At 45.1% G+C, this 237209-nt stretch overlaps 1 protein-coding gene across 1 annotated transcript; it reads right to left on the bottom strand.

Moving 5' to 3' along the window:
* Positions 1 to 17045: 17045 nt before the first annotated feature.
* Positions 17046 to 233717, bottom strand: LOC143810019 (transient receptor potential cation channel subfamily V member 6-like). Its single transcript, XM_077292933.1, has 17 exons — positions 233509 to 233717; positions 233302 to 233394; positions 178451 to 178492; positions 175822 to 175916; positions 161718 to 161840; positions 157545 to 157685; positions 140369 to 140470; positions 139805 to 139977; positions 136971 to 137117; positions 58601 to 58807; positions 58398 to 58484; positions 58216 to 58292; positions 52750 to 52915; positions 49606 to 49672; positions 47460 to 47725; positions 47035 to 47144; positions 17046 to 18424 (listed from the first exon to the last, which is right to left on the bottom strand). Exons 3-17 carry the CDS (start codon positions 178483 to 178485, stop codon positions 18274 to 18276), a joined length of 1947 nt encoding a protein of 648 aa, XP_077149048.1. The 5' UTR covers positions 178486 to 178492; positions 233302 to 233394; positions 233509 to 233717; the 3' UTR covers positions 17046 to 18273.
* Positions 233718 to 237209: the final 3492 nt, after the last annotated feature.

The raw sequence follows: 237209 nt of genomic DNA, 5'->3' as shown, positions 1-237209 counted from the left end.
GTCGGACACTGCCGCTAATACAAAAGCCATAATGCCCTTCTCTAAGCCGTACCTGCCCGGAGCGGCCTGGCTCCCACGATACTCTGGGGAGTCGCATACATTCACTGACTTTAAGGAAGGGCTCTGCAGCCTGCTCGAGTTCTATCCCCTGACAGAGCCGCAGAAGGTTCATATGATAACTGGCCAACTCTTTGGGGCGGCTCTGAGAGAATTGAAGTCCTGGCCCGCCGAGGATAAGGGAACTGCACAGCAGATTTTTGCAAAGCTTAAAGCCACCTTCGATACTCGCACTGCTACAGAAATTAAACTGACTTTCTATGGATGCAAACAGAGACCGCAGGATAGCTTACGGGACTATGCCCTTAATCTCCAGGAGGCGATGCGGGCCATTAAGCAGAGTGACCCCGACAGCATGCAGGATGAGGATAAACTCCTGAAGGAGCGGTTCATTGAGGGGCTCCTGTGCAGTCACCAACGGGGCCAATTGCACTTCCTGGCCATGCAAAATCCAGACTTGACTTTTGCACAATTCAAAGATAAAGCTATCCAGGCATTGCAGGAGCAACAGCCCAGCCGCGCAGTACCACCCAGGCGCCCCGCTCTCACATACCACCAGGAGGTGGCATCGGAAAACCCAGTGGCCGCGGAGGCCGACGCCCAGAGCTTCGAGGACGACTCCCCTGCAGGACTCCGTCTTCAGATGCAGGAGCTGACCAAGAGCGTTGCTGCCCTAGCCCGGACGGTGCAGTCCCTACAGGAGGCACCCAAGGAAAAGATCCAGTTAGCCTCCAGACCAGAAGATGTCCCCTGGACGCGACAGAAGAGGACCCCACCGACCAGAGGCCGGGACAGCGATCGCTTCCATCAGGACGGACGACCCATCTGCCGCCGCTGTCACCAGGTGGGCCACCTTGCAAGGTACTGTCCTTTAAACGAGCAACCCCTGGGGCAAAGGGCCAACCCCCAGGAGTAGGACGGTCAGGCCCGCAGCATTGGAGAACCAAGTATATTGGAGGACGACCAGTTCTCCCTGTAGTGATTGATGGAATCCCCTTGAACGCTTTGCTGGACACCGGTTCTCAGGTGACGACTATACCTTACGTGCTTTATAAACGGTATTGGGAGGACGCTGATATTACTCGTGGCCCTGACGATGATTTCACCATAATAGCCAGTAATGGTCAGCCGTTGCCACAAGTGGGGTATAAGGAGGTCACCATCAAGGTGGGGCGGGTGGAATTGAAAGCCCAAGGGATTGTGATTGTTGATATTGATCGTCGAGAATGTAATCCCATGATGACTCTTGGTACTAATGTTATAGAAAATTGTCTTGCAGAAGTTATTGTTTTGTTGCAACAGGTGGCAGAAACCGCTGGCCACAGCGAGCAACGTGCCCTGCAGAAGGAAATCAGAGCTCTGATGCAGAGACAGCAGGTAGAGCTGACTGGTGGTGAGATTGGTCGTGTCACTGTGAGTGATTCAAACCCCATCGCGATACCCCCCAGGAGTGAGATGTTAATATGGTGTCGGGCAGCCATAGGCCTCAGGGGTAAGGACTACCAGGCCTTGGTAGAACCCGTATATTCAGACAATAGGCCTACTGTTCTGACAGCCTGGGGGGTGGTCGACGTCCGCCAGGGGAGAGTGCCCGTACGTGTCCTCAATTGTGGGGAGGAAGAGGTTCACCTCACCAAGTATACCACGCTCGCCAAACTGTTCACTGTCAATAATAATGTGATACAGACACCTGAACCCTTGGTCCCGTCAAACGTGGCGGAGAACAAAGGTTCTGCAGAGCACTCGAAAGACTGGTGTCGGGAATTGCATGTGGGCACTGACTCTACCCCATCCCATCAAAAACAGGGGGCCTACAGGGTGGTACACGAGTACGAGCAGGTATTCAGCAAACACCCCTTAGATTTTGGGCAGGTGAAAGGGATCCAACATCACATCCCCACGGGAGATCACCGACCCATAAAAGAGAGATATCGCCCTGTACCCCCAGCTCACTACCAGTGTGCCAAGGACATGCTGCGGGAAATGATGGAGGCTGGGGTGGTGAGAGACAGCTGTAACCCCTGGGCAGCTCCGTTAGTCCTTGTTAAAAAGAAAGATGGTACCATGAGGATGTGTGTTGATTACAGGCAGTTGAATCGCATTACACATAAGGACGCATACCCACTGCCCAGGATAGAGGAATCTCTGGCTGCCTTAAAATCTGCTAACTACTTCTCTACCTTAGATCTCACCAGTGGGTACTGGCAGGTTCCTGTAGCGGAGGCGGACAAAGAGAAGACGGCCTTCACGACACCAATGGGTCTCTGCGAGTTCAACTACATGCCCTTCGGATTGTGCAATGCTCCTGGGACGTTCCAGAGGATGATGGAGTGCTGCCTAGGACACATGAACTTTGAAACCGTGCTGCTGTATTTGGATGATGTCATTGTCTTCTCTAAGACCTACGAAGACCATCTGAAGCACCTGGCCGAGGTGTTTGAAGCCCTGTCCAACTTCGGCTTAAAGGTGAAACCGTCCAAGTGTCATCTGCTGAAACCTAAAGTGCAGTACCTGGGCCATGTGGTGAGCGCTGAAGGAGTGGCCCCAGACCCCGACAAGGTCACAGTGATCAAGGACTGGCCAAAGCCCAGTGACCTCCACGAAGTCCGGCAGTTCCTTGGGCTGGTAGGCTATTACCGAAGGTTCATCAAGGACTTCACCAAGAAGGCCGCACCCTTGCAAAACCTGTTGGTGGGCCAACCAAAGAAGACCAAGGGGAGGAACACCCCCTTTGATTGGAACAAGGAGCTGGAGGAATCCTTCACCTGTTTAAAGTCGGCACTGACGGGAGAAGAGGTACTGGCTTACCCCGAATATGACCAACCGTTTGTGCTGTACACAGATGCCAGCAATGTGGGGTTAGGAGCCGTGCTGTCTCAGGTCCAGAAAGGCAAAGAAAGGGTGATCGCTTACGCCAGCAGGAAACTCCGTCCCATGGAAAGGAACCCTGATAACTACAGTTCCTTTAAGCTGGAATTCCTTGCCATTGTCTGGGCAGTGACAGAGAGGTTCAAACACTACCTGGCCTCCGCGAAATTCACCATCTTCACGGACAACAATCCGCTAACGCATCTGGATACTGCCAAACTCGGGGCCTTGGAACAGCGATGGATGGCCCGGCTGTCCAACTACGATTACACCATCAAGTACCGGGCAGGACACGAGAATGCCAATGCCGATGCCTTGTCCCGAATGCCCAATTTGCCAGAAGCGGGAGAAGACCCGGAGGCACTTGAAGAGGTGGAGCTGCCTGCATTCCATCGCCCCAAAGCCACTCAGAACGCTCATCATGTGAAGAACAGGCACAAGAACCAACCGGATGCCACGCTGAATCCCCTGCCCCATCACGGGTGGGTGACCCCGCGGTCCGTCGGGTGAAAGAGCTCTTGACGCAGGCAGGGTCGCACCCTGGCCCAGATGACCCACAAGAGACCCAACAGCTGTGGAAGGGGAGAAGCAAACTGTTTATCCATGATGGCAAGTTGTGCAGGAGGAGCATCGACCCACGTACTCATGAATTGGTGTGGCAGATAGTGGTGCCAAGGCGAGATGCGCCCATGGTTCTGGGAGCCTACCATGATGGAGCCGGACACTTCGGATGGAGGAAGCTAGAAAGGCTACTCCGAGGGAGGTTCTATTGGATTGGCATGAAGAGAACCATTGAGAAGTGGTGTCGGGAGTGTGGTCCATGTAGTCTGCGCAGGAAGGACCGTGACAGTCAACGGGCTCCCCTGCGGCCTATCATCACCAAACGGCCGCTCGAGCTGGTCGCGCTGGATCATGTGAAGCTGACACCGAGCCGGTCAGGCTATATCTACGCCCTTACCATCGTGGACCACTACTCCAGGTTTTTGGTGGTTGTGCCTGTCAAGGATCTAACGGCCAGGACTGCCGCCAGGGCCTTCCAGCAGCACTTTTGTAGGCCCCATGGCTACCCAGAGAAGGTACTGACTGATCAGGGACCTGCATTCGAAGCGGAAGTGTTCCAAGAATTCTGTCAACTGTACGGGTGTAAGAAGATCAGAACCACACCGTACCATCCTCAAACCAACGGGATGTGTGAGAAGATGAACCAAGTGGTAATCGATTTATTGAAGACCTTGCCTGTGGAGGAACAGAACCTGTGGCCAATAAAGTTGCCTGACTTGGTGGATATGTACAATCACATCCCAGTAAATTCCACCAACTGTACTCCAGCGTACCTGATGCGAGGAAGATCTAGTCGGTTACCCGTTGATCTGGACATGGGGGTCCTAGTACCCGAAGATATCTCGCTGGATGCCGATTGGGATGCAGAAAGGCAGTGAAGATACCGCGAAGTACAGGAGTGTGTAGAAAGAAGTCTCGCCCAGGCTAGGCAGAAACAAGAAAGGGACTACAACCAACACGCTCCTGCGATTCCCCTGTCACCTGGTGAGCAAGTACTTAAACGAAAGAGGAGATTACACAAGCTCGATGACCAATGGGAAGCGGAACCGTATACCATCCTGCAATCCGATTTTGACAACACGAAGGTCTGTCTCATCAGCAAGGACAGAGGGGAGACCTCGACAGCGGTATCCAGGGATCACCTTAAGGTCTGCCCCGATAAGTGAGAGATGGGACACGGCCCCAGAAATCTCCCCGCTGGTGGAAAAGGAGAAGATGATCCATACCGTCCTTGGTGACTTCCCCCAGTCCTGGACTCCGATAAATCAAGCTACCGTGGTACCTGTTCTAATGTTTCAACAGCCGGACCCACCAGAAGCAATGGTGGTACCAGATCATCCGGTCCCGCAACCTCAACAAGCCCTACCTGAAGATGCCATGCCAACCGTTGAACCGGCAAATCCTCCCTCTGCTATCGGTGAATCTGCCATGCCCACTGTTGATAGCAGCAGCTCAGAGAGCCCCAACCTGCCAGTGCTACCCAGACTCACTAGAAGTGTAGCTAGAAGACAGTGCACTACACCAGCGGTAGCAAGCATAACGGGCCCTGTTAGGCCAATAGCAACCCCTGCGCTGCGAAGGTCCACACGCAGCACTCTGAACCAAACTCCCCTTCGCTACAAAACTTGGAGGTATTGATAAGGGCTGCTATCTAGTTGAAAATGTTTGTGTACATATCTTTTGTTACAGGTTGTAAAATGGACAATAGAGTAATGGACGGTGAATTGCTCAAAAACTTTCCAAAGGTGGGACCCCTTTGTTTACCCAGGGTCCCCGCTGTTTCAACCACTGAACTGAGAGTCATAGACTGTGCATGACCTAACTTTCGCAACGTTCAAGAGTTCTCACCTCCCATAAAGGGAAGCACTGTTATGTTTAATTGTTATGCTATTTCAAAAATTTTGTGCGTTTCCTGTTAACATGTATTGTTGTTCTTGTTTTCCCAGTCCGGGAGTACTGGATTTAACCGGGGGGGAGTGCAGCGCCCCAGAATCCTGGTCGTTGCAGTACTGTGGCTCCGCCACTATGGGGAGCTATGGTACGTCTGATTGCACTAAAGGAGTTTCTCTGACCAGGTAACACCTCACTACACTTCACACTCCGGCCACCAGGGGGGGTGGTCCTATCTAGTAGGCCACTCCTCACACTCTGGTAAAACTGGGGGTTGGACAGGAAGACAGTGAGAAGTAGCTGGGAAGAGCTGGTGAGAGGACCTGTCAGGGATGGGATCCTGGCAGACTTCTCAGAGCAGAACTAACCAGTGCACAACGGGAATACAGTAAAGAGGAATTAGGACCAGAAGGAGTCGTGCTGTTAGACCAAGGCAACATCCTTCTGAGGCGCAAACAGTCGGTGGCCGGAACGCCGAGCAAGTAAGAGACTTTAAGTACTACTGCAAACCACGGCCGGACAGTCAATTAAAGGTTGGCTGTCTCACTTAACACCTAAGCAGACAACGGAGGCAGCTGTGGGAGAGGGGCGACTCTAGGGTCCCGGAAGAACTCCAGGCCTACCCCGTCATACGGGTGCGTCCTACCATATCATCTGGGGGACGGAGAGAACGAACATCAGAGATAGACAGAAGCAGTTGTGAGGACTATTCCCGGGAGCTCAGCAGGGAAGAACTACAACACACAGCGCTAGAAGGTAGACACTGATTCCCACCTGTAAAGAGAGCTCCTGATGTGTCGTTGGACCGGCCGGTCTCAAACAGCCCTGTTGACAGCGCTCTGGACTCTGGACTCTAAAACCTTCAGTAAAGGGGTAAAGAGACTGCAACCTGGTGTCCTCGTTATTTACTGCACCGCACCACTACAGCATCACCACCATTATCCATATCATATCTATCACTGTACGCCCCTCGGCAGGGTCACGGACTGGGCCTAGCCACCGTGACAACCCCAGAGCAGAGACTCAGAGGCCCGGTACCGGGTACCCCTCGGCCCTGCGGCAGTGGGGGCGCTGCAGAAACATAAAGGTCCGATATCAGCTGGCAGTGCGGAAAAATATCAAATTTCACATCACCTGGTCATTTGGCAGATCAGACCAAACATGCTCTCTATATATGCATCTATTGTTAGCAATGACCGCTCAGGTGGTGTGTGAAAAAAGTGAACAGTTTCACCCTATTGTTACATATAACAGGTTAATGACCGTTTTTAACTGGTGTAAAGACTGGGGAGATGGCACATCATTATCCATACAAATACCCCATCATAGAATGTCACCAGTTTTTATATAGTGACCCCCAATATAAAGTAACGAAAAGGTATACTTCCCTACGCGTTTCGTTTTTCTCTACTCATCAGGGGAAGATTCCTGTAATTCTCCATTGAGATGGGAGGTTTATTCAGCAAGAGGGGGTGCTGTGACGGTCTAACGCGCCTCTTAGGCCACGTTCACATCAGCGCCGTGCGACGCAGCATGGGCGCCGCCGCGTCGCCGCATGCGCCTTGCACCCCCATATTCAACATGGGGGCGCATGGACATGCGTTGCATTTGCGTTCCGCGACGCACGCGTCGCTGCGGCGCACGCGTCGCTGCGGCGCACGCATCAGGGCGCACAGGACGCAGCAAGCTGCACCCTTTGTGCGTCCAAAATCAAGCAAAAAAAGGACGCACGCGTCACAAAACGCTGCGTTGTGCATGCGTCCACACCTGCGTTGTGCGCCGCGTCGTCGAACTTATAGACCTAGCATCCTGAGTAAGCCAGTTTGGCGAAACTAGTAGGGGAGGCTATGACTTTATTTTAATCAGCTTTATTGACTCTTGTATATACTACTAACTACACTTAACCTGATAGTGCTATACAAATCCATATAAATCCATGGACTGCAGCCATGGTTTAGGTAGAACAGCATAGCTCCTGCAATGTGTTTAGGATAATTAGCCAAATGGGTAGAGCTCTCTAAATTTAAGAATCCCATTTAATATAGAAATGACACAAGTTCACTTTGGTATTTTTAAATAATATAGACCACCTTTTAATTAAAATGAAGTAAGTCATGTTTTATTACATCTCTTATACAGGGTGTCACGGGGTTTCCGCGACAGTGTGAAGCCAGAAGACAGCAGCATCTGATTGCTTCTGCTCCGGCACTGAGAAGAAACACTTCTCCGCCATATTAAATGTGTTTATTTCTTCTGGCAGAACAAGGGTTAATTGGCCATGGTTGGAAATCCCTGTTCTCAGCTGTGCTGGGTTAGCCACTCATTTCCCCTTTATAATCTGGGCTAACTTATCAGAGTTAACTTTATTGCTGCATGGCTAACGGAGAGAAAGGAGTTGGTATGAGAAGGAGAGTTGAAGGAGTTATTAGTGACTGTTGGTTGGTTTGTATGCGTGGTAATTCCTTATCCTTCTCTATTATGTTTTTTTCCCTTTCCTGCACACCCCGGTGGAGTCCTTTGTATATATGAGTGAATATTTTGAATGTTAACCCTTATCTGTGTTGCCCTGTTTGTCGGGTTGGTGTACTGAGGTGCACAGTAGCGCCCCCTATTTCCTGGGTGGGGGAAGAGAACAGACAGAGGGCTAACTTAGGAGATAAGGCAAGGGTGGAGACCCCGGCATCTTCACCATCTGAAGTATTCCTGGGGGCAGGGTGAGCTAGGGCTCCCCCTAGTGTTAGGGACAGGAAAGGAGCCCCTGATCCCAGGTCACCTGACAGCTGTGTCGTGACACAAGGTTTATTTACCCCTTGGGTAATTATTAATAAGAATTTTCATACCTAAATGGCTGTTTACAGCTTAATTAGTCTATATTACGCAATCACTCCACCTTAGTTTATATATATGTGTATATATAAGAATCTTCTACTAGGCCACGTATGTAGTTAGGTAAGTCTCTCATTCATACTGTGCGCATCGTGGAGCATTGGGTTGGAGTTTCCATCTAAACCACCCTAAAACGGGATTCAGACAAAAATCCAACTAAACCATTCACTATAATAAAGACATACTGAGTCACTTTGTACGCCATCTGACCTCTGTATTAGCAGTGTATATATTTTTAAAGTGGATAGAAAACAGCTGTCTACCACCTTTTTTATTCTGCCAACAAATCGACTCTTTTAGAGTTGCCATTGGACTCGTGTTTTTCAAAGATTTAGACAGACTCCCAAACATTGTGCTGGGCAGTGGTGGGGTAAATGTCTCACAGAGATATGAAAGAAATGGGAGACATACCCACGATGCTGACTGGAAAACTCGCTGAGGCCTTTTAAGCACAACTGTCGAAGGGACTCGGTTTATAAGCTTCGCAGCTCTCAAGATATAGACATTAGGGTTGAGCGACTTTGACTTTTTTAGGGTCGAGTCGTGTTTCGCGAAACCCGACTATCTGAAAAGTCGAGTCAGGTGAAATCGGCCGATTACTGCGTAAACTCGGGGATCGGCCGGAACACGAAACCCAATGCACGTCAATGGGAAAAAGTATATAAAATAAAACATCTCTCTCTCTCTCTCCCCTCCGTCCCAGCACTGAAAATTTTGTTTTAAACATTACAAATCCCTACAGCGCACAAGCGATAAGATGGCGATGGGCGTACACGCCCCTTAGACCTATGTCATCACTCTGCCCACGCTCCTTCATTGGCTGAAAAAATGGCGCTAAACGCGTCATACAAAACGCGACTTTGGCACGAAGATCGCGTACCGCGTGGCCGACCCCACACAGGGATCGGGTCGGGTTTCATGAGACGCCGACTTTGCCAAAAGTCGGCGACTTATGAAAATGAACGATCCGTTTCGCTCAACCCTAATAGACATAATATTTAGTTGGAACATTCACCGACCTCTGGTTTTGTGTCTTTATGATGATACATTGGAGCCATCCCTCAGAGCTGTTGTGTCACACAACTAAGGGTACAAGGAGCTTCTCTCCTCGTTCTGGTGGGGAAAATATTTTTATGGGGGACAGTCTTGGTTAACTATAGACAATTTCCATTGATTGCTAAAAATCAATGTCAGGATTCTTTGTGAGCATTAAATCTTTGCTCTCCTATACACTGTGGATGATGTGTCTATGGCATATAATACAACAGATGCAACTATCTATATGTAATTGTGTCTGCTTTTCACTCAGCAAATTTGGAGAGTACCAACAAGTTTTATTTGACCACTAGTCCAGTTCATTCCTCTCTAGCATCCACAGTTTTGCTCCAATGGAGAATATGGCAGTCTCTCCTCACTGCTCATGTTTCCACTGTATCTAGCAAGGTATACTGCTCTGTATAATAGAGCAAAGCAAAGTCCAGCTCACCATGGTTGACATCTCTGGATACTCGGAGCACGGAACCGCTGTGTCAGGGCGTAGAAGGATCAAGGAAGAAGGAAACATCCAGCTCAACGAGATAGTGAAAAAACGTGTCGTTCCTTTATTCACTTCAATAATATATGTGGAGGATAAAAACATCAGCAACAACAGGAATAAAAACAGTATCAACGCGTTTCTGGTGACAGAGCACCCTTGCAGGAGGATCTGCCTCAGCTGCAGGAGAAACACCGGCCTGGAGACCGGAAGTAGCAATGGCATTGTTCCCAGTATAGTGCGCATGCGCAAGAACACCAAGTGGTGTCAGCGCAGAAGCTCGGCCGTATGGCCAGAAATGACATCGGCAAGGAAAAGAGCCATGACAACCAAATTAATATATATGCGAAACATCGTAAATTTTGTACAATTTACCTGCCTAGCCTTCTCAGGCGCCAAATTACATCTCAGTCTGTGGGATATGTTTTTCTCTTTTGTCATTGTGGGTATTTTCTTGCCTTTTAATTGTTTTTAATGTTGATGCTTGCTTATCTTTTTCCAATAAATATTTATATTTGGTAATTCATTATTGTCCCGTTGATCTCCAATACAACATGTCTTTTTCTATGTGATTCAGTTTGAGGTCTCTCATGTTGAGGTAGATTCGAAACATTTTCTGATTTGAAATATTAGTGGTGGTGCCCTCCATTCTTTGATAATGACAGCTCATGCAGTATATAACACAGCCCACGTAGTATACAGCACAGCAATGTAGTATATAGCACAGCCCACGTAGTATATAACACAGCCCACGCAGTATATAACACAGCCCACATAGTATATAGGAATGTGGGCACCGTATCCCTGTTAAAAAAAAGAATTATAATAAAAAAATAGTTATATACTCACCTTCTGTCGGCCCCCGGATCCAGGCGACGCAAAAAATCATCATGATGACTGTTATTTATGGTAAACACAGGTACAGGCACATCTTCACAATGAGGGACAGGCCTTCTTGCAGATTCCATGTTACTCCCATTTTCGTTTCTTATGCTTATTGAATCCTTGCACTTGCACTGCACAGAAATAACAGTCATCATGATGATTTTTTGGCTCTCTCCACACCATTGGAACACCAAATTTGAAGCTTTTTCTTTGTCCTTTGCTCCATTTTCGTAATAATTCGATACATGCTTTGCACACTATGTGTGGTGCCCAAAACTTGTCTTGGTCCCCAAGCATAACCCCAAAATAGGCAAAATACACTTTTTTTACGAAGTCTGTTATGTTTCTTCTATGTTTTGGCAGTGTGTATTCACCACAAATGTAACAGAATGAGTCTGGATCGTTAAGACAACTTCTTCTTGATGAGTTCATGCTTTTCACTGGAAAACAGACAACAACATAAAGTTAGTGCAAAAAGTGCAAGCTATGAACAAACTTTTAGAACACTAATTAACACAAAACTATATTGAGAACTGCTCAGTTCAAGTACTAATCCAAAGAAATTAATGAGATGATGCGTCGCATTTACCAACAAGTGCTATAAATAAGATACCAAAAATCTCAAAAACTTGAGCCAATCTGGCAAAACTGATAGCATATTCAGAATCAGCACCCCAAAAATACCCCAAATTCATTAAAATATTTTGGACACCAGAAAAAAAATATTTTTTTGTTGACCTGTGTTATAGCAAGGTCCAGACACTCCATCATCTCGAACTGGCCGTCTTCAGCTGCGTTCCTTACCGAGACTTAAAATAAGTTAATGTGTCTGATAAGTGCAGGGTCGTAAATAATAGAGAAATATTAGAGTCTCAACTAGTAAAATGAGTTAGAAAAAGTGTGCTGATATCTTATAATGGAATGAAGGGCAAAAATGGGTGGATATGTCATTCCTGCCAAAATCAATATAGTTTCATAAATGAAGCAAATTGTGGTGTCTGGTCTGCACGGTGCCACCAGATGAGTCTGGCTGATTAATACTCTTCAGAGCTTTAGTCTCATTTCTGCATTCCGCATTGACTTCAGCCTGCAAATGACTTACAAGAGCATCCCAGCACTGAGTACATTGCTGAAATCTAGCCTTGAGGTGATTAATGCATGTGCCACAGAAAACAGCTCATACATTGACAGGGCACTGCAGATGAAGAACTCGGACACGATAAAACCTACTCTTAAGTGCTGAGGACACCTAGAATGTTGTACTGACTACATATAAAACAACTCTACATTTCATTCAGTTTTGTCTCTGTGTACTATCTGGATACAAAAAGAAAAAGGAAACTGACTAATGAGTGGATAAGGGTCATTTATAAAATCACAAAAAGTCAAAGTGATCCTAAAGTCATTATGGAATGGATCGTGGCAGTATAACATTATATTGTTGCTATTTGGTACATAAATTCAATGTTGAACTAAACTGCATAAATAAATTGTCTATACTGTATAATGCTGTAAATTATGAAAGTACATTTTAGATTAAAGGATTATTTTGAAGTTGTCTCTTGAGCAGCTCACAGCTCTGCAATTTCCTTACTTCTTGGATGCTGGAGGGACACTCTTCCATGATTGACAATGCAGGACAGTTTTCTTCAGCAACTGTCACTGTTCTGAAGTCTACATTGTTATCACTATATTTACAGATATAGATAACAGGACATTTGAACAAGCATGTGGTAAGGAAAGTGAGGGCAGTGATTAAGAGAACTGCTCTGGAAACTTCTAATGATGAGGACCAAGGGAATAGGATTATGCTGGACTGATTAGAGTAGCTCAGTCAGGAACTGTGAGGGAGGCAGGAAATAGGCAGCAAACTGCTGTACAGAAATCAATGGGCTGGTGAGACATGACTGGGATCCTATGAGTTAACTCCTTGGCCTGGAATGTAGCTATAGCAAAGTTCTCTGGCAAGGTTCTGGTGGTCAATTTCCTTGGAAACAAGCTATATACTTTATAAGATAAAATCATAGCAAGAATGAATGAAAAAAGATATAAACAGCAAGTTTATTGCAAACTTGCTTACTTTCATGTTGTCTAACTAACGCAATTTAAAGGGAATCTGTCACCAGTTTTTTGGGCTACCAGGTAAAAATACCATTCAATTCAGTGCCCCCTATGCATTGCACAAGCATTTCTGATACCCCCTGACTCCCCACATATGATCCATAAATACCTTTTTTATTACTCCCACGGCTGTATGTTAATATGATTATTCCGGTCCGATGGGCGGACTTAGTTTCTGTCTCTCCCCCCTCCTCGCTTGCTTCTACGCATTCCTTGTGGTGAATTTCGGCACTTGCGTAGTTTTTGTGCTTGCGCATTCCAAAGGCATCTCGTGCATGCGCAGTATGCTTTGCCCAACAGTGGACAATGCAGGAAAGCTGTATTGCGCATGCGCCAGCATACGTGTATGCTTTCTATGTACCGGAAGTATTTAGTTGCCATTTCTGTGTTCCGGGCCATAGAAAGCAATCGCATATGCCGGCGTATGCTCAATACAGCTTTTCTGCTTTGCCCACTGCTGGGCAAAGCATACTACGCACGCGCGAGATGCCTTTGGAATGCGCACGCGCGAAAACTACGCAATCTCCAAAATTCACTGCAAGGAATGCATAGAAGCAAGCGAGGAGGGGGGAGAGACGGACACTAAGCCACGCCCATCGGACCCAACTGACCATATTAACATACAGCCGTGGGAGGAATAAAAAAGGTATTTATGGATCATACGTGGGGGTATCAGGGGGTATCAAAAGTACTTGTGTAATGCATAGGGGGCACTGAATTGAATGGTATTTCTACCTGGTAGCCCTAAAAACTGGTGACAGATTCCCTTTAATAAGATGAGAATACCCCTTTAATCAAATCTCCCTACCATCTGAGAGGTTCTCTTTAAGGAATGTTTCAGATGGACCCGATCCTTTACCCTAATGTATTGGTTACTTTAACTAAGGTGTTCCTCCAGCTTAAAAGGAAAAGTTTGCCCCGTTTTTAGCTATTAATCTGGCCCCAGTGTGGTGTTAGTGATGCAATGTGCATCACTAACATGTTTTTGTCAAAGGAAAGCTTCAACTGGTAAGTTTAAAGCACACTTTATATCATTAGGGGATTCCGGCACATACCCTTTCTTTCAGTCATAGGGGTGGAGATTTTATCTTTTCAGTCACAGATCCGTCAGTGTGGTTTTGAAATTATGCACGCCCACAGAAATGTAATTGATTGGTGTGACTGGACCGACGCCATTGCAACCACGCAGAAAATCCCGTGCTACATGGGTGCCATGATGTCAGGCCAGTCATGACAACCAAGCGCCATCCTGTGGGCATGCATAAGTTACTATTTATCAATGAGGTGACAGGCTCCCTGTAAATTAACACATCTCTCTGTGATTCTGTATATAGTTTTTTTTTTACAGCACAACTTTTATTCAACAAGAGCTTAAAACAATCCTAAATCTTCTTATTAATGTATAAGTTGCCGTGCAGCTAGCCATTCAAATGCCTCAGTAATTAGTCTGTATTTATCACATAGCAGGACATGATTAGTCTCATAGCATTTGCAAGGTGCCATCAAGCCCATCCTATGCGCTGAATACAGACTAATTAATGAGGCACTTGAGCGGCTAGCTGCAAGGTCCATATACAGTGGGGCAAAAAAGTATTTAGTCAGTCAGCAATAGTGCAAGTTCCACCACTTAAAAAGATGAGAGGCGTCTGTAATTTACATCATAGGTAGACCTCAACTATGGGAGACAAACTGAGAAAAAAAAATCCAGAAAATCACATTGTCTGTTTTTTTATCATTTTATTTGCATTTTATGGTGGAAAATAAGTATTTGGTCAGAAACAAACAATCAAGATTTCTGGCTCTCACAGACGTGTAACTTCTTCTTTAAGAGTCTCCTCTTTCCTCCACTCATTACCTGTAGTAATGGCACCTGTTTAAACTTGTTATCAGTATAAAAAGACACCTGTGCACACCCTCAAACAGTCTGACTCCAAACTCCACTATGGTGAAGACCAAAGAGCTGTCAAAGGACACCAGAAACAAAATTGTAGCCCTGCACCAGGCTGGGAAGACTGAATCTGCAATAGCCAACCAGCTTGGAGTGAAGAAATCAACAGTGGGAGCAATAATTAGAAAATGGAAGACATACAAGACCACTGATAATCTCCCTCGATCTGGGGCTCCACGCAAAATCCCACCCCGTGGGGTCAGAATGATCACAAGAACAGTGAGCAAAAATCCCAGAACCACGCGGGGGGACCTAGTGAATGAACTGCAGAGAGCTGGGACCAATGTAACAAGGCCTACCATAAGTAACACACTACGTTACCATGGACTCAGATCCTGCAGTGCCAGACGTGTCCCACTGCTTAAGCCAGTACATGTCCGGGCCCGTCTGAAGTTTGCTAGAGAGCATTTGGATGATCCAGAGGAGTTTTGGGAGAATGTCCTATGGTCTGATGAAACCAAACTGGAACTGTTTGGTAGAAACACAACTTGTCGTGTTTGGAGGAAAAAGAATACTGAGTTGCATCCATCAAATACCATACCTACTGTAAAGCATGGTGGTGGAAACATCATGATTTGGGGCTGTTTCTCAGCAAAGGGGCCAGGACGACTGATCCGGGTACATGAAAGAATGAATGGGGCCATGTATCGTGAGATTTTGAGTGCAAACCTCCTTCCATCAGCAAGGGCATTGAAGATGAAACGTGGCTGGGTCTTTCAACATGACAATGATCCAAAGCACACCGCCAGGGCAATGAAGGAGTGGCTTCGTAAGAAGCATTTCAAGGTCCTGGAGTGGCCTAGCCAGTCTCCAGATCTCAACCCTATAGAAAACCTTTGGAGGGAGTTGAAAGTCAGTGTTGTCAAGCGAAAAGCCAAAAACATCACTGCTCTAGAGGAGATCTGCATGGAGGAATGGGCCAACATACCAACAACAGTGTGTGGCAACCTTGTGAAGACTTACAGAAAACGTTTGACCTCTGTCATTGCCAACAAAGGACATATTACAAAGTATTGAGATGAAATTTTGTTTCTGACCAAATACTTATTTTCCACCATAAAATGCAAATAAAATGATAAAAAAACAGACAATGTGATTTTCTGGATTTTTTTTGCTCAGTTTGTCTCCCATAGTTGAGGTCTACCTATGATGTAAATTACAGACGCCTCTCATCTTTTTAAGTGGTGGAACTTGCACTATTGCTGACTGACTAAATACTTTTTTGCCCCACTGTACATTATTAATAATATTTAGGATTGTTTATTTTTAATTCTACTTTAAAGGTTACATTTTTTTCTTTCGTTTAAGTGGTTTTAACAAGTTAGTGTGTGTAATTTGATAGGAACAACAGAAATAGAACAAGTATCTTATCCCACTTACTAGAAGAAAGGAGGGTGAACAACAAGCACAATAGGGTCTTATATTAGATTAGTGTTTTATTATTAGATGAAACTAAAGAAGCACTCCTGCTCCCATCAAAGTTTTTATCATCTTAATATATTGCAGTCATATTATACAACACTGTGTACATACAATTGCCCGTTTTGCCTTTCTACCAGTTAATTCTGCTCTTTTTTATTAGGTCTATGACATCACGTGGTTAATAACTGACTATCTGAATCCTTCTAAGCTCTGTGTAGAAACAGGAGGTCAATTTTCTCTGCATAACTCATCAGTCACTGCAAAAGTCCCAGGCAGCGGGGAGGAGAGAGCAGCTGGGTCAGAAGTTGAAGAGGGGAATGATTTCTGCAGGGACAAAAAATTCCTGTGTCTACATACAGCAGAGAAAAGAGAATAATTAGATGGGTAGAAAGGCAAATGAGCATTTGTAAGTACACTGTGCTATGTAATATGATGGTTACAATATATAAAGATGATAAAAAGTTTGATGGGAGGAGGGCTTCTTTAAGGAACTGCTCACCTATGGGGGTTGTGTTAATCCACAAGGGAGGAATCAAGATGAATCCGCTGTTCCAGCACCCTCAGATCGTGAATCCCGCCGTGACAATCAATTAATAGGAGAATTACCACAGTAAGATTTTAATTTACTACTGTGGTTCTTCTGAGGAAGACGTTGGTTCAACTTCAAAACACGTAAAGAATAAACCGCCTGATCTTATCATTGCTGGTCCCTGTCTCTTGTTATCTATATCGGCAGCGCAGACTATCAGCCTCATTCTCCTACCATTTCTGGTAGCCTGACAACCATGTTACAAGACGAAAAAGGAAGGACAATGGGGTTGTTAAAAACACACACATTTTATTGTATAATCTGAGACACACAATGGAAAGTTTTTTTTATTTTAATTTCTGACAAAAGGAATTTTAAAACCAACAGCAAAACATTGCATCTTATGGAAGCTTTTCATTTGAGTGTGGAGTTTCCTACTACTTTGCAAGCAGTATGTATTCTATCGTATATTTCACAGTTGTTAAAGGGTGTGATGGAGGTGACTCGCAGACCTCGCCAGTGGCACTCTGCTCACCACGCGGTTTCTCCTCATGTCTGGCCGTCCCGCTGAGTCTGCTTCATACAGGACTGCTGCATCTGCATGTGACTTCCATCTAGCCTCAGTGGGCGTGGCCAGTCTCTGCAGGACACAGCAGGGTGAAATTACTGCAGAGACCATCCATGCCTCCCCAAGACTAGATTGAAGTCACATGCCGATGCAAAATATAAAAATCCACAAAAAACAGATGCAGCCATAAAAATCTGATGCCATACTCTGGCATTCGACTTTTTTCTTGCACCCATAAACTTGAATGGGTGAATGTAATCTGACTTCAGAGTCAAATCACTACATGTTGCTTTATTTTTTTTTCATAGGAAGGAAAATCAACCTTATTTTTAAAAGCTGATACTATGCAAGGTGATTTTATTGATTAGCATACATACATAAGGTGAATTAGATGGGGTACATAAGCGGTAAAAAAAGGACATTTTTTTCACAGACGGATTCTGTCATTGGTCATCACCACTGCCCCATGGAATAAAATGGGACGGTGTGCTATCTGATAAAAAATTGTATAACACTCGTCCGGTGTATACGCTGGTGGGCACGAGCCCCAATTCTGACTAATGTCTGAAATCTGCAGAGATAATACTAATACTTCCACCACCCATTTAGAGCGAATGAATTATTTGAACCCTCATAAATTCTTGATTTTGAATTCCTTGAATTTACTATAATATGGAAATATTTCCTGGTTAGGCACTGACATCAATAGGCAGAATGTCAATAAATGAAAAGCACAATTTCTTAAGACACGTAGAAAAACCTATATTTCCGTAGACCCACTAGTCCTATTGGTTGGTATTAGTGCTTTGCAATATGTCCCAATCCATCACATAGCACGAGCCACTCTCATAGACTTGGCGCATCTTCTGTCTGGTCTAGTTCTACGCTGTCTCAATTTAAGACAGTAAAAATCAATCTACACACTTTGCTCACACATATAATATGGAGAATAACATGTCACTTATATCTTACTCTTGTAATGTACAGGCTTGTAGGTAGGCGGCCTATAATACAGTTATTTCCGAGGTATCGTGCATGCTGATAATCAGAGAAATGTTTTTTCTAATCATGTCCCAGCATAACACAGACTTTTTGCATAGTACCACTGGAAGTTTCATTTTTTCAGTCTCATTCTCATTTAATATTTCTTCAACCCTAAAAGAAAAACAATAAAATATTCTGAACCAAACATTATGACAATACTGTATAGTACCGTAAACATACTTACATATTGTACCCATTATTTCAATTGATTTTTTTTTTATGCATTTTATATATCCCACTAAACGTGCTGAAGATTGATGAGGGTCTGGTTCCTGAAACCCCCATTGTTCTCTCAAAAAACTGCTGAGAAACTCTCTCTTCAACAAGCAGTTCCTTTATGGGTGTGCACACAGTGCTATGTATGGACACATAGACCTTAGTTTGAGCCCGTAGTGATGGAGGAGCCGGGTGTTCTGTTTGCATGGGCAGCGCACTTCTGGGCAGACTTTTGCACAAGCAGTGAGATTCTCAAGAACTGGACCAAACCAATTTACATTTAAGAGATTGTAAAATAGCAAAAATCATTGGTAGGTAAATAAGTTAAGCAACAGGCAATTTACATACAAGAAGGAGTACGGAAGACACAAAAGTTTAATGGTTCCCAACATTTCCAACACATACTAAGAAATCTACCAAAGAAGCCGTTTTAATAGCTTATTGGGGTTTAATAGGATTGTTACCTAGGCTCCGATTCATTAAGGTGTTACTGTCAGAATTCTGGTGTAGACCACCCTATAGGGAATTTATCAACAGGTTTTTGCTATCTCATCTAAGAGCAGCATAATGTAGGAAAAGAGACCCCAATTCTAATGATGTATCACCTAGTTTACTAGGTGAAGCAGTTGTGATACAAGTTTTTAAATGTAGCATGTAGCAGAGCTCAGAAAGCTAGCCCTGCACATGCTACAGCTTTCTATGTACATTGCATATTGACAGTAAACTGCTAATCAGTGTGGTTGGTGTGGTTGGACCAGGAGGCACGTGGGCAGCTAGTCTGGCAGTGATGATCTCCTGCTGATAATGCACTGATAGTATTGAAACTATAGTATGTAGCCTAGTAAGTGGCACACCACTGAAATCAGTGTCTCAGCCCCTACCTCATGCTATTCTCAGATTACATAGCAAAACACCTTCTGGTAAATTCCCTTTAATAAATAAAGCATGATAACATGGGAGGGAATAGGCATGAATACACCCATCAAATTCTTGAAAAGTTATCCCAGGTAAATGGCGTAACTATCTTCAGAAATGTACTCTAATTCCTGACTGTTGTACATTTCTGCCAGTGGCAGAGGCGTATCCAGGGGGGGCAGCCGGGGCATCTGCCCCAGGCACAGCTGACAGGGGGGGCACCATTGGGCTGCCTGATGCAGCGGTCCAAGGAGGAGGCTCCCCGTCGGCAGCATTCTGCCACCCCCACACTGAGATTCATGCTCTGGGGGCTAGGAAGGGATGGTTGGGGTCGGGGACACTATATGGAGTCAGTGCAAGGGAATGTGTGAGAAAACAGTAGGATTGGGGGATGGCTGCAGACACATGGATAGGGAGCAGGGGGAGTAAATTGAGGAGGAGCAAGGCCAGGGGGCTAGATGGGTGGGGGTGGGAGATTTATTCTGTTGGGGGGATTTATTCTGTGGGGTGATTTATTCTGTGAGGAGGATTTATTTTGTGGGGGGATTTATTCTGTGGGGGGGAGATTTATTGTGTGAGAAGGATTCTGTGGGGGAATATTTACTCTTTGGGGGGATTTATTTTGTGGGGCTTGGGGATTCATTCTGTGAGGAGGATTTATTCTGTGGGGGGATTTATTCTGTGGGGTGATTTATTCTGTGAGGAGGATATATTATGTGGGGGGATTTATTCTGTGAGGAGGATATATTCTGTGGGGGTGGGGATTTTTTCTGTTGGGGGGACTTATTCTTCAAGGGTAGGGGATTTTTCTGTGAGGAGGATTTATTTTGGGAGGGGATTTATTCTGTGAGGAGGATATATTCTCTGGTGGGGATTTATTCTGTGAGGAGGATATATTCTGTGGGGGTGGGGATTTTTTCTGTTGGGAGAATTTATTCTTTGGGGTGGGGGATTTATTCTGTGAGGAGGATTTATTATGTGGGGGATTTATTCTGTGAGGATATATTCTGGGGGGATTTATTCTGTGAGGAGGATATATTCTGTGGGGGATATATTCTGTGAGGGGGGTTTATTCTGTGAGGAGAATATTCTCTGGGGGGATTTATTCTGTGAGGAGAATATATTCTGTGGGGGTGGGGAATTTATTCTGTTGGGGGATTTATTCTTTGGGGTGGGGGATTTATTCTGTGAGGAGGATTTATTTTGTGGGGAATTTATTCTGTGGGGGGAGATTTATTGTGTGAGGAGGATTCTGTGGGGGAAGATTTACTCTTTGGGGGGGATTTATTTTGTGGGGGTTGGGGATTCATTCTGTGAGGAGGATTTATTATGTGGGGGATTTATTCTGTGAGGAGGATATATTCTGTGGGGGGATTTAGTCTGAGAGGATATATTCTGTGAGGGGGGTTTATTCTGTGAGAATATATTCTGTGGGGGGGATTTATTCTGTGAGGAGAATATATTCTGTGGGGGTGGGGATTTATTCTTTGGGGGTGGGGGATTTATTCTGTGAGCAGGATTTATTTTGTGGGGGATTTATTCTGTGGGGGGAGATTTATCGTGTGAGAAGGATTCTGTGGGGGAATATTTACTCTTTGGGGGGATTTATTTTGTGGGGGTTGGGGATTCATTCTGTGAGGAGGATTTATTCTGCGGGGGGATTTATTCTGTGAGGAGGATTCATTCTGTGAGGAGGATTTATTCTGTTGGGGGGATTTATTCTGTGAGGTGGATATATTCTGTGGGGGTGGGGATTTTTTCTGTTGGGGGATTTATTCTTTGGGGGTGGGGGATTTTTCTGTGAGGAGGATTTATTTTGTGAGGGGATTTATTCTGTGAGGAGGATATATTATCTGGTGGGGATTTATTCTGTGAGGAGGATATATTCTGTGGGGGATTTATTCTGTGAGGATATATTCTCGGGGGATTTATTCTGTGAGGAGGATATATTCTGTAGGGGATATATTCTGTGAGGGGGGTTTATTCTGTGAGGAGAATATATTCTGTGGAGGGATTTATTCTGTGAGGAGAATATATTCTGTGGGGGTGGGGGATTTATTCTGTTGGGGGGATTTATTCTTTGGGGGTGGGGGATTTATTTTGTGGGGGATTTATTCTGTGGGGGGAGATTTGTTGTGTGAGGAGGATTTTGTGGGGGGATTTATTTTGTGGGGGTTGGGGATTCATTTTGTGAGGAGGATTTATTCTGTGGGGGGATTTATTCTGTGAGGAGGATATATTCTGTGGGGGGATTTAGTCTGGGAGGATATATTCTGTGAGGGGGTTTATTCTGTGAGAATATGTTCTGTGGGGGGGATTTATTCTGTGAGGAGAATATATTCTGTGGGGGTGGGGGATTTATTCTTTGGGGGTGGGGGATTTATTCTGTGAGCAGGATTTATTTTTTGGGGGTATTTATTCTGTGGGGGGGAGATTTATTGTGCGAGAAGGATTCTGTGGGGAAATATTTACTCTTTGGGGGGATTTATTTTGTGAGGGTTGGGGATTCATTCTGTGAGGAGGATTTATTCTGTGGGGGGATTTATTCTGTGAGGATTTATTCTGTGAGGAGGATTTATTCTGTGGGAGGAAGATTTATTCTGTGCTGGAAAGATTTAGTGTAACGGGGGAGAGATTTGAGAACACAAGTTTGGGGAGCAAGGGAGGGAGGGACAGGTGCAGACACAATATGGAAAATGGGAAAGATTTGAAACCACAGTATGAGGGGCAAGTGGGGAGATGGGGGGCATGTATGAGAAAGCAGTTTGGGAGATGGGTGCATTCACAGTATGGTGATTGAGAGAGATAGGTGCAGACACAGTATGGGGAGTGGGAAATTGGTGCAGACACAGAAGGGGGTGATGGCTGCAGACATAATATGGGGAGCCAGAGGGATTTATGAGGTGACAGTATGGTTAGGAGGGGGATGTAAGAGAAGACAGCATGAGAAGGCAAGGGGAAATGTATGAGGAGGTAAAGGGTAATGTATGAGGAGACTATCGAGGGGAATAATGTGTGGAGACAGTATGGAGTGTGAGTGGGCACAGATTAAAGACTGAGTAGTGTGGTGAGGTAGCATGGGGAAAAAGTGCAAGGTCACAGCCATGGAGGGGAGTGTGGTGAGGGGGTCACAGCATAGAGGCTGGGCCCTATAGGGGTGACACAGAATTAAGAGGAACCCCAATATAGAAAGGAGAGGGCAGTGTGGCGGGCATGTACCATAAGAGGGACAGTGTGTGGGTCATATTTTGTGCAGAGAATATAGTGAGCAATTATTTATTCAGAGGCTCAGCATACACCAGATATTTTTATTCGGAATAATAACACTGGTATCATTAGGGGCGTTGTGTGGGGGTGTGCTGCACAAGACTGGAGAAGATAGAAGTCTGTGGAGACGAGCCCAGGGAGAGGAGTCATCATGGCGTCTGGACAAAATAAAGATAAAATGAAAGAGACGGTGTCTTTGGAGTCGTTCATCTAAAAAGGGCCCTGGATGTAAATTTTTTTTGGTGATACTAATTCTTATATTTTTATTTATGTTAGGAACATTAAAGGGGTTGTCCAGGTTTGTGATGAGTCTGCAGTCATTCTATGTGACTGCAGACTTCTGAATTCTCACACTGCACACTGTCAGGATTCTTTTGTGCCAGCGATTTACATACGTGCGGTCACATGCTGACAAGACATGCATAGCCTTAGTTAATGAAAATGAATTGAGCAAGGCCGGACAAATCTAGTTGGAATATGGCCAGAAGTATTCTAATCGCATACTTGTGCTGATGCAGCGCCCCAGAGTCCTGGTCGTTGCAGTACTGATGCTCCGCCGCTAAGGGGGGCTATGGTACGTCTGATGGCACTGAAGGAGTTCACCTGACCAGGTATCACAGACACCAATACACTTCACAGTCTGGCCTCCAGGGGGAGCTAAGGGCGCTATGTATTAGGCCACTCCTCACAGTCTGGTAAAACTGGGGGTTGGATAGGAAGTTAGAAAGGAAGCTGACTGGGTTGGGACCAGGCAACATCCTGTGGCAGAGGGTGTTGCAGGGGAAGATTCAGGGGGGTCCCTGTCAGGGGTGTAATCCTGGCCGAGGCCTAGCGAACAGAGAGAACGTTACGGGACCGCGCCTGCACCCGATCGCGGTGGTACCCTAAGAAAGGACAAGAAGCGAGGTTTATTGTGCTGAGTGAGAAACGAGATCAACGCAACAAGGAGAAACACCAGTAGGAGTCGTGCTGTAAGACTAGGCAACATCCTACTGAGGCGCGCAGCCGGTGGCCGGAACGCCGAGGAAGTATAGAGCTCCAGGCCTAACTTCAAACCTACGGCAGGACAGTCAGTTATAGGCGGGCTGTCTCACCCAAATCACCTAAGAAGACATAGGGGGCAACAACAGGAGAGGGGCAACACTAGGGTCCAGGAAGAGCTCCGAGCCTACCCGTCATACGGGTGCGTCCTAGCCATATCATCTGGGGGACGAAGAGGAACATCATAATCGAGTTGTGAGGGAACTTCAGAAACAGACACAACAGTTGTGGGGACTATCCCGTAAGCACAGCAGGGGAGGACCACAACACACAAGCGCTAGAAGGTAGGCACAGATTTCCACCTGCAAAGGGAACTCTGGAGGTGCCATCGGACCGGCCAGACTTGCGCAGCCCGGTTAACCGTATTCCGGACTGAGGATCCTGAAGCCTTCAGTAAAGAGGTAAAGAGACTGCAACCTGGTGTCCTCGTTATTTACTGCGACCTGCACCGCACCATAACATCATCACCACCCACACTTTTCATTGGGCACCCCTCAGCAGGGTCACGGACCGGGTCTAGCCACCGTGACAACCCCAGGACAGAGACTCAGAGGCCCGGTACCGGGTACCCCTCGGCCCTGCGGCAGTGGGGGCGCTACAACTTGGCGTCACGAACAGGATCTACTTAAGCCTGAAGAATCAGGTCATGTGTGCCTTGGAACTGTGATTTATTGTGCTTGGACTGTGACTTATTGCAAAGACTGTGTATTGCCACTTGCCGCCAGAAGTTCCAGCCAAAGCCGCCGCCATTACAGTGCTAAGGAGAGCGCGGGAGAAGAAGAAGGGCGTGGAGTGGGCGTAGACAAGCTGGAGAGCGCGAAAGACAATGGCCGCCCAGTCTAAATATTTCTGCCCCTTGAGGACGTGTCCGTCAGCAGCCGAGATCCGCCTACTGATCCTCAATGGGGGGCGGAGACAACGAAAGCAAAACCGCCCACGAAGGAGAGAGCGGGAAAAGGACCAGGAAGAAGAAGTCAGCAACATGGAGGACGCCATGGCAAGCCACCCGGAGCCGGAGCGTGGGGTAGGAGCAGAGGACTCCCCCAGCTACCTGGAGGGGCACCGCAACCAGGCCTCCACCGCTGATATTGACTTCCTGCAGGCCAGAGTGGATGAGCTCGGCGACCAACTCCAGCGGACGCAGCTGAGCACTGAGGCCGGGTGGAAGAAGACCTTCATCGGGAGCATCATCAGAAGTCTGTTGGCAGCCTCGTCTGGTCCGGAGCAAGAAAGAAGTTCCAGCGCTCCGAAGCCAGAAAGCAAGGCCCTGCCGGAAAGCGAGGTGCTGCAAACGGAGATGACAACGCCGCAGCGCAAGGCCCTGCAACTAGCGTTCCAGACCCCAGCGGAGATGGAGCAGATCGGCACCGGAGGGACCGCGGGAAGAAGACACTGGAGAGGAAGCAAAGATGGCGACGCCGGGAGTACCGCGTGGGGACGACCCGACCCAGCATGGGGCTGCACCTCCCGACACAGCCCCAGATGCGCCATCGTTGCAGGGACTGGCCCTTACAGAGTTACCGACGGGCAGACCCAACTGGCTGCCGTCTGAGGAGTGTGTGGCCGCAGCCGAGGCCCGGCAAATAGCACGCCGCCGGGAGGCCAATGCCCGTGTGACCGCTCGGCTGGGCCAGCCTACGGAAGTCCGCCTAACTCCGGTGTCCCCTGCTTCCTCCATCCCGGCCGCGGCAGAGTGCGAGCTACAGGCACAGGGCATGAGGATCCTGCCGGAGGCAGAACATCTGCGGCGCCTGATGACGGCGTGGAGGAATAGACCCCAACCTGCAGTCCAGATTGACCTGACGGATGCTGAGGAGGTTCCCCCCTCACACTGGGGTGTGGTGGTGTTCTTCAACTCCCGGGAAGGACAGGGAGTTATACAAGAAATTGGAGAGCCACTGCGGGTCCGTGTAATCGGGAAGAGGTGGAACCCTGCGGGGAAGGTACAGTCACGACCTGGAGCCCGGAGACGCGGTAACTTACACCCGGTGGAGGAGGGAGGTTGGCTGGATAGCTCGGGGTGTCCAGCGGTGCGTCACACTCCAGGCCGCTGCCGGGACGTCGGAGGACGAGCCTCCTGCAGGGAAGATGCCAGAACCTGCCCCCGCAGAACCCCAGGGAATCCAGGCCGACCGTGTAGCTACGGGTCGTGCTCACCCACGAGCGAGGAGGGTGTCCCGATGAGGAATCCTGTCGTTGCTGAATCCAGGACCTGTCCTTGTCACGCCACCACGACCTGTCTGCCAGGTGAGGCCCGGAAGGAGGCCGCCTCCTGCTCAGCCAAAAACTGAGTAAGCAAGAATGCTTCATCATTTGTATATAGTTAACGGTTTGTCCTTTTTTTGTGTTTTCTCTCCTGCTACAACCCGGCTAGGGTTAACTCTTAAAGGGATCCCTTTGTTTACCCGGGATCCCTTCTGCTGCTTTTGTTTTTGTTTCTCGTTTTATCATTGTTGAAAGAACTGCTGGATCATGAACACTGCATGATTACAAACTCATTGTAAATAGTTTGCACCTTCTTAAAGGTGCCCTCCACTGGTTTTACAAAAGAAAGGACTCTTTGCAAAGAAACTGTTCCTGGAAACAGCACCGGAGTCCTTACTGCATACGGACTTGCAGCTTGAGAAGTTGCACTACCTCATAGAGACTTGGTCCCTTCTTAAAGGGGACGTTCATCGATAGCACTTAGAGAATGATGATACTTTAACAGAAGAAGTAATAATGCTGTCATGTAGCAGTTATATGTAGTTAGTTAGTTAATTGTAAGGAATGTTTAATAATGTGTTAGAGAATGAGAACAGGAAGTGAACCCGTACGGGGTTAGTCGGTGAGTCCTCCTAGGAGCCATACAGAGATGGCTCGGTGATCCTGAACTGAGAGATGGATGATACATTCTATACTGTGTATAGTAGCAGAAAGGCAGAAGGCCCGGGCGGAAAGGGGCGGTCCTGCAACAGAACGAGAGGCAGTAGGCCTGGGGCAGATAGACAGGTGGTCCTGCAGATGTAAAAGATGGAAAATGAAGAAAAGTTGATTAGCCTTATAGTGTTTTATAAGAAGGTCTTTAGTGGATTCAGCGTGTACGTCCTTAAAGGCAACGTTAAATTATTGTTCAAAAGTTTGCACTTAGTAGACTACCCGGTTGGGTCAGAAAAGTTATTTATAGTATGTTATTTAAAGTATTTAACCATGTTTGTAACGTTCAAGTGCCCTCACCTCCCATAAAGGGAAGCTCTGTTCAAATTTGCTTATTGTTACTGCATTTCAAAATTGTATGTCTTTTTGCTGACATGTATTGTTGTTTTCTTCCCAGTCCAGGAGTACTGGATTTAACCGGGGGGGAGTGCAGCGCTGACAAGACATGCATAGCCTTAGTTAATGAAAATGAATTGAGCAAGGCCGGACAAATCTAGTTGGAATATGGCCAGAAGTATTCTAATCGCATACTTGTGCTGATGCAGCGCCCCAGAGTCCTGGTCGTTGCAGTACTGATGCTCCGCCGCTAAGGGGGGCTATGGTACGTCTGATGGCACTGAAGGAGTTCACCTGACCAGGTATCACAGACACCAATACACTTCACAGTCTGGCCTCCAGGGGGAGCTAAGGGCGCTATGTATTAGGCCACTCCTCACAGTCTGGTAAAACTGGGGGTTGGATAGGAAGTTAGAAAGGAAGCTGACTGGGTTGGGACCAGGCAACAGCCTGTGGCAGAGGGTGTTGCAGGGGAAGATTCAGGGGGGTCCCTGTCAGGGGTGGGATCCTGGCCGAGGCCTAGCGAACAGAGAGAACGTTACGGGACCACGCCTGCACCCGATCGCGGCGGTACCCTAAGAAAGGACAAGAAGCGAGGTTTATTGTGCTGAGTGAGAAACGAGATCAACGCAACAAGGAGAAACACCAGTAGGAGTCGTGCTGTAAGACTAGGCAACATCCTACTGAGGCGTGCAGCTGGTGGCCGGAACGCCGAGGAAGTATAGAGCTCCAGGCCTAACTTCAAACCTACGGCAGGACAGTCAGTTATAGGTGGGCTGTCTCACCCAAATCACCTAAGAAGACATAGGGGGCAACAACAGGAGAGGGGCGACACTAGGGTCCAGGAAGAGCTCCGAGCCTACCCGTCATATGGGTGCGTCCTAGCCATATCATCTAGGGGACGAAGAGGAACATCATAATCGAGTTGTGAGGGAACTTCAGAAACAGACACAACAGTTGTGGGGACTATCCCGTAAGCACAGCAGGGGAGGACCACAACACACAAGCGCTAGAAGGTAGGCACAGATTTCCACCTGCAAGGGAACTCTGGAGGTGCCATCATCGGACCGGCCGGACTTGCGCAGCCCGGTTAACCGTATTCCGGACTGAGGATCCTGAAGCCTTCAGTAAAGAGGTAAAGAGACTGCAACCTGGTGTCCTCGTTATTTACTGCGACCTGCACCGCACCATAACATCATCACCACCTACACTTTTCATTGGGCGCCCCTCAGCAGGGTCACAGACCGGGTCTAGCCACCGTGACAACCCCAGGACAGAGACTCAGAGGCCCGGTACCGGGTACCCCTCGGCCCTGCGGCAGAGGGGGCGCTACAGTGACATGACCATCCACTCTTGCCATCAGCAAGGGAGAATCCTAAAAGTGTGCAGTGCATGCCTTGTAAGAATTCAGAGGCCTGCAGTCACTTAGAGTGACTGCAGACTTTCGTCTCAAACCTCTTATTTATAAAATAAAGCCTTGTAGCCAATCCTAACAGCGTGTAAAATACTCACTGTCAGGATTTAGCTCTGTTCACTGGTTCCAGCCATTTCACTCATATGCGATTTTCATGCTTATGGTCATGTGACAATGAACTTCTCTTCCTGCTTCTTTCAGTTTTCCAGTGGACATTGAGAGAATTAGGGAGAGTAGCTAGTCGGCATGTGACTGTAAGTTAGGGCACTGGTTAGCACTGCAGCGTAGTAGCGCTGGGGTCTTGGGTTCAAATCCCACCAAGGACAACATCTGCAAGGAGTTTCCATGCTCTCCCCATGTTTTTGTGGGTTTAAGCCGGGTTCTCTGGTTTCCTCCCACACTCCAAAGACATACTGATAGGGAATCTATACTGTGAGCCCCATTGGGGACAGTGATGTCTGTAAAGCACTGCGAAATAAGATAGCACTATATAAGCAAAGCATAATAAATAAAGTGTGCAAATCGCCTATGATCTTCAGGAGGGGGCGTCAAATGGAATTCTTGTCATGCCAGTTAACAGAGGCACTCAATTCATTAGGCGTGTCATGCTCGCGCCCAGACTGGTTGGCGCGGGCGTGCGGGAGAGTGGCCCCACTGGACCACAGACCAAACTTCCCTGGAAGGGGCGTAACTAAGTAACTTCCTAGGTGTTCGCTGGAGCCTCTAATGGTAAGTTCAGAGTTGTGCAATAGGAAGCTACCAGGTACCACTCCAGGGTGGAGTCTGGTTGTGGCTGCTGATCCCACCGGGGAACGGAACATAGACAAGCAAGCGGGCACGGCTGGCACATAGGCAGGCAGACGGGTACAACAGGAACACTGTCAGGCAGGCGGGCACGGCTGGCTCTCAGGTAGGCAGGCACGGCTGGCTCTCTGGCAGGACTGGTGGACAAGACTGGCACACTGGAAGAACCGGTAGGGACCGGTCTGCAGGCAGGTATGTAGAACGGGTAAGAACCTGTTCAGACATGAGGACTTAGGAATAAGTAGATAAAGACCGCAAGAGCGGATGCAGAGCGAAAGCACAGGAGCTAGAGCCAAGAACAGAAATGCAGGAGGTGGAGCCAAGAGCAGGAGGCGGAGCCAAGAGCAGGAGGCGGAACCAAGAGCAGGAGGCGGAGCCAAGTGCAGACAGGCAGGAGGCGGAGCCAAGTGCAGGAGAAGTAGAACCGCAAGGAGCGGAGCCAGGTAGAACCGCAAGGAGCGGAGCCAGGTAGAACCGCAAGGAGCGGAGCCAGGTAGAACCGCAAGGAGCGGAGCAAGGTAGAACCGCAAGGAGCGGAGCAAGGTAGAACTGCAAGGAGCGGAGCAAGGTAGAACCGCAAGGAGCGGAGCAAGGTAGAACCGCAAGGAGCGGAGCCAGGTAGAACCGCAAGGAGCGGAGCCAGGTAGAACCGCAAGGAGCGGAGCCAGGTAGAACCGCAAGGAGCGGAGCCAGGTAGAACCGCAAGGAGCGGAGAGGAGCTGCGGGAGAGGTCTCTGCAGCAAAGCTGAGCAGAGCCACAAGGAAAGTGGAGAGAAGCTGCAGCAAGGGATAACTGCAACAGCAGAAGATAAGCTGAGTAGAAAGGAGCAGAAACGCAGAAGTGAGGAGCAGAGGTAAAGTCACAAAGGTTCAGAGCAGGCAGAGCTGCAAGAGTGCGGAGTGTAAGCAGACTGAGAATACAAGGAAAGACAACAGGGAAGGAAGCCAAAGACTAGGAGACCGAGGTAAGACTAAGTGCAGACAAGGCAATGGAACAAGACACAAGGACAAAGACACTGGGACCAGGATATACTGCCTCCTGGTGGGCGGACAAAGACCAAGGAAATAACACAGAGAATCCTCCAGAGAGGGAGTAACTCAGAGCAAGGCCAGGCAAACTCAGAAGCAAGACACTAACTGAGCTAACACATTGCACAGGCCCAGAACACTGGGTAGAGCTGCACTATATCCTGGAGGCCTCTTGGTAATTGGTCAGGAACAGATTGGACAGATGCACCTGATTGCTATAAGAACCAGAGAGTTCAGGCGCCGCCCCTCTATACACAGAACCATGAAGCATGCAGAGAGCAGAGACACAGAACATGGAGCTGGCAAGTAACAGAAACCACATCATGACCTGGAGCAGTGGGTAAGATAGTGTGAGAGATGCGAGGCCATGACGTGATGTCAGCAGAGTTGTTACAGTACCCCCCCCCCCCTTTACGGCCCCTCTTCTTCAAGCCCGCCAGAATAACTTGTAGAAGAAGGATGGGAGCACACATAGTCCAGGCCAACATGACATCTTCAGGGTAGAAGGCGGCAGGAGAGTCACCAGGTATCTCAGAAAACAAAGTCTCTTTGTGCTCTGCAGGGTTAGCTTCATCAGAAATCTCGGATAGCAAAGTCTCATTGTACCCAATAGGGTTAGCTTTCTCAAAGGACTGGACCATTTCCTCAGGGTAGACAAGAAGCAGGGACTTGGAAGATACCGATTTGTTATCTTCACCAGCCGGCCACATGGAAGCTGAAGGAATACTGACAGGATACACCTTCTGCCCGATATCCAGAGACAAACTTTCAGATAGCAGAGATGTTCTAGAGTACTGAACACAGGAAAAGTCACTAGAGATGAATGTGGAGAACAGCTCCACCGGGTCAGAGAAAAATTGAGGTAAACAAACTTCAGTTTTGAAATCTTCACCAGCCGGCCATAAGGACGCAGAAGGTATAAACATAGGAACAATCTTGTGCCCGTTATCCAGAAGAAATCGTCCAAGCGGCGGGGATGTTCCTAGGAACAGATTACAGGTATAGTCGTTGGAGATGTGTGGAGAGATAGTCACCGCTTCCCCATCTTCGGTGACATTAGCACACCTTGACTCGACGACTAAGTGTTTACTGGTATAGTCGCTGGAGATGTGTGGAGACATCGTCACCGTTTCCCCATCTTTGGTGACATCAGCACACCTTGACTCGTCGACTAGCAGACCAGCTGAAGAAGATGACACTGCTGAGTGTCTTTGACGCATGGGAACCAGACAGTTCTCAAGACTGGGTAAGTTCACACGAAGCACTTTACTGGAACCCTTGACCAGAGCGGGTGGTAGAGTCCTTGGCTCAGAAAGACCCATGGGCATAACAGACAGCATGTGGAAGACAAACTTCTTCATGTATAAGGCTCCAACTTGGAGCTGTAGTTGTCCTTGCAGGACTAGGCTGCTCTTTAGCAGGGTTCGGCCATTATCAGGCAACGCCCACACTGGGTTCTGGAGCTGAAGAACGGGGACCATACACCGACTCCGTATGACAGGCGGCTTAGACACACCAAAGCTCCCAGAAGGCAGAGAAACAGTCATTAACTTAGATGGAGAGGAAGTACTCTCGCCAGGGGCAGCCTCTCCAACTGGCCTGAGGTTTTGGAGCTTAACCCCTTCATGACCCAGCCTATTTTGGCCTTAATGACCTTGCCATTTTTTGCAATTCTGACCAGTGTCCCTTTATGAGGTAATAACTCAGGAACGCTTCAACGGATCCTTGCGGTTCTGAGATTGTTTTTTCGTGACATATTGGGCTTCATGTTAGTGGTAAATTTAGGTTGATAATTTCTGAGTTTATTTGTGAAAAAAACGGAAATTTGGCGAAAAATTTGAAAATTTTGCAATTTTCACATTTTGAATTTTTATTCTGTTAAACCAGAGAGTTATGTGACACAAAATAGTTAATAAATAACATTTCCCACATGTCTACTTTACATCAGCACAATTTTGGAAACAAATTTTTATTTTGCTAGGAAGTTATAAGGGTTAAAATTTGACTAGTGATTTCTCATTTTTACAACAAAATTTACAAAACCATTTTTTTTAGGGACCACCTCACATTTGAAGTCAGTTTGAGGGTTCTATATGGCTGAAAATACCCAAAAGTGACACCATTCTAAAAACTGCACCCCTCAAGGTGCTCAAAACCACATTCAAGAAGTTTATTAACCCTTCAGGTGTTTCACAGCAGCAGAAGCAACATGGAGGGGAAAAATTAACATTTAACTTTTCAGTCACAAAAATGATATTTTCGCAACAATTTTTTTATTTTCCCAAGGGTAAAAGGAGAAACTGGACCACGAATGTTGTTGTCCAATTTGTCCTGAGTACGCTGATACCTCATATGTGGGGGTAAACCACTGTTTGGGCGCACGGCAGGGCTCGGAAGGGAAGGAGCGCCATTTGACTTTTTGAATGAAAAATTGGCTCCAATCTTTAGCGGACACCATGTCGCGTTTGGAGAGCCCCCGTGTGCCTAAACATTGGAGCTCCCCCACAAGTGACCCCATTTTGGAAACTAGACCCCCCAAGGAACTTATCTAGATGCATAGTGAGCACTTTAAACCCTCAGGTGCTTCACAAATTGATCCGTAAAAATGAAAAAGTACTTTTTTTTCACACAAAATTTCTTTTAGCCTCAATTTTTTCATTTTCACATGGGCAACAGGATAAAATGGATCCTAAAATTTGTTGGGCAATTTCTCCTGAGTACGCTGATACCTCATATGTGGGGGTAAACTACTGTTTGGGCACATGGTAAGGCTCGGAAGGGAAGGAGCGCCATTTGACTTTTTGAATGAAAAATTATCTCCATAGTTAGCGGACACCATGTCAGGTTTGGAGAGGCCCTGTGTGCCTAAACATTGGAGCTCCCCCACAAGTGACCCCATTTTGGAAACTAGACCCCCCAAGGAACTTATCTAGATGCATAGTGAGCACTTTACACCCTCAGGTGCTTCACAAATTGATCCGTAAAAATTAAAAAGTACTTTTTTTTCACACAAAATTTCTTTTAGCCTCAATTTTTTCATTTTCACATGGGCAACAGGATAAAATGGATCCTAAAATTTGTTGGGCAATTTCTCCTGAGTACGCCGATACCTCATATGTGGGGGTAAACCACTGTTTGGGTGCACGGCAAGGCTCGGAAGGGAAGGCGCGCCATTTGACTTTTTGAATGGAAAATTAGCTCCAATCGTTAGTGGACACCATGTCGCGTTTGGAGAGCCCCTGTGTGCCTAAACATCGGAGCTCCCCTACAAGTGACCCCATTTTGGAAACTAGACCCCCCAAGAAACTAATCTAGATGCATAGTGAGCACTTAAAACCCCCAGGTGCTTCACAGAAGTTTATAACGCAGAGCCATGAAAATAAAAAAAAATATTTTTCTTTCCTCAAAAATGATTTTTAGCCCGGAGTTTTTTATTTTCCCAAGGATAATAGGAGAAATTGGACCCCAAATGTTGTTGTCCAGTTTGTCCTGAGTACGATGATACCCCATATGTGGGGGTAAACCACTGTTTGGGCGCACGGCAGGGCTCGGAAGGGAAGGCACGCCATTTGGCTTTTTGAATGGAAAATTAGCTTCAATCATTAGCGGACACCATGTCGCGTTTGGAGAGCCCCTGTGTGCCTAAACATTGGAGCTCCTGCACAAGTGACCCCATTTTGGAAACTAGACCTCCCAAGGAACTAATCTAGATGTGTGGTGAGCACTTTGAACCCCCAAGTGCTTCACAGAAGTTTATAACGCAGAGCCATGAAAATAAAAAATTATTTTTCTTTCCTCAAAAATGATTTTTTAACCCACAATTTTTTATTTTCCCAAGGGTAACAGGAGAAATTGGACCCCAAAAGTTGTTGTCCAGTTTCTCCTGAGTACGCTGATACCCCATATGTGGGGGTAAACCACTGTTTGGGCACATGCCGGGGCTCGGAAGGGAAGTAGTGACATTTGAAATGCAGATTTTGATGGAATGGTCTGCGGGCGTCACGTTGCATTTGCAGAGCCCCTGATGTGCCTAAACAGTAGAAACCCCCCCTAAGTGATGCCATTTTGGAAACTAGACCCCCCAAAGAACTTATCTAGATGTGTGGTGAGCACGTTCAACCCCCAAGTGCTTCACAGAAGTTTACAAAGCAGAGCCGTGAAAATAAAAAATCATTTTTCTGTCCTCAAAAAAGATGTTTTAGCAAGCAATTTTTTTTTCACAAGCGTAGCAGGAGAAATTGGACCCCAATATTTGTTGCCCAGTTTGTTGTGAGTATGCTGGTACCCCATATGTGGGGGTAAACCACTGTTTGGGTGCACGTCAGGGCTTGGAAGGGAAGTAGTGACATTTGAAATGCAGACTTTGATGGAATGGTCTGCGGGCGTCACGTTGCATTTGCAGAGCCCCTGATGTGCCTAAACAGTAGAAACACCCCACAAGTGACCCCATTTTGGAAACTAGACCCCAAAAGGATCTTATCTAGATGTGTGGTGAGCACTTTCAACCCCCAAGTGCTTCACATAAGTTTATAACGTAGAGCCATGAAAATAAAAAATAATTGTTCTTTCCTCAAAAATTATGATTTAGCAAGTAATTTTTTATTTTTGCAAGGGTAACAGGAGAAATTGGACCCCAATAGTTGTTGCCCAGTTTGTCCTGAGTACGCTGGTATCCCATATGTGGGGGTAAACCACTGTTTGGGCGCACGTCGGGGCTTGGAAGGGAGGGCGCACCATTTGACTTTTTGAACGCAAGATTGGCTGGAATAAATGGTGGCGCCATGTTGCGTTTGGAGACCCCTGATGTGCCTAAACAGTGGAAACCCCTCAATTCTAACTTCAACACTAACCCCAACACACCCCTAACCCTAATCCCAACTGTAGCCATAACCCTAATCACAACCCTAACCCCAACACACCCCTAACCACAACCCTAACTGTTATGACCCCAATGGCGAGGGTCTCAGAGATATCAGCAAGTCTGCGAAGTACAAAAATCCAGCTCATAGGGCAGTGGTAACTGGGTTGACCATATATCTACTCCTAACGCCAACACTAGAAGTAGCCGGGGAACATGCCTACGTTGGTCGCTAGATGTCTCGCGCCAGCCGGAGGACTAACTACCCCTAGAAGAGGAAAACAAAGACCTCTCTTGCCTCCAGAGAATAGACCCCAAAAGTAGGATACAAGCCCCCCACAAATAATAACGGTGAGGTAAGAGGAAATGACAAACACAGAGATGAACTAGGTTTAGCAAAGAGAGGCCCGCTTACTAATAGCAGAATGTAGTAAGATAACTTATATGGTCAACAAAAACCCTAACAAAATTCCACACTGGAGATTCAAGAACCCCCGAACCGTCTAACGGCCGGGGGGAGAACTCCAGCCTCCCTAGAGCTTCCAGCAAGGAAAGGATACAGATAATGAACAAGCTGGACAAAAATGCAAACAAAAACAAATAGCAAAAAGCAAGAAAGCGGACTTAGCTTAATCACGCAGGAACCAGGATCAGTAGACAAGAGCACTACAGATTAGCTCTGATATCAACGTTGCCAGGCATTGAACTGAAGGTCCAGGGAGCTTATATAGCAACACCCCTGACCTAACGACCCAGGTGAGCATACAAGGGATGATAGACATACCCAGAGTAAAATCACTAGTAGCCACTAGAGGGAGCCAAAAGGTAAATTCACAACAGTACCCCCCCCCTTAGTGAGGGGTCACCGAACCCTCACCAAGACCACCAGGGCGATCAGGATGAGCGGCGTGAAAGGCACGAACTAAATCGGCCGCATGCACATCAGAGGCGACCACCCAGGAATTATCCTCCTGACCATAGCCCTTCCACTTGACCAGGTACTGAACCCTCCGCCTGGAGAGACGAGAATCTAAGATCTTCTCCACCACGTACTCCAACTCGCCCTCAACCAACACCGGAGCAGGAGGCTCAGCAGAAGGAACCACAGGCACAACGTACCGCCGCAACAAGGACCTATGAAATACGTTGTGAATGGCAAACGACACCGGAAGATCCAGGCGAAAGGACACAGGATTAAGGATCTCCAATATCCTGTAAGGACCAATGAATCGAGGCTTAAATTTGGGAGAGGAGACCTTCATAGGAACAAATCGAGAAGACAGCCATACCAAATCCCCAACACGAAGTCGGGGACCCACACCGCGGCGGCGGTTGGCAAAACGCTGAGCCTTCTCCTGTGACAACTTCAAGTTGTCCACCACATGATTCCAGATCCGCTGCAACCTATCCACCACAGAATCCACTCCAGGACAGTCAGAAGGCTCCACATGTCCCGAGGAAAAACGAGGATGGAAACCGGAGTTGCAGAAAAATGGCGAAACCAAGGTGGCAGAACTAGCCCGATTATTAAGGGCAAATTCAGCCAACGGCAAGAAGGTCACCCAATCATCCTGATCAGAAGAGACAAAACACCTCAAATACGCCTCCAGAGTCTGATTAGTTCGTTCCGTTTGTCCGTTAGTCTGTGGATGAAAAGCGGAGGAAAACGACAAATCAATGCCCATCCTACCACAAAAGGATCGCCAGAACCTGGAAACAAACTGGGATCCTCTGTCCGACACAATATTCTCAGGAATGCCGTGCAAACGAACCACGTTCTGGAAGAACACAGGAACCAGATCAGCAGAGGAAGGCAGCTTAGGCAAAGGAACCAGATGGACCATCTTGGAGAAACGATCACATATCACCCAGATGACAGACATGCCCTTAGACACCGGAAGATCCGAAATGAAATCCATAGAGATGTGTGTCCAAGGTCTCTTCGGGACAGGCAAGGGCAAGAGCAACCCGCTGGCACGAGAACAGCAAGGCTTAGCTCGAGCACAAGTACCACAGGACTGAACAAATGACCGCACATCCCTTGACAAGGAAGGCCACCAAAAGGACCTGGCCACCAGATCTCTGGTGCCAAAAATTCCCGGGTGCCCTGCCAACACTGAGGAATGAACCTCGGAAATGACTCTGCTGGTCCATTTAGCAGGCACAAACAATCTGTCAGGTGGACAAGAGTCAGGCCTACCAGCCTGAAATCTCTGCAACACACGTCGCAGATCTGGAGAAATAGCTGACAAGATAACTCCTTCCTTAAGAATACCCTCAGGTTCAGCGACTCCAGGAGCATCAGGCACAAAGCTCCTAGACAGAGCATCGGCCTTCACATTCTTAGAACTTGGTAAATACGAGACCACAAAGTCAAAACGGGAGAAAAACAATGACCAGCGGGCCTGTCTAGGATTCAGGCGTTTAGCAGACTCGAGATACATCAAATTTTTGTGATCAGTCAAGACCACCACACGATGCTTAGCACCCTCGAGCCAATGACGCCACTCCTCAAATGCCCACTTCATGGCCAACAACTCCCGATTGCCCACATCATAATTTCGCTCTGCCGGCGAAAACTTCCTAGAGAAAAAGGCACAAGGTCTCATAGTAGAGCAACCAGGGCCTCTCTGCGACAAAACGGCCCCTGCCCCAATCTCCGAAGCATCCACCTCAACCTGAAAGGGAAGTGAGACGTCAGGCTGGCACAAAACAGGCGCCGAAGTAAACCGGCGTTTCAACTCCTGGAAAGCCTCCACGGCAGCAGGAGCCCAGTTAGCTACATCAGAGCCTTTCTTGGTCATATCCGTCAGCGGTTTAACAACGCTAGAGAAATTTGCGATAAAACGACGGTAGAAGTTAGCAAATCCCAAGAACTTCTGAAGACTCTTAACTGACGAGGGTTGAGTCCAATCATGAATAGCTCGGACCTTGACTGGATCCATCTCCACAGCAGAAGGGGAAAAAATGAACCCCAAAAAGGGAACCTTCTGTACACCAAAGAGACACTTTGAGCCTTTTACAAACAAAGAATTTTCACGCAGAATCTCAAAAACCATCCTGACCTGCTCCACATGCGAGTCCCAATCATCAGAAAAAACCAGAATATCATCCAGATAAACAATCAAAAATTTATCCAGATACTTCCGGAAAATGTCATGCATGAAGGACTGAAAAACTGAAGGTGCATTAGAGAGCCCAAATGGCATCACCAAGTACTCAAAATGACCTTCGGGCGTATTGAATGCGGTTTTCCATTCATCGCCCTGCCTAATGCGCACAAGGTTGTACGCACCACGAAGGTCTATCTTGGTGAACCACTTGGCACCTTTAATCCGGGCAAACAAATCTGACAACAGCGGCAAAGGATACTGAAATTTGACAGTGATCTTATTTAAAAGCCGATAGTCAATACAAGGCCTCAAAGATCCGTCCTTTTTGGCCACAAAAAAGAATCCCGCACCAAGAGGGGAAGAAGAAGGACGGATATGCCCCTTCTCAAGAGACTCCTTGATATATGAACGCATCGCGGTATGTTCAGGTACCGACAGATTAAACAGTCTCCCCTTAGGAAACTTACTGCCAGGAATCAAATCTATTGCACAGTCACATTCCCTATGAGGAGGCAGTGCACTGGACTTAGACTCGCTGAAGACATCCTGATAATCAGACAAATACGCCGGAACTTCCGAAGGCGTAGAAGATGCAATAGACAAGGGCAGGGAATCTCCGTGAATTCCATGGCAGCCCCAGCTTGACACTGACATAGCCTTCCAGTCCAAGACTGGATTATGGGTCTGTAACCATGGCAAACCCAAAACAACCAAATCATGCATTTTATGTAGAACAAGAAAACGTATTACCTCCCGATGTTCGGGAGTCATGCACATGGTAACCTGTGTCCAAAACTGCGGTTTATTTTTTGCCAATGGCGTAGAGTCAATACCCCTAAGAGGGATAGGATTTTCCAATGGCTCAAGCACAAATCCGCAGCGCTTGGCAAATGACAGATCCATAAGGCTCAGGGCAGCACCTGAGTCCACAAACGCCATGACAGGATACGATGACAGTGAGCAAATCAAAGTTACAGATAGAATAAATTTAGGTTGCAAATTACCAATGGCGACCGGACTAACAACCTTAGTAAGACGTTTAGAGCATGCTGAGATAACATGTGTAGAATCACCACAGTAGTAACACAAGCCATTCTGGCGTCTATGAATTTTCCGCTCATTTCTAGTCAGGATTCTATCACATTGCATTAAATCAGGTGCCTGTTCAGACAACACCATGAGAGGATTTGCGGTTTTGCGCTCCCGCAACCGCCGGTCGATTTGAATAGCCAGGGCCATAGAATCATTCAGACCTGTGGGAATGGGAAAACCCACCATCACATTCTTAATGGCTTCAGAAAGGCCATTTCTAAAATTTGCAGCCAATGCACACTCGTTCCACTGGGTCAGCACGGACCATTTCCGAAATTTTTGGCAATACACTTCGGCCTCGTCCTGGCCCTGAGACATCGCCAGCAAGGCTTTTTCTGCCTGAATCTCAAGATTGGGTTCCTCATAAAGCAAACCGAGCGCCAGAAAAAACGCATCAATGTCAGCCAATGCCGGATCTCCTGGCGCCAGCGAGAAGGCCCAATCCTGAGGGTCGCCCCGTAAAAAAGAAATAACAATTTTAACTTGCTGAGCGGAGTCTCCAGATGAACAGGGTCTCAGGGACAAAAACAATTTACAATTATTCCTGAAATTTCTAAATTTAAATCGGTCTCCGGAAAATGGTTCAGGAATCGGTATCTTAGGTTCTGACATAGGATTTCTGATAACATAATCTTGTATGCCCTGCACACGAGCAGCAAGCTGGTCCACACTTGTAATCAAGGTCTGGACATTCATGTCTGCAGCAAACACAAGCCACTCAGAGTTAAAGGGGAAAAGAAAAAAAAAATGAGAGAGATAAAAAAAAAACTCAGAACTTTCTTTCTTATAATCCCGCTTCTGCAATGCATTTAACATTTAATACGGGCCTGGCAAACTGTTATGACCCCAATGGCGAGGGTCTCAGAGATATCAGCAAGTCTGCGAAGTACAAAAATCCAGCTCATAGGGCAGTGGTAACTGGGTTGACCATATATCTACTCCTAACGCCAACACTAGAAGTAGCCGGGGAACATGCCTACGTTGGTCGCTAGATGTCTCGCGCCAGCCGGAGGACTAACTACCCCTAGAAGAGGAAAACAAAGACCTCTCTTGCCTCCAGAGAATAGACCCCAAAAGTAGGATACAAGCCCCCCACAAATAATAACGGTGAGGTAAGAGGAAATGACAAACACAGAGATGAACTAGGTTTAGCAAAGAGAGGCCCGCTTACTAATAGCAGAATGTAGTAAGATAACTTATATGGTCAACAAAAACCCTAACAAAATTCCACACTGGAGATTCAAGAACCCCCGAACCGTCTAACGGCCGGGGGGAGAACTCCAGCCTCCCTAGAGCTTCCAGCAAGGAAAGGATACAGATAATGAACAAGCTGGACAAAAATGCAAACAAAAACAAATAGCAAAAAGCAAGAAAGCGGACTTAGCTTAATCACGCAGGAACCAGGATCAGTAGACAAGAGCACTACAGATTAGCTCTGATATCAACGTTGCCAGGCATTGAACTGAAGGTCCAGGGAGCTTATATAGCAACACCCCTGACCTAACGACCCAGGTGAGCATACAAGGGATGATAGACATACCCAGAGTAAAATCACTAGTAGCCACTAGAGGGAGCCAAAAGGTAAATTCACAACACCTAACCCCAACACACCCGTAACCCTAAATCCAACCCTAACCCTAATCCTAACCCTAATCCCAACCCTACCCACAACTGTAACCCCAACACAACCCTAACCCTATCCTTAACCCTAACCACAAGCCTAATCTTAACCCTATTTCCAACCCTAGCCCTAATTCCAACCCTAAGGGTACCGTCTCACATAACGATTTACCAACGTTCACGACCAGCGATACGACCTGGCCGTGATCGTTGGAAAGTCGTTGTGTGGTCGCTGGGGAGCTGTCACACAGACCGCTCTCCAGTGACCAACGATGCCAAGGTCCCGGGTAACCAGGGTAAACATCGGGTTACTAAGCGCAGGGCCGCACTTAGTAACCCGATGTTTACCGTGGTTACCAGCGTAAAAGTAAAAAAAAAAAAACGTACATACTCACATTTCGGTGTCCTTCAGGTCCCTTGCCGTCTGCTTCCCGCTCTGACTGAGTGCCGCCGTACAGTGAGAGCAGAGCGCAGCGGTGACGTCACTGCTGTGCTGTGCTCTCACTTTCTGGCCGGCAGACAGTCAGAGCGGGAAGCAGACGGCAAGGGACCTGAAGGACACCGAAATGTGAGTATGTACGGTTTTATTTTTTTTACTTTTACGCTGGTAACCACGGTAAACATCGGGGTACTAAGCGCGGCCCTGCGCTTAGTAACCCGATGTTTACCCTGGTTACAAGCGAACGCATCGCTGGATCACTGTCACAACGATCCAGCGATGACAGCGGGAGATCCAGCGACGAAAGAAAGTTCCAAACGATCTGCTACGACGTACGATTCTCAGCAGGGTCCCTGATCGCTGCTGCGTGTCAGACACAGCGATATCGTATGGATATCGCTGGAACGTCACGGATCGTACCGTCGTAGCGATCAAAGTGCCACTGTGAGACGGTACCCTAACTCTAATTCCAACCCTAACCCTAAGGCTATGTGCCCACGTTGCGGATTCGTGTGAGATTTTTCCGCACGATTTTTGAAAAATCCGCAGGTAAAAGGCACTGCGTTTTACCTGCAGATTTACCGCAGATTTCCAGTGTTTTTTTGTGCAGATTTCACCTGCGGATTCCTATTGAGGAACAGGTGTAAAACGCTGCGGAATCCGCACAAAGAATTGACATGCTGCAGAAAATACAACGCAGCGTTTCTGCACGGAATTTTCCGCACCATGGGCACAGTGGATTTGGTTTTCCATAGGTGTACATGGTACTGTAAACCTGATGGAAAACTGCAACGAATTCGCAGCGGCCAATCCGCTGCGGATCCGCAGCCAAATCCGCTGCGGATCCGCAGCCAAATCCGCTGCGGATCCGCGGCCAATCCGCTGCGGATCCGCGGCCAATCCGCACATGCCATAACCCTAACCCTACCCCTAACCCTACCCGTAACCCTAACCCTACCCCTAACCCTACCCCTAGTTCTAACCCTAACCCTAGTGGAAAACGAAAAAAAAAAAAAATATATATTTTCTTTATTTTATTATTCTCCCTACCTATGGGGGTGATAAAGGGGGGGGGGTATTTATTATTTTTTTTATTTTGATCGCTGTGATAGAACCTACCACAGCGATCAAAATGTACTTGTAAGGAATCTGCCGGCTGGCAGATTTCGGCGGGCGCACTGAGCATGCGCCCGCCATATTGGAAGATGGCGGCGCCTAGCGAGGAGACGTACGGACACCGGGAGGATCGGTAAGTATGAAGGGGTGGTGGGGGGGTGGATTGGAGCACAGGGGGGGTGATCGGACCACAGGGGGGGTGAATTCAAACAAGGAGGGAGCGGACAGGAGGACGGGGGAGCCGGCAGGCGGACGGAGGGGACCGGACCCCATAACGGAGGACTGGGGGGGCGATCGGTGGGTGTGGGGGGGGTCACTTGAGTATTTCCAGCCATGGCCGATGTTATTGCAGCATCGGCCATGGCTGGATTGTAATATTTCACCATTTTTTTAGGTGAAATATTACAAATCGCTCTGATTGGCAGTTTCACTTTCAACAGCCAATCAGAGCGATCGTAGCCACGGGGGGGTGAAGCCACCCCCCCTGGGCTGAAGCACCACTCCCCCTGTCTCTGCAGATCGGGTAAAATGGGAGTTAACCCCTTCACCCGATCTGCAGGGACGCGATCATTCCATGACGCATACGCTGCGTCATAGGTCGGATTGGCACAGACTTTCATGACGCAGCGTATGCGTCAAAGGTCGGGAAGGGGTTAAGATCCCCTGGACAGAGGCCATCCAGGTGTTCCTCACAACAGCAGCGACATTGTATGCCCTTCTTATGGCTGATTTCAGGCTGCTGCTTTGCCAGCCTACTCTCATCAACCTTCTTAGGCTTCACACAGGTAGCTGCTTTAACGGGTAGAGGAACAGGAGGGTCACAGACGGTCATGGCTTGATGTGGGGGTTTCTTCACGGGTTTCGCCCGTCTGGAGCGCCTCTCGGATCTAGAGGGGGAAGACTTAACAGGAGCAGCAGGACAAGGCTTGTCAAATACTTTACGGAAGGCCACCAGAAAGGCCCCTAGGTTCATGACGATAGGATCCCCTGCTTCCCAGAGGGGAGTTATCCATATTAGAGCATCTTCGGCCAGGTAGGACATGATGTAACCCACCTTGACCCAGTCAGAGGGGAAACAAGCTGCATTCTGCAGGATGTAGCGCAAGCACTGTTTCAGGAACCCCTGACATTCTTCAGGATTCCCATAGAACATGGGGGGGTCAGCTGGGTAGTGCTCCTCCTCATAGGCCTGAAGTTGCTTGAAGAGAGCATTAGAGACAATAATTGGGTCAGAGGTCTCTTCAATCTGAACCACCCTTGGTGGAACAAATTTTTCAGGTTGCTCATACGGGCAGGGAAAAAGTTCATCATGCTCTGCGAGCGGTAGCACATGGGATGCAGCGGAGGCCATGGCCTGTGCAAACCGTCATGCTCGCGCCCAGACTGGTTGGCGCGGGCGTGCGGGAGAGTGGCCCCACTGGACCACAGACCAAACTTCCCTGGAAGGGGCGTAACTAAGTAACTTCCTAGGTGTTCGCTGGAGCCTCTAATGGTAAGTTCAGAGTTGTGCAATAGGAAGCTACCAGGTACCACTCCAGGGTGGAGTCTGGTTGTGGCTGCTGATCCCACCGGGGAACGGAACATAGACAAGCAAGCGGGCACGGCTGGCACATAGGCAGGCAGACGGGTACAACAGGAACACTGTCAGGCAGGCGGGCACGGCTGGCTCTCAGGTAGGCAGGCACGGCTGGCTCTCTGGCAGGACTGGTGGACAAGACTGGCACACTGTAAGAACCGGTAGGGACCGGTCTGCAGGCAGGTATGTAGAACGGGTAAGAACCTGTTCAGACACGAGGACTTAGGAATAAGTAGATAAAGACCGCAAGAGCGAATGCAGAGCGAAAGCACAGGAGCTAGAGCCAAGAACAGAAATGCAGGAGGCGTAGCCAAGAGCAGGAGGTGGAGCCAAGAGCAGGAGGCGGAGCCAAGAGCAGGAGGCGGAGCCAAGTGCAGACAGGCAGGAGGCGGAGCCAAGTGCAGGAGAAGTAGAACCGCAAGGAGCGGAGCCAGGTAGAACCGCAAGGAGCGGAGCCAGGTAGAACCGCAAGGAGCGGAGCCAGGTAGAACCGTAGGAGTGGAGCAAGGTAGAACCGCAAGGAGCGGAGCCAGGTAGAACCACAAGGAGCGGAGAGGAGCTGCGGGAGAGGTCTCTGCAGCAAAGCTGAGCAGAGCCACAAGGAAAGTGGAGAGAAGCTGCAGCAAGGGATAACTGCAACAGCAGAGGATAAGCTGAGTAGAAAGGAGCAGAAACGCAGAAGTGAGGAGCAGAGGTAAAGTCACAAAGGTTCAGAGCAGGCAGAGCTGCAAGAGTGCGGAGTGTAAGCAGACTGAGAATACAAGGAAAGACAACAGGGAAGGAAGCCAAAGACTAGGAGACCGAGGTAAGACTAAGTGCAGACAAGGCAATGGAACAAGACACAAGGACAAAGACACTGGGACCAGGATATACTGCCTCCTGGTGGGCGGACAAAGACCAAGGAAATAACACAGAGAATCCTCCAGAGAGGGAGTAACTCAGAGCAAGGCCAGGCAAACTCAGAAGCAAGACACTAACTGAGCTAACACATTGCACAGGCCCAGAACACTGGGTGGAGCTGCACTATATCCTGGAGGCCTCTTGGTAATTGGTCAGGAACAGATTGGACAGATGCACCTGATTGCTATAAGAACCAGAGAGTTCAGGCGCCGCCCCTCTATACACAGAACCATGAAGCATGCAGAGAGCAGAGACACAGAACATGGAGCTGGCAAGAAACAGAAACCACATCATGACCTGGAGCAGTGGGTAAGATAGTGTGAGAGATGCGAGGCCATGACGTGATGCCAGCAAAGTTGTTACAAGGCGGTGTGCACTGCTTAATGAATTAGATGCTTCATACGTCAGTGGGAATGTTCAGTAAGACTGGAGTGTGCAACACCAGTCTTAATTGATCAGGGCCTATCTGTAAAATGTTAGACAACTTTGAAATGTACACATTTGGTTGAAATCTTAGGAGACAAAAACTGGCTATTATACCATGTTCACACCACAGTATTTTGGTCAGTATTTCACATCAGTATTTGTAAGCCCAAACCAGGAGAGGATCAATCAGACAAAAAGTACAATAGGAACACGTCACCACTAGGGTTGAGCGACTTTTATTTTTATAGGATCGGGTCGAGCTTCACGAAACCCGACTTTCTCAAAAGTCGGGTCGAGCGAAATCGGCCGATCCTATAAAAAAGTCGGGGTCGGGGTCGGCCGAAACACGAAACCCAATGCAGTGCAATGGGATACTATGGTTCCCAGGGTCTGAAGGAGAGGAAACTCTCCTTCAGGCCCTGGGATCCATATTAATGTGTAAAATAAAGAATTAAAATAAAAAATATTGATATACTCACCCGTCCGGAGGCCCCTGGACATCACCGCTGGTAACCGGCAGCCTTCTTTGCTTAAAATGAGCGCGTTCAGGGCCTTCCATGACGTCACGGCTTCTGATTGGTCTCGTGCCGCTCATGTGACCGCCACGCGATCAATCACAAGCCGTGACGTAATTCTCAGGTCCTAAATTCCTAATTCTAGGAATTTAGGACCTGAGAATTACGTCACGGCTTGTGATTGGTCGCGTGGCGGTCACATGGGCGGCCGCGACCAATCACAAGCCGTGACGTCATCTAAGGCCCTGAACGCGCTCATTCTTAGGAAGGAAGGCTGCCGGAAAGAAGCCGAGGGTGAGTATATTCCTATTAGGTATATACTCACCCTCGGACACGCCCTGTTTCTTTCCGGCAGCCTTCCTTCTTAAGAATGAGCGCGTGAAGGGCCTTAGATGACGTCACGGCTTGTGATTGGTCGCGGCCGCCCATGTGACCGCTCACGCGACCAATCACAAGCCATGACGTAATTCTCAGGTCCTAAATTCCTAGAATGAGGAATTTAGGACCTGAGAATTACGTCACGGCTTGTGATTGGTCGCGTGGCGGTCACATGAGCGGCACGCGACCAATCAGAAGCCGTGACGTCATGGAAGGCCGTAAACGCGCTCATTTTAAGCAAACAAGGCTGCCGGTTACCAGCGGCGATGTCCAGGGGCCTCCAGAGAGGTGAGTATATCAATATTTTTTATTTTAATTCTTTATTTTACACTTAAATGTGGATTCCGATACCGATTTCCGATATCGCAAACATATTGGAACTCGGTATCGGAATTCCGATACCAGATTCAGAAGATCGCCGACCTCATGGCCGACCCCACACAGGGGTCGGGTCGGGTTTCATGAAACCCGACTTTGCCAAAAGTCGGCGACTTCTGAAAATGGTCGACCCATTTCGCTCAACCCTAGTCACCACTTGTGACCTTAGTATGAGCCATAGACATTGATCTTTGTGCATAAGTATATTCTAGTTGTCTATAGAGAGGTTTCTGGTACACTGCGCTGTTTAGCATTTAGCAGCTGGAACAGGAGATGAGGATATGTTAGAAAAATGCAGACAAATTAATTTAATAGGGATATTGTTAGGTAGAACTTCGAAACTTTGATGAGATTTGAAAAAAATCTACTCACCCAATGTACCATTTTTTGTCATCTAATCCCAAGGAACTCCCAGGTATTCCAGTCCGTACTTTGAGAATTCTTGGGACGTGACGTTCTATCAACAGAATGGTTGCAGCAACCTGAAATTAATAAAGACTTAGGCTGCAAATTTTGTTCCACTCAACATGTCTTTAGGGTTTCTATGAGAATTCTAGTTCCCCAGTGTCATGATAATTAGTGATTTATTGTAATTAGTGGCAAGTCAGCATGAACTCTTAAAGGCGTTAAAGCAATGTTACTACTGAGTGGTTAAATATATTCACTAATATATCTCTGATCAAGTCCAGATACGTTTTTACTTTGCAGTATTAATAGTTCCTTAGAAGCAACTTTTTTTTAGATATGATTGCAGGGGTTCGTGGCCACCACTGATCTGGAGAATGGGGTACAAATACCTGTATTTTCCATAATTCTTCTCTTTCTTGCGCTATTCGCCAGTATGTGTTGTCCATCATTGCAATGAGCATGTTTAGCAATAGAAGGTAGACAAAAACCATATACACTGAGTATGCAATGTATAACAGAGGGAAAGATGTGTCTGTAGGAATCTGCAAGTCAGTCAGTCCCATCATCATTTCAATGGTAGAATACAACATCATAGCAAAGTCATTCAGAAAAGGGTTATCTTCTGGGTCCAGTATCTGGTACATAATATAAAAAGCTGTGGAAAACAAGATTAGATTATATCTATGGATATTTAGTTGCAAAATTACAAATCATAGTGTATAACTCTGAGAACTTGCAATGCTCCATTGTTCTGATATTGGCAACAATTATGATAAATTCCAAAAATCGACATTAAATACTGAAAATGGAAAATACCATTAGGCATCAAATGCCAAAAATAAAAAACAACTTTACTCCCCTGATAAATCCTCTGCCCCCTGATACTCCATTCTGGTGCTCCCCAACAGTCTCTATCTACTTTCTTGCTGGAGTCATGTCTTATCTACCCACTGGACAGGAATAAGATTGCTGAGACCACTGATTAGCTGCAGCTGTCATGTGGATAAATTCCAAATTACTACCATTGGGAGTAACCGAAAACCATGAGGAAGAAACAATAGTCAGAGCTGGAGTGGCAGGGGACTTATTGTATTAGATAAGTAATAGTTTATGGGTTATTTAGCCTAATTTTTGTTGATCCTGGAAAACTACATTCAACAGATCCATACTTCTGAAATGCTCAGAAGGCCAAATCAAAAATGCATGCAAAAACTATACACAGTTCTGTTAAGGGTTCCTCGGAGGTACATTATAATTTGATTATATTTGTATGAAACAGTAAAATATTTTAAGAAATGTAACTTTCTAACTTATTTTACTATGAAAGTTTGAATACTCCTCATTTTTATGCCAGCAGGCATTCTGCAGATATCTGGTATAATAATAGTTTAATAGTTTTAATGGTAAGAGACAACACAAATCCATCCAGTGCTACCTATAACCTAACTAGAGTTGAGCAAATATGTGCGGAATCGGTCACCGAATCTGAATTTGCCATATTCATACCATAATGTTATCCTATTCGTGCCGAATTTATGTTTGATGATCGATTCTGAACATATTTGGTCATTTCTACTCCCATTGACTCCAATGACATACGGCTGTGTTTGGTCGAATATTGCAAAAACAATATTCGCCGCTGATCATAATCGGCACCGAATTTTCAAAAATTCGCTCAACTCTAAACCTAACATCTTGATCTAGAAAAAGGTAAAAACCTCATGAGACACATGCTAATTGCCATATGTGGACAAATTCTCTCCATCCCATCATGGAATCTAGGACCTATAACTTGTTAAAAAAAAATCCAGACTTTCCTTGTGCTTTTTTACTTTTTTAGTGAATCGAACATTACAATATCATGTGGCAGAGAGTTCCATAGTCTCACTGCTCGGGCAGAAAAGAATCACTGTTTTCTGTATTTTGCTTAAAGTATAGAAAGTATAATCCTTCAATATAAGGGCTTTTGTGCATATGTATGCTGTCATAGTTTCATATGTAGTCAGTGGTAGACCGTAGATTTCATTATTCTAACATCCAATTGTCGGAAATGTTTGCTGATCTCCCATTAGGCCATAATACCTTGAGCTTCAATCTAAACTTGACAGAAGTTGTTTTTAGTGATGAAATCTCATAGGTGATATACTTTAGGATTTTTCTTTCAACTTAAAGAGCCTGTCAATCCAGAATTCTGCCTGACGCCACACAACCAGGCTTGGTGGTTCTTATCTAGCAGTCTTCAGCTTTTTGTGTAGATTTTGCCTATAAACACTATAGGCACATGAGTAATAAACACATTTCCCTTTAACTAAAATGCACCACGTAATTTATCAAAATATATGTAAATCAAGTGTTTTACATCATTAGAACTAGATTAGTTATATCTGCTATTTATTGTGTAGACAATTGTGATAGATTTGTAATAATACAGTTTTCTATTCTACGTATTTTCTACTCTTGTGTCTGCTATAAGTGAAATGCTAAATGATATCAAAGTTTATATTGAAATAAAGCATAAAACCAGTCATCCCTTACCAGAGGTAAATCCGATTATAATAATGAACACTAAGCAGAACCAACACAGAAGATCCGTGAAGATTATCTGCAAGAAAGAAGATGGAAAAATAAGACTGTGGCAGTAAGCTTCAATACTGAACAAACAAGCTGTTACCATTGGATTATCCTCATTAGATGACTAAGGAAAAAAATTTTTTAGGGCTTTAATTAGTAAACAATTTCACTGATAGATTGTATGTAGGAAAACCATGATTAATATTTGCTGTATCGACTGTTTTTCTTTTTTTTAGTTAATTTTCTTTTTAACTTCTAATCCTAAATATTACAAAAATGCATTTTATTAAATGCTCTAAAAATATTTTATTTTTTGCAGCAATTATTTGTGCTATTGAGTTGCCCTTTCTAAGTTGGGACAAAAATATGCATTTATGGCATCCATTTTGGAAGTTACAGAGAACTTTTTTGGTCACCTCATCACATAGGCTCTAGAGAAGTTTCAAGGTTACACAGGTCCTTCTCTATTCTCTTTTCCCTAATGTCTGGCAATCTGGTGTATACATGATGCTCTAAATTTGAGTACCAGGTCAAGTTGTAATGATGGCAAAAAATAGATGAGTAGAAGTTACAGATTACAACTGGAGAATGAATTGAGAAGAGAGACCTTACAATTTAAGATTCCTAATCAAGCTACACACTTTTGAGATCTACCAGCTGAACACTTTGGATGAAAGCTATTTCTCCTGTCGACCTTATACACATACAAAATCGACTTGTTTATGCCAGCAGCTTATCTCCTCCAAGAACCAAAGATTGGAAGCCTTGAATTGCAACATGTTGGAATTAGATTGATGGTAAGTCAGTCAGTAAACTAATGTAGCAAGGCACTAATGCTTCTGTAGCATGGAAATCCGCTCTGACCAAGAGTGAGTGTCCGTGTAAGAAATGGTAGCCGTTTCCAGCTTCTGGTAAAAAAAAACTTGACTTTATTAGAAAACTTGATTAAAACATTTAGATTCCAAAGTTATAACCTCAAATATAACCACATAAATAGTTACTTGTTTCAGATGCCCTTCAGCGTCCCTTGTACAAGCTGGATAAAGGATGCTGGAGTGCGTCTGAAATGCATAGCTGTTTTTCTGGTTATCTTTGGGGTTATAACTTTGGAATCCAAATGTGTTAATCAAGTTTTCTAATAAAGTCAAGTTGTTTTTTTTACCAGAAGCGGGAAACAACTACCTATTCTTACAGTAATCTAATGTGTATGGACACCTTTAGTGTACAAGTGTTGGATTCTAATTCAGATATAGTTAGTACTTCCAGTTCAGTACTGCTCACAAACAAATTTGACAGATAAGTCTATTGCTTTGTCTACATAGCCTAATAACTATCCCATAAAATGTACATACACACACATTAGATTAAAGTATGTTTAACGAACTATCTTAATGCCGACACAGCTGTACACATTTTAGTTCATGTGGCCTGTTATATTCGTTCAACCTGGGGCCACACATGTTCAGTAATACCGGTTGATGAATGAATGATCTTTCTGAAAAAATTCTTTCAACAAAAGATGGTTTTTGAAAGAATGATCTTTCTTTGCTGAAAAGATCTTTTGGCTGACTTTTCTGGACTTCGAATGAGAATGGTCTGTAATTAGTTGGCTAAAATGATAGTTCATTCCTAATTTTGTTACTCAGCAAACTATTTATTTGATTGAATTGTTCAGATTTCATCAACTTTAATCAAACGTCTAAAATTATTTGGCTGAGTATGTAAACTCATCCGTGAAAAACTTGTATGTAAAAATCGGGGTTGTCAAACTAGTCAACAATTTTTGGCCATGCTTGTTTTATCCTACAATGCCACATGTTAGATGGTCAGTGACCCTTCACCTTAGAGTATGCACAAACACCTTGACTACTTTATGCTCCACACTGCTCAAAAATACTCCAGAGTATTTGGAGTAGTTGAGATGTGTTTGTGTGTGCAGAGAGCTTATGTGAACTGCTACTGAATGTGTGCTACTAGCAGGCTACATGAACCTTATGGCATATGTATAAAGACTGTAAGACTTTAAACACTGTTGGTCCATTCTCCATGCGCCAAAGTTCATGTCAAATCCATCTATACCCCATATGGTCACAGTCTGCAAGTCAGAGGAAGAGTCTGTCCTCATTATGTTCTTCTAAGGTTTCGAACCCCTAGGCCTTTTCCTCTCCCATCACAGCTATTCAGCTGCTAAGCTATGACCTGCGAATAATTAGAGAACACACACTCATCTCAACACTACTGGGTATTCCTGAAGACTTGATGAGGCGTTATGTAGAAGTTGATATGTGTGTGTCTGCAGGCTCAAGTAACAAGTAGTCAACCATAAAGCCACTGCCTAAGATGCTGCTGGCACCACCGCTTCAAACATTCATGAGAGTGAGTTACTGAAGGAAGACTGGGAGCTAACTGCTTTATGGAGCTGTATGGAGCAGTGCGCTAAGTGCAGGAAAGAAGCCTGTGATCACCACACTCAGTGTTCATTGGCTGAAGAACCACAGAACTTCACTAAATCAACTCTTTCCTCTCCTTGTTTGCTATTCTGTGTGCTTGTACTGCTCATAGACATAGGCACATGTGAGGTACAAACTTAGGAAAAATTAAAAAAAATTCACGAACAGTGCTTTTCACTTTTGGACATTGTGGTCTGTAGAAAAAACACCTGTTTTTTGTAAACTGTCTGTAAATTTATAGACTGGTGGTAATCCACTGCAAACTTATAATGTAGAAATATTCTTTTTTTTTGGGGGGGGGGGGTAATCTTTTTGTAGAGATATAAGCAAAAATACAAGTGGTAATAGTAATGAAAAAGAAAACTTGAAAAAAAGACAAAATAAAAGCTAAATGTAAACTTAAATAAATAAATAAACTATGAAGAGCCAATGCCTAATTTCAATAGGAGAGTCATACATTCCTTCTGGTAGGAAGACGAGCAGGTCCCTCTGGTACTAGTGCGAATTAATTCTCATGTTACTGAGATGTTCCATGAGTTCCCTGTGCATTGTACACAGGGTGCAGCCTATTTTAAAACTCCTTTCAGTTTATTTCCAGGAAAACCAGTGACGTTAGTTATTTTCTGCTCCGTTTCCATTTCATATACAAGCTTCTTACCTTCTGAATCATTATTGAAAATTGGCCCAGCATTTTAAATCCTCTGGCAAAGTAGATTGAATTGCACCATCCAATTATTAAAGCCAGAGAAAGTGGAATTGCTTCTCCCTCATGTCCTAGTACTCGCAATATTGCTGCAGAGAAAATTAACAGCGAATAGCCCACCCTATGGAAAATGCAAACTTAGTTATTGGGCTGGTAGCCGATTCTGCAGGCATCAGACAGCACTACACAAAGCCATTGACAGGAGATGTATGTATTTGATCTATATCTGATTCGCTTTTTGAATTGTTCTCTACGTGCCGCAATATCAGGATTGCTGTATAAATTAATCAAAACTGATGGAAACAAATTAGTTTAACAGGCCATAGCCTAAAGACCTTTGTGTTCTCCAGGCTGACGATTCATAATGTAGTCAGTCAATTTGGAGTCTATTAAGCTCCAGTGACAGAAACTTGCCACAATGACAATGTGCCAGACAGCTTGTCGTTCTGACATATTTATAAGCAAAAGGAGATGCGTTACTTTGGATTAACATAGTAGTCAATTGGATTGCGGATGCTGGCAGACAATGTGCTCTTTATTAGGGTTAATAGTTTCGACTCTATTGAAAGACAAAGGAGTTGTGTGAATTTCCATTCCATTGCTTCAAATGCTCAGAGCAGAATGGTTAATCCCGTGCATATGGGAGATGATAAACATGGCTCGCTTTGCTCGAAAAAACATAATGCTCTTTGATGATTGGAATAAAACACATTTCAATTTTATGTAAAGCTGGCCCCACAGCAAGCTATGCAGAAAACAAATTGGGTAGTTGGCACGGCAAGATAGTATTCTTCACACTGTGTTCACCGAGATGAGCTGAAAATATTGCTTCTATCTACATAAGTTCACTTTATAAAGGAAGAGTCAGATGGTCGTATAACTAGGACGAGGATCACAAAGTAATGCTCGGACTGGCCATCTGCTCTCCTGACCCGAGCGTGACAGCATGTATTCCTATGCAGCTGTCATACTCGGGTCAGGAGAGCCAGTCCAAGCATTGTGGTGCGATCCTCGTCTGGCTAGAGTCTGACTCTTCCCTTGGAGTAATAGAATTCTACTGGTTTAACTGAAGCAAAACAAAAATGTAGCTACCTAGTACAAACTTCCTTTATTTCCTCCTGAAGTGCGACATAAAATTGTTAATCACATCATGTATCATTCACGTTATCTAACTTGTAACTGTCTAATAATATGTTTTATCTATATTGTGAACTACGTTAACCCCTTAGCCAATTTTGACCTTAATGACTAGGCCAATTTTTACAATTCGGACCACTGTCACTTTATGAGGTTATAGCTCTGGATTTATGAAAAAAATGAAAATTTGGCAAAAATTTTTAAAATTTTGCATTTTTCAAACTTTTCATTTCTGTGCCCTTTAATCAGAGAGTTATTTTTTTTTTGCAAAGCACACCACCTGCATGTCAAAAGGCGGTGCTTCCCACTGTAAAGCATGTCTCCAGAGCATATGAAGCATCCTTACCCTTTAATTGATGGTAAACTTATCGTTCTTACAGAATATCACTTCCTTATTAAATCATGGTCATCAATTTCAACTCATTCATAACATTTGTAACTTGATGACCATAATTTACAAGAGTTTTCTAGAGAAGTGAACACAAAAGAAATGTAAGTGCTCATACGGTTTTTAAAGGCACCTACATTACTTTTGATGACTTTCCCTTGATATGCAGATGGTGTTCTTTGCAAAAAGAACCCTCTGTTTTAGCATTTTGCCACATCTAAGATGGGGTTGGGACCTCCGGAATGCGGGAAGGCGCATGCGCGGACGGAATATGCCACACACTCCCTAGGATTGGCAGCTTATGACAGTGTAGTGATGCGCTGATACATGTGCAGTAGGCAATAGGGAATGCTGAAATCAGCGTTCATGAAAATGAATGATCCTAAAGGGGTGAGACCCATAATATTAATCTATACACAGCTGCTCTGAGTACCGTATATTAATGTGACTAATTAACAGATATTGAATGTTTTTATACAGATGTATATGACAATTTAGCACTCTCTTTGGAGATGTACAAGATATTGTGTCACATGAAGATGGATGGAATTGTACATGTTTTATTAAATACTGTTTTTAACTACACTTTGCAATATAATCATGAGTGATTAATGATTGTTAAATATACCTATAAAAGTACACCGAAACATCACTCTGCTATGTGCGTTTGAATAAAGTCCACTTTTTTCACTTTAAAGCATATGGAGTGCTGCCTTCATTATTTTATCTCTGTCTGGATTTGGGCAAGTATTGGACTTATTGCCTTGGAGGCCTGGCACCCACTAATAAGCATTGTGCTGTTCCATTTTTTCTAAATATCTATCTCATCTATCTATCTATCTATCTATCTATCTATCTATCTATCTATCTATCTACGGTATCTATCACATATCTATCTATCTATCTAGAAAAAAGAAAGAAAAAGAGCAGCACAAAAATATAGTCATAGGTTCCAAAGATTCCCAGGTATATATCAACCCCAATAATTATATAAAAAAATGGAAGCAGCACACCAAAATAGGATCAAATCACATGCAGTTTAATTGGCTTGAAAAAGGTTCACATCGTCGCCAGACGGGCAATTAAACTGCACGTGATTTGATCCTATTTTGGTGTGCTGCTTCCATTTTTGGATCTATCTATCTACCTTCTATCTATCACATAACAATGTTTCGGTCCTAGGTGTGGACCTTTTCAAGCATACATGAGTGTGAGTGTACAAATAGGATATTTATAGCATACAAGTAATTAAATATGCTTAATGATAATTATATATAAAAGAGTATAACAGCTCATATACAAGTGACAGCCCGTGCAAGGGCAAAGCTGCTCCGAAGCCAATAAAGTAAGAATGGACTCATTACATATAATTTTAGAAGGAGCACATCACGGTTCTCCATATTATCTCCATATTATCATAAAACTAAACTGGTAAAAATGGTGCCGGGATAGTGGATTTTCTATTGCCCATGCGCGGGCTGTCGTCCACTCCGGCATATAGAAATTTTTGTCATGCACAATTGTGTTTTTCCAGTAACTAAAATGGTGTCAGTCGGAGGAGCTGGCTTCCACGCATGTGCGGTGATGCTCATTTCCTGCAACTCGATCTGATCTTTTTTTCTTTGTGGACATGTGCATTGTATTAAAAAGGACACCGGTATTGTCACGCACATGTATGTCTAGAATGCGGTGAGCCATGACATTGATTTATAATATACAGCTGTGTGTAAATTGCTAATTAATATTTGATCTAATACTGTACAGTACTGTTTACATGTATGTCACTGTATTGCACTTTAACACATTTGTGTCCATATGGACTATCTATGCACTTTATGTATGTCACTTGTATATGAGCTGTTATACTTTTATATCTAATTATTATTAAGCACATTCAATTACTTGTATGCTATAAATATCCTGTTTGTACATTCATGGATTTCTTGTAAAAGGTCCACCACCTAGGACCAAAATGTTGCTGTGATGGGCTATTAAATTTAAGCACCTTTAACCCTTGACTGAGTATGGTGTACTGCCTCCATTTTTGAATCCCTGTATAAGGTTTGGTACATGCCTGAGGGGCTTTGCACCCTTATTGCAATTTTTTGTGCTGCTCTTATTTATTCTTCTTTATCTTTCACATATCTATCTATTACATATCTAACAATCTATCTATGTATCTATCTGTCTATCTATCACATATCCATCTATGTACACACGTGGTCAAAATTGTTGGTACCCCTCGTTTAATGACAGAAAAACCCACAATGGTCACAGAAATAACTTGAATCTGACAAAAGTAATAATAAATGAAAGATCTATGAAAATGAACAAAAGAAAGTCAGACATGGCTTTTCAACCATGGTTCCACAGAATTTTAAAAAAATAAATAAAACTTATGAAATAGGCCTGGACAGAAATGATGGTACCCTTAACTTAATATTTTGTTGCACAACCTTTTGAGGCAATCACTGCAATCAAACTATTCCTGTAATTGTCAATGAGACTTCTGCACCTCTCGGCAGGTATTTTGGCCCACTCCTCAAGAGCAAACTGCTCCAGTTGACTCATTTTTGAAGGTTGCCTTTTCCAGACTGCATGTTTCAGCTCTTTCCAAAGATGCTCAATAGGATTTAGGTCAGGGCTCATAGAAGGCCACTTCAGAATAGTCCAATGTTTTCCTCTTTGCCATTCTTGGGTGTTTTGGGTCATTATCCTGTTGCAAGACCCATGACCTGCGACTGAGACCAAGCTTTCTGACACTGGGCAGTACACTTCTCTCTAGAATCCCTTGATAGTCTTGAGTTTTCATTGTACCCTGCACAGATTCTAGACACCCTGTGCCAGATGCAGCAAAGCAGCCCCAGAACATAACAGAGCCTCCTCCATATTTCACAGTAGGGACAGTGTTCTTTTCTTGATATGCTTCATTTTTCCATCTGTGAACATAGAGCTGATGTGCCTTGCCAAAAAGTTTCATTTTTGTCTCATATGTCCATAGCACATTCTCCCAGAAGCTTTGTGGCTTGTCAACATGTAGTTTGGCAAATTCCAATCTGGCTTTTTTTATGATTTTTGTTCAACAATGGTGTCCTTCTTGGTCGCCTCCCATGAAGTCCACTTTGGTTCATACAATGACGGATGGTGCGATCTGACACTGATGCTCCTTGAACTTGAGGTTCACCTTTAATCTGTTTAGAAGTTTTCTGGGCTCTTTTGTTACCATTCGTACTATCCGTCTCTTTGATTTGTCATCAATTTTCCTCATGTGGCCACGACCAGCGAGGTTGGCTACAGTCCCATGGATCTTAAATTTCTTAATAATATGTGCAACTGTAGTCACAGGAACATCAAGCTGCTTGGAGATGGTCTTATAACTTTTACCTTTAACATGTTTGTTTATAATTTTCTTTCTAATCTCCTGAGACAACTTTTTCCTTTGCTTCCTTTGGTCCATGTTGAGTCTGATACATACCATGTCATGAAACAGCACAGTGAGTATCTGTAGCCCTATATTCAGGCCCACTCACTGATTCCAAGATTGTAGATACCTGTGATGCTACTTAGTGGACACACCTTGATTTAACATGTCCCTTTTGTCACATTATTTTCAGAGGCACCATAATTTCTGTCCAGGCCTATCTCATGAGTTTTATTTTTTTTTTAAATTCTGTGGAAGTATGGTTGAAAAGCAATGTCTGACTTTCATTAGTTCATTTTCATAGATCTTTTATTTATTATTACTTTATTTTAATATCTATCTTTCACATATCTATCTATTTATCTATCTATCACATACATCTATCTGTTTATCTATTATCTATCTATCTATCTATCTATCTATCCTCTCTCATTCATACTAAACATTTAATAGAATGTGTATTCTGTTACCGTACATTAATAAGGAGAAAGGGCCGCCAGTTGATGCATTTCCAATATATTTTTTAGGGCCTAATTTAATAAGTAAAGGGATCTGAAAAAAAAGTAAAACGTGAAATGAGGCTTCATAGGACCTTGACACTTTTCTAGTGTCTTCTAGCTATATACAGTATAGCCAATTAAGAAGTCAGAAATATACCTCACTGACAAGAATAAAGATAGCTCCAAACAGTGTAATTATCTCCCCCGCCAGCCTCACAAAGTCTTCTGTACTTTCATAGGCTTCCTTAAAGAACATGAAGTGCATTGTGTTACTTGAGAAGACATGTATTATATGGAGTAAATTGGCTTCTAATGTAATAATTTGTGATAATTAGTCCAAAAAAATCTTTAACAACTTACGCAAATATTCCTTTGTTTCATCACAGTTATATTATCCCCTTCTCCAGGAGCCAAGGGCGTCAATGGTCGATACAGGCTAGCGGTTGTGAATATCACCATGTATGCAAGATAGCTGAACATCCACACGAGAAAAGTCTTATAACCAAATGAATTCCATTTCTGACTTAGAAGTTCTTTCACTGGTGTAACATCCACAAGTTTACGCACCTAGAGTGAATTCAGACATATACAGCATTTATTATTATGTGAAACTAATATACAATTAAAGAGAATCTGTCAAGTCCCCAGACACTTTCTGTGGTTTGGATGACAGTTCGTGACAGTTGGTGGTGACAGTTTCTCTTTAAAAATCGGATTTCATAAAATTTTCTGTAGGGGTAAGATATAGGTGACCCAATACTTTTCAACACATCTTATTAGGCCGGGTTCACACTGCATTAGCAGCAGCCCGTGCAGCACATACGTTAATGGGCTGCTGTTGACGCAAGTGCCGACGTTACATCCCGCTAGCGCAGATAGAGCATCTGCTAGCTCTATCTGCGCTAGCAGTGACGGACCCAGAAACGCTGCAGCCCGCGTCTCAGGGTCCATCACTCAATGACGGAACATCCCTAGCACACGCGCATTGTGGGCGTGCGCTAGCGATGCGTCCGACATTGCAGTCAATGGCGGCCGTAACGGACTACGTTACACCGCGTTTATGCCACGGTGTAAGGCTACGTTCACATTTGCGTCTTGCGACGCAGCGTCATCGACGCAACGCATGATGCATAGGAACGCACCAGAAAACGCACGGTTTTCGACGCATGCGTTTAACGCATGCGTCATAAAACACTGCTTTTTTTGTGCGTTTCAGTGCGTTTTTTAAAAAAACGCAGCGTTTTTCGACGCATGCGTTGTCAAACAATGATGTCATTTTTTACCCAATAGCATGTCAAAAAGCCTCATTATACACTAGATAAGACCACCAATGGATAGAAGAGGGTGGGTATAATGGAATTTTAGTATATATACCCCGGCATACATGAATTCCTCCCATTTTGCGTGTTTTTTACAGCATCAAGATGGAGCGTCCCATGGAGAGCATTTACCTCAATATGGAGCTGGATTTAGCCATGGCTAATGCTTACGCTATCGCCTTTCATGAACAAAGGAAAAGAGATAAACAACGGAGAAGGAGTCATCGGCGTTTTTGGCTACACCCTATAGTGGAAGTCCAAGAGAGCCGTGGAGCCTACCATTGTTTGTTTGGCGACCTAAATGAGAACCTGGAAAAATATTTTGAGTATACCAGGATGTCTCAAGACAGCTTCTGCTATCTTCTGCGTCGGGTGGAAGGAGCCATTACCAGGCAGGAAACGCAGCTCCGGAGATCAATTTCCGCCGAGGAAAGTCTGCTGGTGACTCTACGGTACGTAATGCAGCTATTTGAAGGACTTTAAATGTTGTGCCCTTTTTTTAATTAACCTTTTTTTTTGGTTTTAGTGTGGGAGGGATGTAAATGTAATTTTATTTTATAACAATGTACATACTTTAATTAAATTTATTTATTTTTCTTCTTGGCAGTTTCCTGGCTACCGGAGAGACCTTGAGATCCCTGCATTTCCAGTTTCGGATTGGAGTCTCAACACTTTCGGGTATTATTGCCGACACATGCCGCGCATTGTGGGACAATCTCCGTGAGGAATTTTTACCAATCCCAACAACTGAGTTATGGGAGGCCAACGCCCCAAAATTTGACCAAGGGTGTTCCTTCCCTAACTGTATTGGAGCAGTTGATGGGAAGCACATTAGGATTACAAAGCCTGCAAGAAGTGGTTCGCTGTTTTTTAACTACAAAAAATACTTTTCCACCGTCCTCATGGCCATTGCAGGTGCTGACTGCAGGTTTCTTGCCATGGACATTGGAGCGTTTGGCCGTGCCAATGATTCACGGACATTTAAGGAGTCTGATATGGGCCGAAGATTGTATGAGAACAATTTTAATTTCCCTCAGCCAAGACCTCTTCCCAACACCGAAGGCCCGGCAATGCCATTTGTGGTTGTTGGTGATGAGGCATTTCAAATGTCTGCCAACCTTCTGAAACCGTACTCCAGTCAGGGCTTGGACCACAGAAAAAGGATTTTTAATTATAGACTGTCCAGGGCCAGAAGAACTGTGGAGTGCGCCTTTGGAATCCTTGTCTCCAAATGGCGGATTTTAGGATCCGCTATAAATCTGAAAATTGAGACAGTTGATCAGGTGGTGAAGGCTTGTGTGGTTCTACACAATTATGTTATTGCCAAAGAGAGAGTCAACGTTGAACTAGATGAACCCATACCAATCCCATTGCCCGATTAACAAGATCATCCTCTGAGGACAACTTTGGAAATTGCTCAGATGAGGGATCAATTTGCATCATATTTTGTTTCTGATGTTGGCCGTGTGTCATGGCAAGATCAAATGGTTTAATGTAGATACTGTACTTTATCCTGCTGTAACTGTAAGTAAAATTATTGTGATTAATAAAAATCTAAACACTGACATTTAAAAATAATTAAACACTGTTGAGTCCATGACATTTTAACAGCCAAATGTACTGTTCTTTAAATGTTAAAATGTACCGTGTTTTTCTACTTTGTTGTGTTTTGAAATAAAGTTTTTTATTGTGTCTTTACGTTTTAAAAAAAATTCTCCCCTATCAATGTTGTTGCCAATAAAAAAAAAGTTCAAAAAAATCTAATGTTCTAGAACCAAATGTGTGTACCATAAAATGTAGTAATGTCAGCACCGGTTCCCAAATTGACTCTGACAAAACAAACCAATTGTTCACATAGCCGTGTGTTCCATAGTTTTGAAAGCGAACATGATCGGCTCCCACCTTGTCAAGCAATTAATCTTGCAGACTATTTGCATATGGAACCTGGCATCATGGAGCATGATGGCTGAAGCAGGTTTTCTGCCGCTGTGCTGCGGCTGTGTGACAGGCACTACACATGCATGGCGAGGCCAACTAATAGGCCTTGGATGTGCATGTGTTCTGCCTGTCACACAGCCTCTGAACATGTGGCTGCAGATCATATCCGCCCTCCATGAAGCCGGGGGCCATATGCTACTAGCCTGCAAGTGTTTTGCTTGACAAGGAGGGAGACTATCATGTTCGCTCAACTGTAGCGAGTTAACACTATTGAACTCAGGATGCTGGAAAACGTCCTGAGTCAAATAGTGGCGACGCTTGGCCACGTGAACATTGCTACAACCTCACCTGACCAATAGCCTTAAGGTACCGTTACACTAAACGATTAACCAACGATCACGACCAGCGATACGACCTGGCCGTGATAGTTGGTAAGTCGTTGTGTGGTCGCTGGAGAGCTGTCACACAGACAGTTCTCCTGCGACCAACAATGCCGAAGTCCCGTGTAACCAGGGTAACCATCGGGTTACTAAGCGCATGGCCGCTTAAGCCGATGTTTACCCTGGTTAGGATTGTAAATGTAAAAAAAATAAACAGTATATACTTAGATTCCGGTGTCTGCCACGTCCATCGCCGTCAGCTTCCCGCACTGTGCCAGGCCAAAAGCACAGCACAGCGTTGACATCACCGGTGTGCTCTGCTTTTACTTTATGGCCGTAACTCAGTGTCACTCATTGCAGGAAGATGACGTCGAGGGAAGTGGCAGACACCAGAATGTAAGTATATACTGTTTATTTTTTTTACATTTACAATGGTAACCAGGGTAAACATCGGGTTACTAATCGGCCCTGCGCTTAGTAACCCGATATTTACCCTGGTTACCAGTGAAGACATCGCTGAATCGGTGTCACACACGCCGATCCAGCGATGACAGTGGGTGATCAGCGACCAAAAAAAGGTCCTGATCATTCGCAGCGACCAACGATCTCCCAGCAGGGGCATGATCGTAGGTCGCTGTCACGCATTAAGATTTCGTTAACGATATCGTTGCTACGTCATAAAAATCAACGATATTGTTAACGAAATCATTATGTGTGACGGTACCAGTACAGTAGGATTTGAAAATTGATATATTTTTTAAACCTATTTGTGTTTGTAACAACTCATAGTACAATGAGAGACAGGCCAAAAAAATTAAAACAAACTGCATAAAAATCTGTCATACATTGCAGATATGAGGTGTTGAAAACACAAGATTTGTGTACGGCGCACGGTGTGAGTTGGTGCAAACTTTATTTTAGACCAAGAAACTCCAATATGGTTAACCAAATAACAATTTTATTAGGGGTGATAGGGGTGACACAAAACAAAAAATGGGGAAAGGTTCTAAGGGGTAGGAACTTTCACAATTAAGGGAGATTGATATCCACCAGTTTGGGAGTGGGTGGAGGGGGAGGAGGAGGAGGAGGAGGAGGAGGAACCACCATACTGAAGAATGCTTGATGGTATGCCAACGTCTGACCACCCTGTGGTCGATGGTGGTGAGAATGCCAACACAGGAGGGGAGTGAGGAGGCCCGACCAGTGTCCTTGGCACTCTGGGCTGGCTCTGGCTACTCCTGCTCCGGCTAGACCCCAGCCGAGAGCTCGGTGCAGGTATTGGAGCAGCCAGAGCCACCATAGCGGTTGATGTTGTTGCCCGTTTTCTCCTCTCTCCCTCTGGGTGTTGTTTTGCCTGCCGTCTGTGGGTCCTTGAAGGCCTTGCAGGAGCAGGACTTTGCGGCTCTGTTCTATGGTGGCGGCGGTGGCCCTCGGCACGTGGAGCTCGGTGTGGCTGCTCTGCAGTAGGAGTCGGAGTCATGCTAGCCAGCGATGGTACTACGGGCATTGTAGTCGCTGACTGCATGACCCAAGCCTGCTGCAGAGCAGTCACGTACGCATTGTTGCAGGCCTGCATCACCGAAATCTGGAGTTCCGGCGTAAGATGTTCCACCATGCCCTTCGCAATGGCACTAAAGAAATGTTTTGCCGGCCTCGAGAGCTCGGATTCCATATTTTCAAGGCGCCAGTCGATATTGGACAGATCAGTGTCCATTCTATCGCCCAGCGCCTTGAAACAATTCTGGAATACCGTGCTCAAATGGAAAAATTCAGGCAGTAGCGGCCTGTCCGAGGCCCGCTGATGCTGTCGGGAAAACCCGAAGGAAGGAGCGCCAGTGGCCTCGGCCAGGGGAACATCTGATGGACCGGCTGCCGGTTCTCCAGATGGTGGTGCAAGCCTACTGTCGCTGTGGGATGGCTGTGATGGTCCAGATGGCGATTCACGAAGGACCGCTCCAGAGGGACGAACAGGCTCGAGGGTGCTGCTGTGTGTTCTGTGAAAACATAAGGAAAACATTAGTATACAAAATATAACATTTCACATTCGCCACCTCCTGTGTGTAATAAAAAGTTAACATTGCATCACACACTGTAACATTAAAATTTTACATAATTGTAAAGGGTCAGTTCCGTCTGTCAGTCCTAACGGTATTATTTGCTGATTGTTATGGCCAGCTGCCTGTCATGGCTGACGCGACCAATCAGCGCCGGGCACAGTCCTCCTTACTCCCCGCAGTGAATGCCTGTCGCCCGCATACTCCCCTCTGTCATGGATAAACACTTACCGGCGGTACGTTGCCGCCGTTAAGATGTAACCAAATTTTTATTATTGACACTGCCGATGACGCATCAATATTAAAAATTGAAAAAATTTTGTGTTAAAAAATTACCATGCTATACTCACCCATGTTTGCCGTTTGTAACGGCCGCCATGGTTTACGCTTATCGTCGGAACTGTCATGACGTCACGGACATGTGACCGAGACGTCATCACAGGTCCTGCGATCAGACCAACCCTGGGTACAGAACCTGCCGTGGACTACAAGGTCTCCCGTGTCAATTATTTTAACGTTATTGGAAACTGTGATAAACCTGGATGTGCAATATACTACGCCACAATGAAATATTGCAAGTTGCTGGCCAATATACTATGTGTCTGTGTGCTGTATACTACGTCACTGGCCAATGTAATAAAAATGGATGGGCAATAAACTACATGGCTGGGGAATATACTACGTGAATATGCATGTTGTACAATACCCGCCCGATGTGTGGGAATAGGTAATACTTACTGTCGGCGGCCAAGGACCGGTCTCAGGAACTGCAGAATCCTGTTGTACTTATATGGTATTGACCTTGCCGCTGCAGCACCACTACGAGTCTCTCCCTCCTTCCGCAGGCCCCGATTGAAACGGTCCTTCATGGAGCGCCATCTGGTCTTCAATTTTTTGACTGTGGAAAAGGCAAACAATTAGTTTGAGAGAAACTTTTATTGATAACACAACCGTGTGCGATGATACAAAAGTAGAACACATCACAGACGGTTGTGTATCCTGGAACCAGAAACACATGGGCCACTTGCACATTGAACAAGTCTGTAGGAACCTGTTCACACCACCAGAAAACTTGAAGACACAAAAGAGCACAGTGAGTAGTGTTGAGCGATACTTTCCGATATCGGAAAGTATCGGTATCGGAAAGTATCGGCCGATACCGTCAAAATATCGGATCCAATCCGATACCGATACCCGATCCCAATGCAAGTCAATGGGACGAAAATATCGGAATTAAAATAAACCCTTAATAAACTTGTAGGTTCATTCTACATGAAGGAAAACAACTAAGAATAATGTAGGATGTATTGGGGGACGTGGCGGAGATATTAAAGGGACAGAGGTTTAGCCCAATGTAATAGAATAGCAGGATTTTTTATTTTTTTTTATGAAGTTCGGCGTTAGAAAGAATTTGACTATGTTATTTTTTTTTTTTTTTATGTCAGATATTGATGTTTCACTACTTCCACGCCCTTCACCTTCTTTTTTACTTCTCCCACGCTTTCTTCTTAATTATCCTCATCATCAGCTTCTTTGACATCAACTTCTTCACCTTATTCATCTTCTTCTTCATCTTCTACCTATTATTTTTTGGGTTACATTGTTCATATTCTTTTTATTTTACTATTATCTTCATCATATTCAACTTCTTCATCATATTCTTATTTGTGACAGGCATTCCCGTAGTTGTTATCTATAAAAGTTTGAAGATTACACCTTCCGTTCTGCCTGTCACAAACCAGTTACATTTGTCCGCGTTCAGTTTGGCCTGCAGCATCAGGCTTTATCCAGGGGCACCACGAGGAGGAACGGACTCACCCCCATACACTGCTTAGTCTTCTTCTGCTTATAATTTACATAATATTTTTTTGCTCTGATATTTTGTGTTATGCTTAATGTCCTTCTGCTCTTTGTTCTGCAGCCTCTTGTTCTTCTGCTTCTCGGTCTTCCAGGTCGTCGTCGTCTCCAGGGTCGTCGTCTCCGGGGTCGTCGTCATCGGGGTGGTCTCCGGGGTCGTCGTCATCGGGGTGGTCTTCAGGGTCATCGTCTCCAGGGTCGTCGTCATCACGGTGGTTGTCGTCTCTGGTGTCGTCGTCATCTTAGGGGTGTTCTTCCGGGTCATCGTGTTTAGTCTCTTGAACTTGGAAATGTAGCAGAAGGTACAAGAAGGCTGAGAAAATGCCGAGAACCAGCTGATGGAACTGGAACTCGGATGGCTACCCGAAGGTCCAAGAGCCAATGGAACTACCGAGGACCAGCTGACGTTACTGGAACCCGGTTACTAAGCAGGAGGTACCCGTGCCTGAAAGCACTACCAAGGACCACCTGACGTTGGTGGAACTCGGATACCCAGAGGGAGGCACCTAAGCCAAAGGCTCTGCCCGGAACCAGCTGACGGTACTGGAACCAGGATGGGGAGCAGAAGGTACAAGAGCAAAAGACACTGCCGAGAACCAGCTGACGGTGCTGGAACCCGGATGGGTAGCCGAAGGTCCAAGAGCCAATGGAACTACCGAGGACCAGCTGACGTTACTGGAACCCGGTTACTAAGCAGGAGGTACCCGTGCCTGAAAGCACTACCAAGGACCACCTGACGTTGGTGGAACTCGGATACCCAGAGGGAGGCACCTAAGCCAAAGGCTCTGCCCGGAACCAGCTGACGGTACTGGAACCAGGATGTGGAGCAGAAGGTACAAGAGCAAGTGTCTGCGTGGCTTTTGCAGGACACGTTGCCGGCTGCACAGCAGGGGAACAGCTGGCGGTGCTGGACCCCACTGACACATTGGCGAGGTGTTTGGCTCTGTGCAGCCAGCACTTCCGGACAGCAACGAGCGGTGTTGTAGCCCGGGCTCTGCAGGGGGAGCAGAGTGTAGGCCGAAGCCTACTTGAACCAATTTCAAAGGTAACCTTTAACCCCCCCTCAGGGGTTAGAAAGTAGAAGAGCCACAGCTTATGCAGCAGTAGTGCTGCACAAGTCAAAGGTTGCTCTTTTAATTTCGCTCCTTGCACACGCTGAATGAAACACGTATAACATTTAGCCCTTTATACAGTCAAACTGTGTTGGAGGCGCGAGTTCCCTTTGTAATGAGACGCAGCACAGATGTCAAGAATCCCACCTTGGTGCTGGGTGCAGCCTCCTGAGCGTTGTTATTTGCTGTACAGGAGTCTGCGCTGTCGTGTTATCCCCTGGCCTAGCGCCGTTAGCGCTGCCCATCTTCTGACCTCATTTAATGTTGGCCGGTGCGGTTCGCGATGCCCATGAATCACAGCCCCGCAGTGTATTGACATAGTTTAAACACTGCGGGGCTGGGATTCATGGCCTGGCGCAGTACATATGTTCGCCTCTCGCTTGGGTTCTTACACCCGCTTCAGACTATGCGGCGTCATCTGATCCCTTATCGCATGCCACGGCCATGAAGCCGCACAGTCCGAAGAAGGCGGAAGGAGAGGAGGGACAGGCGAACTGATGCACTGATCCTGCCCATCAATCACACCCTCGCAGTCCCAATAAATAAGACACCGAGGGGCGTTGTGTGGGTCAGGGCGGCCGCAGAGGCGCAGGCAGCCAAACCATGATGCCAGAAGACGGGCAGCGCTACCAAGGGGGTTGCAGCGTGTCATTACAAAGGAAAGTCACACCACCGGGACGGTTAAATGGTCACACAGAGGACACATTGCAGACGTGTTTTCAGTTCCACATGTGCGAGGAGAATACGTTTCTGAGCCACCTTGCACACATGCAGCATTACCGCTGTACAAGGTGGCTGGATAACGTAAAAACGCCTGGGGGAGGGGGGACAGGTTCCCTTCAATTTCAGTTCTTGTGTCTGCGTGGCTTTTGCAGGACACGTTGCCGGCTGCACAGCAGGGGAACAGCTGGCGGTGCTGGACCCCACTGACACATTGGCTGGTGTTTTTCTCTGTGCAGCTAGCACATCTGGGCAAAAACTGGCGGTGTGTTAGAGCCCAGGGACAGCAGGAGGAGGAGCAGGAGGAGGAGGAGCAGGGGGAGGGGAGTGTAGGCCGAAGCCTGCACAGGCGGCAGCTTTGGGTGTGTTGTGTCTGCGTGACTTTTGCAGGACACGTTGCCGGCTACACAGCAGGGGAACAGCTGGCGGTGCTGGACCCCACTGACACATTGGCGAGGTGTTTGGCTCTGTGCAGCCAGCACTTCCGGACAGCAACTAGCGTTGTTGGAGCCCGGGCTCTGCAGGTGGAGCAGAGTGTAGGCCGAAGCCTAATTGAACCGATTTCAAAAGTCACCTTTAACCCCCCCTCAGGGGTTACAAAGTAGAAGAGCCACAGCTTATGCAGCAGCAGTGCTGCGCAAGTCAAAGGTTGCTCTTGTAATTTTTCTCCTTGCACACGCTGAATGGAACACGTATAACATTCAGCCCTTTAGACAGTCAAACTGTGTAATGGAGGCGAGAGTTCCCTTTGTAATGAGACGCAGCACAGGTGTCAAGAATCCCACCTTGGTGCTGGGTGCAGCCTCCCGAGCGTTGTTATTTGCTGTACAGGAGTCTGCGCTGTCGTGTTATCCCCTGGCCTAGCGCCGTTAGCGCTGCCCATCTTCTGGCATCATGTAATGTCGGCCGGTGCGGTTCGCGATGCCCATGAATCCCAGCCCCGCAGTGTCTTAACATTGTTAAAACACTGCGGGGCTGGGATTCAGGGCCTGGCGCAGCACATATGTTCGCCTCTCACACTCGGGTCCTTACACCCGCTTCAGACTGTGCGGCGTCATCTGATCCCTTATCGCATGCCACGGCCATGAAGCCGCACAGTCCGAAGAAGGCGGAAGGAGAGGAGGGACAGGCGAACTGATGCACTGATCCTGCCCATCAATCACACCCTCGCAGTCCCAATAAATAAGACACCGAGGGGCGTTGTGTGGGTCAGGGCGGCCGCAGAGGCGCAGGCAGCCAAACCATGATGCCAGAAGACGGGCAGCGCTACCAAGGGGGTTGCAGCGTGTCATTACAAAGGAAAGTCACACCACCGGGACGGTTAAATGGTCACACAGAGGACACATTGCAGACGTGTTTTCAGTTCCACATGTGCGAGGAGAATACGTTTCTGAGCCACCTTGCACACATGCAGCATTACCGCTGTACAAGGTGGCTGGATAACGTAAAAACGCCTGGGGGAGGGGGGACAGGTTCCCTTCAATTTCAGTTCTTGTGTCTGCGTGGCTTTTGCAGGACACGTTGCCGGCTGCACAGCAGGGGAACAGCTGGCGGTGCTGGACCCCACTGACACATTGGCTGGTGTTTTTCTCTGTGCAGCTAGCACATCTGGGCAAAAACTGGCGGTGTGTTAGAGCCCAGGGACAGCAGGAGGAGGAGCAGGAGGAGGAGGAGCAGGGGGAGGGGAGTGTAGGCCGAAGCCTGCACAGGCGGCAGCTTTGGGTGTGTTGTGTCTGCGTGACTTTTGCAGGACACGTTGCCGGCTACACAGCAGGGGAACAGCTGGCGGTGCTGGACCCCACTGACACATTGGCGAGGTGTTTGGCTCTGTGCAGCCAGCACTTCCGGACAGCAACTAGCGTTGTTGGAGCCCGGGCTCTGCAGGTGGAGCAGAGTGTAGGCCGAAGCCTAATTGAACCGATTTCAAAAGTCACCTTTAACCCCCCCTCAGGGGTTACAAAGTAGAAGAGCCACAGCTTATGCAGCAGCAGTGCTGCGCAAGTCAAAGGTTGCTCTTGTAATTTTTCTCCTTGCACACGCTGAATGGAACACGTATAACATTCAGCCCTTTAGACAGTCAAACTGTGTAATGGAGGCGAGAGTTCCCTTTGTAATGAGACGCAGCACAGGTGTCAAGAATCCCACCTTGGTGCTGGGTGCAGCCTCCAGAGCGTTGTTATTTGCTGTACAGGAGTCTGCGCTGTCGTGTTATCCCCTGGCCTAGCGCCGTTAGCGCTGCCCATCTTCTGGCATCATGTAATGTCGGCCGGTGCGGTTCGCGATGCCCATGAATCCCAGCCCCGCAGTGTCTTAACATTGTTAAAACACTGCGGGGCTGGGATTCAGGGCCTGGCGCAGCACATATGTTCGCCTCTCACACTCGGGTCCTTACACCCGCTTCAGACTGTGCGGCGTCATCTGATCCCTTATCGCATGCCACGGCCATGAAGCCGCACAGTCCGAAGAAGGCGGAAGGAGAGGAGGGACAGGCGAACTGATGCACTGATCCTGCCCATCAATCACACCCTCGCAGTCCCAATAAATAAGACACCGAGGGGCGTTGTGTGGGTCAGGGCGGCCGCAGAGGCGCAGGCAGCCAAACCATGATGCCAGAAGACGGGCAGCGCTACCAAGGGGGTTGCAGCGTGTCATTACAAAGGAAAGTCACACCACCGGGACGGTTAAATGGTCACACAGAGGACACATTGCAGACGTGTTTTCAGTTCCACATGTGCGAGGAGAATACGTTTCTGAGCCACCTTGCACACATGCAGCATTACCGCTGTACAAGGTGGCTGGATAACGTAAAAACGCCTGGGGGAGGGGGGACAGGTTCCCTTCAATTTCAGTTCTTGTGTCTGCGTGGCTTTTGCAGGACACGTTGCCGGCTGCACAGCAGGGGAACAGCTGGCGGTGCTGGACCCCACTGACACATTGGCTGGTGTTTTTCTCTGTGCAGCTAGCACATCTGGGCAAAAACTGGCGGTGTGTTAGAGCCCAGGGACAGCAGGAGGAGGAGCAGGAGGAGGAGGAGCAGGGGGAGGGGAGTGTAGGCCGAAGCCTGCACAGGCGGCAGCTTTGGGTGTGTTGTGTCTGCGTGACTTTTGCAGGACACGTTGCCGGCTACACAGCAGGGGAACAGCTGGCGGTGCTGGACCCCACTGACACATTGGCGAGGTGTTTGGCTCTGTGCAGCCAGCACTTCCGGACAGCAACTAGCGTTGTTGGAGCCCGGGCTCTGCAGGTGGAGCAGAGTGTAGGCCGAAGCCTAATTGAACCGATTTCAAAAGTCACCTTTAACCCCCCCTCAGGGGTTACAAAGTAGAAGAGCCACAGCTTATGCAGCAGCAGTGCTGCGCAAGTCAAAGGTTGCTCTTGTAATTTTTCTCCTTGCACACGCTGAATGGAACACGTATAACATTCAGCCCTTTAGACAGTCAAACTGTGTAATGGAGGCGAGAGTTCCCTTTGTAATGAGACGCAGCACAGGTGTCAAGAATCCCACCTTGGTGCTGGGTGCAGCCTCCCGAGCGTTGTTATTTGCTGTACAGGAGTCTGCGCTGTCGTGTTATCCCCTGGCCTAGCGCCGTTAGCGCTGCCCATCTTCTGGCATCATGTAATGTCGGCCGGTGCGGTTCGCGATGCCCATGAATCCCAGCCCCGCAGTGTCTTAACATTGTTAAAACACTGCGGGGCTGGGATTCAGGGCCTGGCGCAGCACATATGTTCGCCTCTCACACTCGGGTCCTTACACCCGCTTCAGACTGTGCGGCGTCATCTGATCCCTTATCGCATGCCACGGCCATGAAGCCGCACAGTCCGAAGAAGGCGGAAGGAGAGGAGGGACAGGCGAACTGATGCACTGATCCTGCCCATCAATCACACCCTCGCAGTCCCAATAAATAAGACACCGAGGGGCGTTGTGTGGGTCAGGGCGGCCGCAGAGGCGCAGGCAGCCAAACCATGATGCCAGAAGACGGGCAGCGCTACCAAGGGGGTTGCAGCGTGTCATTACAAAGGAAAGTCACACCACCGGGACGGTTAAATGGTCACACAGAGGACACATTGCAGACGTGTTTTCAGTTCCACATGTGCGAGGAGAATACGTTTCTGAGCCACCTTGCACACATGCAGCATTACCGCTGTACAAGGTGGCTGGATAACGTAAAAACGCCTGGGGGAGGGGGGACAGGTTCCCTTCAATTTCAGTTCTTGTGTCTGCGTGGCTTTTGCAGGACACGTTGCCGGCTGCACAGCAGGGGAACAGCTGGCGGTGCTGGACCCCACTGACACATTGGCTGGTGTTTTTCTCTGTGCAGCTAGCACATCTGGGCAAAAACTGGCGGTGTGTTAGAGCCCAGGGACAGCAGGAGGAGGAGCAGGAGGAGGAGGAGCAGGGGGAGGGGAGTGTAGGCCGAAGCCTGCACAGGCGGCAGCTTTGGGTGTGTTGTGTCTGCGTGACTTTTGCAGGACACGTTGCCGGCTACACAGCAGGGGAACAGCTGGCGGTGCTGGACCCCACTGACACATTGGCGAGGTGTTTTTCTCTGTGCAGCTAGCAGTACCGGGCCCCAACTGGCGGTGTTGGAGCCCAGGGTCAGCAGGAGGAGCAGGGGGAGCGGAGTGTAGGCCGAAGCCTGCACTCGAGCAAGTTGAAAGGAAACCTTTAACCCCCCCCCCCCCAGGCGTTTGTAGCTGAAAGAGCCATTGTGTACAGCACTAATGCTGGAAAAGGTAAACTTAGCTCTTTTAATTATGGTCCTTGCACATGCGGAACCTAACAGTTATGAAATGTGTCCCCTCACAGCGTTAAACCGTCCGGTAGGTGGAACTTTCCTTTGTCGTGTGACGCAGCACAGCCATCATTTTTACCCCCTTGGCGCCGTGCGCCGCCTCCTCAGCGTTGTTTTAATCTGTCCCGGAGCCTGGGCTGTTAGGTTAGCCCTTGGCCATGCACACATTTTGCGCTGCCCGTCTTCTGACATCATTTGGTGTCAGGCTGGCTGCGCCTGTGCGGGTGCGCTGGCCGAGATCCCGCCTCGCAGTGTCGTCTAATGTAATCCCACCGCGGGCCTGTGATCCGTGCCCGTGCGCAGTGCATATCCTCTCCTCTCACTCCCCTCCCTACGGCTTTTTCAGACTGTGCGGTGTCACGGCCGTGGCATGCTATTAGGGACCAGCTGACATCGCACAGTCTGAAGAAGCCGTAGGGAGGGGAGTGAGAGGAGAGGATATGCACTGCGCACGGGCACGGATCACAGGCCCGCGGTGGGATTACATTAGACGACACTGCGAGGCGGGATCTCGGCCAGCGCACCCGCACAGGCGCAGCCAGCCTGACACCAAATGAGGTCAGAAGACGGGCAGCGCAACATGTGTGCATGGCCAAGGGCTAACCTAACAGCGCAGGCTCCGGGACAGATTAAAACAACGCTGAGGAGGCGGCGCACGGCGCCAAGGGGGTAAAAATGATGGCTGTGCTGCGTCACACGACAAAGGAAAGTTCCACCTACCGGACGGTTTAACGCTGTGTGGGGACACATTTCATAAGTGTTTGGTTCAGCATGTGCAAGGAGCATCACGAAAAGAGGCACTTTTTCCCTTTGCATCATTACTGCTGCACAAGGTGGCTCCTTCAGTAACAAACGCCTGGGGGGGGGGGGGGGTCAGGTTCCCTTACATTTAACTTGTTGTGCCTGCGTGGCGGTCGCAGTACACGTTGCCGTATACACAGCAGGGGAACAGCTGGCGGTGCTGAACCCCACTAACACATTGGCGAGGTGTTTGGCTCTGTGCGTACAGCACTTCTGGACGGCAACTGGCGGTGTTGGAGCCCAGGGGCAGGTGGAGGAGGAGGAGGTTGGAGGAGGTAGGAGGAGGTAGGAGGGATTGCCACACACACAGCAGGGGAACAGCTGACGTTACTGAACCCCAATAACAGAGGAGGGACTGTTGACTGTGCGTACAGCACTTCTGGACGGCAACTGGCGGTGTTGGAGCCCAGGGACGGGTGGAGGAGGAGGAGGTTGGAGGAGGTAGGAGGGATTGCCACACACACAGCAGGGGAACAGCTGACGTTACTGAACCCCAATAACAGAGGAGGGACTGTTGACTGTGCGTACAGCACTTCTGGACGGCAACTGGCGGTGTTGGAGCCCAGGGGCAGGTGGAGGAGGAGGAGGTTGGAGGAGGTAGGAGGAGGTAGGAGGGATTGCCACACACACAGCAGGGGAACAGCTGACGTTACTGAACCCCAATAACAGAGGAGGGACTGTTGACTGTGCGTACAGCACTTCTGGACGGCAACTGGCGGTGTTGGAGCCCAGGGACGGGTGGAGGAGGAGGAGGTTGGAGGAGGTAGGAGGGATTGCCACACACACAGCAGGGGAACAGCTGACGTTACTGAACCCCAATAACAGAGGAGGGACTGTTGACTGTGCGTACAGCACTTCTGGACGGCAACTGGCGGTGTTGGAGCCCAGGGACGGGTGGAGGAGGAGGAGGTTGGAGGAGGTAGGAGGGATTGCCACACACACAGCAGGGGAACAGCTGACGTTACTGAACCCCAATAACAGAGGAGGGACTGTTGACTGTGCGTACAGCACTTCTGGACGGCAACTGGCGGTGTTGGAGCCCAGGGACGGGTGGAGGAGGAGGAGGTTGGAGGAGGTAGGAGGGATTGCCACACACACAGCAGGGGAACAGCTGACGTTACTGAACCCCAATAACAGAGGAGGGACTGTTGACTGTGCGTACAGCACTTCTGGACGGCAACTGGCGGTGTTGGAGCCCAGGGGCAGGTGGAGGAGGAGGAGGTTGGAGGAGGTAGGAGGAGGTAGGAGGGATTGCCACACACACAGCAGGGGAACAGCTGACGTTACTGAACCCCAATAACAGAGGAGGGACTGTTGACTGTGCGTACAGCACTTCTGGACGGCAACTGGCGGTGTTGGAGCCCAGGGGCAGGTGGAGGAGGAGGAGGTTGGAGGAGGTAGGAGGAGGTAGGAGGGATTGCCACACACACAGCAGGGGAACAGCTGACGTTACTGAACCCCAATAACAGAGGAGGGACTGTTGACTGTGCGTACAGCACTTCTGGACGGCAACTGGCGGTGTTGGAGCCCAGGGACGGGTGGAGGAGGAGGAGGTTGGAGGAGGTAGGAGGGATTGCCACACACACAGCAGGGGAACAGCTGACGTTACTGAACCCCAATAACAGAGGAGGGACTGTTGACTGTGCGTACAGCACTTCTGGACGGCAACTGGCGGTGTTGGAGCCCAGGGACGGGTGGAGGAGGAGGAGGTTGGAGGAGGTAGGAGGGATTGCCACACACACAGCAGGGGAACAGCTGACGTTACTGAACCCCAATAACAGAGGAGGGACTGTTGACTGTGCGTACAGCACTTCTGGACGGCAACTGGCGGTGTTGGAGCCCAGGGACGGGTGGAGGAGGAGGAGGTTGGAGGAGGTAGGAGGGATTGCCACACACACAGCAGGGGAACAGCTGACGTTACTGAACCCCAATAACAGAGGAGGGACTGTTGACTGTGCGTACAGCACTTCTGGACGGCAACTGGCGGTGTTGGAGCCCAGGGGCAGGTGGAGGAGGAGGAGGTTGGAGGAGGTAGGAGGAGGTAGGAGGGATTGCCACACACACAGCAGGGGAACAGCTGACGTTACTGAACCCCAATAACAGAGGAGGGACTGTTGACTGTGCGTACAGCACTTCTGGACGGCAACTGGCGGTGTTGGAGCCCAGGGACGGGTGGAGGAGGAGGAGGTTGGAGGAGGTAGGAGGGATTGCCACACACACAGCAGGGGAACAGCTGACGTTACTGAACCCCAATAACAGAGGAGGGACTGTTGACTGTGCGTACAGCACTTCTGGACGGCAACTGGCGGTGTTGGAGCCCAGGGACGGGTGGAGGAGGAGGAGGTTGGAGGAGGTAGGAGGGATTGCCACACACACAGCAGGGGAACAGCTGACGTTACTGAACCCCAATAACAGAGGAGGGACTGTTGACTGTGCGTACAGCACTTCTGGACGGCAACTGGCGGTGTTGGAGCCCAGGGACGGGTGGAGGAGGAGGAGGTTGGAGGAGGTAGGAGGGATTGCCACACACACAGCAGGGGAACAGCTGACGTTACTGAACCCCAATAACAGAGGAGGGACTGTTGACTGTGCGTACAGCACTTCTGGACGGCAACTGGCGGTGTTGGAGCCCAGGGACAGGTGGAAAAGCAGAGGAACACAATGTAGGCCGAAGCCTGAGAAAGTCGAAAGGGAACCTTTAACCCCCCCCCAAGGCGTTTGTAGCTGAAAGAGCCAGCTTGTGCAGCACAAAAGATGCAAAAGGAAAAGGTGGCTCTTTTCATCATGCTCCTTGCAAACACAGAACTAAACACTTATAAAATGTGTCCCCTGCAACCGTAAAACCGTCCCGGAGGTGGGACTTTCCTTCGTAATGTGACGCAGCCCAGCCGTCATTCCTACCCCCCCGGCGCCGCGCACCGGCTCCTCAGCGTTGTTTTATTCCGTCAAGGAGCCTGCGCTGTTATGTTATCCCGTGGCCAGGCACACTTAGCGCTGCCCGTCTTCTGGCATCATTTGGTGTCTGGATGGCTGCGCCTGTGCGGCCGCGCTGGCAGAGAGCCCGCCTCGCAGTGTCTTCTGATTTAATCCCACTGGGGGCCTGGGATCCATGGACATGCGCACTGCATATCTGAACCTCCACCTCTCACTCATCTCCCTATGGCTTCTTCAGACTGTGCGGTGTCACGGCCGTGGCATGCTGTTAGGGACCAGCTGACACCGAACAGTCTGAAGAAGCCATAGGGAAATGAGTGAGAGGTGGAGGTTCAGATATGCACTGCGCATGTCCATGGATCCCAGGCCCCCAGTGGGATTAAATCAGAAGACACTGCGAGGCGGGCTCTCTGCCAGCGCGGCCGCACAGGCGCAGCCATCCAGACACCAAATGATGCCAGAAGACGGGCAGCGCTAAGTGTGCCTGGCCACGGGATAACATAACAGCGCAGGCTCCAGGACGGAATAAAACAACGCTGAGGAGCCGGTGCGCGGCGCCGGGGGGGTAGGAATGACGGCTGGGCTGCGTCACATTACGAAGTAAAGTCCCACCTCCGGGACGGTTTTACGGTATCAGTGGACACATTTTATAAGTGTTAAGTTCTGCGTGTGCAAGGAGCTAAACAAAAATAGCTACCTTTTCCTTGGGCAGCATTACTGCTGCACAAGGTGGCTCTTTCAGTAACAAACGCCTTGGGGGGGGGGGGACAGATTCCCTTACATTTCAGTTGTTGTGTCAGCGTGGCGGTCGCATGACACATTGCCGGCTACACAGCTGGGGATCAGCTGACATTACTGAAACCCAATAACACTGGGTCGTATGTTTTGACTGTGCAGACGGCACGTCTGAGCCTCAACTGGCGGTGTTGGAGCCCAGGAATTTAAGTTCAGGTGGTAGAAAGATGAACACAACAGGAGACCTGGATAACGTATACAGTGACCTAATTATTCAATCAGGAGGAGGAGTGGCAAATTCCGGCGAGATCCAGGCCTTGTTCATTTTCAGGAAAGTAAGCCGGTCAACGTTATCGGAGGATAGTCGCATGCGACGGTCAGTTAGTACACCACCTGCAGCACTAAAGACACGTTCCGATAATACACTGGCCGCAGGGCAAGACAGCACCTCCAATGCATACTGGCTTAGCTCTGGCCATGTATCCAGCTTTGAGACCCAAAACTTGAAAGGGGAAGAGCCGTCTGGGAGTACAGCAAGAGGGCAAGACATGTAGTCTGTCACCATCTGACGGAACCGTTGCCTCCTGCTGACTGGAGCCGTCTGTGATGGTGTAGACTTTTGTGGCGGGCACAGAAAACTGTGCCACAGTTCGGCCATACTGGTCTTGCCTTGGGCAGAGGCACTGCTTCTGCTCCCTCTTTGTGCAGAGCCTCCACCACGGCCTGGACGCACTGAGCTGCTTTGGAATGCACTAGCAGCACTTCTCTCAGTTGGAATGGAGAAGATGATGGAATTGACCAGTGTGTCTTGGTACTCCCGCATTTTTCGCTCCCGGTTCAACGGTGTGATGAGGCTTTCTACGTTGTCCCGGTAGCGAGGATCGAGGAGGGTGAACACCCAATAATCAGACATGTTGAGAATGTGGGCGATGCGGCGGTCGTTTCTCAGGCACTGCAGCATGTAATCCACCATGTGCTGCAGACTGCCAACTGCCCAAGAAACGCTGTCCCCTGCTGGAGGCGTGATCTCTGCCCGCTCGTCATCACCCCACCCTCGCTGTACACACTGAGTACTGGACAATTGTGTAACTCCCTCCTCTGGACGGATGTCTTCCTCCTCCATTGACTCCTCCTCATCCTCCTCACAAACGGTCCCCTGCCTACGCGTTTGTGAGGAACCACGTGGCGCTGACTGTCCAGAAGATGATGGAAATGGTGAATCCTCATCCTCCACCTCTTCCACAACATCATCCCTTAGCGCTTGCAGTGATTTTTCAAGCAGGCAGATAAGGGGGACAGTCATGCTGACTAGTGCATCATCTGCACTCGCCATCCGCGTGGAATAATCAAAGGGACGCAAAACCTGGCAGACGTCATTCATAGTGGCCCACTCTGTGGTTGTGAAGTCTGTACGGCGCTGACTGCGACTTTTTTGCGCCTGAAGCAGCTGGTACTCCATTACAGCTTGCTGCTGCTCACACAACCGCTCCAACATATGTAACGTGGAATTCCACCTGGTAGGTAGGTCACATATGATGCGATGTTCCGGCAGGCGGTGTCGGCGCTGCAGAGCCGCAATGCGCGCTTTTGCCGTGCTGGAACGCCGCAAGTGAGCACACTCTAGGCGGACCTTGTGCAGCAGTGCATCAAGATCCGGATAGTCCCTCAAAAAGCTCTGCACGACCAAATTGAGCACATGTGCCAGACATGGGATGTGAGTGAGGTTGCCGAGGCCCAGAGCTGCCACCAGATTTCGGCCATTATCACACACTACCATGCCTGGCTGGAGATTCGCTGGCACAAACCACACATCGCTCTCCTGCTTGATGGCATTCCAGAGCTCCTGCGCTGTGTGGCTACGATTCCCCAAGAAAATTAATTTCAAGACGGCCTGTTGACGTTTGGCCACGGCTGTGCTCATGTCGGTCGTAACAGGTACACGTTCATCACGGGTCCATGTGGAGGTGGACTGTGACGGCTCCTGCAGCGATGATTCTGAGGAACTGGTGTAAGAGGAGGAGTCAATGCGTACAGAATGGATTCCTGCAATCCTTGGAGTGGGCAGGACACGTCCTGCGCCACTCGCACGGTCTGTACCCGGCTCAACGACATTAACCCAATGGGCAGTGAGGGAAAGGTATCGCCCCTGTCCATGTTGACTGGTCCACGCATCGGTGGTGAGGTGGACCTTGCTACTGACGGCGTTCAGTAGCGCGTGTTTTATGTGTCCCTCCACATGCTTCTGCAGGGCAGGGACGGCTTGCCTGCTGAAGTAAAAGCGGCTGGGCACTTTGTACTGTGGGACTGCCAATGACATGAAGTCACGGAAGCTGTCAGTCTCCACCAGCCTGAATGACAGCATTTCCAGTGACAGAAGTTTGGCAATGCCTGCAGTCAGAGCCTGTGCTCGTGGGTGGTTTGACGAGAAAGGCCGCCTTTTCTCCCATGCCTGTACTACCGATGGCTGTAGACTGGGCTGGGAGTGTGTGGATGACTGGGAAAGTGGCGCTGCGGGTGGAATTACAGCGGGTCTCTGGACAACAGGGGCAGAGGTTCTTCCACGGCGATCCTGGGAGGACGCCGAACCAGCTGCGTGTGAGGTAGAGGAAGAGGCAACACGAGCTGAAGAGGTGGTAGCTGCCGCTGTTGGTTGGCCTACCTCTTCAGTGTGTTTTTCTAACTCCGCCGGGTGCCTGTTGCGCACATGTTTCCACATGTTGGAGGTATTGAGGTTGCTGACATTTCGACCTCTTTTGACTTTTTGATGACACACGTTGCATCTGACATAGCAAATGTCATCTGCAACTGTGTCAAAAAAGGACCAGGCACTGCAAGTCTTGGGAGCGCCCTTTTTGGCTTTTGGAAGAGACATGCTCCTAACGGGTGCCAAAGCGGAGGCTGCAGGATCCGCAGTCTTCCCCCTCCCTCTCCCTCTTTGGGCCGTACGGGGAATCTCTTCCTCAGAGCTGCTCCCACCACCTTCCTGTCCCTCACGCCAAGATGGGTCGAGGACCTCATCATCTACACTACCCTCTGCCCCCAACTGCTCCTCCTGGGTAGTCTCAGCAGCAGAGCACGCACCAGTAAGTGGCACCTGAGTGTCATCATCAGCTGATGCGGCCTGCGATGTGGTGACCGGAGCCACTGGCCCACCCGCCTCTTCAGAGGAAGACAGAAAAAGCTGTTGGGCATCACTGCACCCTGCCTCTTCTTCCATTTCTCCAATGCTGCTTGGCTGGCCCCCTGTTTCCAAGCCAAGAGATTCAGAGAACAGAAGTAGAGACGGCTCCTGTCCTGGGCTCTCTGTCTGCCTGGGCAATTTGGCAGGTGGTGAAGAGACAGATGGCTGCTCTCCAGTGCTCTGTGTCTGAGAGGATGTGGCACTAATGGAAGTTGATGCATTAGCTGCCATCCATCCGACAACAGCTTCAATTTGTTCTTCACGCAGCAGCGGTGTACGGCGCTCGGACACAAAGCTTCGCATGAACGACTGTTGCCTGGTGAAAGTGGGTGCTGATGAGTCACCGGTGCCCGCAGCAGGCACAGAATCCCCACGTCCCCTCCCTGCTCCGCGACGGCTCCCACGCCCCCGTGCCTTACTCACTGCCTTCTTCATCTTGGTTGACTGATAAAGATAAGCAGAAAAGTACTAACGGATTTGTGTGCTTATTCCTGAGCAACTCCTCCTAACAGGTATAAGAAGCACTAATTATCTAAAGTGTGGACTAGACACAAATATGAGCTAATGTGGCCTACAGAAATGTAAAGTGGTGTAACTGGTGTGTTTGGTGAACTTTATTATTTATTTATTTTTTGGGGGCTGAACTGACAACAGATAGAGCTGCAGTCACACGGAGACCGTGCAGACAGACGTAAACGGCGCTACAAGGCCCAAAAACCCTCCTCTACTTTATCCTATGTAGTGTTTTTCCACAAATTAGCTGGAGACGGGTGGAAAGACACTAATAGGATTTTTTTGAATAAATTAGCAGCAGACTACACTATTTTGAAAAAAAAGAAAATTGATTTGGCGGTATGACGCAGTGAAAAACCCTGAGCTGGAGACAACCAGGCTATAGCTGCTCACAGATTACAGGGCGAGCTGCAGTCACACGGAGACCGTGCAGACAGCCGTAAACGGCGCTGCAAGGCCCAAAAACCCTCCTCTACTTTATCCTATGTAGTGTTTTTCCACAAATTAGCTGGAGACGGGTGGAAAGACACTAATAGGATTTTTTTAAATTAATTAGCAGCAGACTACACTACTTTGAAAAAAAAGAAAATTGATTTGGCGGTATGACGCAGTGAAAAACCCTGAGCTGGAGACAACCAGGCTATAGCTGCTCACAGATTACAGGGCGAGCTGCAGTCACACGGAGACCGTGCAGACAGCCGTAAACGGCGCTGCAAGGCCCAAAAACCCTCCTCTACTTTATCCTATGTAGTGTTTTTCCACAAATTAGCTGGAGACGGGTGGAAAGACACTAATAGGATTTTTTTAAATTAATTAGCAGCAGACTACACTACTTTGAAAAAAAAGAAAATTGATTTGGCGGTATGACGCAGTGAAAAACCCTGAGCTGGAGACAACCAGGCTACAGCTGCTCACAGATTACAGGGCGAGCTGCAGTCACACGGAGACCGTGCAGACAGCCGTAAACGGCGCTGCAAGGCCCAAAAACCCTCCTCTACTTTATCCTATGTAGTGTTTTTCCACAAATTAGCTGGAGACGGGTGGAAAGACACTAATAGGATTTTTTTAAATTAATTAGCAGCAGACTACACTACTTTGAAAAAAAAGAAAATTGATTTGGCGGTATGACGCAGTGAAAAACCCTGAGCTGGAGACAACCAGGCTACAGCTGCTCACAGATTACAGGGCGAGCTGCAGTCACACGGAGACCGTGCAGACAGCCGTAAACGGCGCTGCAAGGCCCAAAAACCCTCCTCTACTTTATCCTATGTAGTGTTTTTCCACAAATTAGCTGGAGACGGGTGGAAAGACACTAATAGGATTTTTTTGAATAAATTAGCAGCAGACTACACTACTTGGGAAAAAAAAAAAAAAAAGGAACAGTATGAGGCAATGAACCACCCTCCCTGAACTGAATACAACCAACTATGGATGGCCTATGTGGCTGCACTCAGACTGGAGACTGGGCTGCACTCACACACACACACACACAGACCCTGCAGATCGCTGTGAAAACAGCGCTACAAGGCAAAAGCAAGGTGAATAGTAGGTGAACACAGCGGTTGCTAAATTAGCCTTTGGAAAGCACAAAGAAGCAAATCGCTATCTCTAAACTGTCCCTCAGTCAGCAAACAGCGTCCTGTCACTAACTGAATTCACAGCAGAGTGATCGCAAAATGGCGCCAGCGACTTTTAAACTGCATCATGACATCATTACACCAGCCAATCACAGCCTTGCCAGTAGTTTCATGCCCTCCATGCTAAACAGGATGTGCCCACACTTGGAATCAATCTCATTGGCTGAATTTCTGCTTTTTGAATCTTAGAACTTCCGATTCCGGTATCCGATACGCGGCAAGTATCGGAATCCCGGTATCGGAATTCCGATACCGCAAGTATCGGCCGATACCCGATACTTGCGGTATCGGAATGCTCAACACTAACAGTGAGGTCAAAAATACTCTGTTGTAAAAAAATCACAGTGCAAAAAAATGTATACTAAGCTGCTCCACCAAATCGTCAAGGTATACATGCAGGATGGAACAGCTTAAATGCATGTCCACATGGATAGTCCTTCTCTGAACCCTGCTTATACAGGTACTATACAGATGGGCAGGTTTTAAATACATCAGATAGGGATTCTATACATTAGTTAGGACTGCTCTATAAGGGTATACCTTGACGATTTGGTGGAGCAGCTTAGTATACATTTTTTTGCAAAAAAACGTATCAACTAAATACCCTGTTTTCTTTACATCTTTTGACTAGCACTTGCTGATTACTGTGATTTTTTTTACAACAGAGTATTTTTGACCTCACTGTGCTCTTTTGTGTCTTCAAGTTTTCTGGTGGTGTGAACAGGTTCCTACAGACTTGTTCAATGTGCAAGTGGCCCATGTGTTTCTGGTTCTATAATTGTTCTCTTGTTTCTACAAGACTGGGGAGACCACCACTCCTCTGTGGGTCATTTGCATTTAAGCTGTTCCATCCTGCATGTCCACATGGATAGTCCTTCTCTGAACCCTGCTTATACAGGTACTATACAGATGGTCAGGTTTTAAATACATCAGATAGGGATTCTATACATTAGTTAGGACTGCTCTATAAGGGTATACCTTGACGATTTGGTGGAGCAGTTTAGTATACATTTTTTTGCAAAAAAAGTATCAACTAAATACCCTGTTTTCTTTACATCTTTTGACTAGCACTTGCTGATTACTGTGATTTTTTTACAACAGAGTATTTTTGACCTCACTGTGCTCTTTTGTGTCTTCAAGTTTTCTGGTGGTGTGAACAGGTTCCTACAGACTTGTTCAATGTGCAAGTGGCCCATGTGTTTCTGGTTCTATAATTGTTCTCTTGTTTCTACAAGACTGGGGAGTCCACCACTCCTCTGTGGGTCATTTGCATTTAAGCTGTTCCATCCTGCATGTCCACATGGATAGTCCTTCTCTGAACCCTGCTTATACAGGTACTATACAGATGGTCAGGTTTTAAATACATCAGATAGGGATTCTATACATTAGTTAGGACTGCTCTATAAGGGTATACCTTGACGATTTGGTGGAGCAGCTTAGTATACATTTTTTTGCAAAAAAACGTATCAACTAAATACCCTGTTTTCTTTACATCTTTTGACTAGCACTTGCTGATTACTGATTTTTTTACAACAGAATATTTTTGACCTCACTGTGCTCTTTTGTGTCTTCAAGTTTTCTGGTGGTATGAACAGGTTCCTACAGACTTGTTCAATGTGCAAGTGGCCCATGTGTTTCTGGTTCTATAATTGTTCTCTTGTTTCTACAAGACTGGGGAGTCCACCACTCCTCTGTGGGTCATTTGCATTTAAGCTGTTCCATCCTGCATGTCCACATGGATAGTCCTTCTCTGAACCCTGCTTATACAGGTACTATACAGATGGTCAGGTTTTAAATACATCAGATAGGGATTCTATACATTAGTTAGGACTGCTCTATAAGGGTATACCTTGACAATTTGGTGGAGCAGCTTAGTATACATTTTTTTGCAAAAAAACGTATCAACTAAATACCCTGTTTTCTTTACATCTTTTGACTAGCACTTGCTGATTACTGTGATTTTTTTACAACAGAGTATTTTTGACCTCACTGTGCTCTTTTGTGTCTTCAAGTTTTCTGGTGGTGTGAACAGGTTCCTACAGACTTGTTCAATGTGCAAGTGGCCCATGTGTTTCTGGTTCTATAATTGTTCCCTTGTTTCTACAAGACTGGGGAGTCCACCACTCCTCTGTGGGTCATTTGCATTTTAGCTGTTCCATCCTGCATGTCCACATGGATAGTCCTTCTCTGAACCCTGCTTATACAGGTACTATACAGATGGTCAGGTTTTAAATACATCAGATAGGGATTCTATACATTAGTTAGGACTGCTCTATAAGGGTATACCTTGACGATTTGGTGGAGCAGCTTAGTATACATTTTTTTGCAAAAAAAAACGTATCAACTAAATACCCTGTTTTCTTTACATCTTTTGACTAGCACTTGCTGATTACTGTGATTTTTTTACAACAGAGTATTTTTCACCTCACTGTGCTCGGTTGTGTATCCTGGCCTGATGGTTCAGAGCGGCATTTTGGCAATACTTACCAAATTTAGTTTGGTCAGTGGGTGAAGCGCTGTCAAAGCCATCCCACAGCGATTTGGCCACCTCAGTCCACATACGTTTCAAAACCACCTGGTCCGTGTGCCGGGGGTCCCACAACGGGCCTAGCTCCTGGATTGATGCTACCATGACGTCTACATCAATGCCCTCTTCTTGGTCCCGTTGTGACACCTAGAATAATAGGAAAACATTAATGTTTGCAATATAAATACAAATTGGTCTCCCTCCCTTCTTCCCCCCCCCTCCAAAAAAGAAAAAAATAATGATAAAAAAAAATTTGGACTAGGTTGTTTGAAAAAATACTTACTCGCCATCTTGCCACCACAGCTTGGCCCTGAGGTCGCTGCTCCTGCTGGCTGTTTCTCCTCACTTGAAGAAGCCTGGAAAATAGTTTTAAAAAATTGAGTGACACGTCTACAAATGACACCGAATAGTAAGCAACAGTAGATCATGTACTCACCGGACTCGCCAGCGGTGTCGTGTGGCTCGAGTCACTTGCCATTGTAACACGATGAAATTCTAAAAGGAAAAAAAAAAAATTTATTTACTATGCACAATACAGAGCCACATATAGGAAAATATCCAAAAATCCATACATTAACATTACAACCACAACGAACAGTGCACTCACAGTACAATGCCAACTGAACAAGTGCTGAGCAAACAACACCGCCATACATTGAAAGAAAAAACAATGGCAGAGACGACACAATGCCAGAGTATAGCAAAAGCATAATACCAGTCCCAGGAAAGATAACAAAACAAATAAACAACAGACCCTATGTACTACACAAAAAAGACAAAGATTTTTTTATGCCACAATTTTATAACATTGATTTCCAAAAAGGCCCAAGAAAAGGCAAACCATACCGCCATACGTTACAATAGAAAAAAATAACAAAATAAAAAGAGTACGGCTATATATGAAGACTGTGAGGCTGTGGCCTCTGATACAGCTAGGGGGCGCTGTTTGTTCTCCCCAGAATGTGCATGCAGACGGATGAGGTCCATAGGTATGCATGAGAGTTATGGATTTCCGGTCCGGGTTTTCCAGGTGACTGAAGGCCACAGGTTTGTGTGTGTTTAAAAGCCCTGCAGTAAGGGGTATGGGTGTGTCAGGCCATGTCTGACGTCTGGCCAGGTGAGGCCAGGTGTGTGAGGTGCACGTCAGTGTCAGTCTGGTGTGTGCTGGTCTGCAGAGTGCATGGAGGCCAGCAGAGCCAGCACCCAGGGCAGCTGAATAGCCTGGCACCCGCAGCGTACACAGAGATGCAAGTCGTCCATGGTACTGGTCTCGGAGGTGGACAGTCCTGTGCCCGGAGGTGGACAGTCCTGTGCCCAGAGGAGTCGGATGTGGACAGACCTGTGCCCGGAGGTGGATGTTCTGTGCCCGGAGGTGGATGTCCTGTGCCCGAAAGAGGACTAGCATGTGCAACGATTGCAAACAGGTGGATATGGTGCCCGGCTGCTATCCGGAGGATATCCTGAACTGTGTACGTCTGTGTGAGTAAAGAGTCTTATTTGTACCCGGCTGCACTCCAGAGGATAAAGAGTGCAGTGCGCTGAGTGCAGGGCCGTATTTAGAGTTTCTGCTGCCCTAGGCACTTTTAGTGCTGCCTCCCCCATTGGTGAGTATGACACTATCGGCAGTGACTTTGGCAAGAATCGCTGTTGTGAAAATAGCCTTTTGCAGCAGATCGGGCAGTTTTTTCGCATCTGCCGCGTAACGGATCACTTACAACGGATCACTTACGGCAACACTGCGTTTGGCTTCATTCATTCATTCCCTATGGGATTTGTGGCACTTTCTGTGATCTGGCAAATGCGGTACCATACCTCCCAACTCTTGAAGGGAAAGAGGCATAAAGGTTGCGCCGCGGCAAATTTTAGGCCACGCCTCTGACCACACCCATTTCACAACTAGTCACACCCATATCCAAGTCCCAACCACACCCATTTAGCACTGCTGATCACAACTGTTTCATATACAATAATTATAACCAAAAAAATATGGCCACACATGATGCTCCATACTGTATAATGACCGCACATGATGCTCCATACTGTATAACGGCCGCACATGATGCTCCATACTGTATAATGACCGCACATGATGCTCCATACTGTATAATGACCGCACATGATGCTCCATACTGTATAATGACCGCACATGATGCTCCATACTGTATAATGACCGCACATGATGCTCCATACTGTATAATGGCCACAAATGATGTTTAATACTGTATAATGACCACACATGATGCTCCATACTGTATAATGACCGCACATGATGCTCCATACTGTATAATGACCACACATGATGCTCCATACTGTATAATGAGCACACATGATGCTCCATACTGTATAATGACCGCACATGATGCTCCATAGTGTATAATGGCCACAAATGATGTTTAATACTGTATAATGACAACACATGATGCTCCATACTGTATAATGACCGCACATGATGCTCCATACTGTATAATGACCGCACATGATGCTCCATACTGTATAATGACCGCACATGATGCTCCATACTGTATAATGGCCACAAATGATGTTTAATACTGTATAATGACCGCACATGATGCTCCATACTGTATAATGACCGCACATGATGCTCCATACTGTATAATGACCGCACATGATGCTCCATAGTGTATAATGGCCACAAATGATGTTTAATACTGTATAATGACCACACATGATGCTCCATACTGTATAATGACCGCACATGATGCTCCATACTGTATAATGACCCCACATGATGCTCCATAGTGTATAATGGCCACAAATGATGTTTAATACTGTATAATGACCACACATGATGCTCCATACTGTATAATGACCGCACATGATGCTCCATACTGTATAATGACCACACATGATGCTCCATACTGTATAATGACCGCACATGATGCTCCATACTGTATAATGACCGCACATGATGCTCCATAGTGTATAATGGCCACAAATGATGTTTAATACTGTATAATGACCACACATGATGCTCCATACTGTATAATGACCGCACATGATGCTCCATACTGTATAATGACCGCACATGATGCTCCATACTGTATAATGACTGCACATGATGCTCCATACTGTATATTGGCCACACATGATGCTCCATACTGTATAATGACCCCACATGATGCTCCATACTGTATAATGAACCCACATGATGCTCCATACTGTATAAAGACCCCATATGATGCTCAATAGTGTATAATGCCCCCCTCCCATCTTGTATGCATGGCTCATCTTCCTCCCATCCCATATGCATGGCTCATATCCCCCCGCGTATGCATGGCTCATAATTCCCCCCCCCGTATGCATGGCTCATATCCCCATATGCATGGCTCATAATTCCCCCCCACCTCCTGTATGCATGGCTCATATCCGCCCCCCTGTATGCATGGCTCATATCCCCCTATGCATGGCTCATAATTCCCCCCCACCTCCTGTATGCATGGCTCATATCCGCCCCCCTGGCTGTATGCATGGCTCATAACCCCCCCACCTCTTGTATGCATGACTCATATTCCCCCTATGCATGGCTCATCTCTCCCTCCCAAACCCCCCCCGTATGCATGGCTCATCACTCCCCCCCATGCATGGCTCATCACTCCCCCCTCCCCCCCCATGCATGGCTCATCACTCCCCCCTCCCCCCCATGCATGGCTCATCACTCCCCCCTCCCCCCCATGCATGGCTCATCACTCCCCCCCATGCATGGCTCATCACTCCACCACCAGCCTCCGCTCCCCGCTCCTTCTCCCATGGCACGGGCGGCTTACCGTCCTCCTTCAATCCCCCCTGTCCTCGGTCCCTCATACTCACCTGTCAGCTGTCTCACACCAAGCGGGCGCGCCGACGGCGACATCCCTCCGGCTCTCTGTCCCGACTCCCGGCTCGCAGCTCCTTCTTCCTGCGTGAGCGGTCACGTGATACCGCTCTCATTAAGGCTCATGAATATGCGCATATTCATGAGCCTTAATGAGCGGTACCACGTGACCGCTCACTCAGGACGCGCTACAGAAGCTGAGACCAGGCATCGCTGGAGCAAGGTGAGTATCGTCTTCAAGGAGGGCGGGGGGAGGCGGGGGGGCGGCGGTCGGAGGGTGGGTGGGAGGCTGGTCCCGGGGGGGGGGGGGGCTGGGGCGGTCGGGGCGGTCGGGAGGTGGGAAAAAAAACAAACAAACAAAAAAAAAAACACCTTGCTCGCTTGCTCAGGTGCCGCCCCCCGCATCGTCCCCGCCCTAGGCACGTGCCCTCGAGTGCCTAGTGGCAAATACGGCCCTGGCTGAGTGAGTACAGAGACTGTGATACAGCGATGTAGGACACCCACGGGAACTAGTCAGAGGAGGGCTGGCGTGAGTAGTGTCTGCAACATATGAGGCTGTGTATATGGAGACGTATAGAGACTGTGAGATGGCGTGCGGTCGCCCAGGGAAACTGGACAAGGGAAGTCTGGCCTGTGTAGGGACCGCAAATCTAAAGCCATGTAAAATGTATTGCATTGAACTGGTGTAAACTGATCACTGAAGTTATATGCATTTATGTGTACCACAGCTTTACAAGACCTAAAATTCTTCAGAACCTGATTATAAAAGAAAATATTTATATTAAAAAAAACAAAACACAGTGGAACCACCGCATGCACAGAACAACCCAAAATAAACAGCACAATAGATGTCAGAAAAAAAAGAACAACCCCCCCCCAAAAAAAAGAAAAGTCAATCCTAGATACACCACCATACTTTACAATAAAACCAACTAGGCCGGAGACAATGAAACGCCATCATATAATGCCAGAAGTATACACTCACCGGCCACTTTATTAGGTACACCATGCTAGTAACGGGTTGGACCCCCTTTTGCCTTCAGAACTGCCTCAATTCTTCGTGGCATAGATTCAACAAGGTGCTGGAAGCATTCCTCAGAGATTTTGGTCCATATTGACATGATGGCATCACACAGTTGCCGCAGATTTGTCGGCTGCACATCCCAAAGATGCTCCATACAAGGCAGGATGGATCCATGCTTTCATGTTGTTTACGTCAAATTCTGACCCTACCATCCGAATGTCGCAGCAGAAATCGAGACTCATCAGACCAAGCAACGTTTTTCCAATCTTCTACTGTCCAATTTCGATGAGCTTGTACAAATTGTAGCCTCAGTTTCCTGTTCTTAGCTGAAAGGAGTGGTACCCGGTGTGGTCTTCTGCTGCTGTAGCCCATCTGCCTCAAAGTTCGACGCACTGTGCGTTCAGAGATGCTCTTAGGCCTACCTTGGTTGTAATGGGTGGCGATTTGAGTCACTGTTGCCTTTCTATCAGCTCGAACCAGTCTGCCCATTCTCCTCTGACCTCTGGCATCAACAAGGCATTTCCGCCCACAGAACTGCCGCTCACTGGATTTTTTTTCTTTTTCGGACCATTCTCTGTAATCCCTAGAGATGGTTGTGCGTGAAAATCCCAGTAGATCAGCAGTTTCTGAAATACTCAGACCAGCCCTTCTGGCACCAACAACCATGCCCCGTTCAAAGGCACTCAAATCACCTTTCTTCCCCATACTGATGCTCGGTTTGAACTGCAGGAGATTGTCTTGACCATGTCTACATGCCTAAATGCACTGAGTTGCCGCCATGTGATTGGCTGATTAGAAATTAAGTGTTAACAAGAAGTTGGACAGGTGTACCTAATAAAGTGGCCGGTGAGTATACATCACAACCAGAATAAAATAACAACCCCCCCAAAAAAGAAAGAAAAGTCAATCCTGGATACACCACCATACTTTACAATAAAACCAACTAGGCCGGAGACAATGAAACGCCATCATATAACGCCAGAAATATACATCACAACCAGAATAAAAAAACACCACAACAAAAATGGAAAAGAAAAGTCAATCATGGAAAGACCACCATACTTTACAATAAAATCAACAAGGCCGGAGACAATGAACGCCATACATAACAACCAGAATAAAAATACACCAATGTCCATATACACTACAGTGCAGAACTACATACACAACTTGCAATACAATTTAAAATAAAACATTAAAATGCCCAGAATCATTCTATACTTACATCTCTTGAAAGCAGATGTTGAGCTCTGGTAGGTCTGGTCTCTGTGGTATGCTGTAGCCAAAGTGACAAACAATGCAAACTTAATTTTTATATATGGGGGATGTTTTTTCACTGTCTAGACACAGTCTAGACACTTTTTGTGTAATTTTATTTTACAACGCATGCGTCGCACAACGCACGTACGACGCACGCACTTGCGTCTCGTGCGTTGTCAATTGGTTTCAATGGGGATTGTAACGCAATTACCACGCACGGGCGACGCAAGTGCGACGCATGCGTTTTTATGACACTACAAAAATGCAACATGTAGCGTCGACCGCGCCCCGCCAGGTGCGGCCAAACGACGCATGCGTCGTGCGTTGCACAAAAACGCATGACAACGCATGTACATGCGCCCCCAATGTTAAAGATAGGGGCGCATGACGCATGCGTCGTTATGCGTCGACGACGCTGCGTCGCAAGACGCAAATGTGAACGTAGCCTAACGTAGTCCGTTAGACGGATTGCCAGGACGCAATGTGAACCCAGCCTTAGACAAAAAGCCTTTTACCCCACTAGACTTTTTTTTCCTCCACCCTTCTTGAACTGATCATTCACATTGATTTTACTGATAGAATACACTACCATTCAAATGTTTAGGGTCACCCAGACAATTTTGTGTTTTCCATGAAAACTCATACTTTTATTAATCAAATGAGTTGCCAAATGAATTGAAAATCTAGTCCAGACATTGACAAGGTTTGAAAAGGTTTGATTTTTATTTGAAATAATAATTTTCTCCTTCAAACTTTGCTTTCGTCAAAGAATGCTCCCTTTGCAGCAATTACAGCATTGAAGACATTTGGCAATCTAACAGTTAATTTGCTGAGGTAATCTGGAGACATTTCACCCCATGCTTCCAGAAGCCCCTCCCACAAGTTGGTTTGGCTTGATTGGCACTTTTTCCGTACAATCAAGCTGCTCCTACAACAGCTCAATGGGGTTGAGATCTGGTGACTGCGCTGGCCACTCCATTACAGACAGAATACCAGCTGTCTGCTTCTACCCTAAATAGTTTATTAATACAACGGGGAAAACTCATTGATCTGGCCCCAGCAGAGGGTGGAAACCTACTTGTCATTGGGTCCTCCTGCTCCTCAAGGAGGTCCTCTAAGTTATGAAGGGTCTCTCTCTCAATCTCAGACATCATCTAGCACGAATCTCTTTTATGATGTAGTTTTCTGAGAAGTAGTTTTCGAGAAAATAAGTTGAGATCCTTCATAGCTGTGAAAAAATTGAAAGAATTAGTGGGAGCAAATGAAAATCCCTTACCAAGTACCCTCAATTGGGTTGCTTTGGAACTGGACTGTACTGAATTTGACATTGTTGTCCATATACTCTTGTACTTACTATATTTTGTTTGTCCTTTTCTACCGATATGCACTTTCTCCTGGCGCTTATGATGTTATTTATAAACTGTATGTATTTATTCTTCTCATTGGTGTCGCAGTGGGGGTGCGCTTGCGCGCTGTGATCTTGGCTCCCGGCGATGCAGCGGCGCATCTCTTTCCTCGTCCGCACAAGCGGGGATTGCTCCTCCTCCCCGCTTGTGCGTGATGAGGAGGACGCTCTGTTTCATCATCTGGGTGCTTCTGATCTGCAGCACGCATGCGCCGCTACGCTCCCTGCGATTGGCCGGCCGGACATCACATGCCGGTTCAAAGGATCATAAAAGGTCCTGTTTCAGCAAACCTTACATCCCCTTGAAAAAGCGGGTTTCTTTACCCGCGAAACGCGCGTCGGGGTATCTGTACCCGGTCCAGGACTCCTGCATCTCTGTCTCTTGTGAGCATTCCACCCCCAGGAAAATGTAGCTTGATGTATTTTTGATCATATTAGAGTTTGGGGTTGTTGGCTGTGCCGCCTATACATAATGCTGACGTTGCACCTTGCACTTTTTTCTTATGTGTGCACTCAGCAACTAGTGACAGAGTGTGGAGTTACTGTGGCGCCTTGGTGTTTTTTCCTGCAAAGATTGTTTTTGTGACTTGTCAGTGTAAGATATATATACCTTTTGTGAATTGTATTAATAAATTTTCTATTTTTAATATACCTGATTGCTCATCTTTTCTCCTAAATTATGATTGGCTATTCTTGAGCGGGATTTTTTCTGGTTTTTGCTGTCTTTGTGACATGCATGCAATGTTATTGGGGTTTTTATGTCTACCCTAAATAGTTCTTGCATAATTTTGAGGTGTGCTTTGGGTCATTGTCCTGTTGTAGGATGAAATTGGCTCCAATCAAGCGCTGTCCACAGGGTATGGCATGACGTTGCAAAATGGAGTGATAGCCTTCCTTATTCAATATCCCTTTTATCTTGTACAAATATCCCACTTTACCAGCACCAAAGCAACCCCAGACCATCACATTACCTCCACCATGCTTGACAGATGGCGTCAGGCACTCTTCCAGCATATTGTCAGTTGTTCTGCATCTCACAAATGCTCTTCTGTGTGATCCAAACACCTCAAACTTGGATTCGTCTGTCCATAACACTTTTTTCCAATCTTCCTCTGTCCAATGTCTATGTTCTTTTGCCCATATTAATCTTTTCCCTTTATTAGGCAGTCTCAGATATGGCTTTTACTTTGCCACTCTGCCCTGAAAGCCAGCATCCCGGAGCCGCCTCTTCACTGTAAACGTTGACACTGGCATTTTGCGTGTGCTATTTAATAAAGCTGCCAGTTGAGGACCTGTGAGGCGTCGATTTCTCAAACTACAGACTCTAAAGTACTTGTCTTGTTGCTCAGTTGTGCAGCGGGGTCTCCCACTTCTCCTTCTACTCTGGTTAGAGCCTGTTTGTGCTCTCCTCTGAAGGGAGTAGTACACACCGTTGTAGCAAATCTTCAGTTTCTTGGCAATTTCTCACATGGAATAGCCTTAATTTCTAAGAACAAGAATAGACTGTTGAGTTTCACATGAAAGTTCTCTTTTTCTGGCCATTTTGAGAGTTTAATTGAACCAACAAATGTAATGCTTCAGATTCTCAATTAGTTCAAAGGAAGGTCAGGTTTATAGCTTCTCTAATCAGCCTTACTGTTTTCAAGTGTATTCTAACCATTCATTAGCCTTCTTACACAGTTGGCAAACACAAAGTACCATAAGAACACTGGAGTGATGGTTGTTGGAAATGGACCTCTACGCTGTGTGCAGAATTATTAGGCAAGTTGAATTTTGATCACATGATACTTTTTATACATGTTGTCCTACTCCAAGCTGTTCTGGCTTGAGAGCCAACTACCAATTAAGTAAATCAGGTGATGTGCATCTCTGTAATGAGGAGGGGTGTTGTCTAATGACATCAAAACCCTATATAAGGTGTGCTGCATGTGGGATGCAGCAGTCTTGAAATTGCCAAACTTTTGAAGCGTGATCACCAAACAATCAAGCGTTTCATGGAAAATAGCCAACAGGGTCGCAAGAAGCGTGTTGGGCAAAAAAGGCGCAAAATAACTGCCCATGAATTGAGGAAAATCAGGCGTGAAGCTGCCAAGATGCCATTTGCCACCAGTTTTGCCATATTTCAGAGCTGCAACGTTACTGGAGTAACAAAAAGCACAAGGTGTGCGATACTCAGGGACATGGCCAAGGTAAGGAAGGCTGAAAAACGACCACCTTTGAACAAGAAACATAAGATAAAACATCAAGACTGGGCCAAGAAATATCTTAAGACTGGCTTTTCAAAGGTTTTATGGAGTGATGAAATGAATGACTCTTGATGGGCCAGATGGATGGGCCAGAGGCTGGATCGGTAAAGGGCAGAGAGCTCCACTCCGACTCAGACGCCAGCAAGGTGGAGGTGGGGTACTGGTATGGGCTGGTATCATCAAAGATGAACTTGTGGGACCTTTTCGGGTTGAGGATGGAGTGAAATTCAACTCCCAGACCTACTGCCAGTTTCTGGAAGATAACTTCTTCAAGCAGTGCTACAGGAAGAAGTCAGTATCGTTCAAGAAAAACATGATTTTCATGCAGGACAATGCTCCATCACATGCCTCCAACTACTCCACAGCGTGGTTGGCCAGTAAAGGTCTCAAAGAAGAAAAATCTAAAAACAAACCACTCCAACTTCCAAAAATATTAAGCTTTGATATTTATGAGTCTTTTGGGTTGATTGAGAACATAGTTGTTCATCAATAATAAAAATAATCCTCTAAAATACAACTTGCCTAATAATTCTGCACACAGTGTATACACCTATGAAGATGTTGCATTACAAACCAGATGTTTGCAGCTAGAATAGTCTTTTACCACATTAACAATGTATAGAGTGTATTTCTGAATCATCTAATATTAGCTCCAAAAATAAGGAAATTTCTAAGTGACCCTAAACTTTTGAATGGTAGTGTACATCTTCCATGAAGACAGGTTATCAGATGAGAGATGAGACTACAGTTGCTGTCATTAGAAGTCTATGGAAAGGAGAAAGGAAAGAGGGGCTAGAAAGAAAGAAACATGGACATGGTGCAGCTTTCTAGTAATTATTCTGTTTCCTCCCAGAGCTGACTTCACACTGTTCGGTACTTATGTTCAATGTCCTCCATGCTGCTGCTACTACTATATCAGAGGGTGCATCAAGGAGTCTCAATGGGAGGACTTATACTTCACGCCTTTGGCTAGCATTTTTTGTATGTATTTCTGATTCAATAAATGATTTTTTGGTTTTTATTTTACCTCCATGGTGTTCTTTGTACTCTATGGTGTTCTGTTTTGTCATATTGAAGGAGTATTACACTAGCTGATGTATCTTTTTGCATATATGCATCTATTTAGGGAGCAAGGCTTTAGCCTTTCTTGGCCTTGGTACCTTTCAGTGCTCATTTTGACATTAGTCTATAGACAGAAGAGAGCAGGAATGCCTCATGTCTGAGTTACGTATCGGAAACATGGTATTGGGTAGTCTCCACCCACTAGCTTAGATAAATGGACTTCCAGAAAGGGATGCTGCTAAAAATGTCATGTACAACTCATTTAAGGGCCAGAAATACTGCTAACCCTCATGCACTCTCACTAGATTGCTTCTTCTGAAAATGTTAATTGAAGCAACAGTTACACTTTAAGTAATGATCTCGATGAAAAAGTGTCTGTTGGGCAGCTGGTCTCTGGTTCTTCCTTACTTGCCTCAGCTTAAATGTTCGGTATTTCTCTCTAGATACACAAAAAAAGGAGAGAACAGTCCAGAGCTAGACTGGCCATCTGGCAATTCTGGCAAATGTCAGATGGACCGAATGCAGTGGGCTATATTGACCTGCAGCACCTTCAACACCATCGGTATACTCAGAATACTGTTAAAAGCTGTAGTGGAGCAGAGAGCCATCAGCATTATGTTCTGCCACTTACATAGGTAGGCTGCAGCATCTTGCAGGCTGTAAGAGGCTGGCAACATGTAGAGAGAATCAGATGGTACAAATACTTTGCTAAATCACGTCATCTGCTCCAGCCCAGAGACTATAGTAAAGGAGTGTATCGCTGATGGGTGTGGGAGCCGGACAAGCTGAGTTTTTGTTTACTTTTTGTCTTTGATAGGCACAATGGGGGTCACTATTAGGGGGGCACACAATGGGGTTATTAACAAGAGAAGGCACAATGGAAGGGCATTATTAAAAATAAGCAAACAGTAGGTTCCTTATTACAAGGAGGGTCATTATAAAATTAGTTCCATTTGTTGGTCATTATAAAAAGAAGGCATACTGGAGGTCATTATTGTAAGGAAGTACACTGGTGATCATTACGGTAAGGAGTCACTCTGGGGTCATTACTTTAAAAAAGCACAATGGGGGTCATTATTAAAAGGTGGCATAATAAGGGTCAGTATTATAAGGAGGCACATTGGTAGTCAATATTAAAAGAAGGTAAAGGAGATTATTATTACACGGAAGGAGATCATTATTATAAGGAAGTACACTGGCGATCATTACTGTAAGGAGTCGCACTGAGGGTCATACTTGCAATACACAAAATGGGGGCCATTATTAAAAGGTGCCATAATAAGGGTGGTTTCACACTTGCGTTTTTGTCTGCAGCGTTTCTTGCACAAAAAACGCATGCGTTTTTTCCCTATATTTAACATTAAAAACGCATGCGTTTTTTTTGTACGCGTTTGGGCGCGTTTAAAAACGCATGCATTTTTTTCTGCATGCGTTCATTTTCAGAAATACAACCTGCAGTATTTTCTTGCGGCGTTTTTTTGCCGCGAAAAAAAGCATGCGTTTTTTCGCGGCAAAAAAATGCATTGCTGTCTATGTAAACGCATGCGTTTTTAAGCACATGCGTTTGTTTGCGTTAAAAACGCATGCGTTTTTATAGGAAAAAAACAGAAAACACACTGAAAAGCCACCCACCACCATCAAGGTGATAAAGGGATCCAAACCCTAACCCTAACTCTACCCCTAACCTCACCCCTAACCGTTTAATGAACATTTTCTGACAGTCATAGTGCCACGTATTTAAGTGCCACGTATTTCAGTGCCACGTATTTCAGTGCCACGTATCACGTATTTAAGTGCCACGTGTTTCAGTGCCACGTATTTAAGTGCCGCGTATCACGTAGTTCAGTGCCACGTATTTTAGTGCCACGTATTTAAGTACCACGTATTTCAGTTGCACGTATTTCAGTGCCACGTATTTAAGTGCCACATATCACGTATTTCAGTGCCACGTATTTTAGTGCCACGTATTTTAGTTGCACGTATTTCAGTTGCACGTATTTCAGTGCCACGTATTTCAGTCACGGTTAGGGGTAGGGGTAGGGTTAGGGTTTTCTTGTTTTTTCTTGTGTTTTCTTGTGTTTTTCTATAAAAACGCATGCGTCTAAAAAACGCATGCGTTTTACCGCGTTTACATGAGTTTTTTCACACATGCGTTTTTTTAAAAAACGCATGCAGATAAAAACGCAAGTGTGAAACCAGCCTTAGGGTCATTGTTATCAGGTGGCAAAGAGGGACATTATTATCATACGAACGGGGATTATTATATGGAGGCACATTGGGGGGTCATTATAAAAGGGAGGCACACTGTCATTATTATGAGGAGGCAATGAGAGACATTACTATAATTTTAAAGAGGCAAAGGAAACATTTGTATTATTAGTACAATAAAGAGGCCCAGAGTTCATTATTAGTATAAGAGGGCACAGGGGGACATTATTACCAGTTGGAGGTACATTATTCCTGTATAAGGGCCCATAGGGGGCACTGTTGCTGTCTGTGGTACAAAATGAGGGTACTATTGGGCAAGGCACAAAGAAGGTATTATTACTGTCTAGGGCACTACTTACAACACTAAATGGTTTCTGTAGAGGTGGGGTATGTGAGGAGGATCCTGGAAAAGTGATTAGCCAAATATGTCTGTGTGTTACATTCTGCAGAGAATCATGGATGGAAGTAGTTATCACGATAATAGGAATATGCCATATTTTGAGTATATACCTAAAAGGTCCGTGACTTTCAGACACATGCTGTGGGCTTTTCCGACCCCCCTCTTCACTTTACCTAGAAAGCTCTGCTTCTCTCTTAGCCTGCAGGCAACTCTCTCCGCCCCGCTATATAGTTGAAATGGGAACCCAGTTGCCAGCTTCACTGAGGAATTTTTATGTCTTTGTGCTGCAAAAGCCAATCTCTGTGTAAACCCCTCATTCCCCCCTCCCACCTAATACCAGCCAAAACTGTTACAGCCGTTCCCAAACTGCATGGGACTCTTTTGTTCTTTTAAAGTTATGTATCCGGACACCGATCAGGGCAAGAGATATAAGGATTATATATTTCGGATGTCCACCGAGAGATCTATAGCTCACTGAAATCACTAGGAGCTAAACCCAATGAGTTGCAAGGAATGGATTTCTCTGTAAGCGGGTCATATATCTACGCCATGTTTATACTTAAAAAAAACCTCCCTGACGTGGTGAACATCCTGATCATTGTGTCGTTCTTATACAAGGTTCATACAGCGAGTTATGTATAGAAATGATTTGTCATAACTCTAAGATATGGTAGGATTCAGTCTCTGAGTGAGGTCACCACAGGGGGAGTGCCTTGGTTTTGGCTGGGAGATAAGTGAGTAAGAAATCTGTCTTCACGAGTCTTTTGTCCTGGGTCTAGCTGCGAGACAGGTGTGTGATGCATCTATATGTGTGCCCCTCCCCCACAGCACACGGTCAGCCATGAGATGAAATTATATGAATGAAATGTAATTGTTTTTCAACTTTAATCCCATTTTATTTGTAATTGTACTGTACATACGATACTTGACTACTTTTATAATACCTTTTAATACTTCTGTAAACACTGCCTACCAATTTTTGGAGTAAAATACATAAAATTACTAGCTTTGTTTCTCCTTGCTCTATAACGTACTGTCACGTCTGTTGTGAATTCTGCTCTTGGGCTCCCTCCGGTGGTTATAAGTGGTAGCGCTGCTGTCTGTCATTCACAGCAGTCATCAGGTGTGTCCACTTCGGACTGGGCTATTTAGTCTTGCTTCATCCTTTAGTCAGTGCCCGTTGTCCATTGTTCCTGGAGGATTCACATCCTTTCCTGGTCTCTCCTGCTTGCTGTTCATTTAATCAAAGATAAGTTCTGGTTTTGCTTTTTGCAGTCCACATGCTGTGGGCTTAATAGTTCAGTTCATTTCTACGTTTTGTCCAGCTTGGTCTGTGCAAGGATTTGTTCAGCCATGCTGGTATCTCTGGAGATGCAGATATACCCTCCATATCTTTAGTTGGATGTGGAGATTTTGTACTTTCTGTGCTGGATATTTTCTAGTGTTTTTTTAATACTGACCGCATAGCACTCTGTTCTATCCTTTCTATCTAGCTAAATAGCTCCTTTGCTAAATCCTGATTTCAGCCTGCATATGTTATTTCCCTCTCCTCTCACAGTCAATATTTGTGGGGGGCTGTCTATCCTTTGGGGATTTTCTCTGAGGCAAGATAGTTTTCCTTTTCTTATCTCTAGGGGTATTTAGACCTCCGGCTGTGACGAGGTCTCTAGGGAGTGTTAGGAACATCCCACGGCTGCTTCTAGTTGCGGTGTTAAGTTCAGGGTCTGCGGTCAGTACAGTTACCACCTTCTCCAGAGTGTTCTCATGCTGCTCCTAGGCCACCAGATCATAACACACGTCCTCTGAAGTGAATTACGCTACTAATCTGGGTTGGCCCCGGCTTCATTATTAATTAAGAAATCAGAGCTGGTGGCAGCGGAATTTGTCCTGTGTGTTTGGGAGGCTTTGTAGCGACTGACGGCATTGATAATTTTATTGTTCCTGCCTGAGTGGGAGTAGTTATATCGCCCTAGCTGCAGTGTGCCCATTAGCCAGTACAAAGTAACATACATAGTAACATAGTTATTAAGGTTGAAGGAAGACTTTAAGTCCATCTAGTTCAACCCATAGCCTAACCTAACATGCCCTAACATGTTGATCCAGAGGAAGGCAAAAAAAAAAACATGTGGCAAAGAGTAAGCTCCACATTGGGGAAAAAAATTGCTTCCCGGCTCCACATACGGCAATCAGACTAGTTCCCTGGATCAACGCCCTATCAAGGAATCTAGTAAGGCAGCCTTTCTGGTGACTAATTATCCTAGGTGCAGTACCCAGTCTGACCTGAGGGTAAGGGGGGCGCCAGAGAGCTGCCACTTCCAAACCGGAACTGTGAAGTTGGATATAGATAAATTCCCTTCAGAAAGGAACCAGGGGCAACCAAACATCCCCGCTTCATGACAAATTGGTGTGAGTGGTGGGGAAGATTAAGATATCCTCCCCATGAACCGTGACAGTAGTCATGGCGTTCTTGGCTGAATAATAAGAAAAGGGAAAACGAATGACTCTGATCAGTGAGAAAATCAGTGAGTCACTGACATCTACCATATAATTCTCACTGCATGGGGGTAATATCAGTGTTAGTACAGTAGTGTTGGTTAATGATCAGTAATAGTATGTTAGTATTGTCACTACCGTGCGGGAAATAATTATGGTTTTGTAAGAGGGTGACAGAGACGGTCATGTGCCTTACCTCCTGAAAGACAACATTTGCAAAATGGTTTGGATATGTGATTTTATTATATTTTTATGACTGTTGTCGCATGTAAAAATGCATAGAACTTTATAAGAACTTATTATTATTATATTGCATTCAGTCCCCTGTAGTCTGATACCCCTAAATAAAATCCTCAGTAATCAATTGCCTACATAAGTCTACTTTTGTGTAATTTATTCTCAGTGTAACTACAGCTGTTCTGTGAAGGTCTCAGAGGTTTCTTTGAGAACATTAGGGATCAAACAGCATTACGAAAACAAACAAACACACTAGACCGGTCAGGGATAAAAGTTGTGGAGAAGAGTAAAGTAGGGTTAAGTTATAAAACAAAATAGCCAAAGCTCTAAACATCTCATGGAGCACTGTTCAACCCATCACCCAAAAATGTAAGAAGTATGGAACAACTGCAAACCTACCAAAACATGGCTGTCCACTTAAACATAAAGGAGACCACTAATTAAAGGAGCAACCAAGAGGCACATGGTCACTTTGGAGGAGTTATAGAGATCCACAGCTCAGGTGGGAGAATCTGTCCACAGGTCCTATATTCTCCAGATCTGGCCTTTATAGTAACATAGTAACATAGTTATTAAGGTTGAAGGAAGACTTTAAGTCCATCTAGTTCAACCCATAGCCTAACCTAACATGCCCTAACACGTTGATCCAGAGGAAGGCAAAAAAAACCCATGTGGCAAAGAGTAAGCTCCACATTGGGGGAAAAAATTCCTTCCCAACTCCACATACGGCAATCAGACTAATTCCCTGGATCAACGCCCTATCAAGGAATCTAGTATATATAACCTGTATCATTATACTTTCAAGAAAGCCATCCAGTCCCCTCTTAAATTTTAGCAGTGAATCACTCATTACAACATCATACGGCAGAGAGTTCCATAGTCTCACTGCTCTTACAGTAAAGAATCCGCATCTGTTATTATGCTTAAACCTTCTTTCCTCCAGACGTAGAGGATGCCCCCTTGTCCCTGTCTCAGGGCTATAATTAAAAAGATCATCAGAAAGGTCTTTGTACTGTCCCCTCATATATTTATACATTAAAATAAGATCACCCCTTAGCCTTCGTTTTTCCAAACTAAATAGCCCAAGTGTAACAACTTGTCTTGGTATTGCAGACCCCCAGTCCTCTAATAACCTTGGTCGCTCTTCTCTTCTCCTGTTCTAGTTCAGCTATGTCTTTCTTATACATTAGAGACTAGAACTGTACACAGTATTCTAAGTGTGGTCGAACTAGTGACTTGTATAGAGGTAAAATTATGTTCTCCTCATGAGCATCTATGCCTCTTTTAATGCATCCCGTTATTTTATTTGCCTTTGTAGCAGCTGCCTAACACTGGCCACTAAATGTGAGTTTTTCATCCACCCATACACCCAGGTCTTTTTCATTGATGGTCTTGCCCAGTGTTTTACAATTAAGCACATAATTATATATCTTATTACTTCTACCCAAGTGCATGACCTTACATTTATTCCCATTAAAGCTCATTTGCCATTTATCAGCCCAAGCTTCTAGTTTACATAATGTTAGAATCTGTTTTGTTTTTTGACCATCCGCCATCTTGTTGTGGTTTTCTGGCTGCTGGTCTTTTTCCCCTGGTGCTGGGTTGTCTTAGGTCAGGTGATTTTATCACCCTTTATTACCCAGCACCTGCATCCCATTCCTTGCTGGACAACCGTGTTAATCCGCTTGAGTTCTGGCTAGGTGCTTTGATAGCTGTTTGATATTGTGCCATTCTGGGATCTCTGGTTCTGCTATCTTTAGTTTCTGTTTTCAGTTGGTTTCTGCAGCCATCTCTGTGTTTCTATTAGGGGTGACTTGTTTTTATACCCATTCCTTAGATCTTTCAGGGACCTCCTTCCCCCTATCTATAGGTCTTCACTGAGATTAGCCTAGTATCGTCGGTGGGTCTGTTCGCGAGGAATGGGTCGCCCACTCCATCGTAGGGTGTCAGCCTAGTCTCAGTGCAGGGTCAGTTTTTCCCCTTCTATCCTAGTTCTATGTTGCAGTTCCGTAACACATAAATCCTCCTGTAATGTAAAATTGTCCTCCTCTGTATTGATTACCCTGCAGAGTTTAGTGTCATCTCCAAATATTGAAATTCTACTCTGTATGCCCTCTACAAGGTCATTAATAAATATGTTAAAAAGAAGTGGGCCTAATACTGACCCCTGTGGTACCCCACTGCTAACCTCGACCCAGTCCGAGTGTGCTCCATTAATAACCACCCTTTGTTTTCTATCCCTGATCCAGTTATTAGCCCACTTACACATATTTTCCCCATTGTTCTCATTTTATGTATCAACCTTTTTTGTGGCACCGTATCAAAAGCTTTTGAAAAGTCCATATACACTACATCTACTGCATTCCCTTGGTCCAGTTCGGAACTTAGGCTAGTTTCACACTAGCGTTTGCAGCAGCTGCGGAGGGCTGCGGACTTCCTCCGTGAAGCCCCGCCCTCAGCCGCACCTCCGTCGCTAGCTCCGCCTATTTCTGCATGCAGCCGGCATGCGGCCTGTGTATAGTTAACATTAGGTACGCAGGTCGTGCCGCAGTATGCGGATGCTTCCGCATGCATCGTTTTGACCATGCGTCGACCAGTGTACAACGCAGCTTGTAGCAATTTTTTTTTTCCGCATCGTCAAAACGACGCATGCGGAAGCATCCGCATAATGCGGCACGACCTGCGTACCTAATGTTAACGATAGGTACACAGGCCGCATGCCGGCCGCATGCGGAAATAGGCAGAGCTAGCAGCGGAGGTGCGGCCAAGGGCGGGGCTTCACGGAGGAAGTCCGCAGCTGCTACAAACGCTAGTGTGAAACTAGCCTTACCTCTTCATAGAAACTGATCAGATTAGTCTGACAGGAATGGTCCCTAGTAAACCCATGTTGATATTGGGTCATGAGGTTATTCCTCTCCAGATACTCCAGCATAGCATCTCTTAGAATACCCTCCAGGATTTTACCCACAGTAGAGGTTAAGCTTACTGGTCTATAATTTCCAAGTTCAGTTTTTGTCCACTTTTTGAATATTGGCACCACATTTGTTATATGCCAGTCCTGTGGTACAAACCCTGTTTTTATTGAATCTTTAAAGGGCCACTGTCACCCCCCCCCAGCCGTTATAAACTAAAAGAGCCACCTTGTGCAGCAGTAATGCTGCAGTCTAACAAGGTGGCTCTTTTAGTTTTTGATTCATTTATTACCTCAAAAAAGCGTTTTAAAAATTGGCCACACATACCAGATATTATACCTGGAGGCGGTCCGAAGCGTCCTGTATGAATCCCACAACTGCCGTCACTCATCTCTTCAGGGCCGATGGTCCCCGCCCCCAGAGCGCTGTTATCATCTGAAATCTGGCGCCTGCGCTGTGCGTGCCTGCCTGGGGCCTGCGCAGTGTTCATTGTCAGTGCGGCCACCCTGTTACTGAATCCCCGCCCCGCACTGTGTTATTCATTATGCACAGTGCGGGGCTGGGGTTCCTGGGCATGCGCACTGCGCTGTTTAGACGCTCCCCAGCTCCGACGCTCCCCAGCTCCCCCGCCTTCCCAGGAACCCCAGCCCCGCACTGTGCATAATGAATAACACAGTGCGGGGCGGGGGATTCAACAACAGTGTGGCCGCACTGACAATGAACACTGCGCAGGCCCCAGGCAGGCACGCACAGCGCAGGCGCCGGATTTCAGAAGATAACAGCGCTCTGGGGGCGGGGACCATCGGCCCTGAAGAGATGAGTGACGGCAGTTGGGGGATTCATACAGGACGCTTCGGACCGCCTCCAGGTATAATATCTGGTATGTGTGGCCAATTTTTAAAACGCTTTTTTGAGGTAATAAATGAATCAAAAACTAAAAGAGCCACCTTGTTAGACTGCAGCATTACTGCTGCACAAGGTGGCTCTTTTAGTTTATAACGGCTGGGGGGGGGTGACAGTGGCCCTTTAAAGATTAAAAATAATGGTCAATCAATGACTGTGCTTAATTCCTGCAGTATTCGGGGGTGTATCCCATCTGGGCCCGGAGATTTGTCAATTTTAGTGATTTTTAGACGCCGCCGTACTTTCTGCTGGGTTAAGCAGGTGACATTTAATGGGGATTTTTTTTTGTCACTGATCATATTGTCTGCCATGCAATTTTCTTGTGTAGATACTAATGAAAAAAAGTCATTTAGCATATTGGCTTTTTCCTCAACCTCATCCACCATTTCACCCAGGCTATTTTTAAGGGGACCAACAATATCATTTTTTAGTTTCTTACTATTTATGTAGTTAAAGAATAATTATGGAAGAGTGGCAAGAGTCATTTTTGAAAGCAAGCCATAAGAATTCCTGTTTCCAGTTTGCAAAAAGCCATGTATGGAACACACACAGCTAGCATGTGGAAGAATGTGCCCTAGTCAGATGAGACCAAAGAAGAAATTTTGGGGCAATATCCAGAACACCATGTATTATGTATGACAGAAAACTAATCCTGCACATCACTTTGAAAACACCATCCCCACTCTCAAACATGGTGGTAGCAGCAAAATGCTGTTGGGATGTGTTTCTTCAGCATGGTCAGGGAAGTTATTCAGAGTTGTTGGGAAGATGGATGGAGCTAAATATCTTGCACTTCTGGAGGAAAACCTGTTAGAGACTGCAAAACACTGTGGAGGAGGTTCACCTTCTAGCTGGACAATGACCCTAAACCTGCTGCCAAAGCTACAATGGAATGGATTAGATGAAAGCATATAGATGTGTTTGAATGGCCCAGTCAAAGTCCACAGGCATGAGGCTCTCTCCTCTTTATTTCCTGAAATGACACACTTCCTGCTCCTTGTTCAAAACCCACAGACCACAAGCTGCAGGGGAGAAAAGACTAGTAAAAGTGCATAAAAATCAGAGGGTCATATTGTCTTTTAAAGTCACAGTGTAATTCAGTTCTTAGCAGGGGATGACCCCCTTCTTGCCTCCCCAGTTAAAGGCAGCCATCCTCGGCCTTGCTAGTCCAGGTAGAAGGCACAAGGCACAAATCTGTATGAATTAAACAGAATGCCATTCGGACTACCCAATGCACTGGATACGTTCCAGCGGCTGATGGAGAAGTGCCTGGGCAACCTGAACCTTGATATACCTAGACAAAAATCATTGTGTACTCCTCTAGCTTTCAGAAACACTTGAACAGACTCGGGCAGGTACTCAGGCAATTATGGGCCCATAAGTTGTTTAACCCTTGAGCAATACTTACAACGCAAACTTGTTCCAAGAGGTTTGCGTGTACAGGTGTTTCCTTCCTTTGTAGTTGAAGACGTGGGAATTAGAAATAAGTGGGAAGAAGTCTGTCACAATTGCTCCAAAATATTTTTGGAACTACTAATTTCTCTTGATTAGAAAAAATTGGAGACAATAGAGGGACAGATACGTACTATACAAGAGAAACTTAAAGAGAAAATGTCGGTGGTAGAGTTGACCGCATTTGAGGAGGATTTAGACAAAAACCATACCAAGTGGGAACAGGATCTAAAGAAAACTAAGACTCAGAAGTTCCAAAGGGATCAAATGGATTATCAGCAAAATAGGGTTTACAAATGGAGGAGAAGTGAAAACCTCTCTCGGACAAATTCTATTGATTCAGTCTCAAGTAGTTCCTCACATGTGTCAGCTGAAACAAATATTTCAACCAATCAGGGCGCTACAATACTCATCAAATGACGGGTGGACATAATTATAACAAGTTAACAAGTACCAGGAGTCTAAACAGAGCAACAGCCTTAAAGGGAACCTGTCACCACGTTTTTGGAAGATGGGATAAAAATAGCGTTAAATAGTGGCAGAGGTGGGCGTTACATTAGTGTGTGTGTTATGCGTTTATTACCCACCTAAGTTGCCGAAATAACTTTGCAAAGTCTCCGTTTTCGCCTGTCAATCAGGCTGGTCAGGTCGCATGGGCGTTGTCTTCCCCCAGATTTGGCGTAGTTTTCCGTTGGTGGCGTAGTGGTGTGCGCATGCCCAAAGTCCGGAATCCTCTTCCAGGGGATTTAAAATAGCGCGGTGTTCGTTATTGCATTGGTGATCGGTGGGCGCGGCCATCTTCCTTTGGCCGCGCGTGCGCAGAAGCGGCGCTCTGCTGGCCGCGGCTTCAGGAAAATGGCCGCCGCGATATCCATCTGCGCACGCGCGGCATCCCGCGGCCATTTTCCTGAAGCCGCGGCCAGCAGAGCGCCGCTTCTGCGCACGCGCGGCCAAAGGAAGATGGCCGCGCCCACCGATCACCAATGCAATAACGAACACCGCGCTATTTTAAATCCCCTGGAAGAGGATTCCGGACTTTGGGCATGCGCACACCACTACGCCACCAACGGAAAACTACGCCAAATCTGGGTGAAGACACCACGCCCATGTGACCTGACCAGCCTGATTGACAGGCGAAAACGGAGACTTTGCAAAGTTATTTCGGCAACTTAGGTGGGTAATAAACGCATAACACACACACTAATGTAACGCCCACCTCTGCCCCTATTTAACGCTATTTTTATCCCATCTTCCAAAAACGTGGTGACAGGTTCCCTTTAAGGTAATAAATTTATCTGATGTTAATCTTTCACCAGCTCAATTGCCAGTTTTATCCTTAGGCTTAACTTTTTGCCCTACGTCTAATTTTGACACCTTTTTGGCAATGTTGATGTTTTTTTGTTTGCACGAAAGCTTCTTTTAAAGAAGTTTCATGATAGTAAAAGTCATTCCAATACGTTCTTCTCAACAGAGGCAGAATTGGAAGCACTTCGGCCATTAGAGGAACTACTTCTTGAGCAGCAGGTATCTGCACATAGTAAGTTCCCTGATTTTATAAAAAAGAAGTCTACAAATTTTCCACCGATTACTTTAAACTCATCTGTGGAGATATTTGTCAGGATGGTGTGTAATGAATTATACCATTTAGAAACACATAGACTATATGATAATTTGACATCTGCACAACGCCAGGCATTGAATGAATTGAAAAATATGAAGCAGGTTGTGTTCAAACCGGCCAACAAAGGTGGCAATGTGGTGGTCTGGCTGGTGCAATTATATGAGAAAGAGGCATTTAAACAACTTAATAATATTGAATGTTATCAAAAATTGACTTCAGACCCCACTGCCACCTTTCAAGGGCAATTATCTCACATTCTAGATGAGGCCCTTGATAAAGGCCTAATCACTAAGGGTACTGTCACACAGTGCAATTTTGATCGCTACGACGGCACGATTCGTGACGTTCTAGCGATATCGTTACGATCTCGCAGTGTCTGACACGCTACTGCGATCAGGGACCCTGCTGAGAATCGTACGTCGTAGCAGATCATTTGAAACTTTCTTTCGTCGCTGGATCTCCCGCTGTCATCGCTGGATCGTTGTGTGTGACAGCGATCCAGCGATACGTTCGCTGGTAACCAGGGTAAACATCGGGTAACTAAGCGCAGGGCCGCGCTTAGTAACCCGATGTTTACCGTGGTTACCAGCGTAAAAGTAAAAACAAACAAACCGTACATGCTCACCATCTGATGTCCGTCAGGTCCCTTGCCGTCCGCTTCCCGCTCTGACTGTCTGCCGGCCGGAAAGTGAGAGCAGATCACAGCGGTGACGTCACCGCTGCACTCTGCTCTCACTGTACGGCCGGATCTCAGTCAGAGCAGGAAGCGGACGGCAAGGGACCTGACGGACATCAGATGGTGAGCATGTACAGTTTGTTTTTTTTTACTTTTACGCTGGTAACCACGGTAAACATCGGGTTACTAAGCGCGGCCCTGCGCTTAGTAACCCGATGTTTACCCTGGTTACCCGGGGACTTCGGCATCGCTCCAGCGCCGTGATTGCAACGTGTGACCGCAGTCTACGACGCTGGAGCGATAATCATACGACGCTGCGACGTCACGAATCGTGCCGTCGTAGCGATCAAAATTGCACTGTGTGACAGTACCCTAAGACAATATGGGAAGGACTTCGTGTAAATTTCCCTGTCACGCCAACAATTTATTTTTTACCCAAGATACATAAGGATATATCCAATCCACCTGGAAGACCTATTGTGTCTGGATGTGGTGGATTAAATGAGCCAGTATGTAGATTTCTTGATTATTATTTGAAACCCTGTGTTGAAGAGCTACCATCATATGTAAAGGATTCTGGGGAAGTACTGCAGAGATTACAAGGGATTATATTGGAATCTGATATGTTCCTCATCACTGGGGATGTGGAATCCTTGTACACATGTATTAACCATAAGCAAGGTATCTCAGCAGCAAGATTTTTTCTTTCAAATAAAGGCATAGATGGGGACTTATTACAGCTTCTTCTTGATCTATTAGAATATGCATTGACCCATAACTATTTTACATTTAAAGACAGATTTTATGGGCAGCAACGAGGAGTGGCAATGGGGGAGTCTTTCGCGCCCTCATATGCCAACCGCTTTATGGGTCAATGGGAAAGTGAGCATATGCTGTCACATTTATGTAGCATGCAAGGCCCATCCGTGGTGAGTTGGATGTGTTTCATTGATGACCTTCTTTTCATTTGGCAGGGGGATAGAATGGAGCTGGACAGGTTTCTTATGCACCTAAATACTAACGACTGGAATGTAAAGCTTACCTTTAGAATCACCACGGAAAAGATTGATTTCTTGGATCTTCAATTAATGGTGGATCATATTGGAAGCATTCACAGCACCATTTTTTGTAAGGAAACAAGTACTAACTCGGTATTACATGCAAAATCAGCACATCTGAGACATACTATCAGAGCAATCCCTAAGAGACAATTTATTAGAGCAAGGAGGATTTGCGATACCAATGAGGAATTTGAAATCCAGGCCCGTGATATCACTAGCAGATTTTTAGACTGAGGTTACAGTTTTAATGATATCAATCGGGGGTATCAACAAGTAAGGGAAATGGATCGCCACCTACTTTTACAGAATAAGTTGACAAAAAAGAGGATTCACGATTATGAATCATCACAAATTATCATGGAAGATGGAAAGACATGAATGGTATATTTAATCAATTTTGGCCAATATTGAAACAAGATCCTGGGCTTGCAAAATTAATTGAGGATAAACCACAAAATTGTAGCAAGAAGTAGTAGAACTATTGGTGAAACCATCACACATAGTCACTATGTTGCACCAAAGTAAAATTTCATATTTAATTCTAAAGGACCCAAGTGGGGCTCTCGTGCTTGTGGAGACTGTAGTGCTTGTAAATATATGATTAAATCTGAGACTTTTAGCAATTCCTCAAAAACACGTGACTTTAAAATTGTTCATCCAATCAATTGTAAAACTACATCGGTAATATATCACTTGACATGCCCTTGTGGGCTTATTTATGTGGGTCTTACGTCGAGACAGCTTCGAGTACGTATATTGGAACATGTGAAGGATATTAGATCAGCAAGACTTCTCAACTCAGAGAATTCCCAGACAGAAGATATTGCCAAATTGAAGACAATACCTGCCCATCTTGGTGTTCGTGGTGGGAATATTATGAATAAATTAGCTCAAAGAGAATGTCGCTGGATTACTAATCTCAGAACAATGAAACCACATGGCCTAAATGCTAGCTTCTTATAGTTGAGAGTCACACTTTTTGAATTTTGGGTCTTGGCGCTGTTACTTGTCTGGTATAGATATTTTAATATTTTTAATATTTTTTTTATATATATATTTTTGACTTTATATTGTATACTTATAATAATGTTTGTTTTTAATTTTTTGTTTTAGTGTCGGTCCTCTTCAGTATCGTATTGTGGGAGGTCCAAGGGTTTAAAAATGAAATCTATCAATGGGATTATATTTGACTCCCTTCTCACTTATTTGGAGCTATTTATTATTTGATTTTTTAGTAAAATTATTTATTTATTTATAATAATCTCTCAATTTATCTTTCTATGTAGGATTCTATCATGTATTTATCAGTTGTGAAGATTTCATCCTATGAGGAAAATCTAGACTCTTTGAAGACACTTTTGCACTTTATCTATATTAATATGCTTTGGATTTTATGTATATTACTAATTTGCATATTAATTTTCACATATATTTGTATATTTCTGATTCTATATTGCTGTTGTATTTATTTATATACAAATTAACTTCTCTTCCTTTTTTTATTTGTTATTACTATTCACTTTTTTGCACCCCCTTTTTTTTTTGTATAATTTTGATTGATTTCAGCATATCACATATTCTGTACACTATGTCCAGGGCTCCTCTTACCTGTGTTTTCTCTTTTATGATTGAATCATGTGCGGTTATCGGTTTATATTTTCCCTTACATTTGACCCAACTTAAAATGGCCGAAATGGTGCTGGAGAGCATCTCCTGCTTCCGCTGTGTGTGTGTGCTCCATCGCGCCTTCTTGTGACTTTGCCGCGAGGTATGTGCCAGGGACACCGCCACCGCGGCAGCGCGCGATGCGCGGATTAAAAGGAACACGATATGATTGGACTAAAGCTTCTACATGGATTGTATATAAATAGCAGGTGTGACCCCCCCCCAATGTATCACTCCCTGACGAAGCAACATGTGAAACGTACGTTGGAGTATGGGGTTGAGGCACCAGAACACCCAGCATGAGCACCGGTTAGTATTATAAAATGCACTATGCACTTTTTGAGATATTTGTAGGGGTTTGCCCTAATATATTTATTTATTATCTTTACTGGTAATTTACTTGTAGGATGAATTAATGGTATTTATTATGCCCCCTTTTTTTCTTTTTGGCTGCTTATGCACATACTGCTGACCTATTAGGCAAGTAAAGAAGCAATGTTAGGACTAATGTTTATGGAATCCAATATGGTGGATATTGACTGATCTTACTTATGAATTGCTTTTTTATTTTTTTGGTACTGTTTGTGTGCTTATCCAAATTTTGATAGAATTTTTGTGTTAGGTCCTTGTTTAGTGTCTAATTACAATAAAACATTTGTCTTTCTAAAGTGAATTTTGTTTTGAATATTTTTTCAAGTGGTCTTTTTTTGTTTAATTATGGGCCCATGGACTGAAGGTAAAGCAAAAAAAAATTAATCTTTTCAAGAAGGAGATTCAGTATGTGAGCCACAAGGTGACCCAGGATGGAGTTCTGCCTTCCCAAGAAAAGTAGCTCTGATACAAAAATGGCCATGCACCCAGAACCCTGCGGGAGTTGAAAGCCTTCCTTAACTTGGCTGGGTATTATAGGCAGTTCATCTGAACAACCTGCTACAAGGGACAGCTGGGGTACCCAAGAATTAAAGCATCCCCTAAGAGCAGTAGCAGAAGGAGGCCTTCCACACCAGGCTTCGGCAGATTTCGATAGGTAGTTCCTCTTATACACTGATGGCAGTCTCTGTGGGCCCGGGGCAGTCTTTTTGCAGGTACAGGATGGGCACGAAAGAGTTATCGTCTATACCAGTAGGTTGCTATGGGATAGGGAGCGAAACCCCCCAACTACAGCTCCTTTTGACTGGAACTTCTATCCTTGGTATGGGCCATGACGCAAAAATTTGCAGAATACCTGACAGGGGCCAAGATCCTTTTGCAGACTGACAACAATCCGCTGGCTCATCTGGACACTGCCAAGCTGGGAGCCCTGGAGCATAATTTGGTAGCTCGCCTTGCAAAATTTGACTTCTTGATCCACTACCACTCTGCCATGGAGAACACCAACGCTGATGGCTTGTCAAGGGTAACTCTCGAAAGTCCGGAAAGAGACCTCGATGAACACCTGGAAAAGAGGAAATTATGTACTTCTGCAAATTCACACCCTTGACAGTAATGGCACAGTCAAGTGGGCAGACTCACTTTCTACCCAAGTCACAAAGGAGAAATAAAGAATGGGGTCAAGTGCAAGTTGAATATGCAAGGTTGCAGCAAGTGAAAGGCCAGGTAGCCCAGTGGAAAGTACCCAACAAGGAAGAAAGTGCTGACTTAGATGCTGCGATGAAGTCCGTGCTGCACTAGTGGGATTGGTTGGAAGTTCGAGCAGCCGTTCTATACCGCAGGTGGCAACAGCCTGCTGACTTTGCAGAAAGGTGGCAAGTAGTAATCCGCGGAAGATTGGCATGAGAAATTGCAAAAGGAGCTCATGAATTTGGAGCCCACTCAGACTGGAAAAGACCTACCAGTGGCTACAGTGTTACATATTTTGCCTGCGGCTTTAGGCCATGGTCGCAGAAGTATGCTGACAGAGCCGGGTGTGCCCTCATCAAAACACAGAACAGAGGACCAAAGAACCACTTGAAGTGTTAATGATAGACTACCTCATGGGACAATCGACGGGAGGTCCCCAATATTGCCATCTCATGACTGGCCACTTCTCCAAGTTTACAATGGTCACCCCAACTCAGAACCAGACAGCAGAGTTCGCTGCACAAGCCATCTGTTAAGATTTCATCCGGGTCTACGGGTGTCAGAAGCAGATACACTAAGTCCAGGGAGCATGTTTTCATGGTAAACTTATGAAGGAATTGTACCAACTGTACGGCATGGAAAGATCCAGGACAACCCCATATCATCCCCAAGGGAATGGGGTCTGTGAGTGCTTTAACCAAACTCTGCCTCAAATGTTGAGAACATTCGAGGCAGACAAAAAAGCCCATTGGAATTACTAAGTGCCCAAATTGCTCTGGACCTATAACAATCGGGTTCACACCACCACCAGTTATACCCCGTACATGCTACTGTTCTACCTGCTAATAATCTACCACCTCATGGATGAAAGAACATAGTTGGTGCTCCAGACCATCCACCGACTAGCAGGCCAGCAGTTACAAGAGAAGAGTTATAATAGTCAATCTCTAATTCTGGAAGAGCCATTCTAGCCTGGGGACCGAGCGCTGGTGTGGGAAAAACATCCCAAAGTCAAGGTGAGCAAACATTGGGAGGGGAAACCCCACAAGATCATAAAGACAGTGTACCCCAACGGCCCAGTGTACAAAGTACATGCTGAAAATGAGGATTCTAATCTGAAAATTCTACACAGGAATATGTTACGGTTATGCGAGTCTGAAGATCCCATATCTGTCCTGAGAGCGGCTCTTCCTGTTCCTTCATCGAGGCTGTCTTTCCATGACAGTGACTCTAGAGAAGAATAGTGGACCATTTCTGAAACTGCGGAAGGTCCCCAGTACGTGGATGCCGATGTTTCCAAAACTGAGCCATTGCAAGTTCGCTGAGGAAAGGAACCCCATTCTCTTTCAAATCTTTCTGCTGACGATGAGAGTCCTACCCCTATTGCTGCCATTGAAGAAAGTCAAGACCTCCAAAGATCCAGTTGGCCTTATGCAGGGGTTCTACCAAATAGGTAAGATGCTGATCAGTTCATTTGGTCCATCTGTATGTATTGTGGGCAGAGTGGCACTGCTGTGTGAACAGTTGCATAGAGTCTTTTATAATTCTCCCTGGACTATACAGCAAGGCAGAGGACAGACACCTTTAAGTGGCAAGGCCTATAGGAGGTGAGCTCCTGCTAAGAACTCAATTACATTTTGACTTTAAGAGACAATGCTCCCCTCTGATTTGTGTTCACTTGGACTAGTTCTTTCTCCCTGCAGCTTGCTGTGTGTTGGTTTTGAACCTGTCATTACAAGAAGTAAGTAGGAGAGATCCTCTTGCCTGCGAGAGACAGGCAGGACAATAATGGTGTCCTAATAATGAGAGACTGGTAAATGAACGATTTCAAGGGAGAAGAAAGTGCCCGGTTAACGCAGGATCGATCACCAGGACGTGTCAGAAGGAAAGAGTCGCATCATACAGCTAAGTGTTTTCCCCGATCACCTGTAACTTGAGAGAGGAAACAATGCTGTGTTACCAGTAATCTCTCAACATTGAAAGTGGGAATGAGACTTGCCTGGATCCAGGAGAACACAGATCAGTTAACCTGAAGGAAGATATCAACACAATATGGGGCCATTATATACTGTATGGAGCAATATATGGGGCCATTATATACTGTATGGAGCAATATATGGTGCCATTGTATACTACATGAAGCAATATATGGGCCCATTATAAACTATATGGGGCACATTATACTGTATAGAGCATTATATGGGGCACATTATGCTGTATGGAACATTATATTATATACCACACTGATATTACGCCCCCTTGGAAGAAGCATTCACTGCGAAACGGCGCTTGTCGGGCTCGGGGTAAGACTCAGCACTATTTTCTGACCGCACCACCTGGCAGTAACTGCACACCCTCAGCAGGTAACATTTCGATACTTTAGCATATTTAGTGATTGAGGTTTTTTTGTGTATATGTGTTTGCTGCAGGGAGATTTTGATTCAGGAGAATTTCAATTAGGCTATATATGGATTTTTACTTGTCCCCATACCCCCCGGGCTGTTGATATAATCAGGCCTTATACATTCCACTAACAGGGAGGTATTATCCTGGACGCATACGGTCTTTGTTATTATTTTCCCTGTATATTCTTTTTGGGACATTTGTCACTCCATAGCCATTTGCTTGTCATATATCTTATGACATTCATTACTTTCCTCCTAAATTCTCTTCGCCTCGGTGCAGGGTTCTGTCTTTATATGCTGTCTCCTCCCTCGTTTTTTTTTTTTTCTTGGAGCTTATTCCCTATTCCCCTGCCTTTTTATATTATATTCTTTCATGGTTTTTACATTGTAACAAATAAAATATATACATTTTATTCACTCTTCTCTGTTTTTGGTCACTTCCTGCTGTTATGGTTCATCCCATATCAGTGTGGTATATAATTAGTGCATTGAAGTGCGTTTTGGCCTAGTTTATTTAGGACTATGAGAATTATGGAACATTATATGTGGCCCATTATTTTGTATGTAGTACTATGTGGGGCCCATTATTCTATATGGAGCAATATATGGGGCCAATTATTATGTCTGGAGCAATATATGGGACCCATTATTCTGTGTGGAGAATTATGAGGTCAATATACTGTATGGAGCAATATACGGGGCCCATAACAGTGTGTGGAGCAATATATGGTGCCCTTAAAATAGTATGGAGGACAATGTGGTGCCTATAAGAATGTATGGAGGACTATATGATGCCCATAATATTGTATGGAAGACTATGTGGTGCCCATAATGCTGTATGGAGGACTATGTGGTGCCCATAACAATGTATGGAAGACTATGTGGTGCCCATAATACTGTATGGAGAACTATACTGTCAGGTCTAAAATGAAAAGTCTGCAGTCAGTGTGACTTCAGACTTTATATTTCCCCCAGTGCACACACTGTAAGCTGTGAGTATTCGATGATTTCTCAGCTATTATAAAATTTACAATAGATATCACTCATGTAGTGTAAGAAGTTACATCTTTGGCATTGTACTATACCGATATTTCTTAACTGTGCATCATGAATCGTGGTATGTGTTGAAGGCGGGGGGCCCACTTAGACTCTTTCGCCCCGGGCTCACAAAAACCTGGAGCCAGTCGTGGCACTATACATACTGTATGGAGCCGCAAAACATGCAGCCATGGGGACTCGAACATAGTATTCGAGCTTGCCAAAGATACTTTATTAGCACATGAGCATGTGGATCGCCCCCAGAGTAGGGCAATGGGGTACTCGGCACCGGGTCCTACGGTTCGGGGGATGTCACGGTGGCTGACCCGGTCCGTGGCCCTCAGGGGTGTCCAGTAAAAGAGTTTATATATGGGCAAGGTGCAGTAAAGAACGAGGAGACAGGTTTGCAGTCTTTTACCTTGTTTACTGAAGACTTCAGATGGTATCCTCAGCCCGGAGCTCCAGATGGCAGGGCAGGCAGAGTCCGGCCAGTCTGAAGGCAAATCCAGAGTCCCCTTATCCAGGTGGAAATCAGTAGCCTTCCTACTAGCACCTGTGTGTTGTAGTACCTCCCTGCTGAGCTTCCCGGTAAGGTCCTCACAACTCTTGTAGATGTTCTAGATATTATTTCTTCCTCTCTGTCCCCAGATGGTATGGATACGACAAACCCGTATGACTGATGGCCTGAGGCTTTTTATAGGGACCCTAGAGACGCCCCGGCCCCCACAAGTTGCCACTGTTTCTTCTTAGGTATTAAGGTCGGGCAGCCAACTTGGAATTGACTGTCCTGTGGAATTGACTGTCCTGCCGGTCTCTGGAGCAAGGCTTGGAGACAGTTACTCCCTCGGTGTTTCTGGCTACCTGCTTCTGTGCCTCAGAAAGGAGCAGCTTGTTCCTGGCTGATCTCCCTCTGGTATTCCTCTCCTGTGCTCTGCTTTCCTGCACACTATCTGCAATATGTTCACCTTTTGGTGTCTTTTCCCAGGAGTTGCAGCACTTCATGCCAGCAGAGCTCCTATCCTTCTCTCTGCCTGACAGGAACTAAACCCTGAATCCCTTTTCCCTCCAGATCAGGATGTTACATAGGGGAGTTCACCCTAAACAGGCTTAGAGCTCCCACTTCTGGTCTGGAGTGTGAACATGTTGTATGTGTGTGATACCTGAATGTGGTTGTCTTTCATTGCCTTCAGACATGACATCACTTCTCCCCTGAAAGGATAATGACATCACTGCGACGACCAGGACACTGGGGCGCCGCACTCCCCCCTGTTAAATCCAGTACTCCGGGACTGGGAAAAGAAGAACCACAATACATATTAGCAAAAGACATGCAATTTTGAAATGCTATGAACAACTTATGCAAAAGTAGTGCTTCCCTTTATGGGAGGTGAGGACACTTGAACGTTGCGAAAGTCTCGGTCATGCACAGTTCATGACTCCCCGTTCAGTAAGTGCAAACTTGAAACAGCAAGGATCCCGGGTAAACAAAGGGATCCCTTTTAAAGTATAAAGAAAGTTTTGGAGCAATTCACTGTCCATTACTCCATTGTCCATTTTAAACCTGTAACAAAGATATATATACAAACATTTTCAAATAAACAGCAGCAACCATTAATATTTCCAAGTTTTGTAGCAAAATGGGGTTTGATTCTTGGTGCTACGTGTAGACCTCCGCAGTGCAGGGGTTGCTAGTGACCTAACAGGGTCTGCTCTGCTTGCTATCGCTGGTGTAGGGCACTGTCTTCTGGCTACACTTCTAGTGAGTCTAGGTAGCACTGGTATGCTGGAGCTCTCAGGACTGCTGCTACTAATTGTGGGCATGGACAAATAGGAGAAACCGGAGCATGATTATATAAGAAGAAAGTACTTTATTAGAACAAAATAGTTAATTGATTAAAAACAGCAGTAACATACAGAGGTGTATAGTAGTACCATGATACACACGTAGGAGGGCTCCCACCCCTCTAACATCCCCTATAACAAGTCTCAAAGAAAAAAACTTTCCATATCATGTAGCCTGGTTGAGTGACCGCTAGGTAGTAAAGTGCTAATAGGTTCTATCATAAATGGATTAAAGCAGGTCCACTTACCAGGGTACAAGAAGGGGGAGATGGAGGAGCAGGGTCTCACCCAAGTACCAGCTCCCCTAATTGTGGGCATGGCAGATTCACTGACAGCAGAGGGAGGACTTGCCGATTCAACTGTTGGCCTGGCATCCTCTGTTGGAATCTGCTGTGGCTGAGTTACGGCTGGGATTGCGTCGGCTATTGGAATCTGTTGGTGCAGAGTCTCTTTTGGCTCCAGATGATCTGGCATCACATTTGGTTCCGGCAGTTTCGGCTGACGAAACGTCAAGACAGGTACCACGATTGCCTGATTTATTTGAGTCCAAGACTGGGGAAAGTCGCCAAGAACAGTGTGTATCACCTTCTCCTCTTCCACTGGTGGAGACATTCCTGGATCTGTTCCTCTATCTCTCAACTTGTCAGGGCATACTTTGAGGTGGTCCCTGGATATTGCTGTAGACGTTTCTCCTCCATCTTTGCTGATGAGACAGACCTTTGTATTGTCAAAGTCGGATGGCAGGACAGTATATGGTTCTGCTTCCCATTGGTTGTCAAGTTTGTGTAGTCTCCTTTTCTATTTGAGTACCTGTTCACCTGGTGACAAGGGAACTGCAGGAGCATGCTGGTTGTAGTCCCTTTCTTGTTTTTGTCTGGCTTGGGCTAGACTTCTTTCCACGCATTCCTGTACTTTGGGGTACCTTTGCTGCCTTTCTGTATCCCAATCTGCATCTGGCAAGGTATCTTCTGGGGTTAGGACCCCCATGTCTAGATCAACAGGTAACTTGCTGGATCTTCCCCTCATCAGGTATGCTGGGGTACAGTTGGTGGAATTCACTGGGATGTGGTTGTACATGTCTAACAAATCGGGCAACTTTGCTGGCCATAAGTTCCGTTCCTCCACAGGCAAGGTCTTCAGTAAGTCGATTACCACTTGGTTCATCTAATGAAGCCTGCTCTTATCGTGAATTGTCTGACTACGCCTTTGCTTTCGCCCACCTGTACCTCGTATCCATATCTCTGACCCTCCGGTCAGCTGCTGCAGACTCGGGAACTGCTGTGGACTGGTACATGGTAATTATCTGTGGCCAAGCCTATCCTCACCATCAGACGCTTTAGTGAATACCTGGTAGTTAATTAATCATGCCGCTCCAGGATTAGCCTGGTCCGTAGGACAGTGGGTCCATACCCACCAGCGTTACACCCAAAGCTTTCCAATATATAATAAGTATAATAAGTGTAATAAAGTATATGAATAATTGGTAATAAAGTAACTTTGGCTGACTGTAATCATCATCTCATCATTTTCTAGACTCCACAGTTCATGTTTACTCTCTTGTGACCTTCTATGCTCTTGGTCAATAATGAGTAGAGATACTAAAATGGCACAATTTACATGACTACTCCATTTTTATATTCTGCCAGCTATAAATCTCCCACAATCTCTTCAACTCATTAAATAGAAATAATTAGCAGGTGTCCAATAATGTAACAAGGTTACAGGAAATTAGGCTGAAAAGTCACACTGCCTTCTCTGCTGCGAACTGCAGTCTGTCTCTTTCCTCCAACCATGAAGTAGTTAATTGCATATTTGAGTGATATTAAAATTCATATTTAATTCATCTGGATATTATTAACATGGCTCTTAGCTAGAAATAATTGATGACACAAACTGTTTTACTTCAATTTAAAAAAATAAATATTTATAATGTACATTTATGTTCGCTCGGTGCCTTCTGAGAATTTTGGATCCTTTTAGTTAATGGTGTCTTAGGAACTGGCGAACGAAATTATGCATAAAGCGTGGCTCTTTCTAAGAGTTCTACTATTACTAATCCTCTTACAAGAAAGCATTTTAATCCTATACTGCTCATACAGTGCAGGTACTCGAGAATTGAAAACATCAATTAGGGGTGAAGAGAAACAAGATTGCAATGAATAGCATGCCGCAAACATTTGAGTCAACACATCGCAGGTGAAAAATAGCCAATAAAGGGCATTCTGGGAGAATAATGGAGTTAGATTACATGCAAAGAGCACATGTTCATTTCTCCTGGTAGCTAGTGAAAGTAAGAGCCAATAACAGGATAATAGAGAGCAAAATTAAAGTGAACCAAGCAGACAGAACTAACAGGAGCTGAGTGAACGAGCTGACTGTGACCGGAGCGTAAGTGCGATCGATGGTAAGTGTGTGACTTGTGATTCAGTGACTTTGGATTCAGGGATTTTCCAAGAGAGGAATTACTGAATTGCTATCTGTATTTTATTAATATTTTGCATTTATTTTTATTTAACTTTTCTGTCTAGTGCAATCCCCATTAGGAAATGTGCTCCACTATTAATAATGACATCCAGTGTGCATCTTGCCACATGTATGCAGTCCTTGACCAGCCGGTCGAGGGTGCATACTGCTGTGCGAGATGTGAGCACGTTGAGCATTTGGAAGCCCAGATACTGGATCTAAATGTGCAGCTGGCAACACTGAGATCCATAGACAATATGGAAAGGAGTCTTCTGCTCTCTGAGCAGATGCTCAATGGGATAGATGAGGGGGTATGCTAGGATTTAGCTGCAGGACAGTGAAGCAGCAAGCAGGGTGACAGTTAGAAAGTGGGGTAGAGGGAAGAGTGCCGGGGAGGCTAGTCCTGATCTGGCACACCCCAATAAGTTTGCTGAGTTGGCAGATGTGGGGGGTGCCAGTACAGGGGTAGCACTGCTGCTGCAGCCAGGCATGTCCTCTGAAAACCGGGGGAGTGTCTGCTCCAGGGGGAAATCGGAGAGCAGTGCAGGCCAGACAGGTGCTGGTAGTGGGGGACTCAATTATTAGGGGAATAAATAGGGCAATCTGTCACAAAGAAAGGGATCATCGAACGGTGTGCTGCCTACCTGGTGCTCGAGTCTGACATATTGCTGATCGGGTTGACAGATTACTGGGAGGGGCTGGTGAGGACCCAGTGGTCATGGTGCACGTAGGCACAAATGACAAAGTTAGAGATAGGTGGAAGGTCTTAAAGATGATTTCAGGGAATTAGGCTGCAAGCTTAAAGCAAGGACCTCCAAGGTGGTATTTTTTGAAATACTGCCTGTACCATGTGCCACGCGAGAGAGGTAATGGGAGATTAGGGAGGTTAATAAGTGGCTCAAGAATGGGTGTAGGAAGGAGGGGTTTGGGTTCCTGGAGAACTTTGCCGACTTCTCAGTTGGCTACAGGTTCTACGCTAGGGACAGGCTGCACCTCAATGGGGAAGGTGCAGCTGTGCTGGGGGAGAAAATGTCTAGAAGGTTGGAGGAGTGTTTAAACTAGGGATGGGGGAGGCTATTCATTTTACAGGAGGGGAAGATAGGGCAGATAGAGACCTGGGCACAAATAATGAAATTGGGGGTGGGGATGGCAAGGGGGATGGGGTTAAAACAGTTAATAATTTAAGAAAGAATAGAGGTACAGAGAGATACATAAAGTGCATGTATACTAATGCCAGAAGCCTCGCAAAACAAAATGGAGGAATTAGAATTAATGTTGTTGGAGCATAATTATGACATGGTGGGGATATCTGAAACATGGCTGGATGAGAGCCATGACTGGTCTGTTAACTTGCAGGGCTATAATCTGTTCAGAAATGACCAAACAGATAAGCGTGGGGGAGGTGTGTGTCTATATGTAAAATCATCCTTAAAACCCATCCTGCGTGATAATGTAGGTGAATTAAATGAAAATGTAGAGTCCCTGTGGGTGGAGATAAGGGGAGGGAGAAAAAATAATTAATTACTGATAGGGGTTTGTTATAAGTCTCCAAAAATAATGGAAGCAACGGAGAATATCCTCGTAAAGCAAATAGATGAAGCTGCGACTCAAGGAGAAGTCATTATTATGGGGGATTTCAACTACCCTGAAATACATTGGGGACCAGAAATCTGCAGTTCAAGCAAAGGTAATCGGTTTTTGACAACTATGAGAGACAATTACCTTTCACAACTGGTTCAAGACCCAATAAGAAGGGGGGCACTGCTAGACCTAATATTAACCAACAGGCCAGACAGCATATCAAATATAATGGTTGGGGTCACTTGGGTAATAGTGATCACAAAATAATAAGTTTTCATGTATCCTTCAATAAGATGTGTAGTAGAGGGGTTACAAGGACACTAAACTTCAGGAGGGCAGATTTCCAATGGATGAGAGATGATCTTGGTGCAATTAACTGGAACGATATCCTGAGACATAAAAATACACAAAGAAAATGGGAGATGTTTATTAGCATCCTAAATAGGACCTGTGCACAGTATATACCGTATGGGAATAAACATACTAGAAATTGGAGGAAACCAATATGGCTAAATAGAGCTGTAAGGGGCGCAATAAGAGAATTAAAGGAAGAAGGTATTGATGAGGCATTAAATAAATGCAGAAAATTAAATAAATTCTGTAAAAAGCAAATCAAGGCAGCAAAGATTGAGACAGAGAGACTCATTGCCAGAGAGAGTAAAAATAATCCCAAAATATTCTTTAACTACGTAAATAGTAAGAAACTAAAAAATGATAGTGTTGGCCCCCTTAAAATAGTCTGGATGAAGTGGTGGATGAGGATGAGGAAAATTACTTTTTCCAGGACGTCCCCCTGACAGCACATTGGAGGACGTCCTCCTCCTCCTTGCAGGGACAGGAAATACAACACGAGAGGTTAAAAGGTCCCACTCCGCCCCCTTTCCCTCAGTGTTTTTCCTGTCCCTGCATGGAGGGACACACGAGAGGAACAGCGCTATACAGCGTGAAGACTCACCAGAACGGAGGGCTCGGGGGATCGTGCGGCTAGGCCAATATCCTTCCCCCGCAGTAGTAAGCCCCAGGCAGAAACTTCCCGGTGGGGAGTCCCTCTGCCCAGAGACCAGTCGAGTGGACGGGCTCCTGGGTTGAACCGCTTCCTCCCAGGGGGGGGCTCTCGGTTCAGGCGCCAGGAGAAGAGGCGCCGCATGGGGAAAAAATCCGGCACCAGCAGCAGGTGCGAGTGTTCCACAGCGTGGAACGCGAAAGGAAGAACTCATATACCGGACAGGACTTCCGGTATCAGCGCAGGTAAGGTGACGTCATATCCGGGGGCGCGCCTCGTCGCTCTCTCCTCCCGGCATCTCAGCGTGCATTCCACCTGGTGGAACGCGGAAGTGAGCGTCTTTAAAGGCGCAAAACACAGCGCTGCAGATTCCCAGCCAGCGTTCCTTCCAGTGTGAGGAGCGCCAGATTTGAAATTCGGGAGTAGCGATTTGGCTGCAGGACACAGGATTGTGTGGTCGGTGCGAGCCATACTGTTGCAATATGCCAGAGACTAAGGGTGAGTGCGGCAGATGCTGCTATATCCCTCATTTAATCCAAAGGGATACAAAAAGTATCAAACACTGTAGTATATGTGTATTTTCAATAAAAATTGTCACTCTTTTATACCATCTCTTGAGTGGTGTGTTTGATACTTTTTGTATCCCTTTGGATTAGTGTAAGATTTACACACCCCTTATATGCTTCCTATGGGACTTCCTATCCTGGTGGAGGAACCCTGTGAGTAGCAATATTATGTTTATGGACATTTTTGTTTATGCTATTTTTGTTGTGTTTTTCACAGCTATTGATCCTAAACATATGGATTACCGAGCCCGCGATGAAGCGTGGCTACACAAATTAAATGAGGTATTTAAGGACGACCCGAGTCCGATTTTAAATGGCAGAGATATGCAGGAACAAACAGCCTGCCTTAAAGATCTCCTCCACAAACGCACTAAGGTGTGGTGGAACCGTGCGTTCTTAGAACGCTATATATCTACAAATTTTATCCCACGTGGTCTGCGGGTGCAGATTTTCCCCTCGTTTGTGGTTAATGATGAAGAATTGAAAGACAAATGGGAAAAAGTTGCTGATGGCTGTTCTAGAGGATTCATGGAGATCTTGATGCAAATAGATGATGCCAAATTGAAAGACATCGAAAAAGATATTGAAGATGTTCAAAATGATCTTAAAAAAGAATTATCAGGGGTGGCACTGGAGGAATTTAATAAAGATATTGAGTTATGTTTTCAAAAGTGGGAAAAAGAGATGGTGACTGTAAAATCTCGTAAATTTCAGCGGGATAATCTTGATTCCCAGAATAAGACAGTATATAGATGGAGGAGAACTAATAAAACTGGACGAATGAACTGGTCAAGGTCAGGGTCAGTGTCATCCGCCATGTCTGCGGAGGAATTAAGATCTAGTGCCAGTGCCCCCCCGGTTGAAAATTTACCTACATCATCAAGCTCCAGAAATCCCAGGAGAAATAATAAATTCAATAAAGGGATAATTACTCCTCCACAACAATATTACAAGAAAACCCGCAGTGCTCGTAATAACTTGGAGGTAATCAATCTTTCATCACACACGTTATCCCAAGCACAATTGGAGGTTCTTGGTCTTGGTTTATCCTTTTCTCCTACTAACAATTTTCATTATTTTACAGCGGTAAAGGATCTCCACCTTTTTTGCCGCAAGCTTGTCCTGAGGAGGCTACACCATCGGTCTGGCGGGGATGTCGACGTCTGTGGTGACACTGAGCTGGAGGCATTAGAGGTATTGGAGGGCCTATTAAACGAGCAGGATGGTGATAATGCGGTGGGGTTTCCGAATGCTGTTGTGCCCAGATCTAGGACGTTTCCCCCTTTGTCCGTTTGCCCACAGATTGATATCTTTGCGCGTCTGGTGACTGAGGATTTTAGAAAAATATCGACTAAAATAAGACGGGATAACCTTGGTCCCGAGTACAGACGCGCTCTTAAACAACTAAAATTATTAGATGACGTGGTAATTAAATCAGCGGACAAGGGGGGAAATGTCGTGATCTGGCCAACTGATAAGTATGAAAAGGAAGCATTGAAACAACTTAAAGATAAAAATTACTATTCGATGCTTCCTCATAACCCCATGACCGCTTTCTCACATCTGCTCGATACCATCTTGACCCAGGCCTGGGAAAAAGGGCTTATCCCAAAAAAAATTCTGGATGGTTTAATGACGAAATTTCCAAAGGTCCCGACTTTTTACCTCCTTCCGAAGGTCCACAAGGATCCGGTCGACCCACCTGGGCGTCCCATAGTCTCTGGCATGGGAGGGCTGTGCGACCCTGTGTGTAAATTTATCGATTATTATTTGAAACCTTTGGTCAAAACGCTGCCCTCCTATGTCAGGGACTCTGCGGATGTCTTGGTGAGGGTTGATGGTCTTTGTTTGGACTCTGACATGCTCCTTGTCACCGCAGACGTCGAGTCCCTTTACACGTGCATTGACCATCAACATGGTATTGAGGCCGCACGATATTTCCTGGAGATGAGCAGTCTGGACGGATCCTTTGTTGATCTTTTGCTTGAACTATTACAATTTGTATTACATCATAATTTCTTCACTTTCAGGGACCGGTTTTACCTGCAGAAGCGCGGCACTGCCATGGGGGCGGCGTGTGCGCCCGCCTACGCCAACCTCTTCCTTGGATTTTGGGAGAGGGAGGTTTTTGGTGTGGACGGGGCATGCGCCGCCGACCATGTGCAGTGCTGGTTTCGTTATATTGATGAACTTCTCATTATTTGGCAGGGACCGGTCCCGGAACTGGAGAAGTTCATGTCATTTTTGAATAATAATGCCTATAATATTAGGCTTTCTTATAAATGGCATGAACGTAAGATTGATTTCTTAGATATTGCTTTATCAGTTGACGACTGGGGATCTGTCCATACTGACATCTTCAGGAAAGAAACATCTGTCAACTCTTTTCTTCATGCCTCCTCAGGACATGCTCATTCAACCATTAAAGCCATCCCCATTGGCCAATTTCTTAGAGCAAAACGTACATGCTCTACGGTGGACAGGTTTGAAGAGCAGGCCAAGGATCTAAAAAATCGTTTTTCAGAAAGAGGATATAGCCAGAGATATATTAAGCGTGGTTATCACCGTGCTAAATATACCCCACGTCAGCAATTGCTATGTGGGTCTGGCGCTCAAACCAACAAAGGTGATACCCAAGTCAGGTTTATATCAACATTTAACTGTCAGTGGGACACCATGCGCCAGATTCTCAATAGACATTGGCCTGTTCTTCAAACCGATCCCATATTAAATAAAGAAATTTCCACAAGACCTCTTATTACTGCTAGAAGGAGCAAAAATCTCAAGGATCAATTGGTGAGAAGTCACTATGTGGCTTCACACAAGAGTTTTTTTGGTAACTCCAAGCAGAAATGGGGCTGTTTCCCGTGTGGGAACTGTATGGCATGTAATCTATCCAATATTATAAGGGCCAAGACCTTCAAAAATGCTGTGGGGACGCATGAATACAATATTGTTCATTATATATCCTGCACCACCTCATATGTTGTATACTTTGCGCAGTGCCCCTGTTCCAAAATCTATATTGGTTTAACAACTAGGGAATTGCGCATTAGAGTAAGAGAACATGTGAGGGACATCTTGGCTGCGAAAGAGGTGGAGGATGTGTCTATGCTAAAAACGCTGCCCAAACACTTTTTACTACACCATAACTCTGACCCCCGAGGCCTTAAGGTTAAAGGCATTGATAGGATCCATGGGGGGATCAGAGGGGGCAACTTGAAGCAGTTATTAGCACAAATGGAAACAAGGTGGACTGTGGAACTCGGTACTATGTCCCCTGTAGGGCTCAATGAGAAACTGAGTTTCGCTCCATTTTTATAGATCTCTGCTTTTTAAATTTAAATTTTTGTGTTCTTGTCTTTAATTGTTCTCTTTTTTTCTCCTTTATGTTTTTTATTTTTAGTAATAAGTTTGGAAACTTGCCCAATAATAAATATTCTGGCCTGAAACATCTGCTACTTCATATCACCATGATATCCGTGTTAATCAATGTTCTGCATCGGAAGAGAATACTATTGCATCTTTTAATCTGAGAAATACGCATAAATCATGATTTGGGGACATGGAGAGCTGAAATGTGGACTTTTTTGCGATGATATTATAATATTGTTCTCCTGTCATATGTGTACTCTCATTATTTGTGATATGATGTTTTTGATATGGGATGTTCCCTAAAGTATCTATATAAGAATGTTTTTTCATATGGTGGTGGTGTTACCTCCCTTTTCTTCTTCCTTTATATGATGCGGTCCTTATCGCTGGGGCCCGGGCTGTTATGCCTGCATGATCGGCTAGTTATTTCATCTGCCTGAAGGGTGACCCTAACAAAATGGTGACGCGCATGCGCATCGCGCCCGGGAACCACCATGTTGTTGAAGGCCTCTTTACCATCGGCTGTGCGGACATGACGTCATGGAGGATTTCCTCCCCGCACGCCGATTGTGAGTGCCGGAAACAGCGATGGTCAGGAACCGGAGGCGGCGGTGCCATGCGCGACATAATGCTAGCAGGTGCAGTAATCACTATGCACTATAAATTGGAGCTTGCAGTAAAGACAGGACATGCACAATCTCTCTCCCCTTGATAAAGCGGAAAACGCGAAACGCGCGTCGGGGTTCCTTTGTGAGGCTGAGGATAGACAGGCGGATTCCATGGGTATGTATATACAACCATACTAGCTTTCTTTTGCATTGGCACTTTGCATTGGCACTTTATATTTTGGCTAAGATGGCCACTCCTTATGCAGTTCACTAAGGAGTTAGTCCAGTATGGATATTTATTTCATCCCCATAGCCTGTACTACTACTACTATCTACCTCATGTCTTCAGTCTTTGTGCACTTTACTCGGGTATTATCCTTCCTCTTACTGGTCTTTTGTTATTTTTGTTTTTATCAATTACTGTAGTATATGTGTATTTTCAATAAAAATTGTCACTCTTTTATACCATCTCTTGAGTGGTGTGTTTGATACTTTTTGTATCCCTTTGGATTAGTGTAAGATTTACACACCCCTTATATGCTTCCTATGGGACTTCCTATCCTGGTGGAGGAACCCTGTGAGTAGCAATATTATGTTTATGGACATTTTTGTTTATATCCCTCATTTGTTTGATAAAGTCACATATTTATATGGGGCATTTCTCAACAGAGAGTGTGGAGGACAGAAATGAGGAGACAGGGGTAAGTGCGCAGTGCGCAGACTACCTATATACGCCCGCACGCACACTGAGCCATTCTTATTCTTATTATAGGATAAAGAGGCCACTCAGACTCCCCTCTCTCAGGCAAAAAAGTCGGGCAAAGTGTTGACAAAATCTAAGAGGTGCTCCATATGTAATGTGAAGCTTGCAGAAGCATACAAGAAAGCTCTCTGCAGTTCTTGTATCACTAAGGTTGTCAGAGATGAACAACCAGCAATGTTATCGGAGATGAGGAGTCTAATCCGTGAGGAGATCCAAAGTTCTTTGGCCTCTATGTCGCAACGGGATATGGGCAGTCCGAGTCCAGCCCGTAAGAGACCAAGAAGGGATCCAGAACAGGAAGACCAGGAGGGTTCTTCGGAAGCGGAGTCGGAATACAGAGATTTTGACCAGGAAGAAGGAGAATTGCCATTGGAAGAACAGGAGCAAGGGAGAAGGTATTACTTTCCAGTAGAAGACACAGAAGAGCTGGTTCAAGCGGTCAGAAGTACCATGCAGATAAAGGAAGATCCACGTCCAAGATCTAGACAAGATCAGATGTTCGGAGGTCTCACATATCAAGAACGAACAGTGTTTCCGGTGAGCGACCATATTCGTCGAATGATATCTCAGGAATGGAAAGATGCGGAACGTAGATTGGTGATGTCGAGAGAGTTTAAAAATCGTCTTCCATTCGATCCAGAAGAGATCAAGACATGGGAAGAAATTCCTAAAGTACAGTTAGGTCCATATATATTTGGACAGAGACAACATTTTTCCAATTTTGGTTATAAACCACATTACCACAATGAATTTTAAACAAAACAATTCAGATGCAGTTGAAGTTCAGACTTTCAGCTTTCATTTGAGGGTATCCACATTAAAATTGGATGAAGAGTTTAGGAGTTTCAACTCCTTAACATGTGCCACCCTGTTTTTAAAGGGACCAAAAGTAATTGGACAGATTCAATAATTTTAACTAAAATGTTCAATTCTAGTACTTGGTTGAAAACCCTCTGTTGGCAATGACTGCCTGAAGTCTTGAACTCATGGACATCACCAGACGCTGTGTTTCCTCCTTTTTGATGCTCTGCCAGGCCTTCACTGTGGTGGTTTTCAGTTGCTGTTTGTTTGTGGGCCTTTCTGTCTGAAGTTTAGTCTTTAACAAGTGAAATGCATGCTCAATTGGGTTGAGATCAGGTGACTGACTTGGCCATTCAAGAATATTCCACTTCTTTGATTTAATAAACTCCTGGGTTGCTTTGGCTTTATGTTTTGGGTCATTGTCCATCTGTAGTATGAAACGACGACCAATCAGTTTGGCTGCATTTGGCTGGATCTGAGCACACAGTATGTCTCGGAATACCTCAGAATTCATTCGGCTGCTTCTGTCCTGTGTCACATCATCAATAAACACTAGTGACCCAGTGCCACTGGCAGCCATGCATGCCCAAGCCATCACACTGCCTCCGCCGTGTTTTACAGATGATGTGGTATGCTTTGGGTCATGAGCTGTACCACGCCTTTGCCATGCTTTTCTCTTTCCATCATTCTGGTAGAGGTTGATCTTGGTTTCATCTGTCCAAAGAATGTTCTTCCAGAACTGTGCTGGCTTTATTAGATGTTTTTTAGCAAAGTTCAGTCTAGCCTTTTTATTCTTGATGCTTATGAGTGGCTTGCACCGTGCAGTGAACCCTCTGTATTTACTTTCATGCAGTCTTCTCTTTATGGTAGATTTGGATATTGATACGCCGACCTCCTGGAGAGTGTTGTTCACTTGGTTGGCTGTTGTGAATGGATTTCTCCTCACCATGGAGATTATTCTGCGATCATCCACCACTGTTGTCTTCCGTGGGCGCCCAGGTCTTTTTGCATTGATGAGTTCACCAGTGCTTTCTTTCTTTCTCAGGATGTAACAAACTGTAGATTTTGCCACTCCTAATATTGTAGCAATTTCTCGGATGGGTTTTTTCTCTGTTTTCACAGCTTAAGGATGGCTTGATTCACCTGCAAGGAGAGCTCCTTTGACCGCATGTTTACTTCACAGCAAAACCTTCCAAATGCAAACACCACACCTCAAATCAACTCCAGGCCCTTTATCTGCTTAATTGAGAATGACATAACGAAGGGATTGCCCACACCTGCCCATGAAATAGCCTTGGAGTCAATTGTCCAATTACTTTTGGTCCCTTTAAAAACAGGGTGGCACATGTTAAGGAGTTGAAACTCCTAAACCCTTCATCCGATTTTAATGTGGATACCCTCAAATGAAAGCTGAAAGTCTGAACTTCAACTGCATCTGAATTGTTTTGTTTAAAATTCATTGTGGTAATGTCTGTAACCAAAATTAGAAAAATGTTGTCTCTGTCCAAATATATATGGACCTAACTGTAGATGTCCCCATAGCCAAGGTGGCAAAGAAGACATCCATACCTTTTGAGGATTCTTCTAGCCTCAAGGATGCAATGGACCGCAAAGCGGATATCCTGTTACGTCGAGCCTGGGAGACTTCAGCAGCTTTAATAAAGACTAACATCGCAGCCACGTCAGTAGCAAGATCCATGTTCCTATGGATGGAACAATTGGAAGAACATTTGATTAATAAAACACCAAGGGCTGATATAATTTCATCCCTACCTATCATAAAGTCAGCCACGGCCTTCATGGCTGACACTTCGGCTGAATCAGTTAGATTCGCGGCTAGAAATAGCTCTCTGTCAAATGCAGCCCGAAGGGCCATTTGGCTTAGATCTTGGTCGGGGGATAATGCATCCAAAAATAAATTGTGTGCCATCCCATTCACAGGCTCTAGAATATTTGGTCAGGCTTTAGATGACATTCTAGAATCTGCAGCTGACAGTAAAAAAGGGTTCCCTGAGGATTAACCTAGGAGGTTTCAGCCCTTTCGGAGAAGGCCACTTCCCCCCCCCTCCCCCATGCAGACAACCGGAGTATAGAGAGCAGTGGAGATCAGGCAGAGGAACATTTAGGAGTTCTTACGCCCAGAACAGGAGGGGAAGACCCTCCCTTTTTGGTTCAAGTTATAGACCAAGAAAGCAATGACGCCATAGGCATAGGCGGGAGACTAAGCTTCTTTTTAAGTCACTGGAATCAGATATCAGACAACAGTTATGTCCTCAAAATAATCTCAGACGGTTACAGAATAGAGCTGATTTCCTGCGTACCGCAAAGGGTTATTGCACCAACAGTGGTAGCTACAAATTCCCCAATGTTCTCAGACCTACAAGATCTGTACAAATCCCGGGTTATAGTTCGGGTTCCCGTTCCGGAACTAGGCACAGGTCATTATTCCTCCCTATTTTCAATTCCAAAAGCGTCGGGAGGGTCCCGTACAATAATAAATTTGAAACCTCTGAATGCATACGTCAGGTACAAAAAATTCAGAATGGAATCAATCAGGTCAACCATTCACCTGATAAACAAGGATTCGGTAATGTGCACTCTCGATTTGAAGAGTGCGTATTATCAGGTTCCAATTCACCCCTCATCTCAGGAGCTTCTGAGATTCTCGGTGAGTTTTCCGGACCAAACCTGTCACTTCCAATTTCAATGCCTCCCGTTCGGTCTTGCATCGGCTCCAAGAATTTTCACGAAATTAGTAGCAGAAGTAGTGGCTTTCCTAAGAAACCAAGGAATAACAATAATTCCGTACTTGGACGATTTTCTCATCGTAGCACGGACAGAGGTCATTCTGCTGCAACACAGAGATCGGGTTATAGCAGTTTTGGAACACCTAGGATGGGTGGTAAACCGGAAAAAGTCTCATCTAAGGCCAGAGACCCGAAAGATCTTTCTGGGAGTACTCCTGGATTCTACAACCAGACAATCCTTCTTGCCAAGGGACAAACGAATCTCTCTAATAAAATGATTCTACGGTTCCAAAAAAGACCACTTACGATAAGAATGGCCATGGAGATCTTGGGGAAGATGACAGCTTGCATCCCGTGTGTCAGATGGGCTCAGGCGCACTCAAGACCTTTACAAGAGCAAGTACTCTCGGTGTGGGATCGTTCTCGTTCATCACTAGACAGGAGGATGCTCCTTTCAATGAAGGCAAGAAAATCTCTACGATGGTGGACCCAGGACTACAATTTAAAAATGGGCATCCCTTGGATATCATCCCCTTGTGTGGTAATCACCATGGACGCAAGTCAGTGGGGATGGGGAGCACACTTGGAAGGAAGATTCTTTCAGGGCAAGTGGCCCGAAGAAATCAGTCGGATGTCATCAAATTACAGAGAGCTATATGCAGCTTGGGAAGCCCTCAGAAGAAACTACTCATGTCTAAAGGACAAACACGTAAAGATTTTATCAGACAACGTGACAGCAGTATCCTTTTTGAGACATCAAGGCGGGTCCAGACACAGGGCGCTTCAAAATCTAGCGCAAAGAATATTTTCCTGGGCAGAGAACGTGGTTCTATCAATAACAGCAGTGCATCTAGAAGGATCCCAAAACATCCCAGCCGACTATCTAAGCAGAAAGAAAGTTTATCCAACCGAGTGGGAATTAAATCAAGAAATGTTTCAAATACTATGTCATCGTTGGGGAACGCCCAGGATAGACTTATTCGCCATAAGGAAAAATTCGAAGGTGGCCAGATTTTATTCACTCAACCCTTCAGACATGCCGGAAGCAGTTGATGCCCTAAGCCAAACATGGAACGAACCTCTGTCTTACGCTTTTCCTCCAATAGCACTTATTCCAGTAGTGCTCAGGAAGATTCAAGAGGACCAGGCAACGGTGCTGACGATTGTGCCATTCTGGCCAAAGAGAAGTTGGTTCCCGTTGTTGGGAGCTATGACAGTGAAAGATCCTATCAGACTCCCGGTATGGAAGAATATCATTCATCAGGGGCCGGTTTTGCATCAGGACCCAGAGAGATTACATCTATCAGCATGGATCCTGAAAGGGACATCTTGAAATCCAGAGGTCTTTCAGATGAAGTAATCACAACCATCCAGGCTAGTAGGAAGCCTGTGACCACAGCCATCTACCACAAGATCTGGAGGAAATTCTGTTTGGAAAGTGGCAGGTCGGTCGTGATACCGGGAGCTTTGGATGTTCCTAGAGTCTTAAATTTTTTACAGACTGGCTTTAACTTGGGGCTCAGGCCGAGTACAATTAAAGTCCAGATTTCGGCCCTCAGTACCTTCTTAGATTATCCGTTGGCCTCCCACCCCTGGATAATTAGATTTGTTAGAGCTATCCAGAGATTACGTCCTACTTTAAGACAACTAGCTCCTACATGGGACTTAAATCTGGTCCTCAGGGCTCTATGTAAAGATCCTTATACTCTCGAGGAGGACATGCCCATTTCAATACGTACCTGGAAAACGGCCTTTTTAGTAGCAATTACAACTGCTAAACGTATAGGTGAAATTCAGGCTCTTTCTATCAAGGATCCATACCTTCAAGTTAGAGAGGACCATATAATTCTGAAATTAGATCCAGCTTTTATCCCTAAAATAGCCTCAGCTAAAAACCGTGACCAGGAGATAATTTTACCGTCCTTTTGTGAGAACCCTGCTAATGAAAAAGAACAGACTTTACACTCCCTTGATGTTAGGTGGGCAGTATTAAACTATCTAGAGGCCACTAGCCCCTGGAGGAAAGATCCTAATCTTTTTATTCTTTTTGGGGGTAAGAATAAGGGTAAAAAAGCGTCCAAGGCTTCAATAGCTAGATGGATCACGACCATAATTTCAAAAGCCTACTCATCAGAAGGATTAGCTTGCCCAACAGGGATAAAAGCGCACTCTACTAGGGCTGTTTCAGCATCATGGGCTGAACGGGCAGGAGCGTCCCTAGATCAGATTTGCAAGACCGCAACTTGGGCCAGGGTAAACACATTTTGTAGGCACTATAAATTAGATGTGATGGCAGCTCAGCAAGTGTCATATGGGAGAAAAGTTCTCCAAGCAGTTGTCCCACCCTAAAGGAGTTTTTCTTTGGTATTCTCCAATGTGCTGTCAGGGGGACGTCCTGGAAAATGGGTATTATACCTACCGATAATTCGGTTTCCAGGAGTCCATCCTGACAGCACCGTTATTTCCCCCCCTATTCATGCCAGTGCATATGCTGTAATATGTTTGGTTAATAAAAATTTCAAAGTATATCTATCCATGGTGTGGTACTTGTCAAAACACTGAGGGAAAGGGGGCGGAGTGGGACCTTTTAACCTCTCGTGTTGTATTTCCTGCCCCTGCAAGGAGGACGTCCTCCAATGTGCTGTCAGGATGGACTCCTGGAAACCGAATTATCGGTAGGTATAATACCCATTTTTCAACAGTATTTGCACAAGAAAATCCCATGGCAGACAATATGGTCAGTGATAACAAAAATTCCCGATTAAATGTCATCTGCTTATCCCAGCAGGAAGTACGGCGGCATCTAAAAATCATTAAAATTGACAAATCTCCGGGCCCAGATGGGATACACCCCCCGAGTACTGCAGGAACTAAGAACAGTCATTGATAGACCATTATTTTTAGCCTTTAAAGAGTCCATAATAACAGGGTCTGTACCACAGGACTGGCGTATAGCAAATGTGGTGTCAATATTCAAATAGGGGACAAAAACTGAACTCGGAAATTATAGGCCAGTAAGCTTAATCTCAACTGTGGGTAAAATCCTGGAGGGCATTCTAAGGGATGCTATACTGGAGTATCTGAAGAGGAATAACCTCATGACCCAATGTCAACATGGGTTTACTAGGGACCGTTCATGTCAGACTAATTTGATCAGCTTCTATGAAGAGGTAAGTTCCGGACTGGACCAAAGGAACCCAGTAGATGTAGTGTATATGGACTTTTCAAAAGCTTTTGATACGGTGCCACACAAAAGGTTGATACATAAAATGAGAATAATGGGGATAGGGGAAAATATGTGTAAGTGGGTTAAGAGCTGGCTCAGGGATAGGAAACAAAGGGTGCTTATTAATGGAGCACCCTTGGACTGGGTAGCGGTTAGCAGTGGGGTACCACAGGGGTCAGTATTGGACCCTCTACTTTATAACATATTTATATATGAGGGGACAGTCTAATGACCTTTTTACTCGTAGACCTGAGACGGGGACAAGGGGGCATCCTCAACGTCTGGAGGAAAGAAGGTTTAAGCATAATAACAGACACGGATTCTTTACTGTAAGAGCAGTGAGACTATGGAACTCTCTGCCGTATAATGCTGTAATGACTGATTCATTACTAAAATTTAAGAGGGGACCGGATGCTTTTCTTGAAAAGTATAATGGTACAGGTTATATATACTAGATTCCTTGATAGGGCGTTGATCCAGGGAACTAGTCTGATTGCCGTATGTGGAGTTGGGAAGGAATTTTTTTTCCCCATGGTGGAGCTTACTCTTTGCCATATGGTTTTTTTTTGCCTTCCTCTGGATCAACATGTTAGGGCATGTTAGGTTAGGCTATGGGTTGAACTAGATGGACTTAAAGTCTTCCTTCAACCTTAATAACTATGTTACTAAATTAGTGGACGAAGGGAAAAACTACTATCATTTTAGTTTTTCCAACTAAAGTCATAAGTATGCTTTATGGACAGACACAAAACTAGATTTGCACGCAAAACTTAATATACAGTACATGCATAATATACAAAACATCAGTTAAATGAAAATCATAAGCATGTCATAGAAACAGCTCAGATGACCAAATGTTTTTAGGGTGGTCCCCAATGTATAGCTACAAAACTACAACTCCCAGCATGCTTTTTCTTTTCTATTAAAACTACAACCTCAAGCATATAGAATTATAGTTTTGCAATAGATGCAAAAAGTACATTTTAAGCAATAGATCTTTGAATAATAACAAGTTCCACAATTGGATCCATTAAAGAAAAATGTTCCGCTGCTGAGATAATCTTATAAATGTGCCTCTGCTATATACTGATATTTGTGTGCCAGACAATGCTGAGCTGCTCCAAAGCTCCATACTACAGCTCCTGGCCAGGTGATTAAGCAGAAGTCATCGATGTTAAGTGAGTATACAGACAAAACAGCAAGGGATTACAGCTGCACCTTTCTCAGGTAACACATTTCCCTGCCTGTTTTATCACAGCAGCAAATATTTGTGCCGAGTTAGCTTTCTTAGCTCTTCATAAATCAAGTCAGTGACATATAATGTCAGGGCTTGCTGTAGCTCCTACATTACTAACTTGATTTATGAAGAGTTCAGAGGGCTGGAGATGCAGCAAAAACACTTGCTCCTGTGATAAAACAGGCAAGAAATGTGTTTCCTCAGAAAATAACAGATGTGAACCTCTGCTATTTTCCCTGTGTATGCAATTGTCTGTGGGATGTGCCGACCATAAACTGGAGCAGCTCTGCATGATTAGACACAGCCATTACACAGTACATAGCAGAGGCACATTATTTCATAAGACTATCTCAACACAGGAACATTTTTTAAATAAATCCATATTGTGCAAAGTTAATATTATTCCAAAGTCTATTGATTAAAATGTGCTTTGTTTGTGGGAACCCCTTTAAGTTCCATAAAAATTACTAGTAAGTAAATATATAATATTATATAACCTAGTCTATTCAATGAAAATAATACAGGTATTTATCTAACAGAATATACGGGGCGTTTACCTGGGGTTTTTGGCTGGAGGCAATGATATCCAAAACTGATTTTTGAGTCATCCATGTATCAATATTTGTCAAGTCATATATGCAGTATGATATTGTTCCTATTGTCCAATACACGTTCTTTTGCCGCTTAACAAGATAGCTGAACATCTGTGATAGAAATTATATTGAGCAATAAATCTGTATACGTCTGCTAATATATTGAAGGGAATATCCACAAATTATTTGGAGTTGATCCAGACAAGGCCATTTCATTGAATAGCCATACTGACTAATGGCTAATTAGTGATTAACCTCATGAAGAAATGTGTCACCTTTCCATAGGATAGGTGAGAAGCTTCTGATCGTTGGACTGAAAACATGGAGAAGTAAGGAAAGGAACACAAAGGAGAGTTTGAAAGGAAACATGGAGATCCATGGAGGAGAGTAAATACTGTATAATAGCATAGCTGAGAAGGACAGTGTTACATACCAGCTCTGCAAGGTCTTGATTACATTTACGGCAAGCAGGTACACAGCTAGCAGGTATAGAATCTCCATAACATCTTATGGAAATAAGTTTCTAGAATGTTCTAGAAGATTTATTTGGCAGCTTTGATTCAACATGACTCTATATTGCCAGCAAGCATTTGTCCCGAGCTTAGCTGGCTCAAGTTGTGAAATCTGTCACTCACAGCCTTTTGAGGCTTGATCGCCTGCTGAGCTAGGTGCCAGTTTTCTCTTTGAGGATTTGAGACTGCTAGATGACCTGCTGAGCAAGGTTTCCTGTCCCTGCTGCAGATAGAAAAAGGATTTTACAATCCCATGCCAAATACGATACAAATGATTGGCATGAAATTATACAGTGGGTACGGAAAGTATTCAGACCACTTTACATTTTTAACTCTTTTTTCATTGCAGTCATTTGGTAAATTCAAAAAGGTTCATTTTTGTTCTCATTAATGTACACTCTGCACCCCATGTTGACTGAAAAAAACAGAAATGTAGTAATTTTGCAAATGTATTAAAAAATAAAAACTGAAATATCACATGGTCATAAGTATTCAGACCCTTTGCTCAGACACTCATATTTAAGTCACATGTTGTCCATTTCCTTGTGATCCTCTTTGAGATGGTTCTACTCCTTCATTGGAGTGCAGTTGTGTTTAATTAAACTGATAGCACTTGATTTGGAAAGGTACACACCTGTCTATATGAGACCTCACAGCCCACAGAGCATGTCAGACCAAATGAGAATCATGAGGTCAAAGGAACTGGCTAAGCAGCTCAGAGACAGAATTGTGGCAAGGCACAGATCTGGCCAAGGTTACAACAGAATTTCTGCAGTACTCAAGGTTCCTAAGAGCACAGTGGGCTCCATAATCCTTAAATGGAAGAAGTTTGGGACCACCAGAAGTCTTCCTAGACCTGGCCTCGAGCCAAACTGAGGAATCATGGGAGAAGAGCTTTGGTGAGAGGGGTAAAGAAGAAATCCAAGATCACTGTGGCTGAGCTCCAGAGATGCAATAAGGAGATGGGAGAAAGGTCCCAACTGTCTCTACAGCCCTCCACCCATTCAGGCCTTTATGACAGAGTAACCTGACGGAAGCCTCTGCTCAGTGCAAGACATATAAAAGCCCGCCTAAAGTTTGCTAAAAAACACATGAAGGACTCCCAGACTATGATAAATAAGGTTCTCTGGTCTGATGAGACGAAGACAGACTTTTTTTGGTGATAGTTCTACATAGTATGTGTGGAGAAAACCAGACACTGCTCATCACCTGCCCAATACAATCCCAACAGAGAAACATGCTATGGGGGTGTTTTTCAGCTGCAGGTCAGGACGACTTGTTGTCATTGAAGGAAACATGAATGCGGCCAAGTACAGAGATAGCCTGGATGAAAACCATTTTCAGAGTGCTCTGGACCTCAGACTTGGCCGAAGGTTCACCTTCCAACAAGACAATGACCCTAAGCACACAGCTAAAACAACAAAGGAGTGGCTTCAGAACAACTCTGTGATCATTCTTGACTGGCCCAGCCAGAACCCTGACCTAAACCCAATTGAGCATCTCTGGAGAGACCTCAAAATGGCTGTCCACCAACATTCACCATCCAACCTGACGGAACTGGAGAGGATCTGCAAGGAAGAATGGCAGAGGATCCCCAAATCCAGGTGTGAAAAACTTGTTGCAAAGGGTCTGAATACTCATGACCATATGATATTTCAGTCTTTCTTTTTTAATAAATTTGCAAAAATTTCTACATTTCTGGGTTTTTTTCAGTCAAGATGGGGTGCAGAGTGTACATTAATGAGAACAAAAATTAACTTTTTTTAATTTGCCAAATGGCTGCAAGGAAACAGAGTAAAAAATTTAAAGGGGTCTGAATACTTTCCTTACCCACTGTATCTCCAATATTCTTCATAGAAAGCTGGTGACCACTGAGAACACTTAATCACTGCATTTATTAGCTGTTTAATTCCTGCCTATTCCAACACTCCAGAGTATGAAATAATTTCTATAATGGTAAAAAAAAAAAATAGTGTGTATAGAATGACTTTAACAATTGGGCATTTGGAATTTTGACTAAATCCCTTTTTGCATATTTGCCTTAAATCTCAGAAAAAAAAGATATAATGGTTTCTGAATTATAAATACATATTTTTAAACATTTCTCAATGTCAAAATAATTTTCTTTCCAGATATCCAGCACACATCTCTCATATGTGTTGGCACACTGCATTATTTATGGTCTCCCAAGAAAATGGGATTTTGGAAAGTTAAAGTAAAAAGACAGCCACTACTTATAGTCAGAATAGCAGATCAGATGAATAATTGAAGAGTTTAGTGACTAACTTCAATGTTTCCTTCATTGGCTGCCAGCTTTAATGGAGTAAAGCCATCATTATTTTCCAAATGCTCCGCGCACCGAGAATCCTTGAGTGGCACAAGGTCTAGGATCCAGTCGTACATGTGACAGGCCAGCTCTTTATTTTGTTGCAGGACTAGCGTATGAAACACAGTGTTCCCTGAAACAAATCAGTGCAGATGTAAAATATATTTATTTCACCTAGTGCCTTCCCTATGGAAAATAAAACTAACAATTGTCACGATGTAGTATCTGATCTAGGGGTAGATGTGTCTTAGTAACAAGTGTTGCAGATAATAAAAACTCAAACCTGTCATTTCCTCTACCATATAGTAGTGGTTAAAATTTTAGGACACTAAATCCTGCTCTCATCACTTCACTTCTATACCTTATAGTTACATAAAGCAGAATATATTTGACAGATTTTGGATGCAATATATTTTGGAAAAGCTTTAACAGCTATGCAATTTGCAAGTTAAATGAGTACCGTATATTTCATCAGCTGTGAAACAAAGTCAGTACTACTTAAAATAAAGTAAAAAAGAATGTACCAAGTGAGTCTTGAGCAGTAACAGGTGCACCATACTTTACAAGCAGGAGTTTTGTGATTTCTTCATTCCCTGTGCATGCTGCAAATGATAATGGATATTCTCCTAGAGAAGTAAAGAAGTATGCAACATTATATTGAGAAATATAAATATATATAATACACCATGGAAGCAATTGTGCTCTAAAAAGAAATAATAGTAAAACTTCTTAAGTTACTAATACTATGCACAAAATTTATCAATCTGTACACAACAAGTACATAACTACAGAATTATTTTAAAGGGAACCTGTCACCCCCAAAATTAAAGGTGAGCTAAGCCCACCAGCATCAGGGGCTTATCTACAGCATTCTGTAATGCTGTAGATAAGCCCCCGGTGTATCCTGAAAGATGAGACAAAGAGGTAGATTATACTCACCCAGGGGTGGTCCCGCTGCAGTCCAGTCCAATGGGCATGGCAGTCCAGTCCGGGGTCTCCCATCTTCTCACGATGACGTTCTCTTCTTGTCGTCATGCTGCAGCTCCGGGGCAGCCGTACTTTGTCTGCGCTGTTGAGGGCAGAGTAAAGTACTGCAGAGCGCAGGCGTCGGGAAAGGTCAGAGAGGCCCAGCACCTGCGCACTGCAGTACTTTGCTCTGCCCTCAACAGCGCAGACAAAGTACGCTTGCGCCGGAGCCACAGCATTAAGACAAGAATAGGACGTCATCCTATGAAGATAGGAGGCCCCGGACCGCGACGCCCATCGGATCGGACCGCCTGCCCAGGTGAGTATAATCTAACCTCTTTTTCTCATCTTTCAGGATACATCAGGGGTTTATCTACAGCATTACAGAATGCTGTAGATAAGCCCCTGATGCCGGTGGGCTTAGCTCACCTTCGATTTTGGGGGGTGACAGGTTCCCTTTAAATAACATTGAACTGCATAAAATTTTAGTTTTAAGAAGACATGGTTGCCCATCAGTCACCATTTGGCTCCACTAACATCTAGGTCCCTGGCTCTTTCACAAATACTGTAGATTCGACAGGCTGCATACACAATGTATTTTAAGCTCTGATTTAAAGAGTAACTCATTTTTTCCCATTTTAAAGGGAACCTGACAGCAGATGCATGCTGCCCGAACCACAAGCAGCATGTATCACACACCAGTTTTATGAGGTGAGCCATGTATTTTTGCTGCCTTTTTGCAGAAAACGGATGATGATGAACAATTGATAAGATCAATACACTAGATCTTGTATTCAGATCTATCAACTTTGATTCGGGGACAGCAGAGTCTTTGAGTGGGGGAGAACAGAGTGTGCACACTTGTAATTCAGGAGACCAAATACAATGCACAGGAGGCACAAGGCGGAAACAATCAAGGAACGATTTATTTCTATCTGATATAAGCGAGAATTCACAGTGGTTAGGAAATAGTTAATAACATAAAACAGCGTAAGCAGCAGTAAACCATACGACAATACATACAATGAATTTTAGAATACAATTAAAATAAGAGAAATGTCTCTCAAGAATTATGTTTATGACCTTACTACAAGGGTAGTACGCTCGCTCCTAGAAGCTACTAAACTAGCTCTTCTTGCAACTATGGCCCTAGCAGGGGTCACCAGGTTTTCCTGTTAGGCCACAAGTCCTCTTTAAAAGTCTATCAAGGAACTTTGAGTTTCCTGTGTACCAACCGCCACCCTGTACCGTACGTTATGGCTGGAAGTGACAGCTTTGCTCACTAGTGTTGTCCTTCTGTAACTGCAGGCACCCTACTTTAGTCACCATCTCCTCATGGATCTTTGATGCTTGACTGATGGCAGGTATCTACTAGGCCTGGGGAAGACATGGTTGGGTCCCAGTTCTTGATAGGGGTCATCTAGGCTCCGATTCTTGACTGTCATAGGGTGCAGGTTCTGGTCTTGGACACATAGTCAGCCCTCTGGAATTCACTGGGTGTCGCCCGGGCTTTGTCCGACGTCGGCCAGCATCTGGCTGGCTCATGCTCCCTGCTGTGGCATATCACACAGGCTTCAGCGTTGTCTCTGGCTCACATCCGCACTGCTCTTCTGCTTGTTCCCAAATTTCAGTGCGGTTTGGTACGCAGGACTTTCACATGCAAGAACTCCATCATACAGGGCACCTGACCATGTCCCGCACATGAACTCGTTCCCCTGCAACTATTTTGGTGCAAGTTTGTTCCTGCATGGTCAAATCACACAGGGGTTCTTCAGGGGTACCGTCACTTCCTCTTACATGCTCTGCCTATTGGCAGCCACAGTAAGAGGAGTGCAGGTGTGGAATTTGCATAACAGTCTCACTGAAAATATAATGATGCTGGAGCCACAGAGAGCGCTGTGCAGCAGAAGCACTCGGTAAATCAGACCTGCAGGCCATTGCCCTGGCGCAAATGCTTGTAAGAGGGCAAGAGAGGGGGTTGAGCATTCTTCAAGTTTATGCGCTTTGTCTTCTTTATAGCATCCATACTGAGAGGAGATCGGCACAACGTTCTCTGTGGCTCCAGAATCATTTACAGTCACTTTGAGAGGACTGTGCAGACCCTGCTCTTGCTCACGTCTGACTGTGGTTGCTATAAAGAAGACAGCGTGTGTATTCTATGAATCCCGCACCCCTCCACTTTCCTCCCAGAACCCTGGACAGCAGATCTGATTTGCATGGAGTAGCACCCGCACAGCATTCTGTGTGGCTCTGGAATTCAAACACAATGGGAGGAAGCTCACAGAGCATGCTCAGCTCCACCTCTCCTCTCACGGTCACTGCTAGAAGAAAGATCAGGCACAATGTACTCCCCCAAAACTCGAAATCGGTAAATTTGTACAACTGATATTGAATATGGACTTCAGCAGTCATTTCAGCACAGTTTAGCATCTACAGGGTGGGCCATTTATATGGATACACCTGGGTGGGCCATGTATATGAATACACCTAAATAAAATGGGAATGGTTGGTGATATCAACTTCCTGTTTGTGGCATATTAGTATATGGGAGGAGGGAAACTTTTCAAGATGGGTGGTGAACATGGCGGCCATTTTGAAGTCTGCCATTTTTGAATGAAACTTTATAAATGGCCCATCCAGGTGTATCCATATAAATGGCCCACCCTGTATTTTCTTCATGAAGGCTGCAACATAAGATAATTAACCCTATTGCAATAATTTTGCATGTTACATATCCAGCATTACAATCAAAGTTTAGTTACTCTTTAACACTTGCATTTTTGGTTTTAAGTGAAATCAATATTAAAACAGACTCAGACATACAGAATAACATTAACATTTATGTGCTATTTAAATAGCAATACTTTCCAAGGTGACCCTATCTGCAACCCAAGGGACTAAGCATGTCCAGCACAGATGTAAATCGTATGGCAGTCTGTTTCTGGAAGTATATAATCAGTTTAGCTTTTTAGTGTAACCATCCCATTGATACAATATCACAGCTTGGAAACAGAAACTCCGAAAATTGCATTTGGCATTCATCCTATCAAAGGCATAACTTTCACCATCATTCTGTCACAGCAGAGAGAAAGACACCTAAATTTAAAATTTAGCAAGGGCTTGAAAGCAGTAAATGGCACAATGATGAAGAGCTTTCTACACACTAATGAACAATCATTTGGACAAGTAATGTGGGAACTGATTGCCGAGGATATGTGGAGCAATGATCTAAGTATATCTGAATGGCTGAAATTATTGCATACTTTACCCTGAATAAATGCAACTCATGAACTTGGCACAAATGCAGAAGAGACAGAAGGCACAGTTGTATGAATATTTATGGTAAGTGAAAAATGAGACTTGATTGCCAAAGTCATTTTTCCCAGTTAAGGGAAGACTTTGAATAGTTTTAATATGGTCACTTCAAGTACATTCAAAGAAAAGGTTGGTGACAATTCCCAGGGCAGTAAAATGTGATCTCTCATATGGACACCGTCATATGTGAAAGGTGTAAAATCTTCTTGTTTTCCATATCCTCAATATATTGAGTACACATATAGTTGACGTCTAACACAAAATCATTTTTGCAAATGTGACTGACTATGGTTCAGACTCAACTGCAAAGATAAATGTAGCAAAGGTATTTTAATGTCACCCATATGCTGTACCTAATACAATGCTAGCAAAAAATATGTCCAAATCTGTGAGTACTTACAGTGGGGAAAATAAGTATTTGATACACTGCTGATTTTGCAAATTTTCCCACCTACAAAGAATGGACAGGTCTGTAGTTTTTATTGTAGGTACACTTCAACTATGAGAGACAGAATCTTAAAAAAAATCCAGAAAATAACAATTTTTACATAATTCATTTGCATATTGTATTGCCTGAAATAAGTATTTGATACAATAGAAAAACAGAACTTAATATTTGGTACAGAAACCTTTGTTTGCATTTACAGAGGTCAGATGTTTCCTGTAGTTTTTGACCAAGTCTGCACACACTGCAGCAGGGATTTTGGCTCACTCTTCCATACAGATCTTCTCCAGATCTTTCAAATTTCAGGGCTGTTGCTGGGCAACATTGAATTTCAGCTCCCTCCAAAGATTTTCTATTGGGTTTAGGCCACTCCAGGACTTTGAAATGCTTCTTGTGGAGACACTCCTTAGTTGCCCTGGCTGTATGTTTGGGGGTCATTGTAAAGCTGGAAGACCCAGTCCCATCTTCAATGCTCTTAACTGATGGATAGAGGTTGTTGGCCAAAATATCGCAATACATGACCCCATCCATCCTCCCTTCAATACGGTGCAGTCATCCTGTCCCCTTTGCAGAACAGCCCCACCAAAGTATGGTGTTTCCCCCACCATGCTTCACGGTTGGGATGGTGTTCTTGGGGTTGTAGTCATCCTTCTTCTTCCTCCAAACATGGTGAGTGGAGTTGATATCAAAAAGTTCTATTTTGGTCTGACCACATGACCTTCTCCCATACCTTCTCTGGATCATCCAGATGGTCATTAGTGAACTTCAAATGGGCCTGCACATGTGCTGGCATGAGAAGGGAGACCTTGCATTCCCTGCGTAGTGTGTTAGCAACAGTAATATTTGAGATTGTAGTCCCAGCTCTCTTCAGATCATTGACCAGGTCCTCCCGTGTAGTTCTGTCATAGACACATGGACTGCCAAGGGCTCATTCACTGTTCTTGCATGGGAGTCCTCTTGTGCCTGTGTGTGCCTCAGGCATGAATGTTAAGATTTTCTCACAGTTAGGTTCCCAGCAATCATACATTTATAACTAATCTTGCAGATGGTTTGTACATTTTCATGGAACAACAAATTTAAATTGTACAGTGTTACTTGTCAACTGACTTTGAAATAATTGCCCCGGCAATGGCAATAAGACATTGCTTTCCACTAAAGGCAATAAGACATTGCTTTCCACTAAACCTTTGTTAAGTCCTTTTCAGTCCCTGGCTTACTAGAAGTAGGCATCCGAGTGAATGACACGCAACACAAAAGATTGTGTGATCATAACAGGGAAAGCTCAGGAGCCCGTCTGACTCACCGGGTGCTCACCCCTCCTTTATACAGAGAAGAGTTATACATTTTAAGACATGCGCACAAGCGCTCATATTCTCTTACAAAGCTTATCTATACTGTGAAATTTACGACCTCTAGTATGTAGGTAAAAAGTTACATCAGTCGAGAAGGAATGCGTCCATAAAAAAGAAATGTCAACTTTGCTCTAGTTTCTTCTGATAAGAAGTCAGATGTTTCAGGACAAAGACACAATGGATTCTTTCAGTCTAATCTCTACAATTCCCCCCTTTGACATATTCTTTTTTTATTAATTACCAAAGGGCCAAAGACAAAGCCTTTATTTTTGGTATTACACATGTACACGCTTATATCATTAATAAGAGAATCAAATCTAGTATCAATTCTTCCGTTTAACTCTCACAACCTTTTCTTTGTTTTGCAATAAGTATACTAAAATATAAAAAAACAAAGATTAGTACAGTAATATTAATTAGAATCACTAGAGGATAACATAAGAATAAAGAAAAAAAAAACTTTATACTCTTGCATCTATTACACAAAGTTTATCTGTGCATACTGAGATACCCTTGAGCACAATCTGGAATAGTACGTATATGACTACAATAATTATAACTATATGTATTATGCTCTGCATAATCCCAGCAACCCACCCACCGATTCCTCTGAACCAGTTGGCTGGGTTAAGAAAAGAAAAGGTATCTGACCACCAGCTATCCTTATTCTGGTCATTATCTTTGTCATACTGATCTCTGAGTCGTTGTACGTCCTTTAATTTAAATGTCATGTACTAATTTTCTATGATGTTGCACGAATCTATTATTCAAAGGGGTTAAAGAATTCAGTCTATCCCATGCCTCCGTTGAGGTTAATACTATTAACATCAATATTCTGAGTTTTATACTGCTCTTTTGCAATGGCTTGCATGTATCCATGATGCCTTTCCTTCAAGCTTGACTGATGTAGGTGTTGTCAACAGGACTTGGAAGGGTCCGTCAAACCTTGGTTCAAGAGCCTTTCTGGTGTGTCTTTTTACATAGACTTGATCACCTGGTTCCAACTTGTGACTTCCTTCAGTGTTGTCAGGATCTGGAAGGGAAGCAAAAAACTTGTGCATGCACCTTAGTTAATTGTTTCTGAAGATTTTGCACATAAGAAGTCAATGACTCAATATTTAACACAAGTTGTTGTGGAAAATAACATCCTAAATTGGCAGTCCTGCCAAACAAAATTTCATATGGAGACAGTTTAGTCTTACCCCTTGGGGTATTGCGTATTGAATAAAGGGCCAGTGGAAGGCATTCTGTCCAAGGCTTTCCTGTTTCAGCCATGGCTTTCTGTATTTTTAATTTTAAAGTTCCATTCATGCGTTCCACCTTTCCAGAACTTTGAGGATGGTATGGAGTGTGTAACTGACTTTCAACACCCAACATTTTCAGTACATTTTGAAATATTTCTCCAGTGAAATGAGTACCCCTATCTGACTCGATCACTTCAGGGAGACCGTAACGGGGTATCAGTTCGGCAACTAGCTTTACAGCAGTGTTTTTAGCTGAAGCCTTCCGAACTGGATAGGCCTCTGGCCACCCTGGGAACATGTCCACACACACCAACACATACTCATACCCATTACTTTTTGGCAGCTGGATAAAGTCTATTTGTAATCGCTGAAACGGATAGAGAGGTCGGACGTGGTGCTTCATAGGGGTCTTTGTTGTCTGTCCGGGATTATGTGCCAGGCATATAACGCATGCAGCACAATAGTCTCTTGCGTAGTTGCCAAAACCTGGAGCCAACCAGACTTGCTTTGCCAGTAGTGTCATTGCATTTGCAGACACATGAGTAGGGTGGTGCAGTCCACCAACTACAATCGGATACCAGGCTCTAGGTAGACATATTAGTCCATCTTTCTTCCAAATTCCTGCTTGTTCTTCTGCCCCTTCCTTTTTCCACCTGTCCCTCTCCTCTTCTCCTGCATCTTCCTGTGCTTGTCTCAGTCTATCTTCAGTATTTTCTGTGGGGTTTACAGTATGAACCTGCTGTAAGGGTTTAACTGCTGCTGCTTTGGCTGCTTTATCAGCCCTATCATTTCCCCTAGATTCCCTAGTGTCGAGTCTCACATGTGCAGCTACCTTGATTACTGCTACTTCTTTTGTTTCTTGTGCAGCCTCTAAGATCTGTTTGATCAAAGAAGCATGTTTTACAGGTTGTCCTGACGCTGTCATGTAACCTCTAGCTCTCCAGATTACTCCAAAATCAAACACAATACCATGTGCATACCTAGAATCAGTGTATATATTAGCTGTCTGATTCTCAGCTATTTTTAGCGCTTCAATCAATGCTGTCAGTTCTGCTTCTTGTGCAGACTGTTTCGGTGGAAGAGGTTCTGCTTTGAGAGTTTCAGATTCTGACACAACTGCATACCCTGTATGGAAGTTACCTGTGTCATCTGCAAACCTACTACCATCTATAAACAGCTCTAAATCTGGATTTTGAAGTGGTGTTTCGGATACATTGGGTAAGCCTACCGTTTCTTGTAAAATGAGCTCTGTACAATCATGTGTGTCTGTAGGGAAAAAATTTGCGTGTGGATCAGTGTCCTTATTCCCCCCTTCAGACTCGAGAGGTAGCAGTGTAGCTAAATTGAGAGTCTGAAGCCTTGCAAATGTGATAGTCTGGTAGCCCTAACGCTGGAGCTGAAACAAGGGCATCTTTTAATTGTTGGAATGAAATCTGACCTTCTTTTGTCAACAAATAAGGTTCATTTTTTACACAGTCATACAGTGGTTGCATTAGTTGACTGGCATGTATAATCCATTGTCTACAATGAGACACTATTCCTAAAAATGCTCGTAGCTGTTTATGATTTCTAGGCTCATTCATCTGTCTTATTGCTTCAGTTCTTTGAGGTGTAAGATGCTTTTTACCTTGAGAAATGCAATGACCTAGAAAGACCACTTTGGTCTGACAAACTTGTAGCTTTTGTCTATTCACTTTACACCCTTCTTTTCCTAGAAAACATAGTAAACTCACAGTAGACCTTTCTGCTGTTTTTAGATCTGGGCAGCAAAGTAGTATGTCATCCACATACTGCAAAATTACTACCTGTGTTTCAGGTCCAAACCTCTGAAGAACTGTTTGTAGGGCATTTGAATAAAGAGTAGGGGAGTGTATCATTCCCTGTGGAAGGCGTGTCCACGCCAACTGTTTGCCCTTAAATGTAAATGCAAACAAATGCCAACTGTCTTGGTGTAAAGGAACCGAGAAAAATGCATTTGAAAGATCTATTACAGTAAACACTTGAGAACTGGCTGGTATCTGTGATAGTAACGTATGAGGATTGGGTACAACTGGGGTGATTGGATCTAGAACTTTGTTTATTTCTCTTAGATCATGTACCATACGATATTTGGGCATAGAACTCTTATCAAGAGTTCTCTTCTTGACTGGATACAGAGGAGTGTTAGCAGGTGATTGTATCTCTACCAAAACTCCTTTCTCTCTATATCCCTCTATCTGTTTTGTAATTGCTAATTCCTGCTGGGCACTCACAGGGTATTGTCTGAGCTGTGGGAGAACAGTTCCTGGTTGCACAGATAATTTTACAGGAGAAATATGCAATAATCCCACATCAGTGTCACCCTGTGCCCACAGTGTTTCTGGGATCATTGAGAGGTCTAGATCTGTGGTGTACTCTTTTCTTCAGCATAATCCTCAAAAGCCTGAATTCTGACATATTGTTCTAATGTTTCTGCATCATCAGGGATAGTCAACATAACTGTGCCATCGTCCCTAAAATTGATGTTAGCTTCTAATTTCTTTAGTACATTAGTTCCTAACAGACATGTTGGGGCACCTCTGGCATACAAAAATCTGGATGCAAAACATTTAGGTCCTAATGAGACCTCTAGGGGCACAGTATATGGCAGTGTTCGAATTACCCCATCATAACCCTCAGCAAAAGTTGTTTGTTCTGAAATATCTTCCGGATTCGGAAGAAAATCTTGATTCAAAATTGAGGAAGTTGCACCTGTATCTATCAAAAATGGAATCTCTCTCCCCCCCCACATTCACCTGTATCATAGGTCTCCTAGCTGGTAGGGAAGTTTGTAACACATCGAGTCAATCTGAATCTGATATGGGACCATCTATGATGGTAGATTTCTGCTGATTGGCCGTTTGGAGAGGGTTATTTCTGGGAACAAATTTGCCTGACTTTATATCTGCCAACTTCTTCCTGCACTCTCTTTGGAAATGACCTGGCTTTTTACAGTAGTGGCAAGGAAAATTGTGTCTCACTCTTCCTCCTGTATTAGCTTGTGCTATTCTAACAGGCTTATGATTCTCTCTCATATCCATGGCTATTCCTAAACATCGCTGTTTCACAATATTTGGTTGTTCAATTGTTCTCCAATCTGGAGTAGAGGATTTAAATTTTTCTCTGATTTTTGGATCTAGCCCCTCTATTAATTGTTTTGTAAAAAGTCTCCTTACTGAAGCATCAGTCATATCCAATCCTTCATCCCTAAAGCTATTTTCTAGTTCTTGACTATATTCTTCAATACTTTGCCCAAATTTCTGCATAATCACACCTGTTGACCCCCTTTCCCTCTGTTTTCCTCCTTCTGTTCTTCCAGATGGTACAAATGATTGGGCTTTTGGATCTAGGTAAGGTGGTGGGATTATATTACAACTTTTTCCCTTTCCCATGATCCATTTGGAAGTGTCTGGATCATACTTCCAATTCTCCTCTTTAGCTGTTTTTGAGACCTCTATCATACAGTGTATGATTTCTTCCCACCCATTGTCTTTGATAATTCCTCCTCTTTCTTTACTCAGTCTTTCCCATTCTGTACTGAACATAAGTGCTTCTGAAATTCCCAATTTTTCTCTCACTCTTCTAATCTGACTTCTGACTATCTTTCCACATCTTTCCTGTATGATATCTGCTGCTTCCACTTGTCCTAAGACAGTTTTGGTCTGTTTATTTCTCATTTTAGCTATTTCTACCCCAGGTGACGTTTGGACAATCACTGTGGTGATGTCTCGTTGCCTTCTCTCCTAGGGAGCTAAAATATTGAAGAGCTCGTCTGCTCCGTTTCTTCTAATATGCAGGACGTACTTAAGTGCTATTATGCACACAAACCCAGCAACACCATACAGATCACAAAACTTTCTGTGTCAGTTAGCATACTTGTCCCAGGCTCATGAAAACCGCGTCCTGGGCTCATTCTATCACACCTTATCCAGGGAATGTAGAAACAAGTTCTATAGGAGAGTCAAGCATGGGCGGAGGTCTCCCAGAAGGACGCTACCTCATAACCCAGTTAGGCTGACTTCACCAATAACCTTGTTCTAACAATCGTGGCTTATTGTTCTACGTACTTCTATTCTTCTTTCACAACATGTCACAACCTTCACACTGTTCACACACTGTTCACACACTGCTCACACACTGCCAGGGACTAGACTCATAAATCTATACAATATGGTAACCCGAGTTTTATAGGTATCTACTCACTACTAGACTAACCCAGCGTGACACGGCTCATAGAGATCTTTCGGATAATACAGGGCAGATAAAAGAGAACTAATAATGTCTCTTACCTGGCCAGGTATTTCAGTTCATTTGCCGTCCATTATCCCAGATCTCCGTTGTCCGTATCCGCAGGTAAATCTCGAGCAAACACTCTCTCCTCAGGTCCCTGTTCAGGCGCCAAGAAATGTTAAGTCCTTTTCAGTCCCTGGCTTACTAGAAGTAGGCATCCGAGTGAATGACACGCAACACAAAAGATTGTGTGATCATAACAGGGAAAGCTCAGGAGCCCGTCTGACTCACCGGGTGCTCACCCCTCCTTTATACAGAGAAGAGTTATACATTTTAAGACATGCGCACAAGCGCTCATATTCTCTTACAAAGCTTATCTATACTGTGAAATTTACGACCTCTAGTATGTAGGTAAAAAGTTACATCAGTCGAGAAGGAATGCGTCCATAAAAAAGAAATGTCAACTTTGCTCTAGTTTCTTCTGATAAGAAGTCAGATGTTTCAGGACAAAGACACAATGGATTCTTTCAGTCTAATCTCTACACCTTCATGGTCAAATTTCTGTCAGCACATTGGTCCATCAAAGGATCCCTTGTAATATTTTGACAATCCCATTCCAGTTCCACTTCAATAGGGGAGAAATTATGTGCTCTTCCTAATTAGCTACTATATAGATACTAAACATCAACTAAAAGATTAGTAGTTTGTTAGGAGATAATATTGAAATCAACACCTATTACTGGTCTTGTCTTTCATTTGGATGTGCAATTTGATTCTACGCCCATTGAATACATTCTAGTATTATAAACCAACAAACAATGAATGCACAGTTTTTGCTTTGGGAACAGATTTTCTGATCTTTGCTGTCCTAATTGAATATTCAGTTCTTGACTCCTATCAAGGACCAGATGAGGTAAAGGGGATTCGATTATTATATAATCCCTCCACAAACACAGTATTGTGATTTAAACAAAGAGTACCTCTCGTTTCTGGTGACTTTCAGAATAAGCTGTCCTAAATGTGTACATAAGGAGCAATACTATATATGTCCATTATATTCCTTGCATCCATATTTCACCAGTTTTCTCCTCTGCAGGCTTTATCTATAATTTTTAGTTTTCTCTGAGTTGGTGGGTAGAGACTTACTTCTATAATATCCTGTATACTCTGTACACACAGAAATAATAATACATTTTATTTCTATAATGTCAACATATTCAGCAGTACTTTATATTTCAAAGAGTAGTTTTACAAACAATAAAGGCATAACAGAGTAACCGTAATTCAACAGATACCAAGAGGAGTGAGGGGGCCTGCTCAAAAGCTTACTGTCATGATTCTGTTGTCAAGTGACTCGTGAACAGGGGCTCATTCACTATCCCTAACACGAGGGGGCACCCTAGCTCGCCCTGTTCCCCTGGTTACTTCTGAAGGTGAAGATGCCAGGGCCACATACCTTGCCTTAGCTCCTGAATCTGCCCTCAGTCTGTACCCCTCCCCCACCCAGGGAAAAGGGGAGTAGTAGTGCACCATAGTACACCAACCAGACTAGCAAGAATACGAAAAGGGGAAACAAAAAATACCAAACATACAAATATACACTCACATATAACAGAGGTATGCACAGGAGAGTGGATGATGGGGTAAAACCAAGGTATGAGAAGAAAGGGAATTGGAAAAAAAAAGGAAAAAGGAGACGCCAATAGAGGTGCACACACCTGATATATATGTGAAAAAAAACAGCTTTATTGAAGCTACAAATATAAAACACATTTAAAAACATTTAAAGCACATACAAATCATGGCTCAATGGGGTCATAATGGCTAGGTATAAACATAGGTCGATGAATAATGCTGTAGGTGTTAATGGCTTGCTAATATCATAGCTGTTAAAACTAGGAATAGTATGCAAACTATATCTAGAAAAGTTGATGTATCATAGGCATAATAATAAATAATATAAGACTAAAATGTAGCCCATATATTTGATATAGTTAAATACAGTGCCTACAAGTAGTATTCAACCCCCTGCAGATTTAGCAGGTTTACACATTTGGAATTAACTTGGCATTGTGACATTTGGACTGTAGATCAGCCTGGAAGTGTGAAATGCACTGCAGCAAAAAAGAATGTTATTTCTTTGTTTATTTTTTTGTTAAATTGGGAAAAGTTTTTTCAGAGGGTCATTTATTATTCAACCCCTCAACCCACCAGAATTCTGTTTGGTTCCCCTAAAGTATTAAGAAGTAGTTCAGGCACAAAGAACAATGAGCTTCACATGTTTGGATTAATTATCTCTTTTTCCAGCCTTTTCTGACTATTTAAGACCCTCCCCAAACTTGTGAACAGCACTCAAACATGGTCAACATGGGAAAGACAAAGGAGCATTCCAAGGCCATCAGAGACAAGATCGTGGAGGGTCACAAGGCTGGCAAGGGGTACAAAACCCTTTCCAAGGAGTTGGGCCTACCTGTCTCTACTGTTGGGAGCATCATCCGGAAGTGGAAGGCTTATGGAACTACTGTTAGCCTTCCACGGCCTGGACAGCCTTTGAAAGTTTCCTCCCGTGCCGAGGCCAGGCTTGTCCGAAGAGTCAAGGCTAACCCAAGGACAACAAGGAAGGAGCTCCGGGAAGATCTCATGGCAGTGGGGACATTGGTTTCAGTCAATACCATAAGTAACGTACTCCACCGCAATGGTCTCCGTTCCAGACGAGCCCGTAAGGTACCTTTACTTTCAAAGCGTCATGTCAAGGCTCGTCTACAGCTTGCTCATGATCACTTGGAGGACTCTGAGACTGACTGGTTCAAGGTTCTCTGGTCTGATGAGACCAAGATCGAGATCTTTGGTGCCAACCACACACGTGATGTTTGGCGACTGGATAGCACTGCATACGACCCCAAGAATACCATCCCTACAGTCAAGCATGGTGGTGGCAGCATCATGCTGTGGGGCTGTTTCTCAGCCAAGGGGCCTGGCCATCTGGTCCGCATCCATGGGAAGATGGATAGCACAGCCTACCTGGAGATTTTGGCCAAGAACCTCCGCTCCTCCATCAAGGATCTTAAGATGGGTCGTCATTTCATCTTCCAAAAAGACAACGACCCAAAGCACACAGCCAAGAAAACCAAGGCCTGGTTCAAGAGGCAAAAAATCAAGGTGTTGCAGTGGCCTAGTCAGTCTCCTGACCTTAACCCAATTGAAAACTTTTGGAAGGAGCTCAAGATTAAAGTCCACATGAGACACCCAAAGAACCTAGATAACTTGGAGAAGATCTGCATGGAGGAGTGGGCCAAGATAACTCCAGAGACCTGTGCCGGCCTGATCAGGTCTTATAAAAGATGATTATTAGCTGTAATTGCAAACAAAGGTTATTCCACAAAATATTAAACCTAGGGGTTGAATAATAATTGACCCACACTTTTATGTTTAAAATTTATAAAAATTTAACTGAGCAACAAAACTTTTTGGTTTGTAAGATTTATGCATCTGTTAATAAATCCTGCTCTTGTTTGAAGTTTGAAGGCTCTAACTTATTTGCATCTTATTAAACCTGCTAAATCTGCAGGGGGTTGAATACTACTTGTAGGCACTGTATGTGCAAATTCACTGGTACAGCAAAGTTCCGCTTGATAAGCATACATGTGATCCAATAAAAAGCAATATCTAAATACAATCATGAGGACCAAATACATAACAGATAGTCAATATATAGCCATATGAAACAGCCCATAGAAGAAAGGGAATTATCACACTCACAAAACCAACAACAGTCACAGATAGATCCACCAAAAAGCCTTCTCAAAAAAACACCAACAACTATCCTTCAAGCCATGCAGCACAAGCTAGCTCTGACGATGTATGTTAGTCAGTACCCAGATTATATAGGAGACTAGATGGTGGCCCGATTCTAACGCATTGGGTATTCTAGAATATGTATGCGTAGTGTATAGCACAGCCCACGTAGTACATTGCACAGCCACGTAGTACATTGCACAGCCACGTAGTACATTGCGCAGCCCACGTAGTACATTGCGCAGCCCACGTACTACATTGCGCAGCCCACGTACTACATTGCGCAGTCCACGTAGTATATTGCGCAGCCCACATAGTATATTGCACAGCCCACGTAGTATATTGCGCAGCCCACGTTGTATATAGCACAGCCCACGTTGTATATAGCACAGCCCACGTTGTATATTGCGCAGCCCACGTTGTATATTGCGCAGCCCACGTTGTATATTGCGCAGCCCACGTTGTATAGTCACGTAGTATATTGCCCAGCCACGTAGTATATAGCATAGCCCACGTAGTATATTGCCCAGCCCATGTAGTATATTGCCCAGCTCATGTAGTATATTGCCCAGCTCATGTAGTATATTGCCCAGCCCATGTAGTATATTGCCCAGCCCATGTAGTATATTGCCCAGCCCATGTAGTATATTGCCCAGCTCATGTAGTATATTGCCCAGCTCATGTAGTATATTGCCCAGCCCATGTAGTATATTGCCCAGCTCATGTAGTATATTGCCCAGCCCACGTAGTATATAGCAATGTGTATAAACCAAAAAGACAAGGATCCCTAAAATATAACTTTTAATAAAACCAGTAAAAAACTCTATTTAACATGATCATAATGATTTAAAAAGTGAGAAGATATTCAATGTACCTAAAAAACATTAGGTCGCACTACAATGAGTACTGCCTGACAGTGGAGGTTGGCACCCTACTTTTCCTCGGTAGGCGCCCCCACTCCTCGACGGCTCACCCTTTTATTCCCTAGAAAATACTTACAAATAGAGAAAAATCTGGTGAACCCTAAAATACTGTCCTATAATACCACCTGCCTGGCAGTGGAGGTAGACACCCTAATTTACTGCGGTAGGTGCCCCTACTCAACGATGACTACCCCTAGGGTCCCTCACAATCCCTACAGTTTCGGATAGACAAAAGATAATGTCCCATATACACCTCTGATACCCATAAGAAAAAAAAGAAAAACAAGGAAAAAATAATAAGAAAAAATAAACAAAACCAAAATAATTAGTATAAGTTCAATTTGATATTAGTACCCACAGGGGAATACCATAAAGTTCAATGACCTGAATCACAAAGATATACGGGTAAACAGAGTGCAAAAGATGTATGTTTGTCCAGATACGGTTTTTACAACAGCACAGAAGTGCCTACAAAAATACAAATATCAGATATTAAACACGCACTCCTCTAACCAATAAACGAGTCCCATCTTGTCTCGCTATATGATGTCTGATAACATAAGAGTGCTCAATATGAGAGATTAATTACTCAATAATAACCAGATATATGCACCCATATGTTCACTGTGATCTAATAATCAACAGAATAATAATCAGCATCTGTTTTGCCACTACAAGATGTGAACAAACCATTAAATAGGTTTTTCTGGGTAGCAAGGACGTAATCACAGCCAATTATAGGCAAACAAATGAAGGAGAACTCTCTACCACAGCAAAAAAATAAATAAAACACAATCGTCCTGCTCATGCAGATAAATAAAGAGTATATAATGCCACCGCTATACTCATCTATTTGCTGGGGTCTCCAACCTATTCGTCCAGCTAGACCCAGAAGTGCGGATGATTCGATGAAGATGTACGTAATCGACATCTATTAGAAAGTCCCCAGACAATGCCCGACGCGTTTCCCCCCCATTGGGAATAACGGGGGTTCATCAGGGGTTGAGCAGCCACATACAAGATAAAGGAGCTCCTAATCTTAATTTACCGAGGTACTGCATTCAAGAGAATTTGCGCAGTTAGAGAGAAGTCTTGTAGACGGTAATGGGAGGTTATAATTATTGAGGATGCTAGTATTAGATTATTAGTGGAACAGAGGACACAGGTAGGGTGGTAGACACAGATTAGGGAGACTGTAGGGTGGTACGGAACTGTGGAGAGCTTTGTAGGTGACAGTGATAGTGAGTTTATATTGGACTCTGCAGCGGAGTCAGTGCCAGTTGCAATAACTGGCACAGGGTAGAGGCATCGGTGTTTTTAGACGATCATGTAAAATATGACTATATAAGGCAAAGTTCGGAGGTTCAACTTTTCCAGTTTTTGAAGTTTAGCTATTTTTATATGTTCCTTACCAAAGTAGAACAAGCATTCAATGCCCGGCACACAGTAAGTACAGGTGGCTCTGAAATTGCTGACATCTGCTCCATTTTTTAATAGCAAATGAACAATGTCCAGATCCTTTTGTAGAATTGCTATGTGAAGAGCGGTTTCACCTGATAATAAAAAATTATTACTTTATAAATCATGTGGATAATAAGGGACTATTTTCTACCACATATATAATGATAAGTGTAATGAGAGCGTATATGCTATGTATATGTGTACATATAATAATAAATAATAATCTTTATTTATATAGCGCCAACATATTCCGCAGAGCTTTACAGTTAAACAGTTTCAAACACAACAGTCATAAGTAACAGCGTTAACAATAATATAATGATTAAAGCAAAATAAAACAACCCTACTCTTCAGAGCTTACAATCTACAATGAGGTGGGGGAGATACAAAGTACAGGTGTGTATTTACAATGATGTATTTACAATGAAGGTCCAGCCATCTTCAGGGGGTGGGGGATAGATGGAGATAGTGAATGGGCTACACACGCACACTTACACATAAAATGACTTTAATTAGGGAACGTGATAGGCTGCTCTGAACAAATGTATTTTGAGGGAGCGCCTAAAACTGTGCAAGTTGTGGCTGGTCCTAATTTCTTGGGGTAGAGCATTCCAGAGGAGGAAGTTTTGGAGTCAGTAATGTGAGGTACGGATTAGTGCAGAGGTTAGTTGAAAGTCGTTTGCAGAGCGCAGCGATCGGCTAGGCCGATAGACAGAAATGAGGGAGGAGATGTAAGGGGGTGCCGCACTGTGGAGAGCTTTGTGGGTGAGAGCAAGTACTTGGAATTGGATCCTATAAATGGGCAGCCAGTGTAAAGACTGGCAAACAGCGAACGCGTACGAGTAACGATTAGCCAGATGAATGACCCTGGCTGCTGCATTAAGGATGGACTGGAGAGGGGAAAGTCGAGTAAGGGGGAGGCCAATTAATAGAGCGTTACAGTAGTCTAGGCGGGAGTGGATCAGGGCGACAGTGACGGTTTTTGTTGTTTCCATGGTGAGAAAAGGGTCGGATTCTAGAGATGTTCTTTAGGTGTAAGCGGCAAGAGTGGGCAAAAGATTGTATATGGGAGGTGAAGGAGAGATTGGTGTCAAACATAACACCCAGACAGCGCGCCTGCTGCCGGGGTGTTGTATGGTGCCATCTATGGAGAAAGAAAATGTTACATTTAGGGAGATTAGTGGACGGCGGGAGTAGAAGAAGTTCGGTTTTGGAAGGGTTGAGTTTCAGATAGTGAGCGGACATGATGTTGGAGACTGCAAACAGACAGTCACTGGCGTTCTGTAGTACAGCGGGGGTAAGATCAGGGGATGACCTGTATAGTTGTGTGTCATCAGTATAAAGATGGTACTGAAAGCCAAATCTGCTGATGGTCTGACCAATTGGGGCCGTGTAGAGGGAGAAGAGAAGGGGGCCAAGGACTGAGCCCTGAGGTACCTCAACAGTACCCCAGCGTATTCAGTTTAAACTACTAACACTGACCTACAAAGCCATCCATAAACTTTCTCCTTCATATATTTCTGAACTAATCTCTCAATATCTTCCCTCACGTAATCTCCAGTCCTCCCAAGACCTCCTTCTCTCCTCCACGCTTATTTGTTCCTCACCCAATCGCATCCAAGACTTTTTCCAGCTATCCCCCATCATCTGGAATTCTGTACCCCAACACATCCGGTTATCCACCACATTCGGATCCTTCAAACGGAACCTGAAAACCCATCTCTTCAAAGAAGCCTACAACCTCCAATGACCACACGACCACCTTAACATGATTGGAGCTACTGCAACCCCCGACCTACTGTCTCCTTCCCCACAATCCTGTAGAATGTAAGCCCACAAGGGCAGGGTCATCTCCCCTCTGTATCAGTCTGTCATTGTTAGTTTGGTTCACTGTAAGTGATATTTGTATTTTGATGTAACCCCATCTAGTGTACATGGAATTAATGGTGCTATACAAATAAATAATAATAATAATGCCTAGTGACTGGAGCCTAGAGAGTAGGAGACGGTGGTCAACAGTGTTGAAAGCTGCAGGAAGGTCAAGAAGAATGAGCAGAGAGTGGTCACCATTACATTTTGCTGTCAGAAGGTCGTTGGTCACTCTGATGAGTGCAGTTTCTGTCGAGTGTAGGGGGCGGAAGCCAGACTATGAAGGGTCTAGGAGGAAATGAGTGGAGAGGTAACAGGTAAGGCGGGAGTAGATCAGGCGCTCCAAGAGTTTAGAGATGAAGGGGATATTGGAGACTGGTCTGTAGTTGTTTGTGCAGGAAGGGTCGAGGGCAGGTTTCTTTAATAATGGAGTAATGATAGAGTGTTCAAGGAGGAGGGGAAAATGCCAGAGGAGAGGGAGAGATTAAAGATTGTAGTTAGGTGAGTTGTGATGACTGGAGAGAGAGACTGGAGGAGATGTGAGGGAATGGAGTCAGTAGTGCATGTAGTCGGACGAGAAGAAGAGAGGAGCTTGGAGGCTTCTTCCTCTGTGATGGGATCGAATGTGGATAGTGAGCCAGGGGAAATGCAGGGAGGGATGGGAGTCACTGCACTAGGTGGCTGGGAGTGGATTTCCTGACCGATATCATCTATTTTCTCTATAAAGTGAGAGGCCAGGAAATCAGCACAAATGTCTGTGAATGGGGCTTGTGCTTTTGGTTTGAGGAGGGAGTGAAAGGTGTCAATGCATTACAGAATGTGGGAAGCAGTGATACTAATGTAGATGTCACAGAGGATTTTCACAACTGAAATTATTTATATAGAGAGATGTCATGGTGAATTATACCATATCATTTATCCCTTTTATAGAAAATTTACGACAAGGAAAATAGAATAGTTATTTTCTTATGTCTTAGTATACAAAAAAAGTATGTGGCATCAAATTTCTTATTAGATTTGATTGATAATTTGGAAAATTACAAACTGTATAGACATTAAAAAGGGGATATGATAGTGCCTTATATATGAACATAAAGTGACTGCCTGAAACACGTGGTACTTTCCTGCGTTTCTCCCAAGACTGAACATCTGGTTTTAAGGGGCTGCTTAAGACTTCAATTTTGAACACCTATCCTTAGGCTATGTCATCAATATGAGATTGGTGGGGTCTAACGGTCTATCTGACACCAACAATCAGCTGTTAGCGGGTCCCACAATTGCAGGAAATACTTCGTGTATGCTGTCTAAACATCACAGCTCTATATTAATTAATGTTTATTGTCAGCTACTGCAGCTCTGCTCCTGTTGATGGTAATGGGAGTTGAGCTGCAGTACTCCATACACTGTGTACTTCCTTAATTGGGGAACCCCACCAACAGCTGATCAGTGGGAATGCAAGGTTTCAGGGTTTTAGACCCCTATCAATCTGATAGTGATGATCTATGTTGAGGAAGTCATCAATATTGTATTCCTGGGATCCCCTTTAAAAGGCATCTAATAAATATGGGGCCGCCAGACTGCCCCCAATAAATTATGTCTGGAAACATAAGGATCAGGCAGTTGGAACTGAATTGCTGAATCCTTTTGCTCGGTAGGGAGAATAGCCGTTGAGAGATGATTCTGGCAGCGGTTCTCTCACAGAGAACACAGGAATACTCAGCCAGTGTCACTTCTTGTGTTTGCCATGACTCTTGAAGCATACATATTGACAATATTGATGTCTTAGGCAGAGGTATGGGTCAGAAAAGTAGGTGATTAGTGCATGGCAAGAACTGCAGGACAGCATGTTCATTCACTTGCACCTTGAAGAAAATTGTTTACCACATGGTGTACATTTTTATCTTGGTAAAACAATATAGTAGTAATGTAATAGAGCCACAGAGCCACTTATTGGCAGCAGAGGTCACGTGTGCTGTAGTCATGACATCATCACTGTAACCTGTATTCATTTGGGACCATCGATGGAGAGACCTCACTGGAGTAGGGGAGGGTGATTATTTTCAACAACCACAAGTCTATGGGCTGAAGAAAGTTGAAAAGGGGAAAACCTCTTTCATAATAATTTTAATACAATACATCTTCAGCATTTATAAGAATTAGCAATACATAGAAATAGCCAAGAGGGTGAAGTAGAGTAAAAGGTAACACAAACAATAAGACAATCGGCAGCAATAGAGTATTTGCCAATCACATACCTTTGTATATGTCGGACATCATGGGCTCATTAATTATCGATGGTGCACAATCTAATATGACTTTCACCATTTCTTTCTGTCCATTCAATATGGCAGAATGCAGGATTGTCTCTCCCAGATTGCCTATAATACAGATTTATTTGAAAAAGGGAATTTAAAGCCACCTTAATATAAAGTTATTACATTATGATTGAATTGAAATGTAAAATGTGAAGCTCATTGCAGATTTTCTAAATAGTGGAGGTGTACAGATCCTCAATCTAATCTTAAGAATTTCATGGCAAGGTCAATACAACATATTGATGAATATCTGTCCATTTTTGGTGGATAAGAATAATCGGTGGTCTTCTTAAGTGCTGATACGTTATACCATCCATCTACCCACTCAGAGATCCATACTTTTTTCTTTTATTACCTTGAACAGGTTATCTCTCAAACCAGTCCCAACCTCCTTCCTTGGACCATTGCATGCTGGGAACACCACCACACAAGACTTGCAGTCTTGGAGATTCCCTGATCCAAAGTATAGCCATTACAATGTGACGCTTGTCAGAATTGATTACATCTCAGCCATTTTTCCAGCTCCTACATCATCAACACGTTTGTTCACTTGCAGTCTAATCAATCCCACCCCTTGTGAGGTGCCATTGTCACAAGATAATTTAGTATTTATTTATTATGCTTGGTTATATATCACCATCGTATTCCACTGTGCATCACAGATATTGTCATCACAGTCTCCATTAGGGCTCACAATATTCACAATCAACATGTCGTAGGAATGTACAAGGAAACCCATACAAACATGGGGAGAACCTACGGGCAGCACGATGGCTTTGCAACATTGTGTAGCTGTATTCAAATCCCACCAAGGATAACATCTGCATGGAGTTGATATGTTCTCTCCATGCTTGGTGGGTTTTCTCTGGTTGCTCCGGCTTCCTACCACACTCCAAAAGACATCCTGATAGGGAAACTAGATTGTGAGCCCCAATAAGAACAGCAATAATAATGTCTGTAAAGTGCTGTGTAATCAATGGCTATATTAGCAAGTAAAATAAAAATAAAAACATACAAATTCGTGCAGTTGTCTTTGGTGGGATTTGATTCCACGACTCCAGCGCTGCTCATCGTTAGTTTTATCCACTACCTACAATTTCAGTCGTATGGTCAATCTGTCCCACTGAATGCAAAAAAGGAAACAGTGCTCAATTTCTGGCTGTACCATTTCTGGTTTGGAGTCATAAATTACATTTTGTTTCTGCATTTTAGCTTGTTATACTGGATTTCAAAAGACGTAGGAAGGATCAACTGAGATAAATGTTACTTTTGGCACAGACTTTGCCCATTTCTGTGGTCCAGGCATCACTACCATGTTCTGGTTGTTGAGGCCCAAATTATTTACCTCCATTCACAGCAGAAGTAAATCTCGCTCTGATCTGAAAAGTAACTCTATAGGCCTTTTGTGTCGGCAATGAATACATGTCATGGACAGGACGCTCTCTGTTGCCAGGCATCTTTGTGCAGGTATCGAAAGCTAGGATTAATCTCTGTTTTATTCATAAGAAACGTGGCTATATTATGAGCTAATTCCCAGAGAATCTCCAAGGCAAGAAAAACATGAAAACAAGCTTATTTCAACTATTCTGTATTGCTCATGCTATCCTTGGTAGTATACCTAATCATAGTTGTGCAGGTTAATGGATCTTATGGATGTTATCGAGCACAAGCAACCGTATAATGGAATAAGATCTTATTTGATTGGTTTTAGAAGGAAATAGTGAGGTACCCTAGATTATTTGTATTTCTTCAATGGCAATCCTGAGGATTTCAATATGACATATTTTAAAATGTATTTTATTACAATTATGAATACAATATTATTTAGTTCATATAAGTTGGCAACTGATAAAACATGATAACAATATATCACTCTGCTATGTATATCTTTTATATTTTCCTTCTCCGTTTTCACTCTAGTATGTATGTACTACTAGCCTCTCTTTTATTCGAGGGCAAAACTTACCTTAGTGATTCACAGTTCAATGCCCAAATTCCCTGGATAATGGGGTTGTCCAGCCTTAGGCTACAAGTCTTCAGTCACGCTTTGTGACTGCAGACTTGTGAATCCTCACATTGCACCCACTGAGAGGACTATTTGGGGCCCACACTGGGAGCTAGCGGTCATGTGATGGCAAGTATTTGATTTACATGCATACAGTCACATGCCAGCTAAACATGTGCAGCATCACTCAATACAAGTGTATTGAGTGACGATAGACACGTCTAGTCGGACTGTGGCCAGAAGTATGTAAATCGCACACTTGCATTCACATGACCACCTGCTCCAAAAAATCCTCACAGTGTGCAATGTGCATGCTGTGAGGGTCCACAAGTCTGTAGTCACATACAGATTGTAATCCTTTAACCCCTTAACCCCAAAGCCTGTTTTAAACTCCCTGACCAGGCCACAATTTACAATTCGGACCAGTATAATTTTTATGAGGTAATAACTCTGGAATGCTTCAACATATCCCAGGAATTCGGAGATTATTTTTTGTGCCACACTGAAATTTATGTAATTGGAAAATTAAGGTCGATATTTTTTATATTTATTTGTGAAAATATCAGAATTTTGGCAAAATTTCGCAATTTTCAAACTTCTACTTTTTGTGCCCTTATATCACAATAAAACCATTAAATAATCACATTTACCTTATGTTTACTTTATGTCAACAACATTTGTGAAACACATTTTTTTTTTGTTAGGAAGTTAGAAGGGTTAAAATTTATCAGCAATTTCTCATTTTTCCGACAAAATATACAAAACCAACTTCTTTTAGGGACCACATCATATCTGAAGTGACAGGTATTTAAGTAGTGTTAAAGAAAAAAAAGAAAATGTTACCCTTTTCCCACAAAATGTTGCTTTAGCCCCAAGTTTTACAATTTCTCCTGAACATGCAGATACCCCATATGTGGTGCAAAACTACTGTTTGGGTACATGGCAGGGCTCAGAAGGGAAGGAGCTCCATTTGCTTCATGGAACACAAAATTGGCTGGGATAAATAGCGGACGCCATGCTGTGTTTGCAAGGCCCTTGATGTGCCTAAGCAATGTAACTAAGCCCCCAACAAGTGACCCTATTTTGGAAACAACACCCCTCAAGAAACTTATCAAGAGGTCTGGTGAGCACATTGAACACGCAGATGCTTCACAGAATTTTAAAACGCTCAGCCGTGAAAATTAAAAAATATATTTTTCCCGCAATAATGTTGCTTCAACCCCAAAATATTTTCATTTTCACAAGGGTATCAAAAGAAAATGGACTATAAATTTTAAAAACTGCACCCTTAAAAGTTCTTACAACCACAATCAACAAGTTCATTAACCCTCCAGGGGCTTCTCAGAAATGAACACAATGTGGAAGAAAAAAATTAAAATGTTATTTTTTTCCCACAAAAATGTTGCTTTAGCCCCAAACTTTGCATTTTCACAAAGGTAACAGGAGAAAATGGCCATAGCATTGAGCATTTTTAACTCTCAGGCGATTCACAGAATTGTATAACATTGGGCTGAGTTAAAGGAAAATTGCCATTCTTTACACTAAAGATTTGGTTTGGCCCCAAGTTTATAATTTTCAAAGGGATAATGTGAGAATATGAATGATACAATTTGTTATGCAATTTCTCATGAGTAAACCAATGTGTAGTCGAAAATTAGTTTTGAGGCACAGTGCAAAGTTCAGAAGAGAAGACGTGCCATATTGGAGTTCAGATTTTGCTAGAATGGTGTCAGGGTGCCATGTCACATTGTAAAAGCCCCTGAGGTGCCAAAACAGTGTAACGGCTCATAAGTGACCACATCTTAAAAACTCCACCCCCCAATTAACTAATCTAGGGGTGTAGTGAGCATTTTGACACCACATGTGCCTCACAGAATTTTACACGATTGGGCGGTGAAGAAAGAATAATTACATTTTTACCACTAAAATGTTGTTTTAGTCCCAAATATTTAATTTTTATAAGGGCTAATAGGAAAAAATGGACCTCAATGTTTGTTGTGCAATTTAAGTTAAATATAATCAGGAACAATTATATTCACAGTACAAAGTTTAGAAAGGACGAAGCACCATATTACAGTGCAAATTTAGTTGTTATGGTTTGCAGGTGACATGACCCAGTGGAAGAGCCCCTGAGAGGCGAGAATAACAGAACCCCTCATAACTGACCTCATTTTACAAACTACATCTCTTCATGAATTCATGTAAAGGTGCAGTAAGCTTGCAAGGGCAGGGTCCTTGCCCCCAGTGGCATATCCAGGGGGGGCAGCCAGGGCATGTGCCCCGGGTGCAGACGACAGGGGGGCGCCAGTGGGCCGCCTGATGATGCGGCGGTCCAAGGAGGCTCCTCGTCCTGTACTGAGCGGTCACATGGTACCGATCATTACAGTAATGAATATGCGGCTCCACCTCCCAGAGGGGTGGAGCCGCATATTCATTACTGTAATTAGTGGTAACAGTGACCGCTCAGTACAGGAAGAAGCTGCCGGCATCCGGGAAGGAGGGACTGCACCGCGCCAGGAGCAGGTGAGTATAATGAGGAGGGGAGCGCAGCGCGATATTCACCTGCTCCTCGTTCCGGCGCTGCTCCATCTTCAGCAGTGATGCTGAGGTCAGAGGGCGCGGTGACGTAGTTAGTGCACGCCCTCTGCCTGAACGTCGGTGCTGAAGATGGAGCTGCGGCTGGAACGAGGAGCAGGTGCAATATTGAAAGTGCCTGAGCGACGGAGAGGTGAGTATGTGATTTTTTTTTTATTGCAGCAACAGCAAATGGGGCAAGTGTCTGTATGGGGCATCTTATGGGGCCATGACGTTTGTGTAGTACTATATGGGGCAAGTGTCTGTATGGAGCATCTTATGGGGCCATAACATTTGTGCAGTACTATATGGGGCAAGTGTCTGTATGGAACATCTTATGGGGCCATAGCGTTTGTGCAGTACTATAACGGGGCAAGTGTCTGTATAGAGCATCTTATGGGGCCATAACGTTTGTGCAGCACTATATGGGGCAAGTGTCTGTATAGAGCATCTTATGGGGCCATAACGTTTGTGCAGTACTATATGGGGCAAGTGTCTGTATGGAACATCTTATGGGGCCATAATGTTTGTGCAGCACTATATGGGGCAAGTGTCTGTATGGAGCATCTTATGGGGCCATAACATTTGTGCAGCACTATAACGGGGCAAGTGTCTGTATGGGGCCATAATCAACGTTTGTGCAGTACTATATGGGGCAAGTGTCTGTATAGAGCATCTTATGGGGCCATAACGTTTGTGCAGTACTATATGGGGCAAGTGTCTGTATGGGGCATCTTATGGGGCCATAACGTTTGTGCAGTACTATATGGGGCAAGTGTCTGTATGGAGCATCTTATAAGGCCATAACGTTTGCGCAGCACTATATGGGGTAAGTGTCTGTATAGAGCATCTTATGGGGCCATAACGTTTGCGCAGCACTATATGGGGTAAGTGTCTGTATAGAGCATCTTATGGGGCCATAACGTTTGTGCAGCACTATATGGGGCAAGTGTCTGTATGGAGCATCTTATAAGGCCATAATTAACGTTTGTGCAGCACTATATGGCGCGAATATCTTTATGGAGCATCTTATGGGGCCATTATTAACCTTTATGCAGGAATACATGGGGCTCCTGATTCAATATAATTATTCAAAAACACTTAACCTACTGATGTCTCAATTAATTTTACTTTTATTGGTATCTATTTTAACATTATGGGGATTCAGGAATGTACCTTGGCTTGGTCATACAGTTTCAATAGAGTTAAGGTTCAAATGGGGGAGGTTTGGGGAGGGGGGGGGGGCCAAACTGATCCTTTTCCCCAGGTGCAGGAAAGGCTAGATACACCTCTGCACCCTCGCACAGCTCCATTGACAAATAAAAAAGTTATGGGTCTCATAGAATTTTTATAGGACAATAAAGTTATTAAAACAAAACTATAGAAATTTTAAATTGTTGTTGTTGTTGTTGTTGTTGTACTGACCTGGAGACCCATCTTTCCATGTTAATTCTATTGTACAATGAACGCCTTAAAAGTGAACACCAGAAAAAAAGAGGAGTGCATTTTTTCACCATGTTAACTTATTTGGATTTTTGTTTTTCTGTACATTATATAGTAAAAATGACAACTCATTCAGTAGCAAGTCCTCAAAAGACTATGTTTACAGAAAATAATAATATATGGTTATGTCTTCTAGAAGAAGAGAAGAAAAAACTAAAGGCCAAAAATGAAAATTGGCTGCATTTATGTTTATTTGTGTGTGGTGTTTGGAGGCAACACCACAGTAGTATAAGCGCAGTAGAAGAAACTAAGTTATTGACTTCCTCATTACTCTAGAATAATGGATGATAATATTGCACAAAATAACCCAGTAAACAAACATCACTCAGCCAGATTTGTGATTTCAATACTTGACAGAATGACAAGACAAACATGAGCACACGGCCTAAGCTTGGAATTAATTCACACCCTCACTACATTAAGCTAACCATGCACATGATACAAAGATAAAGGTTTAGTTCTGCTGCATAACCTTACTTTAATTATGTTAAAATAATTCACAATTTAATGCTTCAGAAGCCATAGCACATCATCTATAGACAATAAATGTCCTGAGATCACAGAGGGCTGCAGTTAAGGTTTATTCTTTTGGGGAATATGAATGTGAATATGTTGGCATCAATATTCTCTGACACACAAAAAAAGTATATTTATCTATAAAAAGAACTGTATGCTGCATAGTCATCACATTATGACTTTTTTCTTTATAAGTGAGGGTGTTTCTAGGCTCTTTAAAGATAAATGGCTTTACCCCCAAGTCATAAGTATCCCCACCTTAAAAAAAAATGCTTTATATACTACTATATAATACATTGTTGCCACTATATTACCAATAAATATTACCATCATACAATGATTAGTAACAACATGGAAGTAATATTTAAAGAAAACACACCGTGCAAAGACTAATATTACAAATGATACCGCAATCCAAGGTTCAAATAATACCGTTACATCATGACCACAGTTATTACACCTTCATAGTGACTGGATACACATATATTACTTACTGGTGATTTGTTTTTATGGAATTCATGAAAGCACCAATGAGAGGGGGGATCTGCCCTTCAAGGACAGAAAACCTTCAAGATAAAAAGGGCGGCTCCTCTCTCCGCATCAGTGGATTACAGTGCATGAGAGGACCTCCGAGTTAGGGTACACACATGTATATAAATTTATACAAATTATAAAAATTATCCTTAACCCCACCTTAAATGGTAAACTATATACAGCAATCCACCAACCAGAAGGTGATGGCTTAGTAACGGGAGGGAATATAAGGCTGCTACCATTGGTTCCGTAAAAACACATTACCGGTAAGTAATAGACATGTTTTCCTGTCACCCATGACAGCACCAACGAGAGAATTACAGAGAATTACTCTATCAGGAAGGGACCACAGCCTGTAGAAACCTCTTTGCAAACGTGAGATCAGAAGAGGCAGAAACATTCAGTCTATACTGGCTATAAAAGTTGGAAGGTGACGACCACGTAGCTGCCTTACAGATCTGTTCTTTGGACACTTCTGCTCTTTCAGCCCAAGACGTTGCCATCGCTCTTGTAGAGTGGGCCCTCAGGTCGTCGGGAACCGGTCTTCCTGTGCCTACATAGGGCAATTTGATAGCTTCCCTTATCCATCTGGATAGGGTACCCTTTGAGACTAAGACAAAAGGAGCCAGCTCACCGATCAGCTGAGGAAGCCCGGAACTCCGTCCTGATGAGACGTAGTAGAACTCCAAAGAAAAAAAAAAAAAAAAAGAGATGTTCCAGCTTCCAATAAAAAATAAACTTTAATCCAATACATTAAAATCAGGAAAGCTCCCGGAACAGCACCATAACACCGTGGAGGCAGGCTACGCGTTTCGACCGAAGTCTTTATCACAGCTGATCTACTTAGTTACATGCCCAGTATAAAATGAATCAAATACCAATGAAATAGTGAGAAAATGTCACATGACCAGAAGGTCCTAGACAATAAAAAAAATGTTTGCATTGGTTTTGTTATATGTACCAGTTACTTTTTTTTATTGTCTAGGACCTTCTGGTCATGTGACATTTTCTCACTATTTCATTGGTATTTGATTCCTTTTATACTGGGCATGTAATTAAGTAGATCAGCTGTGATAAAGACTTCGGTCGAAACGCGTAGCCTGCCTCCACGGTGTTATGGTGCTGTTCCGGGAGTTTTCCTGATTTTAATGTATTGGATTAAAGTTTATTTTTTATTGGAAGCTGGAACATCAATTTTTTTTTTTCTTTGGTACCCTTTGAGACTCCCATCCCCTTCCTAGAACCCTGGAAGGACATAAACAGAGACCTATCCTTCCTCTAAGGTTTTGTTGCCAACAAATAGTGAAGAAGGCTTCTCTTTCATCTAGGGTATGGAATTTCCTTTCCCTATCATTCTTTGGGTTAGGACAGAAGGAAGGTAGCGATATCTCTTGTGACCTATGGAACCTAGATATTACTTTAGATACGCAGGCTAAGGTTTTAAAACTACTCTATCGTACATTACCATGGTAAAGGGAGGATTCTGCTGATAGGGCCTGTATATCGCTTACTCTCCGTGCTGTAAGGGCTACTAAGAGTATAGTTTTTAATGTAACCAGTTTTATGGATCCTTCAGTTAAAGCCTCAAAGGGGATTCTGTTATAGCATTCAAGACCAGGTTCAAGTCCCATGGAGGGATCCTGGCCACTGAGACTGGTCTGGATCTAGCGCATGCCTTAATAAAACTGACCACCCATCAATTACCCACGAGGTTGTAATTATACAGAGCCCCTAAGGCAGATACCTGAACTTTGAAGGTACTAACCACCAGGCCCTGTTCCTGCCCTTTCTGCGGAAACTCCAGTATTTCTTTAGGAGTACCTTATCTTCCAGCTAACACACTGTAGATGACAGGAATTTCTTCCAGGTCTTACCATAAATTTTTGTAGTGACCAGCTTCCTACTAGCAAGCAAGGTAGAGACCAGGTTGGTAGAAAACCCCTTACACTCTAGCACTGACCTCTCAAGTTCCAGACTGTTAAGTGCACCCCAGTCACCTGAGGATGGAACATGGGCTATTGAGCTAGAAGGTCCGGGATCTCTGGAAGGACCCACGGTTCCAAACTGACATATTCCTTAGCCAAAAGCACCAGGGCCTCTTGGGCCAAAAGGGGGCTATGAGTACTACTCTTGCTCTGTCCTGCCTGATCTTCCTGAGAAATGCTGGTATTAGACAGACTGGGGGGGGGGAGGCATAGGCCAGGGTGAAGTCCCATTTGATCCAAAAGGCATCCACCACTTGAGGATTTTCTCTTGGGTCCAGGGAGCAGAACCTCTCTACTTTGCTGTTCTGTCGAGTGGCGAAAAAGTCGATTTCCGGCCGCCCCCACATTTCCACCAGATCCCTAAATATTGCCGTTTTGAGAGACCATTCACCCTGCGGAAGTGATCTGTGGTTCAAAAAATCTGCCTTCATGCAGGTGAAGGTTCCCCCTTCAAGGACAGAAAACCACTGATGCGGAGAGAGGAGTCGCCTTTTTATCTTGAAGGTTTCCGGTCCTTGAAGGGTGGATCACCTCTCTCGTTGGTGCTGTCATGTGTGACAAGAAAAGTAGTATTATCCTCTTACTGAGCATAACTCACCATGCAACGATTTTACCAATAATACCAGTATATAACTACATTACATAGTGTGTGAATAATAAACTGCTCAAAAAAGCAAAAGGTACACTTAACAGAATATAACTCCAAGTAAATCAAACTTCTGTGAAATCAAACTGTCCACTTAGGAAGCAACACTGTTTGACAATCAATTTCACATGCTGTTGTGCAAATGGAATAGACAACAGATGGAAATTATTGGCAATTATCAAAACACACTCAATAAAGGAGTGGTTCTGCAGGTGGGGACCACAGTACCAATGCTTTCTGGCTGATGTTTTGGTCACTTTTGAATGTTGGTTGTGCTTACACACTCGTGGTAGCATGAGACGGACTCTACAACCACACAAGTGGCTCAGGTAGTGCAGCTCATCCAGGATGGCACATCAATGCGAGCTGTTGCAAGAAGGTTTGCTGTGACTGTCAGCGTAGTAGCCTACCAGAAGACAGGCCAGTACACCAGGAGATGTGGAGGGGCAATAGGAGGGCGACAACCCAGCGGCAGGACCACTACCTCAGCCTTTGTGCAAGGAGGATAAGCACTGCCAGAGCAATGCAAAATGACCTTTGCCACAAATGTGCATGTGTCTGCACGAACAGTTAGAAACTGACTCCATGAGGATTGTGTGAGTGCCCAACGTCCACAGATGTGGGTTGTGCTCACAGCCCAACACCGTGCAGGACGCTTGGAGTTTGCCACAGAACAATAGGATTTGCAAATTTGCCACTGCCTCCCTGTGTTCTTCACAAATGAAAGCAGGTTCACACTGAGCACATGTGACAGACATGAGTCTGGAGATGCCGTGGAGAGCGATCTGCTGCCTGCAACATCCTTCAGCATGACCGGTTTGGCAGTGGGTCAGTAAGGCATCTAACTGGTCTGTAGGAGCCGGAACTCTTAATGGTTGGTATGGGATCAAATACTTATTTCTCACTGCAAAATGCAAATACATTTATATAATTTATACAATGTGATTTTCTGGATTTTATTTTTGATATTCTATCTCTCAATGTTAAAATTAACGTACCCTTAAAATTATAGACTGTTGATGAGTGCAGGAGAGTACATAAAGCAGGGGAACAAAGCAGTACAGTGCATGTAGCACAGCTATAGAGCAGTGCAGTACATGTATCACAGTTATAGAGCAGAGCAGTACAGTACATGTAGTAAAGGCAGAGAGTATAGGAAAGATGCGGCACAGCATATAGCACAAGTAGACAGCATTACAATATGTGAATTACAAATGCAGCACATGAGTGCAGGATAGTACATGAAGCACAGGATTGGATCAATGCAACATATGCGGTACAGGTAAAGAGAAGTCCAGTACATTTAGTACCAGCAAAGAATATTAGGTAAGAGGCAGTAAAGAACATGTAGCACATGTAGACAGCAGTAAAGTACATGAATTACTGATGCAATTCATGACAAAGGCGTATCTAGCAAACTTCAGTTTTGACCAGTCTTCTGCAGCACATCCCAACACGGTGCTCTTAATAGTAGCAGTGTCTTTATAATGCTCCTGAATAAAATATACTGGTTCTACTCTGTGCCCCTGAATAATTGCCCCCAATTGTACTCCCTTCAAAAAAGATGTCACTCCCATTGTCTCTCTTATGGTATATGCCCTTCACACTGTCCTCATCTGTGAATGATTTCCTTCATACTGTCCACTTTTATGAGCTACCGTCTGCCCTTATTAGCTATAATCATCACACTATCCCTATCTAATGTCCCTCTATACTGCCTCACACTTCAACCCCTCTGCATACTTTTCCTTAATTGCTGGGCCATTACACTATCTTCCCACACTACCTCATCTTTATCCTTACCCCTACACTACCCTATCTCTATGCTATGAACTCTCACACTTTAATCGCACTGTCCCCTAACACATTGCTCCACCATGCTGTCTCATTACACATTTCCCCCATATTGTTCCCTCACATATTTTTCTCCTCATACTGTCCTGTCACACATTTCTCCTCCCATATTGTTCTGTAACACCCTAGGTAACCGGTTGTTACAGTGATGTTGCCTTCCTTTCGGGGAGGTTGAATATCATGCGTGGAGGCAAAGAGGATTCTCTTTACCAGGTAAGCACACACATGCAGCACATTCCGAATCCAGGCCAGGAGGGGGAGCTCAGGACCCGGATTAAGGCGAGCTTCCCTCAAATATGGATATATGTCCTGGTCTGGAGGAGGCGTTATCCTGTTGGAGGGAGAGCGAGGAGGAGGACAGTTGGTCCAGGGAGACCAAGGAGAACAGACGTCTAAGAGAGACGTAGAGGAGACAGCGAAGCCATGCAGCCAGGATTGTGCTGTGGCTCCTGGGAAGAGGAGAACCTGAAAGGTTGTTGCATACAGTGGAGCACTGAGGAAAGGAGCATAGGAGTGGAACAGGGCTCAGAGGGGAACTGTGGCCGGGCACCCTCTGAGCCGAAGTGCAGAAACCGGGTACCGGGAGCCCGGGGCTTTTGTGGGACTCTAAGATACATAGCAGAACTGGAGGGCATTAGACTACACGTTAACTGCCCGTGCTAAGCCTGAGGTACAGTAGTACGCTTAAGAGCCTGGGTCGTGGTAGAGACCCTATAAAAAGGCTCAAACTGCCTACCGTGCAGGCAACTGTCCCAGGACAAGAGAGAGAGGATTCCTTGCCAGCAAGCTTCAAGCAGCAGAGACCTTGACATCTTAGCACAAGTAGGAAAGGCTTATGGACCTCATCTGGGAGAGGGATCACCTTTGCCTCCAAGCCGGCCGGACCACATCACCACCTGTGCCTGGTACCCTGGACTGTGGACTACCACCAGTAAACCAGGTAAAGACTTTACAACTTGTGTCTTCCACTTATTCATCGGCATACAACACCCTTGCCACACACCTTAAGAGCCATGGGGACCCTGCTTAACCTGTGGGAAGCGTCACCATCCAGCCACCATACCATCACCCCAGAGGACCCCTTTAAGCGGTGTCGGTCCCTAATGACCAAGAACCACAGGTGGCGAAACGAACAATAGACTTTATTCACAATTCCCCTTAAAAGACCTTTCCCTTTTAATTGGGCGCCCAGGGCCACGGCCCGGGTCATAGCCACTGTGACATTCCCTTTAAGACCGGACCCGGTACCGAGTACCCCACAGCCCTGGCAGGCGTTCCAGTTCCCCTGTGCATTTCTCCCCATACTGTCCCCTCACACACACATTTCTCCCCACTTACCGTCTTATCACATTCCCACCTATACTGTCACCTGAATCTCTCCCCCCATATTGTCCCCTCACACATTCTTCTCCCCATATTGTCTCTTCACACTTTTTTCCTCCCATACTGGCCCCTCATAAATTTTTCGCCCCACTCACCATCCTGGCCCCCTTACACTTTCACCCACACCATACTGTTCCTTCACAGTTTTCTAGCCCCCATATTGTACCCTTTCTTTTTCATCCCCATACTGTCCCCTCATACTTGCCACTCTGTACTGCTCCCTCACAATTTTCTTCCCACATACTGTCCTCTTACTTAAACCCCATACTGTCACATCACCCTTTTCTCCCCAATACTGTCTCCTTGCACATTTTTCCACCACTCAATAAAACGTTTCTGTATCCTTAGCTTCATTGGAGCGCTTACCTTGTCGCACCCCATCATCCTCACCAGGGACATCAGCAGTGTGATCTCCATGACTGCATTATTGTGAAGGAAAATTGTGCAGGAACTGGCCATCACAGTGGGCAGAGGTTTTGCTGACTGCTACTCGTGGTCTCCCTATTAGAAGCATTAGTTTTGCACCTATTTACAAGGTCACCTATGCTATCCGCTGTTCACAATGAGTATTTCTTCGATATCCTGGCATAACTTTTGTCTCTTCATCATCATAGAGGTAGTCTTCAACTAGCATAGGACAATTATCAATATCACATCCATAAATCAAGCAGCAGAGGCCAGAAGGAGAACATATTCTTCTCTCTCCAGGTCAGAGTGATGTGCACCATGATTAAGGACAGTTCTTTGTCAAAAATGTGTAGTTTTTCCCTTGATGCTATATTTAGAATTTACCTAGAATCTTTTAAACTGTACTAATAAATTGGTGAAGTTTTATACCCAAATGGCTGGACACCTTCGTTTGCGTTCTCAGTGATGTACCCTTTAGCTATTTCCCATGCTTTTCATGTACTAATCACTCTGTAATGTTTTTGCATTACTTGTTGAATTTATTCTAAAGTCAAACAGTAGCAATAGCACCAAAGAAAAAGTGAAATCTAAAGACAAAATTCACTAATAAGCAAACGGCTCAGGAGAGATTCCCACCTCTAACAGAAGGGTCAATATCTTCTCTTTGTAGCAGTGTCCTCATGGCTGAGAAGTCATTTGAAGCAGCGGCTTCAAACAAAAGGCAGTTGTTCCTATAAAATAAAGCAAATCATATGAGATCACTGACACATACGTGATGAAAATCCCTAATAAGAGGTGACACAAAAATCTACAAGACAAATGAAATGGAGAAAGCTAATCCAACACCTGTAGTATGTTTGAGCTCTGCTATTCTAGAGGGCACTAAAAACATATTTGATTCCAAGACCATTCTGAAAAGATATCGGAGATGTAGTATCGAGTCACCGCTAGTGCTGAATAATAACAAAAATCCAAATAGCATAGATCATAGAACTTGAAGCCTTAGAAGACAGATTAGAAGAAAGGCAAAGATCATAGCATCTTCAGTCCTGTATGCTTCTTATAGAAAAACACATTCATTTCAGGGAACCTGCCATTTAAAGGTGAAATTTAATTTCCAGCGTACAATACAAAGTACCATATAAAACTAAATATAAAAATCAATATTTGTAATAATATGCAATACATAACTGAAAGCCCATAAAGTCTAGTTAGTTTGATTTCTCCTGTCCTGTTCATTTGTTACAATGTTTCAGAATAGATGAGATGTATCAGCATTGAGTCCATAATGTTACCTACACTGGATATAGCCTTGCCAAACTTTCATATTCACAGCAGTTGTTACAGACAAGCTAAGTACAGTGCCTTGAAAAAGTATTCATACTCCATTAACTTTTCTGCATTTTCCACGTTAGGCTACTTTCATACTAGCGTTTTTTGCAATACGTCGCAATGCGTCGTTTTGGCGAAAAAACGCATCCTGCAAAGTTGTCTGCAGGATGCGTTTTTTCCCCATTGACTAACATTAGCGACGCATTGCTACGCATTGACACACATCACAACCGTCGTGCGACGGATGCGTCGTGCTTTGGCGGACCGTCGGCACAAAAAAAAGCTACATGTAACGTTTTTTTGTGCGACGTGTCCGCTTTTTCCGACCGCGCATGCGCGGCCGGAACTCCGCCCCCTCCTCCCCGCACCTCACAATGGGGCGGCAGATGCGCTGAAAATCAGCATCCGCTGCACCCATTGTGCAGCGCAAACAACGCTAGTGTCGGTACGTCGGCCCGACGCACTGCGACGGGTCGAGTACGACGCTAGTGTGAAAGTAGCCTTATACCCATAAATATATTTTATTGTAATTTTATGTGATATGCTAACAGTATCAAGTTTTGGGAAATGTAGAGGAAATGATTAATGATTTTCTGAACATTTTAAAAATATAAATCTGAAAATTGTGATGTGCATTTTTATTAATTCCCCCAAAGTAAATACTTTGCGTGACCACTTTCACTTCAACTGCTGCAAGTCTTTTGGGGTATTCTTCTACAAGCTTTTCACATCTAGAGGCTGAAAAATGTTCCCATTCTTCTTTGCTAATTAGTTCTAGCTCAGTGAGATTGGATGGAGGCAACTGTAAACAGCAATTTTCTAGTCTTGCCACAGATTCTCAATAGACTTTAGGTCTGGACTGTGATTGGGTCACTCAAACTCATGAATGTGCTTTAATATAAACCATTTCATTGTAGCTCTGGCAGTAGACACCGTAGTCCTACTCGAAGTTAAGCCTACACCCCAGTCTCAAGACTTTTGCAGCCTCTAACAGGTTTTCCTCTAGGATTGCCCTATATTTAGCTCCATCCATCTTCCCATCAACTCTGACCAGCTTTCCTGTCCCTGCTGAAGAAAATCATCCCCACAGCATGATGCTGCTACCACCATGATTCATGGTGGGGATGGTATTTTCATGGTGATGTGCAGTTGGTTTTCTGCCACATATCAAATATTTGGTTGCAGCATCTGAAGGGACAGGGAAACTGGTCAGAGTTGATCGGAAGATGGATGGACTAAATACAGTTAAAGGCTGGAGGAAAATCAGCTAGAGGCTGCAGAAGACTTGAGACTGGGGTGTAGGTTCACACTCCAGCAGGACAAAGACCCAACAAACCAACTACCAGAGCGACAATGAATGGTTTAGATCAAAACATATTCATGTGTGTGAATGGCCCAGTCACAGTCCAGACTTAAATCCCATTGAGAATCTATGGCAAGACATGAAAATTATTGTTTACAGACGCTTTCCATCCAATCTCACTGAGCTAGAGCGAGTGTGTAAATAAGAATGGGCAAATATTTCAGCCGCTACTTGTGCAAAGCTGGTAGATATATACCCAAAAGACTTGCAGCTGTAATGGCAGCGAAAGGAAGTTCTACAAAGTATTGGCTCAGGGGGACTGAATACAAATGCACGTCACAATTTCAAGATTTTGTTTTTAAAACATTTAAAAAAAAACATCTATCATTCCCTTTATGTTTCACAAATACTTGGTACTCATTGTTGGTATATTACATAAAATCCTCAAAACACACATTTAAGCTTATGAGTGTGAGTGTAACGTGAAAAAATATAAAACAGTAAATGGGTTGCCATGGTTAGTACATCCATCTTACTTTCCCTAATTTTATGGTTGCTAGTCATAATGTATTTAAGATGATCACAGACTATATGTACAAGATAGAGAATACATTGTTAAACATTACTCACCCACTTTTCACAGTTTCATTCATAATGAGTCTCATCTATCATCTAAGAATCAGAAAAAAATAAGTCATGACCATTTCTACTTTGAGAAAGTTCCATTTATATGTGGACTGTACTTTCAACAAACTTTACATAAATCAATAGCATAAACCAATATAGTAAACTTTGTAATATATCTCATCCATGAAATCTGCTTCTTTCTCCATATAGAGTCTCTTATTCTCTCCCCTCTTGAACTAATCATTCATTCTCCAAAAAATATTTCATATCTGTTTTGCTCGGATCAGTCTTGCTCAAGATCAGTGCCAGCACAGCAAGGTCTCACAATATTTTAAAGTTTATGCAGAGAGGAAAAAAGTGGAGTGAGAAAACAGACAGAATGACAGAGACTATGCTATGTTTTCATTTAGCTTATTCCAATTCAGAATTCACAGCTACACTGCTTAGTACAGCTATAAAATATCTTTTATGCCTCTGCTGTTTTGGTCTTTGTGATGCCTATGAAAAAAGCAGGAATACCTATCTACAATAACTATCTGCCTGTGCTGTGTATAAGAGACATCACAACGTCTTGTCCCCATCCACTAGTTCAGAGTCAATTGCAAACTACAGACAGAACCTGCTAAGTAAAAAAAATGGTGAAAAGTCATATACAAGTGTTTCTCACTAAATTAGAATATCATCAAAAAGTTTATTGCAGTTCTTCAATACAAAAAGTGAAACTCATATATAAAATCATTACAAACAGTGATCTATTTCAAGTGTTTATTTCTGTTTATTTATGTTGAGGATTATAGCTTACAGCCAATGAAAACCCTCAAAATTATCTCAGCAAATTAGAATACTTTAAATTAACTTTTTGATGATATTCTAATTTAGTGATAAGCACTTATAATAGCCAGAAATAGTATTATTCCAAAAGTATCCACACATTACAGCTTATTCTTAAAAGTTATATAAAAACAGATACCCTTATATTTATGCAGGGTCAAACTCGCAGAAGCCAGTACAGCATAGTGGATGGGATTTCTAGAAATGAGTTGACATTGTGGAGTGATTAGTTTTCTCTGGTAATACAGTCCCAAATTTTAAAAAGTGCAAGAATGTAAAGCTACATGTGTTGCAGCTCTAACACTTCACATGGTCTCGGCTGCATCTCTTGTGATGATAAAACCTGAGTCAGCTATAATGCAATAAAAACTAGTATGCTGGGAGGTTTCCATGTGCAAGGTATAGCTAGGCTGCTCTGCACACATCAAAAATTGATTAAACAGGATTTATATTATAAAAAAAATAGCGCCAAGGTCTTGTTTTATAGGATCCCCATATCTGTTACTAAAGGTTTGTAAAATGCCAGAATATTAGTATTCTGAAGAAATGTATGTCAGGATAATATTTTACATGGACCGATGAATTAAAGATGTTGTGTTGGGCCCAGACTAGTATTAGCTTCAGGCAAGATTTTGTCCCTCTTTATCTCTTAAACAATATCTCATGGTAATCTTATGGTGAAAACTGAAAATGTGGATCTCATCTATTTGTTGGATAGTTAGAATGTGTCCAGATAATTTTAGGGAGAAACGTTTCTCCTTGTGGAGAGGGATATGTTTTACAGTACACACCAGTGTGAGGAGGCTTATAAACCATGCAATGCTCCATACTTTGCAGTGAAGAGTGGAAACACCCCGAAACACAGTCTGCTAATTGCGATTCTAGCTTTGCTTTTTATCCTAAATCATGGGACAAGGCTCGTTAAAAGGTAGATATTGACTTTTAGGATTGCTATTTCCATAGAAGAGACCATTTTCATATTCTAGACATTTTGCAGCACTTAAAAGTGTTAAAAGTACCCAGTAATTATATGCTATATCTCTTATTACGTACTGAAAAATAAATTTTGTAGCATTCACATCATGTAACCTATTAGCACAGGAATCTCTTTCTTCCTCTGTTAGCCCAAAAGGCTACGAATCCATGTATCATTTGTAGGGATTTCCTTAAAGTAATCAGGATCCAAGAAGTATCGTTTCTCCTTGTGGAGAGTGACATGTTAAGCATGTCGAGGTGAGGAGACTTAAAGCCGCAATGCTCCTCTGGGAAATATGCAAATTGTCTCTTCAGAGAGGAAGAGGACTAGAACTCTAGTGCCACCTATTGGACGTAGCAATGTTAAGATTAGAGTTCTAGTCCTCTTCCTCTCTGAAGAGACAATTTGCTTAAAGTAATCAATTTTCATTGTTGCATCATTTTAGACTGTATGAATACACCCTGAAGAATTTTCAAACACAAAGTGGTATTTATGTTTCTGCATCTTGTTCTGTAAATCTAATATATAATTGCCTAGAATACTACTTCCTGCAATTTGTGCCAACTTCCGTGGCTTTGTCCGGAGCTAATGTCCGGAGCTAATGTCCGGAGCTAATGTCCGGAGATAAGTGACGTCACCAGTGTCCTACACCCAGGCAGAGCACAGGGGCCCCAGGCAGCATATGGGGCCCCAGGCAGAGCACAGTGGCCCCAGGCAGAGCACAGGGGCCCCAGGCAGCATATGGGGCCCCAGGCAGAGCACAGTGGTCCCAGGCAGAGCACAGGGGCCCCAGGCAGCCTATGGGGCCCCAGGCAGAGCACAGTGGCCCCAGGCAGAGCACAGGGGCCCCAGGCAGCATATGGGGCCCCAGGCAGAGCACAGGGGCCCCAGGCAGCATATGGGGCCCCAGGCAGAGCACAGTGGCCCCAGGCAGAGCACAGGGGCCCCAGGCAGAACATGGGGCCCCAGGCAGAGCACAGGGGCCCCAGGCAGCATATGGGGCCCCAGGCAGAGCACAGGGGCCCCAGGCAGAGCACAGGGGCCCCAGGCAGCATATGGGGCCCCAGGCAGAGCACAGGGGCCCCAGGCAGCATATGGGGCCCCAGGCAGAGCACAGTGGCCCCAGGCAGAGCACAGGGGCCCCAGGCAGAACATGGGGCCCCAGGCAGAGCACAGGGGCCCCAGGCAGAGCACAGGGGCCCCAGGCAGCATATGGGGCCCCAGGCAGAGCACAGGGGCCCCAGGCAGCATATGGGGCCCCAGGCAGCGCACAGTGGCCCCAAGCAGCATATGGGGCCCCAGGCAGAGCACAGTGGCCCCAGGCAGAGCACAGGGGCCCCAGGCATCATATGAGGCCCCAGGCAGAGCACAGTGGTCCCAGGCAGAGCACAGTGGCCCCAGGCAGCTTATGGGGCCCCAGGCAGAGCACAGTGGCCCCAGGCAGAACATGGGGCCCCAGGCAGAGCACAGTGGCCCCAGGCAGAGCACAGGGGCCCCAGGCAGAACATGGGGCCCCAGGCAGAGCACAGGGGCCCCAGGCAGAGCACAGGGGCCCCAGGCAGCATATGGGGCCCCAGGCAGAGCACAGGGGCCCCAGGCAGCATATGGGGCCCCAGGCAGAGCACAGTGGCCCCAGGCAGAGCACACACCAAATCGGAGGCCGAGGGGCCCCGCCAACCAAATCGGAGGCCGAGGGGCCCCGCCAACCAAATCGGAGGCCGAGGAGCCCCGCCCACCAAATCGAAGGCCGAGCGGCCCCGCCCACCAAAGCAGAGGCCGAGGGGCCCGGCCCCGCCCACCAAATCGGAGGCCGAGGGTCCCCGCCCACCAAATCGGAGGCCGAGGGTCCCCGCCTACCAAATCGGAGGCCGAGGGTCCCCGCCCACCAAATCGGAGGCCGAGGGGCCCCGCCCACCAAATCGGAGGCCGGGGGTCCCCGCCCTCCAAATCGGAGGCCGAGGGGCCCCGCCCACCACTTCGGAGGCCGAGGGGCCCCGCCCACCAAATCGGAGGCCGAGGGTCCCCGCCCACCAAATCGGAGGCTGAGGGTCCCCGCCCACCAAATCGGAGGCCGAGGGTCCACACCATCCAAATCGGAGGCCGAGGGGCCCCGCCCACCAAATCGGAGGCCGACGGGCCCCACCCACCAAAGCGGAGGCCGAGGGTCCCCGCCCACCAAATCGAAGGCCGAGGGTCCCCGCCCACCAAATCGGAGGCCGAGGTTCCCCGCCCACCAAATCGGAGGCTGAGGGGCCCCACCAACCAAATCGGAGGCCGAGGAGCCCCGCACACCAAATCGGAGGCAGAGGGACCCCGCCCACCAAATTGGAGGCCGAGGGGCCCCACCCACCAAAGCGGAGGCCGAGGGTCCCCGACCACCAAATCGGAGGCCGAGGGTCCCTGCCCACCAAATCCGAGGCCGAGGGTCCCCGCCCACCAAATCGGAGGCCGAGGGTCCCCGCCCACCAAATCGGAGGCCGAGAGTCCCTGCCCACCAAATCAGAGGCCGAGGGGCCCCGCCAACCAAATCGGAGGCCGAGGGGCTTCGCCAACCAAATCGGAGGCCGAGGAGCCCCGCCCACCAAATCGAAGGCCGAGCGGCCCAGCCCACCAAAGCGGAGGCCGAGGGGCCTGGCCCCGCCCACCACATCGGAGGCCGAGGGGCCCCGCCAACCAAATCGGAGGCCGAGGAGCCCCGCCCAACAAATCGAAGGCCGAGCGGCCCCGCCCACCAAAGCGGAAGCCGAGGGGCCCGGCCCCGCCCACCAAAGCGGAGGCCGAGGGGCCCTAACCACCACATCGGATGCCGAGGGGCCCCGCCCACCAAATCGGAGGCCGAGGGGCCCCGCCCACCAAATCGGAGTATAAGGGGCCCCGCCAACCAAATCGGAGGCCGAGGGGCCCCGCCAACCAAATCGGAGGCCGAGGAGCCCCGCCCAAAAATCGAAGGCCGAGCGGCCCCGCCCACCAAAGCGGAGGCCGAGGGGCCCGGCCCCGCCCACCAAAGCGGAGGCCGAGGGGCCCGGCCCCGCCCACCAAAGCGGAGGCCGAGGGGCCCTAACCACCACATCGGATGCCGAGGGGCCCCGCCCACCAAATCGGAGGCCGAGGGGCCCCGCCCACCAAATCAGAGGCCGAGGGTCCCCGCCCACCAAATTGGAGGCTGAGGGTCCCCGCCCACCAAATCGGAGGCCGAGGGGCCCCGCCTACCAAATCGGAGGCCGAGGGTCCCCGCCCACAAAACCGGAGGCCGAGGGTCCCAGCCCACCAAATCGGAGGCCGAGGGGCCCCGCCCACCAAATCGGAGGCCGGGGGGCCCCGCCCACCAAATCGGAGGCCGGGGGGCCCCGCCCACCAAATCGGAGGCCGAGGGGCCCCGCCCACCACATCGGAGGCCGATGGGCCCCGCCCACCACATCGGAGGCCGATGGGCCCCGCCCACCAAATCGGAGGCCGATGGGCCCCGCCTACCAAATCGGAGGCCGAGGGTCCCCGCCCACCAAATCAGAGGCCGAGGGTCCCCGCCCACCAAATCGGAGGCCGAGGTTCCACACCAACCAAATCGGAGGCCGAGGGGCCCCGCCCACCAAATCGAAGGCCGAGGGGCCCCGCCCACCAAAGCGGAGGCCGAGGGTCCCTGCACACCAAATCGGAGGCAGAGGGACCCCGCCCACCAAATCGGAGGCTGAGGGTCCCCGCCCACCAAATCGGAGGCCGGTCCCCGCCCACCAAATCGGAGGCCGAGGGTCCCCACCCACCAAATCGGAGGACGAGGGGCCCCACCAACCAAAAGTAAGTGCGGCCCCAAAAGTAAGTGCGCCCCCGGGTGCAAAAGTAAGTGCGCCCCCGGGTGCAAAAGTAAGTGCGCCCCCGGGTGCAAAAGTAAGTGTGCCCCCGGGTGCAAAAGTAAGTGCGCCTCCGGGTGCAAAAGTAAGTGCGCCCCCGGGTGCAAAAGTAAGCGCGCCCCCGGCCCCGGGTGCAAAAGTAAGCGCGCCCCCAGTCCCGTGTGTGAAAAGTGCTGCTGTAAAGCTGGTAGCGCTGTTCAAGCACCATGTATTTCCTTCAGGAAATGCCCATCTAATATATAATTGCCTAGAATACTACTTCCTGCAATTTGTGCCAAGAAAGAACATACCAATATACATAGTTATTGATACATATTATTTATTATTTACATTATTGTTCTTAAGCAAAGAACCGTTGTTGTGGCATTTGCCACAACACGCAAAGTTGTTGTCTGATGTCTTTCATCACTCCCCTCATAAGCATGTTCATGGATCCTGTGTAACTGTACCTTAAATAACAAGAATTGTCAAGAGCTGGTGAGTGCAGCCATTTTTTGTTCTTTCTTACTATTATTTATTAGTTGTATTATTCTTACATTTGAATAAATAAAGTATATATGGATTCTAGACTCCCGATTCTTTAGAATCGGGCTGCCATCTAGTCTTCTAATATTACAATATCAGCATTATTGAATATACTTGTTAAAAAAATTACATACAAACACACTTTAAATAACAATACAGATAACTATACTTAATATTGGAGTAATGGAAAAAATGTACTGTTGAGTGAATAGAATGCAACTAAGATAATGCCAATGATAGATAAATGTCAGGCATGTGTTCTACGCGATAACTAACACAATATGTATGACCTGTAGCTAATAATCCCTGATCACTTCATTACTATGGATAAGTCCTTACCTGGCTGCAAACATTACCACCCTGACTAGTATGTGATAGTGGTGCCCTTGATCCTCAATGGCTCTCCCTATCCTTTCCATAGTTTACCCTAGATACATTCCATAAGAGCAAGAAAAAGGAAAGTAGTTGAGGGTGAATAATCATGATTAGTATGGTAAATGTATCCCAAATTAAAAAGAGTGAATTAGGGACCCTAAGGGTATGTGTCCACGTTCAGGAAACGCTGCGTTTTTGACGCTGCGTTTTTCCGCAGCGTCAAAAACGCAGTGTCCAGATGTTACAGCATAGTGGAGGGGATTTCATGAAATCCCGACTCCACTATGCGTTAAAAAACGTATGCGTTTTTGCCGCGAAAACGCACATGCGGTGCGTTTTTTCAAAACGCAGCATGTTGCTACAATGAGCAAAACACGCAGGAACACCGCAGGTGACCTGCCAGTGACCTCAGGTGCAGTTTTGGTCAGGATTTTACTTGCATAAAATCCTGACCAAAGCCTGAAGCAAACCTGAACGTGGACACATACCCTAATATTGCTATTAGTGATGAGCGAATATACTCGTTACTCAAGATTTCTCGAGCACGCTCGGGGGTCCTCTGAGTATTTTTAGTGCTTGGAGATTTAGTTTTTCTTGCCGCAGCTGAATGATTTACATCTGTTAGCCAGCATAAGTTAAGTACATGTGGGGATTCTCTAGCAACCAGGCAACCCCCACATGTACTTATGCTGGCTAACAGATGTAAATCATTCAGCTGAGGTGAGGAAAACTAAATCTCCGAGTACTAAAAAATACTCGAAGTGCCCCCCGAGCATGCTCGAGAAATCATGAGTATATTCGCTCATCAATAATTGCTATATATGAAAGTCTGGTATAATTTTTATCTGCACCAAATGATAAATCAAACAACGATATTGAGAAAACTAACATACAATGTGAATTTTATTTTCACAAGGGTAACAGGAGAAAATGCACCATACAATTTTGTTATGCACTTTCTCCTCAGTAAGCTGATTTGTTTGGGCGCATGTCAAAGCTCAGAAATGATGAAGTAACGTTTTGCAACACAGATTTTGATGGAATGTTCTTTGTCACATTTGAAAAACCCCTGATGTGCCTATACAGTGGGAGCCCCCACAAGGGACCCTATTTTGGAAACTAGACGCTTCAAGGAATTTATCTAGATGTGTGGTGAGCACCTTGAACCCACAGGTACTTCACAGAATTTTACAACGTTGATATGTGAAAATGAAAAAAAAAAATTTCCCCCACAATATCCTGCAAAAATGTTTTGTTTTTGCCCCAATTTTTTTCATTTTCACGAGGATAGCATGAGAAAATGGACCTCAAAATTTGTTGTGAAATTTTTCCTGAGTAAACCAATACACCATATATGGTCAAAAACTAATTTTGAATTTAAATTTCAAAATACTGACCGTCACATCGAAACATAGAATAAGTGTGAACAGGTGCTGAACCTAGAGTCACCAACTCGTACACCGTCAAATAAATAAGGCAGCACACTGCGGCGCTAAAACATGCAAACATGAAAATTGAACTGCATTACTGCATTAGAAATATGAAAAAATGAGGCCAATTGGCCAATTCATGTGTACCTTGTAGCCACATTAAGGCATCTGTCTAGGTCCTGGTATACAAGAGATGCCTTAATGTGGCTACCAGGTACACATAAATTGGCCAATTTATGTGCTCAACGCTCTCATTTTTCATATTTCTAATGCAGTAATGCAGTTTAATTTTCAAAAACTAATTTTGAGACACAGTGCAAAGCTCAGAAGGGACGAAGTGCGATATTCGAGTTCAGATTTTGCTGGAATGGTTTGAGGGTGCCATGTCACATTGGTAGAGCCCCTGATTTGCCAGAACAGCAGAACCCCATAAGAGACCCAATTTTACAAACTACATCTCTCAATGAATTTATCTAGGGGTGCAGTAATTATATTGCCACAGAATTTTATACCATTGGACAGGGAAGAAAAATATTTACATTTTTTCCACAAATTGTTGTTTCCGCCCAAGATTTTACATTTTTACACTGGGAAATGTTTAAAAATGGCACCAAAATTTGCCCCACAATTTCTGCTGAATGTAGAAATACCCTATATGTGACTGTATAAGTACTGCTTAACCACATGGCTTGGCTTGGGAGGGATGGAGTGCTATTTACCTCCTAGAGTGCAGATTTTCCTAGAATAGTTTGCGGACTCCATATACAGAACCCCTAAGTGCTAGAAGAGCAGAATCCCCCCTCAAGTGAAAATTGCAAACTGCCATTGTAGTGCCCAGTACATTGTAGTGCCCAACCCATGCTTCTGGAGACACACACCTGTAAATTAGGCGGGCTGTCATCGGTACAGAAGTGCCAAACATGTGAACGCTAAATGTGGTTTAGACACACTATGGGGCTCAGAAGGGAGGAGGCATTTAGATTTGGGAGTGCAGAATTAACCAAATTTGTTTTGGGGGGCAAGGAGGTTTTAGAGCTTTTCCAGACCCCTCATATTATCAGTAACTTGGAAGCCCCCTATATTTCCATTAACAAATGACAAGTCTGAGTGGGGACTGAGTTTTTATTTTTTTATTGATTTGAAGCTTTTGTTGGGAACATTTTACATAACTTTTATTTGGCATGATAAGCTGGGCACTTATATTGAGGTTTCCATCTAAATCTTCAAGTGACACGATTCAGATGAAACCCACGAGGGAGCCACTCACTGTTATGAGGCAGTAGAGTTACTCTGGACTCCGTCTAGTCTCTGTTCAGCGGTCTCCTTTTCAGAAGTGAGCAAAACTCTGGTACCCAGTGCCAGATCATAGTACAGACGGCGTCCACAGTACCTCCATCTGCCTCATTATAGGGAATCTTCCACCAGAGGTTCTGTCTAAATCACGTATTTCAGAGATTTACATGGAATCCCCGGGTGTTGTGAAATTGGATTTTGGGCTCCCCCGGTGGCCACTGGTGGAATTGAACTTGTGTGCATCATCCCCTCTGTTCACCTGTTCCCATCAGGATGTGGGAGTCGCTATTTAACCTTGCTCCTCTGTCACTTCCATGCCGGTCAACATTGTAATCAGAAGCCTTTCTGTGCATGTTCCTGCTTCTAGACAACTCCCAGCTAAGTGGACTTTTGTCCTTGTTTGTTTTTTGCATTTTGTTCCAGTTCACAGCTGCAGTTTCGTTTCTGTGTCTGGAAAGCTCTTGTGATCTGAAATTGCCACTCTGATGTTATGAGTTAATACTAGAGTCTTAAAGTAATTTCAGGATGGTGTATTGATAGGGTTTTCAGCTGACCATGAAAGTGCCCTTTCTGTCTTCCTGCTATCTAGTAAGCGGACCTCGATTTTGCTAAACCTATTTTCATACTACGTTTGTCATTTTCATCTAAAATCACCGCCAATATATGTGGGGGCCTCTGTCTGCCTTTTGGGGAAATTTCTCTAGAGGTGAGCCAGGACTGTATTTTCCTCTGCCAGGATTAGTTAGTCCTCCGGCCGGCGCTGGGCGTCTAGGGATAAAACGCAGGCTACGCTACCCGGCTACTGTTAGTTGTGCGGCAGGTTTAGTTCATGGTCAGTTTAGTTTCCATCCTTCCAAGAGCTAGTTCGTATGTTTGCTGGGCTATGTTCTCTTGCCATTGAGAACCATAACAGTTTGACCGGCCCGCAAAGGGTTAAATTAATTGGCAGAGAAAGGAGAGAAAAAAGAAGTCTGCTGAAGATTTTTTTTTTTTTTTTCCTTCAGTTCTGAGTGTGCTTCCAATTGAATCACTTGCTAGTCTGCCTATATTGCAGCCTTCCTCTCTCTCTCTCCTTCTAATCCTGGAATGGCTCTGTGTTCACCTGTTTAAAATGGATATTCAGAGTTTAGCTGCAGGTTTGAATAATCTCACCACGAAAGTTCAAAATTTACAAGACTGTGTTGTTCATGTTCCTATATCTGAACCTAGAATTCCTTTGCCTGAATTTTTCTCGGGGAATAGATCTTGCTTTCAAAATTTCAAAAATAATTGCAAGTTGTTTTTGTCCCTGAAATCTCGCTCTGCTGGAGATCCTGCTCAGCAGGTCAGGATTGTGATTTCTTTGCTCCGGGGCGACCCTCAAGATTGGGCTTTTGCATTGGCTCCAGGGGATCCTGCGTTGCTCAATGTGGATGCGTTTTTTCTGGCCTTGGGGTTGCTTTATGAGGAACCTCATTTAGAGCTTCAGGCGGAAAAAGCCTTGATGTCCCTATCTCAGGGGCAAGATGAAGTTGAAATATATTGCCAAAAATTCCGTAAATGGTCTGTGCTTACTCAGTGGAATGAGTGCGCCCTGGCGGCGAATTTCAGAGAGGGTCTCTCTGATGCCATTAGGGATGTTATGGTGGGGTTCCCTGTGCCTGCGGGTCTGAATGAGTCCATGACAATGGCTATCCAGATCGATAGACGTCTGCGGGAGCGCAAACCTGTGCACCAGTTGGCGGTGTCTACTGAGAAGACGCCAGAGAATATGCAATGTGATAGAATTCTGTCCAGAAGCAAACGGCAGAATTTTAGACGAAAAAATGGGTTGTGCTTTTATTGTGGTGATTCAACTCATGTTATATTAGCATGCTCTAAGCGTACTAAGAAGCTTGATAAGTCAGTTTCAATTGGCACTTTTCAGTCTAAGTTTATTCTATCTGTGACCCTGATTTGTTCTTTATCATCTATTACCGCGGACGCCTATGTCGACTCTGGCGCCGCTTTGAGTCTTATGGATTGGTCCTTTGCCAAACGCTGTGGGTATGATTTAGAGCCTCTTGAAACTCCTATACCTCTGAAGGGGATTGACTCCACCCCATTGGCTAGTAATAAACCACAATACTGGACACAAGTAACTATGCGGATTAATCCGGATCATCAGGAGATTATTCGCTTTCTTGTGCTGTATAATCTACATGATGTGTTGGTGCTTGGATTGCCATGGCTGCAATCTCATAACCCAGTCCTCGACTGGAAAGCTATGTCTGTGTTAAGCTGGGGATGTAAGGGGATGCATGGGGACGTACCTTTGGTTTCCATTTCATCATCTATTCCCTCTGAGATTCCTGAATTCTTGTCTGACTATCGTGATGTTTTTGAAGAACCTAAGCTTGGTTCATTACCTCCGCACCGGGAGTGCGATTGTGCCATAGATTTGATTCCGGGTAGTAAATACCCTAAGGGTCGTTTATTTAATCTGTCTGTGCCTGAACATGCTGCTATGCGAGAATATATAAAGGAGTCCTTGGAAAAGGGACATATTCGTCCTTCGTCATCTCCCTTAGGAGCCGGTTTTTTCTTTGTGTCTAAGAAAGATGGCTCTTTGAGGCCGTGTATTGATTATCGGCTTTTGAATAAAATCACGGTTAAATATCAATATCCGTTGCCACTGCTGACTGATTTGTTTGCTCGCATAAAGGGGGCCAAGTGGTTCTCTAAGATAGATCTCCGTGGGGCGTATAATTTGGTGCGAATTAAGCAGGGGGATGAGTGGAAAACCGCATTTAATACGCCCGAGGGCCACTTTGAGTATTTGGTGATGCCTTTTGGCCTTTCAAATGCCCCTTCAGTCTTTCAGTCCTTTATGCATGACATTTTCCGTGATTATTTGGATAAATTTATGATTGTGTATCTGGATGATATTCTGATTTTTTCGGATGACTGGGACTCTCATGTCCAGCAGGTCAGGAGGGTTTTTCAGGTTTTGCGGTCTAATTCCTTGTGTGTGAAGGGTTCTAAGTGCATTTTTGGGGTGCAAAAGATTTCCTTCTTGGGATACATTTTTTCCCCCTCTTCCATCGAGATGGATCCTGTCAAGGTTCAGGCTATTTGTGATTGGACGCAACCCTCTTCTCTTAAGAGTCTTCAGAAATTTTTGGGCTTTGCTAACTTTTATCGTCGATTTATTGCTGGTTTTTCTGATGTTGTTAAACCATTGACTGATTTGACTAAGAAGGGTGCTGATGTTGCTGATTGGTCCCCTGCTGCTGTGGAGGCCTTTCGGGAGCTTAAGCGCCGCTTTTCTTCCGCCCCTGTGTTGCGTCAGCCTGATGTTGCTCTTCCTTTTCAGGTTGAGGTCGACGCTTCTGAAATCGGAGCTGGGGCGGTTTTGTCGCAGAGAAGTTCCGACTGCTCCGTGATGAAACCTTGTGCTTTTTTTTCTCGTAAATTTTCGCCCGCCGAGCGGAATTATGATATTGGGAATCGGGAGCTTTTGGCCATGAAGTGGGCTTTTGAGGAGTGGCGTCATTGGCTTGAGGGGGCTAGACATCAGGTGGTGGTATTGACCGACCACAAAAATTTAATTTATCTTGAGTCCGCCAGACGCCTGAATCCTAGACAGGCGCGCTGGTCGTTGTTTTTCTCTCGGTTTAATTTTGTGGTGTCATACCTACCGGGTTCTAAGAATGTTAAGGCGGATGCCCTTTCTAGGAGTTTTGAGCCTGACTCCCCTGGTAATTCTGAACCTACAGGTATCCTTAAGGATGGAGTGATATTGTCTGCCGTTTCTCCAGACCTGCGGCGGGCCTTGCAGGAGTTTCAGGCGGATAGACCTGATCGTTGCCCACCTGGTAGACTGTTTGTTCCTGATGATTGGACCAGTAAAGTCATTTCTGAGGTTCATTCTTCTGCGTTGGCAGGTCATCCTGGAATCTTTGGTACCAGGGATTTGGTGGCAAGGTCCTTCTGGTGGCCTTCCCTGTCACGAGATGTACGAGGCTTTGTGCAGTCTTGTGACGTTTGTGCTCGGGCCAAGCCTTGTTGTTCTCGGGCTAGTGGATTGTTGTTGCCCTTGCCTATCCCGAAGAGGCCTTGGACGCACATCTCGATGGATTTTATTTCAGATCTTCCTGTTTCTCAGAAGATGTCTGTCATCTGGGTGGTGTGCGACCGTTTCTCTAAGATGGTCCATTTGGTTCCCCTGCCTAAGTTGCCCTCTTCTTCCGAGTTGGTTCCTCTGTTTTTTCAAAATGTGGTTCGTTTGCATGGTATTCCGGAGAATATCGTTTCTGACAGAGGAACCCAATTCGTGTCTAGATTTTGGCGGGCATTCTGTGCTAGGATGGGCATAGATTTGTCTTTCTCGTCTGCTTTCCATCCTCAGACTAATGGCCAGACCGAGCGGACGAATCAGACCTTGGAGACATATTTGAGGTGTTTTGTGTCTGCAGATCAGGATGATTGGGTTGCTTTTTTGCCTTTAGCGGAGTTTGCCCTCAATAATCGGGCCAGCTCTGCCACCTTGGTGTCTCCTTTTTTCTGTAATTCGGGGTTTCATCCTCGATTTTCCTCCGGTCAGGTGGAATCTTCGGATTGTCCTGGAGTGGATGCTGTGGTGGAGAGGTTGCATCAGATTTGGGGGCAGGTAGTGGACAATTTGAAGTTGTCCCAGGAGAAGACTCAGCTTTTTGCCAACCGCCGGCGTCGGGTTGGTCCTCGGCTTTGTGTCGGGGACTTGGTGTGGTTGTCTTCTCGTTTTGTCCCTATGAGGGTTTCTTCTCCTAAGTTTAAGCCTCGGTTCATCGGCCCGTACAAGATATTGGAGATTCTTAACCCTGTGTCCTTCCGTTTGGACCTCCCTGCATCTTTTTCTATTCATAATGTTTTTCATCGGTCATTATTGCGCAGGTATGAGGTACCGGTTGTGCCTTCCGTTGAGCCTCCTGCTCCGGTGTTGGTTGAGGGCGAGTTGGAGTACGTTGTGGAAAAAATCTTGGACTCCCGTATTTCCAGACGGAAACTCCAGTATCTGGTCAAATGGAAGGGATACGGTCAGGAGGATAATTCTTGGGTGACTGCCTCTGATGTTCATGCCTCCGATCTGGTCCGTGCCTTTCATAGGGCTCATCCTGATCGCCCTGGTGGTTCTGGTGAGGGTTCGGTGCCCCCTCCTTGAGGGGGGGGTACTGTTGTGAAATTGGATTTTGGGCTCCCCCGGTGGCCACTGGTGGAATTGAACTTGTGTGCATCATCCCCTCTGTTCACCTGTTCCCATCAGGATGTGGGAGTCGCTATTTAACCTTCCTCCTCTGTCACTTCCATGCCGGTCAACATTGTAATCAGAAGCCTTTCTGTGCATGTTCCTGCTTCTAGACAACTCCCAGCTAAGTGGACTTTTGTCCTTGTTTGTTTCTTGCATTTTGTTCCAGTTCACAGCTGCAGTTTCGTTTCTGTGTCTGGAAAGCTCTTGTGATCTGAAATTGCCACTCTGATGTTATGAGTTAATACTAGAGTCTTAAAGTAATTTCAGGATGTGTTTTGATAGGGTTTTCAGCTGACCATGAAAGTGCCCTTTCTGTCTTCCTGCTATCTAGTAAGCGGACCTCGATTTTGCTAAACCTATTTTCATACTACGTTTGTCATTTTCATCTAAAATCACCGCCAATATATGTGGGGGCCTCTGTCTGCCTTTCGGGGAAATTTCTCTAGAGGTGAGCCAGGACTGTATTTTCCTCTGCCAGGATTAGTTAGTCCTCCGGCCGGCGCTGGGCGTCTAGGGATAAAACGCAGGCTACGCTACCCGGCTACTGTTAGTTGTGCGGCAGGTTTAGTTCATGGTCAGTTTAGTTTCCATCCTTCCAAGAGCTAGTTCGTATGTTTGCTGGGCTATGTTCTCTTGCCATTGAGAACCATAACACCCGGGGTAAGCTCTCAGGGCAGAGCACAGGATAAATGAGAGCCGAGCCCTTCTGCGATTTTTGAAAGACAGAATAAACAAATCAACAGCAGGCGAAGAATTGGTTTTATTTATTTTTTACGCCATTCCTCGTAATTTTCGGGCACATTACTATCGCTTTCTATTCCAATTTTTTGGAGGCAGAACAAATAAAAACTATCAATTCAATTTTTTTATACTGTTCTGTGTGTGTTAAAATTGATAAGGCAGCTTTATTCTTTGGGTCGCTTTGATTACAGCGATACCATATTTATTTTTTTATGTTTTGACGTTTTTGCACAATAAGAACTATTTTATAGCAAACAAAAATTCTTTTTGCGTCGCTTTATTCTGAGACCTATAACTCTTTTACTATTCCACTGACAGAGCTGTATGTCAGCTTGTATTTTGCAGGACAATATGACGTTTTCAGAGATACCATTTTTACATTTGTCTTTTTTGATCGTGTTTTATTCCACTTTTTATTCTGCGGTAAAATGATAAAGCATAGGTTTTTTTCCTCGTTTTTCATTTATTTTTTTAACTGTGTTCACGGAAAGAGATAACTAGTGGGAGTTTTATAGGTTGGGTCATTCCAGACACGGCGATACCAAATATGTGTACTTTTTTTTGTTTGTGTTTGTTTTTACATAAATAAATGTATTTATTGGAATAATATTTTTTCACTTTTTTGCTCCTTGTTTTGTGATTTTTTTTTTAAACATTTTTACAATTTTTAATACATTTTTTTTTTTAAATTGTCCCAGGACAGGTCATCAACTTTACACTGATAGATCACTGATCTCATGCACTGCAAAGCTGCTGCATTGCAGAGCATTAGATCAGGGTCTCTCACACAGGCAGGAGGGGTGTCAGCTCCTACTCTGAGCAGGTGACCTCAAGGCTATCTTTCAGCTCGGGATCACCATGGAAACCATCAGCACAATGCAATTGCTGAGTAAGAATACTTTTATGTCTTCACACCTTATGCCAGCACGTATCCTATCAGTTCCCCAAATTAGCAAATCTTTGTATTACAATTATGGCGAAAATAGCTCGGAATTGTTGTTAAGATGCTTACATCTTCCACATCACGAGCGGCCATAATATCTCTTATGTGTTCACATGTGCGAACATGGATGTAAGTCCGATGTATATCAACTTGCAAGTACATAGCGCATAGTGTATCACAAGCACGGATGATCACACACACATGTGCCATGGCCAGAACTCAATACGCCTCGGATGACCAGTATTTAATGCTTGGTAGGGACACACAAAGGATTATGGGTCCCTGAGGAAGCCAATGCGAAACGCTCGTTGGGGCCATTCGCGTGTCATCACACACAACTGACTATGCATAAGAGCCTCTCTATGTATATTCAGATGGTGCCCCAGTAAATCCAGCCTACAGCACATGCATTAAATGAATTACTATATAGTGATACCATGATCTTCCGACATCCTCTGAGTGACTATAAAATTTACATAAGCACTATGAACTTTTTATAAATAACCCCCCCTCACCAGTCAGTGACGTACATGCCTGTTTCTATCTGACCTTTGCGCTAAAATACTCTGTAACTGATTTACATGTTTGTTATATGTATGAACATGGATATTTTGAGGTTAATAAAATATATTTTATATACTTTTTTGAACATCTACTCCTTGTCTACAGTTTGTAATCCAGTTCTGGAGTGTCCTTATTCCGTGATTCATTAGGTACATTTAAATAGGCACAGGGTCCTGTGATATGGTTATATACGGATACGGTTCCTGTTCTGGTGATAAGACTCCCCCATAGGGCCTTGTAGCTATCCCATCACATACTACAGCACAGCCAATCAGGAGAGAATATTACAGCTTATGTAAAAGCAGAGGCAGGGAATACACAGCCATTTTGTGGTAAATCTGGATAGTGAACAGGCGTCACAGCCTGGCCATGGAGACAAGGAGAAAAAGATATGACACTGAATAAACTAAAGATAGTGTGTGGTGTGACAGCACAACAGGAAAAGAAAATTAATGTGTGAAGAAATGAGAATAGTGTTTTACACAATATTCATGGTAATTGAATGCCTTAGAGGACATTTGATTGGCTGCAACTCAAATTTTCTGAGCCTATTCGGCTGAATATGCGTTTTAATGGATTCGCTCATCTGTAGCATTTAGGATTTCAGTACTGATAAATTATACAGTTCATACAGTAAGAACAATGATCGACACAACTTGTCAGAAATCCCGCCTCTGTCTATTACAAGGAAAATTGATGTATAATTTAGATCTCGGAGATTTCCATCCTCTCAATTTTAGTCCTTTTTTTTCCTCTTTTTACGGAATCGTAAGCACTGACTTTGGCTCAGGTCAGAGAAGTCTTCAGGTCTTGAATGGTTGTCAGTGCGCTCTTGTAATACCTTTGGCAGACAGGCAGCATCTTGAAATTAATAACTGCTTGAAGACTCCATTTTCAAAGAATGGCTCTTACTTCATAGATATAAATTAACATTTTTTTCTTATTGCCATTGCACTAAAAATAAGAACTTTGTGCACAAAACCTAACAATTGCTAACAGTTATGTAATAAGAAAATAGGCTACAATTCATATGCAGTAATCTGAAAGTGTAAACTATGTATTAGTGTGCAGAAAATAGTACATTGCGTTCTTTACTTAGAACGTATGGAAGCCCTTGTCTGTGTGCTCTGCTGGATGCCATCTGAAAACATAATCTCTTTTAAAACCAAGCCAGGAATTCATGATTTTTTTTCTACTCACTGATGAAAGTCTTTTTGAAGCATTGGTTTACGAGAAAGGAAAATTATTTTATTTAGGCAGAAAAAAAAACCTTTTTAAATCCATGTCTACAAGTTATAAAAATAGAAGTTATACCACAAATTCCGGACTTAATATTTCATTTCATAGATAGAAGTCAACAATCTCAGGGGTCCTGTTTGTTTCTAGGAGTCATGTTACATCTTCTGTTCTTTCAGCATTTCATTCTCACCTACATAGAGGTGTGTCAAACTGCTAACGGTAAAATGTTATTTGTGTAATGCAACCGCTTTTATATAAAGTACAGAACAATGCAGTAGTTGCATAGGAGGTTTGTACATTTGTAAATAAATTTAAAAAAAAAATGGATAAAGTAATAAAATTGTTATTCTCAACTGATTTTCTAACATGCAAAGAATCATGCATTTCATTTTAAACTGAAAGAAGTTATTGTACCACTATTATAGATTTAAAAAAACTATGTACACGATGAAGTATTATTTCTGGGTGTAATCATCGTTCTTACAACGCTCTACTCTTGCATAAATATTAAAGGCAGTTTACCCCTGTAACATATTAGGAGTAGTGTTGAGCATTCCGATACCGCAAGTATCGGGTATCGGCCGATACTTGCGGTATCGGAATTCCGATACCGGGATTCCGATACTTGCCGCGTATCGGATACCGGAATCGGAAGTTCCAAGATTCAAAATGCAGAAATTCAGCCAATGAGAATGATTCCAAGTGTGGGCACATCCTGTTTAGCATGGAGGGCATGAAACTACTGGCAAGGCTGTGATTGGCTGCTGAAATGATGTCATGATGCAGTTTAAAAGTCGCTGGCGCCATTTTGCGATCACTCTGCTGTGAATTCAGTTAGTGACAGGACGCTGTTTGCTGACTGAGGGACAGTTTAGAGATAGCGATTTGCTTCTTTGTGCTTTCCAAAGGCTAATTTAGCAACCGCTGTGTTCACCTACTATTCACCTTGCTTTTGCCTTGTAGCGCTGTTTTCACAGCGATCTGCAAGGTCTGTGTGTGTGTGTGTGTGAGTGCAGCCCACTCTCTAGTCTGAGTGCAGCCACATAGGCCATCCATAGCTGGTTGTATTCAGTTCAGGGAGGGTGGTTCATTGCCTCATACTGTTCTTTTTTTTTTTTTTTTTTCAAGTAGTGTAGTCTGCTGCTAATTTATTCAAAAAAATCCTATTAGTGTCTTTCCACCCGTCTCCAGCTAATTTGTGGAAAAACACTACATAGGATAACGTAGAGGAGGGTTTTTGGGCCTTGCAGCGCCGTTTACGGCTGTCTGCACGGTCTCCGTGTGACTGCAGCTCGCCCTGTAGTCTGTGAGCAGCCATAGCCTGGTTGTCTCCAGCTCAGGGTTGTTCACTGCGTCATACCGCCAAATCAATTTTCATTTTGTTTTAAGTAGTGCAGGCTGCTGCACATTTTTTCAAAAAAATCCTATTAGTGTCTTTCCACCCGTCTCCAGCTAACTTGTGGAAAAACACTACATAGGATAACGTAGAGGAGGGTTTTTGGGCCTTGCAGCGCCGTTTACGTCTGTCTGCACGGTCTCCGTGTGACTGCAGCTCTATCCGTTGTCAGTTCAGCCCCCAAAAAATAAATAAATAATAAAGTTCACCAAACACACCAGTTACACCACTTTACATTTGTGTAGGCCACATTAGCTCATATTAAAGTCTAGTCCACACTTTAGAAAATTAGTGTTTCTTATACCTGTTAGAAGGAGTTGCTCAGGAATAAGCACACAAAGCCGTTAGTACTTTTCTGCTTATCTTTATCAGTCAACCAAGATGAAGAAGGCAGTGAGTAAGGCACGTGGGCGTGGGCGTGGGCGCGGAGCAGGGAGGGGACGTGGGGATTCTGTGCCTGCTGCGGGCACCGGTGACTCATCAGCACCCACTTTCACCAGGCAACAGTCATTCATGCGCAGCTTTGTGTCAGAGCGCCGTACACCGCTGCTGCGTGAAGAACAAATTGAAGCCGTTGTCGGATGGATGGCAGCTAATGCATCAACTTCAATTAGTGCCACATCCTCTCAGACACAGAGCACTGGAGAGCAGCCATCTGTCTCTTCACCACCTGCCAAATTGCCCAGGCAGACAGAGAGCCCAGGACAGGAGCCGTCTCTACTTCTGTTCTCTGAATCTCTTGGCTTGGAAACAGGGGGCCAGCCAAGCAGCATTGGAGAAATGGAAGAAGAGGCAGGGTGCAGTGATGCCCAACAGCTTTTTCTCTCTTCCTCTGAAGAGGCGGGTGGGCCAGTGGCTCCGGTCACCACATCGCAGGCCGCATCAGCTGATGATGACACTCAGGTGCCACTTACTGGTGCGTGCTCTGCTGCTGAGACTACCCAGGAGGAGCAGTTGGGGGCAGAGGGTAGTGTAGATGATGAGGTCCTTGACCCATCTTGGCGTGAGGGACAGGAAGGTGGTGGGAGCAGCTCTGAGGAAGAGATTCCCCGTACGGCCCAAAGAGGGAGAGGGAGGGGGAAGACTGCGGATCCTGCAGCCTCCGCTTTGGCACCCGTTAGGAGCATGTCTCTTCCAAAAGCCAAAAAGGGCGCTCCCAAGACTTGCAGTGCCTGGTCCTTTTTTGACACAGTTGCAGATGACATTTGCTATGTCAGATGCAAGGTGTGTCATCAAAAAGTCAAAAGAGGTCGAAATGTCAGCAACCTCAATACCTCCAACATGTGGAAACATGTGCGCAACAGGCACCCGGCGGAGTTAGAAAAACACACTGAAGAGCTAGGCCAACCAACAGCGGCAGCTACCACCTCTTCAGCTCGTGTTGCCTCTTCCTCTAGCTCACACGCAGCTGGTTCGGCTTCCTCCCAGGATCGCCGTGGAAGAACCTCTGGCCCTGTTGTCCAGAGACCCGCTGTAATTCCACCCGCAGCACCACTTTCCCAGTCATCCACACACTCCCAGCCCAGTCTACAGCCATCGGTAGTACAGGCATGGGAGAAAAGGCGGCCTTTCTCGTCAAACCACCCACGAGCACAGGCTCTGACTGCAGGCATTGCCAAACTTCTGTCACTGGAAATGCTGTCATTCAGGCTGGTTGAGACTGACAGCTTCCGTGACTTGATGTCATTGGCAGTCCCACAGTACAATGTGCCTAGCCGCTTTTACTTCAGCAGGCAAGCCGTCCCTGCCCTGCACAAGCATGTGGAGGGACACATAAAACACGCGCTACTGAACGCCGTCAGTAGCAAGGTCCACCTCACCACCGATGCGTGGACCAGTCAACATGGACAGGGGCGATACCTTTCCCTCACTGCCCATTGGGTTAATGTCGTTGAGCCGGGTACAGACCGTGCGAGTGGCGCAGGACGTGTCCTGCCCACTCCAAGGATTGTAGGAATCCATTCTGTACGCATTGACTCCTCCTCTTACACCAGTTCCTCAGAATCATCGCTGCAGGAGCCGTCACAGTCCACCTCCACATGGACCCGTGATGAACGTGTACCTGTTACGACCGACATGAGCACAGCCGTGGCCAAACGTCAACAGGCCGTCTTGAAATTAATTTTTTTGGGGAATCGTAGCCACACAGCGCAGGAGCTCTGGAATGCCATCAAGCAGGAGAGCGATGTGTGGTTTGTGCCAGCGAATCTCCAGCCAGGCATGGTAGTGTGTGATAATGGCCGAAATCTGGTGGCAGCTCTGGGCCTCGGCAACCTCACTCACATCCCATGTCTGGCACATGTGCTCAATTTGGTCGTGCAGAGCTTTTTGAGGGACTATCCGGATCTTGATGCACTGCTGCACAAGGTCCGCCTAGAGTGTGCTCACTTGCGGCGTTCCAGCACGGCAAAAGCGCGCATTGCGGCTCTGCAGCGCCGACACCGCCTGCCGGAACATCGCATCATATGTGACCTACCTACCAGGTGGAATTCCACGTTACATATGTTGGAGCGGTTGTGTGAGCAGCAGCAAGCTGTAATGGAGTACCAGCTGCTTCAGGCGCAAAGAAGTCGCACTCAGCGCCGTACAGACTTCACAACCACAGAGTGGGCCACTATGAATGACGTCTGCCAGGTTTTGCGTCCCTTTGATTATTCCACGCGGATGGCGAGTGCAGATGATGCACTAGTCAGCATGACTGTCCCCCTTATCTGCCTGCTTGAAAAATCACTGCATGCGCTAAGGGATGATGTTGTGGAAGAGGTGGAGGATGAGGATTCACCATTTCCATCATCTTCTGGACAGTCAGCGCCACGTGGTTCCTCACAAACGCGTAGGCAGGGGACAGTTTGTGAGGAGGATGAGGAGGAGTCAATGGAGGAGGAAGACATCCGTCCAGAGGAGGGAGTTACCGAATTGTCCAGTACTCAGTGTGTACAGCGAGGGTGGGGTGATGACGAGCGGGCAGATATCACGCCTCCAGCAGGGGACAGCGTTTCTTGGGCAGTTGGCAGTCTGCAGCACATGGTGGATTACATGCTGCAGTGCCTGAGAAACGACCGCCGCATCGCCCACATTCTCAACATGTCTGATTATTGGGTGTTCACCCTCCTCGATCCTCGCTACCGGGACAACGTAGAAAGCCTCATCACACCGTTGAACCGGGAGCGAAAAATGCGGGAGTACCAAGACACACTGGTCAATTCCATCATCTTCTCCATTCCAACTGAGAGAAGTGCTGCTAGTGCATTCCAAAGCAGCTCAGTGAGTCCAGGCAGTGGTGGAGGCTCTGCACAAAGAGGGAGCAGAAGCAGTGCCTCTGCCCAAGGCAAGACCAGTATGGCCCAACTGTGGCACAGTTTTCTGTGCCCCCCACAAAAGTCTACACCATCACAGACGGCTCCAGTCAGCAGGAGGCAATGGTTCCGTCAGATGGTGACAGACTACATGTCTTGCCCTCTTGCTGTACTCCCAGACGGCTCTTCCCCTTTCAAGTTTTGGGTCTCAAAGCTGGATACATGGCCAGAGCTAAGTCAGTATGCATTGGAGGTGCTGTCTTGCCCTGCGGCCAGTGTATTATCGGAACGTGTCTTTAGTGCTGCAGGTGGTGTACTAACTGACCGTCGCATGCGACTATCCTCCGATAACGTTGACCGGCTTACTTTCCTGAAAATGAACAAGGCCTGGATCTCGCAGGAATTTGCCACTCCTCCTCCTGATTAAATAATTAGGTCACTGTATACGTTATCCAGGTCTCCTGTTGTGTTCATCTTTCTACCACCTGAACTTAAATTCCTGGGCTCCAACACCGCCAGTTGAGGCTCAGAAGTGCCGTCTGCACAGTCAAAACATACGACCCAGTGTTATTGGGTTTCAGTAACGTCAGCTGATCCCCAGCTGTGTAGCCGGCAATGTGTCATGCGACCGCCACGCTGACACAACAACTGAAATGTAAGGGAATCTGTCCCCCCCCCCCCCAAGGCGTTTGTTACTGAAAGAGCCTCCTTATGCAGCAGTAATGCTGCACAAGGAAAAGGTAGCTATTTTGGTTTAGCTCCTTGCACACGCAGAACTTAACACATAAAATGTGTCCACTGATACCGTAAAACCGTCCCGGAGGTGGGACTTTCCTTCGTAATATGACGCAGCACAGCCGTCATTCCTCCCCTCCCCGGCGCCGCGCCCCTGCTCCTCAGCGTTGTTTGATTCCGTCCCGGAGCCTGCGCTGTTATGTTATCCCGTGGCCAGGCACACTTAGCGCTGCCCGTCTTCTGGCATCATTTGGTGTCAGGCTGGCTGCGCCTGTGCGGCCGCGCTGGCCGAGAGCCCGCCTCGCAGTGTCTTCTGATTTAATCCCACTGGGGGCCTGGGATCCATGGACATGCGCAGTGCATATCTGAACCTCCACCTCTCACTCATCTCCCTATGGCTTCTTCAGACTGTTCGGTGTCAGCTGGTCCCTAATAGCATGCCACGGCCGTGACACCGCACAGTCTTAAGAAGCCGTAGGGAGGGGAGTGAGAGGCGAGGATATGCACTGCGCATGTCCATGGATCCCAGGCCCCCAGTGGGATAAAATCAGAAGACACTGCGAGGCGGGCTCTCGGCCAGCGCGGCCGCACAGGCGCAGCCAGCCTGACACCAAATGATGTCAGAAGATGGGCAGCGCTAAGTGTGCCTGGCCAAGGGATAACATAACAGCGCAGGCTCCGGGACGGAATCAAACTACGCTGAGGAGCCGGGGCGCGGCGCCCGCGGGGGAGGAATGACGGCTGTGCTGCGTCATATTACGAAGGAAAGTCCCACGTCCGGGACGGTTTCACGGTTTCAGGGGACACATTTTATAAGTGTTTAGTTCTGTGTTTGCAAGGAGCATGATGAAAAGAGCCACCTTTTCCTTTTGCATCTTTTGTGCTGCACAAGCTGGCTCTTTCAGCTACAAACGCCTTGGGGGGGGGTTAAAGGTTCCCTTTCGACTTTCTCAGGCTTCGGCCTACATTGTGTTCCTCTGCTTTTCCACCTGTCCCTGGGCTCCAACACCGCTAGTTGCCGTCCAGAAGTGCTGTCCGCACAGTCAACAGTCCCTCCTCTGTTATTGGGGTTCAGTAACGTCAGCTGTTCCCCTGCTGTGTGTGTGGCAATCCCTCCTACCTCCTCCTACCTCCTCCTCCTCCTCCACCTGTCCCTGGGCTCCAACACCGCCAGTTGCCGTCCAGAAGTGCTGTACGCACAGTCAACAGTCCCTCCTCTGTTATTGGGGTTCAGTAACGTCAGCTGTTCCCCTGCTGTGTGTGTGGCAATCCCTCCTACCTCCTCCTCCACCTGTCCCTGGGCTCCAACACCGCCAGTTGCCGTCCAGAAGTGCTGTACGCACAGTCCCAACAGTCCCTCCTCTGTTATTGGGGTTCAGTAACGTCAGCTGTTCCCCTGCTGTGTGTGTGGCAATCCCTCCTACCTCCTCCACCTCCTCCTCCTCCACCTGTCCCTGGGCTCCAACACCGCCAGTTGCCATCCAGAAGTGCTGTACGCACAGTCCCAACAGTCCCTCCTCTGTTATTGGGGTTCAGTAACGTCAGCTGTTCCCCTGCTGTGTGTGTGGCAATCCCTCCTACCTCCTCCACCTCCTCCACCTGTCCCTGGGCTCCAACACCGCCAGTTGCCGTCCAGAAGTGCTGTACGCACAGTCCCAACAGTCCCTCCTCTGTTATTGGGGTTCAGTAACGTCAGCTGTTCCCCTGCTGTGTGTGTGGCAATCCCTCCTACCTCCTCCACCTCCTCCTCCTCCACCTGTCCCTGGGCTCCAACACCGCCAGTTGCCGTCCAGAAGTGCTGTACGCACAGTCCCAACAGTCCCTCCTCTGTTATTGGGGTTCAGTAACGTCAGCTGTTCCCCTGCTGTGTGTGTGGCAATCCCTCCTACCTCCTCCACCTCCTCCTCCTCCACCTGTCCCTGGGCTCCAACACCGCCAGTTGCTGTCCAGAAGTGCTGTACGCACAGTCAACAGTCCCTCCTCTGTTATTGGGGTTCAGTAACGTCAGCTGTTCCCCTGCTGTGTGTGTGGCAATCCCTCCTACCTCCTCCTCCTCCACCTGTCCCTGGGCTCCAACACCGCCAGTTGCCGTCCAGAAGTGCTGTACGCACAGTCAACAGTCCCTCCTCTGTTATTGGGGTTCAGTAACGTCAGCTGTTCCCCTGCTGTGTGTGTGGCAATCCCTCCTACCTCCTCCTCCTCCACCTGTCCCTGGGCTCCAACACCGCCAGTTGCCGTCCAGAAGTGCTGTACGCACAGTCAACAGTCCCTCCTCTGTTATTGGGGTTCAGTAACGTCAGCTGTTCCCCTGCTGTGTGTGTGGCAATCCCTCCTACCTCCTCCTACCTCCTCCTCCTCCACCTGTCCCTGGGCTCCAACACCGCCAGTTGCCATCCAGAAGTGCTGTACGCACAGTCCCAACAGTCCCTCCTCTGTTATTGGGGTTCAGTAACGTCAGCTGTTCCCCTGCTGTGTGTGTGGCAATCCCTCCTACCTCCTCCACCTCCTCCTCCTCCACCTGTCCCTGGGCTCCAACACCGCCAGTTGCCGTCCAGAAGTGCTGTACGCACAGTCCCAACAGTCCCTCCTCTGTTATTGGGGTTCAGTAACGTCAGCTGTTCCCCTGCTGTGTGTGTGGCAATCCCTCCTACCTCCTCCACCTCCTCCTCCTCCACCTGTCCCTGGGCTCCAACACCGCCAGTTGCCGTCCAGAAGTGCTGTACGCACAGTCCCAACAGTCCCTCCTCTGTTATTGGGGTTCAGTAACGTCAGCTGTTCCCCTGCTGTGTGTGTGGCAATCCCTCCTACCTCCTCCTACCTCCTCCTCCTCCACCTGTCCCTGGGCTCCAACACCGCCAGTTGCCGTCCAGAAGTGCTGTACGCACAGAGCCAAACACCTCGCCAATGTGTTAGTGGGGTTCAGCACCGCCAGCTGTTCCCCTGCTGTGCAGCCGGCAACGTGTACTGCGACCGCCACGCAGGCACAACAAGTTAAATTTAAGGGAACCTGCCCCCCCCCCCCCAGGCGTTTGTTACTGAAGGAGCCACCTTGTGCAGCAGTAATGATGCAAAGGGAAAAAGTGCCTCTTTTCGTGGTGCTCCTTGCACATGCTGATCCAAACACTTATGAAAAGTGCCCCCTCCTACCGTGATACCGTACGGTTGGTGGAACTTTCCTTTGTGATGTGACGCAGCACAGCCATCATTCTTACCCCCTTGGAGCCGTGCGCCGCCTCCTCAGCGTTGTTTGAATCAGTCCCGGAGCCTGCGCTGTTAGGTTAGTCCTTGGCCATGCACACATTTTGCGCTGCCCGTCTTCTGACATCATTTGGTGTCAGGCTGGCTGCGCCTGTGCGGCCGCGCTGGCCGAGAGCCCGCCTCGTACTGTCTTCTGATTTAATCCCACTGGGGGCCTGAGATCCATGGACATGCGCAGTGCATATCTGAACCTCCACCTCTCACTCATCTCCCTATGGCTTCTTCAGACTGTTCGGTGTCAGCTGGTCCCTAATAGCATGCCACGGCCGTGACACCGCACAGTCAGAAGAAGCCGTAGGGAGATGAGTGAGAGGTGGAGGTTCAGATATGCACTGCGCATGTCCATGGATCTCAGGCCCCCAGTGGGATTAAATCAGAAGACAGTACGAGGCGGGCTCTCGGCCAGCGCGGCCGCACAGGCGCAGCCAGCCTGACACCAAATGATGTCAGAAGACGGGCAGCGCAAAATGTGTGCATGGCCAAGGGCTAACCTAACAGCGCAGGCTCCGGGACTGATTCAAACAACGCTGAGGAGGCGGCGCACGGCGCCAAGGGGGTAAGAATGACGGCTGTGCTGCGTCACATCACAAAGGAAAGTTCCACCTACCGGACGGTATCACGGTAGGAGGGGACACTTTTTATAAGTGTTAGGTTCAGCATGTGCAAGGACCATAATTAAAAGAGCTAAGTTTACCTTTTCCAGCATTAGTGCTGTACACGATGGCTCTTTCAGCTACAAACGCCTGGGGGGGAGGGGTTAAAGTTTCCCTTTCAACTTGCTCCAGTGCAGGCTTCGGCCTACACTCTGTTCCCTCTCCTCCTCCTGCTGACCCCGGGCTCTAACACCGCCAGTTGGGGCCCGGTACTGCTAGCTGCACAGAGAAAAACACCAGCCAATGTGTCAGTGGGGTCCAGCACCGCCAGCTGTTCCCCTGCTGTGTAGCCGGCAACGTGTCCTGCGACCGCCACGCAGGCACAACAGACCCAAAGCTGCCGCCAGTGCAGGCTTCGGCCTACACTCCCCTCCCCCTTGCTCCTCCTCCTGCTGACCCCGGGCTCTAACACCGCCAGTTGGGGCCCGGTACTGCTAGCTGCACAGAGGAAAACACCAGCCAATGTGTCAGTGGGGTTCAGCACCGCCAGCTGTTCCCCTGCTGTGCAGCCGGCATCATGTCCTGCAAAAGCCACGCAGACACAAGAACTGAAATTGAAGGGAACCTGTCCCCCCTCCCCCAGGCGTTTGTACGTTTTTAAGGCCACCTTGTACAGCGGTAATGCTGCATGTGTGCAAGGTGGCTCATAAACGTATTCTCCTCGCACATGTGGAACTGAAAACACGTCTAAAATGTGTCCTCTGTGTGACCATTTAACCGTCCCGGTGGTGTGACTTTCCTTTGTAATGACACGCTGCAACCCCCTTGGTAGCGCTGCCCGTCTTCTGGCATCATTGTTTGGCTGCCTGCGCCTCTGCGGCCGCCCTGACCCACACAACGCCCCTCGGTGTCTTATTTATTGGGACTGCGAGGGTGTGATTGATGGGCATGAGCAGTGCATATCTTCGCCTGTTGTCACTCATCTCCTTCCGCCTTCTTCAGACTGTGCGGCTTCATGGCCGTGGCATGCGATAAGGGATCAGCTGACGCCGCACAGTCTGAAGCGGGTGTAAGGACCCGAGTGTGAGAGGCGAACATATGTGCTGCGCCAGGCCATGAATCCCAGACCCGCAGTGTTTTAACAATGTTAAGACACTGCGGGGCTGGGATTCATGGTCATCGCGAACCGCACCGGCCGACATTACATGATGTCAGAAGATGGGCAGCGCTAACAGCGCTAGGCCAGGGGATAACACGACAGCGCAGACTCCTGTACAGCAAATAACAACGCTCAGGAGGCTGCACCCAGCACCAAGGTGGGATTCTTGACATCTGTGCTGCGTCTCATTACGAAGGGAACTCGCGCCTCCAACACAGTTTGACTGTATAAAGGGCTAAATGTTATACGTGTTTCATTCGGCGTGTGCAAGGAGAAAAATTAAAAGAGCAACCTTTGACTTGTGCGGCACTACTGCTGCATAAGCTGTGGCTCTTCTAGTTTGTAACCCCTGAGGGGGGGTTAAAGGTTACCTTTGAAATCGGTTCAATTAGGCTTCGGCCTACACTCTGCTCCACCGGCAGAGCCCGGGCTCCAACAACGCTAGTTGCTGTCCTGAAGTGCTGGCTGCACAGAGCCAAACACCTCGCCAATGTGTCAGTGGGGTTCAGCACCGCCAGCTGTTCCCCTGCTGTGTAGCCGGCAACGTGTCCTGCGACCGCCACGCAGGCACAACAGACCCAAAGCTGCCGCCAGTGCAGGCTTCGGCCTACACTCTGCTCCATCTCCTCCTCCTGCTGACCCCGGGCTCTAACACCGCCAGTTGGGGCCTGGTACTGCTAGCTGCACAGAGAAAAACACCAGCCAATGTGTCAGTGGGGTTCAGCACCGCCAGCTGTTCCCCTGCTGTGCAGCCGGCATCGTGTCCTGCAAAAGCCACGCAGACATTTGCTCTTGTACCTTCTGCTCCCCATCCTGGTTCCAGTACCGTCAGCTGGTTCTGGGCAGAGCCTTTGGCTTAGGTGCCTCCCTCTGGGTATCCGAGTTCCACCAACGTCAGGTGGTCCTTGGTAGTGCTTTCAGGCACGGGTACCTCCTGCTTAGTAACCGGGTTCCAGTAACGTCAGCTGGTCCTCGGTAGTTCCATTGGCTCTTCGACCTTCGGCCACCCATCCGGGTTCCAGCACCGTCAGCTGGTTCTCGGCAGTGTCTTTTGCTCTTGTACCTTCTGCTCCCCATCCTGGTTCCAGTACTGTCAGCTGGTTCCGGGCAGAGCCTTTGGCTTAGGTGCCTCCCTCTGGGTATCCGAGTTCCACCAACGTCAGGTGGTCCTTGGTAGTGCTTTCAGGCACGGGTACCTCCTGCTTAGTAACCGGGTTCCAGTAACGTCAGCTGGTCCTCGGTAGTTCCATTGGCTCTTGGACCTTCGGGTAGCCATCCGAGTTCCAGTTCCATCAGCTGGTTCTCGGCATTTTCTCAGCCTTCTTGTACCTTCTGCTACATTTCCAAGTTCAAGAGACTAAACACGATGACCCGGAAGACCACCCCTAAGATGATGACGACACCAGAGACGACAACCACCGTGATGACGACGACCCTGGAGACGATGACCCTGAAGACCACCCCGATGACGACGACCCAGGAGACGACGACCCTGGAGACGACGACGACCTGGAAGACCGAGAAGCATAAGAACAAGAGGCTGCAGAACAAAGAGCAGAAGAACATTAAGCATAACACTAAATATCAGAGCAAAAAATATTATCTAAATTATAAGCAGAAGAAGACTAAGCAGTGTATGGGGGTGAGTCCGTTCCTCCTCGTGGTGCCCCTGGATAAAGCCTGATGCTGCAGGCCAAACTGAACGCGGACAAATGTAACTCTTTTGTGACAGGCAGAACGGAAGGTGTAATCTTCAAACTTTTATAGATAACAACTACGGGAATGCCTGTCACAAATAAGAATATGATGAAGAAGTAGAAAATGATGAAGATAATAGTAAAATAAAAAGAATATGAACAATGTAACCAAAAAAAATAATAGGTAGAAGATGAAGAAGAAGATGAATAAGGTGAAGAAGTTGATGTCAAAGAAGCTGATGATGAGGATAATGAAGAAGAAAGTGTGGGAGAAGTAAAAAAGAAGGTGAAGGGCGTGGAAGTAGTGAAACATCAATATCTGACAAAATAAAAAAAAAATTAACATAGTCAAAATCTTTCTACCGCCGAACGTCATAAAAAAAAAAAAAATCCTGCTATTCTATTACATTGGGCTAAACCTCTGTGCCTTTAATATCTCCGCCACGTCCCCCAATACATCCTACATTATTCTTAGTTGTTTTCCTTCATGTAGAATGAACCTACAAGTTTATAAAGGGTTTATTTTAATTCCGATATTTTCGTCCCATTGACTTGCATTGGGATCGGGTATCGGTATCGGATTAGATCCGATATTTTGACGGTATCGGCCGATACTTTCCGATACCGATACTTTCCGATATCGGAAAGTATCGCTCAACACTAATTAGGAGAGCATTATTATCTCTTTATTACAAATAAGTGTTGCTGCAGTGTGTTTAAAAATAATGTAAAATAATGCATAATCTTAGTGCACATATACCTGGACTAATCCAGAAGCTCCCACACTCATCACCACAGTTCACTACTGTAGCATCGTGCTCACAGCGGCATGATTGACAAACCAACGTGAGCAGGGATGATGCAAAGAGGGGCTTCTCTTCTTCAGGAGGTAGCAAAGAGGGGCTTATCTATTGCAAAAGGAAGAAATTAGACTTTTAGAGGGGCTTCTCTTCAGAAGGAAGCAAAGATGCACTTCTCTTGAGGAGGAAGCGAAGAGGGGCTTCTCTTGTGGGGAAAGCACAGAGGGGCTTCTCTTCTTTGGAAGAAAGTGAAGAAGAGCTTCTCTTCTTCGGAAGGAAGTGAAGACTTTTCTTTGGGAGGAAAGGAAGGGGGAACTTTTCTTCAAGAGGAAGCTAAGAGGGGTTTCTCTTCTTCAGGAGGAAACGAACAGGGGCTTTTCTTTGGGAGGAACCGAAGAGAGGCTTTTCCTCCTCCTTGCTGTCGTCAGTTTGTCAATCACGCCGCTGTGGATGTGATACTAGCAAACGGCAGGGATGAGGGATGGTGGAATAGTCTTGATTACACGACCAAAGTTAAAGAGAACATACTTGAAAAGTCACAGAGGACCGAGCTGCATTGCAGACTAGTCAGACAGGTGGGTCCCCAGCGGCTTCCCCCTGCCTGCTGATTGAAAGTTTTCTGCCTATAAGCACGTATGGCCAGAGACCTGTCAATCCAAGGCAGTGGGCGGGTAGTATGTTATCTTTAACCTTGGTAATGTTATTACAAGGTTAATAAAGTGCTCCAAATACATTATTAAATCCCTTTGACAGGTTCCTTTCAAGGCACCTGACCGCTTTATGCAATGGAGTTTTATAACTCATGGCACTTTTACCAAGTTGAGTATGGGTGGAATATTTCTTCAGATCATTGCTCCATGTAAACACGTGACCAATTAGCCAATAAATAAGCAATCGCTTGCTTGTCGGCTGATTACACCTTTTATCTGGGCCTAATAATGGATGTTGTATAACAGGAGATGTGCTGCACACTTTTTTTTCAAGTTGGATTTCCCAGGGAGATGCTTACAGATAATGCACTGAGTAATAATAAATATGATCAGATTGGATAATTGCAATATCATATAATAATAATTATTCAGTGTTCACCCATTTATGAATAAATGTTGATTTCTCTCCTATCTGAATTTTTTGCAGAACTGCAGCTTTTTGTGCATTACTGAAATGCAGGTGTCTTTTCCTGGAATAGTTTCCATGTCAGGCAGAGTACCGCTACTATAAACCTTCATTTAAACTGCACCAACGCTAAGGGATTTACTGGCTCGCTATGTACTTCTTATTGGAACTTTCTCAAGATAATGTTATTGTTGCGCTGGAACCAAATATCATAAATCACTATAATAATAAATGCTGAAATGAGCAAAAGCAACAAACTGCTGCTTTCCAGGACACAGCAAGAACAATGCTATTGAACCTGCTGTCATGGCACTGGCTAAAATAAAGTATATGTTTCTGTACTAGTCTGTTAAAGGGGAAGTAATGCTATTTAATCAGACAGTGTAAGTTTATTTCACCATGGTGTTATGTGAGTACTATTTTTCTGGAGTAAGACTATTAGCTACTCTACTTCTTAAGATGTATCAATTGTGAATAGAATGCAAAAGCGGAAAAAACAGAAACAACACTGCGGCCCCTAAAACAGCTGATCAGCGGAGGTGTAGAGAGTCAGACCTCCACCAATGTGATATAAGTATGTGCACACGGCACAGCCGCCGAATTTTCCCTGGTGGTCGTTTGGCTTTCACTTTATAGTATTAAGTATAAAGAGCGGTGGAAGCTGCCCAAATCATAAACATGGTTGGGTTTCCAAACTCTGAAGTGGTTAAAATAAGTGACATTAGATGGAACACGTGCACAACAATGTTGTTTTACAATGTGTTGATTCTATGGAATCAACCACTTAGGACTCTCAATTCTAAACATTTTTCTATCTACTGGCTAACACGGTACCAAGATATATATCTTTCTTGATTCTATGGGGCACTTTTTTAGGAGGATTCTGGCTGAAACCCACCTGAAAAAGGCGCCGTGTGTACATACTCTAAGGTTGTGCTGCTGTAATACCACAGTTTTGTTTTAGGTATTGTGAATAGTCGGTACCTGATTGCATGAGCTTACAACTCAAAGAAAAAGCACATGCATAAACTCAGGATCACCACAATGTCTAGAGAAAATACAAAGTTTTTATTTCCAAACAAAGAACACACAGTTTTAAAAACATCTAAAATATCCCAAAGGGAGCATTCATGTTATATCCAATAATCAAATTTTAGTATTCACAATAAATATATATGTATAAATGTATCCACTGGCTACACAAGATACTACAAAGATGTTTTTTCACAATCAATACAAAATGCTACACAGAGGTGCTACTGGCATATTACCCTCTATGATATGGTTCATACATGGAGAACTGCAAAATAACATCCTAGTTCTACAATAATATTGTTGTTTATCTAGGGTTTAGCAACCTGAGGGCCCTATACAATTGTAATGGGCTAACTGGAGACCTGATATAAACCGGAGAAAAGATATACATGCGTCCAAATAGCAGCGGACAAATAAATGTATACAGCAAGGCAAGCTAATACTTCACCCTAACCAGTCCTCAAAGTCTTCTAGGAACATGGGGCGACCTTTGAGGACTGGTTAGGGTGAAGTATTAGCTTGCCTTGCTGTATACATTTATTTGTCTGCTGCTATTTGGACGCATGTATATCTTTTCTCCGGTTTATACTGGGTCTCCAGTTAGCCCAGTACAATTGTATAGGGCTCTCAGGTTGCTAAACCCTAGATTAGTGTTCCCCAACTCCGGTCCTCAAGAGCCACGAACAGGTCATGTTTTCAGGATTTCCTTAGTATTGCACAGGTGATTGAATGCTTGCCTGTCCAGGTGATGCAATTATCACCAGTGCAATACTAAGGAAATCCTGAAAACATGACCTGTTGGTGGCTCTTGAGGACCGAAGTTGGGGAACACTGCCCTAGATGAACAACAATATTATTGTAGAACTAGGAAGTTATTTTGCAGATCTCCATGTATGAACCATATCATAGAGGGTAATATGCTAGTAGCACCTCTGTATAGCATTTTGTATTGATTGTGAAAAAACATGGATCTTGTGTAGCCAGTGGATACATTTATACATGTATATTTATTGTGAAAACTAAAATTTGATTATTGGATCTAACATGTATGCTCCCTTTGGGATATTTTAGATGTTTTTAAAACTATGTGTCTGTTCTTGGTTTGGAAATGACGTCCAATCCACTTTCCAGAAAACTGTTCATGTACAGTGCCTTGCAAAAGTATTCGGCTCCTTGTAACTATTCAACCTTTTCCCACATACCATGCTTCAAACAAAAAGATACCAAATGTACATTTTTGGTGAAGAATCAGCAACAAGTGGAACACAATTGTGAATTTTAATGAAATTTATTGATTATTTTACATTTTTGTGGAAATTCAAAAACTGAAAAGTGGGGAGTGCAATATTATTCGGCCCCTTTACTTTCAGTGCAGCAAACTCACTCCAGAAGTTCATTGTGGATCTCTGAATGATCCAATGTTGTCCTAAATGCCTAATGATGATAAATATAATCCACCTGTGTTTAATCAAGTCTCCGTATAAATGCATCTGCTCTGTGATAGTCTCAGGGTTCTGTTTGAAGCACAGAGAGCATCATGAAGAGCAAGGAACACAACAGGCAGATCCGTGATACTGTTGTGGAGAGGTTTAAAGCAGGATTTGGATACAAAATGATTTCCAAAACTTTAAACATCCCAAGGAGCACTGTGCAAGTGATCATATTGAAATGAAAGGAGTATCATACCACTGAAAATCTACCAAGACCCAGCCGTCCCTCTAAACTTTCATCTCAAGCAAGGAGAAGACTGATCAGAGATGCAGCCAAGAGGCCCATGATCACTCTGGATGAACTGCAGAGATCTAAAGCTGAGGTGGGACAGTCTGTCCATAGGACAACAATCAGTCGTACACTGCACAAATCTGGCCTTTATGGAAGAGTGGCAAGAAGAAAGCCATTTCTCAAAGACATCCATAAAAAGTGTCATTTAAAGTTTGCAACAAGCCACCTGGAAGACACACCAAACATGTTAAAGAAGGTGCTCTGGTCAGATGAAACCAAAATCGAATTTTTGTCAACAATGCCAAACGATATGTTTGGTGTAAAGGCAACACAGCTCATCAACCTGAACACACCATCCCCACTGTCAAACATGGTGGTGGCAGCATCATGGTTTGGGCCTGCTTTTCTTCCGCAGGGGCAGGGAAGATGGTTAAAATTGATGGGAAGATGGATGGAGCCAAATACAGGACCATTCTTGAAGAAAACCTGTTTGAGTCTGCAAAAGACCTGAGACTAGGATGGAGATTTGTCTTCCAACAAGACAATGATCCCAAACATAAAGCAAAATCTACAATGGAATGGTTCAGAAACGTATCCAGGTGATAGAATAGCCAAGGCAAAGTCCAGACCTCAATCCAATCGAGAATCTGTGGAAAGAGCTGAAAACTGCTGTTCACAAACGATCTCCATCAAACCTCACTGAGCTCGAGAAGTTTGCCAAGGAAGAATGGGCAAGAATTTCAGTCTCTCAATGTACAAAACTGATAGAGACATACCCTAAGTGACTTGCAGATGTAATCACAGTAAAAGGTGGCACAACAAAGTATTAAGTTAAAGGGGCCAAATAATATTGCACTCCCCACTTTTCAGTTATTGAATTTCCACAAAAATGTCAAATAACCAAGAAGTCTCGTTCAACTTCACAATTGTGTTCCACTTCTTGTTGATTCTTCAACAAAAAGTTACATTTGGTATCTTTATGTTTGAAGCATGATATGTGGGAAAAGGTTGAAAAGTTCCAGGGAGCCGAATACTTTCGCAAGGCACTGTAAGTGATGCATTGACAGGAGGTGATCCCCCACAGTGTATCACTGCGCCGCTGTGAGAGTTCACTGGAGTTCGTGCTGTCTCTTGCGGCACCGCTGCGTGAGAAAATTCTCACACAGCAGTGCTTTAAGTGAGAGCACGAACTCCGATGAACTCTCAGTGATACACTTGGGAGCGATTAGCTCCTGTCAGTGTATCACCAGAGGCCAGGTAGAGCAGTCACATTCCCTGATGTGACTGTTCTACATGTGAGACCATCATGGGATACTCGGTATTAAATGGACTACGCCGGACAGGGAGTATTTATGTTGGTTTATTATTTTATTTTTGTTGCAGGAGATTGAGGGTGTTGGGGATTAGGCCTTCAGTAAGTATGGTAAATTAAGATTCAATAAAGGAGTCTGTGTGGTTATTTCAATTAAAGGATTTTATTCTGGCTGTGTCTTTATTTACCATATAACTATAGGGTTAGTATTGGATAGGTGTCTTATTGGCGCTCCTCCATTACTAATCCATGGGTTTGATGTCACCGGACTGTACAAAGGTGACATCAACCTCACAAATATTACCCCACTTGCCACTGCTACAAGGCAAGTGGGAAGAGCAAGGCAAAGTGCCAGAATTGGCACATCTTTAAGATGCACCATTTCAGGGGTGGCTGAGAGCTGATGTTTGTAGCTTGGGGGGTGTCAATATACTTGGCACCTTCCCAGGGTATTAATATCAGCCCGCAGCTGTCTACCTAGCCTTTGCTGGTTCGATTTGATAGGGGGACCCCATTTCAATTTTTTTCTGGGGTTCCCCTGTAAACTAGCCAGTAAAGGCTAAGCAAACATCTGTGAGCTTATATTAATAGCCTTGGTACCTTTATGGGTATTGGCTCCTTCCCAGAATATTAATATCAGCCCTCAGCTTTCCCTCTGCTCGTTAAGAAAATTACACAGGAGCTCACGCAATTTTTTTTCCAAATTTTTTGAAAATTAAACAGAATGCGTTTTATTTAACTCTTTATGTACCATTTTATTTATGAGGGTATCTGGCAGACACCTGTTCATTACTAAACCTCGGACTTGGTATTACATTGTATATCTATCTATCTATCTATCTATCTATCTATCTATCTATCTATCTATCTATCTATATATATTCACTTATATTTGTTTTGTGTGTGTAAACATTATATTTGAATATGGTATGTAATGATATTATGGTCTTCAATGGAGAATGTAAAAGAAGAGGTTAGACAAGGAAATTACATCACAATTCTTTTTTTTAAATTAAATAATATATCTCTATTTAGCTTGCAAATCCGCATGAAAATCCGCATCAAAACCACATAAAAACCGAGCGGATTTTCAACTGTGTTTTCTTCCAAGAGAGGAAGAATCCACTCAGAATTTTACAACAGCAAATCCGCAACGTGTGCACATAGCCTTACCCTATATGCCACTCCCAGGCTGAAAGCCTACAAATTTGAAGGCAGAGAAGATCCAGCTCTAATTAAAAATGCCTTAGGTTGATGGGAGGAGTGCTCAATCCATAAGAAGTATGCTAGAAAATTTAAAAAAAACAAGCATATTCATACGGTCTGAGGTCAGGGCAGGAGGCTTAGGTTCAGAATTCTTGGCCGAGGTCAGGAACAGAGTGATCAGAATAAACGAGAAGACAAGCTGGGCTGATAACATGTGAAACAAAACAGAAATACACCAATACAGGATGCTAGGGACTGAGCTACTAGTGCCTAAGTTCAGGTGAGTAATGGAGGGTGGAGTCGCCTGATATATCACCAGCAGGGGATAGGCCAGGGAAGATCTCAGCAGGACAGAATGGATACAAATTCCTGCAGAGTTAGGCCACACCCCCAGTGACTTATAACCAGCGGAGCTGGAAGTGTTGCACAAGGCTGCTCAGAGCGATGGTCAGGTACTGGGTGAAACACGCTGTAAGTAGGGCGGTGCTTAGAAGGCTTGCGAGTGGTCGGCATAATAGTATATAGTCGATCATTGCTTATTAACGGTGCTTTAAGAGGCTGAAATTGTTATATCTAAGTGCACTCTTACAATCTATGACAAATTACTGGTGACAAAAGGTAAAAAGTGTTTGTAGTCTATGGTCCAGACATCTATATATATAATCGTCTAAGGGGCACTTCAGTCTGTTTGTGTGTCTGTCTGTTTGTCTGTCTGTCACAGAAATCGCGCGTCGACCAATCAGCGACGGACACAGTCCGGCCGCGAATTTGCCCCTTCCTACTCTGTCAGTGCCCCCTCCAGTCAGCGCTCACACAGGGTTAATAGCTGTGTTACACCGCATTATGCCGCGGTGTAACGCAGTCCGTTAAGGCATGCTATTAACCCTGTGTGATCAATTTTTTACTATTGATGCTGCCTATGCACTCACCTTCCGGCGCCTTTCCCGCTCCTCGCGACGCTCCGGGCCATGCATTGCGGTCTCGCGAGATGATGGTGTAGCGGTCTCGCAAGACCGCTATGTCATCCTCTCGCAAGACCGCAATGCATTCTTGGGATCGGAGCGTCGCGAGGAGCATCGCTAAACGCCTCGCCTGGATCCGGGGGCCGACAGAAGGTGAGTATATAACTATTTTTTATTTTAATTCTTTTTTTTAACAGGGATATGGTGCCCACATTGCTATATACTATGTGGGCTGTGCTATATACTATGTGGGCAGTGTTACATACTACGTCTCTGTGCTATATACCACGTGAGCTGTGTTATATACTGCATCTCTGTGCTATATACTACGTGGGCTGTGCAGTATATTACGTGGCTGGGCAATATACTACGTGGCTGTGTTATATCCTGCGTGAACTGTGCTTTATACTACATGGCTGTGTTATATCCTGCGTGAACTGTGCTTTATACTACATGAGCTGTGCTATATACTACGTAGCTGTGCAATATATTATGTAGCTGTGCAATATACATGGCTGGGCAATATACTACGTGGCTGTGCTATATACTACGTGGCTGTGTTATATACTAAGTGGGCTGTGTTATATACTACATGAGCTGTGTTATATACTACGTGGGCTGTGTTATATACTACATGGGCTGTGTTATACACTAGGTGGGCTGTGCTATATACTACTTGGGCTGTGCTATACACTGCGTGGGCTGTGCTATATACATACGTGCTTGTGTTATATGCTACGTGGCTGTGTTATATACTACATGGGCTGTGTTATACAATGCGTGGGCTGTGCTATATACTAGGTGGGCTGTTATACACTGCGTGGGCTGTGTTATACACTACATGGGCTGTGCTATACACTAGGTGGGCTGTGCTATATACTACTTGGGCTGTGCTATACACTGCGTGGGCTGTGCTATATACATACGTGCTTGTGTTATATGCTACGTGGCTGTGTTATATGCTACGTGGCTGTGTTATATGCTACGTGGCTGTGCTATATGCTACGTGGGCTGTGCTATATGCTATGTGGGCTGTGTTATACAGGTCCTTCTCAAAAAATTAGCATATAGTGTTAAATTTCATTATTTACCATAATGTAATGATTACAATTAAACTTTCATATATTATAGATTCATTATCCACCAACTGAAATTTGTCAGGTCTTTTATTGTTTTAATACTGATGATTTTGGCCTACAACTCCTGATAACCCAAAAAACCTGTCTCAATAAATTAGCATATCAAGAAAAGGTTCTCTATACGACCTATTACCCTAATCTTCTGAATCAACTAATTAACTCTAAACACATGCAAAAGATACCTGAGGCTTTTAAAAACTCCCTGCCTGGTTCATTACTCAAAACCCCCATCATGGGTAAGACTAGCGACCTGACAGATGTCAAGAAGGCCATCATTGACACCCTCAAGCAAGAGGGTAAGACCCAGAAAGAAATTTCTCAACAAATAGGCTGTTCCCAGAATGCTGTATCAAGGCACCTCAATGGTAAGTCTGTTGGAAGGAAACAATGTGGCAGAAAACGCTGTACAACGAGAAGAGGTGACCGGACCCTGAGGAAGATTGTGGAGAAGGACCGATTCCAGACCTTGGGGAACCTGAGGAAGCAGTGGACTGAGTCTGGTGTGGAAACATCCAGAGCCACCGTGCACAGGCGTGTGCAGGAAATGGGCTACAGGTGCCGCATTCCCCAGGTAAAGCCACTTTTGAACCATAAACAGCGGCAGAAGCGCCTGACCTGGGCTACAGAGAAGCAGCACTGGACTGTTGCTAAGTGGTCCCAAGTACTTTTTTCTGATGAAAGCAAATTTTGCATGTCATTCGGAAATCAAGGTGCCAGAGTCTGGAGGAAGACTGGGGAGAAGGAAATGCCAAAATGCCTGAAGTCCAGTGTCAAGTACCCAGTCAGTGATGGTGTGGGGTGCCATGTCAGCTGCTGGTGTTGGTCCACTGTGTTTCATCAAGGGCAGGGTCAATGCAGCTAGCTATCAGGAGATTTTGGAGAACTTCATGCTTCCTGGCACCTGCTCACAGTGCCAAAACCACTGGTAAATGGTTTACTGACCATGGTATTACTGTGCTCAATTGGCCTGCCAACTCTCCTGACCTGAACCCCATAGAGAATCTGTGGGATATTGTGAAGAGAAAGTTGAGAGACGCAAGACCCAACACTCTGGATGAGCTTAAGGCCGCTATTGAAGCATCCTGGGCCTCCATAACATCTCAGCAGTGTCACAGGCTGATTGCCTCCATGCCACGCCGCATTGAAGCAGTCATTTCTGCCAAAGGATTCCCGACCAAGTATTGAGTGTATAACTGAACATTATTATTTGATGTTTTTTTTGTTTGTTATTAAAAAACACTTTTATTTGATTGGACGGTTGAAATATGCTAATTTATTGAGACAGGTTTTTTGGGTTATCAGGAGTTGTAGGCCAAAATCATCAGTATTAAAACAATAAAAGACCTGACAAATTTCAGTTGGTGGATAATGAATCTATAATATATGAAAGTTTAATTGTAATCATTACATTATGGTAAATAATGAAATTTAACACTATATGCTAATTTTTTGAGAAGGACCTGTATGCTATGTGGCCGGTGCTATATACTACGTGGCCTGTGCTATATACTACGTGGCCTGTGCTATATACTACGTGGCCTGTGCTATATGCTACGTGGCCTGTGCTATATGCTACGTGGCCTGTGCTATATGCTACGTGGCTGTGCTATATGCTACGTGGCTGTGCTATATGCTACAGGGGCTGTGTTATATGCTACGTGGACTGTGCTATATGCTACTTGGCTGTGGTATATTTCTCTGCTGTATCTGTGTATCATGAATCGTGGTATGTGTAAAAGAGGGGGGCCCATGACACTCTTTTGCCCGACTCTTTCAAAAACCTGGAGCCGGCCCTGGCTTCACTGATTGTTCGTGGCTGGCGGGCCGTGACCAATCAGCGACAGGCGCAGTCCGGCCGCGAATTAGCATGCAATTTGAACCACGCTTCGCTAATTGGTCATGCCCGGCTGGCCGAATCCTGTGTATAAATTGCATTATTCTGAAAACTTCATAAATAAACTACATAAATATTCTAGAACACCCGATGCATTAGAATCGGGCCACCATCTAGTATTAAATAACAATTGAGGGTATTTGTGTGAAGTTACATGAACTGGTCACCAGCATATGTACAGATACAAAGTGCTACTGAGTGCATGCAAAACAAATGAAGGAAGGGGCCAGGTTCTGAAGAGAAATGTAGGGAGAAGCGGAGAGGTGTTACATTTGAGAGGAATTGTGATAGACCGGGCAAAAAGATGTCTTTTTCAGACATGTTTAAAACCGTGGATACCCGGAATAACCTGTTTGTTTGGAGTAGTGCATTCTAGAGAAATGGCCCAGCGTGAGAAAAGTGTTAGGCTGGTTTCACATTTGCGGACGAGGGCTTTGCGGAGGACTGCTGTTGTGAACTCTGTTTTCAGGCTCCCTCTTGTGGTCACAGGTGGTATTGTGTGACTTTTGTTTTGGGCTCCCCCTGGTGGCTTTGTTTGTTATCCTGCGGGTCTGCGGCTGATCAGCTGCCTCGTTATTCACTTGGGAGTTTCCTATTTAGCTCTGTTCCACTTCCACTTGTTGCCGGCTGTCAATGTACTCAGTGCTATTCTGATTACTCCTGATTATCTTCGGTTTCAGTCTCTTCAGGAGAAGCTAAGTTCTGTTTAATTATTTTTTGCTCATCAGTCTGCAATATGATTTCTGTGTATGATGAGTTTAGTCCAGCTTGCTAATATGTGATTTCTTCTGCTGGTTTGCTCTGGGGTACAGAGTTGCTTCCCCCGCACCGTTAGTTGGTGCGGGGGCTCGAGCGATCTCTGCGTGGATATTTTGAATAGGGTTTTTAATTGACCGCACAGTTCCCTTTCTATTTTCTGCTTTCTAGTGTTAGCGGGCCTCATTTGCTAAATCTAATTTCATCTCTGCGTTTGTGCTTTCCCCTTAACTCACCGTTAATATTTGTGGGGGGCTATTCTATATCTTTGGGGTCATTTCACTGAGGCAAGTGAGGACTTTCGTTCCCTCTAGGAATAGTCAGTTTCTCAGGCCGTGAAGAGACGTCTAGGATTTTCCGGTAACGTTCCACGGCTGCCTATAGTTGTTTGCGGATAGGATCAGGTTGCGGTCAATTCAGTTACCACTTCCCCAGAGTTTGTAGTCGGTTTAGTTACTTAGCTAGTCCTACTTGTGATCCTTGCCACTAGGATCATAACAGACTGCGTAGTTCCTCCATTAAGCCCCGCCCACTGCCGCGCCTCTTCATTCAGCTCTGCCTACGGCTGCATGCGTCCTGCGTACCCTATCTTTAACATTGCATTGCATAAGAAAGGATGGAAGGCACTCACCGATCTGAAGCTTTGACTTTGCTTTATTAAATGTTCATTAAAACATCATGGCCGAGCGAGTAAACAGGGAGCTCCTGTGAGCAGTGTGAAGACGACAGCTGTTTCGCGCTCTCACTGCGCTTCCACGGGTCTGTATCTTTAACATTGGGTATGCAGGCCATGCTGATGTATGTGGATGCCTCTGCATGCGTCGTTTTCACGCTGCACCGAATGCAAAATGTTGCATTTTGTTGCAGTCAGCGCAGCGTGAAAACGACGCATGTGGAGGCATCCACATACATTCCGATGGCCTGCGTACCCAATGTTAAAGGTAGGGTATGCAGGATGCATCCAGCCGTAGGCGGAACTGAATGAAGAGGCGTGGCAGTGGGCAGGGCTTCACAGAGGAAGTCCACAGCCCTGCCGAACACTAGTGTGAAACCAACCTTAGAGGTTTAAAATTCTTGGATTCCAATGAAAAATAAAAGGCAAACACCCTACCATGTGCCATCATGGCATTTATAATACTAATGTCCTCTTATCTAGCAGAGTAGCTTTTTATGGTCCCTTAGAAACAAGGGCCAGATCATGATGATTGCAACCTCAACAATCCTATTAGCTACACTTCTGATATGGCTATACTATGGATATTATATGTATTTTATTATTGAATCAAGACTAATTCACATTAGAGTTGAGCGACTTTTACTTTTTTAGGATCTAGTCGGGTTTCGCAAAACCCGACTTTGTCAAAAGCCGGGTCGGGTTAAATCGGCCGATTATTGCGAAAAGTCGGGGATCCGACTGAAACACGAAACCCAATGCAAGTCAATGGGGAAGCAAAGTCGGCAGTGAGTGGAGGACAGGAAAACACCTACAGTGCCCATTTTAATGCCAAAAGCATCAATTCTTGTTACTTAAGCTTGTCAATCTTAATTTACCTTATAATAATAGTTAGGCATTGAAAATTGGGGGTCATTTGGCTAAAGTTGTGGGGGGGGGGGTAGGGCTAGCTCAAGTTTTTCGTGAGCCCAGGAAACGCGGACTACATCACGGCGGTGGAGCAGGGAGAGGTAAGTATGTCAACTTTGCAAGTGCTGTGATCCTGAGCAAGCAGGGGGGCACACTCATTCGCATTGGCACTGGCACAGGGCCCCTCAAAGTACAGCGGTGTGTTTGACAGCGGGGGCGCCTCCCACCGACAGACACTTTTGCGTACTATGAGGGGCCCTGTGCCAGTGACGTCGCCAACGAGTATGCCCCCCCACCTGATGAAGGAACCTGCACTTTCATCTGCACCTTCCTCTTTGTCCCCGTGTAAGGTGGTATAGTATGCAGGAAGGGGAACCAGACTTTCAGCAGGGTCAGATACTGGCTGTGTAGAGTGGAAGGGGAATGTAGTGGTCTGGGTCAATGTACCAGCAGACTCATCTAGCGGTGGCCGAGCAATGGGCAGGATGAGGAGGAAACAAAGATATAGGCCCAAAGAATAAAGTAGGCTAAATGCAGTTCAAAATTCGTAACAGGACTAAACAGGCGGCATTGCTTTGTTCAGTGGAGGAAAACCGTAATGAGTGGCAGACACAGTTAGTAGGCCCAAGTAATAAAGTGGGCCAAATAAAGTTCAAAATTGGTAACAGGAGTAAACAGGCGGCACTGCTTTGTTCAGTGGAGGAGAACAACAAGCAGCGGCAGACACCGTTAGTAGGCCCAACCAAACAAGTAGGTCAAATGCAGTTTCATATTTCATATAGGCTGAAAGCCTGAAAATTGAAGCTCAGCTTTGTTCAGTGGAGGAGAAAAACAAGCAGCGGCAGTAGTGGGCCCAACCAAACAAGTAGGCCAAATGCAGTTTCATATTTCACATAGGCTGAAAGCCTGAAAATTGAAGCTCAGCTTTGTTCAGTGGAGGAGAAAAGCAAGCAGCGGCAGACACCGTTAGTGGGCCCAACCAAACAAGTAGGCCAAATGCAGTTTCATATTTCATATAGGCTGAAAGCCTGAAAATTGAAGCTCAGCTTTGTTCAGTGGAAGAGAAAAGCAAGCAGCGACATACACCGTTAGTAGGCCCAACCAAACAAGTAGGCCAAATGCAGTTTAATATGTGATATAGGCTGAAAATTGAAGCTCAGCTTTGTTCAGTGGAGGACAGCTGTAATGAGTGGCACAGACAGACACAGGTAGTAGGCCTAAAATAAAATAGTTGGCTCAATGCAGTTCAAAACTGGTAACAGGAGTAAACTGGTGACATAGGTTTGTTCAGCGGAGGATGATTGTAAGGAGTGGCGCAGACACACTTAGTAGGCCTAAAATAAAAAAGTTGGCACAATGCAGTTTAAAATAGGTTACAGGGGTACACAGGCGGCATTGGTTTGTTCAGCGGAGGACGATTGTAAGGAGTGGCGCAGACACACTTAGTAGGCCTAAAATAAAAAAGTTGGCTAAATGCAGTTCAAAACTGGTAACAGGAGTAAACTGGCGGCATAGGTTTGTTCAGTGGAGGACAACTGTAAGGAGTGGTTGACACAGTTAGTAGGTCAAAATAATAAACTGAGGTAAATGTCTGCCAAAATTGTTTTCATAAATAAACAGGTGGCATAGCTACGTACAGGGGTGGGCTCCTCTGCTGAGTAGCAGACAGAGGTAGTTGGCACAAAGTATTAAATGGTCTAAATGGAGGCAAGAGCCCCTGTATATTTTTACTATCATCTATCATTTCAACACATTTTTATTGGCAGTGCCATTGAAGGATTTAACAGCACAGACTACACCATGGTGGAGCCGGGAGAGGTAAGTTTTGCAAGAGGTAGAGCGCTGTTCGAGCTGGGGAGGGACACTCTCGTGGGCAGCGGTACTGGCCCAGGGCCCCTCATATTACGACGGTATGTCAGACGTTCGTTGTGCACCACTACCGTCAGAGAAACTTCATTGTACTATGAGGGACCCTGTGCCAGTGCCGTCGCCCAAGAGTGGGCACACCCACCTGTCCAGGCAAACGGCACTCGCACGGGTGCTTGCGCTAGGTGGTGACCACGGCCCTGTGGGGGGGGAGTCAGCCCATTTATGGAGGTAAAAAAATGGCCTATGGTGGACATTCAGCAGCTGCAAATGGAGGAATTGGAGCAGTCAGTAAGAGGAGTCCAAAAGCAAGACATATTTCAGGCAAGCTACGTGTCAGCAGGGGAAGGTGGGGCAAAATAATTAGAAATCCATGATTGGTTCATTTTAATGAAGGTTAGATCATCAACATTTTGGGTAGCCAGACGAGTCCTTTTTTCGGTCAGTATTGAACCAGCAGCACTAAAGACTCTTTCTGATAGCACACTAGCAGCTGGGCAAGCGAGCTCCTGTAATGCATATTCTGCCAATTCAGGCCAGGTGTCTATTTTAGATGCCCAGTAATCAAAGGGGAATGACGTGTGAGGGAGAACATCGATAAGGGAGGAAAAATAGTTCGGAACCATACTGGACAAGTGTCTCCTGTCACTTTGAATTGATGCAGCAGTACCTGTCGTGTCAGCGGTCATTGCGAAATCACTCCACAACCTGGTCATAAAACCCCTCTGTCCAACGCCACTTCTGATTTGTGCACCTCTAACACCTCTGCCATGTTGCCCCCTGCAGCTCGTGTGAGAACCATCACCGCCGCTGTGTGCTGGGAATGCCTGAACCAAACGGTCTACAAGAGTTGCTTGTTTGGTAGCCAATATTTGCTCAAGTTTCTCATGTGGCATGATATTTTGTAATTTCCCTTTGTAGCGTGAATCCAGGAGGCAGGCCAACCAGTAATTGTCATCGGTCATCATTTTTATAATGCGGGGGTCCCTTTTTAGGATACGCAAGGCATAATCAGCCATGTGGGCCAATGTTCCAGGTGTCAATTCACTGCTTGTGCTGGGTTGAGGAGCAGTTTCTTGCAAATCAACATCAATTGTCTCCTGCAAAAACCCTGTACTTGACCTTGCAACGCCACCAGTTTCTATTGCCCCCTGAGAAGCATCCTCCTCCCATAAATATTCATCCCCATCCTCCTCCTCCTCCTCCTCCTCTTCGTCCGCCACCTCGTCCAGGAGAGTTCCCTGAGCAGACAATGGCTGACTGTCATCAAGGCTTCCCTCATCCTAGGCTGCAGACGCCTGCTCCTTAATGTGCATCAAACTTTGCATCAGCAGACACATTAGTGGGATGCTCATGCTTATGATGGCATCGTCTGCACTTACCAGCCGTGTGCATTCTTGAAAACACTGAAGGACTTGACAGAGGTCTTGTAGCTTCGACCACTGCACACCAGACAACTCCATGTCTGCTATCCAAGTGCCTGCCCGTGTATGTGTATCCTCCCACAAATACATTACAGCACGCCTCTGTTCGCAGAGCCTCTGAAGCATGTGCAGTGTGGAGTTCCACCTTATTGCAACGTCGATTATTAGGCGGTGTTGGGGAAGCTTCAGGGATTGCTTATGGTTCTGCATACGGCTGGAGTGTACGGGCGACCGGCGGATGTGCGAGCAAAGTCTTCGCACCTTCAGGAGCAGGGCTGGTAACCCCGGATAACTTTTCAGGAAGCACTGCACCACCAGATTCAAGGTGCGAGCCAGGCAAGGTATGTGTTTCAGTTCTGAAAGGGCTATGGCAGCCATAAAATTCCTTCCATTATCACTGACTACCTTGCCTGCCTCAAGATGTACACTGCCCAGCCATGACTGAGTTTCTTGCTGCAAGTACTCTGCCAATACTTCCGCGGTGTGTCTGTTCTCACCCAAACACTTCATTTCCAACACAGCCTGCTGATGCTTACCACTAGCTGTTCCATAATGGGACACCTCGTGTGCAACACTGGCAGCTGCGGATGGAGTGGTTGGGCGACTGCGCTCTGTGGACGAGCTTTCGCTTCTGGAGGAGGAGGAGGGGTGTCGAACGCCTACTGCCAACTGTTTCCTAGACCGTGGGCTAGGCAGAACTGTCCCACTATGGCTGTCCCCTGTGAACCCTGCATCCACCACATTAACCCAGTGCGCCGTGATGGACACATAATGTTCCTGGCCATGCCTACTGGTCCATGCATCTGTTGTGAGGTGCACCTTTCTACTGACTGATTGCCTGAGTGCATGGACAATGCGGTCTTTGACATGCTGGTGGAGGGCTGGGATGGCTTTTCTCGCAAAGAAGTGTCGACTGGGTAGGTCATAGCATGGTACTGCGTAGGCCATCAGGGCTTTGAAAGATTCGCTTTCAACCAACCAGTAGGGCATCATCTCTAACGAGATTAGTCTAGCAATGTGGGCGTTCAAACCCTGTGTACGCGGATGAGAGGAGGAGTACTTCCTTTTCCTAATGAGAGTCTCTTGTAGGGTGAGCTGGACTGGAGAACTGCATATGGTGGAACTAGCGGGGGTGATGGTGGACATGGCAGATTGAGAGAGGGTTGGTGATGGTATTCTTGATGTTGGCCTACATACAGTGTTTCCTACCAAGAACCTGGTGATTCCCTGACTGCCTTGGCCTTGCGACGATACCTCCACATTTGCTGCAGGTGGTGTCCTAAACAGTGGGCTTACAGTGAGGGAAGCAATGTAGCGTTGCTGACTACCTTCATTCTGAGCGGGTGCACCAATGGTACGGGACGTTTGGTAGTTAGTCCAGGCTTGCAAGTGCATGCTGGTTAAATGTCTACGCATGCACGTATTTAAATTTAGGGGATTCTTCCCTCTGCTAAAGGTCTTTGAGCATTTCTTTCAGATAACTTTGCACTGATCATTCGGATCTTGGTTAAAAAATTGCCACACTGCACTCTTCCTATTATCGAATACCTTTTCAGGCATTGCACGCTGTGCTACTTTCACCGGATGGCCACGCTGTCCTAAAACTATTTTTGGTTTAGACACACGTTTTTGGCCTGATACGGGCCTGCCAGATGAAAGCTGTTGCGATGTTGATGCCTGCTGCGGATCATCCTCCTCCGCTTCAGAGCTACTGCCAGCGGCACCTTGTTCCTCCAATGGCTGCCAATCTGGGTCAACAACTGGGTCATCTATCACCTCCTCTTCAATGTCCTGTGCACCTTCCTCTGTGTCACCGTGTAAGGTGCCATAGCGTTCGGGACGGGGCACCATAGTCTCATCAGGGTCAGATTCTGGCTCAGTACACTGCGAGGGCAATGTAGTGATCTGAGTCAATGGAATAGCATAATAATAATATAATATAATAATAATAAGAACTCCATGGAGTAAACTGTAGTGTCGCCTGCCGCATCCTTCACTTTTGCTTTGGGTGAAGGACACAAGGAAGTGACTTGTTCCTGACCGGGAGCATCCACTGACGACTCGCTACTTTCATATTTCAAACTTTCTGAAGAGGAGGCGAAAGAGCTAGAGGCTGAGTCAGCAATGAAAGCCAAAACTTGTTCCTGCTGCTCCCGCTTTAAAAGCGGTTTTCTGACTCCCAGACAAGGGAGCCTTTGAGGCCTTGTGTAGCCAGACGATGACGCTGTCTGAACAACTCGAGCCTTAGGTGCTATTTTGCTTTTCCCACTACCACCAGATGCTCCACCACCACCATCATTACCAGCTGGCAATGACCGCCCACGGCCTCTTCCACCAGACTTCCTCATTTTTGGGAAAATGTAACCAAACTAACAACCGTTATATGGTACTGTAAACAAGGTAGAAGGTGTATATAAACTTGTTGGCAATTTAAATCTCCCTTTTTTGTGTGGGAGACTGCTGCAAAAACCAGGCCCACTGTATTACACTACACAATGTAAGTGGCAGAAAGTGGCTGGCAGATATACGACAAGGAACTGACGCAGATCCACTTAGGGGCAATTTAAATCTCCCTTTATTATGTGGGAGACTGCTGTAAAAACCAGGCCCACTGTATTACACTACACAATGTAAGTGGCAGAAAGTGGCAGGCAGATATACGACAAACAGAACTGATGCAGATCCACTTAGTGGCAATTTAAATCTCCCTTTTTTGTGTGGGAGACTGCTGCAAAAATCAGGCCCACTGTATTACACTACACAATGTAAGTGGCAGAACGTGGCTGGAAGATATATAAAAAAAAAGGGACCGTACTACAATAACAATCTACCTACAATGATCTCAGGACAAGTATGGCAGCAATAAAAAGGACTGCTGCACACAAAAGTGTGAACAAATAAACAATAGAACTGCGCAGAAAGGAGCAACAGGATTTTTGCTTTTAAAAAAGCAGTTGGTTTGCACAGCGGCGTACAAACAGCAATGCAGCTATCAGGCAGCCTAATAAGCTACAGAGCTGATGCATAAAGATATAGCCTCCACTGTCCCTGCAAAGAAAAGGTGGTGTTGGACAGTGGAAATCGCTACAGCACAAGCGGTTTGGGGGTTAATCTTTCCTCCCTAACAATATCCCTGCTTCTGATGAAGCTGCAGCAACCTCTCCCTATGCTCAGATCGGCAGAAGTAAGATGGCGGTCGGCGTGCATTCCCCTTTATAGCCCCTGTGACGCCGCAGAAAGCAAGCCAATCACTGTCATGCCCTTCTCTAAGATGGTGGGGACCGAGACCTATGTCATCATGCTGCCCACACTCTGCGTCCTCCTTCATTGGCTGAGAAATGGCGCTGAAAGCGTCATACGAAACGCGACTTTGGCGCGAAGATCGCCGACAGCATGGCCGATCCCACACTGGGATCCGGTCGGGTTTCATGAAATCCGACTTTGCCGAAAGTCGGTGATTTTTCAATTTGTCCAATCCGTTTCGCTCAACCCTAATTCACACTGTAGGACTGTCAAAAGGTGCAGATCTCAGGTGCCCAATATTAAACTTGGCCGTGTCATTATATGAACATTAAACTTAAATAAAATTCAGAGTGAAGACTGTTAATTGGTTAATCACATCTGAACAATCTAGCAGTAAAATATCTGGCTTTTCTGGCTTATTCAACCAACACTTACAAAATATTTCAATATAATCACACAAGAAACCACTTTTACACTGCAAATATGTGGTTTTATGGCACAGACAGTCTCGTAAATGGGGGTCCAAAGTAAAGAGAAAAGTTCCCGTGAAAAGGCACACCAAGGTTGTGTGCATCCCCAGTATTTTACTTAGCATCGTGATACACGGCTGACAGAGGAAGCTGTACCTGTATCCACAGTATGAGTGGCGAGTCCTTGTTAGTGCAGGGCTCACTTTACTGCATCACTGTAAATTATCACATTATTTCTTTAGTTAACTGCATAGCAATAGAAGCTCTTTGGCTTTAAATGTCTAACACATTAATGGTCCTTCAGACTAATCAAGTGCTCATCATGGTAAACCTCACTGTAACAGGAGAACATTTTCAGAAATAGTAATTGACTAATCTGAAACCCCCCACCAAATCATATTTAAGTCTATGTTCACACACAGCATTTTTTGCAGAATTTTTTATGTAAATATTTAGCTGTGTTTTACATTACCAGTAAAAGTTAAGATAGTTCAGAAATCTCATTCGCACGCTTGGTTTTTTTTGTTTGTTATTCCTGACTGATTTTGAAAACTGCAGAGTTTTGATATCTACAGCATGTCAATTCTTTCAGTGATTTTTGCAACAATTTTTCACCTATAAATGCAATGAGAAAGTGCAAAAAACTCAGCAAAATCACTGCCTGTGAAAACAGCCTTAAATATGATTTGGTGGATGTTTTCTCATTAGTTAATTACTATATCTAAAAATGTTTTCCTTTTACTGTTCAACAGGTTTAGATGCATTTTGCAGTATATATTTTGCTTCTGCTGAAAAAAAAAAAACTACCGTATTATGCTTTGGTTATATGGTGCCATCAAATTCCTTATCAGTATGTCTTTGGAGTGTGGAAGGAAACCGGAGAACCAGGAGGAAACTTGCGCAAATATGGGGAGAACACACAAACTCCTTTGTAGATGATGTAGTTGGTGGGATTTGAAGCCAGGACCCCAGTGCTGCAAAGAAACCATGTTAACCACTGAGCCACCGTGCTGCCCACTAAACATGTCCTGTAGAAAAGTCACATGTGTAATCTGCAGCTAAAAGTCGCAGCTTTTTTCTGCAAAGAGAACAGGTTTAGACTTTGGCCATAAAACACTGTGAGCATAGCCTATAGGGGTTTTCCAACCCTTCAAAACACTTATAAGGTGTTCAAAAAATCCCAACTCTAACTCAAAGCCATGTACTATATTACATTCTGTGCCTTTACTGAAGCCTCCAATTGTAATGGGATATTATACCCAAAAGAAGGGAAGTGCACAACCCAAGATAAAATGTGAATATGTTATTGATATAAATCAAATATAAGCAAAATTCTTTAAGCAAAATAATAATACAAAAAGAGGCATAGAACCTAAGGCAGAGTGACCTCCGAGCAACCATATAATAAAAACATGTCAAGTGAGACAGGTAAGTACATAAACTATATCAGGGACATATCCTAAACAAATACTGTGAGTAAAATTATAATTTCAACCCAGTGGGAAAATCGCTTTCAACACAGATGCGGTATAAAATATAAATATTAGCATAAAAATACCCTGGCAGAAAGCTAAAAAAAAAAAAAAACAGTGTAAAAAAATATTAGATGCAAACCCATACATAAACAGGGTGGTAGGTAATGTGTCGCATATGGTAGAGTAAGAAAGATAATGCCCAACAGTGTGAATACACAATGTATTAAAGTGCAAGTGCTTGAAGGTGCATAGAGACCATTGCAATAATGCGGTTGCAATAAGGGGATTACCGAAAGTGCTGCCAATACCAGTATGGATGAGTATGCTCAGGAGGGAAAACCCTGACGCGCGTTTTGCTGTCGCTTCTTCCTGGAGGGGGCTGTAGATGTGGAAGGGTGGTAGCGCTGGTCTTTTAAATGCTGTGAGGAGTGTGGCAGCGCATCCCATTGAGTGATCCTCCCCTTCCTCCTACTGACGCGTTGAAGGTGGGTGGGGACTGATGACGTTGGACGCCTGACTTGCCGCTTCGGGGTCTATGTAGGGCTGATGCAAGCGCCATACTTCCCGCAGCATTTAAAAGGCAAGCACTACCACCCTTCCACATCTACAGCCCCCTCCAGGAAGAAGCGACAGCAAAACGCGCGTCAGGGTTTTCCCTCCTGAGCATACTCATCCATACAGGTATTGGCAGCCCTTTCGGTAATCCCCTTATTGCAACCCCGTTATTGCAGTAGTCTATGCACCATAAAGCACTTGCACTTTAATACATTGTGTATTCACACTGTTGGGCATTATCCGTCTTACCCTACCATACGAAACACATTATTATAATACCTACCACCCTGTTTATGTATGGGTTTGCATCTAAAAAAATGTTATAATGTTTTTCTTATTAGTGTTCTACCAGTGTATTTTTATGCTAATATTTATATTTTTATTCTGCATCTGTGTTGAAAGCGATTTTCCCACTGGGTTGATATTATAATTTTACTCACAGTGTTTGGTTATGAATATGTCCCTGATATAGTTTATGTACTTACCTGTCTCACTTGACATTTTTTTATTATATGATAGCTCAGAGGTCACACTGCCTTAGGTTCTATGCTCCTTTTTGTATTATTTTGTTTCAAGAATTTTACTTTTATTTGATTTGTATCAATAAAATATTCACATTTTATCTTGGGTTGTGCACTTCCCTTCTTTTGGGTATATTACCTATTTTTGGAAGTTTCCCTATATATTCTCTTATATATGGTCTTTAATTATTTTTTTTTCTATTGTAATGGGAGTATAAAGCCATACTTTCTAGCACCAACTTCAATTGCTGGCCATTAATATGGCAGGTATTCTCGTCGAGGCTCCTGTGATGAAGGACTACACATCATCTAGAAACCACCAAATTTAACAGGGTAGCACATTAGAATTTCTTTTAAAACATTAAAGTGATTTTTAGGGTTAGGAAATCCCCATTAGGCATACACCACTGCTGGTAAAATGTATATATTCCAAATCCAGTAGCAGAAAGTGGCCACACCACACTATTTCCATTTGGAAAGTGCAATATATTACTATTTGGAGAGGTTGGCAATTTTGTGGCAGGTATAGAACTGAGCACATGGAGAACATGTCTACATGCAGACCTAAGGCTATATTCACATGTTGCATTTTGGCTGCATTTTTCTACTCTCTTGGTAGTAAAGAAGCTGCTTACAAAAAGCAGGTTTTGCTGTTTTTTTTTCCTGCGTATTTCAGGATCCCAAAGGTCAGCTTTGCTTCTACCACTGTGTGTCCTGCACCTAAGCAGTGTATGAGTGCATCTCATAATTAAGTGAAAGATGAAAAAAGTTTCCATGTTTTTATAGTTCTTTGTAGAAAATTAGGTCACATTCGCCATCCACGAGAATAGCGCAGGTATTCTACTAAGTGAATGCACAAGTTAGAGATGTTCGTAAGTCTTCTGTGTCTTTGTTCTCCATTTATATTTCTCTCAAAGTTCTCAGTTCCAGAGAGCTTTTCATCACCCACCAGAAAGGATGAATAGCTTTTGGATTACAATAAAGGTCTGCTTCAATGCCGTCCTTATTAGAAATGGAGTTAGTTATTCCTGTGATTCTATTACTTGTTATACACACAATCACCAAATTACAATGAGTCAGTCTACAAGACTCTGCCAGAGCTGCTTCTGCGTATTTGTACGACACAATAGTACCCACTGGAAAAAATTAATTTCATCACTGGCCATTAAATCTATTTTGAATTTCGATGTAATTTTGACCTCACGGGCCAATTGCTACAGCTGCATCATCTGTTCTCATTCCTTCCAACATCATAGACCTACGCACCTTCCCTATTCAATCTGGAAGCACTTGGTTACGGTTAACCTTCTTCGTCAGCCATATTTGCTGATAAAAGGAAGCCGCAAAGAATAGAAAGGCTAGGTACAATAAATTGCTTTCTTGCATGAAAAACTAAATTGAATGAAACCGTAGAGTAACCCACAGTATAATACTTTCCATGTCCTTTATGTACCACCTAGATCTGTCGTAATTTAGAATATTTCTTTAACAGTTGGATTTATATTAAAACATATATATAAAACTAACCAATTTACACATGATATTATTGTATTAGAAAAATCTGGGTTCAGATTTCATCATTGAATATTTTTCAATAACCACATGCTTAGGACTAGAATAAGAAATTCTTACTTGCCACAATACGCTTCAAGGTGAGAAGTCACTGCTTTTTCTTACATACTGGGATTCAGACTTATGTTGGTGTCTCCAGAGTCCAGAGGTCATCTGTGGAGAGAGAGGTGGTGAAGACATCTGCTTGATTCTTCCTACTGCTGTCCTTTATCTTCTGGTTGAAGGAGACTACTTGTTGAAAAAACTAAGCAGCATGATTTCACTTACAGAGGCAGAGGTATGCCAGAAAACGAAATGCAGGTCATCAGAAAACCTCAGTGGAAAAAGTCCATTCCAGAAAAAGTCAGATGGAGAACACTAGTAAGACAATAGTACCATCAGGACAACCCATCATTGTTTCAAGCTATCTAGGAAATTGCTGCATGGGAATTATACCCAAATAGTAAATGGGGCACATTGCTGGGAATGTCTGCTATCTATCCTGCATGATGCACAGGCAAGCTGCCCAGTCCAGGTAACGTGGCTGCTGCACATTTTTGGCATTTTTAATAATATATTAAATATTACCCCATTTATATACTGTGTTTGTTCTCCTGCAATTCACATACCTATATTCTTGTCTGTACAAACATTGATGTCAATGAAGCGTGCAGACTTTATAACCTCGTCAGAAACCGCAGATTCTCTCAGTGTTATGTACACAAGGTTATGCGATCAATGGACTGTTTTCACAACATGGTGGAAGTTCCCACTTAAGAACATGACTTGTCTTAGTTACCCTTTTAAGTGAAGGTATACAACTTCAGTGAAATGTTCAGAGACACATAGGGGAGATCTCATTTTATGGATGTCTGTGGACTTTGTTTTCTTTTTACTCTGTTGTAATTTGCAGTATTTATCCTTGAATCTGGACTCTTTCCTATTTCATTTTTTCAGGGGCTGTCTAACCCCTTTTCTTGCTATGTTATTTATTCTGACATAGGACACACATGCCTATATTAGAATGCCTGTAGAATGCAAGTCCGCAAGGACAGGGTTCTCTCCCCTCTGTACCAGACTGTCATAATAAAATTGTGTGTGTACTGTTAATGATATCTATAACCCTGTATGTAACCCATTTCTCATGTACAGCACCATGGAATTAATGGTGCTATATAAATAATAATAATATTATACCATTTCTATTAAATTCCATAAAGACCAGTCTGTAATGCAGAAGGACACCACAAGCTTTCTCGACATTATATCCATTACCTACACCACATTCCAAATTATTATGCAAAATTAATTTAAGTGTCATAAAGTTGTAATTTTTTGTTTTTCACATAAACTCATGTATAATGTTGTGTCTCATTGCTCTTTGGATCACTGAAAACAATCTAAAACTCCTGTGATAATTAGTTTGCCAGGTGAGCACATTTAAAGTAAAACTACTTAGGAAGGACATTCCACATTATTAAGCAAGCCACAGGTTTCAAGCAATATGAGAAAGAAAAAGGATAGCTGAAAAGCATCAAATACTGCAATGCCTTCGGCAAGGTATGAAAACGTTAGCTATTTCATGAAAACATAAGCATGATCATTGTACTGTGAAGAGGTTTGTGGATGATTCAGAGCACAGAAGGGTTCATGTAGATAAAGGCATAATGAGGAAGGTTTTTTCTAGTCATATTCATCAGAATAAGAGAGCAAATGCTAAAATACCATTACAAAGCAGCAAACAGGTACTTGAAGCTACTGGTGCCTCTGGAGTCCCCAGAGGTATGCAGCTGTGCATAAAATCATCTTCATGCGCCATCTCATAAGCTTAAGGCCGTTATTGACCAGTTTGAAAAATAAATCATTAGAAGGAAGAAACAGAAATTTCAGCAAGGCAGACATGACTTTGACTCCAAAAGAGCATACAAATAATCACATCAGGAAAATGGAAGATCAATAAAACCCACTACGAAGCAGTATTTTTACCGCGATCCCCCCGGGGGTAATTTTAAAATCTAAGAACATCTGAAAATGATGGAAACTGCAGAAATGACACAGGAATATCATGATGATCGCCCCCGGAAGCATTTCTGACTCCTAGGTCACAGCTGTAAGCAATGTTGTCATCAGAGTTTCATGCCATTTTTACAGGTGCACCAAAAAACATACAAAAACGAAACCAAAATGGATTTTGCTGGGAAACATGTTAAGGTACATCCTTTCCAGGGTAATGACTTGTATAGAAGGCAAAATAATTAACCCCATACCGAAATGTTTCTCCACCACTTTTGCTATGTTCACACACAGCGTTTTTGATGCGTTTTTCAACTTTAGCATTGCTTTCAACCAATACAAATGCATTCACTGGGAAATGTCATTGTAACATTTAACAACCCTAGGTGGCCATGTAGTGTGTGACACATAAGGAGACACATCTTGTTTCAATTATGAAGGAGGGACTCAGTCACAAAGCCTATTTTTAGAGGGGCAGCAGGAGGCATTAATATTCTTAAAGGGACATTATTAAACATTGGGTCTGCTATGCTGTTATTGCCTATGCAGTGAGTAGCTGGGCTGCCAAGAATTACAACGCACCCCAATACCCCTTTCACGAGAGGTACAGGAGGGTCTCCTGAAAAAAAGTTGCATTGAATGCAAGGCCTGCCCTGCTATCAAGTCATATGCACCCCAATAAGCCTTTGAACCCAGACACTGGATAGACACAGTAAAATACACTTCACATTATTCATTTTGTAATCCCATATTGTTCTTATGTATTAACTGCAAGGTCTGCCCTTCTACCAAGTCATATGCACCCCAATCAGCCTTTGAACCCGGGTACTGCATGGTCACAGGAAAACCCACTTCACATTCTTCAGTTGGTCCTGCCATACTGTTTCCTTATGCATTGAATGCAAGGGCCACCTTGACCCAAATTTGCACACAGCACAATCTCCCCTTGGAAGAATCATGGAGGAGGGCCTCATAAAAAAATTTCCCATTACAAAGGAGTGGGTCCTAGACTCGTAATGCCCCTACACTAAGTGCATGGGCTGACAAACATTTCCCCATGGGGGGTACATTTTTAAAAAATTATTTATGGGGATCATAGACACCCTTGCCCAAAAATGTAATGGCTTTAGCAGCATACATGTTCACCACGGTGTTGTTACTAGTGGTGGAAAATATGTGGAGGAAGGCATTATTAAAAACTAGGCCCAATGTTAGGGAGCGCGTCTCCTAGACTTGTAATGCCCATACACGAAGTAAATGGGCTGACAAACATTTCCCCATGGGGGTACATTTTTTAAAAATATACTATGGGCATCATAGACACCCTTGCCAAAAACTGGACTGGCTGAAGCAGCACAGAACCCGTTAACCCTGGTGATCTAGTGGCGGAGAATGAGGAGACATAATGAATCATCAATCATACTGAAATCCAAAAAATGAATAAAGGATGTGAATCCACCTATGAGAGAAAATAAGAAAAGGGAGGGGCGAACACAGGTTCATACATATGAAGCCAGAATTTGCCCAACGAGATATGTTGGTCCCTAGCAACAGCCCAGAGACAGGGATATAAATAAGAATATAATATAATAGTATTTCAATATTTTTAAATTGGAGAGTTTTACACTAGGTCATAAGAGGATGGTCCAGAGATAGGAAAAATGTTAAGACGGTGTGGAATACATGGTGGTGGTGGTGGTGGTGACTGACTGAAAGCATTATCCGCTATCCAACCAACAACCATTTCACACTGCTTTGGCTTCAATAGTGGTGTGCTGCGGTCCCCTAGAAACTGGGACAGGAAGGTCGAGCGAGAAGATGTGGGTCTTTGTTGTGGACAACTTTCAGCTTGGCCATGGCCTCGTCCTCTACATGCACCATCAGCATCACGTCCACTTTCTCGTCCCTTGCCCATTTTAAATGCACTACTGAAATGGGTGAAAACCTCAATACAAATGGATTTATTTGTAGACAAA

Source organism: Ranitomeya variabilis, chromosome 2 (assembly GCF_051348905.1).
Source record: "Ranitomeya variabilis isolate aRanVar5 chromosome 2, aRanVar5.hap1, whole genome shotgun sequence".
Classification (NCBI taxonomy): Eukaryota; Metazoa; Chordata; class Amphibia; order Anura; family Dendrobatidae; genus Ranitomeya; species Ranitomeya variabilis.
Note: the sequence above shows the minus strand (reverse complement) of the source record. Positions and strands in the feature narration are given on the sequence as shown.

Bases quoted from the DNA above. Each gene is read 5' to 3' on its own strand.
- LOC143810019 (XM_077292933.1), bottom strand. From the start codon at position 178,485: ATGAGACTCATTATGAATGAAACTGTGAAAAGTGG. The intron at 140,471-157,544 runs GTAAGGAACATA...TTACTTCTCTAG, and splicing joins TGAATGCTTGTTCTACTTTG to GAGAATATCCATTATCATTT. The intron at 58,293-58,397 runs GTATATTTCTGA...CTTTTTTTTCAG, and splicing joins TCTTTATTCTTGTCAGTGAG to ATCCCTTTACTTATTAAATT.